This window comes from Tachypleus tridentatus, chromosome 4 (genome assembly GCF_004210375.1).
Source record: "Tachypleus tridentatus isolate NWPU-2018 chromosome 4, ASM421037v1, whole genome shotgun sequence".
NCBI lineage: Eukaryota > Metazoa > Arthropoda > Merostomata > Xiphosura > Limulidae > Tachypleus > Tachypleus tridentatus.
In genome coordinates, this window is record NC_134828.1 from 80,064,302 (window position 1) to 80,352,659 (window position 288,358).

At 32.8% G+C, this 288,358-nt stretch overlaps 4 protein-coding genes across 23 annotated transcripts; 2 read left to right on the forward strand and 2 right to left on the reverse strand.

Moving 5' to 3' along the window:
* Nucleotides 1-5,714: 5,714 nt before the first annotated feature.
* LOC143248368 (uncharacterized) lies at nucleotides 5,715-13,132 on the forward strand. Its single transcript, XM_076496731.1, has 3 exons — nucleotides 5,715-5,802; nucleotides 9,258-9,590; nucleotides 12,099-13,132. The coding sequence occupies exons 1-3, from the start codon at nucleotides 5,764-5,766 to the stop codon at nucleotides 12,159-12,161; spliced, it is 435 nt and encodes a 144-aa protein (XP_076352846.1). The 5' UTR covers nucleotides 5,715-5,763; the 3' UTR covers nucleotides 12,162-13,132.
* Nucleotides 13,133-24,318: 11,186 nt separating this feature from the next.
* On the reverse strand, nucleotides 24,319-57,212 carry LOC143249523 (DET1- and DDB1-associated protein 1-like). 7 transcript variants are annotated; one of them, XR_013027815.1, is made up of 10 exons: nucleotides 57,087-57,212; nucleotides 56,375-56,421; nucleotides 49,335-49,401; nucleotides 46,983-47,225; nucleotides 45,443-45,529; nucleotides 41,230-41,281; nucleotides 39,543-39,604; nucleotides 28,847-28,956; nucleotides 26,538-27,666; nucleotides 24,319-25,487 (listed from the first exon to the last, which is right to left on the reverse strand). XR_013027815.1 is itself a non-coding variant. In XM_076499511.1 (9 exons), exons 4-8 carry the CDS (start codon nucleotides 46,983-46,985, stop codon nucleotides 28,861-28,863), a joined length of 300 nt encoding a protein of 99 aa, XP_076355626.1. In that variant the 5' UTR covers nucleotides 46,986-47,225; nucleotides 48,876-48,991; nucleotides 56,375-56,421; nucleotides 57,087-57,212; the 3' UTR covers nucleotides 24,319-27,666; nucleotides 28,847-28,860. The 7 variants fall into 7 exon arrangements, 5 of the variants coding, with proteins under 5 accessions (XP_076355626.1, XP_076355623.1, XP_076355625.1 ...); XR_013027814.1 differs by lacking the exon at nucleotides 49,335-49,401; XM_076499511.1 differs by lacking the exon at nucleotides 49,335-49,401 and adding an exon at nucleotides 48,876-48,991 and having other exon boundaries at nucleotides 24,319-27,666.
* A 16,606-nt stretch (nucleotides 57,213-73,818) lies between these two features.
* LOC143249525 (semaphorin-1A-like) lies at nucleotides 73,819-209,057 on the reverse strand. Of its 14 annotated transcripts, none has more exons than XM_076499515.1 (21): nucleotides 208,922-209,057; nucleotides 160,460-160,665; nucleotides 123,311-123,407; nucleotides 120,046-120,091; nucleotides 116,413-116,475; nucleotides 116,008-116,115; nucleotides 113,823-113,910; nucleotides 111,353-111,373; nucleotides 110,588-110,692; nucleotides 110,070-110,158; nucleotides 107,712-107,853; nucleotides 105,798-105,876; nucleotides 105,116-105,263; nucleotides 100,720-100,841; nucleotides 98,639-98,721; nucleotides 97,870-98,092; nucleotides 97,131-97,205; nucleotides 95,851-95,915; nucleotides 91,894-92,013; nucleotides 86,857-86,979; nucleotides 73,819-79,172 (listed from the first exon to the last, which is right to left on the reverse strand). In XM_076499515.1, exons 2-21 carry the CDS (start codon nucleotides 160,587-160,589, stop codon nucleotides 78,796-78,798), a joined length of 2,304 nt encoding a protein of 767 aa, XP_076355630.1. In that variant the 5' UTR covers nucleotides 160,590-160,665; nucleotides 208,922-209,057; the 3' UTR covers nucleotides 73,819-78,795. The 14 variants fall into 14 exon arrangements, with proteins under 14 accessions (XP_076355630.1, XP_076355632.1, XP_076355633.1 ...); XM_076499517.1 differs by lacking the exon at nucleotides 208,922-209,057 and adding an exon at nucleotides 207,423-207,871; XM_076499518.1 differs by lacking the exon at nucleotides 208,922-209,057 and adding an exon at nucleotides 207,394-207,871 and having other exon boundaries at nucleotides 91,894-92,010.
* Nucleotides 133,118-135,210, forward strand: LOC143249985 (uncharacterized). The gene is made up of 4 exons (XM_076500620.1): nucleotides 133,118-133,207; nucleotides 133,300-133,366; nucleotides 134,421-134,501; nucleotides 134,613-135,210. The coding sequence occupies exons 1-4, from the start codon at nucleotides 133,118-133,120 to the stop codon at nucleotides 134,735-134,737; spliced, it is 363 nt and encodes a 120-aa protein (XP_076356735.1). The 3' UTR covers nucleotides 134,738-135,210.
* Nucleotides 209,058-288,358: the final 79,301 nt, after the last annotated feature.

Consider the following 288,358-nt stretch of genomic DNA (forward strand, 5'->3'; position numbering starts at 1 on the left):
AGGAGTTTCTGACTTTACTTGTTGATTGTCCTTGTTCCTCTATAGCCTCTAACCATGTTGATTACTTTTTTTTCACTTTGGTGATGTAGTAGCTGTTTGTTTTCCAGTAGTGATTATAAACTTTTATGTATCATTTCCGGCTCTGTACTAGATCTCGAGGGAACATGTATTCCACCTTTGCACCTTTGAATAGTTCAAATCTGAATAAGACAACATTTTATCAACAGAAATCACCCACTCTCTCTTATTGGTCGGTATTTAGGTCTTGTAAACCTGGGAAAGTCAAGTACATTTCACCTTTTCTTTTCCTTGGTAGATTTTAGTTACTGCATGAGGATCAGAGTATTCCCGCAGTAACAATGATCCCTTTCAGGGCAATATCCATTTCGGTAATTACAGAAATATTCACTTGATAAAAACACATTCTTTAAATCGTTATTGCGAAAGTTATGTGCGTCACGAACAACTTCACAAGTATTTATGACATTTTCATTAATTCTGAATCTCCTCTACAGTTTGTTTGTTTATTTGTTTAAAGTTAAACACAAAACTACACAATGGGCCATTTGTGCTCTGCCCACCACAGATATCGAAACCCAAAATTCTAGCATTGTAAGTCGCAGACATATAGTGGTGCTTCTGGGTTGTTCTTCTCCACTGCATTACACATATAAATACCCTTTTAATACTGTCTTGGCAAATTAAAACTAATACTGGTTACAAGTCTAGCCTTCGGTGGTTTTAATAAATGTTAATTTTTAATAGTTTAGTTTGTTTTGAATTTCCCGCAAAGCTACACAAGGGCTAGCCATCTCTAATTTAGCAGTGTAAGATTAGAGGGATGGCAGCTAATCATCACCACCTACTGCCAACTCTTGGGTTACTCTTTTACCAACAAATAGTGGGATTGACCGTCACATTATAATGCTCCCACGGCTGAAAGGGCGAGCATGTTTGGTATGGCGGGGATTTGAACTCGCAACCCTCAGATTACGAGTCGAGTTTCTTAACCACCTGGCCATGCCGGGCCTCGTTTTTAATGTACGTATTAATTGGGAATAGGTACTTATAACTATCTTCATCATGTATGTCTTAACGATCTAGTTCACAAAATAAATCATTTTGTGCCAATTTTTCTCAAAATAATATAACGAATTATGTAGAAGTCTATCGGTTATTATTTATATATATTTGCGTATTTGTGAATGAAATTAGATTACGAAGATTTCGGTACTTTTTATATGTTCTGTATTGTTTGTAATTTATTTATATGCTTTGTGCTACGTTTATTCATGCCAGATATGGGTATTCAATTACAGCACGTATGTATGTTTTGTATATTCTAATTAAGTTGTCGGATGATGTTACATTGTTTCTGCCCGTCAGACAACTGGCATAATATATTATGAGTTGCCAAGTTTTTGTTTTAACATTATCTTTCTGTTTAATCCATGTTGATTTAGAATCGTTAGTTAATCCTAGAAACTTAGTTAATGTGATGATTTGGAGAAGTTTTCCGTTCATATATAATTCGGGCGGGTCTATTTTATGTTTTGTGAACACTGTCAATTGATTTTTGGAAATATTTACTATAATACTGTATTTATGGAAAGTGGGATATCACATGAACACGTTATGCTAACTCACAGTCATACTAAAATAAAACCAGAACTCTTTGTGTGTGTGTGACTCTACTACTGCCTATGTAGGGATGGCTCCAACTGTTTCTGGAAATTGTATTTAAAGTATCTCTCAAAAGGTCATAAGAACTTTACAACACTATACGATATTTCTTTTTATAACAATATATTTGTAATGATTATACCACATGTTCTGGAAATTTCTGTAAATATCATAGCAAAACGTTTGAATTTCTTGTTTTTTCCTGGTGTTCCTTTTCATCATGATGATATGATAATCCAAAAACCAAAACATTAATAACATAATTTTAAGCGACGTATCCGCTTTTGTAGTAGTAATTTAAAACAAAATATAGTATTAGTGTAAACGATGTTATCATTTCCCAATACCCCCAGTGGTTCAGCGGTATGTCTGCAGACTTACAACGCTAAAATTCGGGTTTCGATACCCGTGGTGGACAGAGCACAGATAGCCCATTGTGTAGCTTTGTGCTTAATTCAAAACAATAACAACAACATTCCTCATTAAATTTAGCTATCTTACACAAATATGGGGTTCCTTTGAAAAGGTTAAGAACAGGATGAAACAGGAATTATCGGTTAGTAATAAATAATCAATATTACAATTGGAACCTCATTGTATTTAGAACTTATTTATAAATACAACATTCATATGTGTATTGAAACACTGAATTTAAAACCAACAACAAGAAAACTTTAATAAGAGGGAAATAAATGTAGAAATTCCAGTATAAATCCTTGAAAAACAATACAACCATGATATTAGTGATGACACATGCATCATCGTTTCACAATAGCACAAGCAGAAAATAACACACAGAGACATATATATAAATATTCAGTCACAATTGAGTTTCATTTATCTTATTATTGTCTGTTAACATTCTACTACAATGTGTACCCTTGTTATTGATGCAAATGCCATCCTTACTATCTTGCTTATATTGTAGTTAACTATGGAACATAGAATGTTGTCTTTTTTATGTGAATTGTAGGTAGGCAGTAAATATGTGAGACTGTAGTGTGATGAAATGTTTAACTGTTTCTATTACTATTTTGTACATTTCTCGAAAAATTTGCCTATTTTTCTCCTTTACTAACTGATGGGTTAAACTATCTTTTGTAATGACCCTCTTCAATCAGTGTTAGAATGTTAAGTACCTCTTTGACTGCGATTACAGTTACATTTATTTTCTGATAGAATTGTTAAGGTGTTGTCTCTTTCATTAAGGTCCTGAGTGCAGATTTCTCTGTAAAGGGAGTTTATAAATGGAGATTGCATATCATGGCTTTTTGCTCTGCTGAATTTATTTTGATGCTGAGTTCTTTTTCTTCTTTTTATAGGCTCGAAGTTGTGTTTTTTATTGTAGCTCTAACTAAGATGTGTATTTCATTATATGCTAGAGTAACATTTAATCTTTTATTTGTCAATAGTCGTTTACTAAAGTTTAAGCTTGTTTGTAGTTCCATCACGTTTCTTGTTTTTTAGAGCCAGTGAATAAATTTAATTTCTTTATGTGAACCTTCTTAGTGTGTATTAGTATGAAGTGCGTATCTTGACACGTATATATTGTCTAATGTATTATCTCTATCCAGATATATTTGGACGTTACCATCACACTGTGCCTTATGTTTATTTATAATGATATTTAATGCTCTTTTGAAATGTGGCTTTATTATTTTTTTGCGTTATTCTTTGACAACGTGGAATGTTAATAGGTAGTTTTAGGTTAGACTGCTTGGAATTTCCAAAAACCGAATCATCAACGTGCATTTAAAAAATGTAATAAGATTTTTAAAATAAATGTCATGAAAAATCAAAGGATTTTAAAATGAGCCTTTTTATTATTGATTTCATTTCTAGTTAAAGTAATGATTAGATATAAACCAGTTTTAGATATTGAAAAATGCACTTGTAGTAAATGAGGCCGTTTTACCTTTCAGATTAGATTAAATGGACCATTCTAACTCATAATCACTACAATTTAAAATAAATGCTGCATTTAATACCTGCATTTTAAATTACTTAACTCATTGTTTAAACGTTCCCCGCTACGGTCGGGAAGGTAGAGTGCCAGACATTATATAGGATGATGGTGTCTCTAATTCCTCATTCTTTGAAATCCACAAAGTGCTTAACTTGGATCAAGATTGTTAAGAAAAATTGAAGTCTTGTTTGGCTATTTACAATCTCAGCCGTCTTCCAGTGTGTTATTAATCTTTTCGTAATTATAATTTATAAAACTGTTGAAAACTAAACTTCACCAACTTAATGTAGCTAGCGCCGCCACACGTGTTTTTTATATAGTTTTATAATGTAGGCAACTTCTCAACTATTACTGTGGCTGTCGTATCTCAGTGGTCCTGATGAGACCTGGTATTGTGGAAGGGTTCATCGGTACTGAATATAACAAATATAGCATGTTTCAAATATGATGTGTTCTGCTTTCTTTTCATCCTTAAGTTCATATAAATCACTACATATAACTAGTTCTGGGCTACAGTAAGGCATCATTTAATGTACAGTGGATATCGTCTTTCCCTCTCACTTTTCCATATCAAGCTGAATTTTGAGTTTTTGAACATTTAATTTGAAAAATATTACGGCCGCCAAATAAGCTACATTGTTTATTTGCAGTTAAGCACAAAGCTACACAATGGGCTATCTGTGCTCTGCTCACCACGGGTATCGAAACCTAGTTTATCGCATTATAAGTCCGTAAACATTCCCCTGTGCCACTTGGGGTGGAATAAACTACATATCACGACAATAATATACAAATGCTGGCCTCATTTTAAAACAGAGTACTTCTTGTTTATGTTGTACAGTTGCGCAGGGCAAATAAATGGCTATTGCAACAGGTGAGAATCCAAGATCACAAATGTCAGGTAAGTGGCATATCCCAGCCATGGTAAGTCTTTGTGCAGGCCTCTTTATGGATAGTCCTGTTTTTCCATGTTAATCCATATTCATTTGAGTTCCAGTTCCATTAAGTACGAAAAATAACCCACTATTATCCCTGTTCTGAACACATCTTTATATTTTGTGATTAAAAATGCTTTGCGTTGAATTGGTTTGTTTTGCATTTTGCGCAAAGCTACACGAGGGCTATCTGCGCTACCCGTCCTAATTTAGCAGTGTAAGACTAAAGGGAAAGCAGCTAGTCATCACTACATACCGCCAACCCAAACAATAAACAAACCTTTCTTATACTTCCACGTACTACCTTAAGTATTTTACCACTTAATTCTCATTGTAAAATATTAATACAAATAGTGAAAATATTAAATAACTGAATAATTTGTTTGATGGTTATTTTCTCTATATACATTCGCAAAATAAGAAGCTAATATTGCCTTAAAAGATATCACATTCAGAAAGTGACTGGCTAGGTCTCAATCAGAATTACTTACCTCTTGTGGACGCATCTGAGCTAAATATTTTTATTAGAATGTATTTGTCTGCAAATATTCGACAGGAAGACGTGCTCAAAAACAGTTTTTCTGAGTTTTATTTTTCATAACATGTATTTATTACCTTGGTTTGATGAGTTGAGCTTAATTCTAAATGCATCAAAAGAAGAACTAGATCATTACAACTCTAAATAAATAATAAAATGAACAGTTTTAGAAGTACGTTTCTAATACTGTTGTAATCACTGTTTCGTAAATGCTTTGTCATACATTGAAAAACTACATAAACAATACTTTTAGGCTTTTAACAAACTGTTGGTGATTGTTAGATGAAGGCGGGCCATTGTTGGTAAAGTCACACTCACATTTAGTTTTACAGAGCTAATGTTGAATGGCGGCGGGATATAGGTGCTATTACCTTATTTCTAAATCCACATGCAGCTTTTTCCAAGGCAATTTAGTCAGCGGTCATTAATATCCTAAATATAGAAAAACGCGTGGCTGCTTATGTATATACACGACAAATATGTGTGCAGTGTGTTTAAAAGGTTTTTCCCACAATGCAGTACTCTATAGAAATTCAGTTCACCAATCGCAAAACAGCAATGTAATAAGCGAACAGTAAAAAAAAAAATCTCACAGTAAATATAAGAGAATTTGCAGCAAGGTAATCGACTAGAAACATTAAATGACTAGATTTACAACAGAAGAAAGGGCAGTCAACATGGTGAGTATTATAATAACAAGAATTTCAAACAAGAGGAATTGTTACAAAAATTGGATCACATACAAATGATTGGGGTTTAAGTTTCTAAAAACATATGTTGGGTAGAATACCCCTTCTTTTTTTTTACGGGTTTATTTGTTTTGTTTTTCAGCACAAAGGTACATAGTGGGTTATCTGTGCTATGCCCACCACTGATATCGAAGCTTTTTTGTTTCTATTAAGCACAAAGCTGTACAATACCACAGGTATCGAAACTTGATTTTTAACGTTATAAGTTCGCAGACATATTGCTGTTACACTGAGGGTCAGTTTTTGTTTATAAGTCTTCAGAGTTATTGCTGAGTTAAAGGCAGGGGTTTCTTTCATAACTTTTCTCAGAAATTTAAGCAACTACTAAGAAAATTTTAATGTTAATGCACATTAAACATTAACAGGAATTCTCAAAACTAAATATATGCAATTAAAAGTATTGATAGGGAAATTATTGGGTGCAATAAAATAAATAGCTACAATTAGTCAATTTTGTTTGTTTGTTTTGGAATTTCGCACAAAGCTACTCGAGGGCTATCTGTGCTAGCCATCCCTAATTTAGTAGTGTAAGACTAGAGGGAAGGCAGCTAGTCATCACTACCCACCGCCAACTCTTGGGCTACTCTTTTAACCAACGAATAGTGTGATTGACCGTCACATTATACTCCCCCACGGCTGGGAGGGCGAGCATGTTTAGCGCGACGCGGGCGCAAACCCGCGACCCTCGGATTAGGAGTCGCACGCCTTACGCGCTTGGCCATGCCAGGCCCACAATTAATCAAAGAATAGCGAATATTTTTGCTTCAGGCGTAAACTTTGCATTCGACTCTTTGAAGCTGATAAAATGATTTTTTAAGCCGCTATAGAGAATAAACTTGGTTAAAGCAGAGTGAAATCTGGGAAGAAGGAAGGTACATGGCCAACCCCAGCTCTCGCTCTTAGTACGAACCTACTCGTCGATTCTTTTTTAGACTGGTATTTCTTTGATAAGTTAGTCGAGTTATAAACCAAAATCAGGAAATTTCTACAATTGTTTGTCCAGAAATTATAAAGAAAATTCTGATTTTCTGATTTCCTACATTACGTGCATAGTGGGCTATCAGCGTTTTAGTCACTACACGTAATAAGCCTTCAAATCTGCCAATAAATAATTGTGGAGAAAAGAGTACAAACGTTAAAATAATATCTTTCCTTCTCCATAGATACAGTAGCAAAAAATCCTAAAAGTAAAGCATTTCAAGTATTTTCATAGTTGTCAAAATCCAATCTTGAAACAAAATATTTAGAACAATAAAAGTGTGTTATTTTCTTCCTAACTTAACTGAGTTATGATTTACAACATTAATACTGGGATTTCGATATCTATGGGGGGCATTGCACAGAGAGCTCATTGTGTAGCTTTCTACTTAACAAAAAACAAACCACATTTCAAAACCTAGTTCACAATTATTATTAAGTAAAACTATACCATCATATTTATAGATTCAACCTTAAAAATACGGCACCACTAAGTCTAATTTCATTTCCTTGAAGAGACGACAAAAGTAAGAAAAGCACCTCTGACAACCCAAAGTCAACTTTTTCTTATAACTATCAGGTTTGACCCAGTATGGCCAGGTAGTTAAAGCACTCAACTCGTAATCCGAGGGTCGCGGGTTTGCGCCCGCGTCGCGCTAAACGTGCTCGCTTTTTCAGCCATGGGGATTATAATGTGACGGTCAATGCAACTATTCGTTGGTAAAATAGTAGCCTAAGAGTTGACAGTAGTTAATGATGACTAGTTGCCTTCCCTCTAGTCTTACACTGCGAAATTAAGGACAGCTGGCGCAGATAGTCCTCGTGTAGCTATGCGCGAAATTCAAAACAAACCAAAACTATCAAGTTTTCTACATACTGTTCTTATTATCATACTATATTTGTATCTATAAAGATTCGTAATAGTTTCTACTATCTTAGATTTGTCCTTTTTAACTATATTACAAGTTAAAGCACTGTCTACTATCAACACTGGCGAAAACATTCTTATTTCTATGAATATTTTAGATAAGCGAGATGGTATTAGGGCTATTATTTTATCCTTCATACTACAACTTTGAATATCCTTGTAATCCCACTGTTTAAAAATGCGAAATGGGAAATGAAATGATACGCAATTGTTTGAATTTTTTAACATCTTTCAAGAATATCACTTACGTTATTATTTCTTAGATATAACTGGTGTTATGAAACATGGAGAAAATTAATGTATTTTGTAATCTGTATAAAATTATCTCAGAAACTCTAGTACTATATGTCAAAACATGTTATGAAGCTATTCAGCTCACTAATAGGATTAAAAACATTTAAATTTTTAATCCACTCGAGCTCTGTCTTAACATGGGTTGGGGAAACTTAGTGGTTAACGTACCCAGACGGTGAATCAGAAGGTTTATAAACTGATACTCGTTTTTGGGACATGAGTGTGTTACGAAAGCAATAATCAAATCCCACTACTTGATTAAATCGTCTCAAAACCAACTACGGATGATGTTAATTAGATCTCTTCCTTCTAATCTATCAGTTCATAATTAGGGACAGTCGTGAGCAAATAACTCTGTGTAGCTTTGCTCGAAATTATAAATCAAATAATGAAAGGCTTTTTTAAACTGACATTTAAGAATATTTTATTTGTTAAATCGCTAAATGACACCCGTTACTCTTAGGTACGTCTGCAGAAGATAATATATAAATAATTTGTTATCTATTGAAAGCGTTATTATGTTGGTCTTATTTTTGATATATTTCAGCACCTGTTATCTGAAAAATTTATTACTGCGTTGCAAAACATAACTACTAAAATATGTTAATTACTAATAAAAGTCAGTATTGCGAAAATAGATATACAAGTTAAACAAAATATGGACTTATTTTTTAATAGCTTCTTTCGAAATTCACAAAGTACATATTTACATTAGCCGTCCCTAATATTGAATTGATGGACTAGAGGAAAACAGTTAGTTAACAGCACTTGGGCTATCTAATCCGTTAGTGAGATTTGACTTAGGGATCTTACCACACATCCAAGACTCCAAAGTTTCGGAAATGTTTGAAGGCAACATTGTACGAACCTTGTGCCCTCCAATTCACAGTTCTGTATGCTAACTGCCAGGTAACGTAATGTAATCATTGAAAGCTTACTACAAAGTTCGACGGAGTTTCAACATCATTTTCAGATTAATTAAACTTTAATGTTGCTATATTGAGCTTAAATATAAAAATATGCTGAGGGCAGATATTTCTTTTACATTCATTTTGTAATACGATGCAACAACTGTAACATTGATTTTTTTTCACAGTTGTTTGCTATTTAGGTTAAGGATATTTCACCCTCGTTTGTGAAGATGTCACTGCACTCTAATTAATAATGTTGTATTGAATCTTTCCAGAAGGTTTGGACAGGTCAGAAGATGTTGGTGGCTTCCTTAATACTGGCCTGTGTGTTTATCTTAAACTTGACTACAGATGCTAAACCAAACATTCGTTCTGCCTACAGCAAAAAGAGGAGCGGTATAAGTGCCGGGATTAAGAAGACGCCATTAAGAAGTGTTTCTGGTGTTACAAAGATCCAGTGTTCTGCCATTTGCATCATGAATGGTTGTTGTCAACTTTTCAGTTACAATGAAAACGTGTGCCTCCTCTTCGGAGAAACCATGGAACAAGATAAAGGGACATTTGTGAAAAACTTTCCGACGTTTTACTTCGTAGACAGTGATGAAAAGGTTAGATGAAAATATAGCTACGAAGAACAAACACAGAGATATGATAAACACTACAAGCTATTAAACTTGTTAAAGTTCAAGAAAATATATAAACATAGTTTTATATTGTTCTGTCCATTGACAACATTTTCACTTTAAGTATGAACGAAATGAATCTAAAGACAAAACGTTACTTATATTTAAATATTTGTACGGTTAACTTGGAATTGTAAACCTTTAACTTGTCTCCGTTTTTATAAACTATAAGAAACAATAAATGATAAATTTCGGTTTTTAAAACTGGGGTAACATATATATATATATATATATATCTTATATTCAATAAGTAATTTATTGAGAATGACCATTTCATTCAACCACCAAGTATGTGGCTTATGTTGGTACTATTATTATCATACACACAACACTACATCCAAACACATCAATCTAATCGATATTATACAAGAAAAAAAAACTATTTGGGGCCTAACTCTGCTCTTGTGCAGTTAAGTTACAGTTAACACATTTTAAAAATTATAAACAAGGAAGGGTAGGCTAGAAGTGCCCATCAACAAGGGAATGACATATTCTAGGAACAGATGCCTTCATATGAGTGAATGAGAACTAATATTGGATATTGCTTTACACTGTTCGTACTGGTTAACACTAGATAAAGTTTCAATAAATTGTGGAATTTTTTTTTAATTTCGCGCAAAGCTACATGAGAGCTATCTGCGCTAGCCGTCCCTAATTTAGTAGTGTAAAACTAGAGGGAAGGCAACTAGTTATCACCACCACCGCCAACTCTTGGGGCTACTCTTTTACTAACGAATAGTGGGATTGACCGTCACATTATTACGCCCCCACGGCTGAAAGGGCGAGCATGTTTGGTGTGACGGAGATTCGAACCCGCGACCCTGGGATTAAGAGTAGAATGATTTAACCACCTGGCCATGCCGGGCCAAATCGTGGAATAAAAGATCAGTGTGTGTTTTTAATCGATCTTGGAGAAATATTGAAGATACCTTAAACCGGAATATTTAGCCTAAATTTTCGTTTTTGTTTTATTTAATAGGAAATCTTTTAATCGTTACCTAAGAAGACTACACAAGGCAAAGTATAAAACAGAAAAAATAACATAGTTGACAATCCTAACCTCTGAGTTGAGTGCCTTGTTGTTCTCAGTCGTTTGTCTAAATAACTTTTCTGTTTCTGAGATAAATACAGTGTTTAAAGTGTTTAAATAAACTAATAAATTAACTATATAGGAAGGTGAAAAACAAAAACAGACAAATCGCAAAGTTTCAACACTTTTTACTCCTTGTTCCCTCCATGTAGCCAAGCATATCTAATTATAGACAATATTACAATTTTGGTTGTATTCGAATTTGTTGGATAGAACACTGTCTAATTTGTTGTTAAGAATAAAATGAAACTTAACCTTTACATTAATATTTTGTGTTTTGCAGAAATAAAACCAAAATTTTTTTAGAGAAATAAAAAACGAACGAGAATCATGACAAAGAGCAGGTTTACGTGTTTCTAAACTACTAAACTGACCTGGATCAAACCTAGAAAGTCGATAGAAAATATTCCAAAATGTTCAGTATTTATAGGTCTGTAATAGCTATAAATTTTGAAAGTATTGTTTAATACAATTAAATAGCATTGGGTAAATTAAATTAAATTAATATATAGATAAGTGGCATTTAATAATAGTCAAGATAAATAGTTTAAATCAAATGCAAGGAATCAAGTTTTGTGATTTGCTAAGGCCCGGCATGGCCTAGCGCGTAAGGCGTGCGACTCGTAATCCGAGGGTCGCGGGTTCGCGCCCCCGTCGCGCTAAACATGCTCGCCCTCCCAGCCGTGGGGGTGTATAATGTGACGGTCAATCCCACTATTCGTTGGTAAAAGAGTAGTCCAAGAGTTGGCGGTGGGTGGTGATGACTAGCTGCCTTCCCTCTAGTCTTACACTGCTAAATTAGGGACGGCTAGCACAGATAGCCCTCGAGTAGCTTTGTGCGAAATTCCCAAACAAACAAACAAACAAGTGATTTGCTGCTACTTCATTATTAGAGCTCGTCATTGCTTAAGAAAAGTGTTGTTTTAAGTTTCTTTTATCAATATCTCTGTGTAATATATTAGTGTAAATGAAGAATTTTGACAAATAACTTTTCCAGATGCATTAGTCTTGGAAGTGTATGTGTTTGTTTCAGAACAAAGCCACAATGGGCTATTTGCTATGTTCGCTGCGAAGTATCATGACACGCATTTTTGCGTTGTGTGTCTATAGTTTTACCGCTGTCCCATCAGGAGACCAGAAATGTGTGAAAATAACACAGAGCTAAATACCCTAGTACCATACACTAGTGCTTCTCACTGTATGCTTAAAACTATTTCTGAAATTTTATTATATCCAAAACTACATGAATGTTTTTATTATTATTTACTCTGTAAAATTGGCTACCGGATAAGATATTAAGTTACATAATAACTGAGTTTACTAACTGATTATTCTTATTTCAGCTCAACACAGAATTTACCAGAAATGAAGTGAATTGTTCACAAACTCCTCCAGATATCGACTGATTATACTATCTAGAAAAGAACCTAAGGACTTTTGCACCTTTCATCCAACACTTATATAACTGACACATTTAATATGAGCAGTAGAACACTATCAAAGACGGAACCCTTCACACTTGCATACTTCACTTTTTTACAGCAGTGTGCCAATCCGCAGTTCAGCATACAGTGTAGTAAGAATTATCCTGCTAATCCTACAATCCATGATCATACTGACTGGCTAGACAAAGGTACTTCAAAACATACCTTGACAACAGATGATGTCAGCATACCAACTTACTTTTGCATATTTTATAAGTTCTTTAAATATGAAAATAATAATTGGAATTTTTTTTCGCATTACGAAGTTTATGTTCAATTGCTCTGAATTTATATAAACATTCCCAATACTTTGTTCAGCACTATAATATAAGAGAAACGGCAATAAAATATTTTAACATAATGTGTGTTTCTTATAGCAAAACCACAGTAGGTTATCTGCTGTATCCACCGAGTGGAATCGGTCCTCTGATTTTAGTGTTGAAAGTCCGTAGACTCACCGCTGTCCCAGGGGAACAGTAGTAAAACTGAACGTAGTGTTTCACGTTCTTACAATAAATGAATGAAATGCAAAAATATGAGATTTCACTCGGTTGATAGTTTAGATATTTTAATTGTTTAAAACACCTTATAACAAACATACAGGGTATTCGGAAAGTCACTGTGCACTTATATATTTATTAACAGATATGTTTCAATACAGAATACAGGAGGTAAATATGAATGACAATTATAAACAATGTTGAAAGTGACCCCTGTTGTTATCAATACAGGCTTGGATTCTTTTTATTTTGTTTCTAAACACTGCTATCAGTTGCTGGCTTGAAATAGACTGAATGAATGCTGTTAACATATGATTACAAAACTGCACAGTGACTTTCCGAACACTCTGTATATACTGGAAGGAAAAAAATGAAATATCGATATTTTATAAAAATCAATACAAAAACTAATCAGTTATGATATATCACTTACAGATTCTGGTGTAAATAACAAATATATAAATGTTATATCATGTTATAAATATACAGTGAAAGGTCATTGAAAAATATATATCATTTTTTTATATTTATTGAAATTAAAAATTGTACTTATCGTTTTTATTTCGTCATCATACTATTGAATTTTTCGAGTAACTCCAAATTTATTTTTAACATATGTTTTCAACCAACTTCAATCAGAGACACTTTTTTTCTAATTCCCATGCTATAATGGCGGAACATGCCGTCCAGAAAGTCGTTAAGGTTGTCTTGTTCTAGTTTCTTTGTTTTTTGTTTTAAATAATATCTATTCTGCCCAAGATGGATATGACACGGTCGACCGAACAAAGAAAACGAGTTTACCTATTGAATTTAGGTCTGTTTTCTTAAGTAGGTTTTATTAGGCAATCATTGAGTGAAGGTCGTGCTTGAATACCGTCGTGTTTATGTTCCACAGAGATAAAATCCCGAAAGAGTGGAATCTGAGGGATTAAGCATATCCTAGTCTGAGTGAATGTCTTTTAGCATGTGCAAGTACGTATGCTGTGTTTTCTTTACGTTTATCAGATAATAAAAACCTTTTTTCATTTTCATTAACTTTGTCCAGTTTTATTTTAAACATATTATAAATATTTCATTAAACTCTCCAATTTACAATCACTCTTATTGTTTAATTGAATCCACTGTTATTGTAACTGTGAAAGTCTGTATTTTTTTGATGAGCAGCGGTGAACCTGAATATCAAAGACAACTGGTGTGTTTGTTCACAATCAAAAGAAAGTTCAGAGCACGTAATTGCATTTGCCAGTCATATACTAAGTTACTTCTGAATGCCTATACTGTACGATAAAAATAAAGTGCTTCCAGTTGTAGTATTTTTCAAGCATTGCCATCAAAAACGCAGACTAAACATTGCAAGAGTGCATCTTTCTTTCTCAACAAGCTGATGAGTATCATCGAACACTGATGGGTTACTTTGACAATGACTGAATCTTCAGATCCTGATAATGTACAGCAGTTAAAATCATGGCAATAACATTGACACTAAACCTTACAAGGAGTAACAATTATGCATTTTAAAATATACCATACATGACACGTATTGAACTTCAGGAAAATCTGAATGATCCCCACATAGCCTGAGTGCTACTTGTTGTAATCTTAACTCAATGAATACCATCTGCAGATTTCATCTTAGGAAGTTTAGCAGAAAAGGGTTGTGAAGCAAACAATTTACACTACTTGATTGTTATAGAAACCTTAGAGTTATTGGATGGCAAAGCCACGTACTACAAATTATGCATTGGCTGAAAAATATGAAGAAATTTGAGCATGCGTCATGTGAATAATGTAAGTTATACGATAATGCAATTTTTAAGGCAAGAATTTTAACTAGGACCTGATATGGTCAGGTGGTTAGGGCGCTCGACTCGCAATTTGAGGGTCGCGGATTCGAATCCCCGTCATATCAAACATGTTCGCCCTTTCACCCGTGACTGCGTTATAATCTTATGGTCAATACTGCTATTCGTTGGTAATAGAGTATCCCAAGAATTGGCGGTGAGTGATGATGACTAGCTACCTTCCCTCTAATCTTACACTGCTAAATTGGGAAAGGATAGCACAGATAGCCCTCTTGTAACTTTGTAAATTCAAAAATCAAACAAATTAGTCAACTGTATTGAGATAAAAGCGTCAAAATATTTATGTATACATAACGGAAAGGTATAATGCAACAGCTGCTACGACTTCTGTATTGGAGAAATAAGCAGAATAATAGAAACCAGATTCAATGAACACAAAAAGCAAAACAAAAACACCTTCACACGTTTTTAAACATTGCAAATCAAATAAACACAATATAACCATAGAAATCACCCAGATACTAAGTAGGGAAACAACTATGAACAATCGCAAAATCAAAAAAGCCCTACTTATACAGCAACTAAAACCAAAATTAAACCAATATAAAGGAACATCTTTATATCTATATTAATTAATAACCTGACATCTAACTACAACGCCCCTACAATTCCGTACCCATTTACACTCTATTCCCTCAGACGTGCCCACCAACTGTCAGTTGCAAACTCTCTCCTTGTTAACCTGTAGATGGCCTACGAAGGTCGAAACGTTGTTCTGTACTTTATTTTAATTAAAATGCTAATACCCATACCCATGCTGTCTTGAGTGTTGCAATATATTTGCAATATCAGCAGTGTTGCAATATATTTTATCAAAGTATCCTTTGGAATTTTACTCCAAGAGTCTCTAATACACTTCCATAAAGTTTCTTTAGAGGTAACTTTTGATTTTTCAAGTTGATGATCTTTTAAATCTCGAATCTGCTCAATAGGGCTAAGATCGGGGTTCTGTTGGACCACTGCATCATTTGAATGACCCAAACAATTTTTTTGTTTTTTTCAGATAAGTAATTTTTGCATAAGTTGGATGAGTGTTTGGGGTTACTATTGTTATGGTAGTAAAATCTTCAACCAATAATACATAAACAACTGGGTATATATACCATGACAGATCAGAAACTGATGATACTTGCGTTGGTCCATTATTATATTTATTTTGCAAATATTTTCTGTTTCCCCAATAGAAAAACATCCCCAAACCATCACTCTGCCTCCCCCATGCTTCAAGGTAGGTGTTAGATATTGAAGTAAGTATCTTTAACCTTTCTTCCGCCGGAAGTATAACCTGTGCTTTGAACCAAACATTTAAAACTCGGACTCATCTGTCTAATAACACCATTTTCCAATCATAAACAATCCAGTTTTTATACTCTTTAGCAAATTTCAGTCTCTTGAAAATATTTGAAGATCGAAGACAAGATTGATTAACTGCTACATGACCAAATATTCCATTCATCCCGAGTCTTCTTGATGTTATGGATCTGGACGCTCTTCTGTCATTTATTACATGGTCATTTATCTCATGTTTGAGATCAGTGATAGTCTTCCTTCTGTCCAGAAAGATAAACGAAGATACTTAACATAAGTATCATTTAGTATAGGTGTTCTGCCTCTTGCGTTCCAGTTTTCAAATTTAACTGTCTCAGTCTCACGTTCTAAGGTGTACTTGTTAGGGTTTAGGGAAGCATTTCAAGTCTACAGCAATTTGTCAGTGTCCAATCAGCATCAAGTAAAGCTTTTTTTACGAACTCTCTTCTCTGCTAACAATTCTCTACGCTTGTTGGGCCGTGGCATGAAAACAAAACTCAATATACAGTGTTAAAGACTGTTTTTATCAAGGTTTATCCTTGGAATGCTGTTACTTTGACCGTTTTTGTAGCGTATATCGATGCCACATGTTAGCTCCTTACTAACTTCTTTTTTTATAATTAAAACACGCTATGGGGTTCCATGACAGTTATTTCAGACCCTATGTTTAATCAATATGTTCATTCAAGCAGAACCCTTATGACGTGCCGTTGACACAAGTATGTGGGATTTCTAAAGCCTTGGCTCACTTAATTGTCAACAGGAATCAGCGAACCATTGCCATAGTATTGACATCTACATTCTCTAATGGCGTGGAATAATTAGCCACATAAAATGGAAAGAATGGTAAATTCTTTTCCTGTTCTAACACTTTTGCACAACGCTGTATTTTATGTCTGCCAATTAGTTTAAAAAAATCCCAGAAATATATACTATAATAAATTTTAATATTATATTATTATAATTATGCATTATTTGTTATTAATAATAAAATACTAAATAATATATATTTGTATTTTGTGCTATATATTATATATAATTATATTTACGCTGCTGTCGTAAACGTGTTGCGTCAGGATTATATTGTTTTTTCTGGTAACTAAATGTCATTTCTCCTTACTTCCATTCGCCATCCCGTAAATACACTGCTTAATGCAATTTGCTTCGTCATGTACATTAAATAATGTAATAAAATGGAATCTGTTTAAAGAAGACGATGTTTCTGTTACACAAGCTTTTAATAGTGAGTCTAATTGTGGAAGCAGCCATTCTTGGACTTACGTAACAGACTATTTTAGATTTATTGAAAGTGACAGTAGATCCCAATTCTAAAGTGTTTTCTTGCGGTTGTGTATGCCCAAAAACATTATTTACATTGCCAATAATGTGAAATCACTTTTAGATATTAAAAAACCAAAAAAAAACAATAGTTACAAACATTCCCATAAACTCAAGGACTTTGAATCGTGCATCAAGAGAAGCCTCGAGGTTAATAACTCAAATAAATGATTAGCTGAAACACCAGAAACAAGGGCTAATACTTCTACTAAGAGAAAAGTTAGAAAAAATGAAGCAAAACAACCAATTTTGGAGCTTTCCTTGTTACTGGTGTCAGGAGAACTAACCAATGTAAAATAGATACACTCGTAACTGATTTGGTTTCCTTTCAAATTTGTTGAATTACAAGCTTTGAAAAATCTTATTCAGACATTACAGTCAAATAAAACAGTTTTCAGTAGGAAAGCTCTAACATGTGCAATGATGCTAAATTCGTCCAGAGAAAAATGAACTGAAAGAGAAACTTAGCACAATAGAGTAGCTCACAAAGACAACTGACGTTCGAGTTGTTTCTATTGTGACTCATGAAGACAACTGACGTTAAGTTGTTTCAATTGTGGCTCACGAAGACATCTGACGTTCAAGTTGTTTCTATTGTGGCTCACGAAGACAACTGACGTTCAAGTTGTTTCTATTGTGGCTCACGAAGACATCTGACGTTCAAGTTGTTTCTATTGTGACTCACGAAAACAACTGACGTTCGAGTTGTTTCTATTGTGGCTCACGAAGACAACTGACGTTCGAGTTGTTACAACAGGTAAGATGTAAAAAATTATTAACATTTTTTATTTTATGGATAAAAAAAATGTTTTCTAAAATTTTAAACATTTAACATTATAATGATACGTATAGTATCTGCAGTGAACATGTGCAGTGCACCGTTTTGCATTCATTAGTTTAACTCTATGTTGTTTACTTATACAGATCCTATCTGGGCGTGATTGTGCATGAGATTGAACCAGAAAGCCTGAAGAGTGGAATATACAGCACTTGCTTGCCGTCATGTCACTAGTCATTACACCTGTCACGTGATCTCAGGGAACTGTTTGTTTTTTTAATTTCGCGTAAATCTACACGAGGGCTATCTACGCTAACCGTCCCTAATTTAGCAGTGTAAGACAAGAGGGAAGGCAGCTAGTCATAACCACTCACCGCCAAATCTTGGGCTACACTTTTACCGACGAATAGTTGGATTGACCGTCACATTATAATGCCTGACGGGTGAAAGGGCGAACATGTTTGATGTGACGGGGATTCGAACCCACGACCCTCATATTATGACTCGAGTGCCTCAACCACCTGGCCATAACAGGTCTGCCACTGAACTGAAAGCAGTTCACATCAAATATTGCATTCAAGACATAATTACCAAGACTATCATTGATAACTAGTCTAATTTTGTGAAAACATTGAGGTTAGTTACAGTATTTTTATAATATATTTTGTTATTAGTACATTTTATTTCAATGAAGAATATATACAATATATGTTATTCTTAATCTCTAAGGCCTGGCATGGCCAAGCGCGTAAGGCGTGCGACTCGTAATCTGAGGGTCGCAGGTTCGCGCCCGCGTCGTGCTAAACATGCTCGCCCTCCCAGCCGTGAGGGTGTATAATGTGACGGTCAATCCCACTATTCGTTGGTAAAAGAGTAGCCCAAAGTTGGCGGTGGGTGGTGATGACTAGCTGCCTTCCCTCTAGTCTTACACTGCTAAATTAGGGACGGCTAGCACAGATAGCCCTCGAGTAGCTTTGTGCGAAATTCCAAAACAAACAAACAAACTTAATCTCTACAAATAATATGCTTGCACTTGTATCTCTGTCCAGACTTTTTCTGGTAAAGTTCTCAAACAAGCTCTACGAAACTTATATCTTTAGAAAGGCCTTTGTCAGATGGGTTCAGGTTGCATATTGGCTTGGCATAATTACAATGAGTAACTTACGCTGAATTTCGTACTTCTTGGAGAGACGATGTATAAATTAGAAAAGAGAGGATGCCCAGAGAGAAATTCTCACAATTCTCACTCTAGGTAAACTTCAGGATTTATTTTAAATATTGTCTTATAACCTACAAATACAAGAACTTAAAAGCTATATACTATTAAAATATATATATATTATATATTAACAACGCTATTATGTTATATTTATTCATATACTATGTTATTAAAGCAGTTTAATTAAATTTTGAATGCAGTGACAAGTGCAGGAAAACATACCTGTAGTGAGAAAAGTAAATAAAGTTATGTTCACTTGAATTTGTTTGTCTTACTGTATAAAGTTTTATTAAACACAACAAGACTAGTTGATATAATATATAATGCCTGCAAGAAAGCATAACTTAAATGTTGTGCGTGAAAATGATATAATAAGAAAAGTTCAAGCGAGTTCATGAAAATTGCAGCAAATGTTTTGAAGTCGAAGATAGTACTTATTGATTCCAGTACTGTTCCTCCCTCTTTCTCACGTTTTCGTAATCACGCATTTTCTCTCAATGACCTTAGCTTTGGAACATTTTTCCAATCGAGTTACAATGCTCGAAGTCAATCAGATCTTTTGAAGTCGAATCTCTTTCAACTGGCTTTCTGCTAATGCTTTGAATGGCTGTCACTAATTAAAGATATGCTGTATAAGAAGTTCTATTATTATTATACCATATTTAGATGGTACTACAAAGTCATGCCACATGTCATATCCACATCTCTTTTTATATTTTAATATTTGTTTTTGCAAGTTCTTTCTTTGTGTGTGTGTGCTTCTTATTGCAAAGCCACATCGGGCTATCTGCTGAGTCTACTGTGAGGAATAGAATCCCTGATTTTAGCGTTATAAATCCGTATACTTGCTGCTGTACCAGCAGGGTACTGCAATATCTTCTCTACTGAACCTGTAAATAAAGATGCAGGTGATTGTAAAACAGATCAAAATACACTCGAGTCATAAGTGAAGAACAAAAGAATGAGTTAAACTTCAACATTTCTGATATCATTAGTAGTGAGACACAGTTCAGTGAAGTTTGCTTTCTCCTCAAATATCTTCAATGTGCAGTACATACACTCAGTTCTGTAGCAACCAGTAGCTCTGAGCGATGGTATGTTGAAAAGTGTCTCAATTGGCCGAAAATCTTTAGAACGGACCACAGCACCTGACCTTATACAGGAACTGTGGAAACACTTTGTTCCATGCAGTACGCTATGTGATATATTTAGCTCGTATGGAGAGTATAATAACGAAGAGAGAATGTACAGTCAATAAAGTGTGTGATGAGCTGAGCATTGATCGTTTCAATTTTTCGGGTATAAATTTCACCAAAGAATACATATAGTACGCGCAATTGATTTACTTCAACGTAGAACTGAAACCTAAATTTGACTACTTCTACCAAAACTTTCCACGTTTGACAAAACTGAAGGATGTCTACAGTAAACCACTCTAGATTTGCAAGTCACTTGTAAATGCTTTGATTTCAGGAACTGAGAAGTGTTTTGAAGATACCTTTGTCAATAAGGATCACCTTCTCGCAACTTTCTTTCACCCACCATTAAAACTTTAAAACAAATGATTATAAAAAATTTCAGAGAAGATGGAAGGCGGTGGTGATGAAAGTTCAACAAATGCTGATGTAAGTGATTTTTCGTTCTTTTCCAGCACTGAGAGGGATAACAAAGAACTTCTTCGTGTACTTTAAAGAAAAAAACAAAATATACAAGTAATTCTTTCGAAACTAGCACGATCAAATAACATTGTTCTAAGCAGAGGACCACATCAATCTGTTCCCTTCACCAGCCTTAACATCTCTCTACATCTACTTCAATACGCCCATTCCATCAAGTGCAGCTGTAAATAACATTTTCTCACCAAGGGAAGACATTTTATAGCCAAAAAGAGCTGGATTGATGGATAGCAATTTCGATAAGCTGGTACTACTGAGATTAAATAACAAATTAAAATAATAATAAAACCGTGCAAGTAATAAGGGATGTAATATCTTGTAATATGATATTTGTTATTTTATATTAGCTCTAGAATTATTATTAGTTATCATATTCGTTTAATTTTTGACGTTGCATACTTTAAGTACTATCATTGAAAATTGTATGGTTATTAGCTGATTTCCTCTTATCATTTACAGATACGGATAGGCTGTTTTTGGAAGTCTGTTATGTTGCTATAGCAATAAAGTATTACCAGTACCAGTAAACTTGAGTTTTCCATCCTTACATTATGCATTAACACGTTTTCCATCCTTACATTATGCATTAACACGTTTTCCATCCTTACATTATGCATTAACAAAAAAAAGTATTGGGAGAAACATCAGTTTCAAATGTAGCATTAACGATAGCGGTGCTTTATTAAAGAGATAGGGTGTACAACTATACTCTGTTATGAAGTAAGACGTCGTTTAATTTACTTATTCAGATTATGTTTACCTGTATCAAAACGAAGTTTGGAGTTGTGTTACAGAAACTACGTTGAGAAACAGTGGTCAATGCATGTAAAATATGTTTAATCCAATTTCAATTACCAGTGTAAGGTGTTCTCTTCCAGTTTTACTATCATTTCCTATTGAACGCAAGTTCTGTCTTCATGACAATCACATAATATTAGAAGAACTCATTTGAAGTGGAAAACATGCTGAGTGGAAACTGTTAATTGGTAATGATAAATACACATATATCGTTCCATAAGAAGCCATATGGTTTCCATATTTGTTTGCTTGGAACAGATCTATCATAATGTCATAGAGGCGACTGCATTCACCATAAATAGCGTAAAGTATGGCACATATACTACACGTTTTACAAAACATCAATCGGTTCATATCTTGAGTGGTCATAACGTTTAACCCTAAATTGCTAACTAAACTCCACCTACCACAGGTTGTGTTTACTCGGAATTTTCTTCTATAACTTGTTAATGATTTCTATGATGAAATTACATACTTTTTTGTTCTAACCATTTGTAATTTGAACTGATATACTTGAGGCAACGCAGCTTGTCAATGTTCACTCCTTGACTGCTCTTGTCATACCAAATAGTAGAATTTAACTGCTACTTTTATAATTCATATATCGCCCCAGTATGGACTGAGAGGTAAACCACGAAACTTCAGATCCACAACCTGAGGCTCTAACCACTGGGTATTTCTCCATACCTGTTGTTTTGAATTTTGCGCTAAGCTGCACACAGCTGTCTTAGCTAGCCGACCCAAATTTAGCAGTGTAAGACGAGAGGGAAGGCGGTTAGTCATCACCACCCACCGCCAACTCTTGGGTTAATCTTTTACCAACGAATAGCAGGATTGACCGTCACATTACAACAACGCACCCACACCTGAAAGGGCAGGTTTGGTGTGTTGGGAATTCGAACCCTCGGCTTTCAGATGATGAGTCGAACACCCTAACCAACTGGCCGCCTCAATTGTTAATGGAATAACAAATCTTTTTGAATATCTGGCATTTTGTTACGCTTATGATAAACTTAACAAACTTTTGTTTGTCACAACAAAAACATGCAAAGTAACTTCATGAATGGCAGGCAATACATAACTTATCATTCAAATGTCTGCCTTCAGCTGTTGTGGTGTATTTTGTTATAGCAAAGTCGTAACGGTGCTGTATAAACCGAGGGGAATCGAAAACCTGACTGTAGCGTTGCAAATCCGAAGACTTACCGTTGTTCCACCAGGGAACAATTTGTTGGTATGCTAAGTTTCAATTATATAGTCAAGAAGAGTGTCAGAGATCCAGTAATTGTTCTAAAGAGATTCTACCAAATGACAACCAGATCATCCACTCGACATTGAATGTAAACAGTTTTCAACTTGTTGTGAACTGTTTTATTGATTAATTTATAATTTGAACTGAAACTTAAATTAATGATTTCATAACCTGTCTTATCATTATGGTTTTATCTAATTTGGTTAAATTGTGAAATGGTAATTTTGATTGAGATTTGATTTAAATTGAGATTTCATTTAGTTATTACTTTGGCTTGCTTGTTACCCATTTGTTGTTTTTGTTTTCTTTTGTACAGGTGTTTGATGAATAAGCTAAATGAAGTTATTGACATATTTTACCCTATACTTAACTTTCTAATTTGACCGTTAATGTTTTATTTTAATGTTAGCGTATAGGAAGACCCTGAGATACAAAAACAGCGGGCTGTCGTAACTATAACAGCTGCAAATTTTACCTTTTCACAAGTATTGTAGACTACATATCTTTCCTTCGGGTATATTCATGCATTTTTGACCAGATGTTTGAAGGTTACCAATTGACATGGGATTGTTTAGAATTTATATGTGTTGCAATACGTGATATACACAAACACAGTTATGAGACACCTTACTAAGATTTCAGCCTGAGTATACAAACGTGAGGTTTCCACAGTTCTCTCGCTTCTTTCTATAGGCTTTCTCTAACTCTTGTTTTAGTTCTCAGCAGCAGAACCGTAAATACAAAAAAAAAAAAAACCAGCGAGGAATTTATTAATATTTATTAATATTGCAGATATTTAGGTGAAAAACAATTTTATTTCCTTCACCGCCTCATTTGATCTTCAAACTCTCTTTTCACAGAAACCTTTGGTTTTTCTACCAGTTATTTGTATTTGAAATCTATACTTCAATAAAATTCAACCCATATTTTAACGTAGCTATATACAACTTCATTAACAAAAAAATTATTCATCAGAATTGAATAAAACCTGATACCTGGTTATGTTTTTCAGTACACTGTACAAGTTAGATTACATGGATTGTCATATTGCAGTGATATATATCTTACTTATTATGTAGCTTATCAAGTAAATAATTTATCATTACTCGTAAAAATGTTTGGTAACAAATGTGAATTCAATACACATATTGTTCATGTACCATGTTGAATTTTCAGACAAATTTTCCAGTTCTTCAGTTTAAAATATTAAAATACAATACTGCTACATCAATTAGTGGTATACAACAAAAAGTAGATGGCACTGTTATCAAATATAACGCCTAAAGAATGTACTTTAACTACACAGTACATTATCTGACAGAAGAATTCATAAAACTGCAACCAGCAGTTAGATAACAATAGTTTATTTGACAACGAAATTTTTAAGTTGTAAACGAAAACAATAATTGACTTCATACAAATTTAGCATACATATAACAATTCCTTTAGTCTGTTAAATCAAAATGTTTTGTAACATCAATAACTTCAATACTTGCTCATGAAATAGTTTCACACAGAAACTAAATTATCATTAAAACTTTCAGCAGCTACTATATAAAGACAAATAGCAATACATGAATACATAACAAGTACTACTACATGTGATATGGTGTCAGTGTGCATTGTTTACAGGCATGTTAAATCAGTTGTACAAAAAATGCAAAGGTAAAAAATAATCCAAACTCAGCAACTGACACAAAATTAAACAATATTTATAAATGAAACATGACACTAGTTAATTTCCACTAAGAATACACATACTTTGAAGCACATTTCTTATTATGTTGACCAAAACATGGACTCTCTTTACTGAATGTTTCAAAAGTGTATTATTACGAAGCAGAAAACTTACATAATTCATATGTTTGGGAATGAAGCTAGACAAATATACAGCTATGGCTTTGCAAATGCTTTACTACATTACACACTAAATCATTAATAGATAAAATCTAAGTATTTTTACAATAAAAACTGAAAACTGTCTGGGGAGAGGGAATGTATATTAGTGACACACTTCTCGATTGTTCTTTTCACAAAGTCACCCAGTTTTTAATATCATTGTCCTCTCTCAGAGCAAAACCTCAAAATTCATTCATTATCATTCTGAAACCAGGTAGTCATTTACATAAACACTCAAAGTAAACTCTAATTATATACAAGCCCCTAGTGACATACTCAAAAAATTACATGGAGGATTTTATGGAAAGTTTTGAAAAAAGTATGGCAATATATTCCAACTTCATTTTACACAACTAATAACTTGTTTGTAAATCCCTCATGACATAATTTAAAATTTTGGTATACTTGGTGTGCAAGTTACCTTGAGTGTGTTTTTTATTGTTTCTTTTCTTATTACATACACAAAGAAAAATGAGGACATATTTCACTTTGTTTTCCTGACAGGAAAAAAATCAGTCCAATAAATGTACTCCATTACGCTTTTTCAGTGTTTTCTATTTCTTTAAATTGACATCACAAATCACAGTATTTCAAAACAATCTTTCTTCACTTTGAAACCTACAAAGATCAAAGAGATCAACATAATACACTAACAGCCTGTAAAGAGGCTTAGACATATACAGTAATATGATTTTCTCACAAAATACAAAAGAAAAAAAGGGTAATAGAATAGACTTTAAAAGATTAATGGCACAACAAAAGTACAAAAAAGTAGAGTTATTTTAAACCTTGCTGTTACAAGTGTTAATATAAAATAAAATACTTGCAGTACATCATTGAATTAATGGACAAAAAAGTGTTAATTCATAAAGTTAATATGCATTTAGATCAAATAATTTTACCATTTCACAATTAATTTTATCCACCATTATCATGAATAATGTGCTTCCAACCATTGGTCACTCTCTAGATGCATATACTTTTAACATTATATTACAAAAATCTACCAAAAATTCCACTTACTAAACTCGGTCATTAATATCACTGTTCAATGGGCATTGAACAATTTATCACAAAAAATATCAACTGTAATTTTTAGTTGCTACTAATAATTAACTCAGTTTTCATACATGCATTTCATGTGTGTGTCTATATATGTACAGGGGTTAAAAGGAAAAGGTGTTTAGAAATTTCTTCCACTGGCCATAACTTAGTAGACAGTGGTGATAAAGGAAAACAGCAATAGCCATTACATATACAAAGAATGTTAGCTAAATCTTTTTCACTCCAGCCTCAATAACAAAGACAGATGAAATCTTATCAATCTAAACATTCCATAATTAATTTCTCTTTATATACACACATACTATGTTTGTATGTGCATGGGAGTGTAGTGATTTAAAGCCATCAACCAGTAATTACATTAAATTTTAATCACAAAACCTTTTAGTAAAATTCTTGAGTATTTATTTTAAAGTGTTCCAAGACATATCTATATGATACCAATCTACAATATTTCTCATTCATCAATAACCTGAATCACTTGCATACAACACTTTGAAACACCTCACACACAGGTGTTAAGCACATCCAAAACTTACAACAAAGCATTCATATTTATTAAATAATAATTAATTTGAATTAAAAAATATATTAATTTTTTCATACCTCTCAGCCTTCTTTCAGCTGTAATTTCTGCACATTTTCATTTCAAAAGAACTACATCACAGAAATCCCTTTCAATAGGCACATTTGACAACCATGTTCATTATATGGATACAATTTATTTTCATACACATCAAGAGAATGCATTGTATAAATAAAGGGAAAAAAAAGGAAGGCAGTATGATAATATATTATACACTACATCATATGTCCATTATCAGCTTGCTTCAACTCCTGCTGACTAATGACTTTCCTGATCAGTTTGTTTGAGCACTAAATTGAAGAACAGCTTATGTTCATATTTCTTTTCAATTATGCAATACCTAAATGTTTTCACTTAGCCTTAAGAAATAAAAATTATTTCACAAATCTAAAACATTCCACATCATTCAGATACTGTGAAAATTCTATATACTACTTATATGCTGTGGAGTGTAATTTAGGATTAAGAAATAGTTTAACTAACAAGAATTACTGATTTATGTTAAATGTTTTGCAGAACACTTAATAATGCAAACCAATGTAATGATGAAAAATACTTCTGCTGTTCATTCAAATGTTAAACAGATTCACAGTTAAATAAAATAAACTTAACAAGTTAAATAGTTAAGGAGTATTAAATGGAACTTTGGTGTTAAACCCACTGTTGTGAACTAGTTGAACAAGTTAATACAATTAAATGTATATCAGTCCTTCTCTTTGTTGTTGAACTCACAAAAAAAATAGCAAATGATGAACTATGCTAGATTGAGCACTACAGTTATGTACCTCCAGCCATTTGTAAACCCAAAACTATAAAATAAAATCAGAATTGGAAGTAAGTGATTTTCTGAATTGAGTCGGGTTCTAGTGGATTGTACTTTTGGTGACCCCACTGTTGTACAAAGTCCTTGGGTGGAAGAATTTTTTTTTTTGTCAGAATGGAGTTCTTTTATTCTGTACATTTGTTCTCAATGAATCCACTGTTATCCAAAAATGAGGCCTGTAAAGGACAGATGTTCCTTTTTAACTAAATGAAGTTGTAATGTATTGTACATTTAACTGTTGGTAAGCCCATCATATAATGAACTGGATGCAGATATACCGTGATGTTTTCTAGGTTGGAATGTCTCCTAGAGCATTTTTAAAATACCTGAAATAAAAAAAAAAACTGCAACGTAAATAAGAGGTTTTTACACACACACTGGCCCCAAAAAATTTTTTTACAGGTTTTCTGCCTAATACCATTGGCAAAAAACATATCTACCAATCTGAATGACTCATGAAATTACAATATTGAGACCAAAATACATTTCTTGCATTTTTTCAGAGAATACTTATAAACTGATCAGGATTTTATCTTATAGGAGTTTCTTATGGTTATAGTGAAGAAGTTATCCTTTTTTTTTCCCAAATTTCTGTCTTAAAAATATTTTTATTAAAAGATATACACATGTGGTTTAGGTTAGTTAAAAAAATACAGGTTTCTATACTTTCTATAGGTCACTTTCACAAGGAAAAGGACTTCTTCCAAAATATAGACTGTAATAAATTTCATAGATTCATTGGAAAGCCTTGATTTAACAACTCTGTTACAGTTTATTCTTTGTAAGAAAGGGGAAAATAGAACAAATTAATATTCCTGAAGAAGGAAAAAAAATATTCAAGATTTATCAATAAACAGTCCACACTTTCTTTAAAGTAGGAATTTTTTTTCAACATGTAACAATAGGAACATAAATTTAGAATGGCAAGTTCTCTAAAAAATTCCTGTAAGTTCTATGAAAAAGAAATAGTAAAATATTTTAGAACAAAACACTTCTAAACCAAACCTTCAGTAATTGTATTGACAATATGAAGTATAAACCAAGATTACTTTTCAGAATATTTCTTCTTCTATTCTTCTTGAAAATGGAATTCAAATATTAGTACCATAACATACACACTAAACGTATCACAACAACCTATAGAACATCTATCATGATAATATGTTAGCAACCTAACCTACATGTATCTCACATAAAGAAGCCACAGCTTCCCACTAAATATACAAGAAATGCATAAAATTTCTACAATATTTTAATTAGACAAGATTTTAGAGACTTATTTCTTTAGTACTCAGAATCGTAATAAAACAAAGTCAAAAGAGTTGTCAAAAACTGAACACTCAGCTTCCAAATACATATCTAATCAAGAGTCATATACATTCACAATATATCCAATAATTCAATTAATATGTTTAACTTTTTCCTTTTTATCAAATTATCAATATCTACAATGTATTTAATTATTATACATTTATCATCCTTTATAGCTAAATAATCAACTCCTACATTACTAAAGGTCTTTAGGGTGAGCTGTCAGTGCGAAGCCTTTTACGAGACACACTTTCATCCACAGTGCCATTTGCAATATGACCAGAGTCTCGCTTTTTTGAAGAGTTCTATTGAATAAAAAAATGTTATATGCATTTATAAACCAGCTGAAATCAAAACAAAACTTAAAACCTATTGTATCATGCACACGTACAACACGTACTAAAAACAGTTAATAGAAGATAATTTCCCTAAAATGTGGATATTACCTTGACAAAAATAAATGAATAAATCCAAATTTAGGTAAATGGCAGGCCTTGCCAAATAATGTTAACTCTTACAAATAAGAGTGATCATTTTCAATTTTACACAAAACACAATGATTCTTAATATACCGTAGTTCCTTGGTGAAAAGAACAATTCTTAAGCTTTATCATGTAATATCCTCACATTATTTTGAAATCAGGTATATTTTACACTTTTAACCTTTATCATATTTGTTGTTGATACTGGTGTTCTCTAATAGAGAAAATGTTTCAATTATGATAGACTCAATTTCCAAAGTTCCAGTATGCATGTGTGCTGTGGTAATCAATTTTTTATACAAGTCATTGTTTTGTTTATTAATAAGAGTGTATATTATATAAAGATACATTTCAAACATCAAGTTTTTATTTGACAAGAAGCAAGGTGTACATCTCCCACCCCAGAAAACAGCAACAAATGTACAAAGATTAAAATGTTTGGGTCCTGAAGATTTTGGTGATTCTATAAACCTACATGAAAACACATACTATTATATGCCAAAAGTCTTGTTTATTTAACAAGTATGTTTATTTACTTACTGCAAATCACTGAACAACCACAGATACTTCAAGTTTCTGAAATTTTTGTAATTACCACATCTAAAGTGTGATTTGAGAAACTTTAAGTAACTCAGTAATCAATATATGAAAAATATGATATATGTAGAATTTCCATTTTATTTTATGACCTTAAGAATCAAACACTTGAGCTGCTTCCATTTTAAAACATATTACCAACATCTGATTGACTAAAGAGTGCTTTACAGTTACTTATTAGTGATAAATATTTTGTTACTTTCATTAATTATTACTTTCTTCATTTGAATTCCTGGTATTTTAATTTGAGTACTTCTGCAGTATTTTGAATTTTTCCTCTAACATAAAAAATTGTTGCTGTTGGTCAATGTTACCCAATCTTTTAGAATTTTGTTTTTCCTTCAAAGTTATATGACCAAAAGTTAATATTTTCCTAATCTGAAAATGTGTTTCTGATAGATACTTCCATAAACAGAAATGCTATTTTCCTCACATTTCTACCATGAGACCTATATACGCCACTAGCCTTGAGTTAACTCCCACCTAAATTCATGTGTTTAACTCAAACTGCACTGGTGCATGATGGTGTCATAATGCTACAGTACCTCTCCACCAGTAAGAGGGTAACACAATCTCCATGAACAGTAACTTTTCCTTAGCATCTGCCTTTGTTATATCTTCACTCTTACAAGAGGGAAGAAAAAAACAGGCTCCAGAAGTGGAGAAGTCAGGTAGGGAATGTATGATAAGAATATTGTCTATTATAAATATATTTTAAGACTATAAAATGTTAATTTCCAAGCCAATAATGTACTCCTTTAAAGAGAAAAGCTAGAATTCCATGTTGAAGCAATGAAGTGGACCAAGATATCTCCCTTATGAAAATACCAGAATGTAAGCTCATGTAGTTTGACACAGGTTTCATAGGGGCATACCAGTGGATGACTGCATGTTATTTTAACCATGGCATATATACTCTTCAACTCAAATGAAAAGATGGAAAAGGCAAAAGAAATGTTGTAGGGATCAGTGAAAGATGATGATAACCAACTGTAGGTAGTCAGCCAGCTAGCATGTCAGTACCCAGCAGCTATGAACTGGTAAATGTCAAAGGTATCTCATGCTCCATTTAAAGAAAACAGGGGGATTCACATTGAAGAGACCTGGAGAAGCCTCAGATCTCCATCAGATCACCAGCAAAAAAGATCTTCAAGAAAACATGGCATAATGGGTGACTGCAAAACCCTATTTTTAAAACCCAGTAGACACAGGCCAAAGAAGTGAAGTTATTTCCTGATGACAGTCCATGAAGTTGGTACGATTTACACTAGATAATTGAGTTAACTTGAATACCACGAAGATACCTCAAACAGTCTTGCAGAAAATTCAATTTCATAGTGAGTAACAGTAGTACTAGGGTGGACTGGCTTATCATTTTTCATTATCTTGGCTTGATGCAAGTTTTGGAAAATAAAATTACTCTAAGAGACAAAGCAGTCACTTGATGGAATCCTGTTCAACAGAAAAGGAGAGATGAAAATGGAAAGCTACTCACATATTTCAGAGGTGGTGAAATGAGTGGAGTATGGCAATTAGTTAAAATCCTGTAAAAGACAAAACAGCCAGACGGTGAAAATAATGAGCAACATGTGTTGGAAATTGTTCGCATACTTGCCTAAGAAGCTCGTCTGAGGCCCAGCAAAAATGGGAAGCAAGAAAAGTTCCTAAATCAGATGTGAATAAATGAGAAATAGCCTGCAAGAATCTACACCAAAAGAAAAATATACCAACTAGAGAAGTTAATAGGCTTATTCAGTTCAAGGTTGAAGGAGAGAGGTCCCTGAAAAAAGAGGAGTCTCAGGGTAGAACCAGATAATTGTGAGGAAAAAGGAAAGGTTCATGATAAAAAAAAAAAGTATTAACCCAAAGAACGCACAAGAACAAATACATGTCTGAACAACCAGAGAGGAGCAACAGAAAGAAGTGAAATAGGAAAGTACAGTTACCCTCCCAAGTGACTGAAATCTGAAGAAGAAAAGAATAATCCATGTATAAATCTGTGATGATGAGAAAACCCACTTGTAGAGAAAAATATATATGTAAAAATGGCTGGTATTGGTAGAGAAAGTTCTATGTAGAGGAGCAAACAACAATTTGACCTTCTTCAGTCATAATCAAATTCGCAAAAAAAGAAAGTGGTAACTGACTGATAGCTGACCACATGTTTGAAGGCAGTTGTATAATTGAGTGTAGGAATGTAGAGGGCATGCTTAGAAGTTGGATTATATTTATTATTATCAGCCAATCTTCCCAGAAAAAAAAATATATTTTTTGTTTCCAGAAACACCTTAAAACAACATCTTAAACGATTTTTTCAAAGAATTTTCTCACAAAACCGTCAACATAATATTTTACAAAACAGAAATCTGTAAAACAACCTTACAAAAAGAGACATCAACTTCATTAAAAACCTGAAACAAGACAAAAACATTAAAATTCTAAAAGCAGATAAAGGAAATGCTATAGTCATAATGAACATGAAAGAACATCCTATCAGACACAAACAAATTTAAACCAATACACACAAATCCAACAAAGACACACAAAATGCAACTAAACAAAATACTACTAAAAATGAAAAAAGCCAACACAATTTCAAAAGCACTTTATTCCTACCTACGCAAAACCGACTCATGCACACCACAAATACACGGCATCCCCAAACCTCATAAACCAGATTGTCCATTATGACCAATAATGTCCACATATGAATCATTTAATCACAATCTTAGTAAATACACAGCATGGGCATTCTCCAAATATGTAGCATCAGCCAGCTCATTCATCAAAGACTCTTAATTTTAAATCTAACCTTAATCAACTTAACCATAAAGCCTTAATGGCCAGTTTTGATATCATATCCCTCTTTACAGAAGTTCCAACCACTGAAGCCTGCAAGATAACCTTAGAACTCTATATCCGAGACCCTAACCCATCAATAGACATTCCCAGCAACCAATTAGCAACCCTCATAGAATTCACCACGATAAAGACAAACTTCATGTTAAAAACCACAACTATATACAAACAAACGGTCCAAGCATGGGCAATCCAGTATCACCAGTTCTAGCCAATATTTTTGACACAAGCTGAAATACAAGCAATTAACACAGCATTACATCCACCACTATACTGGTACAGATATGTATACGACACGATTGTGGGATTCACGTCTACAGAACACACACTTAATTTTTTCAATCACATTACCTCTATACATCCCAACATTAACTTCACATGTGAACAGGAAGAAAGCAATCAAATATCATTTCTTAACCTTAAAATTACAAGAACCGATACACAATTCAAAACAGAAATCCACCAAAATATCACCCATACTGGACTATACATTCCTTGGGACTCAGCACATGAAACAAAACAAAAACTCGACATACTAAGAAACCAAATAAACACAGTCATAAAACTATGCTCACTAGATGAAATAAATGATGAATTAAACAGAATAAAACAATACTTCATCAACATCAATGTTTCCTCCAAAAACCATAGAAAACATTATATGCACACACCTAGACAAAAAGCAAAATAAATTAACAAAAGTAAATATACCCCGCAATTTCAAATATCACGAAACCATATACTGCTGCATACCACATATTCCCGACATCAGCAGAAAAATAGCCAACATTTGGCAAAAACTTGTCACAAAATATGACATTCCAGTTAATACCAAATTTATTTAAAAACCAGGCACAAAACTACGGTCTATATTATGTAAAAACTACACTGACAAACACAACACCAACATTACTTATAAAATACAATGTGGTAACTTCCATGACTTTTATATTGGAGAAACAAGTAGAAAAATGGAAACCAGATTCAAAGAACACAAAAAGTCACCTTCACATGCTTTCAAACACTGCAAATCAAATAAACACAACATAACCATAGAGAACACCCAAATACTAAATAAAGAAACAAACATAAACAAATACAAAATTAAAGAAGCCTTACTTGTACAACAACTCAAGCCCAAAATAAAGCAATACAAAGGATGACCTTTATACCTATAAAAATATATCCAACATCTAAGCATGCCCTCTACATTCCTACACTCAATTACACAACCACCTTCAAACATGTGGTCAGTTATTGGTCAGTTACCTCTTTCTTTCTTTATGAACCTGACGATGACTGACGGAGGTCAAAATGTTGTTCATTCCTCTACATAGAGCTTTCTCTACCCATACCAGCCATTTTTACATATATAATCTATGTATAGAATTATAAAAGTGCAGTGGGAGAGTATGAAAAGCATCAACAGCACAGTCACTCAAACAATGGCAACAACAAGCAAGGAAACTTAAGAAAAGTTTCTAGAAAAAGCAAGGAGCCAAAGATCAATAGGGCATGTATTACAGCAGGCAAAACCAGATTAACCCTATGGTGATGACCTACTTACACTGAAGGTAATTCTTGTTAGAGTTCTTTGCAAAAATAAAGTTAGAGGAAGAAACTGCTTTAAATCTGATGTAAACAGTCCTAAAAGTACATAGTTTTCAAGAAATATTTAATTTTTACTTTTTTGACTATTTTTACTAATATATAATATAAAGTTAACACTTCCCAAAATTGAAAAAGTATTTGCAATAAATACTTAACCTCCAATAAAAAAATAGCTTTTATAAAATTAGTACTGCTCTCTACTGGCAAAAATTTTCAATGTTCACTACTAGTCTTTTACCTTCCACCTCTGCATATCCACACATAAATAACCATACAGCAGCTCTCCACTGATAGTAGCACAATTCAACACCTATACTAACCACTGCACTCAGTAATCATTTTGAGATTGGTCAGAAGACTGAGATCACATCACTGGAAGTAAGGAGACTGGGTGGGAAATATGAGGAGAGGCGAGCATCTATCATAAATGTTTTCAGTTTAGAAAAATGTTAGCTTCCAATACAATATCTTACCTACATTCACAAAATAGCTAGTTTTCCACATTTAACTGGTGGAAAGTCAGTGAAAAAATTATTCCCCTTCAGGAAATTCCCAAAGAGAGACCATAAAAACAAATTTTGTGTGAAACAAAATATAAAACATCACAACTCAGCATATACAACACATCTGATCTGATCCAGGTATATTCTCTCTCTTCTGTGACTGTGCTACAAACATCAAATGTGGAAAAACAAGAAGAAATTTCATAATACATGTTACAGATTTAAAATGTGACTCTTGAGTGTTAGTTAAGTGGTTAGGCAGGAGGAACATCTCAGACTGAGAGACAAACTGCAATATATGTATATATACTTTAATATGGTGGAATGCTTTAACCAAAACTTTGCAGCATCTGGAACTGTACATCAAGTTTGCAGCATGAAGGGCTATATGCCATCTTCACTCACAAAATGCCACCAGCTTGCTCTCAAGTGAGTGGTATGATGAATCTCAGGAGGACAGGCTTCCATGGTCCACCACCCTAATGGCTAGGAGCTGGTATGTGGCAAGGACTCTCATACTCCACTAGAAGAAAGGAGGGAAACAATGCAGTGGAGAGTCTGGAGGACTACATCACCAGAGACAGTGCAACAAGTGACTACAATACCCTATTTCGAAAACCAGTTATCAAGTTGATAGATTTGTTTAACCAACACCTGAAACATCTGGAATTGTACATCAGTTCTGTATTAAGAAGAGTCTCAAAGTCACTAAACATCAGATATGGACAGAAATTCCTGTACACTTTTACATGTGTATCCATGAGTGTATGAACTAGGACAAACATATTTATGAAGCAAAAAACCATTAGAGAAAACTACTAGCTGTTGTACAGAACACCCCACTTGCTGCACATAGGGGGATCCACAGTAGCAAAAAAAGAACATGTAAACAAGGAAATAACAAACATAGTTCTCACCATTCACAAGGACACAAAAACATGCAAAATTGGAACAAATGAACATAAATGAAAACCTATTGAGCAAGAAAAAATCAAGTGATGAAAATAATGTGAACTAATGGTATAAGTAATGACCTTCAAAGGAAAATGGAAATGGGCAGCCAGAGAACTGGAGAGGTGATGGATTGATGAGAAGATACCCTAAAAAGGTGACACACCTCAGATAGAAGAAAATAATACACCTGCCTAATTAATTGCTGAATCTGACATGGAAAAGTAATGGAGGTCCCAGGACAGAAGAATTCACAGAATAAACAAATGGTTACAAGAAGCATGGAAGGAAGCAGTACAAGTGAGATACCCTCAGAGAGCCCAAGACCAGGTGCTGGAGAAAGTCAGGATAAGAACAGTAATAAATGTGGGAAATAGAGGATAATAAAATGGGAAAAGTAGAATTACCTTCTTTAGCAGCAGAAGTCTTGAGCAGAAACAAACAGTGATGGAAGAGGAGAACATAGGAACAACAGACAACAAATATAAATAGCAAAGATCTTATACTGCCACCAGCATAAAAAAACATTTTTCAGCAAAAACTGAGACCAATAGCTAGAAAAATGGAAGAGATATGTATTTGCAGGACCAGATATGACAGAATAGTCACTAACAAGAAGAGTGTTGAATAAGACATCATGTAGTGTATTAACAAGAAAAGAAAACGTGGAACCTATAGTGTGTAGAGGAGGGGGTTGACAGATTCATATGATAAAAGCAGTCAATGGGTAAAGTCAAGAAAGAAAAAAAAACTTGGAAAAATAATGACCAAAGCCATGCAACTCCAGTTAAAGTTCTTAGTGAGAAAGGAATGCCACCAAAAACTTTTGAATTAAGAGAATGAGCCCAACAAAAAGCAAATACACCTGGGGGGGGGGATGTACAGTAAAGAGGAATAAGACTCAACCCAACAAGTCTCAAAATTGGGGAAACAAGGTAAAGAACAGAGGAGATGATGAAGAGGCTGAGCTGGCAAAGGTTTGTGAGATTTGTTTTTGAAATTTGTACAAAGTTAGAAGAGGGCTATCTGCACTAGCCATCCCCAATTTAGCAGTGAAGACTAAAGGAAAGCAGTTAGTCATCATCACCCACCAACAACCCTTGGGCTACTCTTTTACTAACAAATAGTGGAATGGACCATAACATTACAATGCCACCATGACTAAAAAGACAAGCATGTTTGGTGGAACAGGGATTCAAACCACCCACATTTGAGAGTTATGCACCCTAGCTACCTGGAAATGTTGGGCCTAAAGCTGGCAAAGAGAAGGAAATGAGCCTCTTCACAAAATCCCTCTGGAGCACAATAGTGTCTTGGACAAAAGACTCAGGGAGGAGAAGTGATATAAGAGGATGGCAAGAAAAAAAATACAAAGATGCATAAATGAGGAAACTGAATGAACTAGAAGGTAATGAGCCAAACCCTCCCCCAGCAGGTCAAATCGATATCTAGAACAAGGAATCAAGAAAGTAAAGAAGAATGTATGCAAGCCAAGACAAATGAGTCAGAGATGTGAAGCAGATGAGTCATGTGGATGTGAATCAGGAGTTGTTAGAAAAGAAATAGCATAAACCCTTAAGAACAAGCAATGAGGGAGAGCCAAAGCAATCATCAAAAATTGCATTAATGGAGTAAGAAACAGGTAATATTAAAGGACACATGCACAAAATAAGGAAAAGGGATACACTTCAGAATGATATCCAGAAAGAGACTGGAAGGTTAAGGGTATCTTTTGAATTGTATGACACTACTCAACGTAAGTCAAATTAAATGTGTAGCCTAACAGGAAAAGAAAAAGACACCAGCTGAAAGAATGAGGGTGTACGGCCAAGTGAGTAAGAAGTAAGCTACAACACCTGAACAAAGGCTACAGCATTCCCAACAGAAACAATAGTATAAATAAAGTGTATATATTTAACATTTCATTTTTATCAAACCTTTTTTTCCATGGACAACCTTATCTATCTAAGCCGTGGAGTACCAACACTAATGTCCAGTGCTCCATCACAAAAAGTCCCATTAACCTGTTTCCTGTCTTCCTCAGAGACAGACATTCATCCATTCCTCAAGCTGATATTCAACACTCGCTGAAAATAGCCACAACATTCAAACTGCACGGTGTTCACCAAATCCATTCCAGAATCAAGGCCTGCCTACCCACTCACTTCATGAAGGTGGTGACCCATTCCAAATAAGTAGCCAGTTACATACTTACTCTCAGTTGTTTTCTACATTTCTTTCATTACAGAGCCAAATGTCTTCACCAAAGATCACTACTGCAGTTGAACTCCTCAATCAACTACAGCCTAACCTGTCAATAATACCTCTTTATCTACTCCACAGCTGAAAGACAACTCTACTCAGACTGATGCTGACAACAGTCTCCAGTCCAAATCAACTAAGAAGTGCTACAAATTCAGCCAGACCCTAACAATTCTCAAGCTAACTACAACCACAAACCAGACCCAAAACATACAAATCTCGACAACTAACACGTCAGCTTTCGTGGACAACCAACCACCTGCCAGCACAGCCAAACCCAAATAGTCAGATAGGACAAAAATCTCCAGACCTAAGATGTGCAAGACGATGAGTATCACCAATTCCTATGATCATCACATGATCAATCTGAGACCCAGTCAACATTCACCTAGATGAGTATCACCAATTCCTATGATCATCACACGATCAATCTGAGACCCAGTCAACATTCACCTAGATGAGTATCACCAATTCCTATGATCATCACACGATCAATCTGAGACCCAGTCAACATTCACCTAGATGAGTATCACCAATTCCTATGATCATCACACGATCAATCTGAGACCCAGTCAACATTCACCTAGATGAGTATCACCAATTCCTATGATCATCACACGATCAATCTGAGACCCAGTCAACATTCACCTAGATACTCAACTGTTCCAGTATGCCTTGGAAAATGTCCATATACAGATATATCAAATCCAAAGCTGACCACAACACCTGCTTCCTTGCCACATAAACCATCTAAATCAATGTTTATGTTCAATGTTTTATGTTAATTTCACTAGTTTTGTACATGATGAGACCTCATACAATATTTATACATTCCTTTTGTGTTACACTAACCTTGTTTTTATTTCCAGCTACTTCCAGGCACAATGAGTATTTCAATTGGTGCCTGTACTGTAAAAGTTGGTTTTCTCAGGGCACTCCCCCTCCCAAGCTAAATTTTTGCCTTATATTGTTGGATCCTACAATTCCTGCTCTGAAAAGGTGCCTTCACACGGAAAATACCTAAAAGTAAATTTAAGTGATTTAAAATCTGAAAATTAAAGTTATTCTTAGTTACAATCAAGTGTTAATCTGTTGCCAGCCATGTTTCACAATTGATTTTTTAAACCAGGAAATTGTTACTTCATTGCAGCCTTGGTCTCTTCAGCACCCTTTTCATTTATTAGCCATAAACCATTCATTCAAACCCTATCAAGCCACTAGTTCTCCTTTTTTCCCCATTTGCTTCCCCTTGGTTCCCACCCCTGCTTATGATGTTAAATCTAATACAATTTTAAATTCCCATCAAGTAAGTACATTATTTATCTTCAATATGAAAAACCACACATGGAGTTGAAGAGAAAAAAAATGTTTCCGAGCACCCCTGGTTGTCTCCAAAGTCCCTTAAGAGTAACTGTGCATGGAAGGTTGTTCCACCCTCCCACTGGTTGAGGTTTATTGTTGTATGACATCATTATACATCATTGCAGTTCACATTAAAGATGTGAATTTAGGTGGGAGTTAACTCAGGCTGGTGGCATGCAAAGTTAATGTGCAGATGTGCAAGAGAAACAGATATCTGTATGGAAGGTGAATTATCGTCTCAGAAATTATATTATTTGTGCTTACCTTCTTGTCCCATTGTTGGTGTAAATATCTTAGAAGAATGTTCGTCTTCTCTGTTATTATTACTGTAACACAAATTTACTTTATTTTAAATAGAAATGTACTTATGGTTTAAAATATAAACTCACAAAATTATGTCCATTAAAAACTACATAAAGACAAAAGGTTAGGCTTCCATTGTTCAAAAAAAATTGATATATATATATATATATATATATATATATATAAACCAAATCAAAAAACATAGCATGTTTTCCTTATTGAAAAAAAAATTGTATTATATGCTTGCCTTGTTATGTGGTATAAATGTAAATTTATGTACTTTTGATGTACTTTCAAACAGCGAAATGCTGGTACCAGTTAATCACAAAAAAGCTCTGTTTTACTCTACTTAAATGCATCTGATCACATTCAATCAAAACTATCTATTCTAATCCTACAACAGTCACTGACTGAAATAATTTATGACAATGTAGAACATATTTTAAAATTTTCATAGTTTAAAACACCTTGCAGTAGAAGTAGTGCAATATAGATAGATATGTGTGATTGTACACTCTATGTTATCATTTTATCCATTTTTGCCACTGAGAATATACAAGGTTCAATTGCTAAGGAACAGTCCAGAGTTCTTCCTAAGGATATTTTCAACTACATAATTGTATTTTAATTTTATCATTTTTTAATACATAACACCTTATTACACCTCATATATATAGGCCTAGTAACAGATGATCCAAAAATCTTAGATTATTCTCAAAAACATATTTATTTATCAAATCTGAAATGAAATTTTAAAACCTTAAATATGTTTTTTTTTTAATATTTAACCACTGCAGCTTATTATATAGATGAATTTTCAACTGCACAAATATATTTATGGTGCACAGTTTGTGGTTGATTACAAACTAGGAAGACCCCTGGAACAGTCATGATTTAAGTGTTAATATATAGCAAATAACTTGCAAAAATAAAATAGAAATAAATTGAAATTTTTCAGATGTTGAAATTCTATATTACTTGTTTACCAAGCTACTGTGTTAGAATTAGCGATGGACCAACAGGTCCTTTGTTGTCTAAATTACATGTATGTATATGTTGGTCAAAGCACCACTGTAATTCCATTTTTAAGGCCTGTGCATTTTGAAATATTTTATATGAATTGAAATAAATATTTTAAAGTGTTACATGCACAAGAATGTATTAATGAAGTGGAAACAGTCTCAGCATATGACATGCTAAGATATGTTTAAGCATACAAATTAACAAAAAAACCTGTTTAATCAGGTGTTCAAAACAGCATTTAATTTAGCTTTTCTATCAAGTCTCACCTACAGACATTGATCCAACCACAGAAAGATATAAGCATAAAAGTTGAGAAAAACTCTCACTTTTGAACTGTACTTCACAAGTCTAAACTTAAAACAAACTATGCTACTGTTCTTGTCTTTAGTATATATTTATTTATTTAAAAGCACAGTTTTGCCCAATTCAATACCTTTTATTTTATTTAATAATATCAAAAAAGGAAAAAAAAGCATTTAAAAACTTAAGCATCTTAATGAAGTTGTGTGACTGCTTAAATCAACACACTGTTTTATGTAATGCAAGATAAATATATGCAGATCTGTGTGTTACCCCATAAACAAAATAAGTAAATTACTAATGTTTCAAACACAAAAAAAATTACTTTGCTCTGCTGGATGATCCTTTGTTGGTAAATACACTGCTGGTCTCTTTACCTGTTAACAATATCAGAAACTATAAACTATGCTACAGACAGAAACAATTTCAGGTATATAAAAATCTCAATGTCTGATAATATAGAATACTACGACTTTGCAACATTATTTCAAATCAAAACATTTTATACCTTTTAATCATCTACAAATGAATAAGTTGAGTTCCTAACACTGGAAAATATTTAAAACAGGAAATGTTCAAATTGGTTCACCAATTGCCTCAGACTGTTAAAAAACAAAACATTTTTAGTAAGTATTCATATTAAACTTTGGTCTCAATTTCCAAATGCTTATACATATACTGAAAGAGTAAACAAAGGTTTATGATTATATAGGATATTGTGCTTGATATTTTCTCAGATATTATCAGACCATAAATAAAACTGCAGCCATTTTAGAAGTATTACAGAAATATTTTTTCTAAAACAATCTATGTGGACAGCTTTCTCATCAAATGATAAGCTGCAATGATGACTGGAGTATTGGTTGTTAACAGATGAACCTTTAAGTTTCTTAAAGGATTTTACCCAGGTTCTTTGAAAAAATTGATCTCCAATCTTCTGACAACACTATGTAACACAAATTTGTTCCTAATAGTGTGTTACTTCTTAATTGCTTATGTTGTAAAAGTACAGAAAATAGCCATTATTCCCTTCAAACTTTGCTTTTGAGACCTGGATGATGAAATTTAGAAATTAACCTATTTTCTATGGAAAAATGGGCAAATTTGCACATCATTTTACATAAAATCTGAATAAAACAACATATCAATCAAAATTTACATGTAGTTATACTAAAGTTATACAAAAATGAACAAAAGTGTTTAGAAGTGACTAGTTTTTTTGAGATTTGCAACTGTAATGTAAATCACTTTCACATATCAGCCCCCAAATATAGTCGCCCATCATGTTTTCATTATATGCTCCTTGGAAGTGGCGTTCAAAGTTCAGTATATCTTGGTGGAAGTGCTCGCCTTGCTCCTCTAAGTATGCTCCCATGTTCTCTTTGAATTTATCAAGATGATCGTCAAGGATATAGACTTTCAGGGACATCCTGCAGCCCATTTTGCCATAGTTCTTCACCAGAGCCTCAACTAGTTCCACATAATTTGCAGCCATGTGATTGCCCAAGAAGCCCTGAACTACTGCAACAAAGCTGCCCCAAGCTCTTTTTTTTCCTTCCTAATGAGCATCTTGAGAAATTCTGTGCAGTGCAGGATCTTTATTTGTAGTCCAAAGAAGACACCAGCTTTGACCTTTGCCTCAGACAGCTTAGGGAAGAAGTCTCAAAGGTACTTGAAGGCTGGAGATTTCTTATCAAGAACTGTGACAAATTGTTTCATAAGACACAATTTTATGTGCAATGCATTCTGGAGGTCCACTAGTGGCTCACACTTGACATTGCACCTCCCCACAGAGAACTAAATCTGTTGTGGCCAGTGCTTCTTGTTGTAGTGCACTGTGGTATCCCTGCTGTCCCAAAGGCAAAGATAACAGGGAAACTTGTTAAAGCCTCCTTGGAGACCCATCAGTAATGCCACCATTTTGAAGTCTCCAATAACCTCCCAGCCATAGTCATCATACTTCAAGGCTTCTATCAAGGTCTTGACGCTGTTGTATTCCTCTTTGAGGTGCACCGAAAGATATTTAAATTTTAAAAGATCTAAAATTTGTATAATACAAAATCTTACTATTGAAGCAAGCAAAAATTGTCCATCTTCTAGAGTTTTTTTTGTGGTGCTCGTAAGTAAAATGAAGTGCCAGGGTTTGTCTTGATCCCCGACAGGCATGCCAAAATATTCCTTGTAGGGTTCACACATTGTAGCAGATGCTGTCACAGAATACTTTTCTGCTCTTGTCTTGATAAATTGGTCACATACATAGAAGAATGCATCTGGAGAATGCTTGCAGCTTCTTGATGCCATCTCTGATAAAATCAAATAGGTCTACATGTTCATTTAGGCAGCTAGAACTAAACTGAAGTGATAAGTGGTGAGATCTTGTATATATAAAGTTCTAGAAAATTCTAAAAGGTTCTTGAAAATTCTATATCAGCTACTCAGCACTGAATCTACCTGGAATGTTCTGGAAAATGGATAAATTTGAAAATTTCATTATCCAGGTCACAAAAGGAAAGTTTGAAGAGAAAAATATGTCTTTTGCATTTACTTTAGGCATACGCATAAGTAATTGTGAAATAACACTTTCTGCCCAGGAACAAGAAAAAGTGAAAATTTTGTTGCACAGTGTAATGTTCAAGGAGTTTGTACCTATCATGATCTTTACTGTCTCCAATCACTGAAACAAGTGTAAACTGGAATGCCACACATTCTGCTCTGAATGAACTATATTGTAGTCCCCCAACTAGTACAGCGGTATGTCTCGGATTTACAATGCTAAAATCAGGGGTTCGATTCCCCTCGGTAGGCTCGGCAGATAGCGAGATATGGCTTTGCTATAAGAAAACACACACACACACACACACTATATTGTAATTTCCAAATTATAGGGGATATGGAATTCAGTCATAAGCATAGCAACAGGAACAACCAAACCAATACCCATTAACACACTTTACCTCTCCTTCCACATTACGATGCCAGTGTTCATTGTGCTTAACTTAATTACATTTTTCAGAATTCATGCAATATTCATGATGTCTTCTAGTGGATATCTTTTGCACTTCTTTCTTGACCTCACTCACCCATTATTTGAATTTTTTCTGTCTTTGTGTAACTGCATTTTTCCAAAGAGCCAAAATCATAGAATGGATATATGAGTAAATACCAACAGTAATCACAATAACAGTTTCATCAGGAATATAACAATGTATGGGCAAAAGCCACATGTAGAGATGGACATCTAATGTTTCACTAGATAACAAAGTTTTAAAATATTACTTTACTGACAAAAATCTGTCATGGTCTAGCTTAACATATATCCTATAACAAAAAGAAACTAAACCTGATGTGAGATACTGAAGCAATTTGGTATTTAAAATGCTTCAAATGTTGAATATTTGTGGAATATATGATTGTTAGAAGAACATGTTGCGACACTATCTGCTGGAATGTTTATGCTATCATGAGCTGATGCTAATCAAAGTTAGAAGAGGTGCAAGAAACTGTGAAAGCCTGATTAGCATGACAGGACTGTAAAATTCCTCAACAGCTTGGAGATGCCATAGAATGGGCAAAAGCTGCACTTGGTTAATGGCTATCAGACATAAAACTGTCAGAGAGTAATGGGAGTTGGTTCTTTGATGAAGGAATGCTGACAAGAATGTGTGCATAGATACACAAGAAGAGGTTGCCAATTCATCGACTCCTTCTACAGCCAACAAATGAGTGGTTTTGTTTTTGCTTCTGGCTATTGCATTATGATTGCAGAAGAAATAGCCGATTAAGTGTTAAAACTACTTGAGGGTAGTTTTATATACTATTTGTAGATTGCATGAACATGGAAAACAAGTGAAATAAAAACCTCTATAACCAGTGTAAAACACAGTTCTCCAGCTTTGAAAGAAGAGGCTGAAGAATACACACCAGTCAAGACAAGCAAGATGAATACTGCAAGTTCCTTGGTCTCCTCCCACCTCAACTCTCTGTAAGTATCTTATGTCCACTTTTTCTAACATTGGGTAGCATATTAGAGGGAGTTTAAGTTACAATTGTAAGGAATATTTGATTTTAGAAGTATTCATTAAGTGAACTAAGAGAATACTTGTAAACTTTTGGAATTGGATAAAGTCATTAAAAATGTCCATTTTTGAGATCTTGGTCTCGAAGTCCAGTCCTTTACTTTAACTGCAAAGCCTTGAGTTAATGCCTGTCAGCTCCAATTTGACCACTTTATCTTCAATAAAGTAAATAACAGTGTTCCAGGTAGTATTATTTGAAGCTCCAATGACTAAGCTGCCCCCCCCCACAACATACACATGGCCTGTCTACATTATAGTATATAGGCAAAATATTTTGTGAAAATAGTTTTATGGCCTGTAATGATATTCAGTAGAGACTCGCATACAACTTTTCTGTTCAATATATATTGTAGAATTAGAGGCTTTTTCAAGTCACTCTGTAATACATACTACTAAAATTTGATTTTATATGACAACTCAATTATTCTAATTTCCAAAAACTCAACAATAAGTGCTACTTACAGTTGTTTTTGATGATGTATCAGCTTGAAATCTTGAAAAGTTGCTCTCATTATGTGATGGCAGCTCTTTTAAGAACTCTGCTATAGACTAAGTCATAAAAATATACATAAATTACAGTTAAATTGCACTAAAATATACCATTAGATGCCATACTACATATAAGAAACAAAAATACAAAATTTTGTTAGTGATTAAAAAGACTGATATTTAAAAACATGCAAAAAATCATTATTATGAAAACATTAATTATATCCAGTAACAAAATGTACATTTCTCAACACTCAGAAATATCTAACAAAGTAAAAATTAAAATGGTTTAAATGTGTAGATGACAGGAAAAACATTACAAGTTTCTTTACAAAATTCTTTACAGGTCACATAATACCAACTGTTTAATAATAAACCCTAAGAAAACTAATAATACAAAGCTCAAATGAATGTTTGTTGCTAGACAGAAGCTCTGAAGTAAGTGATACTTAGTACCTAACTACACTGTAGGCATATTCTGATAGTCATTTTATTTGCTGTGATTAATTAACATGCTGGACATTTATTCTAAAAGCTCTGTGAAATAAGTTTATAAAATGTTTAACACTCAGATTTATATTACTCATTTAATTTTTGATTTTGTTTGTCTAACCTTATTGACTTTTTTTTTTTACAAGTTAATAATTAAATATCAATGAAAATGTAAGAAGCATCAGCAAACTTTATGTTTACTATTGCATTCAACTTATGTTTGATATAGGTTTAGACTTTCACCAAGAGCATTAATTTTAACCTTCAATCTCAGTTCATGTCCAAGCAAGTAACTTTATAAGATCTTTATACAAGTAAATTAAAATCACTGATAACACCATTCAGTATTTTAAATTTATGATTAAGCAGTTCCTTAAAATTTTAAACCACAAAGACATTCATAATAAAATAAGAGTTAAAAGAGTTCAGTAATACACAGTTCTATACAACAAACCATGAATGCATGTATTTAGATTAAATGTAAACACTAATTTATCAAATTTTCTGCATCAGAACCAATCTGGATCTATGCTCTAACTGATCTTCTTCTCTACTATTAAAACACCTGAATTTTAAATCACTTGTTATCCTTACATGTTCAAATTAAAACTAATGCCCTTCAAATATTCTAAATTGAATGGGAAAATGTGTTGTGGCAAACAGTTGTACTTATTTAAAACAATAAAACTTAGAAGCAAATGTTACAGTTCATTTGAAGGTGGTTGTTTTAGTTTACTTATTAGGCAGCATTAATAATAAGAATAACAATAACTATTTATATGAACATCTGCATGTAGATGTAAATGTTATGCATTTAATCATTCTGAAACAAACATTTTAAAAGTGATCTTTTAAAGACAGTTCACTCATTCTAGATAACTAAAAGGCAAGCTTTAACAAAGTTTTCTCTCATACACAAGAGAGCATAAATGTATGTTCAGTTATGTAATTATTGCTTTGACAATCTACAAATGAAGATAACTGATAATGTTTAAATAGATACAAAGTAATTAAAACTTACCATTTTTTATTTTGGAATAAATGAATAGAGCTATATAGATTAATCAGTCTCTGTTGTTTGTGTTTCTTTCTTCAGGAACTACTGAAACTTCTTTGTAGGACACTTGCAAAGCACCACATTAATATTATTCTCTAAGTTTTACTATTCACAAAAGTTCTGAATGAACTTTGATATGATTCTACCACAGTCAATTAGTTCTTGATATTAGCAGATTTTTCAGTTCTTTCTCAAATAAGTGTGATTCTATAAAAAGATAAATTTAATTTTAGAAAAAGATAACTGATTTAGTTATACAGACTATATATTACATAAATTTTTAGATTATACTTATGAAAATTCAAAGAAAAAGATCTATAGACAAAAACAGAGCATAAAATATATTGAATGAGCATGATGTTCTTCTTGGTTTCCAGTAGGTCCATGCAACCTCAGAAAACCTTCAATCCTATATGACATATGAATATAAAAATTTTAAAAATGAAAGTAAATACGTAATTTCAATTATCCATTAAACTTCTAGCTAAGTTTCATGTAAATCAGCACACAAAAAAAACCTAAGAACCCTTAAAAGCTCCTTGGCTTCCCATTTGAAGACCCTAGTACTAAAATTTTAAAAAAATCTAAATATGCCTTTTTCGTCCTTTAATTCAAAGTTCACAGAATCAAAAACAACTTGATGTTTTCACTTTGGATAAACATTTGTTTTATCAACAACCACAATTAGATCATCACTAAAACTAACAAGTCTCTTTTGGTTAAGGAAATATTTTTACAAGAATCAGTTCTTCTCAGAATTTTAGTATCACCACTGATGCTAGAAATACAACTACCCAAAAAGTTGCAATAATTCTCCACAATGCATGGTGTGCTTATTTTATAATGCTGCTAACTGTAAAAATAAACCCATTTCTTTAAAGTTAACAATACACTAAAAGTCAAACAAAAACAGATGTGGCTCTGATTGCATGTAATTCAAAATTATTGTAGATAAATAGGTAAGAAGATTTATTTTTAACCAATCCCAATACACTTCACTTTAGCATTTCACACACTGAAACATGGTAACAATAGTTTTCTTTACTGTTTATTTCTTTTGAAAGATACAACTTAAATATTGAATATGATCTAAATACAAGGGGATAGTGTTGGACTAATGTGCCAGTTTTCAAAGAAAACTATAAATTTTTAAAATGAAATTTTAAATATTTTTAGATATCTGCATTCTGAAATATCTTTGTTTGACAAATTGAACTTACTTTTCAGTTTTACATTTGAAAGAGCTCTGCTCTTTGACATTAGTACGCCAAAAGTATTAACTGGTATTGGTTGTAAAATAAGCAATAGATTTGGCTTCAGCAAGACAATTATCCTCATATTTGTTAGTTTTTTACATTTAAAAATAACACTTTGATGTTGAAAGAGGTTTTAACTTCTCCAGCTGACACAGCCCCTCCACCACTAATAATGGAACATGTTTATCTTATGAGCCACAAGTTCAGTGCTACCATAAATAGTTTACAGCTTGTTTAAAATTGAGCCATGATATTAAACTTAATGATCAGTGAAGAAATATTTATAAAGCACAGATGTCAGTACTCATCTGTCACCAGAATGTTACCTTTTTTTCAATTTATACAACAAGTATGCTCATAGACCCACAACTTATGTTTAACTAATCTTTTAACACTCTTTTTAGAGGTTATTGCTTATATTAATGGATGTAATTGTATGGAATTGCTACATCTGTATTTTCAGACAGCATTTGAAAAAAGTGCCACATTACTTTAAAAAAAAAATCTACTTGTTGGCACTGGATGGAGAAACTGATGGAAAGCAATGAATTGTCATGAATAAAGTTCTGTCAAACAAGATTACTGTCATAATTATGGTTACCTCAGGGCTGATTTCTGGCATCTCTTTCCTTCTGATTTAAGTAAGTGACATGAAAAATGGATAATCAATGAATTGCTTAAATCTTCTGAAGACAGTTAGTCCTTGAATACTGTTGGCTGTAAGGGTTTAGATCAACAGATGAGTTGAGAAAATAACTGGTAGGTGAATTTTAATTGTAATAAGTGCAAGATAATGAACATAAGTTATCATAATTTAAGTTATAAATATAATTTTCTTGAATATAACCTCAACAGTGTTACAGAAAAAAAAAATGACTACTGTTTTGGTTCATCAATCTCTTAAAACCACCAAAGCAGAGTGCTGTTGCCAATGGCAGGTAAAACAGTATTTGGGGTTGTAGTTACAAAAATATTGAGTACAAGTCTAAAGAGGTTAATATTATATATGACATTGGGTAGGTCTCATTTGTAGTATTGTGTTCAGTCTTGGCCTACTTACCTTTAGAAAAAACACCAAAATAGAAAGGTTGTCAAATGATGGTTGGTTAGGACCTCAGAAATTTTGTCTTGAAAAAAAAATTAGAGTGGATATGACTGAAGTATTCAAGAAAGGATGACAGAAATAGTACAGTACATATTTTATGTACTTATTGTTAAGAACAGTAATAAAATAAATATAAATGTTAGCAGGATAGGAGTCACCTTTAGCTTCAAAAGTTTTATTCTTCTAATGAGTAGTTGCTTAGTCTTCAGAAATTGTACACTGCATAAATTTATGGGGGTTTAAGGGAAATCTCAATAAACATTTTTAAATTATCATGGTTTTGTTTTTTAATTAGATGGCACAACCTTGATGGACCAAGAGGACCTTAATTATGTTATTTTACTAAAACAAAGTATCTTTGATGATATTTTAATCAATAAATAATTATAAACTTATTTGAAATTTAACATTTAACCACTCTGTTGTGTACAATAATTTGTTAATCTTGTAAGAAGTTACACAATACACAACATGAGGGTAATATTAACATTAAATAGGCATTAACATCCAAATTATTCTGTTCTCCTACAACAATTATCACAAGTTGCTTATTATATTACATTCAAAATTACATGTAATTAATTTATCATACAATAACATGCTGATACCATTAGAAAGTAGGACAAACATTTTCAAAGCAAATAAAATTGTTAAATAGTTATTTAACTTGTTTAGAAGTTAATATTCTCCTAAACTGAAAATATACTTCCAATAAATACTTAACCCCTCTCACAAAATGGAATTTCTCAATTAGTACCACCTCCTCTCTGCAAAAATTTTCAACACTCACTAATAACCATCCACCTCCCATTTCTACACATCCACATATAAGTGATTATGCAGCAACTCTATACCAATTGGCATGCAACACAACCCATATCATAACCAACACATTCTTCAAATTTGCACTTGTTAATCTCTTGGATATTAGTTAGGAGCTTCATGAGAAAGTAATAAAAAGAAATACATTTTTAATTTAATAAAATGTTATTTCCAATATGATGCCTTACCTCCAATGATCTATGTTTAGGAAATACCCAAAGAGACATCATAAAGTGTGGAACCATAGAAGATATGGCACTTAAGCAGAAGACCACACCACATTTGATCCAGGTATACTTTTATCTCCCTTCATGGCTGTGTCGCAAACACAAAAGGTACAAAAACATGATGGAATCTCAAACTACATGTGATCAATTAATAAGACCCTTGGATATCAAGTAACTATGGCAAGACAGAAAAGAGAGGTAAGTATGAACTCATCCAATACTTGGCAGAGTCAGAAACTGTACAACAGTTCCATGATAAGCAGAGAATTACTGACCTCTTCATCTTGAAATGGAAATTGATAGTGAAGATGAACATGATCTTCTGTACCAAAATCCTATCAAAGATGCATGCATTTCTAACCAAACCAACACTTGATCAACCATGAACTGACATCCAGCAAATGGTGGGAAAGAAAAAAAGTCTTCCTAGGATATCTCCAGTCCAAAAGCTTGTGGTAATGGGTATAGTTCTTCCAGGCTGTGGGAGTAAGAGGTACAAACTGTACACAAGTGGTAAGAGATGTGCTGTATCCAGCTACAGCCAACACTAGATCCATCTAGAACCAACATCCAGCAGATGGTAGGAAGAGAAACTGCAAACCTGGAATGTATGTGTAGTCCAAAACTTGGCAGTTTGGGGCATTTTTCATTCAGACCACTGAAAGAGGTGAGAAACTGTCCAGAAAACATGTAAGGTCTTACTTAGCTGGCTTATCTCCCCAATATTTGATTTCCAAAAATCACATTCAAAAGATGGAAGGTAGAAGAATTGTGTCAGCCTGAGCAGCAAACTGCAATATATCTATATAGTTACTTTAACCAAAAACCCAGTGGAACCTAGAATTGTAAATCAAGTCCATGGTAGGAAAGATATCACACCATTGAAACATGATTCTAATTTTGAAAAGGCCACTTCTAGCTAACACCAGACCCACTGAGAATGTACATCCAGAAAATGGGAGAAAGAAGAAATAAGTACCACAGTGTGAAAAAGCTATTTTTCAAATATTTATACACATTAATGGCAGTAACTGGAATTGTACATCAGGTTTATGGTAAGAAATGCTATATGTCATCATCACCCACAGAATACCACCAACCTGCTCTCAACTGAGTGGTATGATGCATCACTCAGAAGGACAGGACTCCATAGTCCATTACCTCAATGTGAAGGAAATGGTAAGAGACAAGGACTCCCATACTTCCCAATAACAAAAGAAAGAAAACACTGGAGAGTCTGGAGAACTACACCACCAGAGGCAGTGCAATAGGTGACTGTGACTACTTTAGAAAGCAGAATTACCATGTCAACAGAGTCAATCAACCAACACACAGCAGCATCTGGAATTATACATTAGGCCTAGGATAAGTAGTCACAGAGCATCAGAAATAGGCAGCAATTCCAGTCTGCTTTACTCATGCATGTACGTAAGCGTATCACCTGAGAGGAACAAATTCATTACACAAAAGACCACTAGAAAGAACTACTAGCAGCCCTACAGAACAACCCATCTCTATGCTATGCATAACTTAATTCTACAATATAATGATTTAAGTATAAATGATAATTGAACAGAGATACTCAATCAACACCTGGCAGCATCTAGAATTGTTCATGAGGTCCATAGTAGGAAAAGCTGCAATATGACTGATATCAAACATGGTCACAGGATGGACAGTGCAAATTTTAAAAAAAGAAAGCATACCTGGTCAGGCACCATTTGCTTCAGAGTAAAATCTACAATAAAATAGCAAAAAGGCTCCTGTAAATAAAGAAATAACTAAAACATAGTATAAAACTAATTCTGCAGTATACAGGTAAATAAAGAAATAGCATAAGCAGAGTAAATAACAAATTTGCCAGTTGAAAAGTGAGTAACAAGTGTAAATGTAGACACAACTTGTGTGTGTGTGTGTGTGTGTGTGTGTGTGTGTGTGAGAGAGAGAGAGAACTCTAAATTTTATTTATGTTGAAAAACATTATATACTTTTTATTTTAGGCCAAGTCTACCCTTCTGGTCACCAGGGCTTTATTCTATAGTAAAGAACTCCAGATTATGTCTTTAAATGAACAGAAGGATCTATTCCTAAGCATGAGATACAATATACCTCACTTGTTTGACAGGACCTCTGTTTATTAGCAACAGCCTTGGAATGTTCACTTATCAATGTCAATAAAATTTAAATGTTATTTTACATATACAAGTTCCTAATATATTATTAACACTGACTGAACTAATATTAATATTATCATCACATTGGTAACTATATTAAAACTCAAAGTTAAAATAATCACATAATGCAATAAACCTAACGTGGAGTGTTCTGTACATTATCATAAATAAAGTTTCAATACCCATACCACCTATCTTGAAAATACAACATAAAGTTCTAATTAATCAAATTTTTCAAACTGTCTATAACTTTCAATGAAAAGAAAAATGATGGTATTTGGACCAATAGTGGAATATTATAAAGTTTTAATCATATGGGATCATCCAAAAATTTAACCTTTTTTATCATTCCCACGTGCATGTATTTATATGAATATATTGTTAACAATTAAAAAGTAAGTAACCACAGTTATAAATTTTTTACTGAAATTATGTACTCTATTTCTAGAATTAAATATTGTACTTATCCCTCAATTAGTTGGGTGGTAAAATGGAAGATATTAGGTTGTTCAGAAATAAATGTTGAAATTGTCACGATAACATTTAAAAGCTGAATATTAACTTATCACTGGTTGATTTAATCCAACATTTGTCACTTACAAAATGTCTTAATTGTCTGCTGTTTCAACTCTACTCAGAGTAAGTTTTGTAACCCCCAAAGCAGCATGGACTAGAAGGACTTTCATTTGATTTTCCTCTATGACTTCAAACTTGGACAAACAGCTACAAAAATAACATGGAACATCAACCAGGCATTTAGTCATGGATCTGTTACTGAACATATAGCTCAGCATTGGTTCCAAAGGTTTTAACATGGAGATGAAAGTCCTAAAGACCACAAAGGTCATGGAAGGAAGTCATCCTTAGATGAAAACACATTAAAGGAAGCAGTTGAGACAGACCCTCACACAACATTACGTGACCTTGCAGAAAAGCTAGGCACAAGTGAATCAAGCATTACTAACCACCTGAATGCACCTGGAAATATAATAAAGTTGAATAAGTATACTCTGCATGAACTGACTGAAGATCAACAAAATCAAATTGGATCTCGAGGTTCTGCCTCATCAACCTTATTCTCCAAACCTTTCCATTACAGATTTTCATTTTTTTGAAATACTTTAACAACTTTTTGAACAATAAACACTTTCAAAACCAGGCAGCTACAGAAGATGCTTTCAGGGAGTTAACTGACCATAGAAACTGATTTCTACAGAAAGGATATAAACAGCATCATTACAAATTGGTAAAAGTGTGTTGAAGTAAATGGTGCTTACTTTGATTAAACCAAGTTTTACAACACTGGTTTACACTTTTCCAAAATTCACAGTTCGAAAAGGACATTTATTTCTGGACAACCTAATACATACTGTTGCCTAGAGTTGTTTCCAATGTGGTATTTATCATGAAACTCAATTTAATATGTTGTTTGGTTTTTTTTTTTCCAAACTCTTTATTTCTAAGAAAATAGAATAATGATAGCCTTAGATTATAGCTTATGATATTAAAATATATTATAGTGGTAGTAAATCCTTTTCTAGTCATCTGTATAAAATAAATGCCAAAGTGGCAACAAGAATATGTACAAGAAGTAATATCTTCTAAAACAATTTGAGGAAATACCAGAAAAAAAACTTGAACTAAAAGACAACTTTTAGCCATAAGCTAATAAAAAAAGACAAAATCAAAGTAAATTAGAATAACAGATAAACAAACTGATTTTGCAAAAAATTATAACCAAATATTCACATGGGGTAAAAATGATCTCAAACTAAAACTCTGCAAAAACTTCTTACAACTGCAGAACATTGATGAAGACTGCACAATAAGCACACACACACAATAGAGCTAAATAAAGTGCCATCCATTACATAATAATTTTAAAAATTGCACAAGGTCATAATGATCCCACACACCTGATGGTTAAGTGTAATATATTGATTATAAATGGTACTATATAGAATACAGGCTTTAAGACCTTGCTACAGATAGAGCTCAGACAGAACATCATATAGCTTTATGTTAAAAGTACTACAAGCAGTTTTGACATGTGTTTCTCCACTTGTTTTGGAATATGATTTCATTACACCTTATACATGATATGAAAATGAAGTTTAAAATGAAGTTCTAGAAAATGTGGCAGTTGAAGGAATGTTTAGTCACTGTCTTGTAGTTGAATCTGGCAGCATTGCCACAGATGCAATCAATCAACTGATGAGGGTTAAGGTCAACACAATCTGCCATAGTTGTACAACCAGCATCAACTTACTTTATTCATCTTATTGTAAGCATTCGTGTAAACAATCCTTGGGCTAGGTGTATTAATTAATCACTCTTATAATTATCAAACACATCCTTTAATGGGACTACTTTTTCGTACTAATGAGAACATGTGGACCCATTGGAAAATGAATTCAGGTACAAGTTTAGACATTAGACAACCCAAACATATATTTTTACTTTTTCAAGCAGTAATGAAATAGTCTTATATTAGAATACAAAGCTATATTATATAATTTAATGAAATTTAATTGCAACATCTGCAAATGCCAAATTTCAAATGCCTAAAGAAATGCTGTAATTTGTGGCATGTAATAATGTAACGATGCCATTTTCAGTTGTAAACAGCATCACAGCTGCTATATTACTGAAATTTTAAAAATTAAAAAACGGAACTTAATTGCATATTATGAAAGGCAGTCTTTCAAGGTTCAAAAAATTCAATGAAATGATGAAAATATCAAAAACCTGTCAAGTGCTCTTCAAGTTTCATTGTTTGCAGATTTAAATATTATTTAACATGGACGAAAACTGAATTAACTGTTCAAAATATAACATCATTTTTAAATGACATAAAACTACAATTCAAAGTGATATGGAAAGAATTTTGTATTCTTTATGCAAACTGACTATTGTCTTTAAGATTTTATAAATTTAATTTTTTTTTAATTACTAGGTCTTAGTTTTGGAAACTCTAAAGCTGCTAATCACCTTTCTTATTAGTTTTATTAATGTACAGTAAATGGGTATTAAGGTATATGAAATAATTAACTTTGCTTGAACTACCTTATGTTGTGAGTTACACTTTCAGATAACAAAAACAAAATTAGGATATTGCCATCCTTAGTTTGAACTATTGACAACAAGGAAGAAAGCTGATCAGCAGCATCATACCACAGACAATGAAGCTCTGAAATGACCACCACTCTTATGACACACCCACAGCTGAAAATGCAAGGCACATTTTTGGAAATGGTTTTAATTTGACATTTCAAAAATTTCCAATCAGCAGATCAATGTATTTTTTAACTTGCCCATGCATCACTGAACCCAAAACATTAGTTAACAATTAGAAATAATGAATAGAAAATGAAAATATTGATATTATAAAATTGTTTAAAACATACAACTCATATAATGACTACAACACTATTTCTTTTACTTTCTAAATGTTAAATACAAATGTTAGTTTTGGTATACAAGTGTTAAAATATGAAAGACAAATTGAATTTCAAATATCACAAACACACATGATGACACAAATACAAGTCATTCGTGAATCAACATGTTATTCTTAGATCAGATTTGTATATGTATGTAAAACCTCATTTTAATGATTCTATTAACATTGACAAGAAAACTCATAAATAAATGCTTTACAAATGAAACAATGTGTCTACTATTTGTTACAGTCAGTTATGTCCATTCAAAACCAAGATGATGAGTTTTCTTCCCTGGAATAAAGTTACAATACAAAGAAAATAGACATCACCTTTATTTCAGATACATTGTGGGGAATTTCTCTTCAATATGTCTAACCTAAAATAAAAGAGTTTGTGATTACAAATGCTCCCAACCATGAAGTATCCAACTTAAAAACTATTCGGCTACCAAATGCATGTTACTCAGCATTGAAACTAAGCAATTCAGTTCTGATGACGTCAATATTCAGCTAATGCCAAATTCTACTAACTGTGATATAGCCATATAATTTTATTATTAAATCACAGTAGAGAAGCAGTACTTGTTATAAGGTTCAACAATAATCAGTCTGCATTTAATAACTTAAGTTTAAGCTAATGAAAATTTAGATCCACAGCCTCTTATACTTTACAAGTATTTAATTGTACCAGTTCTCCCAATATCAACGATAAACTTATTCCACCACGATTTATTATAATGAAAATAAAAACAAATGATGGATATACTTCCCTCATCAATAAGTATGGACGTTCCAGTAAACACTTATAATAATTATAATTTTTATGCCTCTGTCTTAACAATAACAGCCAATGTCAATATACAATCAATATTAAGTAGTAACAAGTAAGAAACACTAGTTACATGGCAAGATTGTTACACTTAAATATTTTGCATTCACAAAAAACAGTTTTTAATTTTGTAAATTTCCATTACATATTAATGGATATTTTGAACTTAATACGGATGAATAGCAAAACAAAAATAGCCACTTGGTTACATACAGGTATTATTATTATGCATCATGACTCATTACATCTTTAACGCATCACCGTACCCCATACACAGTCCTACTTCGCCCAAAAACTCAAATAAAACAACACCAGCTATAATCGTATCACAATGCTAAAAGTAAAACCTGGTGTAAAATAACATAAACGGACATCGCGTGTTGAAATAAAAATAAGTAACAACTCTTGATATTATATCAGCAACATTAATATTGTGCATTTAAGAAATTGCCTGTAAAATTAAAAATAAAACACAATATATCACTTTGTTGTGAGAGAATGTAATAATAAAATAATGTATTTTATTATACTATTTCGGTTCACTGTATTAATGCAAAAAACACTAAAGCTCGGCAGTATTAATTAAGGGGAGGCATAGCTCTTTGAATACGTACATGTATGAAATGTACAATCTTCAACGACTGGCCAAACCTTTCACGCAAAAACGTCTGGGTTTGAATCGTAGGCTAGAAATAATGTGCTCACTTTCCTCAATTAACAAGTAACAATGTACAGTTACGATAAAAAGTATTCGTACCCCTGCGTCGTGAGTAGTTTTTCCCTCATAACTAAAAAAGTATCATGATTAGGATAATTAAAGTAGAGTACAATATACATATCGTTCTAACACACATCTATATAAATTTTAAATTTTTATGTAATTTGAACAACAAATAAACTGTTTACAAACAAATAACTAAACATAGGAGGGGCAGAAAGTGTTCGTGCGTCTACTATAATGATCAGTTCAGATGGATTACTTGGCGCAATCTCTCCTCATAGCCCTTCATGAACGTTTGACAGTACTCGACTGGTATTTTCTTCCATTCTTCTTTACAGAAGGCCTCCAACTCTTGCAAGTTTTTGGATGACACTGATGAACCCTGGTCTTCAACGCATGCCAAACGTTTTCAATTGGGATCGGGATCGGGTGACTGCGAGGGCCACTCCAGAACGTTTATATGGTTCCTCTGCAGCCAGGATTGCACATATTTCGATGTGTGCTTAGTGTCATTGTCGTGCTGGAAGATCCAACGATGCCCAAGCCGCAAGTTCCGAGCATCATTCTTGATATAAGTGCCTAATATATCAACGTACTCTTTTTTTCATGATTCCGTTATCGCGGTGAAGGCTGCCTACACCAGAAGAGCAGAAGGAACCCCATAGCATGATCGAGCCACCTCCGTGTTTAACTGTAGGGACGGTGTTCTTTGGAAGATTTCGTTACCTCTTCTTACAGAAAATACAGCAAATATCATTGTGGCCGAAAAGCTCAATTTTAGTCTCGTCTGACCAAAGAATACTCTTCCAATAGGTAAAAGATTTATCTACATGCTTTCTTGTATACCTCAATCATGCTTCTAAATGAACAGGCTTTAAATATGGAGTTCTACGAGGGCGGCGTGCTTTGAACCCAGAAGAGCGTAACATGTTCGTAACTGTAGAGGTGCTTACTTCAATCACACTTTCCCTTACCATTTTCTGTATGTCATTACGTGTTAAACGAGGGTTTCTACTAACTTCTCTGATAACCTTCCTCTTGGTTCTCTCTGGAATTTTGGTGGAGCGTCCGGAACGAGGGAAGTTAGCAGTTGATCCTGTTAGCTTAAACTTGGCAATTATGCTTTGAACAGTAGATTTCGGCACATTAAGTCGTGTAGCAATACCGGAAAGAGACACACGAGACTTGTATTTTACAATAATTCGGTTTTTTTTAAACCACTGGACAGTTGTTTCCTGTTCGCCATGATGACCAAGCAGATAATGACGGAGACGGCTCTAAATTGCCGGAAGTACATTTTTTGCTGGCTAAATTACAATAATTATGAACCAAGTGTCTAGTTCTGGAATGGTATAATGTAGTTTATTTGCCAAACTAAACAAAACTTTTACGGGAATATCAGTTTTTTCACACGTTCTGATCTGTATGAACACTTTCTGCTTCTCCTATTTTTGGTTATTTGTTTATAAACAGTTTATTTGTATTTTAATTTATATAAAAATTTATTTTGATGTGTGTTAGTATGATATTAATAATATACTATACTTCTATTAGCCTACTCGTGATACTTTTTAAGTTATGAGCAAAAAACCACTCTGGACGCAGGGGTACGAACACTTTCTGTCGTAACTGTAACATTAGACACGAGAATAATCGTTATGATAAAATAAAACATGAAATGAATTATGTTATGGTAAGAGTCTCTTTTCCAAGCTGACGAAATACGGTTATAAATAATTAGCGTTTAGCTCGTCAAAAATGATAGGCTAGTACTACCACTCCTACCCCATAGTATACCCTAACCTCATATTTCAAAGGTAACTGAAATAAATAACTTTTAATAAATCAAGTTTAACCAACAAAGAGGCAGAAAAATTCAGTCGAAGTAATCAAATGTCGGCAAAATAAGATTATTCATAAATTGAATTCGTAGCGTATTCATAGGATAAGTATTAGCAAAAATCTGTGAGATTAACAACTTCCAATATATAGAAAAGCCAGTGCGTTTTAGAAATACTCTGTTCGAACAGAGACTTTTATATCATTTAGCTTAGTCTATATACTTAAAGTATAAAATGAAATGTATAAACAACAAAACTCTTAATTTACAGTCTCTTATGATAAAAGAGATTTTGTCAATTTAAATCTTTGGCGATGTAACAGAAAATAACTTAATTCAGAAAGGATTTAAGTTTAAAACTGAATCAATATTTTTAATTTCATGATAAATTTTATGCACTTGGCTTTAGACTAAGTGATCCCACACAACGTCTTTACCTTTAGACTTATTATATTTGTGTGTGTATGTGTTTTCTTACAGCAAAGCCACATCAGGCTATCTGTTGATGTTATACTTCCACTACCAAGGCTAAAATACTAATGGTTAGACGGTAATTGAACTATTATATTTGGATAAATGCATTTTAACACTGCATTGTTTATCTAGTCCTTTAGATATTTTCAAGAATCAGAATGATGTATAATAATATTAGCATCTGAACCACCGTCATTGTATTCGCCTATATCCGTTTCTGATGACACGTTTCGCTTAATCCAGAGCTCATCAGGCCGAATTGATCACACAAAATAAATAAATAAAACACAGTAGCCGTTTTAACACTATTCATTTAAGCCATTTGCTACAATGATAACAACTGTTACTGTGTGAATGTCTTTTCCAAAACAGTATTAAAAAGCGAATTCAGTTCAAGTGCTCTACCTTTCAAACATGTGGATATATTTTCGAAGTATATGTATAAATCAAGATGAAGTAATTAGTGCTTGTAGAAATGAAAGAAAGCGAAATAGTATCAAATAAGATTCCACTACGCGCGTTCTAACACGACAAATGGCATAAATTCAGACAATGAACTAACATGTGTAATCCGCATTTTTATGTCATTGCATGTTCTAGTTATGTTGCTGGTTTTTGATGAGTTTTATTCCTGATGATGGCAGCGTAAAGCTACCGAAATATGTAAATTGTTTGATGTTGATCGTCAGTCAAATAAACCATATACATGTCTATGAATATTATACTTGTGTAACATGCGTGTATGTGTATTTGTAGCATCCGTCAGTCTGCAACCAGTTACAAATACCAGTAGCCTAACTACTGTAATATTGTACTGCTATCTGTAAGCCAATTTACTCATTATAGTTAGCATTACAGAAAAATATAGACAAGTGAAAACAAATGAAACAAGGACTTTCTACTTTAATTAATAGCAGCCTGATTCGTATTCTGTACTGAATAAGATCATACCTCCTTCATTGTAAGGTAGTTATGAACTTCTGTGTAAATGCTATTTAAAATTAATCCTACTAGACATCAGTGTACATACTAGGTAGTCTACTTACTAGACATCAGTGTATAAGCATTTTGCCAAAGTTCACATAAAGTACAACTAAGTGTACAATGAGTGAGCATATATTGCAAATTCTTTTCAGCTTACAGATACATTCAAACCCCTAGAAATCTTTTCCGACGACGGTAGCTATAAATATTTTAAGCATTATATTTATTAACATCAACTGTTCCAGTTTTATGATAATCAAGTTGCTATCACATAATATTCTGTAAACATTATACTAAGAAACACAACTTGCTAGTTTGGAAAATAAGGAACACAAAAACATATCAATTTAGAAATGATTTTCAATTTACATTATCTCTAAACAAGCTGTTAATGTTCTAAGAGTTATATCTTCTAACAACAACTTTCGAAACTGTATACTAATTGAGCTGTTATTAACCAATATTCTTACCTCGCTGTGTCACATTTCATAATCTGCGTTAACTGTTCTTACTTTGTTGCACGGCATCGGGATCCTTAAATTGATCTGTCTGGAGCTCTTGTGTCATTTGTAGAGTTCATTCACCATTGAAATTATCGTATAGTGTGTGACTGACCATCATTGCTACTGCTATAGTTTTCACAGCAACACTGTGTTAAAGGTGTGGAACAACAAATGAAGGAAAAGCTTTCACTATTTGGCAATACAATTCATTGATACTTCTGTGTTGCAGACCCAGGAAACGATGTACAACAACAAAGTGATATTCCTTCACACCAATAATTAAAATGTGATAATATCCTTGGGATTATTAAAATTTATTAGCAATTCTGTGATACGTGGTTCTCCCAAATTGTGAATTTTCTGTGATACAAGTAGTTGTGATAATGGTTAAAGAGTACTAAATGTAGTTTATTCGTTGTGCAGTATCTCCACTTAGAAGCTGTTATCGTGTGACTAGTTTATGCAATTACATATTTACTAAAAGTGTAGCGATAGAACAATACAAGTATCGAATCGTGAAGTCGCAATATGAACATCTAAAATTTACCTTTTCCCGCTACTGTAACAATGCTGCTTTAATACCACTACCACTTGTATCAATATCCAGAATAAATGAACTATTATTGACTCAAATTGTCAGATGCAATTTTTAGTTTTGTATCTAAGCATCAAATTACTTTCTAGTTGGATCAGGCGTCTCTCTCATCACAACCTTCTTAGCGTAAGCTCTATCAGCTATTCAAAAATGACGAGTACATAAACAGACCAAATGAAATAACATGAAATTCACACAAGCCATTTTGAATGCCAAAAGCAACTCCATGTTTGGCTTATGTAAATCATCCAGATTAACTTTCCACTCTTCTAGAAGACAGGTCGAAACTTCTGAAAGAGTGGGCACCTTCCAATACATCTAGAAATTCATCTGTCTATGGTGACACATAGACAATTGGTAACAATGAATGTTATTGAGCTCATTCTTCTAAAAATAAAAAGAGGATGTTGTTGTACTCTTCGTCTTCTGACAATCACTACTGGAAACAATCAAACATTTTTCAGAAGTTCTATTACTTCATTCTTCAACATCCTTTGTTGATTATTTTTGTAATGCTCCAGAAAGTCTGCACAGCAATTGTTTTTCAGAAATAAATCATCTATATTGTATAGTAACGAGTTATTGTTGACTGAGAGCATGACCATTTGGTCTTACAAACAAAGCAGTACGTTAAACCAGTAACTTTCTGAGTTTTTCCCATTCTATTGAATCCGAGCTGTTTACGCAATCAGCTTCTTGTATATTCTGTCAACCATACACTTTTTCAAGTATATGATAAAACCAAAACAAACCAGAGATACACATAGTTCCAGCGTATTTTACTACATTCACCACCTCAACAGGAAGTTAATTGAACAAATTTCAATACTCGCAAGTTAATGCAGGAATATGTCATGATTTGGTCGTATAACTATTTGGGCAAATACAGCTTACTTTCTGGAAAAGAAACAATGTGTTTTGTATGTCAGTTTTATCACAATATCAAAATATTATAATGTATTAGTGATCATCTGAAGAATGAAACACCCTTGTACATCTAGAGATACTTTGATTAACCCCTAAACATGCAGTTTGAAATTTTTTGTTAACCTGAAGATGACCTAAGAACGTCGAAATGTTGTTCTGTACTTTATTTTAATTAAAGTTTTATTACCCATACCAGTCGTCTTGAGAATAGATTTTTACTTCAAGTGGGCTTTTGTCATCACGATTCACTCATTCTGTTCACTATTCTTAGGCATGGTTAGGTCAGCTATGAGTGGTTTTAATATAGAATTACAATTCATCTGTTGCAAAAGCATTTTCTATAGCAGGACCATTCTTAATCTATTAAAGTTTGCACTAAGATCAGAAACAATCATAAAAACCTAGACAAAGCTACAGAGATGCTTCTACAACTACGTCTAACCTTTCACTATTAATCAGAATAAAGTTTATATCAACTAGAAAAGAGTGGTGATTTCACTTAAAGAATCTGATATGCCACCGGGTCAACTGAGATTCTGATTATTCCAGTATTATCAACTAGCAACTCAATTTTACTTATATGGTCCTTACTGTGCAAGATGAACTTACCAAAACATCTCTGTATGCAAGCTCACAACTGTGCTTTCTTTATACGGGTAGCCAAATATAATTTGGGGTCCATTAGTTTCACATAGTAAAAAATACAGCAGACATGACTTCATTTTGCTCTCTTGTATTTACTGTGATATTAATTAAAAAGGTGCATTTTCCTACCTAGCCTAAAACCAGGATATAAGCAGTTTTCTTGGAAATGTCCTAGTGCACCACACGCATAACACACACTCCATCCATTCTACAAGATAACTGGTTAAGGGTTAGCAATTGGATATTTGAACTGTATTTTTAAATATTTCAAGAAAAAAGTTTCATTAATAGGCTCGAGGACAAGTGATGCACTGTATGATACTGGGTGTAAATTAGCTATTCCTCACTCAGTACATTCAATATTTAGCTGAAAATGACTCAATGACAAAGATGTGGTTGTAAATGAGTTGCACTATAGATTCAATTCTATGGAGAACCAAGAAATTTATAGGGATCAATGAAAATGTGATTACTTAAGCAGATTGTCTCTAGACGTTACGTAGAAAGGCATTCCATTAAACGTATTCCAGTGATTGTGATAAAGTATATATTTACAAGATCATTTACAGGCGAACTAATGAATCTACGTGTCATCAGATAAGTTTCAGGGACATCGTGACACTGATTGGGACAGTATTTTTATTGATAAAGTTAGAAGTAGTCATGTCAATCTCTTTGTCGAATCAGATGTAGAATATAATAACAGTGGTCACTGCAGTAACATCTATGCTCTTAAACAACCTTCAGGGCTCGTAATGAGTTCAAGGCTAAAATAAAGTGTTAGTATTGAAATAACCACTGTATGCGTTTCCTCAGATCATCAAAGATATAGCCAGCGCTAAAATTATCTTTATTACATTTAGACGGTACATTTCACCTTGATAGCGAAATTACACCATTTAATTAAAGCAATTAAAGAAAATAAACTTGTACTAATTCTTCCTCACATTAAAAACAAAATATTTCAGAGTTATGTAGATGTTCAATGATGAAACAATACAATTATGAAATCATGCTTGGTTATCTCCTTTAGTGATTGTCAGAACGAAGAAAGGAGCACCACAACTGTCTGTATACTTTTGATGAATAACTGCTACCATGTAACGACGAATGTCTGGATATGTCGGAAGTCACCAGGAGTTCAGCTCAAAAGGCAGCACATGGCCAATTAGTATTTTTGAAATGAACAATTTAAGGATGTACAAATAAATTGGACAGCCCTTTTATGTGTAATAAGGTAAAGTGTAATTGTCACAAATTGACAAATGTAATACTGATGTATATCATATATAGCATTTGTATGGTTACTTATGGACACAGGGTGACATGCAAGGTTCTAGACGAGCCAGAGTACGTTGGAGTAGCGCTCCTTTTTATTCTAGTGGTGGTAAGTTTATAATAATTATAATTTCATTAGTTAAAAACGAGCATGGCAAAAATGTTGAAGTAAGTAAATCTATTCTGTAATAACGAAGGTCTTATGTCTTGTATCAACTACTTTGAAATTGCTTATTAAATAGTGTATCTCAGAAATTGATGATAAATTGTAGCTAGTAGAGAATTATTCCAAATGTAAAATTATGAGTTATGAAAAATGTCAATTACCAGCGCAGTGTTTGTGACATTTGTATTATTATCATAATGATAGAGAAGTTTAGTATTTTCCAGGAGTGATAACAAAATTACGACGCATGAACGTTACTTTCTGCCTGTGGCAGTACATTCACAGTCTAAATTTCATGTATTTTATCCGCACCTTGTACTAAAACAATGCTAAAAAAATAGTTAGAAAAAAGTTTACTAAATATTCCACAGATTAAAATATCCCATCGTAACCAAGTAAAACATCGAGTACATCAAGTTTAAATTTGTTACGACTAAGCTACTGTCAGTGAATTAAATTCATTATCGATAATTTCAACCATTCATGAATATTTTGACTTTAATCAATGAAAAATATTTTACATCACTACTCTAAAATAAAACTACCATCAGATCGAACTGCATTTTTCTCTCAAAACTTGAAAGTTCCTTTGTTAAGGTTTTCCTTCCATGAACATGCACTACCTCCCAAACTATTCAATGTTGAAACTGAAACATTTTCATACTATGATTATTAGATTATATAACATGTGTAATTCATATCACAAAGTTTTAACATTCAATTCAAATCCTTTATTTTCATTCGTATGTTGCTTAACAGTTGTGTTCCTTGTGTAATTAATCCATTTGTGCTATTCAACACTCATGAATTTTTGTAATGTTCACGCACGTATGTACGACCACAAATATATTTATCAAATATGTATATTGATATATACAGATATATGTCAATATTACACATCGTCACTTGTATTAGTGGCATAAAAGATACTGCCTCAGAGTATCATATCTAAATTAATTTCAAAAATCCTTTTCAGTCACTTTTGCAAAATTATGCCTCCATAGTTATGTCATGATAAAGTGCTGCCACCTATACGCCTCTAAACTCGATACATTTCTTTTGATATTACAAGATGAATAATCAACAGCAGATTTCAGGCCAACTAAAGCATTAATCTAAAAATTGTTGACAGCTGGGATAAATATTGATGCTGTTAATATAGTTAACCTAAAACGTTGAAGCTACCAATTTAAATTTTATTCTTTTAAGTTGCACACTCAATACTAGTTTGGCCTCACCTTTTTCTTCTTTTATCAAATATCACGACTTTTGTCAATACACACCAACAGACCACAGCAACTACGAAAGTGATATTCGATGGTAACCACATTAGGGTTAGGAGCCCAACACTATTTTTCGGAACAGATCTTTACTTTAACAAAACCAACTAAATTCTTTGAAATATGTAGTAGTAATGTTTCCTCTCTCAAACAGTGTTAATTAATAATGACCTTTACAGTAACTCTGTGGAAATTAACAGTTCTTGTTATCACCTACCTACACTCGGCACTGTCTTGAGATGTCTCAAGCATCATTATTTACACTAATTGCTTAAACTAATATCACATGACACTAAACGCCCTTTGATAATTTCATAAAATTTGACAAATTTTTGGTTAAAAGATGGCAATGAATAATAACCCTCCACCTACCCACATGATTCTTTTGAAAATTTGGGCTAGAAATTACTTTTGTAGATTGCGTGGCTTAAGAAATACTTGTATCGCTGCACGTGCGTTCACCCTATAGTTTTGTTGCTCTAAATCAGCTGTCTTTAAGACAAATACAAAATCAAAATATGATCCACTTTTAGGTGAAGCTGCAGAAAATTTTTAAATTGATAGCTCACGTGACTCTTTTTGTAGGTGTGTGCAAAAATGTTCGTCAATTTGTGCTGTTTTTTTCTATAACACTGATTACATTTGGATCAAATTTGACATCTCTAACTGTAAGTTGCAAAGATCTATCATGTAAGAAACGTGAGAAAAAACCTGTAAGAGTTAATTATGTTTTTTATGAAATAAAATTTCCATATTTTCATTGCAAAGGGGAGGAAATTTAAACTTGAATAATTTATACCTTGTGTGTTTCGTAATGTATTGCCTTGAAATTTGGTTTGTGAAATAAGGGTCTAGTAAAGCACATTCACAGAAAATATGTGATAGTATGGATTACCTCAGCCCGAGCTACAAAAAGTAGAAAATCGCTAACCTATCACTTTTGTTAATAATAAATGGAGTGTTCTGCAAATTATTTTGGCTGCACAACACAAACTGTCTGTTTTCATTTACTACAAGTCATTGTGCTTCATTTCAAGAACATAGTTCATGGTTTGTTTTTTTATATACAGTATCACACATGGATTCAAACCTGGATTCCGAGCTTCAAAACAAAAAGATCTACAACACAGTCAACCTACGCTCCATACTTCTCTTACCAAACTCACATATTGTTTCTAACTAGCATCAGGATTGTCGTGTTTATATCACCTGGTAATTGCATGTTGCTGAATGTTAGAAACTTTATTCTAAACAATAAAATAAGTTCTCTCTTAACTGCCATCTTATATGGCCCTAAAGCTGAAACAGGTTGTTTAATATATTTGTGTATTAAGGAATTTTTAAGGCAATAAAGTATAATTTCATGTATTTTGTGACAAACGTCTGTCGGTACCTTGAGATGAGAATTTTGAGTTTTATTTAAATAAGTAGCGTAATAACAATAGAAATGTACACTATGCAAACGATTACGTAATACAAAGACATATAAAATGGTTTTGTAGCATAATAAAACTATGTTAGGCAAGTTTTCAGTCCTAGTAGTTAGGGTATTCGTACAGCATTTTCTACAATCAAATCAAGCGTGCTCATTTTTTACGATCGTAGGAGTGTTATATTTGATGGTCAATACTATTATTTCTTGGTAAAAGAGTGGCTCAACAGTTTGTGGTTGATGGTGTTGAAGTTCCTTCCCTCTAATCCATCACTGCTAAACTAGGAATGGCTAACGCAGATAGGAGCTTTGCACAAAAAGTTTCTGTTCAGCTAATTAAAATTTGTACAAAAAAAAAAGAAAACTGAATAAAAAATTTCTATGCCACAAGTCTAACCTAACTGAAAGATCTAGTATTGAGAGAAATGCTTCATTAACAGTAGATGTAGAAGAGAAAACATGGATCTGAACTGACTTTTTTATCCCATCTTGCCTGCATCAGATGTACTTTCGTATTCTGGTACTATTCAAGCTTCACATTTTGCAAAGTTTGTCTTGCACTTTACGTATTCGCATTTCTGAGTCACCTCACTACAATTTTTTCTTCCTCTGATAAACGTCCCCTAATATCTTTGTGAACTTACAACACTAGAAACCGAGTTTTGATACCCGTGGTGGTCAGAGCCGAAATACCCCATTTTGTAGTTATATGCTTAAAATACAAACAAACCATCATCTTATAAAACTTGTAAGGCATCTACTGGTTTTGAAAATGATTATTCCCTTTTTTCCTATACTACCATGTCTATTCATTTCTCTACCAGTCAGTTATTAATTAACTTCCGAAAGAGGTATGACCTTACACTAACAACATGAATAACTTTAGTTTTGTTAATTTAGTACTTTTGCATATGTTTTTAGGTAGTTCTCACAGATAACAGGACACATATTATGGAATGAATATGAATTCCTACTTTGGCTAAATTTAAATAAGAAAAAATTAAACACAGAGTGACAAAGAAAATAAATTCTTATGTAATAAAAACAAAATATCAAAAATGCAATGAACAGCGGACACCATTTTTGCTGTATAGTCGAAGATAATCATGATTTGTATAGCGGTTAAGAGCTGTACGAATTTGTAGTATTGTATTATATAGAAGATTCTTTAATACCTTTCTTGTTGATGTGCATGGACCACTTACGTTACTACTTGTCGCTCTAGTAGAACAATTAGGGAGGTTATACCTTTAGATGCCAATCCCTGTCTTCTTTTTGTCATAGCAGTGCTTCTGGCTGCCTTGAGCAACATACAAACTCTCTCAGATGAGTTGAAAAGTTCAATCTAGTCAGTTTCTGAAGTCTAATGTGTGTGTGTTCCTCACTTCTGACTCTTCTCCTATCTGTACTTCTTTCAATATCTGAAAGACCTCGTAATGTGTTTCATTGTACTCACTTGTTGGACGTTTTGATAAGCAAATAATACTGCCTGCAAGTACCTGTCCCAGTCAAATAGTCTCTCCTGGCATAACTTATTCAGCATGATCTTTCAGACTCAATTGACTCTCTCACAAAGCCTATTATATCTGGGGTTTTACGGGGAGATTAAATAGCAGACTAGTGCTGATGAGTCTGTACAGATCTTGCAACAATTCTGAGGTACACTCGGTCCTTCTGTCACCAATACTTTTTTATAGAAAATCTAGTCTGTAGAACACTTCCAGCAAGGTTTCTACTACTTTCTCCATATCTATCTTCGAGTGCTATGGCTTCTGAGTAGTATGTTATATAGTCAACTGCTGTCAGCATGTACTTGTTGTTCTTGTCAGAAACAGGTGCTAATGGTCTGATCACGTTCACAACTACTCTGCCGAGATTCTTCTACGAAAGGCATTTCACTCAGTAGCACTTTTGCTACCTTCCCTTTAAACACTGTCCTTTGGCAGATGTCACATGACCTGCAGGATTTGGCCACATTTCCAGTAATCTCGGTCATTGGAAGTTGCTGATGATTCTGTCTTCATCTTATTTGCTCATAGCTGTCTTCCCACAATCAACTGATGAACCAACTTCATCTCTTGAATATGGTATTCAGTTGATACTATGAGCTGTTTAATTTTCCCAGTAGAACTGCCTTGATAGATCCGGTAAGTACGTCATCATAGTCCTTTGTTCTACAAGCCCACTCCCCTTTTGTATTGTAGTTTTGGTTACTCATTCACATTGTGTCCCATTTTGTAACAAGCACAATATCTCTTCTTGTTTCTCCTACTCTCCTGTCACCTTTGGTGGTGGCTCTCATGACCAGGTGGTTAGGGCACTCAACTCACAATTTGAGAGTATCGAGTTCGAATCCTCGTTACACCAAACATGCTCGCTTTTTCAGCTGTTGGGGCGTTATAATGTATAGTAAATCCCACTATTCGTTGGTTAGAGTAACCAAAGAGTTGGCAGTGTGTAGAGATGACTGGTTGCCTTTCCTCTAGTTTTACACTGCTAAATTAAGGACGATTAGCACAGATAGCCCTCGTGTAGCTTTGTGCAAAATTCAACACAAGCTAACAAACCTTTGGTAGTATCCTGTTTCTGTTCATCTGCTCCTAGTTTCGATTTAAGTAGTTATCTTTGGACTTGCCAGTTATATTCCTTCCATGAGCTTCAGTACATTGTTCTGTCAGATTGATGGTCTCATCTACGTTTTGTGGTATTCTCTGCTTGAGGAACAGTGACATGCCAGTGAAGAACATGATCATGAACATCATGATTGATGTATTAGATCTAGAAAAATATAGGAGTTCTACACAAATCTGCAATAAACTACTGTTTCCAATCATAAAATTTTAACACTCACACAGAAGAGTCATGTATATCTAACAGAATCAGATATTGAACGGGAATCAATAATGAATTATGAGCCTGACTAGCCAACCTAAATTATCAGCTTCCAGAAGGAGATGGTAGATCATAGCAGATGACGTTTTCTAGGCAGAGCTATGAGATGTGAGGGAAACACAGAGTTAAGGAGTACATTCGCCATGTGAAAGTTCCTCAGAACTTAATTGAAAACAGAGATGTGTGAGCCCTGATAGGCAAAGACTGATCCTAAGAAAACACTTAAGTGGCCCAAGGGTTTCCTGCAAAGTAAGTCAACAGCAGCAGAGCGTAAGAGTCAAACTCCTACAGTATCAAAGATAGCAGGTAGTTCCAGATATAATTGATAACTAAGCCCCACGATGGCTGGTATTTCAGCATGAGACACACCATGATAGGGTCACAGGGCAAAGAACTCCCTACAAAAAGGTTGTTTGATGACAGGATGCTAATTGGGAATTTCTTGAGATAAAACTGAGGGAGTCCAGCTCCAAAAAATATTATTATTGGTGAAGAAAATCACAAAACAAAGAAAGAAAGTGAACCAGGCAACAGTGAAAAAGAAAATGAAGTAGAATAAAGAAAGGATTAATACAAGCTTCTCCAATAAATCTGTCAGCGTAGTAATATGAAGACTCAAAAGAAAAGAGTAAAGGTAATAAGGGGTAAAAAAAAAAAGAAGACCAAATATAGTGAAATTAGAAAAAGAAATTTAAAGATGGGAGAAGAGGTTCACAGGTTAGGGGTACTAGAGAAGAGAAATAATTTCAACCACAGGCCCCAGGAAAGAACTCTTAAGTTATGCAACTTAGCAAGTAAAAATCAAGACAAAGCAAAGACAGAAAGAATATGCATTAACAGTCAGACAAGGAATGAAAAGAGAAAGATTAATCATACAAGTTAATGCGTATGCAATAAGCTCGCCTGAGAACCAGAAGAAATATTTGAAATAAAAGAACAAATGTCATGTAAAAGTTATCTGAGCATCAAAGGAAAAAGACGATTGTTACCTTATCCTCAACAAGGATATAAAAAAACAGAAACAAAGATAAATTATTGGAATAGCTGGTCAAACACACTGAAACAGAAGACAAGCTCAGCAGAAGTTACGTAAGCAGAAAGCTGTGAGCGCTAGGTTGCAGACGAATAATACAGAACAAATCATACAATGAGCAATGGCAATAACATTGTTCACCAACAGAATAATTCCAATCACCATGTCATCCTGTAAAGAAAATAATACAACATCTGTGAAGTAGTCTTTTGACCTTGGAAGGTTTCTGGTTACGTTTGAATTTCGCGCAAAGCTACACGAGAACTATCTCCACTAGCCATCCCTAAATTAGCAGTGTAAGACTAAAGGTAAGGCAGCTAGTCAACAATCATATCACCAATTCTTGAGCTTCCCTTTTACCATTGAATAGTGGGATTGATTGTCACATAATAGTGCCCCCACAGCTGAAAGGGTGAACATGTTCGGCGTGACAAAGATTCGAGTCTGTGACCTACAGATTGCGAGTCGATAAATCTAAACACCAGGTTAGAATGGTTTCTGAAACATGATCATAGGAAATTGTATACAATAACATCCTAAGTCTACGGATTTACAACGCTAAAATCAGGAGTTCGATTCCAATCAATGAACTCAGCAGATAGCCCGATGTGGCTTTGCTATAAGAAAACAAACACACACGCACAGATACAATAACATCCACAAAACTAAATTCATGAAGTGTATTTTTATTTTAGAAGGGAATGTCTATGATACTTAGATTTCGATCATTTTTCTCTTTAAAGAAACTGATATTAATTACCGAAACTAAAAAACAGGGTTAACAACCGGGAATAACTCTTTAAAAGAAACCATATCACCAAACTTTGAACATGTTCTCCCAACCATCTCATAATTTGATTAATGTTAAGAAAATATAACATTCCATATCAGATTCAACTAAAATATTTTTATGAAGGATAACATTTCGATAACCAATTAAAAATTGAAAACAATAAGCGCAAAAATTCCATAATTCTTAATTAAAAAAAAGAACATGACTGAACATTTTCGTGCAGAAGAAAAATATTTTTCAGTATCTCCAAAGTACTCAAGAAGAGTACTAGAGTACCGTGCATAGAGATTTGTCGCCCCTTTTATCGGTGGAGGAGTATAGTATCCAGCTAGTTACATCATAGATTGGCACTGTTAGCGTCATTATCTATAGATAAGAAAGTTTCGTTTAAATCCTTGGCGCAAAACTTTTCCAGCAGTAGCGTAAGGTGTTACCTATTTATTCTGTGGAGATGTTGGCAGCATTCCTTAATAGATCCTTTTTGATCTTTAATGTGATTTGAGGTAACTGATAATCTACTAATACGTAAATGACAGTAAATTCACACATATTATGATATTGAAATTACGGCCAGTGAAATTTTATTTTATACCGAAAAACGTGCACACATCTCATAGTTACGTGATTAGCATACAAACAATCAGCTCGTACACTGTTGTTTGGATTGGCATGTGTCCAAAACAGTTCCGATTTGAAGTTTATCAACCACTCCTAACCTTTTCATACTGATTTTACTACATCTAATTATTTATGTGTCTCATTGCTTATTCTGGTAGGATATACCATCTACCCATTTCTCAAATTATTCTAAGACCGTTTGGATTCAAGGCCAGCTCATTTGTAGTTAAGTTTTAAGTTCAACTTGCTTTGTAAGAAAGTAACCAATATTAAACTGAAATCCAAACTTACTCTTCATGCTTCAGGTTTAAAGTGATCGATAAACCTTTGTTTTGAAACTCTCTATTATGTCATCAAAAAATGTGAAAGGATATTGAAAATTAAATGGGATGGGGTACCATTCTGCCAGTTTTTGAACCGTTGTTTCAAATGTTGCATGAGGAATGAACACTAAAATTTGCCGTATGATTAATAACAAACTATTGACTTAGAATTCACTTTATAAATCCCATTAACTTAACCAATGAAATTTTTGGCAGTAAACAGTGGCCATCCTTAAATTTCTTCCATGAAACTTAAGTGTTACAGCATACCAAATACTTCATAAAAGTTAGTTTTCTTATAGAAGACACCAAAAGTAAGCACTTTGCACCAGTTTTTAACAATTTAACTAGAATCTATCATTGACATATGATATTTTTCTTATTCTAGTCAGCTTCAAATGTAAGACATATGGGTGAAACATAATAACAAGAGCAAAAATGTACCTTATTTAACTTTTTATTTCACCCAAAAGCAGGTATACAGCAAATAATGTTTTATATTATAAACAAGGCTTCATGTTATAAACAATGCTGTTTTCAGTAATTCGAGGTAGTGCAAAAGAACAAAAACAAAATAAAGAAATGTATTTCGTATCATACAGTCACTGCCAGTACTAGTAGCACATATGAAATTTAATATCGAAACACACATTGACATTAAAATTAAAGCAATCAGTTTATCACTTTGGGAAGTTTTCTAGAAAGACAAGCTTATTCGAAAAATGCTTTTGGTATCTACCAATGCAATGTAGGATCCTTAATGTTAAGTAAATACACTCAGTTTATCTTTACAAAACACAGAACCATTCAACATGAATACAATCTGCTTTACACAAGTTTCAACTGATCTAAATATTCCTCTACACAATCTATTTACTATACCACATGTACAAGTTTAACAATACCGGAACAACCAACTCTGAATATACATACATATTTTAAGAAATTACAGCATAACAATATATTTTAATGTTACAGCAAATGTTGTTCATCAACTTTTGAAATACAAAGACTTGTAGTTTTACATTCTGCTTCACACGTTTTTCACTACAAGACTGAAGCTAAGCCACTTACAAAACATCTTCCCTAATTATTTACAAAAAATCTAACATGTAATTCCTACAAGTTATTTCTTAACACCTGTGGAAATTTTCACAAGCATGTCTGATTAGAGCATCTGCTTGTTTCAAAAGGAATTAAATTTCATCATATATTTTATGTGTCTGTTTCTTTTATTTGTCATAACACATCTGATTGTAGAACAACTTGCACCTAGGTGTTTGACTTTCTTATTTTCTTTAATATTGGTTTATAGTATTGTATTTTATTGTGGCCATGATGAACAATTTTAAATTTTAAGTTAGTTTTATCTATTTCACACTAAAAAACTAAAGTTGAAGTATTTTGTTTTGTTTCAAAAAACAGACTTCATGAACATTTTCATTAAAAATAAATGCTTGAAACTATTCTGTAAAATTATTCAAAATCACGTTTAAATGTACAAGTCCATAGATAACAAGTCAAGTCCAGGACGGTTTGATGTTGTCGCCTCATATTTTATGACTACAGATAATCAGAAATTGGTAAAATTATGGACAAGTAAACAGTTGTGTTAGTGGATAGCTAATCCAATTACAAAATGTAATAGAATATTACATTTCAAAACAATTGTAATTTTCCTTTTTATGTACCAATCTGGACTTTATACACAGAGTTTGAAAATTTTGTTTAAACAAGAAGCCCAAACACTTAACATGTAAAGTGGCTTGTACAGATTTAAACCAAATGTCAAGTTCATTTACTTCTGATACATGATCCAGAAAAAACATACATTATTTGATGCATATAAATAAACCAAATTTGTGCTAAGAATTTAAGGTGAATTTAATACACTGATGTAATTAAAAAAATCTAAATTTAACCTAATTGTGAGAGAAGTTTTGGAAAGTGTTATATATGGTGTTGCTTTAGATTTATGACTGGACTTGTTTCTTCTTTTGCCTGTGATTTGTTTGTAAGCTTTACTACTTTCTTCAGAGTGCCAGTCCTTAAAGTTATAAAGAGAATGAGTAGTTTCATGTGAAGCTTAAAAGATGAAGTAAAAATGTAAAAATCTTTGAAAGGATATGAAGCTAAAAGGAAATGCTTATGGATATACTTGAATCTTTGGAAACTGGATTGGTAATTACAATCTCAACACCACCTTACACATGTGATAAATAGTCAGGTTAAAGGTTCCTAGTATTAAAGTTCAGTTTTCCTATAATTTGGAGCTACTGACCAGAGTGAAGGTGGCCAGCAAGCAGCATCTACCACCAAAAGAGCATTGTTCAGCCCTTCAAATCAAATAATGGGATTAACCTTTACTTTCATAATGCAATCATAACAGTGTATATTTAGCACTATCATATCACTTGATCTTCTAATTCACAGTCAGAGATACTAACCATGCCCAGCCATTATATCTCTAAAGCTGAAGCTTTATATTTGGACTTAATCTTAGATGTTTAACTTGAACTTGTAATATAGTTTAAATGGATTCATTAAAGTCAGGTATTTAATAGGAGTAAGTAAAAATCACTTACCTGATTCTATTAGACCAACCAAAACTATAAAAAATGAAACATTTAAAAGGTTAATCAAACAACTCAGGTTTTAACATTAAAAAAGTTTCTAGGTCTCAAGTAATAAACTTAAATTCAAAAACAGCCTGATATATTCCTCCAAAACTCTTTGCTTATCGCCAACTAACCATTTTCTACTGTAGTTTCATATTTTAGCATAATATAAATGCATTCCTTGTTTACTGACTACTAAAATTAGTATATAAAGAAAACTGATATAAATTTTGTGGGATACCATTTGCTCAAAGCAGTCAGGCTATCAAAAGTAAACTAATGTGCTAAGTGGACTACAATTCTTATTTACGATGGGTACTATCAAACATACCACTATGGCTGAATATAAAATGACTCGTAAATTCCATGAAAGAAACATGCAGATCAATTAATGTTTCAACTAATTTTCCATGATATGATACACAACAGAAAACTATCTGTTCACTGATTACTGTACATTCTTGTATTTAATAATGTATCTGTTGCAACTACTAATCCAACATCTTTGGTACATTGGTGAATGCACATGTTATTCTTTAATAAACATAAAACATTGTGTATTTTTTAAACTGTACAGTATTTGAATAGTAACAAAAATAAAAGCTTTAGATACAGCACCATGGGAAAAGTTGTTGTTATACAAAAGCTGACTTATGGAAGTAATATCAAAACAGAATGTGTTTGAACTTGTAATATTTTATATAGAAAGATTCAATCATTAAAGCTTAAATATACTAAAAGTCATAAACACTAATAACTTGCAGATTTCATATACAGTATTTGAACACATACTCCAAGCTTTCTTTCAAAACATAAAAACACACTGGACTGTAATGTAATCCAGTCAAAGATGTCTAGAGTCAAAGTCTAAATTATTAAAAATATACACAGACATACATTGGACGGGAACACATATAAAACTTAGAAATTACTTCAATCCTTTCTATATGATGACCACAAAATAAAGAGAAAACTATTGTTAGAAAGAGTAAATAGGCTAAACTACATCTAAATTTGGCTATTTTGCTCAAATACAGCATGGTACAGACCTTAAGTTAGAAGTATAAGTAATTTTAAGAAGTCACAGACATTAACAAAGTTAACTAGGCTCTATAAATAGTGGTTCTGTCTTTAGGATTAAGCAAACAGTCAATGAATGAACAAAACTAATTAGTGTTTACAAATGTATTAATTTCACCTTGATCAACTCTAACAAGGCAATTCTTATAGAATAGAATAAATATTGTATAAGATCACTTCTTAGATTAGGTAAAAATTATAATTAAAATACTTGTCCAAAATACAGAATTTTGAAAATGTTTGCTAGGATAGCACATTAAGCAGTGAGTGAAAGTGGTATGGATGACCCCATAGTTCTTTACTGATAAATGTTTACATGTCTTCTAGTCAGCAATATTATAGAAGCTTTGCAATTATACATAAATGTAAGTGATACTTTTGGTTTCAATTACATTCTTCACACAAAGAAAAAACAAATTCTTACCAAGGTAGAAGATAATTCTGAAGCATCACCATACAAACTACAAGAAATATATATATTTATTCAAGCACAATACTGAAATAACTACTCCTGGCCAAAAGCTCATTTACCAAAGAAACACTCATTAGTCCAAACTCTCTTGTACTTAGAAGGAGTCATTTTTTTTCTTCAGAAGATGGCATCCATTTTACTACTGATGTGTACGCACATAAGCAAATTCCCTAATGTAATCTGCTAGTATCACAACATGTACAAAATCTTCGTTGCTCAACAGGTGTCACCAGCTGCTCATACATTTCTTAAGAAGAATACTAAACAATGAAGCTACCTATTTTAATTATTTGGTATAGATTAACATGACTGCAGCACTAAACATTTTCTTCAGACTCTTCCACACTGAGAAACTATTTACTTGCATTTTTAATAGAACTATAAGCTACAAACTTTCTTTTAGGAAGTTTCAACGTATGGAATCATTTGAATAACATTTTACTTTGGTTTGCATAATCGTTCTGTGCATAGACAGCACTGGATTTCTCAGTTTTTTTTGTTTTTCTTCCAGTGTATATACATATACTGATAAATCACTTAAGCTGTTGAGTTTGTCTCATCATTTGTATGTTTTAAATTGCTGATGTCAATCTGTGATTAAATTATGAATACAAAATCACCTAAAAAAATGGAAAGACTTCAACTGTCGTGCATTGTATGCACAAGTATACCACGAAGACTTTAAAGAACATTTTTTTCATATAATTACAAAGAATAATCAAAACGACTGAAGGAAAGCATGACACATATACATAGAAGCCAACAACATGGATGAAATATCATATACCATCAACATCAGTCTGTATGATTGATGCAACACATTTATGCAACACATTCATCACTAGGACCTCATATCAAAATCTAGTGACCAGAAACTACAGGTCCTATTGTGCTGAATAGTATAATCCATATTGGTATTGTTGATGTTTGTGTTTCAAAAACAAAAATGCTTTCAGCATAGTAAGAAGCATTATTATCCTAATGTGGTATGCTTGTACCATAGGTTCTATTCTTTTGAAAAAAACCTTAAAAGATTTTGTTGTATTCCAGTAAATTCTACTGAAAACACCTCAACAGACACTTTTTCTGATCAAGTATCACAAACTCATCAGATAATATCACTATATGTTCCTGGTCAAAGCAGCAGACACCAATAAGGAATGTTACACTGTACATCACTGAATCCCACTCCTGGTCAAAGCAGCAGACACCAATAAGGAATGTTACACTGTACATCACTGAATCCCACTACAAGTAAATTTTCTTCACTTTCTGAGCTGGCTTATTGTCTGCTGAGCTATTGGCATTTTTACCACTCCCATTTCTTGGTGGAACATTGAGGACCAAATTGATGGGTTTGTTATTGGTCCCAGGAGAGAGAAAACCTTCTCCATGGTTCAAATGTGTGGTTTCTTGACACAAAGGCCCACTTCTGTGAGGCTGTTCCAAGTAGTGCCCATCATCATACGGGGAATCCACATCATCATTCCTGCATCGTCGACTGAATATGTACCCACTGATGAATCCTACAACCAGTGACGTAACAATACTAGTTGTCACAGCAATGGCTAAAGTTTCTGCAGTGTACATACCCACATATCCAGTGGCAGCTCCAGTCATAGCCCCTAGAAAAAATACCATAGAGTATTTTAGAAATGAAATATTTACCCAACAAAATAAAACTTAGTATATTATTACCATAAACTTTCATATTTAAGTATATTTAGGATTTAATTACCACAAACAACGAAAACAAACTTCCAAGATGCTCTGACACTCTCTTCCAAATTTCAGCACTTAAAAGTTTGTGGCTAGTTTTACTTGTTTATCTAAATGAATTATAGAAGTGTTGTTGTTACATTTCAGTAATTATTAGTTTACTGGCCATTTGTAGGCATTTGGCAACCCCAAAACAAACTTATTTTTGGCAGCTTTGTATAACAGTATTTAAATACTTTGCATTATAAGGAATACATTATAACTCAGTCAAAATTGATACATATAAGAGAAAGCATTAATTAATTTATTTTAATACAAAAAACATTTCATTTTAATTTAGAACAATGTTTTAAGATTCACCACATGCTATGAAACCACAACTATCCAGCACAGCTAAAAAGTACATTTGAGAGGTACCAATAGGTGGTAATAATTCAAAATTGCACTACTGATCAATTGACTGGTTTGCAATATATTAGATATTGAGTTTTACACATCTGTTAGTCTTCACAATTAAAAAAAAAAAAGCTTTAAAATGTTATTTATTCCTCTTCATTTTAAAATTTATTTTAGCAATTTGGCAACCCTTACAGTTGGTGGTCTCAAGTGATCATTTGGTTTGCCTGTTTTCAGGACTAGCTCTGCACATAAGGTGTGAAGTACAAAAACATAACATTATGTTAAGAATGTAATAATTCGAAACATTAAATAATTTAGCTCTTTTTAGATAGCTACTTATTTATACACATTGTATATTTTTTTGCAAATAAAAATACTAATATTCTTATTAAATTATGTTTTAATCATGTTACAACTATGATTTTGTTTCTAAACATACAACTGCTAAGTATCAGTTAGTTAGTGAGTGATATAGCACAGTAAAAGTGGGTAATAAATATTTTGCTACCATAGGGAAGGAATGAAACTAGATGCAACACCCATTTTGGTACAACTTATTTATTTTTGACAAATACTTGAAAGCAAAAATTTACCTAATGGAGGTTAAACATGTTAGCTCTCACTACCTGGAATTTAAAATATATATATATAAAATAAAGCTTCTTTACCAGTTTTCACTTGTTGTTATTCTCCTAAAGTTTAATTTTTATCAATCCTTGATCATAAATATTCCTTGTAAAAATTACTGAAGAATTATTATTCTAAAATGAAACATAAAAGTGTAGTCTTCATTCATGTTAAACTCACACAACTGTACATTTACATACACATGCATCACGAAATGTTAAGGAGTAGCATGGTTTCAAAACACTTAGGTGTGTTACAGATGAGAATATATAATAAAATAGTTACCAAAATATACTAAAAGTGTGTTTCTACCTTATTTTGTTAAGCATGCTCTACACAATGACTATTTATCTTCTCAGTCAGACAACTGACCAAGACCTGGTGAATTAAGGACCATACTTCTATCAGAACTACTGTTAGCTAGAAAAGGGAGAGAGGTGGGTGATTCCAATCTGCTTCATGTCTCCCCAGTGTGTTCAATCATATTATATTAATGTTTGGAAAAAATGATGGCCACTTTAATCCTTTGATCCTATTGGAGAGAAGATTTCATCCATAATCTTGGATCTATATGGTTTGGCAATATCACACATTAGGATGAAGCATCAGTATATAGGTTTACCTATAATATTCAAGGATGCTGTCATTATATCCAAGGTCATTCATAAAGCAACTCAGTTAGACAGAGATTGTGGAACCATTCATGGAGATGTATATCTTGAACAATATTCCACCACTTGCAAAAGTTCTCCTTTCCAAAGTGCAGTACTCTAGAAACTGTTAGATGTTGGAAACTACTTTCCAAAATCTCTGTCAATTCATCTGTGAATGGAGAATTGGAGTGTTCCTGACATTGTCTTCTCCTCTCTGTATTATGAAAATGGCTTAATACAAGACAAAATATAGGTCTTTGAGAACAGAATCAGACCCTATGAAGTTCATTCCAAACAGTCTGAGTAGATGCTTAAACACCAAGAGCTAAATACAGTTATTTAGAATTAGTCAGTGCTGTTATTTTCTTATCTATACTGGCAAAGAAATATTTGCAGCAGACTATTTTGATTGAAGTGTGACATATTCTAGTCTTGCAGAAACTGTACCAATGTTTAGAAACTGTACCCACATTTAATTTACAACATCAGGTACCACTCCAAGCAAAGGTGCTAGTTGTCTCTGACTCTGCCCTGGTTTGAGTCTTCCAACTGAGCACTAGATAAGCTTGTCCTCTAACTGTGATACACAGCCCACATACATTGCAAAAAGCACTTCAACTGGTTTAACTGCATGAAGGATCAGCTTAAAATGCCAGAAAGTCAAAATGCATGATTTGAATGTTTCCTACTTATATATCTGTGCAAGATATTTGCAAACTTCTACAAGGATTACTTCTTTATGTAATAAGAAAAGATAATTTCAATACAACTAAACTACAATCTATTTTTTCTTGTTTCCTTTTTTAGGAAATCAGGGGTTATTTAATTTTTCTGTAATAGTGATATCAAATAAAGAAAGTTTTATTTTGCACTTCACTCACATCAATTACTGCTTGCTGGACGCTACTGTTTTATGCTTTTTCCAGAGTGATTCGTTTTATGAACTCTCTTCCTCAAAACACATACAATCAAATTTTGTAAAATATAATAAATTTGTAATCAAAGAATTCAACTTCCTTAAGCTTCCTCTAAGTTGAATATTGATTACATGGCAATCTAAGAAAGTAATAACAATAGCAATGAAATTAAAATAATATAAAAATGGTTATTTATTTGTTAATATACTTATTCTATACTACTTTCACACAAACAGTTACAGTGTACAAGATGAAATAAGAAGTTAATACAGAACACATAGATATTAATTACAAATGAAATAAACAAAGTAGTATTTTGAATTGCTTTGATAATATTGAGAATAGAATAAAAACTAATTTAGAAGATGTGTAATTATTATACATTATTTGATCTGTATTTAATTTAGATTTCAAAAAATGATAAACAGAAAGAATACTATAGAAAGCTAAGCCAAGTCATTGCTCTCTCTTAGTCTCATATTTTTTACTAGTATATTCACTTTCACTCTTTCTCACTCTTAATAAGTTGCATATTTTTTCCTTCTCTTTGTTGCCCAAGGGAAATGCCTACTTTCCTACTCATTAAAGCTGGTTCTTTTCATAGTATGTAAACAGAGGTTATCAATAGATACATGAAACTATTATAGTGATTTCTCCAAAATAAAAACTCAAACTTCACATATATTTATAGATGAAATTTCCATTCTGTCTTGAATGTAGTTACTAAAGTTGTTTGCTGATATTTCTCAAGTAATACTGAAGGGTGAGTGGACAAAATGTTCATGGAAGTTTCTCACAATGTTATTTACTCTGCCTAAAAGTAGTTAATAACTAACAGTGTGATGATTTTGCACTTTATTTCATTTTTCCATACTTTCTCACATATCCTATTATAGATGGTGAAGATTAGATAAAACATCACATATAAAAGTAGTCCCAAAAATAGAGTGCAATGTTAACTCTTAGAAAGTCCAATACTTGAAGTAAATGCAATATTTCACAAAATTCCCAATGCTCTTGGCTTTACGATATATTAGTATGTATTTATCAAGTATCTAAAAATCATATAGCCTTATTACACTTCCAAAAATATGTATTAAAAGTACTAAATAAATATTGCACACATAATTGGTCACAATATGAAATTAACTTTTAATGAAATACATATACCTCAATCATATTTTATAATTTCTAAACTGAATAGTTTCAGATATCTCTTCTTTTACAGTTACTGTATTTATTCTTAAAGACAGTCAAACTTGTTGGTATATATGCTAAACAGATTATGTTTGTGTTATTTTCTGATTCAGAACATAAATACAATGCACAAAGACCAATTTTGACAGCATTTTCTATTACCAGCCCTGATAAATTGTCTTGTTGTAGATAATTTCTTGTATTCAAAATATTCTTTTTACCAATCATTATCATGCATCATAAGTCACAAAGAAGAATTTCAGAAAAAATAGACAGTTATGTAGCTCAATGCTATCCTCTAAACAAAACTGAATAATTACAGTGATAATGCCACCATATTAAAAGCATGACAATAACACTATAAAAACGACTTTGACAAAAAACAGCAGTTAAATACATGTTACATGTATCTAACATTATTTCTTCACCTCATAGTTCACTTGCTTATAATTTTGTTATGAATTTTAATTTTATCCTATCTTAACACAGGTATAACTCCAAATTAACAATAATTTCTGTGATCAGCCTATATAATTAACTGAACAGCAATTACAAAAAGTATGGACAATAACTTCCGTAGTTTTTAACAAGTAGCACTGTCAACCTTTAACATGCCATCAGACTATACTGTTAATAATAATAAGCTCCACTCCTCAAATGGTGGCCCCAGCAGCATAAAGTACACCATCAATTTAAACAAGAACCTTGAAAGTGAAATATTAAGAAATTAAAACAAACAGAATTGAACAGTTGGCTAACATTAACATTCTCTTCTAGAGTTGAACAACAAATAATTAGCTGCTTGAGCAAAATAAAAGTTCAAGAACAGAATAAAAAGAAGGAATGGAAGACAAAGGATGGAAGCAGAAGAAAGTATTCTGAAGAAGACTTTGAAAAGTTATCTTAAGAAAGTCCAACTAAGGTAATTTAAAGCTTAAAACATTATGGTTGAGAGACAAGAAAAGCAATCAGATTATTAATACAACTATATAAAAAACAAAACAAGTAGGCAGTTCCATTATGGTCTCAATATATAACAAATACAGGTTTTTCTTTTTCAGTTGGTAGTTATTGGTTTCAATAATGCTCAATAGACAATGATGCAATTTCGTCTTCAGGTAAAAACTAACTGATCACTTATTGACTAATTTTAGTCTTTTACAACTACAGTTTGTACAAGAAAGACAATCAAGTGAATTGAATGTACAAACATATGCATTAAAGTTTGTGGTAAAAACAAAATACTGTGAATGCTGTGTGCACACAGAGAAACTTAAAAACAATGAAGCAATATTTTTATATGTACAAAGTATATAAACAAGTGTGACAAGGTTACAAATATTTGTTCTTTTTCTTATTTTTTTGACAAATAATATATTACAGCATATCCATTCCTACTACTTATGACTGTTACAATTCTATAAACACAATCTAATAAAACTATTCAGAAAAGAAGTAACTATAATAATTTCTTGACAAAATATTTTTTAAATAATGGTAAATTATCATTTTAGCTATAACCATAACAGATAGAACAAAACATTTGAACCAAAAAGGAACAATGTATAAAACTCTTGTAAATGCATCTTTATAAATAAATAATTACAATTTATAACTCAAACCTTACACAATAGCTAATAATTGCTATAATAAAATTATAAATGTATGTAAGATTATTAATAATTAAAAATAGCTTAAATTATAAATTTTTATATCTATTATACAAGAACATAATAGAAAGCTACAAAATGTCCAAAAATTTTTTTTTTAAAACTACATAGCATGAGAAGAAATATATTGCATATGAAAATAACAAAACTACTGTTTCTATCAAAAGATATGTACACTAACAGCATAAATTAAACAATTAATATTAACTTGTTATTAGTTTCAAATAACAATGTTTACAACTACAGTGGTTCTTTTACATTAATAAGTTATCAGATACAAATCTAATCCTATAATTAATGTTTCAATTCTTGTGCCACACACCAAAACATTTCTTCTTGGGTATAACTGATAAATCAATTTGTTTTTAACAGTTTCTCTTAACTGGAAACATTATATAGAAATTTTCTGCATACTGCACAAGTAATTTTATTTATTATTTACAAGTATTCTGTACATGCATATCACTGAAGTAAGAATGTATATAAATTAATAATGTAAGAACAATCGTTGTAAATGGTTGATTGAATTCCAAACACATTGAAATTCACACTGAAAAATTATGGAATTTTCTGTGTGTTTAATTAAAAAAAAATTTACATGTTGATGTCAATATAATTACAAGAGGCATTTTTGTTCTACCCCATATATGTGTTACCTGCACTATAACTATTAACCTTTATATTTCTTTGATAACACATAACTAAAGTATAACTTATTTTTATATCAGTATATCACAGAACAAGTAACTTCATAATTCTCTGCACAACAGCATACAAAATGCTCGGGTTTCACAAAAAAATGTATTAAATCTACAACACTAATGAAACTTCTCTAAAATATCTAAAGTACATAGAATTTAGGGAAAAGATGCACATTAGAAAAATAATAGACCTTAATGGGAATATTTATCTCAAATTCTGGAACTTTTATTATTTCATTTAACTTCTCAGTAGTAAATGTATAAAGAATTATTTATCTTGCAGTTATTACGTAACAAGACAATTGTTCTCATTTTTACTTGTTTAATACTGCTACATCTGTACATTTGTATATCCTTCCAAGATTTTTTCAACCTGTATTTTCATCACATTTATAATGTCACTAAAGCTGAAACTAACTACAGTTTAAGTTTAATAATGAGGAACTCACTTCATAGAAAATAAAAGTTTAGAGATTACTTAAGTGGAAAATGAAGAAAACTTTATTATAGATGTATGACATTTCAACAAGATTATGCCATCCTCAAGTACCTGAGACCATAATTAGTTGCAGAATCCTTTACAAACATTTCAAAACAGTGAAATTAGTATATACACAAAAAATGTACAGAATAAACAGAAATATACTAAAAATAATAACAGTATACAAACTGGAAATACATAATTAATATACTGTCTGAGTTCAAATAGAAAATAGAACAAAAATGTAAGAAATCTGAATATACATACAGCAGACGTAGCATTAGGTGTATATAAAATTATTACAACACAGAGGATGCATTCTACTTTAGATATAGAAAATCTATTCAAATGAATAGCACAGGCTTACTTTTTTCTTCTAATATTTGCAGAAAGAAACCAGATTAATGTGTTAATAGTGCTCAGATACATAAAAATATGGATTATAATATGGAAAAAATACCTTATAATGAAAATGATTGAGAATTTATGTACAGATGCTCACACAAATAGAACTAGTACACTGCATTACAGAATTACTTCAAAACAAACAAAGGAAACTCTATTTTTACAGAGCTTATTTTCAGCAATTTACATCCTTAAATATATTTGCCAAAATTTATGAAACTAATGTCAAAAGCTGAAAAGTATAAATTGTTGCCAAAAGACATTCTGTCAACAATAACATCTTTAACAATATTAATATAAAATAGAGGTTGTTTTTTTTCCAAAGCTTTTGGGCATAGTTGGAAAATAGGTATTATGTGGTCTTTCCTTTTTATCACTTGAATATTCTAACTAGTTTACTTATAATATTTATAAATAACAGCTGCAGTGACATGCCTGACACAGAAATCATGTATGCTATTTGAAGAGAGCAAACAAAAACAAAAAAACACACACACATTCTAATTTAGTGGGCCACTGATATTGAGGAACGGGGCTTACCATTATCACGAGGTTTGCTGTCTACAGTAGACACAGTATCTCCCTCCTTGTCTCCACCATGCCTACTAGCTTGGTGATGTGAATATAAACCTCCAGAAGAACCTTCAGAATTAGGAGGTTGGCCTGATAAAGATTTTAACAAAAAGTAAATAAAAATCTTGATGAAATTCTATGAAGAAGAAAGTACTATTTAAGTGGTTTTTACTTACAGAACTAATTTTTAAAAATTATGACACATAGCCAATTTAATAAAACAGGAAAGTATTTTTCAGAACTTTATGGAACATACTAAAAATTATAGAAAAGAAATTATTGTTATCTACTAATCCTTACTAACTGAGCTTCTCCAGTATAATGAATTACCACGTGAACCTGTACTTAATAATTCATATTTCACGTTTCATACGAAATACGTACTAGTGTAATTAATATGCATTAAGAGAATGGCTAAAAACACAAATGTAAATATATTGTTAAGCTTATAGCATGATTAAATTCAGTTTTATTTGTGAGAACAAGGAAGATATCTTTTGATGATTATTACAAGCTCTGTAAAAAGTCAAATTACTTCTGCTAAATGTCATTTATTGCCACAAGTTATAGAATAGTTTTTATCATTCTGAAATGGTGAAAAGCCTTAAACACACAAATACATACTAATTTATGTGATAATAACATATATTTGTCTCACAAACAGTGCAGATTTTTCCTTGACACTCAAAAACATCCAGGTCATGCACAACACTAAATTTAAACCTCACAATAAGAATCCTAAAACTTTGCTCTAATTCCAATGTTCATATACTTAGACAAATACAAAGATAAACACAGTTCAAGGAGAATTTAACTAATTTACAGAACAAAATCTGTGTTTTTATAACCAAGTATTGTCTTACCAGGAGTATCCAAACACTCTATTTATATGTGTAAATCAGTTCCCAAAGCAAGCTTTTCAAGAGCACTCAACGAATACAAATATACACACATAATCAGCTTAGTAAAGAAGAAGATAATGTGAAGTGCCAGAACATTGTGAATTAGATTCATTTGAGAGAAAAAAGATTATAGCCTGCTAGAAATATAGGAAAATCATAATTGAAAAGCTCATTTGACCAAATGTAATCTACTATGTATATGACCACTCAGTAATACCAAAAAGTTGATAGTTTCTCATTTAATAATTGTTCAGGGCAACCAAAACACCAAATGTTAGGATTGTGTATAAATGCTTAACACAATTTTTCTAAAAGAAAAGCACTGTGTTTGTATTCAAAAGGACCAAACTGTGAGCTTAAAAGAAGTCAAATAGGCAAACATTAAACAGCAATTATGTTTCAGCCAAATGTGAAAGGTTGCAGATGGGTTATGTTGACTGTAGTGTTTATATCACACATAGGGCTCATTTGTCTGTCCAAATGCTTATAGGTATCAGAATTCTTAATATGCTTTGGAAACCATAAAGAAACCTTTTGGCAAGTAGATCAATGTGTTGTTCCACAAAGATAATGCCATCTATAACAAGACACACAAAATTTGTGTTGGTTCCAAAGTGACAACATAAATACACATTAAAGGCCTTTCTTATACCTTCAACAGTTAAAAAGGCTAATATCCAGTTATCATCAACAGTTAAGATACACAAATAACAATAGGGACAAATTACAACAAATACCTGACAAAAGCTATGTGACAAAGAATGTCTTACAGGATAGAAGCATTTATTAATATCAAGGGTGTTATTTCACCATATTAAGACAGTATTATCACAAAGCATTCTCCTGTTGGACATTATAACTAGACACTTCATATAGGAGAGGAGAATGTAAATAAATAATTAAAATGCATAAATTCAATTACATTAAATATCAATTTCTTACTAACTTCAATTTAAACAACTACAAAAACTATTTGGAATTATGAAATGTTACAAGAGTACTGAAAGCTACTTGATTTCATTAGTGTTTTCAACAAAATTTTCAAATCAATCAAAGTGGTATCCTATTAGTTTTCTCAGTTTACATAAACTTTTATTAATTTTCTAATTATATGAGAGCAATTACAAAAAAATTATTACATTGTAAATGCTTGAATAATTTACGGATTAGTGGTAACACAAAACTTTAAAAAAAATCTTACAGTATAACAAACAATACTACACAGAAATAAAACTTCTAGAATTATCATCATAATGATATGCATAATGTAACAATTATAAAGAAATTGTAAATAATTACAAAAAGTAATAATGGTAATAAAGTACATTATTACTGATATATCACATAGTGAAAGCTACGAGTCAAATACAGGTTTTTAACACCTTAGTTTCAGAAATATTAATTAACATTAAGAAGAAACTGATAAGACCAACACAGATGTATTAATAACAGCTCAGAATGCAAATAATTCCAATACAGCGATAAATACAAAACATGCTTTGATTAATTTTGATAAAAAAGAAAAGTAAGGTTAATAGAAGAAAACGAATGGTTACTTTTATGACTGCTGACACCACCACCACTACCACCACCAATGCTTGCTTTGTTTCAACCCACATGATAACTAAAACAAAATGCACTTATAATTAGTTAAGAAATTATTTACAAAGTATGTATGTGTGTGTATAAGAGAGATATAAACATACTGAAGGGACTGATTTTTTTTTTCTTTTCCAGAGTTATGCATTGCATGATTTCCAATATGAATAAATAAAGTTTTATATTGTAAAAGTTTAAATAATCGTTGGTTTAATCAAAGTTAATGTCAAAACAAAACAATTGAGAAACAAATTATTGTTACTAAGTCATACAAATTAAGTATACAGAATATGTTAGTGTTTGACTTCCTGAAAGAAACTAACTGAACATATCACTGCCTGGTGAATGTATGAAAATATAAAAGTTATTAACAGTTATAACCTTAGTTTCACAGTTCAGTCATACACTTAAAAGTTTCAATTCCCACTGTCTTCATAAAATATCCATATCATTCTACTCCTCATTTTAAATCTTTATTACAGTATTTTCAATATCTAACTAGACATACTAACAAATATTTGTCATGAAAAAAAATTCTGTGGTTTAGAATCTGTCTCAATCTCATACTGTGCTTCATCCTATTACTACTTTTATTATATACTGTTTTTTTAAAACTACACAATTCAAACTGCAGAATTAAAAATAGGGTAATTATTAACAAAATCTAAATATCAGGCAGACTGACAAACAAATTGGAAGAAATGTGTAGTAGAATCTAATATTAAAGTGGTGATACAAATAATTATAAACGTACATCACAAGCTTTGCTAAAACGTTCTATTTTTTGTAGCATTATCAGCAACATTAAATTACAATATTTTTAATTTAATTACTATAAGAAACCTGCCTTAACATAATGAGTTAGCGTCTTTGACAAATTATCCTTCTTTCTAAATAATGTTTTTGTCTAAAGTAATGGTTGCTAAAAAACAAAGTATAATAATTATGGGAGGTTTTAGTTAATATCAAAAATTCAGCTTCAAATTTTGGTTTTAAACTTTGTTTAGTGTTTTAATAAAATGTTTAATGTTAAGATGTTTTAATTTGAGTGGACATGTTCATGTCTGTAGTAGCTTCTGGTGATGATTTTAACAATATCTGGAAAAGCATTACCAGGTGTAGTTAGACCTATCTCAATTATAACATTCTTTATTTCAGTATTTCCTTCAATGTTTATATGTTTTAGCTTTCTCCAACAAGTCCTTAACTTTAGATTCAAATCTGTGTGAATCACTACTATATTTGAGATCTTAATAGGCTTAAACAGCCATAACCATCAGACTGTGAATGTGTCTCTACGCTTGCTACCAAAAATATACATTAGTTCACAAGCGTATAAGTTTGTGTTTGGTCAATATAAAACTATTTATTACCCTACCTATAAACTGATAATAATTATCTATTATTTTTGTTTATATCTGTCATAATAGAGGAAAGGACAATAAACTTGGGTCTTGATTAAGGGCACATGAGTGCTAACACTTATGTGTGTTTTCTTAAGTGTCCTACCTGAGTAGGTACTGATCTTAATAAACTAGTATTTTTCTTGTAATAGAGATAAAATGTAGTAAATCCACTAATGTTCTAAATAAAACTATTTTCCAAGGTTAGCAGTGTGTTATAAAATATATGTGATTTAGATTAGCTTCAGGATGCAAAACTTGTAGTTAAAAGCAACATACTGTTTGTTTTCTAAAAGACATTAAATATTTGGTGTCACTTATCTTCAATTGTAAACACCAAAGCTGTTGAATGTTTTATGACATTTAAAACAATCGGGACAGTCTTGTTGGGTTTTGTTTAAATACATTCAAAATGTTACCAAACAAAGATCAATGTTATATTCAAAAAACTAGATGGTAAACAAATTTTTATACAAACTACAATGGCTTCAAAAATGACAACCAGTAAATGAGTAGTGAATTCTAAATGTGGATTGTACACACAAGATCTATATAGTTTTGCATGTGTGTCTGTGTGTATACACACACATATACAAGCAGCAATTTTTCAGTAGCTTATGAGCATTAATATTACAATATATATAAGAACAGTTTTTTTCCTTTTAAATTAAATTTTGACAGCATAAGAAAAAATGTTTTAATGATAAATATTTATACAATTTACTTGTATCATGTGAAAAATATGTACTTTGTATCCTAACTTTCAGAGTAATAATAATCATGGTGTCAGAGATTAATAGTCAAAAGAAATAAGGCAATGTTAAAATGTTTTTGTACTCACAATGTTAGAGAGAAAAAGGAAAAAAAAATGTTCATGACAATAAATAGGAGATTATGAATCAGTGAAACACTATTCATGAGGTTTTGGTTAGGGAAGACTGTCAGATAACAGGTGAATAACAGTTCATTCCAATAGAAGAAATGTAAGTTGAGAAGAAATGAAATAATAGAAACTTCTCTCATTTATACAATAACTAATGTTGATACAATTTTGTAATTGTTTTCTATTTTCCATCTTGTATCAAAGAACATAAACTGACCAAGTTCATGCTCAGTAACATTTCTTGTCCCCTCTGTTGAAGGACAGGCACATTCTAAGGGACAAGGAGGGCATGTAGGGGCATTGGTGGTAGTAGAGGTTGTCTCAGTCCCTAACTCTGCTGTTGGAAAAGAAATGAATTAAATATTAACTCATTTAGAAATGTTAAAGATCAGAAGGGTATAATCATAACAAAAACTCAGATTACAAGACTCCATACTTTCATCCTTAGAGCAAAAGAATGATAGCAAAAAATATTCATATATGACAAAGGTAATTTGCTTATTTTTTAGCTCTGTCTAGGCTTTAACTTTCATATTACACTACAGCTGTAATACTTTAAAGCAGCTAGAAACTGTAGTGTTTTCTAGTGTGTAATATATCCATCAACACAAGTTTGTATCACATGAACTTCAGACAATGAAAGAGCTTCATAATATCAATAATCTCTAATATCATTAGGAAGGTTGACAGCACCAATGATGCACTTAGGTCAGTTGCAATGACATGTTTAATAAGTAGGTTAACTTTCACCAAGATTAAATATCATTTAATATATATATTTTAGAGAAAATTAATATTGATAAAGTTAAGTAAACACAGTCAAAAGAAAGGACTATTAAAAACATCAAATCCAAATGTCTGACTAATTATATTAGCTTGTTAGAACCTAAAAACAAAAATTAATTAAAAAATAAACAAAAAATGCTGCACTAATTAAAAAGATCTCAAGGTACAAGCTATAATGTGGAATAAAAAATATAGATTTAATTAGTATAAGTAATCCTGAAATAAATAATGTTATCAACACTATTTATCCAGCAAAATTAGAAACCAAAAATACTTCAATATCTAATAGACACACATTATTTAGATTTTGTAATTAAAATAATCAATAAGAATATCAATGTAAATATTTTGCCTTTCCAATTAATGGTTTACCCTCTTTTAATAGCAATGTACCCTTCTGTTATAAGCATTATAATTTAGCAATTATTCTAATACTGTTAAATTTGCACAAGTTCATCTGTGTGAGAAAATAAATAGCATTCTGTTAAGTTGTAGAAAATGAGCAAATTTAACAAAATGAAGGTAATTTTAAACCAATCAGGATTTAATTTTGAAGTGTAATACTTTATAGATTAATTTAAAATAAGCAACTGAGTAAAACGTAATATCTAATTGTTCAAGGTTTGAAATATATATATCACGTAGGCCAATCTCGACAAGAGTATATGTAAACAAGTTTTATTATAATTAAAACAGAGTTATTTACCAAACTAATTTTATTAAAATCTGCTATATTAGAATACTCAGACACTGTTAGGATATAATATTTTCTAAGGATTGTTTCAAAACCATGTTACAGTTTAACAAATGAATTAAGTAAATGTGAAGAAATAAGTAGCACCACAATAAAACTAGACTGTTGTCTTTATTCTGAAAAACAAACTTCTACTTCATGTATTATTGCAGCAAGCAGTCAGTTAGAAAACAATTTATATTCTATAATATCAGCTCTTGATAATCAAAAGCAATACAGGCTACTTAAAACCAACAAATATTTTTAAGAATGTAGTGTGTTTAGAGCCCAACGAGACATCTCAAATAGAAACTGATGATTTGAAGAATAATATATTAGACTTAGCATTTGTGGCATTTATTAGTTAATTTACTAATTAGTTTTCATAAAAAAATAAAAGGTAATTGTTAAAAATGCCACTTTTTCATTTTTCTTTGCATACTTAAAATAATTTAGGGTATAGTGTATTATCACTATCAACTGGTAACATGTGAACAAGGTTTTATTCCTAAGGAATCTGTCGGTTTGTTTGTTGTTGCTTTTTTTTAATTTTGCGCAAAGGTACTCAAAGGCTATCTGCACTAGCCTTCCCTAATTTAGCAGTGTAAGACTAGAGGGAAGGCAGCTAGTCATCATCACCCACCACTGACTCTTGGGCTACTCTTTTGCCAACAAATAGTGGAATTGACCGTCACATTATAATGCCCCTACAGCTGAAAGGGCAAGCATGTTTGGTGTAACCGGGATTTGAACCCGAGACCCTCAAATTATGAGTCGAATGCCTTAACACGCTAGGCCATGCCTGGCCCAAAACTGTTGGTAAATCTGAATATAACAGAATATTCTCAAACAAAAATTAATAAATTTCCTTAGAATGTCAACTAATGGAAGATCATATGAGTGAATAGTAGTTATAGCCTGTGATGATGCATTCAAGACTTTATGCATTATGTATAAATAAACAACTTATCTTCCTCTTTATGAATGACAATTTAAAGGGAACAACAAGAATCTGTTTAGAATGTGCCTCAAATACAAAAGAGTTATAACTTCATAAATACAGAAACCTCTGAATGGTTACCTTATTACCCTTAGAAACAGAAAATCTACATATATTCTAGCTAGCAATAAGAAAGTTTTCCTTTTATTTCTCAGCAATTTGGAAGGTTTTAGGTTTTCAAATCTAAGCATTAATTATGTACAGTATATTTAACCAATCTCAGTTGTTGTTTTTTTATATAAACAATTTTTGTAATACATACAAATCCAATCACACCCTCCACAAAAGTTTAAGTGTTCTATCAGTAGTCAGTTTTTGTATTTAAATAAGATAAATGCAAAGAGCAAAAAGAAATATAACCAACCTACTATAACTGATTCATCAGATACTAGTAAAAAGAAGCCAATCAAATTAACAGTTCACAGTTCAATTAATTTATTTGACAAAACAAAATATACCAAGTTGAGCATTGTCTTTACACTAGTATTTGAATTGTAGTCTAAAGTCAGAAGGCAAAACCAACAGTTTTAAACAGTTGAGATTTTCAACAGCTCTAACAATTCATACCACTGACAATTCACTTTACTTCACAAACACGCAGGTAATAAAAGTACAAAATAATAAAATCACAGCAGTCACATATATTAGGTTGAGGAATAATTTGTGAGCGTTTTTAAATAATTTCATTCAAGCATTACATGCAAGACTATACAATACTTCAATGCATGAACACATTACACCCAAAACATTTATTATGATACTTTATTTCATGTAATACCTAGGTATATAGCATGCATTGTTGTAAACGAAATTGCAAGAAATTAAATGCGAAAAGCAGATGGTGTCGAAAATGCTCGATTTTGTCCACTTGACATTCCATTTAATGAGCTGAAAATGAAAGCAAAAATTAAAGACATATGAAAATCAAACACACCATCTATTAGAGCAAAAAATTATCTACCAAATGACATGAAATATTTTGTGAAAGCATTTCATTTATGAATATATATTTTTAACTTGAAAAAACGCTCACGAATTATTCCTCAACCCAATACATGTAACCACTAAACACTTCAACTGAATATTTCCAAGTGGGAATTTTATTAGATATTATAGCTACTTTTCTCACTTATAATAATAAAGAATGCTTGAAGGGCTTGAACCTGGGACTCTTGTTTTACACTAGTCTTCTGAAACCAGAGGATTCAAGTCCCAACCAGATAAACTCCACCCTGACTGTTATAACTGAATTAAAACAACACAATTTGTTGTTACAAGTAGTGTATAATAATATTTACTTATGCCATCACAACTATGCTTGTGGTCTAACAAAGAGGAAACCCACTGTGTTCTCTGGCTAATGACAGACTTGTGTTGTCTGTATAGAAAATAGATGAGGAATATCACTTGTCACTAACAACATTTTTGCTTTTTGTTTTCAATAGCAAGATATTGTGAAATGCAAAATCTAAATTTATTTTAAAAAATCTTTTGATTAAGGGTTACATATATGTACCTTGAAATACATTTTTTCTTTTCAATATAAAAAACTTTCAATAAACTAAAAAATTATAATATGTTTAAAAACCTACAAGAGTTAAGTTATAAATGGTTTTAATATAAAGTATTTACAAAATAACATATGGATGACTTACCCTCAGGACATCTGTCATCCCAGCCATGGAAAATGTTTTGAACAAATTTGCCATGAAACCATCCCCTATGGGGTATTAAAAACATATTTCAACTTTCTTTACCAACTTCAACTTTATTTAGTTTTCAAAACAAGAGTGTTAAAAGTATTTATTTTAAAGGTGATAGTAATGTAATGTAATCCCAAACCTTTGCAATAACTTTGCACACTGTGTTCAAGGGTAGCTATACTCAACCAAGACCATAGATAGGAGCAATCCACTTTTAAACTCAAAATGCACATTTCTGTACTGTTACAAACAAAAACAAATTCTTGTTACTGACAAGTATATTAATCATTAGCGATTTAATATTAAGGCGTTTTTCATTACATACACTGTAAACCTATCATGGAATCCTCTTCAGTAATGAGAGTTCATGATCATGGTTCTCTGTTGTCCTCTATTCCTTCCTTATTTCCTGTACCAAATGTTCTAATTCAAGTTTCTCATCACCAATCTATTTTTTGATGTCAAAGAATTAAATATGTCTGTTTCTGACTCTTTTAGCTTTGGTTTTATCCATCAGAATTTCTGCTAACCTTTCCTCAGATCTAAATGTATGGTAAAATTTGCACAACCATAATTTTTTTTACAAATGACCAATTGTCATCTTTTTAATTTTACATTTTAAAATATATTTTCTTTAGTTTTTCTTTCTACATAGTTGGACTTCATTATTTATCTATAACAACACAATTCAAATGTTCTTAATTTCACTTTGGCCAATTTGTTTCAGCAGACAAATCTACATTTTCACCCCACTGAAAATGGTCTGTCAAGACTAGGTATTTCAGTGGTCTCTTATTCAATTTTATCCAAACAATGATTTTAAATTGCAGAATATCATTTTGCCATTCCTGTCCTTCACTCTATCTCTATCCTACACTTGCTATCACTACTGATATTCATCTCAAACTAAGTTAACTTTCTTACTCATTCAAACTCTACTTTCTATTACGATGTTCAATCAACCCAGCAGTGTTATGATTTTTCACTTGTTACAAAAGGGAAGTTTAAAGTAAGAAAAAAAATCTGAAAAATAAACAACATAAAAGTATATCCTCTTTCCCCTACTTCCAAAATAGCTTTTCATTTTTATTCCCTAAAATAATTTATTTTAAAGTTATCAAGACAAATAATCATATAAAATTAATACCCATTAAAACTTTCATAGTTGTCAATACATTAGTTACTTATGTAAATGAAACTAAAATTAAATATCAAATTAAACTGTTGTTTACCTTGGTTCTGAACTGGTACAACGTTGACGATTCTCGTCCCAGGCACAATATGGATCTTGTAAGGCTACACATTCACTGAAACAATTACAGCTTATCAACTATACTATAATTGATTCAAAATTAGTAAATGTCATAACTACTTTATTTGTGACATTATTTAAGTTTCATCCAATAAAAGAAATATGCAAGTTATAATCATGTTATTACAAGTTCACAAGTACATATCACTGTCATTAACTACTAAAACTTCAGTTTCACAGAATGTACTCCAAGGTTGTAATTGTACAATTTCAACTAATGAAGCTTTACTAACATAAATAATGAGCTTGTTTTTTATTGTACAAGTGTTGTATAAACTTCTAAACTTTTACATTCACAAAATGTTTAATAAATATGGTACAAAAAAGAAATACAAAATATGTCCAAATGTAAGTTAAATATATCATTCCTAGCAAGTTTCACTTTTCTTGCTCTTTTAAAGATGTACACTGTACAATAACAATTACTAAAAACTCAGAAAAATGTAAAATATATTACTGATAAAAAAAATATTTCTTCGCTTATTAACAATATTACAATCACTATACTACTCTACAATATTCAAATGAATAATTGAAAGACAGCATCAATATTGAACAATAATCAACAAGATCATACAATTATCTTAGACATATTTGTTTATGGTGTATTTGTTCAAAAGTAAGCTGAAAATTAGACAACAAATCACATATAGGCTAACCTGCATGTCAGTGCGTAGCGTTCACAGTCATGCAGTGGAATAGAATAGATTTCATCTTGAGAAACCACTATTAATTTTAATTGGAAGGCAAAATTGTTCACCAAGAGACTAGTGATAGGGGCCTGGTTCTGGAATACAATAATCTCCTCAATAATAACTGGAACGACCTTGTTATCACTTGAAGCAGTACCAGCATTTATAGCCTTAATCACTTTCCCAGCATCTGAAATATATTTTCAAAACTAAATTAAAGACTTTTTTGTGTAAAAATAAATACAAATTTCAAATGATAGATGCTAAACAAAGAAGAATAAAAAGGAATCCAAAGAACCAAATGATTTAAATTTCTCTTTGTTTGCAACTATTGTTCAAACACTGAGTTAAATAACAGTAAGAAGTTTCCCTTAACTTTTACAACACATTTTGAAATCAAATGATAACATTTCATTTTTTGTAGATCATTGTGTAACCATACTAATTACAATACTTTTTTTTTAAATTACACCAAATAGTATGCAATATTATACTCTATTTCTTAACACCTGTCTTAAAATCTTTTTATGCCTTATTACTTAAATACCTTAAACTCACATGCAATCCACGCAAGTAAGGAGTTAGTCATTTTATATTCTGCAGTTGCATATTAGAGCATAACTTTATACAGCATTGGTTATTTAAGTTTTCCATATTACCTTACATAGTGAGTAGGTAGTTTATAACATACTAAAGCAAAATCTTTACAAATTCTCGACATTTTGTTATTTCTTACCTGTTCCTATAAAAAGAACATCATATTTCCTGCCATCAACAGTTTCTATCTGAGGATCCACAGTAATATAAGTGTATCGATACCTATATTCAGAAACAAGGACATTTTTGTCTCTCATGTACTTCAGTTTCAGGATAAATATCACCAATATTATTCTACAAGTCACAATAGCTGAATGAAATGATACTCCATAAATATCCAAGTCTTTGTTTAAATAGCTGAATTAATCTAAACTGAAACTATTTCTTTATAGATCATATTCCATAACAACAATAAATAGAGCCACATTTACCTGATATGCCATAAGAAAACTGAAGTTTAAACAACAAAACAAAAGCACCAAATATGCATTTAATCAAACATTTTAGAATTTATAAATTTCATTATCAGTGATCTACACAAATGTATAAATTGATAGATACATAAAATATGAAAGAGAACAATTTTTTCAATCACATTTGAAGCTTTTTAGGTAAGTTAATTAAGAAAAGTGTAAGAGCCTTATTGAAAAATATGATTTTCATCAATACTCATGTTAATGTCAGAATCAATTATGATCTACATACTTAAGTCATCATACAAATTAATAAAATCTGTTAAAAATATTCCTCAATATCAACAAAGATGACAATAAGAAACTTTTATTTGTATGTAAAGTTGTTTTTATTTTTTCAATTTTCAATTATACCAAATACGTTTCATTTGTCAAATCTGCTTTCACTATAGAGCAAAAATCGTTAAACCTCTTTCAGGAGTTGACTTTTTTTCTTGCAAATTGAAAGTGCTTTATGTAAATATTTAATACTTTATCTTCAACATACAGGATGAACAAAAGTTACTGTACAGCTGGTTCTAACAAAAATAAAGAAAATTGATAACAATTTAATTATTATTTGTTTCAAAGTAAAACATTACAAATTAATTTAAGTTCTAAATGAAACAACTGTAAAGTGACTTTTGCTTCAGTCTTATATAAATGTCTACATTTTTTTAGAACAGAAGCTGTAGATTCTGAAACATTTCTTTAAATATTTTACTATTGTTGCAACTGTCTTTCATTTTTAACTGACTTGAGAGCAGTGAAGTGTAAACAGTAACTAAGGTAAGAGTTAATATAGAATACTTAAATAAGGAAATAAACTTGTACCCAACTTTAGGGTTACAGCTCATTGCAAGTTAAAAAACCTTTTAAATTAACCAAAAAAAACAATTTGTACTCTAACTACAATTTTTCAATATATTTAGAGAAAATATAGTGGGATAAAACCAACTATGTGATTATTATAAAATAAACAATGAAAACATTATTCATAAAAAGCTTTAAAAGGATTAAATAGCAGAGCATGCTATTCGACACAATATATTTCTTCCCTTTTCAAGAAGAAGGGATTTGTACAAAGCTATACAATGTTTACATATAACTACTGCTGCATGTGTTTATCTTCTCTGTCAGAGTATTCAAGAATGTCTAACATCAATAGCACTGAAACAAAGAAACTTTAACACAAACAGCTGAGAATGTGTATGTTTATCTAGAAGGTTGGTATATGGACTCTTGAAAGAGAAATAAAACAATGCTTATACTGCTTCTTGATGTATTTACAAAGAAAGATTCCACTTTAGATAAAAATAGAATAAAATGTTCATTAAATACCACTTGTTATAAAGTTTGCTTATTACTCTATTATTTGGTGTACAAATAACTCAAGCTGTTTTAAGATAAGTTTTATTTCATGTAAATCAAAAACAATGATAAAGGTTATCAGTGTCTTTACTACTTTAATTTACTATTTACATGATCAAACATTTGATGTTATAAATCATATATATCTTACTTTGTTGGCCAAAAATCATTTTGCTCTACTTTTAAACTGAGCATATTTCATAAGCTGCAAACATGTATATTTTATTTAAATTTATAGAAATTATGAATGGCTGATTATACAAGTTTTAACCCATTACATTCCTGACCTTGGAGCTTCTAATCCTGACCATTAGTCTGTGTATTTTCATTAAAGGATAACCTCTACCTACTTAAACAAACTGTTATGTCAGAAGCTTTAATGACTACATTATCTCACCCAAAGCCTGTGTGAAGTATCAATGGCTGACTCCAATAAGCAGGAACAGCCTTGTCCATCAAGGTGTGATCTTTGATGAAATTCAGTGTCATTTCTGGCAAAGTTCTGGAGTCATTCACACACTAAAATTAAATAAAAGAGCATACCCGTAGTACACATTCTTGAACAACCACCAAATGCAAATATATATAAAAAGACATGCATAAAACTGAATGGAGAAAAAATTATTTTTAAATACACGCTTCTATCAAGGTCAGAATATATTAAGACATTCACTTACATACATTTAATGGTTATATAACTGAGTCAATTATATTATAAAATTAATCAATACTCTAATACTTGAAATAGTAAAGTTTAATTCTTTATTGCCATTAACAATTAGTATGAACAAATATGATGATAATCAGAGGTTGTAACCTTTACTACAATACCACCAGTAACTTTCCATTGTTTATATCTGTTTTCATTGCAGAGTAAAAAGAACTCAAACTCTTTTAGGATCTGATAGAAGTAAAAACAATTCATACATCTGAAACATTTAACAGCTGATAAGATAGAGAGATATCAGCATCAGCCAAAATTAGTTTAATTTAGTTTTTAACATGATTCATTTGTTTCCTTGTGTTTATCATAAATTTACACAATAGACTGTTTATATTCTGCCCATCATGAATATCAACCCCAAACTTTTAGTATTATAAGTTCTCAAGCTTACTATTGAGTCAACAGAGAAAATTGTGAATGTTGTTAATCAATGTCTTAAAACCATCATCCCAAATATCTATAAGACTTATCTTTATTCTATCCTCTAAATCACACAAATAATTTTAGCAGTAGTTGAAACTTTTTAAACAGATTATATAAAAAAATGTTAGCAAAAAAGAAGAATATAATATAAAGAAAAATCCAGCTAAAACAGTCTCATATCACTGAAGGTAGAATTCAATTAAAATTATCATTACTTTTTTATTTTCTAACAAATGATTATTAGAAGAAACAAAAACAATATGAATTTTATTACACCAAGAAATTTAGGAAAAGAGAATGAAATAGCTTAAGTACATCATATCAACAGAATTGTTAAAAACAAACAAAATTAAACTATATCAAACAGACTTTAAAAACCAGAAATTTGAGAAAAATTACAACTGGAACAATGAAAAGACTTGTTAAAACCATTACATCAGAGAAATATTAAAATAGTCATAAAACAAATTTAACATGCTGAAACAATGAAGAATGAGATAGAAAGACAAGTCTGGCTACTTTAAATGAAGCTTTAGAAGTAGAACAGTGTGGATCCTAATGATTTGGTTTGTTTGGAATTTCATGCAAAAGGCTATCTGCACTAGCCATCCCTAATTTAGCAGTGTAGGATTAGAGGAAAGGCAGCTAATCATCACCACCCACTGTCAGCTCCTGGGCTACTATTTTACCAACAAATAATGGGATTAAACATCACATCATAACACCCTCATGGCTGAAAAGGCAAGCACATTTGGTATGACAGGGATTCGAAACCAGCAAACCTTAAATTTTGAGTCAAGAACCCTAACCACCTGGTTATGCCAGGCCTGGTTCATAATGAATATTTGAAATACTGTGAATGGTGCTTATAAAACACATAGGCAGGGCCTATAAATTTATCCAGTTTTTCATAAGGAAGAGAAATACATACAATTTATAAATGTACAGGGCAAAGAAAAGTTAGTTGCCCCAAGTTCACATTATGTAGGTTATAAATTTGGCATTAGATTTGTTACTTCTGTTGTACTTTTTTAAGCTAAAAATAAATTTCATACTTATTCTCAGTACATATATTTAAAACAATTTAACAAAATAATAAATAAAATGATCCTCTAATTTTATAGTTATATAACTTAAAAGGCTTAACTTAACCATGTGTTTGTACATTTGTGCATGTTCATTACAAGTGTAACTTTGCAAATTTTTACAAAAGGTCAAAAGTGTGAAACTTGATATTTGAAGGATATTTGAAAGGTAGACCTTTCTCTTTTACTCCTAAAGAGTAAAAGTCTAATTTAAGATCACTTATGTTATCACCATAATTTTTTGTTTTATTTAACATACTTTTTAAATCTAGTTTTCTTACTGTCATGAATAATGTGTAAAACAAATAGAGTTTTAAAGTAAAGCTAGCATTTACATAACAAATGGTCTAATTGCATGAAATGTAGTTCAAAGTTTCTGCATATTTTAAATTACTGCAAGAAAAAAAAACCTTTTGAGATTGTGTTTGAATTTTAGACTGTTTTAATAAATTATGTATAGATTGTTTCTTTACACATTTTTGTAACATCTGAGAAAATCAATCTCTTTCATTCAGGTTATCAGTTTTTTGAGATATTCTTTGTCTAAAACTTTCCAAATAATAAAAGAAAAGTGTGATTATAATAAGCTAAGCTTATTTAAGTAATAGAATACACCACTATAATATCAAAACAAACTGTTCAAGTGCTAAAACTATATAAAGTATTTATATATATATCTTAACCTTTTAAATGATGATGTAAAAGATAGTTTTATTGTTTTTGTTAGTACTTGAAACACTTGAACAACTTGTTCTGATATTATAGTTGTGTTCTGTCACTTCAATATGTTTAGCTTATAATCACATTTTTATAATGTCCATAGCAGCAATTTAGATAATTAACAACAAATATGAAATCTTAAAAATAATTGAAATAACTAAGTGAAAATGTAAAACAAAGGAAACACTCTACCAAGAGATGTTCAAATGGTTCTAATGAAGGTAGTAAACTTGGAATGTTGATCTTATGATGACTTTTAACTGTTTTTCTCTAGTTTTATCACTTGTTATACTATATATGGCCTTATTTGTTTCCTGAAAACCAGATTACTCCAAACTGAATTATTGTACAGATCCTAGATATATGTAATCACCATTTACCTATACCAATTCACATGTACGTACAGAACATAAGGTTATTAATTACATAGAAACCAAAGTAAGTTTCACGAAGATAAACACACAAACTACATATTACAAACTTTAGTATATACTGAATTCAGTTTTTGAAACAAACAGGCAGCAAATATGACAAACATCAGACACTGGTGATCTTGAAGACATGTTACAAACTTGGGATAAAAACTACTAATATCAATATATTTATTTCAGTGTTTTTTCAAGTTATTTTATGTTTCCTGTGCTTACAAATATAATTATATAAAATGTAAGGTCATTAGCACCTATGCTAATATGTTAGTGCTTATGTTAGTATGTTGCACTTCACCATTTTAATAATTAATTTTACTTTGAAACTGTGTTCTATATATCTACTGCACTAACTCTAAACATTTTGCTACAACTTTATAAAAGATATGCACAAAATAAAGAAACATATTGAAACAACCCACAATCATAAAAGGGTTATTCATATAACAAATAAATTTATAAAGCAGTATTACAGTTAACATGCTTAAAATTTATTGTAGAAACCAAACCACAATATATACACAAGTATTCATGTAACTTGTTTTATATAATTCAAAGCTTTAAAAAACTAGCTCATAACAACAGTAAATTTAGAAACTTGAGTACGAAGCATAGCTATGAGTATTTCTGAGAAAGATGTACAATTGCTCTGAGGCAAAGCAAAAATATTTGAATATAACTTTGAAGTATGTGCTTTGAAATAATACATTCTTCCACAGTAGGAAACATCCTTTTAATTTTAATAAATTCCCAATTCGTACAAAACTACAGACTTTGCATTTTGACATCACTGATTTGAACCAGTACTGCATTCAACATACCATGTTTAGGTGTAGGTTTTAATATTTACTTTTAAATTAAGAAATCAAATAATGTACAATACTAAAACCTAAATTATTATCTACAGTTTGATACCAAATTTATTGACATAAATTCACAACACAGTAGTTCTATAAAATTTTGAATGTAAAACAACAAACATAATGATGTGGCCTTTGACACATGTAGAAAGGACTAATTGAACACTAATCACCATATTTACTTCCTAATACATGATAAAAAAAAGAAAAAAAGACCTACCAAATATTTCAGCAAAAAATACAAAGAAATAATTAAAATGACTGTAAAAAAGGTATGTGATTTATGTTACAGCCAAAAAACATTCATCAAAACATATTAAATTTATTTGCATAATGCTGACAATTACTTCTTTTTACAGCTACAACTCTTTTCTTTGTATTTCCAGATTTTATCATACTGTAGCTGCAGTTGTTTTTCAGTTATTTTAAAACAAGATAAAAGGTGCACAGCTGTGACAATAAACAAATAACTGCCACAGTATTTAATCTTAAAAAACTTTGTCCTTATATTCAACCATGAACTAAACTAAAGAAACACCTTTAAGTTTCTTACCTGCCCTGGGCGAGGCTCTGGAACTTTTGAATTTTGATATGGTAACCAGTTGGAGTTTATATCCTCCTGCCATTTAAATGGTCCATCAAATGTATCCAAAATATCATCTAAGCGGAAGGCACAAACTGCTGATCCACTGATGCTATTTCTTTAAAGGTAACAACAGACATAATAAAATAATACTTACAAAGAAATAACACAAACATTAGCTATAAAACAATGTTTAAACTCTTTCCCACAAAGTCAATGACTTTGAACCATCATTATTAGTGTGTTTCAACCATCATTATTAGTGTGTTAATACCGTTTCTTCTTTGGAAGTACAAATAATTCGTACACTAAAAGGGACAATATATGTTTTCTGATTTAAATATCAATTAAAAACTTATAAACTTACAAATTCAAACATAATTTTAGTATTACCACTAATGATTTTTGTAGCTTACATTTCTGAAGCACTTAAAAGTAACATACTACTAATTATTTAAATATAATCTATCTACCTTTCATCAACAATGTTATTGTCACTTAGGTTTATGACAGTTTGTAATAAATACTTACAAAAAGATTCACAAGTTCAGTATGTATGACTGCACTTTATATTAGAAATTACATTACAAAGATATGACATTAAAAAATCAAGCAATTAAACAAATATCTTAAATAAAATAATTCCACTTACACTGGGGTAGTGAAAACACCATATATTATTTTAGATTTTCTTCCATGATAAAAGCCTTCAATAATGTCACTTGTTGATTCTAAAAGATGTTTATACAATACAAAACAATTAATAATTATTTATTTATTTATCAATTACAATAAAATGATATAAAATTCTACTTAAAATTTTCAGTTAAAGTATGTTTGTTGACAATATTATTATAATATACAACAAATGTAACAACACTCAAGTAATATACACACACTTTTTGTTTCACTGGTTGTAAATATCTAAACAGTTTTAGTTTATGTTTTTCAAGTAACAATTAAAACTCTCAAGAAATCTCTGCTTTAAAAAAAACAACAAAAAAAACAGTTAGACAGAACAATGCTACCTAAATATATTTTAGGTGCTTTAGAACAAAAAAAAAAAAGAAAGTCAGTTGATTACCTGAATTCATTCTAATGGTTTGGTCTAATTTTTTATTTTATAGTTTTTTTTTTATTATAATAACAACAACATACATATTATTACGTTTATTGTACTAATTTACACTGCTCTTATTTGTCAATAAAAATCATTTGACATTTGAACAAGTCTCTTTTCTTACATTCCGTTACAAATTAAAAATGTATGATTTGGTGGCCTGGTAAAGTTCATCAATACAGGCTTTATAAATGAATGCTATTCAGTAACAATGATGATGAAGGGAATATTCACTCAATCTTATAATTAGTTTCAAATTTTTCTATCAGCTTCTTTCAGCAAGTTAAGGTTTTGTGTACCAAATCTCAATGTATGCAATATAGCTTGTGAGTTTCAGATATACTCTCTCTGTGTCACTCATTTCAATCACATAGTTCTTTATGTCACACATAACCTTGATTTCACCTGCATGTTAACTATGAAGTAGAGCAGCAAACCTTTATAGACCAATTTTACTATATCTAAAGAAATTAATCAACATCAAGTAGCATCTTATGTCCTTAGTATGAGATTAAATGCACGAAAATGGATACTATCAACTACGAGTAGGTTTTCATAATACAGAGCGTTCGGAAAGTCACTGTGCACTTATATATTTATTAACAGAAGTGTTTCAATATAGAATACAGGAGGTAAATATGACAATTATAAACAATGTTGAAAGTGACCATCGTTGGCATCAATACAGGCTTCGATCCTTCTTATTTTGTTTCTAAGCACCACTATCAGTTGCTGGCTTGAAATAGACTGAATGAATGCTGTTATTGCTGCTTTCAAAAGTGCACAGTGACTTTCCAAACACCCTGTATAATTCACAAATATACTTGTATTAAGAAACCATATGCAATGTTGCTGAAATCATAAAATTAAATGAAATGTTAAACTGGTTCTTCACAACAGGTAAAAGCATTTATTTTTTTTAAATGCCATTTACATTTATTTCAGTTTTACTAAGGTTAAAAACTACCTTTATCCAATTGAATATTATATTTTTACCTAACCATTTATTATATCTATAATGTCTATTCTTTATTAAATTAGATCAAGATATTTTAATTTTAACAAAAAAAAGGAACTTCAATTTTGCCAAGTTATGAAAATAAAATATTTTGGAAAAAAATGCATGAAACAATTCACTTTTCAATGGTGCAACAGTAATCTGGCAGTGAAAGAAACTAAACCTGAATTTTAATTTTAAAAATAAAAGAAAGAAAATGTGTAAATAAAAATGGGAAAGAAAAAACCTAAAGCTCTTGTGATCTTTAACAAAATGATTAACAGAACACACTATAGTGAAAGAAGCTATTTGTCAAATAAATGATGAAAACCTTTTCCACAATTTTAACTATGCCAAAACTGTTCCTAAAAATCAAGCAACAAAACATTACGTAACTGTAGAGAACTGAATTTTGAGGGCCTTTTTGCTTTATTATAAAAAATACTAACGAATTTCATCGAAGTAGAAAGGAAACTCCCCAGCGACCGAACAATTAAGCCTGGCTTTCAGAAAGGATGTCCAACGATCACGGTATTTGTGAGGTCCTCCTTTGTCTTTAGTGCAGACACGAGCAACACGGGAATAAACAGTCTGGAAATAAAATAATCAATGATTTTATGAAAAATGTTGGTTTTATAAATCATTATAATTTCTTGAACAAAACAAACATTTTATCTTTTATGCACAGTTACACACAAACTAAAAACATACGTCTTAAAGATTCAAGAAATATGTCACCCTTTACCTTGTACATTTTCTGTATTTTTGTAATGATCTTCAATCCATTTCACTACTTCCTATTCTAATCTCTTTTCTAAATTGTTTCTAGTTCACCAGTGGTAGTTAGAATAGCACAGACTTTATAAATAACTAATGCAAATAACCAGTGACTTGAGATTCTAAGAAATTTTGTATAAATCAATCAGCGTGCAGCTGTTTACCATCATAAGGTTCAAGCATCTGTTATAAAGCACTTTAAATTCATTTCAAACATATACAACTCCATTTATAAAAACAGAGTTAAGTAAAACATTCTTTATGCCAAACACAACAAGAACAGAGTTAGCTTTACCTAAAACACACAAATATCCTCATACTTATAGTAACATCACAGAATAAGTATTCTTGGTGGTGATTGCCTAAATGTTACAAAGTAATTGAAGACAAAATGTCCACTACTTTTACAAAATTTTCATACAATGCCTAGGTATAAATACTTTTTACCAACTTGTTTTTATATCTTGCACTTCCAATGAGATTCACATATTGCATAAGATTGAGTAAAATGTAAGTTTCTGCTTATTATAACAACCAGTGTAAAGAACACCCACAAATAAATTATGTGAAATTACTATTTTTAGCATGTAACATATGAGCAAGTAGTAAGATTGTTTGGAATACTGATAATATTTTTGTTTACAATTTTTTGTGCTATTCATTTTAATAGGAACTTCATAACAAAATCACAGATTCAAAAGCAACTTGGTGCATAAACAAGAATAAAAAACTAATGGGATCCAATCAACTCCATCAATGATTCTAGTGTTAAATATTTTAAATTTTAAAATTTGTTGATTATAAGTTAACTAAACCTAAATTATAAATTAATCTACAACTTACTAGATAATATAGCTTATGGTATTTTAATTTTTGTGCAAATATTTGCAATGGACTGTATTGTGATAATTGGTTCCTGAATTCAAACATTAGGAGTCTTAAAGTTTACTGCTAAACCAACAAGGAACATAATTTGTGGCTGGAATAAACTTAAACACATTGTTTTGAACATACCCATACCTGCAAATTTGGCAAGCTCTTGTTGGTTAGAAACAAATAACTGCTGAAACCTTTTTTGTTATTTTTTGGGCAATATCATTAGCCAGAAAACAACAGATTACCATCTAATATACTTTTATCTTTAATAGACTACTGACTATACAAGATCAATGGATCAAACACTGTTGACAACTGCTTCAATAACTGTCAAAAACATTGCAATTCTATTTCATAATGGAACATTTATCCTGTAAATGTAAAATGCTTAGATGTTCAAAATTCTTAGCATGCTCCTTTTGCAGTTCTAAATCTCATGGATTATCATCTTCTGCATAATTGAATTAAAAATGTCAGGAAAAGCAGCCTAAAAGCATACTGGCAGAACCCCTGGTACAAAATGTTATCCAATTTGCTCATACAACAGAGATTAAATATGACCAAATACAATATATTCAAATATAAATTATAAATATTCAAACTCAAACTACAAAATGTAGAATTTGAATGAAAAAATACAGATTTTTTTAAAAAGTCAATTTTTATTATACACTTAAATCCAAATCTATGTTGTTCTGATACAACTAAACATTAATCTGTATTACAAAATAAGATGCATTTTTATAATAATTAAAAATATCAAGAAATTACAATCAAGCAAATGTGAAAGAAGATATGCCTACGTTCTTTAAATACTCCAAATGATATTTTTTTTTGCACGTGTTAACATAAAAGATCTTTTCTGACAAACCAACCATTATGCACATCAAGAAATTATAAAATGGGAAGGTTGGTTTAATACTACTTCTTACTGCTTACTGTTAAACATTTAAAAGAAATTATGTATAATAAATGAAAAATTAGAAAGAAAAAGGACAAGAAATAAAATTAAAATTGGGATAACTATCCAAAAGGACCCGTATACAGATTTACTGGTGTGGGTTGTAACAGTTTATTTTGTCTATAGATTGCCTGCTTATTTCAGACACCAACTACAAGGATGAAATACCAAGCCCTTTAAATATTTAACTAACCTTGCCACAGTTGATATATTCAACAGCTGTTTCTCTGAAGAAAAAGTATACATAGTCTTCATGATGAAGAGAACTTACAAAATTTGGTGCTATAAAAAAATAAATTCAAATATGGAAGTATTATATACTAGAAAAACACTTGAAATACTTCTAAAGCTAACAACCATATTTTGGTTAAAATCTTATATTTCATGCCTTTGAACTGGTGAACTGTTCAATTAAATGTAGAATATTTTGGGATTTTACAAATGGTTTGTGAATAGAAACATAAAATGTTTTCATATTAAAAATATATTATTGCTTAAAATCATTCTAGTGGTAGTTATTCTTTGAAAAATATTAATAATATATTTGTTTGTGGTAGAGTGATAATTAGTTTTGTATTTTAAATTATAATTATTTTAAAACTACCATTTTTAGTACTTTACAGATAAAAACTTCTGTACACAGTATTTTAATACACAAGTTTAATAGTTATTATTCAACTTGAACTATATACATTGAAAAAGAGTTCTTACAGTTGAGATGTTTTAAGTTGAACTGTTCTGTCCGTAGTGGTTTGCGGTAAATTAAAGGATCAGCCCCAGAAAACTGGGCAACTGTAGCCACATACAAGTCACCATCTGTCAAAATATACACAATTCATCATTTTTTGGGCTTTCATCAATGTATATCCAAAGTAAACATTCTTTAGTGTACTGTTTTTCTTTGACCCTATTTAAAAATTTACCTTACAACTAATTACACATATTATCACACACAAATTTAAACACTTACACTTACAATATTCTCAATTACCATTACAATTATCAAAGGCTTTAAATACAAGTCAAAATTCTGCCTTAAACAACTTTTTGTCAACTGCAAATACTATTGAATATCAGTGAATGTTTTATTGCATAAAATGTCTTCACAAATACAATAAATAGTTTATCACTAAAATCAAAAGAAACACAGCTCACAAGCAAAAGTGACCATTACAAATAGGTAAGAAAGAGTGCAAGGTTGAATAGAAAAGAGTGCAGTGGTACAGCATGAGTGCCAGAGAGACACAACAATACAAACAGTCTACAGTGAGAAGAAAAATCCTGCATATAGCATGCTACCACACAGATCAACAAAGCACCCCTGTTGAACTATACAATCGTGCTTGAGTAGTTTGTCTTGTATTCAAAACTTCAACAAGAAACATGCAGTGAAGCTGATCTCATTTACGAGCTTCAACCACAACACAAAACAGAGGTGCTTTTACTGTAGAACAAGCTGACAACATCTGACACTACCTGTCCTGTGGTTAACAGGTCCTTGTTCCCAGAAGCAATAACAAAATAAAGCAACCAGTCACTATAAATCTACTCTTAGAATGTTTGCATTGAGTCCCAACTAATTTAACCTGTTTAATTTAGTTTTTAATTTTAAATATTTTAGATTTAATATCACTTATATATATTATTTACTGATGCCCCGACATTCAACTGTTATTTTGTCTTTATTACCATTGTACATACTGTTTGAATGATGGTGAATGTAGAAATGGTAACAGTAAACTTCTTCAGTCTTCTTAATATTATTCATTTAGATTTCACTGATCATAAGACCTTAGTAGAGAACCTATCATTTTTAACACTACATTCTTTATTCAGTTCTTCAAGAAGAGTGTACAATAGTATTTAAACAATAAGGTGCCCACCACATTGATATTTCTTATGTTTCAGAATGGATATACAAGTTCTTGCTTAAAATTTAATTTACAGATTCAAGTCCCAGAAATTTATTCAACTTATTCACAGATCCCTTATTTTCTATGAGCAACAAACATTTTAGACAATATAATAAATTTATTTTCAGTTAGATAAACCAAATTCTAATTTTTTAATAAATAGCATAATAATGGATTTGTATAACATCATCATTAGTTTAATACTACAATACAGTATTTACTTGTCAAGTAGACTACACCTCTAACTCAATGTGTAAAGATAACATTAGTTTACAAGACTGGTCATTAATATTACAAAAAATGATTTTATTGTACTTTTACCAAATTTATGATGCAAAACAACATTTTATCTTGAATACTGATAATACTCTACAGCTCTAATAAATGTGGGAATCATTAGATTTAGTTACACATTTCTTACATCAGTTCTTTAACTCCACCATCAATTTCAAGACTAACTTATAAGCACAGGCATTTAGGCCTTTTTTTTTTTCACAACAAATCACCACTCAGGAAGCCTTTCATTCAGTACTATACACCAACCCAGAAACATGTCTTCAATCTTCTAGTAACATATATTACCAGTTTTGTTATATTTTACAAACTTTTCAATAGATATACAAATATTAAATACTTAGCAATAAATACTTGGAATACTTTAAACTACTGTAAATTGTTTGCAAAGTGAGAATATTCAAAATGAGATAATCTGAGCACATCCTGAGGAAAATATTAAATATTATAATTTTTATTTCAATTAAGTTAACCTTCTATCCTTTAATCACAGAAACACAAATCATAAGAGACAAAGTACAAGTTTGTTTGAGATATCACAAAAGTGTAATGAAACATTTTTAACATACATCACAATTACTATTATGTGAAGGTTATCTATAGGATGTTACTTTCTTATTTTTTCCTAAAATCTTTTGCATACAACTGTCAAAGCTTTTACTTACACCTAATAAACCAGGAAATATAAAAACTAAAGTTTCTTATACAGTGCCTTTAGGCTATAATAGTGTGATATTCTGCTATTATTTAAATATTTTAATTAAATGATTTTTTATAATACACTAAATATGCTTGAATTAAAAATTTTTTTACTGCAAAGTTATTTATGGAAACATGACTGTTTATTATAATTGAGAATTCTGCCACACATTCTCCCATTCTGTGCTGAATCAAAGCAAAAATAGTAGGACTTACAAATATATTTAGCTTCCTGCAGTTCTAATTTTTTCATCACAAATCATAATATTGCCAAGATTAATTCATAAATGATATAAATTAGAACACACTTCAATTCCAGATATATTCTTCTTGGAATATACGCATCTCTTACCACCTTTGGGAAAAAATTAAAAAATTCATCCAGCCAGAAACAATACTTTAATTTCTTTCTAGGTTTTTCCATAGCAACAAGAAAATTTCAATAAAAGCAAGTATTTAAAGTAAATGGACAGAATGGTTGAAAGTTCTCAGAAGAATCCTTTTTTGTTTTTGTGATTTCCTGCTTTCTAAAGGAAGATCCCTTATTACCTAATAATTGTTAAAAACATCTGAGCAATTGACATAAAATGGCAACAAAAATTCACTCTTAACATTTATTAATTTCACATTATTTATACCAGTGTGATTCACTTGAGACATCATGAATTCATTATTAGCTACTTTAAATCATGGTTTATGTCATTAAAAATATCACACACACTCAGTTATAATATAAGAGAAAAATCCCATTCCAGTATATCTCCCAAGTAATACCTTCTGGGCCTTTTTAGGTTTTATATAATAATAATAATAATAATAATAATAATAATAAAAGGATTTGTATATTACTAATGCTCTAGCATGGCAATCATAATTGTCACAGACTTTTTCAACATTAGCTTATGATTAGAACTAATAATTTACTCAATGCTTTATAAATGCATCAAAATATATTTCTAACCTTTTTGACTTCTAAATCATACTGAAAAATGTAAGATCTCGCAAAGTGACACCCATTTGCTAAAATGTATAATAATTACCTGCAAAGACTGCTGTACTATTGTGGTTGGGATCATATGGGCAAAGACCTTCTCCAGAGTGTTCCTCTATATATTTGTACTCATTCTCCTGAAGAATAATGTAAAAAGAAGATTAGCTTTCCATGAGATACAATCTGAATTATGAATAAGTATTTAAAAAAGTTTACCTTTCCATAATGTACATTATGAGTTATGAATGATTACTGGAAGAAAAAAAAAAGCTTTCCACAAAGTACATTAGGAGTTAAGAATGATTACCAAGTTACGAATAATTTCTGGAAAAAAAAGCTTGGTCTTTCATGATATATGTTACAAGTTATGAATAATCATTAGAGAAAGAAGTTTAACACTGCATAAAGTACATTCTAAGCTCTGAACAATTATTAAATAAATACTTGTCACCAAAAAACGAAATAGCTGATAAATACAAAAATGAAAGAACTTGCATATTACTGGAAGTTTATCTGATATACAAAGCTTTCATGAAAAGCCAAGCATTCCAATAACTCTGCAACAAGAAAGTGTGTGAGCTTATTCAGCCATCAACATATGCTTGCTTCTTCCATTTTCTTCCTACAATCCTATTGATCACAACTCCTTTTGAGTTTCCATAGTTACCCATACCAAGCTACATTTCCTGAGTGTATTCAGCAAGTCACACAGAGCTGAGTCACTTGTCTCTCCTGTCATGCTCCATTAATCTTGTCTAAACTGTTCAATACTGAGTTGGTGTATGTGGAATAGCATTCTTTTGTTTTCTTGTTCACTTAAGTTTTACGTTAGGTAATGTGTAAACACTTAAACTGGTAGTTACTGATCACATTTAAACATTCTGTCACTTGAATTCTTGTTTTAAAAAAAATCTTTAAAACATGAATATATATCTAAATACAAAAAAGCAGTTCAGTGTAATAAAAAGCTAAACAATTATTGCTTATAATAAATCCTATATCACCCACAAGGAAAAGTTTAAAAGTAGTTTCTCAACTCTACTTACTTCTTGAACTGTAAATATATATGCAAAGTTCATTGGTTTACTGTGATATCCAACACTGGATGGTACTATATTATCTAAAAACTTTGTAAGCTTTACATTTCTTTTAACAATTTCCTTACATTTTTCAAGTTTATCTTGCATTACTTTTGTGTTTTTGTTTTTTCCCAACTGACACCATTCAGTATTCTCAACAAATTATTTCAAATAATTATTTTGTTTTTCATCTTTACTGCTTAGGTCTTTCTTTTAGAAAACTGATGAAAGCTAGAAGAATTAGGCCAACTGACAGAAGTGTGATGTTGATCATTTAAAAAAAAAAAGATACAAAATGTTGTGCAACATATATTTAAATTTGAAGATACAACCATCTAAAACAGATAAGATATATTATTTAACAAAATGTTTTTATTATGAAAGGTTAATTGTACTTTATAAGAATGATGTTTCAGGTTATGCGATACCCTTGGAAATAGTACTTCCATTAAAGTCAAACCATTATTACACACCATTGTCCAATGCAGCAATTCCTACTGCAAAAAACATCTGTGATGAAGAACAAAATGTAGTTAGAAACTTGCAAAATTTGCATTCATTGACCTACATCTATTTCAAATATCTGTTTCCCATCTTATTAACAGTAACAACTTCATTGCAAAGACCCATTGGATAGAAGGAACCTATTTTCTAACTGTAAGTTAGATTTTGTTAATGAAGGTAATTTTATGAACTGGCCTTGAATATGATCTCAGAATATTTGTTGTCTCAAATACTTTATGAATATTTCCCATTTCCATGAACAACAATGAAGGCTTCTTAGTTTGTGTCTTTCAGATTTAAATAATAGTACAGATGTTTGAATGTTTATATCTGGAAATACTTTTACATCCTTCCAGCCAAAAGTCTTTCCACAGAAGCATTGTATTACAAAATGTTTGGTTATTTATTGTAAACCAATTATCTATCCTAAACTGTCACTTGTGGTGCCATAACTCACATTTGCACCACACATCACTATGGTAGCATATGCAAAACATTCCTAAAAATACAATTAACATTCCACATAATCTTAAATATTCATAACAACTTTAATTTAAGATGATTATATAACTTTACTGAAAAAACAGCATATGAAATGTCCATCTTTATAGTATTAAAAATATACTGATTTAGAATGACATAAACACTTACTGTTTGATTATAATCTCGACATACTGGCTTGTATGCATTTGTCCCACATACAAAAAGCACACTGTCAGATTTCAGAGCAAGAACCCTAATATAATTCTGGCATTCATCCTAAAAGATTTAATTGCAAGTCAATATCCACATTTAATAAAATGCAACTTGATGAATGGCAAAACATTAAATAAGGATGAATGATAGTCAGACAATATAACACAGTAAACACAAAAGTAAACCTTATACATATAAAACATTATGTGACAAAAAAATTTAATCTGAAAATAATATTTAATAGAGAGTGTAAAAAACCAGGGAGGGGGATATACCGATGTTACAACTTCCAGCAGATCACATGGCAAAATCACAACTTCTGAAATCCAAATAAAGTTATTGCTTGGTGTATTCACCTACCTCAGACTTCCCCTTGACTCTACACACTTTGGTATCATCTTCTGAGGAGAACCATTCAAGCCTCTATAACAGAAAATGTATTTTTCTTGTTAACAAACAAGTGTGCACTTGTGCATTCTTGAACACCCTGCAATCAAGATTCAAATAAAACTAGTGATAATCAACTTTTAATTTTTTTTCTGTAGTCCAAAGGTGGTTCTTAATGTTGAAAATGCTTATCTATATATTTATTATCTACACACACACACACACACGTATGTGTAATATATATATGAGAAAAATGTGTGTGTGTGTGTGTCTGTCTGTCTGTCTCTCCATTTTCTAAGTACTCTTTGGTCACTGGACAAATCTTAACCAAATTTGTGGGATGATAGTGTGAAACAAGAAGCATGTTAATTGTAGTTAACAATTCTCCACCAGCCTTATTATTGCTGTTATTGAGCATTTATTAACTTTGGCATAAGTTAATGCTACTATATTCATAGATAACACCACATCCTTACACCAAATTAAAAATAAAATAATTTTTTTTATACCACAATATGCACACAGTGTAAACGAAGGATACATATACGTCTTGTATATCTCACAAAGGGCATTAGCACTCCCTATAAAGAAATAAGTGTATTTGACCAGGAACATTTGTGGATTTCAAATATTAAACACAATTTAATTTCTGTGAATTAAATTAGACATTAGATATTTTTATTAGTGAAAAGCTTGTGTGCTCCAAGATAGCTAGCCATCAAGAGAAGTGTACCGGTGTGGTGTCAACTTAGAATTAATTTGCCTCTTCATGAATGTTGAGAAAGAATTCAGTTCCAGACCAGACAGAAAACTCAATACTATTTGCAAGTTTGTAAAATTTTTGCATATAAACCATTATATGAAACAACAGTTATTATAAATTGTATTGTTGTTTGTACATTAAATATGAGCACATACAGTTCAATTCCAACTTTTCACTGCCACAGGCATGTATAAGTCCCCCTCTAGAGCACTGTTACGAAAGTTTAAATTTTGAGCCACTATAGATAAAAGGTATCACTCCTTTTAAATTAATATATATACATATGTAAACATGGAAGTTAACATAACAAAAATATTTCTAGGAAATGCTGAATAAAATACTATTGGGGTAGAAATTTTATGTGTGACATCACATCACAGTTCTACTTGAACATTAAATGTCTCTTCAGTACTCAACTTTTTATTTCTTATTGTATATCCAAAGACAAACCTGATAAGATAAAGAGTTGTTCATTTATAAAAATGGCAGAGAAAAGATTATTTTTTTAATTATTGCTTTGATTTTCATAGGTTCACACAATCAACAAATCTAAATTATTTACAAGTAGCTGTAAATTACTGTGCTTTATGGATTGCTAAGAGGCATGCATCTCAAATTGGTTCAAGAATGGTTGTTGTTGGCAGTAAGCCAAAAAACAATTTGGTATTACACTATGCCCTGTTCGTTTTATGTTAGAAGCAAAGAGCAACAAAAAACAAACAAAAAGGCAATAAACTGATATATTTATGAAAATTCTTCATTTTACCAAATTGAACATTACCTGAAACAAGAGAAAATTAACATGGTACTGAACACAGTTCTTTAATTTCATCAAAGATCACAGGCTCATGACCCTTTTTAGTTTAGTTTGATTATATTAAACTATTTTAAAAGAAAAAGGGCTGTTACATTAAATGATTGGAATCTGATAAAAGATGGCTTATTTTTCTGTCTCTTTTACACACACACACACACACACACAGGTTCATAAGGAGGAAGGAAAACTAGTAAATCTAATAAATTTACCTAATAGTTTCATGTAAGTGACAAATTTGATTGCCCTCCCAAAAGCAGTTTTATAGATTTTCAAGACCAATGTTGTACTTTCCACATTCGAGTAACTTTCTAGATAAAATTAACTGAAATGTAATGAACAGTTCACTGAGTAACCAGAAAACTCAAAATATTTTATCCATAAAACACAGATTATTCAAATCTACTATCATGTAACACTATTTGGTCCAAGTATTATCCATCAAATGACAAAGGATGGATCACAGGATGCCATGTAATACTTCAGTATACAAGTTACTGATTATTGTGAAGATTAAAGTGTAAAAAGACAATTGATTTATGCTCAACTCAAAACAGATCATGCAGTAGAAAACAGACTATCGTACCAAGAGATTTTCAGCTTAAAATCTCTTCCTAAAACTTGCTTCCTGATACAAACTATAATTCTGCATGTTTAGTGTCAGGAAAGGAATAATTAAATATTAAACCTAATGGTTTATAGGAAATCTTGCCCACTAAGAGGAGGTTAGTGCAACAGTTATGATAAAGGATGGTTGAACTTTGAGTCTTATGCAAATGAAATGGTTTAGCTCCAAATTTTCTTTTTAAATATGGATTCTAGATTAAAGGTCTGATCAACAAGCACTTGTTTTTCTATTCCATGGATTCACTTCATTTTTTTTCATATGCAATATTTGTCTAATAATTTGATAACTTAAACTGTCTGTATTTACCATATACTGTAGAATGAGATATAATACTAAAATAACAATGTTAGTCATCATTACTAAAACATGTCACAGTTGAAGAATTTTTGTCATGAAGTCAAAACAACTAAAGAGGAAACATATGCAAGACGTTAAAACTAGTTACTTCTGAAACAATGTACAATTTTATAAGATTTTTTTCAACTGTACAGATACAAGAAATGAACTAACTTTCAATTCATTTTGCTTTTTTCTGTTATAAGAATAAAATAGTGTTAAATCTATGACAGGATTGATATTAATTCAAGTTTTTTTACAGCAATAGTCAGAAATACTTATTATTAAAAATGCATAACTAGAATTACAAGGTTTAATCATAATTGTTAATAAAATATTTGGTTAAAAGGGTATTAACTTTACATACAGCATTATTTAATTTGTAATTCTTGTAAAACTTCCCTCCTTATGATAGAATATTATGTTCATTGTCATAATATTTACACAATTACAAAGCAATGACTAAGATTTGACGATATTATTTTGTTACAGATTGATTGGCAAAATATAATATACTAATACTCTTTAGTAATCCAGCTAAAATACATGGAAAAAGATGCATTCCATAGAGCCACAACTAGGAAAACTTGGCTTATAAACCTAACAAGTTTTCTTTGGATGCATTTGTGAATAAAAAAAAAAAAAAACGAAGCGTGCCAATGTACAACATGTGAAAAAAGAAAATGAGTGATTTTTACTTCAAAGGCTTTAAATGGTTCCAGCAAAGCTTATAAAAGAAGAGTGGTACTGCTTTTCAACAACATTCATAAATTTGTGTTCAGCACAAAGATAAATGTATCTAATACCCAAGTATATTCTATAAAGAAATCTGTTCAGACTTTTTTAAAAATTAATATAAAATGTGCAATAAAACCTAAAAACTTTTTTTTCACAATGATGAATTCTTTTCAAGAATAACCAAATATCTTGCACTAACTTTTCACAAATGTAAGTTTAACAAACATCTTAGTAATATAACTCTTTTCTGCTGTTGTATTTTTTTTCTAAAAGTATCTGAAAAAAATGAAAGTAATGTAATTCCAACTGGATATATGCAAGACTTACCTTTTTCTCCTGTAGTGTTGCCAAACTGATATTGTACACAATATTTCTGGAAAACAAAAAAATAAATTTCTTCCTCTCTCTTTTCTTTCAATCTGTTTATGTTAGTATTCTGGAGAAAATTAAACAAACTTGGTAATGGTTAAAATCTAGAAAACTATACATTGTAGACGTCTGTTATGTTAAATACCTTAATCTTTACGTAGAAGACTTGAACTTAATGTTACAAGTTGCATTAATCAGATACCTTGACACCTTGGTCCTATTACAGCCACAAAAATGATTCTGTTTCAAATGTCATAACTTCATACATATCAAAATCCTAACCACATACATATTTTGTATTTGAATAAAAGTAATATGGGTGACAATAGTAAAAACATTGAACAAAAACAAGTTTTACTACAAACAAAATCACTAGTTATTTCTCTCGTTTCCTAGCATCTATCTTCCTGCATCAAGGTTACCACGGCGTCAACTAGTTATGCTAATTTCCCTTTTTCATAATTCTTAGGGCTATAGTAGATTATGACAAAATCATCACAATGTCAGTCCCTTCCCACTGAATGCTTTTTAATTTATCTTCAAGGTTCATAAACGTCATTCTCAGGTGTTACACTTGGTCTGGTCTACGTCACGAGAAGGAGATCGAGATCGGGGACGCTAATGGCGTTAATATTAATAAACTGTTAGGAACACGTCTTGAAGAATCTTGTTCAGTGTTTCAAACCATTACTTCTTCAAATATGAATGACCGAACAAGTTAATGGTTTAACACGAGCAGTTTAGTAAATTATGGTCGTGACACAAGCATTACCAAAAGTCAATTTAGCTTTATATAAACACACACAGACATTCGGTTCACACCCTGCAGGTGGCAGCATCTGCATTTATGGGAGGGGGTAATCAAATACTAAATTTTGATATCACAGACAATCCATTTTCACACTGGGTAAAAACAAAAGTACTATTTATTTTATGTAGTACTTTTTATATACTTTTGTTTTCACTTTGCCATTATTTAATAGAAGCTAAAAGGAAGACTGGAAAAACTGAAAAATACACAATAATCGTTGTTCATGTGGTGTGAAAATATATACAGCGTCTTAACCACTGCTGTATCTGTCTTACGCAGTAGGCAAGATTAGCCTTGGTGTAAGAAGAAAGGCCTTATCGGCAAAGAATAATAGCAGGTCATCTGGTTGACATATTGTTAAGAATGAAAGTACGGATACTTTTTTTTTTAATTATTTGTTGAATTTTCGATCTCTTTGTGTATTAGAATAGATTCTTCAAGTAATTAATTAAACAATGTCCAGTAATACGGTAGACACGATACAAACGCATCAAGCTTTTCCACGGTATGCAATGCTGTATTAATCCACAGTGCTAAGACTTTCCGAAAGCGCTCCCTATATAACAAATTGATAATTCAACTTACACATTATAATACATACTTGAAATTGCTTTTATTCAATATTATCAGAAATTATCTGGTGACAAATTATATTCAAAGAAAGGAAGAGAAAGTTCACACAATAACTGCTCCTAAGGCTAGATATATCGCACGGGTTAAATATATTAATTAGAAAACCCAAGTACTTATTTTATGTATATCATCTTTAACTGTTCAAAAAAGTAATTTTGTTTTAATAATGTACAACAAATTTTGGGTACTAGGAAACATTACCCTTGTTGCAAAGCGGTCTAGGTTATGCCGCGAACTAAAAATTTCCCATCACGTCACTATGAGGAAACAAATTAAATTTTTCACGCAATTTATACATCATGAATTGTCGTAGCAAAAGCTTTATGGCTATCTCCCACACTACTGGCATTACATACAAACATATTTTCTGTAAAATAAGAAGTTTCACTATGTAAAGTCAAATTGGTTTTGGATTTTTGTTTTGCACAATATTGGGATGTTGTTTTTTTGTCAATTTTGGAAATTCGTAGAAAGTTACACAAAATTTATCTGCAATATCCGTCTCTAGTTTATGAACTACAAACTAAAGAAGACAGCTAGTCAACAGAACCCATAATAAGCGTTTAGGTCAAACTTGTCTAACCAAGAAACAGGATTTGACATTCATTCTTCTCACGCACTTTCGTTCATGACCCATGAATCCTGAAGTTCAAAGTCCGAAACGCTAACCATAAAGCCATGTCCAACACTTATTCTTAGCTAACTTCCAACAGCTTCTGTCATATAGCGGAAACAAAAGCTCAATCGTCCACTAATTAATTATTTCAGTCCGAAGAATATCATAGTTCAATGCTTTATCCAACGTATGTATGTGCCAATAAAAACAGCTAATGTATGGGCATTCCACTATGTTTACTATCAAGTTCTGCGCACTTTATACCTTTACGAGTATGGTGCTAGTAAGGAAACACTTAAAGATCAGATGGCCTTGTAACATTATGATGAATAACGAAACTTAAAAGTGTATAATACAGTGTGGATATGATTTCATTTAATTAAGAGTAATCTGTGTGACGTAATGTAATTAAATTATCTTGTTTAAAAGTTTCAGTTTCTTTGTGCATGTAAATACAAGTTCAGAACATGAAGATAGAAAAAAAAGTGTGAAGTATATATGTATTTATTTCATTATTGTCATTATTGTAGAAAACTACAAATATTTATATAATAGTTTGGTAAAGATAACGTTAATATTAGGGGTATCCAACTGATGAAACAATACATTCTAATTATCATATACAAGATAGATAGAATACTACGTTTAATTTGCTTTGTTTTCATTAGGTAAATCTTATATTCCAATATAAGTAGCTTGGTTTGATCAAACTGTAAAATTAAATAAAAAGTATGAATAAATATGAAAAATATGAAACATGAGTATTAAGATATTAAAAACAACAGTTTCATTCTTGGCTGCTGAAACGAATTTATATGTAAATGATTTAAATACAACTAATAATCAGAATTTACTTGTTTAAACTTAGTTCACACCATAACAGTCGTTGTTTATGAAAATTGATATTCCCTAAACAGACAGCGCCTAGAATACTATCGTGTCTGTAGTATAACCCAGACAGTCTAACGACCCTGGTATTGGGCGAATGGCCTCGTATGCAAGATAGGGTACGGTTGGTATATTATAAAATATTATCCTTTGCTTTCAAACTCATGCTTTATCCTTGATACGTTTCCATTGAAGTTTTAAAGTAATGTACAGCACAGAACAATGTAAACTCTCAGCTACTCAAAGTTTAGTTCAGAAAAGAAAAGAATACTTACTTTGTTCCAACAAGAAGATAGTTTCCATCCCTCTCCAAAAGTTTGAAATGATCACTGTGAGTTTGGTTTCCTAGAAACTTGTCCACTTTGTGCTCCTCTGAAATAATGCAAATATAGTTTGAAAATAAGAACATTGGTGCAGTCGATTTCTAAGAATGTAACATGAACAACAGAAGTGAAAAGGAACGTCAGTATCTCTTCCTAGAACTTAAAATTAGTTCTCGTTAAATGTTACATATTCTAAAGTTGGATTTACTTTTAGAATGAAAGAAAAATCCATGTCGGTAAAGTTTTTACACCAGTGAAGTCTCACAACTAGCTATTTTTGTATATATACACACACACACATTAATAAGTTTCAAAGTCTTAGATGCTTTGTTGTTATTATTTAAGGAATATTATGACACAGTTAAAGTAGATAATATAAGTTATGCAAAGAGATGAACCAATTTCACCTACATACTCAAAACACTGCTGTATTAACAGGACATCAAAATTTGTTTTCCACAAAATCGAGCTTTATTTAAATAAATCCACCATAAATACAAATACTGAAATTGTTCAAAATAATAATGCTGGTTAAACACAGAAAAACAAAAATCATGCAAAATGCACATAATGACTAAAATGATTCAGTCAAACAAGGAAAATGTATGGTGTTATTATTCATATCTTATGACAACTTGAAGAACAGTAATAAATGGAAACATTTGAGAAAATCATTCTTGTTATTTAAGAAAAATAAAATAATATATATATATATATATTCATTTGTTTAATTGACATAATCTATTTTATGAGAAACATCATATACACTGCACTTTGAAAGCTTTCTTAAAATGAAAATTTTGTTTTATATTAACTTTCTATTTGATCAAGTACTGTTCATTGGGCCGATGGGCGGAAGGTAAATATTTTTCATATTTATCGTGTTTTGGGCGGGTTGTTTTTTTTTAAACACCTAAATCACATCTAACATTCAGTTTCGATTTCTGGAAGATCTCTTACGCCAGGATATTTGAATAGTTTAAAAAAATATATTTCCTTGTTCCTTATGATTCTGAAATATAAACCAATTTTCACAGTTGAGTACAATTTGCATAAACAAGTTCCCGTTTAAACGGCTAAAATTCAAGTTAGGAGGTGGAAAGTAAAAATATGGAGAACTTTAATAACATATATATGTAAAAACGGATCGTTTGGTTTTTGTTGTGTTTTTTTTTTACGTAGAGGAGCGAACAACGTTTCGACCTTCTTCGGTCATCGTCAGGTTCACAAAGAAAGGATGAGGTAACTGACCGGAAGCTGACCACATGTTTGAAAGGGGTTATGTAACTGAGTGTCGGAATGTAGAGGGCGTGCTTAGATGTTTTAATATATATAGATGTTTTAATATATAATTTTATATTATTTATTTCATTATTATTATTTATTATATTATTTTTAATATTAGGTATAAAGGTGCTCCTTTGTATCTTTGTGAACCTGACGATGACCGAAGAAGGTCGAAACGTTGTTTGCTCCTCTACGTAAAATTTGTTTGTTTGTTTGTTTGTTAAATTTCGCACAAAGCTACTCGAGGGCTATCTGTGCTAGCCGTCCCGAATTTAGCAGTGTAAGACTAGAGGGAAGGCAACTAGTCATCACCACCCACCGCCATCTCTTGGGCTACTCTTTTACCAATGAATAGTGGGATTGACCGTAACTTTACAACGCCCCCACGGCTGAAAGGGCGAGCATGTTTAGCGCGACGGGGATGCGAACCCGTGACCTTTAGATTACGAGTCGCACGCCTTAACGCGCTTGGCCATGCCAGGCCTCTACGTAAAAACCTTTCTCAGCCCAAACGAGCCGTTTTTACATATATATTTTTCTCTGCAAGTGGGTTTTCTCGACATTACTGATTTTAATAACATCTATTTAAGGAGGTAAATAAAAATAAATAAATATATATCAATAACTTGATTCTAATAAATTAGATAAATAATAAACACACGTCATCGTTAAACAGTCCAAATATTTTGCAATAAACTTAATTTAAAATAAAAGATAAATATACTGTTTTACATTACTGTATATGTCAAGGTTTTAGAAAAGGAAAGCAAACTTTACCTCTTTGACTTTATAAGCCATCTCATATACAGAATGTCAAGTTGTTAAATTTAACACGTTAGTCTGGTGAACTGTGCAGTAAAATTCAAAACAGCATATTAAATCAGTAAATCTTCCACTTAGAAGTTTAAAAATAACATATCAAATGCACATTTCTCTGAAAGCTTTAAAGTTGTAGTGAAATATGAAATACGCAAACTATCTTGATATTTAAATCTAAAAAGTATCAACGACAATGGTTTACCTCTCTTTCGCATGCTGCCAAAATATCCTATTGTAACATGGAGTTGACTTATTTTAATGTTTGCCACTTTACTTATCAATCCACGAAGTTCAAGACAAACTATGAATGTCAAAATTTCACTTTTATTTTGACACTTAAAATATGCATCAGAAAACATAGTATTGCAATTAATATCTTATTATATGCAAAGAAAATTTAGATCAAATCTATAAAAATTAATTATGGAGCGAAATTTCATAATTTACTTAATAATTTTTGTTAAAACTTTTCACTGGTGAGATTGCGCTTTAAATAACAGAAATAAAAAAATTAACAATGACACAAACACAGAAAAAATGTTTGTGTGTAGGAAGAAAGCTTTTGCTAATCACATTGTTTAATGGTTACAATCATATTAAGTTCACCAAAAAATATTAAAGCCATCAACATATATGAATTCTTGAGTAACATTGACTTGGGTGAAAAGCAATAATATTCATATTTCTTTGTCTATGTTTGAGCTATTTGCTGGGTGTTATGTCTTTTCTTTCTCTTGTCGTAGCAGTTCAATTAAACTCTTCATAAACACTAACACATAATTGATTATCGGATATATAAATTAATATTCATAATGATTATTATACACTGAGGTTGTTTGTACTACGATAAGAACTAAACAGATTTTAATATGTAGTATTAATGATAAAATCACTCTAGGTTGTAGAGTTTTCATCACATTCTTTCTGTGAATACAAACTGAAATCCCTTCTTTGTACATCTTGAGGAAAATGGTAAAATTGGTGTTCTAGGATATCTTTTACAACAACGTTTCAACGTTATAAATGTTCTTCAATGCTGTAATCGTACATAATGTATATCTCATTACTGTTGTAATGAAAAATTCTGTATTTATGTTAATATTTTTTAAACATATTTTTATTGCGTATTAGTAAGGGTATTGGTAAGCGGGAGTCATTATGAGTTATTATTGAAATATTTTATTTTCTTATTTCATTAACTACTTTTTTTCCTTTTCTAATGTGTAAAACTTGCATTATTTTTGGGGGGATTTTCTACAAGCGCACAAACTCCTACTCAAAAAAGTAAAAAAAAAAAAAAAAAAGGTTCGGATCTTTGGGTAATTAAATTGCTTTGCTTGCCCCATTTGTGCCCATGCTAATGATTAACTTATCAGCTGGTCTAGATATATTTATAAGAGCTAAAATTATTTAAAATTACATTCATATGCAGAACGAAATATCTTGACTTCAGTGCTTTAGAAAGCTTAGGCTGGCAAAGCATTGATGCTTTTCAGGCTTAATAAAAGCTACAAGTGATGTATACGTAGTATAAAACTGTTGTGTTATAACTCTACAAACATTGAAATATTTAGTGTTGGTACAATAAAAAATTTGATAAGTATTTTAAGTTAATATTTTGTCTAACCCTAACATTGAGCTGCTGACCAAAAGGAGAGTAGCCAATAACAGCCACTGTCACAAGAGATTTGTCCAGCTCTTCGAACAGAATAACAGAACTACTGTCACTTTTACTACGCACCCATACTTGAAAATAAGAATCGCGTTCGCCATTATTACGGTTCAAAATTTGGACCCTTAGGTACACTACGCGGCGCATGAACCACTATGCCACTCTTGGTTCATTTTGGAATTAAACTAAAAACTAGAACGGTACACTAAGTTGGGTCTAATGTTTTACCAAAACCTGCAAAACGGTTGAAAAAACATAACTATCTAGGGTGACGGTTAATCTTCAATAAAATATGAGAAATCTTAGACGTTACTTACTCTGAATCTGTATTTTTCGTATTGTTGTACCTTTAGGAGTCTTAGCGCATCTTTCTGATAACACAGCGTTTACAAACAACAGGTATATAATTTCAGGGATTTAAATTATTATATTTCCATATGCCCGAAGAATTTAACTTTGCTTGAGAAATTTCATCCTTTTAGATGGCTTTTCTGATAAGGAATACGGACGGGACCATGCATTCCCTTAGTTATAACCAATAGGAATGAACATATTACATGGATTAAATGGAAAAAAAAATTCATGAGGAAATGTAATATTCTTGATAGCTTTCCCTTGACTGAATTTGGTTTTATTTCATTATTTCCATCCCTGATATAAATAATCTCTATTCAAGTAATAAAAAACAAACACGAGTTTTGCTAATAAAAATGTGCAATTTATTTACAAGGTAATAAACTTGATTAACAGCGACATATTCAAAACTTTATACTAATAATTACTGTTAGAATATGCTCGAAATTGGATAAAATATTCCTTGAGAATATTGGTTTTTTTTCCCCCTACCTCACAGATCAACAATAAGAGTATACAGGGAAACTATTTTCGAATCACAAAACCTTTACACCTGATAATATTATTTACCTAACTGCTTGTCAATACTCAGGTTTCTGTATCTACAATACACAGAAGGATTAGAATAGTGTGCGCTCGCGGGCGCACTATGCAAAAAGAAAAAAATACATTAACACAATCTAACCGCATTACTACTGTAAAAATCTTTGCAAAAAACAATATATTGGTAAACAAATATCTAGTTAGATACACACAAAAAACATGTTTCCAAATACTTTCTTTCGATGCTTATTTGGTATGTAAATTTCCATTTTTTTAAGTACTAAATAAAAAACTTCCAGATATTATGTTATTTCGCTTCATTTCTTAAATGGTTATTAGCAACAAAATTGAAATCTGGATAATTTATAATACGCAGCTTAATATTCTTACATTACAATATTTCTGCTATTATTGTTTAAGCATCTCCTTGATATTCCCGTACCTCGACTATATTTGAAAATCACTATTTCGTAGAAATAGCTTTATAAGAATTATTAATTTTTTGACATTCCAATAACAAACTATGATAAGGATTGAAACTTGTTAATACCGCTGACATCAAAATAATTTAATTAACTTTCCTTTTTAGCAGTTCCTAACCAAGACAGCTGCTGCAGTGACGCACGTCACATACTTTGTGACGTTAAGAAGCACTTATCCTGAATAATATAAAATCTTATTGTAAGCTGAGAGAGCTTCAAAATGTTCTCCAATACAATTCTTTGGCTGCAATCATAACGTAAGAGAAATTACAGACACGACTAGAGTGCGCACTTGTCTGACATCACAAAAGGTTTTGAAAGATCGTGTTTAAATTATATATAATAATTCTCCTAATCAACATTTTTTCTATTCTTAATGTTAGTTATTCTGTTGCAATTAAGCAAAAAGTACACAATGGACTATCCGTGCTGTACCCACCAGCGATATCGAAACCCCAACTTTTGCGTTATAAGTTCGCGGACTTACCGATAAACCCACTGAAGAGTTAATGTTAAGTTAAAAATATTGATAAATTCTCAAATGTAATGCGACTGTTTCATTTACTTGTTTAAATGACTCATTTAAAATATCTGTTGTCTACTCACGTCAACAATCTTTACCAGCACGATCATGCTTTAGACTAGCAAAAGAAATGGGTTACAGTTTAAGTTACGGTTATTTTATCATCACATTCCACTACTGAAATAGTTAGATCTCACATTTTATCTGATCCAATCGTTTACTCTTTTTTTTTTCTGTGGCAAGAAAACCACAATATATCACGGTCACGCGTTTCTTTATAGCTCAGTGTTTAAATCTGGGAACCTAACTTTTTTTTTCGTCGTTTAAATGCGCTCTTTCGCAACTTACTATACATATTCAAACAGTAGCACTCTACCACTCATCATCCTTGCTGGATGATTGATTATTACTCTTATAACGCATCCACAGCTTAAAATACAGGAAATATATTTGTGGTATTACTGAGTTGGAACCCAATTTGCCAGCTATGACACCAAAGAGCTATACTGAAGGGCCAACACGTGCCCCCAGATGTTGGATACATTGGAGTTGCACCAAAGGATATGGAACTTAATCAAACTTCAAGTTGTAGTTCAATAAATATAAATAAAATATGTTTAGTAAATGTTAACTGTTTAAGTTACTTTGCTGTTTTGCATTTATTGTATTAATATATATCTTAGATCACTATCTACAATATTTTTCTTGTTTCTAAGTTACTCAAAAATTACCAAATGTCTGGGTATTACTAAAAGCATATTTGCTCGAATATTTGCAAACAAAAAACAAAAAAAAATCAAATTCACCATAAATAGCAGAAAAAGTCAGCAACATTCTTGAAATATGACAAGATACTTTATAACCATCTTAGATACCTAAAATTAAAATTATGAAAATAGATCAATCAAATTGTCTAATATTTAGGTATAACGGCCTGCATGAGAAATGTCAAATCTAGTATTGGAATTTCTTCGAGTCAATCTCGCATAAACCAATAATGCTTTGTCTGAATTTGAGTTTAATCTTGATTGTACAGGTTATATGACTAGAACTGCATTCATAGAATTTCATAAATCAGGCAACAATTCATCAATATATTCGAGATTAAACACTACATTGTACTGAGAAAAGAACTAATTTTGAAATAACATGAACGTTGGTACTCTCTTTCCTTTAGATGTTTCGTTTTTTTCTTTTGTACAATGCAGGGAGTCTGCACGTGCATTAATTTTATAGAACTATTTTACCTCGGCCAACCTATTCAAATATGTTTTCATTTTTAAATCGATTTAGTTTCTAAGCTTGCATATTCCTGCACCATTGTAATATTTTGGTATGCTTTGTTAGTGTTACGTATCATGATTTATCTTGAACAAGCCTCCAACTTACTACGTTACGCATTACAAATTGAAACAGCCTAAAATTGAGTTAAATTGTAATTTAGATTTTAGAAGTTAAATAAATGCCGATGTGTATCCAATTTATGACGCTTGCCAACAAGACTAATTCTCACAGATTTCTTTACTTTAACACAAATGTATATTAATATATAAATAATACAGCTTACAATAACTAATTACAAATAATGATCTATATATAAAAGTTTTACAAAGTTATAAACAATATTGTCTTCTAGTTGGTATCGAACTGGCTATCTTATAGAGAGTGCACAATGAGCGAATTAATTCTAAATTGATATAGGTACAATTCACTTAACAGGAAGAAAGTTAGTTCTGCGTTCTTTGTCGAATTTTTCCACCGATTAAGTTGTATGTTTTTGTAAAATACTTATGTTCGATATGGATTCAATAAAGTTAGATGGTTTGTAATGTTCAAAATCTATAAACATCCCTGGTCAATATGGTTAAAGTTCCCAATTTATAAGGGTTAATAACAGTTATAGTTTACAGTATACCAACTGTAGCTAACCAATGATATATACATACACACTCTCTCTTACTTAGTTGGTCATGTTGATTACATTTATAGGCATGAGGAGAACTAGAAATTTCAGCCTGCAAAATAATATCGACGATACATTAGTGTTTACGATACACACATTTGTTTGTTTGGAATTAACCAGAAAGCTACACAATGGGCTATCTGTGCTCTGCCCACCACACGTATCGATATTCGGTTTTTAAAAGTGAGAGTCCGCAGACATGCCGCTGTTCCACTGGGGGACGTACACACACATATATTGTTGGTTCTAACTCTCGAGAATCTTCAACAACTTTGGTGAATAGTCGGGAATTTTGAAATAAAGATTAAACAGAATAAATTATGTACGTTTCTAAACATAAATTTAACTTAAACAAGCATCGATATTAAAATAGATATAGTATAGCAAATCTGTCATGGCTGGAAAACAATTCTAACATATGGGTTTAGAAACAGGTTAGTTGTGTGCTGTTTCATGCCAACCAGTAAAAACAACATACAGAACAGCAGGCAAGTGGTTGAACTTCGAGTCAAGTCAGGCCTATGACAATTTGATTGTTGGGGTACCTTTGATTCAACCGTTACAACACTTTAGGTTTCCTAGTTCTCAGATATTTTACCACATTCTACCACTAAAGCTCTTTTGTCACTTCTTTCATGTTGGTTATCGAGTTTGTTTTTGGTCTTCCTCCATTGCGCTTTCCTTACACGACCCATATAGGATCGTATACGCAATGGCGGTTGCTTTGTTTGCGACGCATACCAAAACACTGTAGTACCCTTTTCGTGGTTTTATTAACAGTTAATAAATGTCGATTTTCTGTAAAAAAAAAATTTCCACGTATAGAAGATGCGCTAACTTGTAAAACATCTCATTTAAAAGGGTCTAGTATCTTTTCAAACCTGTTTGTAAGAGTAAATGTCTTATCCATACAGGGTTGTTAATGTAACTATAGCAGCACGAACAAGATAAACTTCTACTTTTTATATGATGTCTTTACTTGTCCAGATTTTCTTGAGTTTGACAACTTTATCCTGTGGATAAAGCCAATCTAGTTATTATATATTTTTCGGATGTTCCGTCTTCCGTATGTTTGTTCAAAGATGTTTAAGATTGCTTATCGTTTCTAGTTTATCTTTTTCAGTTTTGATATTATGCAATATAGCACGATTAAAAGTGATCATTTTGCTCTAATCTCCACACCATATTTTTTGCTGTCTTGTGCAGCCTTGTCATAAAGTCTAATTCCTTTGACCATCCTGCAGTTAAATCTATATGATTTTGTTTGACCCAGTTCCCCTTATTTAGAGTACAATTATGTTCAAGTACTTTGATATCTGAATTTTCACTCAGAGGCAGCTTGACAGAGGAGAAAAAAACCATATCTCCTCAAGGATTTTGACAATAAAATATTTCTTATTCTTTATATTGCTCCCCCTACGTTGTTTATTTTCGGGTTAAAATTCTTGAAAACTTCATACTTTTTGTAGTAAAATGTTTAAGGTTTTCTCTTACCGCTTCATGTTATTCATTGAGGTGACATCTGATATGAATCGCAGAACGGTTATGCCTCTTGGCTAATTTTTATATCTATGCAAATTTGTTTTTATGTTACCGATGAAATCATCCGATAGGAGCCGACAAATCTTATCGAGTTTAACAAGTATCTTGAGTCAGCTGTGCAGCTAATGAAGTCAGTCTGAGTCTAGGTTGAAAAAGAACCAATTGAAAATCATGTTAAGAAAAGTTTGCAACAAGAGGAACAAGAAAACCTCACGAGGTCGCGGTGATCAAAAATTGGTACGAACTTAAAGCTTCGGTGATTATTCAGTACTTTCAAGGATACAAACAATTAAAAATGAGTTTCATTAAATAATTTGTAGCGGCTTGGTTTTAAAATATGCAACAATTTACCGTGATTTGAAGGTTACTTCGAAGTTTTATAGTTCGAAGAAAAGTTAGGTCTTGTCTTGTAAGAGAGCAAGCAGTTGGTTGTCACCAATGTGTATAGCTATGAAAGATAAATGACTCGAACCTCATACAAATAAATTGAAATGCAGTGATTTATAAAGAACTTCGAGAACATAAGAAGACAGATGACCAATGTGAACAAAAAACAAGGTATTTATTCCCCACAATGTTTATCGTAGCTTTCTTGCCGGCTTCTAGTCGTTTACTGGTTGCAGGAGTTTCCCAAATACATCTGCACAAGAGAACAAAGGGAAAAGTATTGCAATTTCGCACTTTCAAATCCACCCAAGGCTATTCCAAGTGGCTTAAACGAGAGAGAGAGGTCCAATTCATAATCACTTGTACAAGTATCTGAGTAACATTGGTACGGATTTACCTCGCAGCAGAAAGTATACACAGCCACAGGGTCAAACTGGTAAGAGTTTCAATGGGAAACGGAATTACCGTTATACGTTTATTTTAATACCTACACTTGTTTCAGGGTAGGGTTTTTTGGTTGTTGTTTTTTTTTGCATGTAACGTATATCCTTGACTGTGTATCGCGCAAGTCTCGTATTTTCTAGAAATCTGTAGAAGATTCTTGAGTGTAAAAATAAATAATATTTGTTTTACGAAAATGCACTTGAACATTGTTGGAACTTCTAGTCTCTCACGTGATTGGTATGTCGAGAGACAAATAGTATTATTATTGGTCAGCTACAGTCGGTGCTACAGGCCTCGGACGCTATAATTGTGATTAACGTCTGTTAATTATATAATTGAAAAACTGTAGTTTGATCGGTAACGTTTATACATTTTGAAAATTACAACCCGTTCAACTTCAGTGAATTACTTCGGATATTATTATTTCTACGAAAACATTAAATATCTTCCTCGGTGAAAAGTGAACCTGAAAGCGGTGTTACATGAATCAAGAAACGACAGCTAGCTAGCTTACGTGAGGTGTGACAGTATTAACTCAGAATTAATTTGCTCATCGTGGACCTAGATTGTCGATAAAACATTCAGTTGTGGACCCGATATAAAACTCAGTATTGTTTATAAGTTTGTAAAACTCTTGTATATAAACAGTCATTTGTAATAAGTATTAGTATTAATCGTTATTATAATTTTATATTGAAATATATTTGTGTTAAAAAAGAAAATTATGTATCAGTTTTTGGCAAATAACATATTAACATTTAATTAATTTCTAAATTCAAGCTTCCGACTATTTGAAAGTGATACATAACATAATAAATCGGAGACTCATCCGAAATTAAATATAATACGTAACATGAAATAGCAGTTAATTTTACATAGTATTTAAGCAAGATAACAAGTACATTTTCAACATTAAGGTTGATATTAACTGCATTAAAAAACATGCATGGAAATTAAAAAACTTATCTGAATGTACTCAATCAGAGGCATGTTGTACACTAAATAAGGGAAAGTAAAATAAACAATTATTTCAAATGTGGCACTAGGAGAACATGATCCCACACAGTTCCTGAAGGACCTTTCTGGAAACGAGAAATGTGCCCCAAGAAGGCTCAAACTACACCAAGGTAAGAAACTTAATCGTCAACTGGTATGGTAAAATTTTCGTGTCATAAGTGGAAAGATGGTCAAAATGGCCCATGTGTAATTAACTTAAAATTATTTTTATAACACATTAGGTTCAGAACGAAAAACAAACAAATACAGCAGTACGAAAGAAAACTACAATAGCTCTACTATGTTCAACACTCGAGAGCTGACTGATGATAGAACAAATCAAATACTAGATAGAGAGCAGCACTAGTCGAGTTGAAATATCAACTTGAAAATACGACGTCGGTCATTATGACCCCACTCTGTAAGTGAAGGATGAATAAAACTCGTGCTCATTATCATTCTCAACATGTTTCCAACACTTGACGAATTTCTCAATGATATTACATAAAACAAATTATCTTAAACAGTCTTATGCAGATGCGTGTACTTCGTTAAGTTTGAAACATAAAAGAACTAAGCGGAATAATTTCAAGTTTCGAATGAATGATGTACGATGACGAACTGCCCTTTAAGCATGCCAGTATCTTTGAAAATAAACTGATGTCAAAAGAAAATGGGGGAAAAACTAGAACTGATATTTTACTCTGAACATATTAACATTTTCCACTTCTTGTTTAAAAGAAGACATAGTTGGAGAACTATAATTCATGTGGGCTTGCTAAACACCTTAACTAGCAAATTCCTTTACTGTATCCTTCTACATCTCATTCTACTAACACTAAAAATATCCATTGGAATTGTAAGATACATCAACCAAAGAAGTGAATAAAAGGCAAATGAAACATCAAATGTAAACTGACCACACCACATAGTAAATAAACAATATAAGTATCCGGGTTTATTTGTTTTGTTTTTGAATTTCGCGCAAAGCTACACAAGGGCTATCTGCGCTAGCTGTTCCTAATTTAGCAGTGTAAGGTTAAAGGTAAGGCAGCTAGTCATCATCACCCATCGCCAACTCTTGGGCTACTCTTTTACCAACGAATAGTGGGATTGACCGTCACATTATAACGCCCCACGGCTGAAAGGGCGAGCATGTTTGGCGCGACGGGAATGCGAACCCGCAACTCTCGGATTGCGAGTCGAACGCCCTAACCCACCTGGCCATGCCGGGCCCGTCCGAGTTTAAATAAATTAATGTAGTACGCTCTTGTAGTAAACCAACCATATGCTGAAGCAGAACAACGTTTCATAGTAAACGATCAGCTCGTTGTGTAAGGGAATGCAGCCGTGAGAAACTGGAAAACAGTTGTAAAAAATTAAGTAAAAAACATCCCCATCATCAATGTAATAATAGAAAAAATATATATCTTAGCCATAAACTGACCATTTCCCAAGGAAAGGAAATAAATGACGTAAGCATTCGACTTTAGAAAAATAAGTAACATACGTCCTGTTAAGGTACAGGAATTATATTAATAAGTAATCTAAAACCTACATTAAATATCATTAACTACCAGCGTTTTAGAAGATTACACTATGTAACACAAATTTTGATCCTGGATAGTATGTGTTATTTCTTAACTGCTTATCTTGTAAAAGTACAGAAAATAGCCATTATTCCACTGTGCTTATGTGACCTGAATAATGAAATTTAGAAATTAACCTATTTTCTATGTAAAAACGGGCAAATTTGCACATTTTTATTTACATAAGGTCTGAATTAAACAATATATGAATTAAGATTTACACGTATTTATACTAAAGTTATACAAAAATGTTTAGAAGTGAGTAGTTTTTTGAGATTTGCGACTGAATGTAAATCACTTTCACGTATCAGCCCCCAAATAGTCTCCCACCATGTTTTCGTTATACGTTCCCAGGTCACAAAAGAAAAGTTTGAAGAGAAAAAAAGGTCTTTTCCATTTACTTTAGGCATAAGCAATTGGGGAATAACACTTTCTGCTCAGGAACAAGATAAAGTAAAAAATTTGTCACATAGTGTTATTAGTTTTTGGTCTTAAGTTCCATCCTCTGCTTATAAATGAATCTTGGAATTACATCCCTAACACAACCAAGTGTGCAATCAAAACAACAACAAAAATATTTTCGTGTCACAGCTTAATACTCCTTAACTTTTACATATTTGGTTAACATTGTACATATACACGAATACAATGGGTTCCTGCTCTTCACACACTGAAACCTTTAGAATTGTTATCATACTATGCTGTATAAGAACCTTCAATACATGTAGCAAACATTTTTTTTTAAATTGGCAATACCAACTCATAATAACGGCATTTCCTTTTTAATTTACTTGATTTAATAACTTAATGTTATTTATTTACGATAGACAGCGTCAAAATGGCGTCGTTGGATACAACACCGACTTTGTTATTGTCAAGGCTCAAGACGAATCATAAATCGATTTCTTTTTTGATAGTCAAGTAAAATGATATATACTTGCCAACATTGCTCAGAAATGTAACTTGCGGGTAAATATTCCTCAAAATAAAACTAATATCTTAGGAATTAACTGGCGGGTGTTTTATTAAATAGAAATGCGAGAAAACAGCCTAGACAACTACAGCATTTGTATGGATTTCCGAATAATTTTAATTGTTAACACTAGATTTTAGCCAGGAAAAAAAAATTAGTTCAAACCTAATTTCCTCCATAACTTTCCACGTGACATTCGAGAAGAGAACGTTGATTTTTAGATTTGGAGTTAAAATACTTCTACATATTTTTATTCTTACCATCATTGTCGTTTATGTTGTATTTTTTGGCCAATTGTGTGTTTGGAAAAATTGCATCTAGGAATATGAAAGAACGTGTATATCGCTTTGCAATTAAAATACCAGTTGTTGATTTGGTTGTCATTATTAATATCACAGGCTGCCTGTGCTTTGTCCAAAACTGGTGTGGAAACCCGATTTTATCCATCATAATTCCCACAAACTTACTGCTGGAGAGGTGGATGCCTGGTTGATGAGCATTTGTACCCATGAACCGGTAGTGTATACGTTTGTTTGTTTATTGAATTTCGCGTAAAGCGACCCGAGGGCTATCTGCGCTACCCGTCCCTAATTTAGCAATGTAAGACTAGAGGGAAGGTATTTAGTCATCTCCACTCACCTCCAACTCTTGGGAAACTCTTTTACCAATGAATAATGGGATTAACCGTTACATTATAACGCCCCCACGGCTGAAAAGGCAAGCATGTTTGGTGCGACGGGGATGCGAATCCGCGACCCTCAAATTACGAGTCGCACGTCTTAATTCACCTGGTCATGGTGTATACATAGATTATAAATAAATTCAACCTACTGTAACTAAACAAGCGCTATATTATAATTAAAGTCAGCCTCATAACGATCGTTATTTTTATAAAATATGTCAGCTGTAAAATCAAATATATGTTTACTGTCTTGATCAGAATGTTTCATTACGCTTCTTTAGATATTCAAAACAAAAGAATATGTACTTGGAATTATTTCATTTTTGCATCATTGTCAGTAAAGAAAACAAAAGCATCTTTGTATAAGAACGCATATACTAATTTTTATCTCAAATTCAGAATATGTATACATAGAAAAACCTGTCTAAGGCGAAATCGCACGGGACCGAGTAAAATTTCCGGCTTAGGCAGGTCTTCCGACTTAGAGTGAACGAACATGCATTGTCTTAATTGTATATAACTTTTGAGCAGAACGTTATACTTGCTTGACTCAAGGGAAGTAAGACGTTTATTTTTCTATTCTAATAAATATAACATAAACAGTATAATAAAAAAATAAACATTCAAAATATACACAAGTACACAAAATCTTAATCAAATTTATTTGAAGAAAGTGTCCGATTTCAACTGTTTCATTTTTTTCTAATAGGCTTTCTCACGCGGTTAAAAGAGAACACCATTACTACGGCCTTTTCATGAAGTTCATCCCCCCTTCATTTCTGCATACAATTTGATTTTCTTAATATAACTTATCACTTGTGATGAAGTAGGAATTTCTATTTCCTCACTATCTTTTCCATTTTGTTCATCTTCTGAATCTCTCACACTGTTACCATCTTGCGATTCTATTATAGATTTTAAATCAATTTCACCAGTTTCTGTTAAAACATTCTTGTCAACGTTCACAAAACTTTCCGCGTTCACAGAGTCATTTGCATCAGTCTTCTCAAAGTCTGGATTTCGCTATAATCATCATAACAAACAACTTTTTTTAAAAAATGAGGGTATTAAGTAAATATTCCCTAAATTTTAAAATTAGGGAAGATAGGAATTTATTTTTTCGTGAGAAGTATTTAAAGGGTTGAATTTTGCACTTAAAAAACAAATATATTTCTGCAAATCATGAATCTAATTTAACTGCCAAAATAATGACGGCAGAAAAAAGAAAAAAACATATTTGGCCAATACTTACTGTAACAAAATGTCCGAGAATTTATTAATATTTAAAGAAATTATTAATTAAACAAAAATTAATTAAACAAGAATTTATTAAAGAAATTAATTAAACAAGAATTTATTTAATAAATTATTAATTAAACAAGAATTTATTAAATAATTATTAATTAAATAAGAAATTAATATTTAATCAAAAACATTTTCCGCCTTACGCAGGTTCTAATCCTACTTGTTGATAGATGAGGTAGGTGACAGGTAGTTTTTCGTCCGCGTTACGCAGGTGCACGCCATATAGAGGGCCTTTTATAACAGAAATCTTAAGATAATGCTGCAAAACTTTAATATTTCCGGTTTGTGCAGGTTTTACTGTACATATATATATATTGTCACTACACTACGTCTTTATACTAAAGTTTTAAATTGTAGTTAAAAGCGTCATGTAGATTGGGAAACATTATACTTAGACTTATTAAAAAAAAAACACATATGTCTAATCGTAATAGAAACTGGCTGGTGAATTCGTATGCACACCAACTAGTGGTGTACATTTAATGTGTAGAGATTGAAAGCGCGAGACTGTTCAACGTTTAGTAATCACTCGGTCCTTCTCACGTTACTATAGAATAATGTCTCCTTACAAGTTCTTTGAGCTGCGTCGAAATTTAGTTACGACACACGAGATGAAACTTACGAGAGACTTGAGATATTTCATTTCAAGCTAAATCAACAGAATTTTGTCTGGTAGCAATCCAGCAGGTATATAATTATCTACACAGTTTGGAAGCTCCGTTTCTTCCGTGCACCTGAAAATGTTCTTCTAATATTTGAGATAATGCTTAAGGCGTGAGGAGCAAGACGCGAAAATTAATATCAAGTCTGAACAACATGCACACACAGCTGCTGTGAACGTCGAGTTTGGACTGTTAATTCCTTTATACGTTAAATTTAGTTATAAATTGACGTATTTAGTAAACTATTGTTATCGTGTTTAAATACCTTAACTTGATTTAATCTTGGATGAGTAAACGTTTACATATTTACCTCGCTAGAAACATTTGTGCGAACCATTGTCATCTCCCACAATAACCGTATTGGAACGAAACAATTTATTCAATGTTAATATATTTTTATGACAGAAAGCTCAGATCCAAAGCAGTATCTATGATCGCTAACTTCAGTTCTGTTTTCCTTTGGTAAGTTTGTTTCTTGTTAAGGAACGGTCTAGTGAAAGTGTGAAAGCAGTTTAAAATTTACAATTTGAAGTCTGAATCAAATGACTTTGTATGACTAGTATGTATACTTTTGTATAAATATACGAAGCTTCACAATTTCATATAATTGTACTTTTTAAGAGCAGCAATGTTAGTAAAAAAGTCCCCTCTGTGTAGACTACTTACCTGCCTATCCTCTTAAAACTGGTGGTTAAATCTAAACAACCTGACCATACGAATACATACATACACACACCAAAGATTAAAAATATAATTTCCTCACTTTCAAAAAAAACTCCATATGGCAAACAAGTCTGTCATTGTGAATTCTACTGCCGTTAAACAAGCCATTCCTAAAACTTAGCCAAAGTAAACCCGGATGTTTTGTAACACTATCTTGTGTAATGAACAATATTTCCTCCACAACTTGCAAGTATTCTAATTCAGTCTGATTGTACTGCTTTCCTTAACGCACGGCAACGCGGAAACCCCATACAAGATTTGTCATATCTATATTTTTTCTATCAACATAATTGCCCTTCAAGTTTAAAGTAAAGCAGACACATACTATCACAGCTCACGGTTTTTTGCGTTTTATTTTAAGTTATTATTATTTCAGTTAACACACATTAAAGTTGTCTCTCTTTGGATTTTCTGAATGTTTATTTGTATGGCTATATTGCTAACAGCAATTTACATATTTTTTTTCCTAATACGACCAGTAACACTGTTTAGCATGCATGAATAAAGTATAAAAAGAAGAAAAACAGAGACTGGCTTTCAGTTTTCGCGAACCAATAAACTCTAATTATTCTGCGACTTTGTTATCATCGGTCTGTATTTTCAGGTGTAAAGAAAAATTTTGTTTATTTGTTTTATTCTATAAGCATGACACAAACAACCGAATAGACAAGTGTATCGTTCGTTCTCTCCGTCCTCGACTACAAAACTACGAACAATAACCTACAGTAATAACGTGTTACAGGTGTTGTATCATATATTTTGACTATTCATGCAATTAAGGAACATAGGTATCTTTATTCCTAAACAAAGTGGCTTTGTAAGTTATAGCGATTACAAAACATTTAAATAACGCGAGCACAAGACCACACCGGTTATAAAGAACAAGTTATTTAATTGTATTTTCATAAGGTAGTTCGATTATTGTAAAAACATTTTCAGAAAACATCTACGTCGTATGGTTGCACCGGTACTCTGTCACTTAGATAATGTTTATAGAAATAACGGTGAAGTTAAAACTGTTACAAAAACTTGAACCTCGTGAGATGTTACTGGGATTACAACTGAAGATACAGTTGATAGCGAAAGACCCAACAGCTGAATCAATACATTCTAATTGTTATATGTTTTAAAATATCATATACTCTTCATTTAGACCTGTATATTAAATTAGTTGCATTATCTACTACGATAATTTTTAATTCTGAAACTACTTATTTTGATTGGAATGTAACCATTAGAATACGATACCTAAAATTACGAGCTCAATACATGCACCCCTTTTAGTTTTACAGTACCAAACACAACTGCTTGCAAGTGGACGTAGGTATTTATTTGTTGAACGAAAAACATGAACGTCTTCATTGCATGTTTAATAGCGTAGAACATTTATAAAGTATGTTTTTAAGTATTGTTTCATAGTTCTATACTTAAATAAAGAGACTGTCGATAAAGAATTAAGGAAGAGAATACTGATTAACTAAAAGATGTTAAGCATTAGGTAACTTTTTTTCTATTATTTTATCAAATTACGTTGGTATTCTTGTCTCCAGCTTTACGTCCGAAATGTGGCTAGTTGTAGACATGAACAATTAAAATAGCATTAAATTCCCATTTTAATTAATTTTAGCGGATACGTTCTTCTCATCTCAGATGACTTCACGTTATTTGTCACGAACTCATCTGCACTCTGTGGCGTGTACACCCACCCATAAAATGAATCTGGCACTGCTTACAGAGAAGCAACATTGTACAACTGAGATGCAAAAATATTTTCTTTTAACGTTAAAACTTAAGATAATTAAAGATGTTAAATTCACCCCGAATCCAACACGCGGACACGCAAAACCGGATGGTTAGGACTCTCGACTCGCAAGCTGAGGGTCAAGGGTTCGAATCCTGTCATCCCAAACATGCTTGCCCTTTTGGCCGTGGGGACGTTATAACGTAACGACCAATCCCACTATTCGTTGATAAAAGGGTATCTTTAGAGTTAGCGGTGGGTGGTGATGATAATCGATTAGTTGCCTTCTCTATAGTTTTATACTTCTAAATTTGGAATGGCGAGGACAGATAGCGTTCGTGTAGCCTTACGCAAATTTCAAAACAAACAAATCCACCAACGCGGTTACGAGATGCTACACTAAACCTTCAGTATATTACAACTAAACCACATTTTAAATACCGCTATGTTTTGTTTTCGTGATGACGAGAAAACCCGCTTGTTGAGAAAATATATATGTAAAAACGGCTGGTATGGATAGAGAAAGCTCTATGTAGAGGAGCGAACAACGTTTCGACCTTCTTCGGTCATCGTCAGGTTCACAAAGAAAAAGAAGCCTTACTTATACAACAACTCAAGCCCAAAATAAACCAATACAAAGGAACACATTTATACCTATATTAATAAATATATCCAACATCTAAACACGCCCTCTATATTTCTACACTCCATTACTCAACCGCCTTCAAACATGTGGTCAGCTACCTCTTTCTTTATTTGTTTTCAATAAGTATGTACAAGCATTTACCAATAAACCCAACAAGTCATTTAGTCCACGAGATAACTATCAAACACTTCCCAGGTTAATTGAAGAAAATTAATTATTTCAAAAGAACTGAATAAACGAAACATTATGGCTAATAGTAGGGTACCACGTTCTCATGAAATCGATTATACTTCTGTAATAAAAAACTTCTTCAGTTGACTCGTTCTGTCAACAGTCAACAAGACAATTCGAGCTGTAAGGATTCCCGCTAAATTCGTGCACAGAATATAGTACACGTCCCCCTTGAGTAATCTTAACGAACTGTGAGCTGCCTAGGGGGTCACGTAGACGAAGCGAGTCACAGAAACCTTGTTCTGTGGCACTAATCAGCCAGTAAATCATGGCTGTTAAGAAAACGAAAAATATCTTCTCTTTATTAACGATAAATACACGCAACTCAGAAAAAATGGCCATTTTACAGCAACTTAAAACATAGCAAAATGACGATGTATCTTTTGAACTACCAAAAAAAAAATTCGATTATCAGTTTTATTGTTTTTCGTTCTACTTCAATGAAACATAATCGCAAAATATGAATCGTGATGTTCTCCGTAGTCAATACGCTAATGAAGGCATTGCATTGATTGTTTAAAAAAATAACGATGAGAATGTGTAGAAAACTTTCATGACGTCAAGTAATTTATTTGTTCATAATGATTCAAAGTTGAAACTAATTTTGCCATCTGAGTGAGGACTGAATTCTACAACTTGATTTCGAGGGTGGGATATTCATTATTCTTAAGTCACATACTAATCTTTATAAATAAATACGTGAGAAAAGTGTATTTAATTAACCATAATGGTTGTTAGGTTGATTTTTGGTTTCACCCATAACTATACGTCAGTATACATAAAGTAATATCCATGCAACAGTTTGTGATAAAATTACTTCTTTGCACAACAATGGTGAGCGTAAGTTCTTACTCCCAAGATTTAAACACGAGGTTCTTACCTAAAAAAGGTGGAACGCGTATTCACAAGCAAGTATGGAAGTGTGATATTACACTAAATAAGAGGCTAGATTTAGTTTTAAATGTCTGGTCACACACATGCAAAAGATTAAGCACAGTCGGAAAAAAAAAAAGACAGATTTGAACAATCGATTTGTATCGTTTTTCCACACACCATACAGAGTCATGATTAAATTCTGCCACAAGACATTCAGTTATAGACATTGTGGTGTTCCAGGACACGTACGCTCATTCAAATTGACATTAGTTTTCGTTCTCATGGCAAGTGCATGTGTATACGCAAATTATTTAATACGTTCCAAGCAATCTAGCTACTATTTACGTGGGAGTTGTGCCATATGCACAAGGACGAATGAAGCGCATTAGTAGAATTTGTGTGGTCCGAGTCAGAATGATGATGATAAAATCCATAATTTTTTTATTTGTTTGTTGTTAAGTGCAAAACTGCATAATGGGATATCCGTTTGGTGTCTACCGAGGCTATCGAAACCCAATTTATAGCTTTATAAGCCCTGTCATCGGGGGAGGTGTGTTTTTCTCTGTTCTGAGTTTTCTTTGCTTTGATGACTTCTGGTCGTCTAAACTTTTATGAGTATTATGACATAACTTTACATAATCTGCAAATGTGAACTTGATTGTTTTCCTTTAGAGCATTTTGTTCACCATTTATTTAAATCTGTATATTAAGCTACTTGGAAAAAAAGTATTTTTTGATTTGTTTAGATTTTTTCTTTTATTTTCTGTTTGTGAAATAATTAATTTCATTTGTTTGGCTTATTTTTTATTAAATATAGTCATTTTTCAATATTTTATTTGTTCATGCTTCAAGTTTATATATTTTTTCACACTTTTACTTAATACTTATCAATTTTCCTAATTGTTTTTAGAATTATTTTTTGGAGTGACAGAATGTCATAGTCAAATAATTGATGTCGTTCACCAAGATGTTTTTCTCTCTCTCCTGCCAGGCATATGTATTACTTTATTATTTATTTTTTCAACTCTCCTTAAAGTTGTATTTCCATTCGTAACACTAAATATCAATCTATATTACAACAGATTGTAGTAATTGAATACTACGTAGTTGAACTTTTTGCTTGTCGGTCGGTTTTCCCCCCGAAATTAGGGAATTTCTAAGCGAGACTAATACTGGAACTTCTACCAGTTTCTTTGAGCAAGAAGTAAAGCCAGGTACAGAACAAGCACTGCCGAAAGTTTACTTGGGGAGCAGCAACAATAAAGGAGGTAACAACAACAAAAGTTTCGAGTTGGTTCTCCACTCATTTTGGATCACTTTTAAACTGTATCCTGCATGTAGCGTAGGAAGAACTGAGTCCATAGTGGAAGCAGAAGGTCTGGCTTCCTGCTGAGATTCAAACTTCCAAAGCTAGCAGTAGCACAGAACGTCCGGCCAGCAACCTATCATACAACAAGAGCTAATGAAGGCCGCCTAGACAAACTACTATCTGAAAGATAGTTCAGCTTATCATAATAATGGAGCAAATCTTCTGAACTCAGGCAAACCACAATGGAAACAATATATATATTTCCCAGTGGTAAAAGACAGTAACATCTCAGTACCAGTCAGTTATCACAGTCAAAAAATCATGTTAATCATAGGCCACTTGGCTTTCCAGTGGAAATAATCTCAACATTGCAGGACAGAACATTTCACCAGATAGGTCACTTCTTTCGTAACCGATGTAACAAAAGTAGTCTAAAGCATTGATTGAAAACACCAGATTCTCATTATTAGTCCCAATGTTGGGTAGAAATACTTCCTACAATAAATGAATGTGCTACGGATAATCAGAAAAACAACACTTTCTGCCTATCCTCAAAGCCAACTTGTAAATTGAAGTTACAACAATAACTTTCAATTTCTGCTTAAAAATCAAAGCATGTAGCTGGAACAATCTCACCGTCGGATACACCACAGACATAGCAACTTTAACACAAAGTTGAAATTATAGTCAAGTCTATCAATCCAGTAAAGGAACTAAAAACTAAACACAAAAAAAATACTTGACATGCCAAAAGAGCAATACCAAAAAACTCTGTAGCAAAGTCCAATTATATTACATAATTTATTAACCAGGTTAAAAGTGAAAAAAGATCGTAAATGAAATCATATAAAAGTTGCACGACCAGAAAATTAAATGAAGCAATCTAGATTCACAGAAAAGGAAACTAAAACGGTCCAACACAAAAGACATGACAAAAAACATAAAATCAAATATGGTCTAGGTGTTAAAAAGCAGAATAACCTAACAGCCATTACAAATTTCCTAGTCAGAACGATGAGACCACCTACTCTCGGAATTACTAATTTAAGCAACCAAACATGAAAAAATTACTTTATAGTAAATTTTATATTCTAATACTAGGAGGGAAAACTAACTAGGGCACCGAACAAATTAAAAAAAAAGTTAGTGTGAAAGAGGGGTGCTCTAACTGCAAATCATGATGAAAATACAAATACACACAAAATAGAAAATAAATATTTCAACATCTTCTGAAACATACTGTCATGTTTTATGAAACTTTGAAGAGAAGAGAGATTTGTCAAAGGGCAATCTTCCAAATCATCACAGGTGTTATAAAAAAAGACTAAAAGTTTTGTTAATAATAATCAAAGCAAGATACTTGGACTTAGTCCGCTGAGTGGACTAGACCAGCATAAAGGGATAGTATTAACAAATCTAACTCAGGATTCTATAGACCATTTCATATCAACACATAAAAGAAAGATTATCATAATGCAGCGGTGATATAGAGCTGTTCAACTTGACAACATACATCAAGGAATCTCATAACAAAGTCTATACAGACACAAGTCTAGCAACTCAAGGGGAAACCCACAACTAGAAGTTGCTTCAAGTGAAATTTCTCTAAAAGTCTGACACAATGTGGATAAGAGATCCTGAAAACTTTCATTAGGTTCATCTTTTCCCATCTAATACGAGGTAGTGGTAAACATAAAATGAACCAAAAAATAGAGCAAGAGGAAAGGTTACGTCTAGCCACCTTTACTGCAAGAGGAAAACAAATTAATAAATATCCACTAAAAATAGTTCAGTACTTAAACCAAATATAAATGATAAAAAAAGCAGTCACCCAATGTTTCGAGTTAAATTAGATGAAGTACCTTGCTTGTGGAGAACCTAAATGTTCAATAAAGAAGTGTCCAAACTAATATCTAATAATGGTATATCATAAAACGTCACTATGTATTATCATGTCCACCCATCTCAGTGTAAACGTTCAATGAACATGTGTATTAGTGGTTATAGAAATAATCTATGTATTTCAATATATTGCACTGAGTAAACATGAGTAAATTTTGATACAAGTCAATGCAATTGGTATGATCATAAGCCTCTGCTACATATTTAAGGAAATGTCAGAAGATGGTTAAACAACTGGTTTCCGATCAAGTAGCAGAAACCAATGGTTTTTATTAAGTTTAATAATTGTTTACAGGTTGTGTGAAAAATGGTACATAGTTAAACATGAAACAGGACATACTCGTAGAAAAAAGTTATGGAGTATGTTTGTTGTATTTATGTTCACCTCATAACCAAGTATAGGAGTCGCATACGTTGAATCCTACTAAAGTACACTCTAATAAAACTTTATAGCACTTCCTAATACATACTTATGTGCGATGAAGTAAGAGCTAACCAAGATTGCAGCAGTATATTGTGACCCATAACAAATGCATAGAAGAAAGTTTTACGCATTGTTGGTTCAAATTATCAGTTAAATATTATGGATATTACCCAAATAGCACTACTGATCAATTCATAAATATAAATTCATAATATGAGGGGTGCCATGCCAGCTTGTAAAATTACACACCAAGACTTTATAAACACTAGACAGGATAAAGACAAGTTGAGCCAATACAACACTGGGTATACTGTGGGATTGGATTATTAATAAACAAGAGAATCAGAGCTTCGAAGATATGGCCTAGGATTCATATCATTAGATGAATTTTACAAAATACAAGTGACTGAATAGTACACAAGAGAGACGTACATAAAAGGTTTTTTAAAACATCTTTATAAAAGAACTGAGACACAAGAACTTTGCGCCATCTGCAGGTGGATTACTGAAACTTGCTTCCTTATAATAACATTGCTTAGATTGTACAGTTGCTCTGAAATTTTACGTGCATGAGAATTTTCCCAACTGATTTACTGGATTATCAATGTATTATACTACACAAGTAAAAAGGTAAACATTTACGATAGTTTTCGAGAATTATTATCGTTTCTTTTACAATTCCATTGCTTCATTATAACTCAAAAAATCGTCTATATAACAAGAATGACAGAGCAAGTACGTTAATGTCAATACACAACTTGTTTGTTAAACAGTAAAAAGTGCTTTACTATGCAATTGGGGAATACATAGGCACACCTTATAAACAGCTGATAGTCCTAGATTACTGGGAAAATAGTCTATAAACCCTATACACAAATAATATGGGTAATGCCGTTTTGCTGGAAAGTGTTTTTCTTTAAAAATACTACTCTACGCAAGTGCACCGTTTACACAACAAGGTCTCAGGTACAACGGAAATTAGAACGAAAATACCTTTGAATATTTTAATATCACTACCTGTGACAGTTCGAGACTGCCACTAAATACATGAGCTGGAGGGATATTAAGAAGTTGATTCGTACAATATCCCTACCTGATTATAACGAAATGAATTGCAGAACAATATATTGTGAGGTTCAGTGTGGAACTTAGAATAACGCAACAACTGCGGTACAACATTCAAGATTCATCTGATGGGAGTTTTGTTTGTTTAACATCCACAAAATCCTTACATCACCTCAACATCTAGGGTCGTTTTCGGAAAACAAAAACAAAAAACTTTTTACTTTAGTTGTAAAAAGTGCCATCTATAATAAATTACATTTTTATTTAGAAAGTACTCTTTTTAATTTTCAGAATCTGTATCTACCTTCGCTAAAACTGAATTTTTATCTATTACAATAACTACTCTTTCATTATGTTCGCTTTATTTGTTTTATGGTGCATTTCGCACAGAACTGTTCAATGGCTATTTTTCTAACCGTCCCTAAGTGATGGACAAGAGAGAAGGAACACAACTAGCCAACACCACCCAGTGCCAGGTCTTGGGCTACGCTTTACCAACTAATAGCGGAATTGACCGTCGCGTTATAATGCCCGTATACATGAAAGAGCGAACATTTTTATGATGAATTTCGATATCGATACCTTCAGATTGCGAGTCGAGCGTCCTAATCACCAATTCACGCCAAATCTCGTTCAATACAGAGTGGCAAAAGATTATTAATTTAAATTCTTCATATCGTTCAGTAAACAGATGCAAGTTAAGGAGAAACTTTTTATAGAAGTATAGAATTAAATAAGCCTATTTTATTACAATAATTTGGATAATTATAGCGTACGCGTGCGCGCACACAAAATAAACATAATTAATTAAGTATTAATTGTAAGTACTGTCAAAATTACCCGTCCATAAACATTATATTTCTCAAGTCGTAAAGCCTCCTATCATGGCTTAAATTATATAGAACTTTAAAGCTTGTTTACTGAAATACCCATTTGAAAATCTTTGTCTAAGCTTAAAATACTTAACTCTAATTAAACTAGTGACTCTCCTGCGTTGAAATTGGTTGACGATTCAAGTAATCAATTTATTATTTCTAGATAATTACTGCAGATGTTTCCCCTGGTGTTCTTAGAATTAAAAGCTTGCTTGCTGCATGAGCTAACGTGACTCTTACTTTCGATATTATTTTTGAAACGCTAGAATAATAGTAGTTTCGAGCAACGTTGTCAAACTTTGAAAGTTTCCATGATAAATTACCATAAATATTTATTCTATTTTATTTCTATAAAACAGACTTCAATCAAAAATATTAACTACTTTGAGTTGCGTGCAATTATACCACATATGTTCCGCTCGCTTAACGTCTTACTGTGGTAACAGATCGTTTAGGTTGCTAATGACAACGCTTTAAACTTCAGACAAACTTCCTGAAGACGTAGATAATAACTAAAAATATGTTTTAACGCAGAACTATGAAGCGAAATATTAAAAATCTAAGTGAACCTTTTCTTGTAACCTATAGCTCTTTAAATTTGTCTTAAATTATTTTTATATGTAATCAATAATCGAACAAAAGCTATTAGACGTCACCGTTCGCTCAACCCATTTCCGTATGCTATCTTACCAATGATTAAAAATATGTATACAATCATTCAATGAAACAGCTAATAGGAAATTGTGTGTGTGTGTGTGTGTGTTAATATTCACGTGTATTTTTGCTGTCCCCCCTCCCGCTAGTACAGCGGTAAGTCTACGGATTTGCAACGCTAAAATTAGGGGGTTCGATTCCCCTTCCGTAGGCTCAGCAGATAGCCCGATGTGGCTTTGCTATAAGAAAAAACACACACACACAGTAATTTTGCTCTACGGCTTGTGTTTTTCAGCACAAAACATCAAACTTCACATAAAATACTATAACATCCTACTGAAACCTCAGAGTGAAGTTTCATCAAGTGTGAACTCCTTAGCTGCTTCCCAAAACGAAATGTTCATTCGATGATGACGAATACAGGTTTCTTTGCTTATCATATCGTATTATCTTAGCCTCGTGTTCAGGTATCACTTTCTACAAGAAATGTATTGCTGAAACTACATCATGAAGAGTAGGGTGTTGAATTTGAATACTGGGGTCATATTTTAATAACGAGTAGGCCCATCTTTGGTGGTAATCACAATCTGTCACGAACACTTGACACCACCTAATGCTATGTATGTGTGAGTGTGGAATAAACTGTAATCCCTAATATAAAGCAGTTTAAGAGATAAAATACTGGTGTGTTTTGCATTTTTTTCTAATCCTCAAGAAGTGTTCCGAAACATTCCAAAGTAACCACTTAATTCAGACTGGGGTACTGGGTCTGAAGAGGCAAATCATAGGCGTTTATTAAACAAATTCGACGTTGTGAAAGAGGTGTGGTTCTTCCTTGTAGAACCTCCATCTATGCAAGTAGTTCACAATCATTCAGAATGAGAAAGTGAAATCAAAGTTTTCTGACGGTTTCTTAAAGTATTACTATAGAATAAATCCAAACCTGCCAAATCAGACTCATGTCGTGATACTAAACCACCACTCTACACGGCCAGAATAACAGAATGATAATGAAGATACATTTCATGTTGCCATCAAATCCAGACTGGTCATCTCATCTGTGGCAAATACTAAATAGTGGGATTCAATGCTCCCCATTATAATTTTTCGTTATACTTCATTGTGAACTTTTAAGGCACCAAGAAACTAGCATCTTACATTTACAGCACTAATGATTGGATTAAGTGCTACTGTACATCAATGAAATACAATAGAATGGACGTCCAAAAGTCCCGATTTTTATAAAAATTTGAGAATTTTTACTTCCAAAAGTGCACTTTTCACATTTTTTTTAAAACTGAGGCATGTTTAATTCCACATTATTATGTTCAATAATCTGTTGTGTGTTTTTTTTCATCACATTATTCATATTAGTGTGGCATGAGTAGAGAGACTTAAACATTAAATCATGCATAGCTTCCTACGTATAGGCCTAGTTTTTAACTATTGTTATTAAGGGTTACAATGATAAGAAGCAGTGGACACCTTTAACAAGTCGAAATATTTCAACTTTACCAAAATTATATTTTGTTACGTAGTTCCACCCCAACCCAATATTTTCCGTCCATGTCTGACTCTTCGTATGACGTTACACTCAAGTTACAACTCCTTTATTAATAATACACAGACTTGTTCTTGTACGTATTTTATATGCTTGTGACACTCATCAGTTAATTAGTGACGTCACTGTTCCCAACCATCACGGCAAGACACTAAAATAATGGAACAAGATGTCATTCAAGAAGTATCATTTAAAAAAATCTCAAATGAACAGAGGTACTACTGTAAAAAGTGATTGTTTTGGTGAATTCGCATTGTTCAACACTACTTTTGTTTTATATTTCAAAGGCAGTTAATGAGCTGTTTCCTGGGTGTTTACATGTTCACCCATAGACAATCGGTCCACTACTAACCCATCAAATTCAGTAATGTAATAACGCCCACGACACTTTTTGTTTTTAATAATGTGCAAGCACCACGAACGTTAAATGTAACATATTCGTTATGTGATTGATGTCAGTAAAAACTGCTAATTATTCGAATTCTATGAAAATTCCTGTTTGTTTAGTTTTACAGGAGTAGGATTTCTTTTAGAAAATGTATACATAAATTGAATCAAGATGCACAAAAACAAAACTAACTCTGGATGTTAGAACTTAACGAGAAGTTAAAATATGCTGAAATATATGCCATGCAAGCTACAGAAATATCTTACCAAAGTATACTAATAGATCCCACATTATAAATTAATGCTTTGTACAAAATCCATTGTTCTACAACACTTAACACGTAACTGTGGAATATAAATGAAAAACAAATACACTTGCCTATATACCCTGTTCTATATGCCAAATGTAACCGCAAATAAACCCGAAAAAAAAAAGTAATTCATCTTATCTCCGGAAATATGAAAAACCACAAAACACACTTTTAACACATGTGGAACAATAAACCTAAAAGGTGGTTACGGCAGATGACTTGCAACAAATATATTAAGAACAATACCAATAAATCTGGTATTCTTCCACGTTTTCAACAGCCTGACACAAAATAAGCGGCCCGGCATGGCCAGGTGGGTTAAAGCGTTCGACTCGTAATCCGAGGGTCGCGGGTTCGAATCCTTGTCACACCAAACTTGCTCGCCCTTTCAGCCGTGGGGACGTTATAATGTGACAGTTAATCCCACTATTCGTTGATAAAAGAGTAGCCCAAGAGTCGGCGGTGAGTGGTGATCGCTAGCTTCATTCCCTCTAGTCTTACACTGCTAAATTAGGGACGGCTAGCACAAATAACTTTTGTGCAGCTTTTGCGAAATTCAAGAAAAGAAACAAAACCTTTTAAAAATCCTCGCAGATAGCCCTCGAGTAGCTTTGCGGGAATTTCAAAACAAACAAACAATCAAAATAAGCAACATGTAAGGTCTTTTGCACCTGACCCTCCCCTGGGTATCTAAAATCCAACGTACCCAAATACCCACAAAGAAGCGAAGCGAAGCAACATGTATACCTTTTTAACAGTTTAATGCTAATGAGATTTGTTGAAGTTGCCAATCAAAACATCACTGCTCAGTAGTTTTGTTTGTTTTAATACAAAGCTACAGGAAAAAAAACTGTATAAGCTTAGAACCCCGGATTTTAAAGTTGCGAAATTTTGTTCCTTTGTTCATAAGTTAGCACAAGGTTACACAATGAGATAACTTTGCTGTGTTAAACCCGGTTTTAATGTCATAAGGATTTGAAGACTTACGCTGAGTCACTGGCAACTACTGATTTAAGTCCGTAAACTTACCACTGACCCACCAGGGGGATTCGTTCAATAAATACAAACAATCAAAACACAAGAGGTACGTGATAACCAACGAATTGAAAAGGCAATGAAAAACAACTTAGTTGGAGTGTGGACTAAATACACTTACATTCTAAACAAGAACTTTAATATCAAATTATCTGTGAAAGTTTACAGTAAAGCCCTCTCATTTCGAAGAAGAAGAAATAATTACACATATATTGTACAAACGTATGTGAAAATGGCATTTAAAATTAACCACATATTATACTTTCCCATAACAATGAAATTTTGCTGTGGGTATTCTTACAGCTTGATACATTTGCGAGAGCATTTCCGAGAAAGTATATTCATGAGACCACAACATTTTGAACAAGGAAGTCTTTACTAATCAACAATGAAAGCTGAAAACATTGTGTGAAAAAGCGTCAAAGAAGTAGCGAGATTTGGCACCTGAGCTAGCCTGGAATAGCACCTTCATTCACTATTAAAGCTGACATTTACAAAAGAAAATCCTTCAACACCCAACTACTAAATAAAAAGAAGGAAACACTTTCATTCGCATCTCGCCATTAAGTGATGTTTAGATCTGATTTCTGGAACTACAGTAGCAACAATGCAATTTCTTAGCACCCTAAAGCCAACTTGTCAGTTGTCTTTGATTTTTTTACTAAATGTATTTGTCGTACAATGTAAAAATTTTACTTTTGGTTTGTTTGTTTTGAATTTCGCGCAAAGCTACATAAGAGCTATCTGCGCTAGTCGTCCCTAATTTAGCAGTATAGGACTAGAGGGAATGCAGCTAGTCATCGCCACCCACCACCAACTCTTGGGCTACTCTTTTACCAACGAATAGTGGGATTGACCGTAATATTATAACGCCCCCACGGATGAGAGGACGAGCATGTTTGGTGTGACGGGGATTCGAACACGCGACCCTCGGATTACGAGTGCCTTAACCATCTGGCCATGTCGGGCCTTTTTTCCTTTTGGAATTTCATATTGCTCATTTGACAGAATATACCAAATCACATCACTCACAATCATCAACTTATATCAACTTATAAATATTTATCTTACAACCATACTTCAAATACAAGAAAAACAACAACATACATGTTAGTACAAGCTTTATACCACCAGCAATATTCTGATCAAAAAGCTGTTACTGCTTTTCTACTTTCAACATAAAATGGTTTATTTATAAGTAGACAACATTCATTTCATGCCCCTAATCAAACTACAAATTCAGGATCAATAGCAAAGCTGCTCATCAGCGAAAAACATAACATTCAATCAGTGCTTTAAAATCAGCATTTATTTGATTGAATACATAATTGGGCTGTATAAATTAATGTTTTGGAAATGTTATTAAACATATTTATCAATTACTTAACTTTGGGCAGTACTGCTATGGTAACTGTTTTCTGTATAGATAATACATTTGAGATAAACAGCTTAGGAGTTAACATCACTATCACCTCCAAAAAAAATACTAAAAATCTAATCTTGGAAAAAGAGGAAGTTTTGTTGTAAACCGTAATATGTACTCCAATAAGGACAAAGGATGCATAACGAATTGGGAATATACGCAACGTTTTTGGAAACAATATCATTCGGCTACATAAACAGCAAAATCTGACATTTATCTGACATACCAATGTAAATTTCTACTTCGTTTGGAAATCTGTACTATTATATTTTATAAAATAAATCACAATCATGTCGTTTACAGTCGTGAAGTCATTACACTTTATCATTCAATCATATTTCAAATAGAAAAAAGCATTTAATTAGCAGAAGCTTCATTCTGTTGTCATTGTTGCTCTATTTTTTAACACAAGCAACATTACATATATATTATTTTCTTATTCCCTAATGTGCATTATCTTCGTGACTCATATCAAACTTCCAATTCATTTTCCCCCTAATTTTGTCGCCAGAAACTAACTTATGGTACTGATCCATGCACCACACAATTTTAGCACTTTTAATTTCAGCCCCAGATTCCTGTCCCAGAGCTCTGTTTTTCTATCTTTTATTGCTTGATATTCCCTTACAGATATTTACCGAGACTACTGATCCTAAACTATTCACTGCTGGCAGCATTCAACTTTCCCTCTATCCAATATTCATCTTAAGCTTACAGTTTTTATTGTTTTTATTTTGCTTCCCTCTTCCCAATATGTCCAAATACACAAAACGACACGTGGAAGACTACAAGCGTCTTCTCTGAAGCTTATCTTACGTATAATTAACGAAAACAGTTATTCCATTTTAAGGAGTAGAATTATGACCGAAATGTGACATTTAACAGCATTATAAAACTACTTCAACCCACACATTATAATGTACAATAAATAACTTAAGAAATAGTGGGCTGACAATAAACGGGATAATTATTATAAGTGTAAGGTGCTTCTCTTTATTTCCATGATCCAACCAATCTTAGTCTTATTTTTAAATAGAAAAAAAATAAGTGTTTTATAACAATACTTAGTGAGGTTTATCATAAGTTTAATGTATAATTATTTCACGAGCATCTAGTATTTAATTAAACGTATGATTATATGAATATATTATTTTGGGAAAGATAGTTTCGCAAGTCAACAAAATACATGCACTTTACTGAATTTTTTAAAATATACATTAAACGTAGACTGTTTGTTTTAAAGACTATATTAAACTTGTGAAATTTCGACTTTTTTAATTAAGGATTTCTTAAGAGAAACAATTTCAAATTAATCATACCTAGACACATTTTAAACCAATAAAAATCTATGTTTAGCGTTATTCGTAAATTTTATCTTCTCTTAAACTCTATACTTTATATTTTTTTACCTAGAAGATCACACATCCACACCTTTTATATACATAAACCTAAGATCACGTTTATTAAAGTCAATTTTTGTATATACAATGTTACATATACTTGCGAGTAGCTTCACAATCATTATTCGGGATGACACGTCATTGATGAATATTCAATATTACCAAGTGATTTATTATACAAATGTTTGCTTGTTAACCACAATGGCATTTTCTTTGGTATGTGTAATGTGTGCAAGTCATTTTCTCTAACAATCATTTAAAGATCTGCGTGACGTGTCTAGGTCTAAAGTTTACTCCACTTGGGAGGCGACATTCAGTCTGCTCTTGCTGGCCCCAGACTCACTCACTCCTGTGCTCTTGCTTTGTACGGTAACAGAATAGTAATCGACTACACCCGCCTGGCAGCCAGCCAGAACCCTATGACATATGGCCCAAAGGGCCTACTACTGCCTTAGCCATCAGCAATCGTTCCTATCCAAGAGCCCCACTATATAATGTAAAGACCATGTCACCAACCTTTTCAACCTATAGCACTAACAACATTATTCACTGTATACAATCTATTGAAACTTAATTCACCACGTATATTATATTAACAGAGAATTTTGGTTGTTATTTATGTGAAACAATGGAAACATTGAAATAACGCGTATTTATAACTAAAGTTCCAGTTTTCTTGGAGGTCGTTCGCGCATGTATTTTAATACGTTTTTAAAATTCCGTACTATCAGGCTTCAATTGTGCGTGTCTTTTTTCTGTAGCTCCTTCCAGGCACTCATAATCGCGTGCGCGCGCGCAACTGTACATAAATAAAAAAGTTTTGTTTTACTGAATTTCGCGAAATGTAGCTCAAGATATATATATATATCCGCGCGAACTGTCCTTAGTTTTGGAGTTATAAGAATACAGACAGCTAATCAACACCACCGACCGCCAATAAAAATGAAAGAAATTTATATAAATGAAAATGTAAATTATAAAATATTAATATAATGTTACTCGTAATAACGTGCTTAAAATCGCTTAGATGTCTGATGATTATTCCGATTCAGTCAATTATTTTATGAAATAACCTCAGATAAAACTCAATACGCATGTTTAACTTGAAAGAAGGAACTGCACACATGAGGAAGAGAAACAAGTTGTTTTTTTAACATCACAGTTGTCTAGTGGCCCGAAATAGTAACTGAAGGACAAATGTTCATCACTGTCCTTAATTATACCACTTTATTAAAGCTCTCCGTTTTGTTTTTCCATGAAGTTCGTTAAAAAAAAAATAAAACGCGATTTAAAAAAAAATTGCAAGCTTGCCATTTATAATTATAAACACGAAATGTTAACGTCTTTTTGTGCGTGTATGTATACCTAAAAACAAACCTAGAACCGGTACAACTGTTTATCAACAAATACAGTGGTGAAAGGTTATATAATAAAAAAAAACGATACAGAAAATATAAAGATTCTATCAGAATAAAGGTTTTATGTGTGACCTCACATCACAGCGCAAATTTAACATGGCATTTCTATTCAGCACTTCAGTGTTACAAATCCGAAACGTCTGTGCTTCACTAGTAATAATAGTTTCAATGTTTCAAAGTAATTTATTATATTTCATATCCTCTATATCTATTGTTACTTAAGTTGGCATTTCCGATTGCTTTGCGTAATCCGAGGATCGCGGGTTCGAATCCCCGTCGCACCAAATATGCTCGACTTTTCAGCTGTGAGGGTGTTACAATGTGAGGATCAATCCTACTATTCGTTAGTGAAAGAGTACCCCAAAAGTTGGCGGTGGGTGGCGATGACTAGCTGCCTTTCCTCTAGTCTTACACTACTAAATTAGGGACAGCTAGAGGAGACAACTCTCGAGTAGCTTTGCGCGAAATTCAAACAAATCAAACCGATTGTTTTGTAAAGATTAACTCTTAGAAAGGACGAAAGATATATAATGAAACAACTGAGCAGCAAGGAGTAAATTACATGTCGCTGGTGGATGAACGAACTGATTCTGAAAGTGGTTGGAATTTATACCTTTGACAATATATCATTATAAGACCATATATATAACAATGCTTTATTCAAATTATTTTACGGTGTACTTTGTTTTACTTGAAAGACTTATGCAGAAATGCTTAAGAAAAAAATGCAATTAATCTAATTGTTATAGGCCAATCAAACTGTATTCACGATAAGTTCAGTTTTCTATGGCACGTGAAAGTCTACACTGACGGTCAGCCAAGAAATAACACTTATTTTCAATCATTTTATAGCCTTTGTAACTTAAGCTTTGAATTGGTGCAGTTGTGTAAGACACTGATTCACTGTATGTTTGTAGAACCTGTTTAAATGTTATACCCATCATCTACGTTTAGAATTGAAATATACGTTCTGAAACCTAGAAAAAAATGAACTATTAAGCTATTATTATTAATAATTGCAAGGAAACTACTAGAACCTGAGCACAACTGTTAACGTAATTACACGTCCAATACTTCTCAATATTCTAAATTCAAAGTTCGTACAAGAAAGTTATAATGTGCGTGTTTTTTCAATTTTAAACTTAGTGAAAGTTCATGGCCTGAAAAACAAGTTATAATAAAGTTGGTAAGTAACCTGTTCTGCGATACAAGAAACATCACAAGACAACATGCAAGCACAAGAAATAGAGAAACCACTAAGAGAGTTAGTTGCCAGGTAACAGCTGGTCTAATCAGCTTGCATGGTGGCTCTAACGTATCAACGAAGAAGTTACAACAGCCCCAGGATAAGAAGATCAGCCACCGGGAGGGTCAAGGTGACCAACCTTCCTCCAATCTAATCTTTCTTGCCAATGACTAGATTGGAAAGTTCATGCAGAAGCAACGTTACACATTCATTTGACAACAAACCCAGACAAACTTTATAAATCCAGACGAAAGCAAATAATTGTTCATTATTTTCGTATTCTTACAAAGAGAAATGAATTTTAAAAAATACTATTATACACGCATCTTTTTCTCAGTAATCTACACAGAAAAAAAATAAGTTTAATCAGGACAGACAGTTGATACAAATATAAATAAATAGGCTAATTTTTTTCTGGGTATTAATTTGACATACTTTACTGTAGATTACAATTACAATCGTCGTCAACTGTTTATTCAAGTCAAAAGAACTTCTCTCCCTCCATCCGTTGCTAATTATAATTTTTACTTGTTTTAATGGGAACAAATGTGTTATGCAACACAACCTTTAAAATGCTTGAAGCTGAACTTACACTGCACATTTCAATAACAAATACACATTTTTGTAGAAAAATCCCATTAACAGTTTATTACAATATTGTCAAGAATGATTAGCTACTACAGCATTTATATTCAGAAATACAATGCGACTTAGAACGAGAATTGACAGTTCCAAATATGGTTTTATCTCAACAAAAATGTCTAATTGGGTTTATAGTGAGAAGTATGAACAAATGTAATAATAAAATATTGTAAAAGTTTTGTGGCAAAATGTGACTATTTTCAAAATACCCAGTTATCTCAAATAACAACGTAACTAATTCATGAGGATTATTTACACATTTCAAACTAATAGAAAACAGAACTATATGCAATTTTATACCAACAGAACAGGCTGATTCTTGGAAGCAAAATATTAAATTCCTTTTACAAAGGAATTTTACAACCATAAAATTATACGTAGCAGTTCCAAATACTCCCCTACTTTCACAAGAACACAGTTTTTACAATTTTACCAAATAATACTCAGTATTTCAAGATGATAAATAAAAAGAATTATTATACTTACTGAATCTCACAAAACTACTGTAATAACTGTTAAAAAATATTTTATACGCAACTTAATATAGTGTTTTCAGGCTTCAAAAATCCAAAGGTAAGAAAAAATCCAGTAAAACAATTACAATATAAAAGCTTTTTCATGATTATTGTATATTTTACACAAAACTTTTGTTTTAAAGGTAAACAATTGTCTGTGGAAACACAAAGTACTTTCAAACTATGATATTTAAAAATTCCTAACCAAAACTACAAGATACGAGCAAACAAGTTATTTTAAAACGAGTTTTCTACAATTATTATGACATTGAACATTGTTTTCGTATGCTGTTTTGTTCTTTCTTTTAGTTTGCATACATTCAAATAAATGATTTATTACATCATGTATGGATATAAAAAAAGTGTTCACTTGCTAACGAATGAACAGATACCATAGTTAAGAAAAACGTACATAAATAAAAAAAGTACTTTTATAAAATTATAATAAATATATATAAATTCTCATAAATAAAATTTACTTGAACAAAACTTACGAAGTTTTGAAACAACTTTGGCTTTGACACTATCCTGCCACGCTCCTCTTGCTTCAGAAATGAAATAAATTATCAATATCACAACAAACAAAATCAAGTGTCTAGTCCACAGCTGATCAAAGTTTACCATGATTCAGTTGAATACACTGCCTTCAAACAAAGCCTGCATTACCCTATTTACCACGGCATGGTGTTCTTGGGATAATCTGAAAGAAAACCAAGCAAATAAAATCAATAAAACTATTTCAACAATTCAGCATCTAATATACCCTCATTGTTGAATTATAGGATACTGCGTTATAACTTTTATGTTTGGTAAAACAAGTTGAGTGGTCCAATTGTATGACAAACTTGAGACATCGAAAACATGATTTCATTTGATATTTCACTTTGTGATGAAAATTCTTTTTAAGTTTTGAATTTACTTTTGGACGGGAAAGCATTGTTACGATCTCCTCCAATTGATAAAAATAGTGAGCGACAAGGCGTAAGCAGTCATGTATTTATCAGCACCGTTGCTTGCAACCTGCATATAGAAGCTGATAGAATGTGTAGTACTAATAAGGGATCTTTCCTTCCACGTTTTTCTCTATGGCATAATGTTTCAAGCAATATTGTACATTTTTTATACTTATGTGTTTCATATTTTCGTTATATATTCACTAAAAACAATGACACGCTAGAATACACACACAACCTTATTACAACTGTTTTTACAATAACATATTTAATTATAACACATGTATGTTAAAACAATGAGTCGTTGCAAAAATATACTCCACTTTTTTCTGTACAGATTTTTTTCGCGTATGACATATATTCTTTACTATCTATTGCACTAGTCCTACCTATTCTGTAGAAGGTTCTTGAGCATAAGAATCAACAATGTACTAGGTGTGTATGTAATTATAGTGATTGGCAGTATTGTTGCTAAGCGAACTTTAGTGAATGTTCTAAAGTCTCGCGTGACTGGTACACTGCTGGCCAAAATCTTAAGGCCAATGAGCAAAAAGAAAAAATATGCATTTTGCGTTGTTTGATTCAACCACTTATTTGAGTAGAGCTTCGAAACATGAAAATAAGAAAGGGAAATTAAAAGTAAAAAAACGTTTTTAGCCTTTAATAGGGAAAATGTGAACACTATCAAATTAGTCTAAATACTAGCTGGTCAAAAGTTTAAGACAATACCAAAAAGAAGTCCTAAACAGAATATGAAATACCCAACGACAGGTCTCAGTAGTGAGTTGCACAACCGTCATTGAGAATAATTGCACACATTTGCTTTGGCATGGTCGATATAAGCGTTTACAGCAGGCTGGCTGGAATGTTATTCCAAGTGGTGAAGATGGCTTCACGAAGATCATGTACAGTTTAGAATTGACGTCTATTTCTATACACTTCCCTTGCCATTCACCCCCAAACATTTTCAATGATGGTCCAAAAGAATCACATTATTCGCCATGAAAAAGTCCTTTGTCCTGCGGGTATTGTGGATTGCAGCGTTGTCCTGCTGAAAGATCCAGTCATTTCCACACAAGCGAAAGCCTTCAGTCAATAAGGATGCTCTCTCCAACATGCTAATGTAGTTAGCTGCTGTTTGACGCCCCTGTATAACCTGAAGATCCATTGTTCCATGAAAGTAAAAAGCACCCCAGATCAAGATGGAACCTCCTCCACTGTGTCGCGAAGAAAATGTCTCCGGTGGGATATCCTTATCGTGCCAATAACGTTGGAAGCCATCTGGACCATCCAGGTTAATTTTTTTCTCATCAGAGAACAAAACCTTTCTACGTCCCATGCTTGGTGCTTCTCCACAAAGTTTAACCGAGCTTTCTCATGGTGTTGAAAGAGGCGTGGCCTTTGAAGACGTTTACGGTTTTTAAAGCCTTTCTCTCGTAGGTGCCGTTTTATAGTTCTTGAGCTGCATTCTGCGTCCGTAAGGGCCTTAATCTGGTTCGACGATCGAGTATGTGTCTTACCGGACAACCCGTCGTATCCTCTTGCTCAACACCGGCGAAATTTTCTTGGGCCGACCACTTGAAATTCTAGTTCCGTATTCCTCAGGGTCTTTTAAGAGTTTGCAACAGCAGTTTTACTACTCCCAATCTCACCAGCGATGGCACGTTGAGAGAGATCTTGCTTTTGCAGCTCGACAATTCTGCCACGTTCAAACTCTGTAAACTTTTTAGCCTTTGCCATGTTTTTACCCAATGTAACACAAGAGATATCAGTGGGAGATCTTGACAATGCTAATGGTTGAACACAAATGACTAAATTTTGTTACGTGTTTACCGATTAACGCTTCGTTTCAGTATGGTCTTAAACTCTTAACCGGCTAGTATTTAGGCTAATTTCATAGTGTTCACATTTTCCCTATAAAATGCTAAAAATGTTTTTTATTTTCCCTTTTCTTATTTTCGTCTTTCGAAGTTCTACTCAAATAAGTGGTTGAGTCTAACAACGCAAAATGCATATTTTTTCTTTACGTTCATTGGCCTTAAGATTTTGGTCAGTAGTGTATATAAAAACCGACGCGCCAAGATAAACTATTATTATTATCGAATAACTATAGTCAGTGTACTGTAGTTCTCTGAAGCTATAATTGTGATTTATGCATATTGATCGAAAAATTACAGAATTGGACCAGGAATGTTTATAGATTTCGAACATTACAACCCATTCAACTTCAGAAAATTAATTTCGGTCGTTAGTAGCTCTACGAGGGCATTTTATATATTTTGTCGCTAGTGAAAACTTACAGGTGCTTCAAGTTTAGCCAGCTGTCATAAAAAGCGTATAAGTGTATCAATAACGAATTAATTTGCTATTCGTGAACGTCGATAAAATATTCGATTCCAGACCAGATATAAGAGTCAGTATTATTTGCAAGTCTGTAAAACTCTTGCAAATAAACCATCATTTGTAGTAATAAGTATTAGTATTCATTGTTATAATTTTTTTTTATATTGAAATATATTTATGTTAAAAAAGAAAATTATGTGCATCAATACTGTCGGCAAATACCATAAATTTAATACGTGTTAATATTTGATTAACTTCTAAATTCATATTCAACCTTCTGTTTATTTGAAATAGTAATATGTTAACATACGTAATATAATAAATCGGAAACTCGTCCGAAATAAATACGTAACATCTGATTCTTCATATTAATTAATCTATGTAGGACTAAGCGCTTCTTGTAACGCATGTGTTTACATGTTTGTGGTTTTAATGTAAACAAAGAAAATTCACAACGTGTTTAAAAATGTGCATACTTCATCATATGGATAAACCACAAACAATAAGTTTCTGGCTCTTCTTTCAATTGACGTACTAGCATAAACAACAACAAAATGTCCAAATATGATTGGTATACCAAACGATGTTTCTTTCTAAGAAAATTTCTAAATACAACTATTTACTCCTACGTTTTAGATTCACTCCAGAGAATATTAATTAAATCTTCTACTTGCACAAGGTTTATTTCAAAAATAAGTTCAGTAATACGTAATTATTGTTTCAAAAGTAAAGGGCAAAAAGTAAATAAAAATGCTACAAAACTTTAAAATTTATTTTCAATTAACTATTTATGAACTTTTTCAATCATTAACATGAATATTTTATGATTTGTTGCTGCCAACATTTACAAATGTTGCAACCTATCAACTAAGTAAAATTAATCAGTGCATTTTATCAAAAATAACTAATTTTTGTTTTCTTGGCTTGTGTTCATTTTTGAATAAAGCAACAAATATGTGCCACTGGTAGACTAACATTAATGACAAAACTACCTATGCGTAAAAGTCTAACTTGAAATGTAAAAGCCTCCTCTCTCCCTCACTTTCTATTACACACACACACACACACACACACACACACACACACTGCTTCAACGTTGGTTTTATATTATTTTAAACGTTATACTTCTAAAGCCAAATATTAGTAAATCACTATCCTGTTTTTCACTGAAAGCATGCGAGTATAATTCATTTCTTATGAAAAACTCTACAGCTGCAGCATATTGGGTAAAAGATGATAAAATGGATTCCAGTTTGTTCGTTAGAGTTTGGTTGTTAACGTTATCTGTGGGAAAGGTTAGAGCATTCATGATTTTGCTCTTTATCGATTCAAGTGATTATCTTCTAACAAAATGTGAGAGTTGATCTGAGTTAACGACTCCCCCCCCCATGAGTAAAAATATACAAGCGACCTGAATGGTGTACAATCCCAAATATTTCTATAAAAAATATCGAAAATTTACCTTCAGGCTTTTGCATTAATTTGTTAAACAATAATACTGTTGAGCATTGCTTTAGGCGACTATTTAAAAACAGAATAAAAATGTCTTTCAAATTTATAGTGAATAAAATAATTTTTCATAGATAAACGCCCTTTTTTAAAACTATTAACCAATTTTTTATACGCTTCAGGAATTCCTCTTGAAAATTAATGATGGTTCCTTTCATGAATAAAAGTGTTATTATTAACTTACATGTAGCTTATAATCTGAATATCCAACATCATTTTTGACACTGTTAACTGTTCTGCAAACTATACATGTAAAAGCGGATCGTTTGGGTTGTGATTTTTTTTTTTTTTTCCATAGAGGAGCGAATAACGTTTCGACCTTCTTCGGTCATCGTCAGGTTCACAAAAAAAGTTACCTCTTCCTTTCTTTGTGAACCAGACGATGACCAAAGAAGGTTGAAACGTTGTTCGCTCCTCTATGGAAAAAAATTCTCAACCCAAACGAACCGTTTTTACATATATATTTCTCGAAAAGTGGGTTTTCTCGACATCACTGTTCTGCAAACTACAGAAATGTGAAATATCTTGAATGTCAACAAATGCATTATTGAGTATATGTTAGTTTTGAAAAGCCATATCGTCAAACTTCGAGATTTAGTGAACAAAATATTTATGTATCAGATTCAATAAAGAAATATTTCGGTTGTTTTAACACTTAGTTAATGATTACAAAAGCTTGCCATTTTCACAGACGTCTATCTATACATACGGAGGAACGCCAGTAATGCGACCTGGCTTGAGTTGTTCGTCAAATTGTATTTTATAAATTTAATCATGGATTTAGCAACAATAATTAGAGACCGATGCACCAAATATAATCACTGTCCCTGGGCATGATTTTAAAGCGTACATAAATTTTGCTTAGAGCATTGTTGGGACATTTAGGTTAATTCATGTAATTACTGTATGGTAAATAAAAGTGATAACAATCAACAAGGTGCATATTATTACCTGCTAATAAAGTAACAAGAGAATCATACTTAAATAAACAATTCCCCTAGTTTTATATTGATGTATCATATTTTATTACTGGCCTTACAGATACCAGTAAACAAAAGTGCTTTATCGGTGTGTATTCAGCGATATTAGAGCTATAACTTACTTTTTGTTACATAAAAATATATTTTGTATATCATTCATTTATGCTAAAATCAAAAGTTAAAGTTGGTTATTTTTTTAACATAATTTCTACCACATAAATATTATATACGTATTAAGATGAAATACGACAACGATAAATAAACTTTGTGAATGTATTTAGTTTCAGTTGGCTGAATTGCTCCATTTTTTTCTCTATCTGGAGATATGGCAGGGAGCCAACATTAACAAAGACGATGAGCCATTAGCAATCCCTGCTTTTGGAAGCTCTCAACTTCACCGTAAAAGATGACGACGTGATTTTTTTATATATATAGCTATATTGAATTGTTATCAATCTATGGGGTGTTTTGAATCCTTCTTGAATAAGGTCATTAGAAACCGCTGTTTGACAAATGCAAATATTGTTGACCAATTTATTTTTGTAGCTCTACAGACTACAGTATCATCTTTAAAACTAATCTGGACTATCACGCCTGTTGTTTATATTGAATTACCACCAGGAGTACCTGTCCCATGGACGGATATTATGTAAATTCATGATTAATTAAAGGTTATCTTAGGACATGAAAAGTTAACTGTATAAAACGCCCATAAAAACCGCAAAACACAAAATGTGAAGCTGTGAATCTGTATGGATCCAACAAATTATGTTAAATTTTATGAAGATCCATCAACAGGGGGCAAAGTAGTGGCAAAAAAAAGAAGAGAAAACGCCCATAAACACCAAAAAACCGAAAATATGTATGTAATACTGCTATGAACCTAATTAACCCTCGTACCAAATTTGGTGAAAATCCATCCACACCCTGCTGAAAGGTTACATGGACAGACAACTACATGGATTTATCTGTTGACAATTTAATAAACAAAAAAAAGGAACGAATTGTAATATTAAGTGAAAGTTTTGTTTTTTAAATATGCATTACGCTCTTACGTAAAACGTTTTGTTTATGCATCATAAGTTTCTTAATAAAGGGCTACATAAAAGGCAGCTGAATTTTAGAGTTATAAATTCTAAAGCCTAATGTCGATCCATCGAAGTAAGCTCAACAAAATATAGTTGGTTTGACGAGTTGTTGCCAAAAATAAAACTCGCTTGAACCTATTCAGGTTAAACAGTAATTTGTAATGCGCAAGTTACATTTAAGTCCATGTATTTGACAGAGCTCACAGATTAGTTGTTTGGCCTCAGAAACAAATACACCTACTTTTTGTGATTCACCAGTAAAGCCCCTAAGAAACTAATTATTTAAAGTTTTTAATTATATTTATTCCCCAATAGCCTAGCCAAGAAGACATTAGAGCGATTACACTAAGTATTCTACGTCTGTGTAGAAATATGATCATCCTACAGCCTGTTAGGCGTGGTGGCAAGCTCGCTCTACTGCCCACTGGGCGAGGTCGCTGAAGGTTCTTTTATTGTTTATGCCAACGTATTAGCACTTAACATTAGCCCAAACTGAAAGCAGAACCTGAACAAAGTGTGAGGGTGAAATTTAAACTACACTATATATGCTGTTTGAAAACCAAGTTAAATTACTTACAGTATATAGCCCGGCATGGCCAGGTGAGTTAAGGCGTTCGACTCGTAATCTTAGGGTCGCGGGTTCGAATCCCCGTCGCACCAAACATGCTCGCCCTTTCAGCCGTGGGGAAGTTTCTTTGTTTTGAATTTCGCGCAAAGATACACAAGGGCTATCTGCGCTAGCCGTCCGTAATTTAGCAGTGCAAGACTAGAGGGAAAGCAGCTAGTCATCACCACCCACCACCAGCTCTTGGGCTACTCTCTTATCAACGAATAGTGGGACTGACCAGGGCTGAAAGTATGACTGGGACTTTAGACTAACATGTGAAACTAACCAACAGAGGTTAAGATTAGTAGACGGTGTATCCCTGGCACATCAAATATCCTATATTCTATATAGATTGATAGACGGTGTATTTCTGGTACATCTAATATCTTACATTCTATATAGCCTGTGCCATGGTCACTTCTCTAATGTATGTAGCGTTTCTGCTCTAAAAGTTTGTTGAAATATATGTACACACGCTTCTCTTTTATTTGTCTTTAACGGAACGCAAATGCTGGGCACGAAAATCGTTACCACATTTATACATTGGACTGGCACATGGATTAGGCAACTATTTTACAAAACTTATACAAATCTTTAAAGAACTGGTGTCGTATATGACAAAATGTTTGTAAATTATGTTTTTCGTTTGATCAATATGTTTAATAATGTAGGTAGAACACAGTGGTCAAAATAAAACAGTAAGTCGAATTTCTACACAACACTTTTACGTTTTCCATTCAGTAAATTAAATCATTCCAATTATTTATCACTAACTTAACCATTTTTCAATTTGGAATATTATTTATCAAATAACCAAATCTAGACACAATGTTACATTCGTCTTCTTGGTCAAAAAAATTCCTCTACAGGCCAAAATTAAAAACATGTGGATAACCCAGATGACAAAAGGGTGTCAGACCCAAAGGTATCTCCTTGAAAATGTAAACATTCAACCATGTATCTCAGGACGGCTGGTATGGATATTAACATTTTTACTAAAATAAAGCAGAGAACAACGTTTCGACCTCTTTAGGTCCTCTTCAGGTTAACAAAGTTAGCTCAGGTTAGTAAAAGTGTTAATGCCCATACCAGCCGTCCTGAGATACATTTTTACTTCAAGTGGATTTCACGTCATCACGAAACATTTAACCAAGTCAATTTGTACTAAATATAGTCATTCATTCACACACACACACACACACACACACACACCAAGAAGGAGGGAAGGTTTTTTTCGGGGCCTAATGACTCGAAAGTTTGGAGAAAAGAGGGAAGAATTAGTTGATAGAGGAAGGGTGGAGGCTATAAATCAATCCTTTTCTGGAGCCAATGAAAACTCTCTGTAGCCTTGATTGTCTCCCTATGGCCTTGTGTCCACATTTTAAAGGAAAGCAGAGCCCATACTGATACAAATTTGTAGTTGTTGGATTACTCCATTCTATATTTTAATTGAAGTAGAGGGTAACACATGTAACTGGATTATGGTATACTGCACCTGGGTACTTTATATTACTTGTAACCGTGATAGTTATATCGTTATCTTTGTCCTGTACAAATGTTTATGGAAGTCCTTTCTTCGCCCGCAGCAACCATTTGTTGTCCGCTTGTCGGGTTTCACGAAAAACCACACGAAGGCTATCTGCATTAGACGTCGCTAATTTTAAAGTGATAAACTAGAAAGGAGGCACCTACCAACAAATTTTGGGCAATTCTTGTATGGCCAAACAAGGGGATTTGATCTTCACTGTTACAACGCATCCGTGGCCTGAAAGTGCGGAGCGGAAGGCTCAGTTCACCAGTATTGTCATTACAAAAGGCGAGTACCAACTGATTACTCAGACATATATGAATAAAATTTTTGATCACCTTGTTCGCTCGCGTTTCCTTTGTTCCATGTTCGAAATAATACTCTACAATAAATTTTCGGAACTTCTTTTCTTGCAGATATTTTCAACCATCTCACAGATATCAGCGTATCTGAATACCGCAAGTCCAATGTAGCGGACTTATTTTATTTCTACACGCCCAACTAATTCTATTTTTAAAAAAAACATTTATAACCTGGTGAAACAAGTAAGAATAATTAGTCGTGACGTCTGATGTTTTATCACTGCAATTAATTAGCCACTTTACACTTACTGAGAAACTGCTTAAGAGAAGTGTTAGATATACAAGGATTAAATATTGTACTCGATTCGTTTGGTTTGTATTTAGTGCAAAGCTACAGGAAGGCAATCTACACTAGCAGTCCCTGATTCAGCAGGGAAAGACTACAAGGAAAAGTAACTACCTACCAGTAACTCTTGGTCTACTCTTTCTCTACCAAGGAAAAGTGGGATTCACTATCACCCTGGATGAAAAGGCGAGAATGTTAGGTAACGGGGATTCGAACCCACCATTCTCAGATCGATAGCTGAACGCTTTAACCACCAGATTATCTATCGATCGAAAATCCATTCAGTTGTTATTTGGTAATGCCTAATTAACCTAGAAAATTATTAGTCTCTGTTATACACCCACCCAATAGTTTGCAAGACGAAGAATGTTCAAAACGAAAAGTGGTTTTATTTCCGCTCTATATGAGATAGCAACAAATGTGAAATAGTGGATTTCAATATATGCACAAAATACTTCCAATCTATGTACCCAGTCCAGCAAGATTCTCCGCCGTAAGCTTTATCATACATATTAATTAAATGTAGATGTAGTGTTACAAATCCAGGAGCATACAGTTGCTTGAGGTAATTAGTTCTTTCAAGTATTATTCAAACAAGCTATCCACTACCAAAACAGTCGCAAGTCCGTAAGTGCTAGGTCATACCATTATAAGCGTTAAAAAAAATTAAAAAATCACTGCGTTGTTCCAAATCAGTTAACGTATTATTCACAACCAATATTGACATTTTATCACCCAAACATATGATACTGGAGGCGAATAGTAACGTATTAACACAATCGTCGTTTAATCGTAAAAATCCAGACGCTAAGTATGCGAGAGAAAATCTCTTCTTACAATTTCAACATACCTCAATTTCGAATTCATGCCTAAAGTAGTTTTATGTTATGTACGAACACCATAACACAAGTTCCTTAACGAACTTTATAAAAAGTATTTATTACTAACCAAAATACAGGAACACTATTTTAAGAATTTTTTCTCTTCTTACAAATAAGTCAGATATTCATGATTCAATGTGGAGTAAATATAGTTTTGTTCATTGAAACGTTCTATTGAATGGAGCAGCATTTCTAATGTTATGTGTCTAAATGGTTTTATAGTATGAAATTTATATGATAAAATACAGTTTGTGATTACAATAAACAGAAAAGTGTTAATACAGGATAAAAGTTTAGATAAATAGACGATATTAACAAAGAAGTCATGTTTTGCCAGTAAGACCTCGTTTCTCGGCTAATAGTTCCTGGCGCTATCTGCTGCAATAATAATAACAGGACAAACCAATGCTTCTCATATAAACTAAAAGTGTAGTAGGGTTTAAACATCTGTTCAATCCGTCTATTAGGTTACATTATCATAACTTCTAGATCACTTCAAATGAATGTGATGCGATTTGTCCCAAATGATTTCCGGAAATTAAATTCGGTATGGTATATTATCATTCTGGAAAAGTTAATTGTCTTTCATCTCAGCTTTAGTCTGTAGTATAAATCATTTAGGGGATAGAAGCCTTTAATTATCACATTGAACCAAACAACTATTCAAGCTCACACCACGATACGGTCATATCAAAAGTGTTCATCAGGCCACTGTCAAACACAGATCTATCCATCCTAGCAAACAACGAATAGCAGATTCACAGCTTCACAGAAACTTGACGATTGAGTGCCACGGCTTTAGTCCATCCATGAAATCCTACAAGCAGAACAGCTCATTTACTGGTCTAGTCCTGAATTCTCACAAAAGCCTTAAATTCTGGATAATGGGTTTTGACAGCATGTGTGTACTTTCATTTCATAATACATTTTAAATTCACATGCCCTAGGGAATGACTGTCAGGAAGCCCTTCCAATTTCTTCAGCCCATAACCCAGTGGATTTGGGTAGGAATAGGCAATATGAAATGCCTCTACACTAATTCTACCTATGATGTATTTCATGTAATAGCCATTCCTCCTTGATAATCTTGAGCGATTCTTTCTTAATAACATTTTAATTCTAACTGTCGGTCTTTATAAGTACTAAGGAGTACTACGCCATAAAATTAGTATGTAAATTAAGTTCGAACGGGTTCATTACTAACTTGGAATACGCTGTAGCAACATATTTGTTCACAATATGTGTGCGTGAGTGTACACGATTTAATTTTTATTATCTACTTGTTTTTGCAATTATAACAATACAAAAAAGTCATAGATGAAAGTAATTTATTTTATCTGATCCCAAAGTAGTAAAATACAATGGTTTTTTTAACAGTTCTAAAAGAATTAAACCAAAAGTACCGATTTGATAGCGGTCATTTGAGATCAGACATGGAAAAAAGAAAAAGGATATTTTCGAATTTTTAAGTTACCTTTTAATTTTGTACTTCTAATCGTAAAGCATCGTAAAGCAAATCTTGTATTAATCAATTCATGGATGTTCAGCACTCATACCATAGTAGTCTTAGTAGCTGGAATACAAATTTATATGTCGAATGCACACATGTAACTTAATTCTAGTGTATTACACGCCCAGTTTTACATTTTCACTGCGTAAAAGGATGTTTAATGCTGGCTAGTCAGTTGGATATGAAATATAAGTGTTGTTCACCTTTAACTTTTGAGAATGTAATATGAAACTCTTCTGTTCACATTGCATAACAGATTTTCTTAGGTAACGCAACCTTATATACCTCTACCTCTAAAATAAAACTTTAGAAACCCGGATCTATCGTTCAACGATCTGTAAGTTTAACACTTCGAATGTATTAGCAACTGTCTTGGAAGGTGCGTAGATGTTTCATACATCCTTGCATTAGTTTACAGCCAGTAAAATTTTTCGCCGTTTTGGAGATAATCGGTGTATGTCGTGTGGAAATTTTGACATATAATAATAAATACTACTTTGTTTTATTATTTCATTTCCTCCACAGACACGTCAAGTACAATAAATAAATAATTTGGCAAAGTAACAATTTTGAACTTAAGATATTCACTGGAGACAGTTTGGATAAAATAACCAACGTATGTGCTCAAACATAGGAAACAAAGTGACTTATTGTACAACTGGTTTTTACTGGATATTTAGCAGTATCCTAACTTACAGGTATGTAAAGCAAGATTTATTACATAATCATTACCACACTTCAACATGTATAAAGTAAATACACTGACATACGAATGTGCTATCTTTCTAACATGACTACCTAATTGTACCATGCACTTTATAAAACTTCGTAATTTCAGAACGTTTTTGTGTAACATTTTTAACACTAATTGGGCAATTACATGCTCAAGTTACGGAAACTGATGACGAACATAAAAGTGCCAATAACTCTTTGTAAGCACGGTAAAAAACCCAACAAGTTTCTGCAACTATAAGAAAAACACGAAATATTACAAAAATAAGATCTCGTACGCAACATCTGACTGACGAAGGGTGGGGAGTATGCGAAGTTGAATGAATACACATGCCTCTTTACACACACCTGCTGTGAATGTTACACAATAATGTACATGAATATGTTACCCAGAAAAATCAGTCTCTATACCTTAGCTGTTGGGTTACTTTTGGCATCATTCCATATGTTGGAATTTCACTTGAATTATTTACTATTTTTTATGTACGTATATCACACAAATGCACATCAATTTAAAATACTTATACAAATGCTGTGGAAATGTTCAATCATACAAATCCCATTTGATGTCGGCTTTATTTCTTTTTTTATTCTTTTACGTGTTATTCTTATTATTAAAATACGTGGGTTATGCCAAAAAGCTGAGTTGCAGGGTATCACTGCACACACTATGCCCATCTGTTCAACCCTCTTTTACGCTTCGTACGTGTATAAATGTCGTAAAAATACAGACTGAGTTTTAACAACTTTCTGGCTGCACTCTGGAAATTTAAGAGTTATTGAAGCAAAATTCTCAATAACCATTAAGAAATTTTATGACATTTAGAACAATAAATCAACGTAAAACTAAGCGTTCGAATTTAACAAAAAAACAACTTGTGTTTGCTTTATGGAATGTAACAAAACATTACAAAAACGTGTCGTAACAGGTGGATATTTATTGATTAACCTAGAGGGTACCAAAATGGTCTATATGCTTGAAAAAGCTACTTATAATTGTGTTGATAAGGTTATATAATTAATTTCGACATTTCAATCGTTGTTTAACAATAGTTTCACTTCGTGAGCTAAGTGCATGGCTTAAAATACGGAATGTAAAGGAGAATTAGGCTAAAGTTAGCATGCGAGACTTTTCCAGTAGATTGTGTTTTTGATTAAGAGTCTGTTAAATTGTAATATGTATGTAATTTAATCATTATGTTTGCTATTACCACCTAATCAGTTCAGTGTTGTAAATCTTGAGTTTTTGTCTGCCACCAAGCACAGAAGATAGAGAAATAGCGACACCCCTTTCGGTGGCTTAGTATTGACTCTAAAAGCCTATAACGCTCAAAATCAGGTTTTGATGTCGGATTTGGGCAGAATACATTTATCCATTTGAAGCTTTTCGCTCAAAAATCAAATAAAATTAGCAAGTGTGTGGAATTTCTCTTTAAAAATTATTTGAAGTTATCACGTGTTACGTAAAATGGTGTTAATTGTTAGTCCAAAAAATAAAACGCTTCTGTTTAATTAAACAGACTGGATTTCTGTACATCCTCCTTTTTAAACAGAATAATCAGAAGAAGAAAAAAACTGCCCCACAATATGATGACCCATGTTGTATTAACTATTATTAAAAATAACTTCATTTTATACAGTTAATAATAGTAATGACGATGAAATTTTATTAACTCAAACACACGTGTAATAAAACCTGATGATGCAGTGTGCTGCTACAGCAATGAAAACGAATTACTTTTATCATATATTAAGTATATTAAGTCGGTCAAAAAAATTAATGTTTCTCGCGCTCACAAACATATACATACGTACACACAATTCACAGAGAAAATATAAATACAACTTAGAATGTGCGAAGCTATCCAATTATGGTATAGATTTAGGCAGAGATATCTACACAAGTTACTTTTTCGTTTTGTTCACTGATCTGAATGAAGTCTTCGTAAACAATCATGTATTGCTCGTATGATACGAAAACCCTTATAACCCTGATAACTTTATTGAAAAACATGGATTAAAAATATTGTATAATGGTAAAGAAAAAAGAACCAATTCAAAACAGGGCTCATGTCGACATTTTAAATTACAGATTCTTCCGACCCGTAAAGCACATGTTTATCAAATATTAGTATGTTTTTATCAAGTGTTTAAGTGAAAATCGCTGACTGGCTGCTAATAAGGCGACTGCGATAAGTACTTGTATGCGTTAAACTGGGCTTAAGTAACGTCGATCCGGGACATCTGACCTCGATTTAAATCTTTCAAAAAGTTCTGTGTATGTGTGTGAATGTTCTAATACAGGAAACATGATTTAGAAGTTAAATGCTGTCCATGAACCAATTAAATCTGTCAGAAATCATACATCAAATGTGCAAGCTAAAGATTCGACGTACCAACTGAAAAGTAATGGGTTGGGAAACGATCAACTTATCCTGGACACATTACCTTACCGATAATTAGCCTCGAAGTTACAACTGGTAGATTACCGCTTTAAACTTAACGGTACAACGTGTACATTCAAGTATCTTGTTAAGATAATTTTCTATAAATATATTTGAAGCGGGTTTAATTACAACCATGAAGAAACACTGTGCTAACAAATACTTCAAAAGTAAATTTAAATACAACATCAGTATACCATAAATAGCTTGAATTCACACGTACACGCATGTATTCATTGAAATGGGCTGAAATCATAATACAATGTGCACATTTCTTAATACCTTCATACCGGTACACTAAAACTTGAGACAAGAGATTATCTTATCATTGGAGTGTGTAGTGATATAAGTATTAGTCACGTCAGACTATTAAACTAAAAACCAGATCAACAACCTCGTGTTACAACACGTTGCTACTTCACCTTACTCTCACCTTCATTCGAAAAAGCAGCAGCCTGTAACGCTCTAAACGGACGACTACACACAAAAAAACCGCCCTGAACACACACACACACACACCAACAGACGCTGTCCATGACATGAATAGTTGTCCAGATAAATTACATCATCCACGTTATACCCGTCCATGTCTTCTATCAATGGCTGCACGACAAACGATAAATATAGGCATAAAAGATATAAGGAAAAAGTGGTAGAAATTTGAAGGTTGCTCTTAATTAACATTAAAACATAGGAAAAAGAGATTTGCAAAATATCATACATTACCTTTGCGAACGTTTGATAAACATTTACAGACATTTGACAAAACCTAAACCACCTGCTTAAAATAGAACCGAAATCTGGTCTGAGAACTGAAATAAAAATTTCACAGGCACATCATCTCTTTTTGTTTATTTTTTTAATTTCACGCAAAGCTACACGAGGCTTATCTGAGGAAGCCGTCCCTAATTTAGCAGTGTAAGACCAGAGGAAAGGCAGCTAGTCATCACCACCCACCGCCAACTCCTGGACTACTCTTTTACCAACGAACAGTGGGATTGAGCGTCACATTATAAAGCTCCCACAGTTGAAAAAGCGAACATGTTTGGTATGATGGGGTTCGAACCCACGACCCTCAGATTACAAGTCGAGTGCCTTAACCACCTGGTCATGCCGGGTCACATCATCCCTTTTAATGAGAATAACCATTCTATTAATAATCACGAACATTTTATACAATCTCAAATACTTTATTTATGGTTGTCGCAACTTACAACTTCGAGAAAAGAAATACAGACACATTTAAAAAGTGTGCATAACTTGAACGGAACAAAAGCCTTTTTCTCACTGTAACACTTTTATAATGCAGTAATAACTTGCAAGTTTTTAAAAAAAAAAACCTGCCCAGGGGCGCTAGATCTCTAAGCATAAGTGAAATATTCACTCCAACGCAAACAGCGCGTACTTAGAAAGAATTCTTTGTTCCATATGTTTTAAAATGCAAAATTAGAACCTGGCTCAGCTGATTCTCGTTCCTATACAATTTAAATGACAAGAACCTGCACAAGAAACCGAGAAATGTAATTTTTTCTTCTCGTTTTTCCAAGCAGGTCAGGCTAGATGCATTCAAACGGAAAAGCTTAACTGCCCCTCTTACAAAAACTTCGATTTCAATATCGTTGGCATGCACGAATCTATTGGAACAGAAACAGTTCATTTCTGTGAAAGATTCTGTCGTTTTGTATGTGTTTAAAAACTTCAAATCAAATTAACGTCTTATTATGACTACTTCTGTAGTCTCAAGTTTGTGTCGATATTCCATCCTGCAGAAAACTGCTTTGAACAATCATTGACGCGTTATGTACACAAAACGCAATTTCTTCTTCAGTTGTATCATATTTCTAGTGCATGTTTTTAATATCTTATAACCAGCGAGAGATTTTACTCCAAACGGCTGCTTTGCCAAAATTTTGTTTTACTCTTCAAAGTCCACAATTGGCAAAGCGGTATATCTGCTGGCTCACAAAACTAACTGGATTTCAATATCTGTAGTGGGCAGAGCACCAAGAGCAATCTGTGCTTAACCACAAATAACTACTCTTCAAAACGAATTGTTGTATGTATTACACTGTTATTATACTTCGTGTGTTACAGCTTCTATAATATGTAATATTTGTTGTAAAATTCTTAATAATAAGAACCACTTCCAGTGATCTACCCTTCTATAGAATACATTCTTCTACCTAGAAATTTGTCTGTCGGGCACCGTTTTCAGTCCTTTATTAATCCTATGTAAACAACAAATAATCCTAAGTTTATTAGATTTTACCTTTTTCAATATCAGCAAAAACTTAAGCAGAACCTCTTAACCTTTCACATAAGTACATTTTGAACATTTTGCGACCAGATTTATATTCCTAGAAACCACAAAAAAGAAGCGCCGACCTATGGGCAGCATATCCAGCTGTGCGGTCAAGACTTCTAACTGCATCTTAGCGAGATGTTTCACGTCTTTCTCTATTTAGAGTTTGTTTCTGACCTATTCTCACTGGATCTTGTCCCATAACTTGGTAAGTAAGCCTACCATCATTTACCTGCTTTTTTTTTTTTCACAAACTTGCATCCTGACTTTTCGTTTTCTTTCTCAAAGTTCAAACTTTTTCCGTGATAAGTTACTTTTTGTTTGACATTTTCTGACATCGTGATTTGCGATATTTTTATAAGTTTATACTCATATTAGAGTAAAATACGGTTGTGTAACATATGAAAATCGAGTTATTGCAAAATTATTGACAAAGTCCGTACGAAGGACTTGCGATTCCTTCAGTCAACTCAATTCATGTCGCATGTTGGATTTTCCAACAGAAAATATCACTTTCCTTCCGAAATATCACAGTGATTCTCCAATAGGAAGACTCGCATTGGAATTCTGCATTAAACTCACTTTACAGTCTTATAAGTTTATTTTTTAAAATAATTTATTTGATAATAATATTGGCACAAAACTAATGTACATTACTAAACAGCATAATTACTCCATTAATAAAGTGATTTAGATTGGTTAGTTGTTTGACGTTTAATGGCGCAAAGCAGATAGGCTATCTGCGCCAAAAAACCGGTAAAAAAGCAAAAATAAAAGTAAAATTATTAAAATACGTAAAAAAGAATCATGTTAAAACAAAACAAAGTCCAATTTTCGAATTACAAACTTAAGAGTTAGAAAGGCTAATGGCCCTCAAAAATTTAAAAATACAACTGATACTGGCAGTGTCACCAACGTCAGGAGTAAACTCATTATAAAAATATGTCTAAAATGGTGCCGTCGCTCACCGTCGTAACGACAGTAAAGTGTGGGCTATTGTCACTTGAGTGTGACACAGACAACACACTGGTGTATCAATCCCAGATAAAACGATGAGATAAAAACTGTGACCAATGCGTAGCCTAGCCAAGACAACTTCCTTCTTCCTATCCTTACGGAAGCAAGAGGACCAAGGAGCAATAGAAGGTTTGATCTGGAAAAGCTTGTTATCACGTTACTTACTCCATGTCGACTAGCGCGGAGCTGAACCTTGAATACAGGACCGGCACGGTCATGATAGCACCAGAGCAGACAGACAGCTGCAATGATAGAGCTTGTTCCCACGAATACCAACGTGTCCTGGTATCCAGAAAAACTGGATAGAAATAGATGATAGAGAGAAATGGGCCAGTCGGTTTTGAATATCGACGAGAACAGGGTGAGAAATAACGTAAAGTGATTCCAGGGCCAGTAGAGAGCTAAGCGAGTTGGTATAAAGAGTACAGTTAGAATACTGCTTAGCTTCTATGTGATTCAGGACAAGAGAAATGGCAAACAATTCGGCAATTAACACAGAAACTGTAGAGAGGATTCTGTGTGCAACCACCAAACCACAACATACGGTGGCAGATCCCACAGAGCCACTTGATTTCAAACCATCAGTATAAATGGGAATGGAAGGATAGTTCGAAAGATGTTCTGCAAATAGAAGATGGTACTACCAATGGGGTGTATTCACCTTACTCAGTCAGATGACTCAAAAAAGTCACACTTGGGGATGGTAATAAGCTATGGTGTGATGGGTTTACTAATAGAGAGAGCAACGTCATTCAAGGACAGGCCCAATTCATCCAAATGTGCCGAGATTTGAAGGCCAAAAGGAACAAGGGCAGACCATCTATTTCGAAAAGGCATGGCCCACTGATGACCCACAGCCCCAGATAGGGTGCTGTTGTAAAGATCGAAGTTTCAAAGTATAGAGAAAAGAGAGTTGCAACTGGTGGAAGTGTAGAGGAGGTTCATGAGACTCAGTGTACAAACGCTGGACTAGGGAAGTGCAAATGGTTTCTGTGTAAAGTCGAAGCCTCAAATGGTGAACGGCGTCCAACATCTTTAAGACCGAGATCCTGGCAAAGCCATAGACCAGAGACCCATAGTTCAGTTTTGATTGAATGTGAGCATAAAAGATCTTTAGTATAGAACATATATCCACTCCCCATGAGGTAGAGAGGACACAGAAGATGTTTAGTGTTCCTGTAAACTTGACTCGTAGCTCCTTGGCATATGGAATAAAAGTCAGCTTATGGTCAAATATAAGCCCCCAAGAACGTTTGCCTCAGGGACCACAGGAAGCACAACTTTTCCGAGACGAGACGGAGCTCGGGATCGGTATGCAAATGGTTTTAGAGTGAAAAAGGTAAAACCATTTGCTGTGGTCCACTCCAATAAATGACTGAGGGAGTCTGTAGCTGCCACTTAATAAACCTCATTTCGACAATTCACACGAGAAGTGGAAGTTGTCGACATAGAGACTTTTTGCAACTATAGGGAGATGTCCACTAATGGCATTAATCTTTGCATGAAAAGTGTGACACTCAAGACACAGCCATGAGGGACTCCAAATTCCTGTGGGAAAGAACGGGAAAGTGTCGAACCCACACAAACTTTGAATTGCCACTCCATTAAAAATGTTTAATAAAAATGGGCAAATGACCACCCAACCCATATAAGTGGAAGTCTCGCAAAATGCCGTTCCTACACGTAGTATCATAAGCCTTCTCAAGGTCAAGAAATACTGACACAAGATGTTGTCCCCCGAGAAAGACTTCTCTGATTGACATTTCAAGTCAAATCAGGTGGTCCACAGTGAAGTGCTGTCATCAGAACCTACACCGGGTGGGTGGAAGGAGCTTGTTTGTTTAAGGAACCAAACTAGACGAGCATTAAGCATCCTCTCTAAGGTCTTACAGAGACAGTTCGTCAAAGCAATTGGACGGTAGTTTGAAGGAATCTTGAGACCATTCCCAAGCTTAAGAAAAGGGAGGACAATAGCATGGCACCAAGCATCAGGAAAAACATTCTTCTGTCAAATCCAGTTAGAAACAACCAGAAGAACAGCAAGAGAGAGATTGGTCAGCATGTTTTAGTGAATATCATGAGGTACGACTAATGTACTGCAAAACCAATGAAGAGCAAGCTTGAGTTCTACCAGTATGAAGGGACGATTATAGTCATGGAGATGATTGGCCCGATAGGAAAGACGCGACTGCTCTGCCCGAGTCTTGATGGCTAAGATGTTGTTTTGAATTAAGCACAAAGCTACACAATGGGCTATCTGTGCTCTGCCCACCACTGGTATCGAAACCCAGTTTTTAGCGTTGTAAGCCCACAGACATACTGCTGAGCCACTGGGGGCTGATGGCTAAGAAGATGGAGGTTGAAGCAGAAGTGCTAGACGCCCAACGAAAGTTTTCGTCGAGAGTATTTGTGATGCTCTGGGTATCAGCAACTTCCTGGCCATCGAAGAGCAAGATTGAAGAGAGGAAAGAATTATACTGTCCATTTACCTTTCGAATCTTGTCCCATATGACTTTGGAACTGGTGGTAGAAACGATGTTAGTTGTGAATTTAATCCAAAATTTAATCCAATCCTTCTGACGTCTGACCTGACGAGCATGTGCATGGACCCATTGGAAAGCAATGCATTTTAAAAAGTGCGTGATACCTACGAAAGGTATCACAACCCCGTTTTTTAGCCTTCCCTGCCATGAAACAGGCAGGATTCCACAACTTACGAGGATAACGTGTCGAAATTTCAGGAATATACTGAGCATCTACCTAGACAATACAGTTAGTCACTGCTTCCACTCAGTCGTCTATCGGTGGCTTATGGATGATGGCAGGACCAAGTTCAGAGAACAGTGAAAGAGAACCAGTTGGCTTGGTCCAACTTCTACCAGGTAATGCGGGTCAGGTGGCATCAGCCATGGCCAGTATCTCTCACACTGATAGAAAAATGATCACTGCTTCCATATGTTACTGTCAATCCTCCAATAAAATGAAGAGAAGCAAACATAGAGATCAATAATAGTAAAAAACTGACTAGGTGCATGAAAATAAGTATAAACACCAGTATTGAAAAGAAAATGGTTGTTATCTGAGAGCATATGTTCTATGGACCATCAATATCTGCAACACCCCAGAGGTAATTATGCACATTAAAATCTCCCAGGATTAAAAAGGGAGACGTTGACTTCTCATTGAAGGCATTAAGGTTTGATTGAACATAGGTCTCTTCAGGAGTCAGGTAGAGAGAACAACCAGTGATGGTACAACTCAAGAAAACACAGATAGCTACAGCTTCTAAGGGTGTATGAAGTGGCTGATCGACCAGCAGTCCCACCCCACCATTCACTCGTCCATCACACAATCTGTCATTTCTATACAAAGAAAATTGCCGAAGGGAGATTGCATCAGCAGGTTTTAGAAACGTTTCCTATAAGGAGAGATGCATAGGATGATAAGAGTCAATCAAATTCTTAATGAAATCTATATTTGAACGAAGACCTCGATAGTTCCACTGTATCAAAGTGGCCATTTTTATTTATGTGAAGGAGAATGGGGAGGGAGCCCTTCCATTTTCAACCACGTTCTTTTTTCTCTACTGGACAGAAGTCTAGTGTCCTTCATGATTCCTTTCCTGGGTCGAGTATGGAGGTCTCCATTTATAGACAAAGATTACAGCGACTTAAGGCGTGAACAAATAATCGTTTTACATCTCGAAGCTGCAGAAAAGGATGGACCCGAGAAAACGTCCAAAGCCAAAGGAAACAAACGATGGCAGTCACTAGAAGGAATGGCAGGACAGAGATAGAAGAAGACGTAGCTTCGTCAACTCTTAACTACAGTGGGCAAAAGACCCTTCAGAAGTTTTTGCAAATGACTCTGCTGCAGGCATGGAGAGATCTGTCTGCACTCTCACTGTGTCTGAGACGGAGAGGGAAACAATAACTTCCAAGCCTCTGAGTAGAAGAAAATGTTTATAGTCTTTAACTGTTGCACCTCTTTCTCCTCCACCTACTTAGAGCAAGAAATAGTAAGAGGGGCGTGAACCCCTAAGGTTAACACAGCGTGGTTCCAGTTCGCACTCGTAAGCGTCGTGGTATTTGCCGCCACCACCACATATTAAAGAACAACGACATGATGTCTTCAAGTGACCAAACCGTGACCACTAGAAACATACGAGAGAATATGGAATGTATGGCCGTACCTTACAGTTCAGAATACCTGCTTTCACTGTGACAGAAGGACGTGGTGTGGTAACGTTAGTAGGGTCCATAATTTCGTCTTTGCGAGTGGTGATTCAACACACCACAGAAATGCCTTGACTGGACAAACCAGCAAAGATCTCCAACTTGGGAATGTTCTTTAAATTCCTTTCAACTGTAACTCCTCTTGAAGAATTCAAAGTTGCATGGGATGTGGGGTGTAACCTCGATGGGTATATCCCTAATGGCCTTATATTTCAAGGAGTTTGGTAAGTTGTGGTCAAGATGTTTCCATCAAAATATCTCCAGAGTGTAACTTCCTTACTGATTCGGGGTAGCTAGCAAGCCCTTCTAATACCTTTTGAATAATAAAAGGGAGAGATCTGCTCTAAGGATTTCTCGGACAAGGAATGTATAATCAGAAATAGAGGTACAGAAGCTGACTGTCACGGTGAATGTACAACAGAGTCGTCCATGCGTGGTCATTTTCCGATAATTTTTTTTTTTTTTCATTGAATTGGAGTATCTATAATAAAGGCAATACATTTTACTACCCACTGACTCCACCCACCATTGAATCCTACGAGAGTACGCACTACAATGCCAAACAAAGACAACGTAGCAACGTCAGGGTTTCGCGAGCACTATATTCAAACATCAGCAATGTTCACAACAACACCCGCTGAGAATGTCCAACACTGGTACTCAGATTGGCCCTTCTCCAAGTTGGTCAGCCGAATGATCCTGGGGAGGGCACCCCAAGGCTGCCCGTCTACAGAAATTCAAGGGCGCAGTAGTGTGCTAGGATTGTACCCTTCAACCACATAGATAGCTGTTTAGATCCCAGAGGAGGTCAACTAAAAGTACAGAACCTTCTCTGGGAGGTCCCCCTCACCACATACAGGAATTCACCTCGAGGGGAGCGATTTAGAAAGAAACGTTAAAAAGTCCTTTTATTATTATTATTTTAGCCATGGCCTATTTCTTTCTCTTTCATTTTGGCGCGATACACAACTGCTGACTTTAAAAAAAAAAAAAGTGAACACATTTATGAGAGACCCAGTTGTAAAGAAACCTTGCCAGGAACTTCCCATTAAGACGTTGAAAAATCGTGCGAAGTTTCATCCAAATCATACAGTTCTGTGGAAAGACAGGCATTAGCCTCTTTTTTTTTAAATAAAGATAAACCCTACACATTACGTATCGTCAGATACAGTGTGACAAGCCCTTATCATAATGTCTTTATAGCCTGTGGAAATAAAAATAGCAGGCATGTTCAGTTGAGAGGGGCTCTTTACGAGTTTGAGTTTTATTGCCCCAGTACTTTTGTTAATATTATAGTTTGCAGTGAGAAACAAATAAATAAGAGAAAAAATAATGATTAATGAAGTTTGCTATAGGGGCATACTTGACATGTTGAATTTAAATTCCACTCAGGAGGAATGGTTATTGAATGCAACATTCGTGGTCTGACTGTCCAAGCCAATTTAACTCACTCACTCATGCCTAAATCTATATTATGTCTTTGAGGGGCCGAAAAATGGAAAACACTGGATGTATGTTAATGTCGAATACAAGCCCTCCTCTCCATCTTTAACCATTTCCTTGGTTCAAGTTAAGGATAGGAAGCTAAACATTCACAGAAGGGTTACTTACGTAAATCCCAGACGTCATACATCATAACCATAAATACAAAAGATTCAATGTTCACAATACCATAACTGTTGAAACCGGTTGAAGAAAGAATAGAAACCATCTTGTTACTCGCCGATCACCTCAGATGGACAATTCTATATCTGACGGTAACTTCCAGAATAGGTTTGGTACTATGCGTCATCTCAACCGTGAATATAATTGTGGTATTAATTGTGTGATTCTACTTCAACGAGCTTGGACTTTGTCCTTTCATAATATCTACGAAAGCCATAAATGTATCATCACATCCTGGACATTAAAGAACTATCTGTACTGATGAAATTAATGGCTTAGCTGTAAGTTTTTGGTTTTAGCAACATCTACATCACACCATGCCGCACGTCTTATTTAGCAGTGGTTTAAATCAACTAGATGTATCTAAGCAAGCCCACTTTTCTGATTTGTAACTAATTTAACTGTTTTCGAGCGTTTGGGTAGATGTCCCAGCCACAACAAGAACAGAAACCAAAGATCTCTCTGCACTTCATAATTGAACAAGGTAAAAGTGATTTACCTTGCTTTTAAATGCCTGCAACAGTTTCATTTGTGGTTTATACCGACGGTTGGCAATTCCTTAACTTGTTGCAAAACATGGTTTCTTTATTAGGGAGTTCTTTTCAAGTAGAGGAACGTGGTGTAGATATAGAAGAAGAAAATTCACGCATGGTCTGCAATCGTTTATTGAGTTTCGTGGAAAACTATTCGAGGGCTACCTGTATTAGCCGTTCTTAATTTAGAAGTGATAAATTAGAGAGAAAGCAGTTACTCAATACTACTCACCGTTAACTCTTGGTTTAGCGTAATAGAATAGTGGGATTAATCTTAGATTTGTAACGCTCGCATGGCTCTACAGGAGGGCATATTCAGTTATGGAATTAGAGTCTATGACCCGTAGGTCGCGAATCTAACACCATACAAAGAAACCCAACCAATCCCCTACAAGTGATTGTTTGGTTTCTTTCTATTTCTCGTATTACTGCATCAATAACATTATTCCTATTGGTTGATACTAGTTGGTCTTTAAAACACTAATACTTGTAGTTTTGGTTAAACTACATTTTATGGTGTACTTACTACTACATTGCTTATAAAGATGGAGTCAATATGTACGAAAATTGGAAATTCGATGAATAACTGAAAAAAATCTTAATTCTTTATAATTTGGGTGACAGTGTGCAAACTGCAGTATTTGGTAGTACTAAAAACTGTTATTAAAGTGAAAATAATTATGTTTGTTTAGTGTTAACTGATTTCATAAATGTTCTTCTAAAATAAAATTTCAAAGTATATATCACTAAATTCCATTTTATTACTACAAAATATTATGGTAAATTACAGCAATAACCGGTAAAATGTGAGTAAACTGCCGTTTGACGTTTCCTTCTTAAAATATTCACTGTAAACAAAATTAATATTAAAATTACAGCGATCCACTGACAGTCAAGATGCCAATCATTCACCGTTATTTTTTACAGTATTTTTTAAGAATTTCTAATATTGTATTTTCTGTAATTATCCACTTCACAAGTATGTACTGCACATAGACTAATGACGTATTTATTTAATAAAACAACATACACACAATTGCATATAATAAAACTCTCTTCAGAGAACAAGGCCAAAGGTAAAATATTTCGTGCGTAAAAAGACAGACAAAACTGCATTAAAAACTACATTGCAAAAAATAAAAACACACTCAGAAAGGTTAATAGGGAAACTTTAGTATAATACTCTTTTTCGAGAGGGGGATTAGTTAAAATAATTGAATTTTTTCATTAATTTAACAACAGAAATTCGTAACATATATATCTAGGTATTAGGCTGTTCACTTAATATAATATGCGACTGTTGTAAAGAGTCTGAATGGAAACATTACGGTTTATTTAAGTTTTTACTCTCAACTTAGAGCAACGACTTTCCCACAAATAAGTGCAGACAGTGAAGCGTAGTTGTAAATATGGGGTGTTGTGAGGTTAAGTAACGCGGTACTTTTTCTCTCCCACATGTGATGCCTGCGAGTAGATGTTAAACGTGATAGAAGGAATACCCACTGCTGTGTACAATACTTATATAAAACTCCACTTATGAGTATGGTTATAAGACGACCCAGTAAAACTGGGATCGTATCAGTTTTTACCCTTAGTGTTTATATTTTTTGTCTTGATCAGAAATAATAAAAGCATTAAATTGTCCTGATAAAAAAAAATATTTGTACCAAACTGCGAGTTTTATACGTACGACTTATATACATTGTTCCTTTAAACCTGGAGAATCGCCTTACAAAAACATACCACACAGTACAGTGCTCCTTCCATCCCTGCTGCGTTTTAACTTAATCTGTCATTGGGCAGTTACAGGAATTGTGATTTGAAAGCCTGTCCAACCGCAAAAAAGACGACGAAGAAGTGACATTTTTTTATTTTGAGTGTGTGCAAGACAACCTGAGCGCGTTTATTTATTAATTTTTAACTAAATAAGCTTTTAATAAATTTTCTTTGTATAAGGTTGTAAAATGCTATAAGCATCAAATTATTGGTTAATGGTAAACAGTATGTTATTATGATATAAACCATTTCAGAGATGTTACAATGTTATTCCATATATAGGAAAACAAAAAACCCCAGTTTTTCACTCCGCAATTCTGGTAACCCTACTTACAGAAGTTCATCTTACTTTTCCTACAATAGAGTTTATATTATAGTTTTATTGAGGTTTATTCACGATCTACGATAGTATTGTTTGTTTTTGAATTTCGCGCAAAACTACACGAGGACTATCTGCGCTAGCCGTCCCTAATTTAGCAAGGAAGACTAAAGGGATGGCAACTAGTCCTCACCACCCACCGCCAACACTTGGGCAACTCTTACCAACAAATAGTGGGATTGACAGTCACATTATAACATTCCCACGGCTGAAATGGCGAGCATGTTTGATGTGACGGGGATTCGTACCCGTGACCCTGAGATTACTAGTCGAACGCCTTAACCCACCTGACCACGCCGGGCTTAACTAAGTATAAAGAACAGGATCAACCCCAATGTAAGACAAAGTAAAAGTGAATCTTTAATTAGATAAAAAGACAATAAAAGTCATGAGGCCAAAGAACAACAAGACAGCTTTTCTACATTGAGAAATTTCTCACCAGAAGAAATGACTGATAAGATGGGAAGATTGTCCTGCCTCTCTACGAGAGTAATTCACATATCTAAATCTTGCTATTAGCACTCCCCATGACCCTGTGACGACACAAGTTAAAAGCCTGACCCTCTTGGTGATATCTAGTTGAAGTATTCCGATTTCTAAATGCACATGACATCTTAAATTAGTTTCTTCTGGGCAGGTTATGTTACAGAACTTTCTGACGCGAAGTTCGCCCCTTTATGTGATTATAAAAGCATGCGAGGCACTGAATTCTAGCGTTTCAAAAAAGGTTATCTTTAATGTTGAAGTTCATTAGAAAAGCAAGAATAAATGTGATTCAAGCAGGAGAAAAACAAGCTAGTCAACAATCGACACCATATGCACACCAGAGATGGTGAAGAAAATTAGCTTCTCACCATTGGTCATTGACATTATGCACAAGATACTTAACAAATGCACAAGTCCAAAAGGCATACAATAAATTGTCGTATTTTATCGCACTCGACGAAGAAAATATCTACTTATGCGATTAGATAAAAGTCTTTCCGGTTACCATCATCCTATTGATATCATAGCATTTTAAGTGTAGCACATGCCAGAAAGTTTCCCAAATGATTTATGGTAGTTCCAAGTTACGATTAAAAATGGTATGGAGAGGCTAAAATGTCAATCAATTACTATGCTGTAAGAAAATATCGTATTTCTACCAATTGGATAACACCACGGTATGACTCCATCAAGACAAACAACCACACCTCACGTTCAAATCAATATACCAATTCCTCCGGAAAAATTCAAGTACTAACAGGATTCATACTACACCACTCATAGGTGTACTAGTTAATCAAAAGATGCATCTCACATGGATTTATGCATGGTTGGATTGTTCAAACGGGTCCTCAAAAGTCATCGCCGAAGCACGATTGATGAAGTTTAGAAAGCATATGAAAAACAGAAGTGAGACGTTACTGATCTCGGTACACTGGCCAAAAACATCTTGTGATAGAAATTAAGATGCAAAGCATTAGTCCAGAAACAGGTCTATTATAAAGAGTACCATCTACTGTGAAAGAAGTTGTTACAAGGCAAGGTACTATACCTTTCATCATTAGCATAGTATTCCATTATTTGTTAATGGAATTACGCGAAAAGCTACTTAAGGGCTATGTTTTAACCGTCCCTAATTTTGGAAAGAAAGATTAACGAAAACACAGTTAGTGATCGCCACCACCTCCAAATCAAAAACTACTTTAATCGCATATTTTTTGTAAATAGTTAAAACTCAAAGCTGCCTTCTAAAATACGCAAAATATCAACTGCTTTCATACATAAAAACTGGAAAGGTGGCATCCAGAACACAAATCTGTAGAGAATCTGGTGCTTTGAAATTTTTCCGATGTGTGTCTGTGAGAAAGAGGCAAACAATAAGTACATACGACAGTAACCAGCTTCGAACAACTTATTTTGACATACGTTTATGTCCGTTGTTCAAGGTATTATGTTAACAGGAGAAAAATTAACAGTGTGTATATATTTTTCATGCGTATAATGCTTCATGCTGTATAACACTGTGGCTTTGATGAAATTAAAAACTGTAGGCGGTGTTGTGATAGATCATTCCACAGTACACATACAGTTGCCAATTCATTCAGGCTACCTTGAAGTATTGCAGTATAGCTGAAAACATGCGCCTACAAATAATCAGACAGACACGCATGGTCAATCTGATTCAGATCTTGTGAATTAGCATACTGGTAGAAAATCCAGACGATTAATTGTTTGTTGTTCAAAGCATCGTTCGATTATTCATTCACGATAAAGATGGACATCGAGACACAAGTACAAAGCCTACTGCAACAGTAAAATGTCTAAAATACGGAATCTCCATAATTTTGTATTTATAACATTATCCAGTATCACACGTATGTTACCCCAGCCCATTATTGATCCTCCCCAAATACTCTGGTTGTATGCCACACTCGTGCATGATCATTCAAGAAGTATTTGGGTACGTCAGCAAACGACACAAAATATCAGTTATCAGCATAACAACTGGTATTATCTGCTGCCCATTGACGCCGACAACGAAGGAGAAACTGGTGACACACCACGATTCTGTGGACACTAGAGTTTGCTTCACATATTCCTCTTATTGTAATGCTTGAAATTACTGCTTCTGTTGCATCACTTTGCTATTGATGAAGGGATTGGGGTATTATCTTTCCTTCCTAGCATGTCAAAGTACAAGTCTTCACGAAGAGAGGTTTTGGTTGGTCTCACTGTGGCCATTCAGTAAAATCTTCCACCAAATGACTGATTTATTATGCACTGACAAGAAAGTACTGAGCAGAGGTACTTTCGTTTTTAGCCAAACCATCCATTCGTGCTGCATCTGTTGGTGATAACTAATTACCGATGAGTCATCTATCTGGTGTGTGTGTGTGTACATCTATATATTACCAATAGTATGATTTCCCTGTTTTCCTTGTTTTCCCTGTCTGACACTACGGTCCATCTCAGCTTACATAAGGAATAACGTCCTCTATACAGAACAGGCAATTTGCATAACTTTGAATAGTGATGACGTCTAAATTTACAAAAGAGTCCCACAATGGTTTGACATTATAAACACCCCTACTTGTTTTTATTGTATGTGTATCGTCGGGAAGTCTAGGATTATCTTGTTTCCCAACTTTCATTCGCAATATTTTTTTTTTTCCAATTATCAACACTTCAAAAATTAAAATTTTCAGAGCTAACACTCTAAAAACATCTGCTACAGAGAAAAATCACACCAACAATATGGTTAAATCAGTGTATCACTACGAGCACGTACATATTCTGCTTGCCATTTCCAAGAAATTGTGAATGTAAAATGCTGCCTTCTGTAATGTAATTAGTTAACATGCATAATTAATTGAATTTGTTAAAAATAAACATGTTGAACCGCATCAACTTGTTTTATACCCTCTTCATTAATCAGATTTTTTCAAATATTGTTTATCATATGAATTTTTTTAACGGTTTGCAACTAAAATTTCAGTTTAAACTAATTTTTAAAAACAAAAATGAACTAGCATAAGCATTGAAATCTCCAACATTGGTGGCATTCTTATGAAGAAACATTATACACTTCAAGCAGTGACTCACGCATAATTTAGACTTCTTTACCAGGTCAATGCCTTTGACTTGTTACATTGTTTTTGCTTCCAGTCAGCATGATTTCTTATCTTGTTTGTATATTTATGTACTGTCTGTGAAGCAAGTACAAGTATCCCCTTTTTGGTTTTAGTTATTCTCTATGGTTACAACTATTCAAGAAGAAAAAGTAATTTTCTTATAGTTTTATAAACTAGACGATTTTTAAGAAAGTTAAATTTCTTGGCCTAACTACGTCTATACAGCATTGCACAGATATTCAGACAGCAGACATCGAGGTCAATCAAAAATAAAAAATGAAACAATATGATGTGAGGGTGTACCAAGTGCTTGCCACCACCTTCGTTAATATGGGAACTTTAATATTTTTTGTAAATTTAAATTGTTTCTATGCAGTTTGGCCTTCGTGGTTAGAGTGTTCAACTCTATCTCCGGGTCATGATCGAAACCCATCGTCGAACCTGCTCGCCCACAAAATTACGGGAGTGTTATGATACAAGGATCAATTCGGTTTTTCGTTGGTATAAAGTACCAAGAGTTATTGGTACGTGGTGTTAACTAATTGCTCTGGACGACCACCGTAGATAGCCCTCGAACAGTTTTGCACGAAATTTAAAAAAAAAAAAAAAACGATTGTGACATAAACACGTGGCCTAGAAACCTTTTGAAACTGTTTCGTTTAAGACGCCTTTGTGTGTTTGTTCTCCATAGCAAATAAAATTATTACGCCTACGTTTCGCAGTTTAGTGTAGAAAAGGGTCAATAACTGCAATGTCCTTTGCTGGCCAAGTAAATCATGTCTTGTGTGCTCCATCCAACAAACGCTGTATGAAAATGACCAGTCACATGGTAATTCTATTGCAAAGAAAGTATACGAGGATTTTTGTGTTATTATTCTCGAGCATCCTGATCATCCACTCTGTTAATAATTAACGAAATAAGCCTGTCATGCATTAATTAATTAATTAGTTGCAGAACTTTGGTATATTCGAAATCCTCCTTAGTTTCAACATAAATAATTCTCCAGGTATTCGTCGCGAGGAAAGAAAAATGACATCTATTCACCAATCCAGTAAAGGCAACAGAAGTAACTTCGCAGGTATGCATGCTGCTTTTTTTGTTGAGTCACTTTCCATTATACGTGTCCAGTCTCCTTATTTCTCACACAACTCCAGAGTAGGTCTGTTTTCAAATCCAGATTACCTTAAGTTGCCTTCTCGATTCTTCCATTATTAAGCGAAACCGACACAAGCGTGAAGTCAGATTATTTGAGAATACCACAACTACATATAGTATATTGCACATTGTTTAACCATAGGAGTACTTAGGCCTTATGGTTCAATTTCATACCTGTTATTAACAAAATCAAAGGTATGGTGTAATGTACCGAGTGCGAGATTTCACTGACTGACATAACCTCAATAAAGGCACTCGTACTGTTCTTCTCTCTGTAAACGTTGAAGAAGACAAGCAAAGTTAGTTTATTAGTTTGCCCTTAATGTTCGTTTTATGCAGCAGTTATTTTGAATTATCTTTATGCAATTATTAATATACGATATAATTAAATTCACGCCACTTCTTCACATTTACGGAATCCCCCCTTGTTAAGTTGTTACACTTCAAGCACTGCATGCAATTATGACTACGTTGCTATTTTATGTTGACACGGATATTTTTCACAACACGAGGAGAATTTTATCATCATATAAGCAATAAAATCTGCTCATCTTAGAAATAACATCCATAAAATCTTAAACTTGGGTTCTTAAAAAAACACTATCTTAGAACTCCCAAACTTTGGTTGATAACAACAGAACATTTTTTTTATCTTTTATCCGGTTGCTCTCACGTGAATTCAAGCTTGAATGCATCATTTGATCCAGAAACTTAGAGGCGAAGAGAGAAAAAAAAAGATTTTCCAAATTGAAAGAAATAAACTAGCTTAAATATTGTTTTTCTGTTTGTTAACGCACTAGGTTCGTTATCTATGCTCTTCTCACATTGGCTATTGAAACCCGATTTTTAAGTTGCAAGTCCTCGTATTACTGCTTAGCCACCAGGGTTATTACTGAAAATACATTTAAAATTATTCCATAAGATTGCAGTTGAATACAGCGTTTACACCTTAAAGTAAACCATGTAGTTTAACTTTGATATTTGCAATTTATTTTTTCATACATTTACTGAGATGAAGAAATGAGGTTTTATGGGGTTTTTTTCTGTTTGTAATTAAGCACAAAGTTACACAATGGGCCATCTGTGCTATCCATGCCCACTACGGGTATCGAAACGCAGATACTAATACAGTAAGTACACAGAAATACTGCTGTACCATTAAAGGCAGATGTTTTATGTTCATTTACACACATTACTAAAACAGCAAAATACATTAATTAAACACAAATAAATACAGTCAAAGATGCAGTTTGTTTTGGCTCAGGAAATCAAACATTCTGAACATACACACATAAACAAAACAGTGATATGGATACACTTATTAAAAAGCTGTTTCAAAGTCAAGCAACAATTCAATGAAAATTACTTTGGTTTTATTTTAAAATTACAATAAGTTAGAAACCTACACACTTGCCTCATGGAAACAGCCAAACTGAAAAACACTATGTTCACTCAGTAAAATCTGAATTAATTAAAACTGAACAACCTGCAACGTATCATACATAATACAACACATATTTCTGTATAACGAAATTTAGTTTTACTTATTGCAACAAATATAACACCTCTGCAATCTCTTGCAGTAAAAGAAAATGAACCAAGCTGCGTACGTGCTCAGATTTATCTGGCTTTTTTCTTTAATATCTAGCTTTCAAGCATCATGAAAGTCGTATGTATAATCTACAGTAATTTGTATAAAAGTTAATTCTATTTTTATACACACTGACATTATAAACAGAGATTGTCATCTATCTACTTACATATGCTAATAACTGATCAAAATTAACATGAGTCATCACTTAGTGAAAAGAAAAATTCAAAGACACCTACCTATACAATAGCTTGATAAAGTTAGAAAAAAAAGTGCAATAATATAGGTTTGTGAATATTTATAAAGTAATTACTTTTATGGTATCACAATATAAAAACAGTTTATTCTATCCTTTCTTTCTGTTGTCGTTGACAAAAGCTTTTAAAAAAAGGAGGGGGGTTGTAGTTGTGTTGTGGGGGTTGTATTCATTTCTGAATACACAAATAAAAGGAACTTACCTACCTGCACACATATGTAGGCTGATCTCGCTTAATTAGAATAAAATTTTATTCACAAACATTAAATAAGTAAATGCAGTCAAGATTAATCACTTATATCGCACTCTGACCATACCCAAAATCCAAAAGGCATGTTTCCTGTAATTATAAATTCCTTCTCACGCTATATATACGTTGATGAGAGTTGATACTTTACGTTATAGTCTTCTTTGCAACATTTCGTAGAGTTTACTTAAATAATCAGCAAATTATACTTCTACATAGAGTAAGTGTACATAAAACGTACGTTTTCAATCCTCAATGTATGTATGAAAAACAAAATGTGTACATATAAGCTAAACTAGTTTATAGGCCTCAAGGATGCTACTCCAGAAAGTTTTAAAACTTCCTTTTACTAGAAATATAGAGCAGTTAACTAATAACAAATGTGAATTTCCATACCCACCTGTAACATTTCCACAAAGTAAATTCATTACCTTGTGTGCGATGCTAGAAATTTAAATCACTAAGATCCGAAAATGAAGTCTAAATTATTTCTCCACATTAAAAATTAAGAAAAATATTTGAATTTCCAATAATCTCTTATTAAAAAAACTATGTTAACGTCACGTTTGCACTGACGAAAATTTATTGAAATTTCCGTTTAAAAATAAAGATTTACTTTCAAACTTAAGTTGTAAAAGGTCTTTGGCCTACTGTGAGAACAAAAAATGTTTTTATAGGTTTCAATGGGAGGCTTAGATTTATTCTTAAAAATACTTTGCAAAAGAGAAAACCAAATGCTGCCGTGCATGTATCTGTCACAAACAACTGTCAGCTGTTTGCCCATGTTTTAATGTAGTTAATTGTTATGTACAATTATATACAAGTTCCAAAGCCTACTTAAGCAATAATAACTGAACAAGAAAACGCAACCGTGAATTTTCTCATTTTATGAAGATTTGAAAATGAAAAAAGAATAGCGCTTTCCTAGTGTCATTCGACTACTACGCAGTTTATAAAATTTGCATACTAATTAATAGTAAGACTCGATAACAATGTCATTATCACTTAAATTTACTATTCATTGCTTTACAAGTCCAAGAAACTGAAGAACACTCGAATGATATTACTGGAAAAGTGCTTTTCAGTTTTTCAACATGAATAGAATATGAAAATTCAAAGTATTTTTTATTCATATGTATATATGTTCACATTTACATTACAGAATGATACCTGGCTTTCCTATTATTTATGTACTTAACTGAAAAGTTTACATACACGTGACCAAGGTTCATCTTTCACGTAAAACTCATTCTGAGTAACGTCGACTAGACAGACGCCTCTTACAATACCTTGTCCAGGTGCTTCCTGTTGGTAAACCACAGGAAGTTGTTGTAAGACTGACGCATCGTGAGCGTGTTTCCTGTCTCTTTTGGACTAAATTCAGCACGATGGTTGGCGTATCTTTTTTTTTTTTTTCCTAGATCGCAAAGAGTTCCAGAAATTTACGCGAAATATTTGAAATTCTGGAACAAATAGCAACAGCTATCTACCTTACAAAAGTTTAAGTTACATGATCACAATAATTCTATCTATGGAATATTTAGTTAAATTGAAAAAAAAAATATGTGGCTCAAATATCAGCAACTAGAATACAGACTCTTTATACTGCATTATGTTAGACCAAACGATTACTATAACGTAAGTGGTATAACTATGTATTAAACAAGCAAGTTTCGAAACATTTGAAATAAAAAACATGAAGGAACGTTAATGTCATAAAATTACACCAGAACGAATGACTTGTGTAACTAATTCACGTAAAGAAACCAATACACGCCGTTAATATAAAATACGATGATAAATAATTAACGTATATATTCCAAATACTAAGAAAAACCCCAAACTCAAACCTTGTCCAATGTTATGGTCCAAAACATGTTGGCCCAGCATGACCAGGTGGTTAAGGCACTTGATTCATAATCTGAGAGTCGGGGGTTCGAATCCCTGTCACACCAAACATGCTCACCCTTTCAGCCGTGTGGGAAATTATAATGTGACGGTCAATCTTACTATTTGTTGGTAAAAGAGTAGCCCAAGAGTTGGCGGTGGATGGTGATGACTAGCTGCATTCCCTTTAGTCTTACACTGTCAAATTAGGGACGACTAGCACAGACAGTCCTCGTGTAGCTTTACGCGAAATTCATACGAACAAATAAACAAAGTATGTTAATGCGAAAATACGCAGGAGTAGATGACCACACACCATGGTCACTGACTAGTCAAATTATCAAATTCCCATCACAATTGAATTATACGAACTTAACAAGAAATAACTACTGGGGTAACGTAACAAATGAAACAACCCCATTCACAAAATGAGACAAGCAGTCTGCTACAAAGTTTAATCCTGTTTCTGCTGCCTGAACGCATTGTTTCGTAATACTTCTAATGATGGCAAGTAAACTTGTTAAAACGACGAACTTTTAAATCTTTCATCACGTTCAGTTTTTAGCACATTTAAACATACTGTAAAATGTGAGACAGTTACAATACAATCAAGGCATTATGGTGATCAAATAGCACGAGAAGTTTATTACAACTGTTTACGCGTGATTAATGTCACATGCGTATCAAATTCAACTGTTAAAAATATTTCTGTTAGACTAGCTTACGTACAAACATGACACGATTTCAACAGCATCACACAACTGTTTCATGCATTTGTCGGTACTTTAATTCCTAAAACCTAATTTGATATTTTTATTTCATTCTCTGAATATGAATTCGATATATCCCACGGAAACAAAATATTCGGACGAGCCTCTTGAGTTGTCCTTCGTTTTAGAAAGATAATATCGTAATGATCTCGGGGTTCCATTTGGCTGATCGTATATTACATTAATATTATTGCGGTTTCTATTCGAATGGAGTTGTGTACACGAAGCTGAAGTATTCATAAGTAATCACACACCCAACCCCAAATTCTCTTATTGATGACTTATTTCAAATTTATTGAAAACCTGCAAGTGTTTGCTTGAATAAGATATGTTGGGTTTTGGCTACAGTTTCATTATTATCTGTCATACACGTCCATCTAAGACGAAAGGAAGCTTGTATTACGTCCTCCATGATGGAATTGAGTCTAAGGAATTTAATTTACCCCCATGATATTGAAATTAAAACATAAAATTAAGAAACTTGGAACTCGGGGTTCACCCGAGTTCCCTTTAGAGAATACAAATATTTTAGTTTCGTAATATGAATATATTAATTTTTTCTCCTACACACACATACACAAAATAGATGTGAATAAAACGGCACATAGGCATGTGTAAAATCGACAATAGATAAAATAACAAAATAATGCCAGATAATAACACTAACTTTTACATATTTCGTACTTATGAACCCACGTGTTAAATAATTGTGTGCTTTTGTTTTTAACAGCATTCAGTTTATTAAACTGACCACAAAAATTGGGTGGAAGTCGCTCATTTTCTTACTAAAATACGTAAAGGATTCTCACCAGCAATTAGTTCGGTTAATTGCAATACTGACGAGATTTTTCTTTCATTTTTCGTATACTATCAAAGGCCCTCTAACCAATAGTCATGGATGGATCCACAAGCAAATTGGTGTACGAATAGTTGAGAAAAATTTATTTAATGGAATTCGGGATCCCACTGGTAATTTCGGAGTTAGGATAGTAAATGGTTTGAATATATATACACACACACACACACATTTATGCGCTATCTTGTGATAACTTCACATTAGCGCATTGGAAAAAAAATTTCTTTGCATTTCTTATCCAAATAACTGTACACTGTTACATATTTCAGGCATTTGCTTATAATGTATGCTTCTTTTTAACTTTGAAAACTTAAAAATGGTTTCGTTATTTGAAACAGTCCTTTCAAAATTTAATGTTTGTTCACATATCGATTCTGTTTTAATAAGGGAAAAGTGGCACTACTTCACGTTAAGGCCGAAAGTCAAAGTTGCCTTTACACACACTTCTGGCACGCACTCTACAAAGCCACTTTATCGTATAATACACTGTAACAGACAACAAGAAAAACATCTACTTGACCTCCTTTTCTACAGTACACAAAATATACAGCACATCGAACATGTAGTCCAATGTAACTTGATTCCGCTGCTGACAATACTTTCCAAGGCCTATTTTTAATTTCTTGATACACGTGAGTGTGTGTGTGTGTGTGTGCATACACACACGTGCACGTAGTTTATACATGAAAGAAGGTCTTGCAAGATCGATCTGAAACTTTGTTTTCATAAACACACGTTTGTACATACACAAATAACTAAGTAACGAAAGTTAATGCTGAACACATGGACTTCGCTAATAAAACAATACTAGTGCAAACAATGCTAAGTTCTAACCAGCAATACTGGCGTTATAGCCAGTGGCAGATTTAAGGTTGTGTGGGCCCAGGAGCTAATCATTTTTGTAGGTCACACATCCCATGTAATTTTACGTAGAATAAAATTTTCAATGGGCTCTGGGGCTTATTCCCTCTAGCCTCTACCTAAATACGCCATCGGTTATAGCTGCAAATAAAATGTCTATCCATCATGTATATTTCGTTCTATTGTAGCACTATAATTTTGTAAAGATAAACCAGAATTTCAAAGTGTTATTTTGTATATTTATGATAAAACTACTAATCATATCTGTCGATGTCCCTCTTTTTGAACTACCGACCGGGGTGAGGGGGAGCAGACACAACCTACGTTAAGTGGTTGACTATCACTCTTATAACACATTCACAACCTAAAGTGTAGGAAGCATAGTGATATCGAACCCGGCTCACGCGTTTCGAAGTCCAAAGCCCTAACATAACCCAACTGGCCTCACATGACCAGGTGGTTAAAGCACTCGACTGAGGGTTGCGGATTCGAAACCCCGTCACACCAAACATGCTCGCCCTTTCAGCCATGGGGGCATTATAATGTGACGGCCAATCCCATTCAGTTGATAAACGAGTAGCCCAAGAGTTGGCGGTGGGTGATGATAACTGGCTGCCTTACCTTTAGCTTTACGCTGCTAAATTAAGAACGGTTAGCGCAGATAGCCCTCGTGTAGCTCGGCGCGAAATTCAAAACAAGCCAAACCATACCATACACCATCAGTGATGTCGAGAAAACCCACTTGTAGAGAAATATGTACCATACACCTATTTAGAGCCTTAAATGTTTTAAACAGACGTCATCTTTCCAGCATTTACTTGGATCCCCCCATTTTCAGGATTTTAATCAATTTAAAATGGTTTAGGATTAGAAAAGATAAACATACCGGTGTATATTACACACACACACACACACACACTTTAAATTTCTCATTTTTTATTTTAACTAATCACTACAAATTTTTACACTACAGTTTTGAAATACCCATCAGTTATCTGATTATTTTAGGCATAATTTGAGATGTAACCCCGCCACCAGGGAACCAGCCATAAACGTTTAGTTATTGCACGATTTTATTTAGAATCAAAACCAGAGTCGTAACTTTTCTAACATTCATAATTCAAAACACCAGATTCATCAAATCTAAAATAACTTACTTGCAAGCGCGCGAGTTTCCGGTATACAAAAAAAATCCGCCCACTTTGAAATTGTAAAATAATATTTAAATACAAATGTATTAAATGGACTGTGGAAATATTTCGTAACAGAAAAACAATAATTTGCGTGATGAGTCGATAAAAGACACTGGGATGTGCAACGGTAGAAGCAGTCCAATAGAATGAATATGCTACAGAAGTATAAAACATGAATCTTTAGTTCCAGGTATTACGCATGCACATACTGGCTGACGTATGGGTTTTCAAAGAAACTCTTTACAAATTCTATGTTGCGAAAGATATTCTCGTAAAACCGAGTTACTTTTTGTACCACACAATGTTTGATTTACTACACAAACTTACATATTTGAAGAATAAAATCGACACTATACCTTTGATTCTGTTAACTAGTAAACAATCAAATTATTTTATTTTGTACATTGGCCACTTTTTCGTTTATAAATCTCTCATGGTTTACTTTAAATTTATCTAAACTTTATTATAACAACTTTAAAATTTACATCATTCACTAGGGCGATTAACGACCTTGGATTATTTCCCAATATACGAGTCAATGTGGTATAACACTAATATTCAAATAACAAGCTCAACGCAAAGGGTATTTTTCATGTCAGGAAATCAGTTAAAACACTAACATATTGTTTTGAAGTGTCATCGCTCGCGCGTGTGGTAACTACGCAGTTTCCTCCCGTAATCACTGAATAACCTTATTCAAGTAAGTGTGCGTATTTCATGACACGCTAGAAAAGTTGGTTTACATAAATTGTGACACGTTGATTGTTTCGAAATATGAATGTTGAAACAAGTTAGCGATATAAAGTTTTCCACACGCAGAGATGTTGCACTGGTTTCAAATACATCCACTAAAACTGGATACAGTGATTTTGGTACGCATTAGTGAGTTAGAGTTACGCATGGCCATCAGCTGATAAGTTCAGCAAAAACAGTACTCAAAGAATTAAAAAGGTAGCTTCCGTCATCTGTCTTATGCAAAAACAGGAAGAAGAGATATCCCTAATTTCGTATTTCGTAGTTAGATTTAATAAGAAATAACTAGGTTAATGTATTATTTTACACATATATATCCTGGTCGAAATGCTAGTTTCTTTCTTTGTCTAACAATTATTTTAGAATCAAACACTGTTTCAAAGTTAAACTTCCGTTTTACGACGTGCTTAAGTTTTTTTGCGTGTTTGCAAAAAGAAAGTCATATGGACAAAAACACTTCAACACCTACAAAATAAGTATTAAAACTGTCATACGCATATAAACTTTGAATCAGTATAGTTCACAAACACTCATTACTTAAGAAAACAATTACATAAATGTTCAAACCATTTTATGTTAGCATTGCTTTGCTTACTTGATTTAAGATATAAAGAAATTTAATTATAAATATTGCATTACATTAAAAAATAATAATGCCACAAAATCACACATATTTAAACCTTTACAAGTTTACGTATTCTGCACGTGTTTTTAATCATTATCCACCTTATCTGCTGCTTCCCCAAATCAGTTCCACATATCATGCTTCACATGAGATTTTTTTTTTTTTTTTTTTTTTTTTTTTTATAAGCTACATTTTTGTGCACCAACAATAAATACCAAGCGTGGGACACGCTATACCCGACATAACTTTTAGTCATCACGATGTATATCAGCCTATCCTCAGCCTAAACTTCTCTCAGGCAAGATTACAATAAATTAATCTATATGATTTTGGGTATTGTCAAATATATCAACGAAAAGGGTTTGACATTCTGAATCCTAAACTGTAATTAGATATCATTTGGTCAAAAGATGATGGAGCTACAAGCTTGAGAAACTCAGCCATTCTGTAAGCCACACTTATGTACACGAAAATTACTATACATTTCACAAAAGAAAACAATTTAGACATAACAGATGACAAATCAAGTTCTATTAACTCAAGTAATAAAAACAAAATGTTTTACTATTGTGGCTAAATCCACATAAGGTCTGAGAACTTTAACTGGTCTTTTTTTTTCTAAAATAAGCTGGTAAATTTTACCAGAACTATTTAATTTTCACTAATATATTGTATATATACAATTAATTAATTTGAATGTGAAAATCAAAATTTGCATAGAAAGAAAGATTTAAGAGTCCTGGTTTTGGGTTAAAGGTGTCTTATCATAACCAGATATAGTGGACATGGTGTGGTTAAAATACTCACATTCTTCTTTACTTTCAACCCTAAGTTGTCATGACTATATAATAATAATAACAATAGTGCTATACTACAATTGGTTCTTACTAGTAAAATGTAAAAAAGTTTTATGGGTGAATACCATTAGTATTAAAAAATATTTATGCAAGCCTTACAAAATATTTCATATATTTATCTGGCATGGTCTTATTCTAGGTTTAAAAATCTAGACTTGAGTATGTTCATAAAAATGAAAAAAGCAAGGAAGCTACCAAAATATAATCATATGAAAAATTATATTCTGCAAAAAAATGTATGGTGATAAAATGAAAAAAACGTCTACAGGTTTATTACATTGAAGAAAAATTGGACAGGGGATAAACAAGCTGTAGAAAGCTGAATAAAAAGTAGTCTTCATGGGATGTGAATCTCAAATACTGTGGATATATTAGTTGAACAGTGGAGAGTACATGTTTTTTTTATTGTTATCAGGTCAGGTTTGTGTAAAACAAATTAGTGATTTAGAACATTTCTTAATAACTTAGGATCAACCATATGTTAGGGATTAGGCAATTTCTCAGTTAGATGTACTTCTCAACTCTGATTATAGGATTAGACTAAATATTCAGAAGACAATAGTTTCACATGAAAACATTTTAAAGTATTACATGCTAACTTGTTTTGTCAATCAGAATTTTTTCTTGTTCTTACAAAAAATTAAGTTTGTAAAACAGTTATCAAATTAAAGTACTAAAAATCATATTTAATAAGATTTTGTTAACTACACATGAAAAAAAAAGCTCAGTATTTTTCCCATATTTTTTGTAAAACAAAATTACTTATATTCCTGAATAGCAGATATATATTTATAGTAAAGAGGTTTTACGCATTAAAGTTGGCCTTGCCTGCTTATACTGAAGTTTAAAGGCTCCAAGTAATAAGTATAAAAAAGGAAGGAAATAATAAACTAAATGTACAGGTTGTGAAACTGTTTCATCATAAATACATGTTATGTTGTATACTGAACTTCCTGGGTAACATAAAGTGAAATAACCAGGAAACTTTGTTATATTAACATTACGTATTTCTCTTCACCCACCTAATATTCAGTTTAAACAGTTTTCCACCTCAATATGATACAAAATGCTTGGGTTCAAACTGCCTACAACATATGATATTATAACATAGTTTTACAGCAAGAAATTATTCTGTATACTTTGTCAAAAACAGCAGATATTTGTTTCTTGTAACAAACTGTCATTTATTTCACTAACTTACTATACACTTATGTAGTCAGTACTGAGTATCTAAGGTGTGATTCAAGTTTCCTAGTCTGCAACATACTTTTTCAGAATACCAAATATATACTGAAACTTGAAAATAGCCTGTATATACACACACGATTAGCTAGTACTGAAAAACAAATACCTTCTGTCCTTTTGATTTTTACAATGTAGATGAAAGAAGCACATGTTTCTTATACTATTTAACTACAATATTGACATCAAAAGTAATGTGGCTGTTTGTAGTTGTCAAAATTTTATAATTAACTATTATGCCAGCCTAGTTAAACATACAGTAGAGGAGCTAACAAGAAGTAAATCAATTAAGGTGTGTGTGTGTGTGTGTGTGTGTGTGTGTACATATACAAAACACTGCTTATAATACAGTCTCTTATGAAGCAGAGATGATGAAAATTTTAATATTTTTAAAGCTCTCACATTAACTCACTACAACATAACCTCTTCAGTTTACAAAAATTATGGATATCTGTGACTATCGCTCTCCATAAAAAGTTTTGATTGTCCTTCCAGTATTCAATCAGACAGGCTGATATTTTTACTTTTCAAAACCATAGGAAGTTGTTAGATAAACTATTCCACTTATTGATAACTAGTTTAAGTCCGTGTAGTTTTTGAAACCTCTCCATGTGATAATGAACTGAACCAAGCATTAGTGACTTGAAAATAAGATATTGCTGCATTTCAAGCAATGCTATGAAAATAAATCACCTACCATATTCTTCTAATATGGATATTAATTAAAATTTCTTTTACTAATATTCCACGTATTTGATGACAAGCATGTTTTGTTTAATGTAGTTTGACAGCTTGTATTAATAACACAAGCAACACTGAAATACTCAATTGTATGACAGAAACTTCCTATAGTTTGTAAAATGAAGGAATCACCTGAAGAATAATCACCCCCACCTCACAATTAATACAATCTGTATAAGAGTGACAGAGATGCAAAATAACAAATTTTTGTGTTTTATACATCTTTATTAATAGGTTTACAGGGAATAAAATATTATAAAAGTTTCAAATTTATATAGAAAATATTGAAAATTACACTATTTATCATAATGGCTGCTGAGAGCAACATGAAAACAAAATATCAAAAGCATTTGAAAAGAAATAGTTAATCATAGTCTCCCTCATAGATTTTGTTTTCTTCTTTGTGTCAAACATTCAAAGGTGATCTAAGAATTACTACAGTTGTGATCAATCTTGATTTAAGCCAACATTATTTCAATCTGGTTCACAGGTTCGAATCCTTGTTGCACCAAACATGCTCGCCCTTTCACCCATAGGGGCATTATAATGTGATGGTCAATCCCACTATTCATTGGTGAAAGAGTAGCCCAAGAGTTGGCAGTGGGTGGTGATGACTAGCTTTCTTCTCTCTAGTCTTAAACTGCTAAATTAGGGACAGCTAGCGCAGATAGCCCTTGAGTAGCTTGTACAAAATTCAAAACAAACAATTCAATCTGGTAATTCAACTGTTTGCATTATATCAAAATGATATTCAACTAAAAAATTACTGAAACTTCCCAAATTTATCAAATATTTCTAAATTTTTGGGTTTCAAAATGCAAAATATTTCAAGACTTAAAAATTTCCTACTTGAGATCACCTGAAGAATAAGTACCCCACACTGTCCCAACTGAAGAATCATTACCCTGTCAAAGCTTGGGGTGATGATTCTTTAGGTAATTCAAATTATGTCTTATGAACAAGCTTTCAGAAAAATTCATTATCTGTTAAAATACGTTAATTGTGTAAAAAGTTGTCACAAGATCAGAGGGAGACAATTTGTCAAAATTCAGAGTATAAACTAGAAAATAATTGTATTATTATGTAGTTTTGCAAGTTTTTTAAAGTTAATGTTAAGATACTGTATTTATGTTTAGCAAAAACACTTAACACCAACTACACTTTAAACAGCTCTGATAAAACTGGCAACAAGAAAAATTAATGCCTCAAATTTGTTGTCCAGGACAGAAAAAGTAAAATTCTGATTTTTTAACTTTATAAAATTGTAAGCAAATCACTTTGATCCAATGTAATAACCTGTAGTTCTTCAAATACATTACCAAGGTTTCATTTTCTAGAAAGTAAATTATTTGCCAATCAAAAATTCTACTTAGAAGCTCAATACAAAACATACTGTACTATGTGTATTTAATTTCTAATAACTCTGACACTTCTCCATCTACAAGCCTCTCTCTCTCTCTCTCTTTAATCAAACAACTGTTCAAATTAAATTTGAATCTTGTTTACATAAATCCCAGCTACTAACTTTGTGGCTTACTTAGGACATTCAAGTTTATCAGCTATTACATGTAGAAAAATTGATAAAATTTAATCTTCAAAGTGGTAACTGATATGTAATGCACTGGGTTTTTAAGCCATACTATGAAAGAAATTTAAGGATACATACATACTGCATTCATATACAAGCAACTTAAGTACAGTATTTGTACACACACATACTATATACACACTTCTTGAACATCTATCTCCAAAATGTATTCATTTTCTGTATTGATCATATATATCATTTTACCAAGACAAACTTCTGATAGCATATTTGTCTCTTGTTCCTTATTACATGCAGCTTCTATGAGCCAATCTTTTACACAAAGTACAGACATTTTCTAACCTTTGAAATACTTGGCTATAAAAAATTTAGCTAAGTTCCTTTGTAACTTCCCTGATTCTTGAAATGATATAATTTGGCATAGTACATTATTTCAAAATGAGATAGTTACAATTATGACATGTGAACTTTAACTTTCTAGCTTATCTAATGCATGTATTGTGACTTCTAGGCTATTCTTACAGAGATTTATTTTGGGACTTTGTGTTATCTTTCACTTTTTGGTCCTGTAGATTTTTAACTTCAGATTGGTTATAGTCTTCAAAGAGCTTCTAAATGTGTCCATGTTTTACTTTATTTATAGGAAGTTAAAGTATCTATTGCAGGCTTTTAAGATTTCAATAACATGGTTGTGGTGGCTGAAATTGTCTTTACTGAAAATAAGATGACTATCAAACATGCATACTTATCCTATAAATGACCAAGTCTATCTGTAATGGGTACCTGGCTTTCCACAGTAGATTCATTAAATACATAGCTAATTTTTTTCACAGCACACTTTTAATTTTCCTTGCTTCCTTACCTTTTCTAGAATTTCTAATCATCTAGCACTTTCTTTTCCTGAACATGCATATAAGTATTCAAAATGATTTAACTTTCTCTGAAAATGTTAATATCATAATACTTTTGCCATGATTCCATTCCTGAGAGAAATAACTATTAAATGAACAAATAAAATTACAAATCCTTAAAAAATATATAATAATGAAAATTAACTTATTCATATGTATATTTAAAAATATTTTAAATCCACCAAAACACCTGTTATGTTTCCTCCCATACATTTATATCATAAATGCATGATTCAAGGGAGGCCTGCTTTTACCTTCAGTCTCATTCCAAGTGCTATACAACTGTTTATTTTTACAAAGTAATGATAGAGATAACATCCAAAAAGTGCCTATTTCACTGAACTAATAAGGGCCGTTTCAACTTTTATACTAATTTACAGTAAATATTGAGTGTATTTGACAAACTATAACCTCAAGAATTTTGACTTTCAAATTATAAAACTAACACAGTGAATTTTTGTTATACTCTAAAACTTTAAATTATTTTAAGTTTGTATCTCTATTAAGGTAGACAAAATACTTATTGTATTATTAAATACTATTTTTTTATGCTTATGCTTTACATAATAACCATTACTTTAAGCATTAATATTTATCAGTCAAACTTGAAAAATTATTTGCATAAATACAAATAAGAATCAATAAAACCTTATTATAGAATTTTTTTTAAAATCAACTATATAGTCTAGCTTTTGGTTTATTGTTAAAAAAGATTTCAGATCTTGAAAATATATAAAAACAAAATACACTACACCATTATATTTGGTATATTATTACCATACCAGGAATGCGCTTCAAACACTCAGAAGTTAATATTAAAATAACCCAAAATTTGTTAGTATAACCCAGATGCTTTGTTTTTGCTACGATATGAAACTTAAATTTAAGATGTTATTTTATTTTTACTAACTTTAGTAAAACTGTTAAACCCGTAACAGTTTAAACCCATAGACAAGAAACTGATAAATAAAGATATATAAAACATTTTCCTTCCAGTATTTTAAACTATAGCGTACAATTCACACTGTAATTACGATAAAGGGTATCGTAAATAAAACGCCTCAATATCAAATTTAGATATTTTTTTTCTATTTCATTTTCACACAATATATCAAAAGTGTTTGTGGAGGGGGGAAGCACGATTGTTTTAGTTTGTTGTTCGAGAGCAAAAAACTTCCGGTTAACTTACCTAGGAATTGTTGATAAAAATAACAGTACCGTTATGTGATGTTTTCGGGAAATATCACATGAAACACCACAACTTATTCTTGACTTTCAGTTCTACTACTAGTATTTGTAGAAGTAGTACAGTCTATGCAGGAGAAAAGTTCTACAACCCTCACAAAAGTAGGCTACACTGATACAGGGTGTACAGTACAGCCAAATCACGAATTTCAGAGGGTCGCACTCAGCACAGCATACTCGTTAATGTTTGTATGCACCGTCGTTGACGTTTTTAAGCGATAAGTTATGATTTAACTACGGTCTTTTTTGTTTTGTATTTGATTAATTTCGTTAATAGTTATCGACTGTAGAGCAAAACTCTAGAATTCATATCTCACAATAAAGAGACTAACACTAGATACACGACAATTCACGAACCTACTGAAAATATTCACTGCTTCTAGTTAACAAGGTTCTCAACGCTTGTATTTGAGGCTGCGAAGCGTTCGCCAGTGGATTGGCTACGGCACACACAGATATCGGCACGTGACTTGTCGCAACGTCATTTCAGCCATATTCTGTGATAGGTTTGGAATTGAAAGAACTGCATTGTTCAGTCTTAATTTCTTCGTTTCTTTTTCTTTTTAACCATTAACGATGTTCTTCCATAAATCACTCTTTCACATTATAGGATATACTTACTAAAATGTCATCGTTACAAAACATAAAGCGTTCTTTTTAGGTTCTTTTAAGTTTTCTCGAAAAAAACATTTTTAATAGGTTTTGTTATAAATACTAGAAATCATCTTGTTGAATATAGTAAGCGAAATGCCCTTTAACTTGTTCATTTGCTTAGAATTTTCGTTTAATGCTACACTAAAGCCACATCCAAATAGCCATACTTATTTTTGACTAGAAAGACGTTTAACAGAATTGTTGTAGTTGACCATAATTCTTACTGTTTTTGTGACAACGGAACGTGAATTTCACATCCCCCGATTCACATTTCGAGTAGGGTAACATAGACCTACATCGTTCTCCTTTAGGTTACATTATGATTTTTGAACAAAAAATTAGTGTTTCTTTCATTATTCTCATTCAATATTGAGTTTATCTTATTTAGTACACAGTAGAAGTAATGGCTGATATTGTACATTACCATCTAATGATCGTATTAACTACAGGCAATCACTACTAGTGCTGTTGTTGGTTGTAATTAAGTACGAAACTACACAAAGGGCTATCTGTTCTCTACCCACCACCGGTATCGAAACCTGGCTTTTAGCATTGTAAGTCTGTAAACATACTAATGTGCCACTGGGGGATCACTGGTAGTTTATACGTTACCCGCATAAATAAGAAAGCGTTTCTAATGATTGGGTTGAATGTTTTATGTATATAGATACTAGTATTTGCTTAATAACTAATCACCAAGAAAATCGTACAATGCATACAAGGTAGCGATTTAGCTGCAGTTTTCACACATAGTAACAACATGTCCTAATTACGAAAATGCTTAAAAAGTAAACTTTCATTTTTTATATTGCACGTACCTATGGGACAGCGCAGTAGTGACAACAAGCTGATACATTATGATATCGTACAGAACAATCTTATAATACGTCTGCGCATTATAGAATACCGTCAAGGACAACACCACTCGTGTGCTGTCCACGCACTTACTGACAGGCCTCTTTATAACGAGCATACTCAGCTGGAGTAAGACATCTCAAGGTTGTGTAATGTCACGTTTGACGTAATGCAAAGTTTATCAGTGTTGTTAAATACAGTTCACCTTACATGTTATTATAAAAGCAAAATAGTGGATAAGCAAAAGCTACAGTTTTTAGAGTGTTGTTATTTTATCATCAGTGCTATTACTTTATTAATAAAAACAAAGTCAACACGTCCAAACAGCGCTAACATATATGTACATATACTTTTTTATGTGTATTGAATGTTAAATGAAAGTGAAACGCAGTAATATTTAACATATTGTTCCTATTCCTTTAATTTTTATTTTTAGGAGTTATATGAAACAAATATGGTCGTTACAACCATTCTATTATGCTTATATCACTCTAGTTTCTGAGAACTAATACTCTTCCTAGTGAAAGATTTATCTCCTGTGTATATGGTATTTTTCACCTTAAGCAACCAACACATAGGCTAAACGGCTGCGTGAAGGACACCCAAGATTCAGGCATAACAGTTCCTGATTTTTGAACTGTTGGTCGAAGAGAAAATAACTATTGAGTAGCACCCGCCTTCTACACAGTTACTCTTACCAAAATAGCAGCATTGATTGTATATAACGCCTTCACAACTGAAAATGCAGGATAGTTCAACGTTCTTTCGGGGGCTCGAATCTTGGACCTTCCACGACGCACCTTTGAGCGCAACCATCAACCATATCTCACCCATCATCTGAGATAAATTACATGAGCCTGGCATAGTTAGGTGGTTAGGGCTCTCGACTCACAATTTGCAGGTCGTGGGTTCGAATCTACGACTCACCAAACATGCTCACCCTTTCACCCGTGGAGCGTAATGTTACGTTCAATCCCATTATTCGTTAGTAAAAACGTATCCCAAGAGTTGGCGGAGGGTGGTGACGAGTATCTGCTATTCCTCTTGTCTTTCATTGTTAAATAAGGGACGGCTATCGCAGATAGTCCACGTGTAGCTTTGTGCGAAATTCATAGCAAACAAATGTTCCCTACTGATACAGCGGTAAGTCTATGGATTTACAACGCTAAAATCAGAGGTTCGATTCCCCTGGGTGGACTCAGCAGATAGCCCGATGTGGTTTTGCTATAAGAAAGCACACACACATAACAAATAAACAATATATTACATAATACCGATAGTAATGTCACATAATTTCTTTGTTCTCTTAAAACTGAAAAGAGTTTAAAATTGAGTAACTGAAATGCCAACTTAAAACCTTACATTTTTTAAAATACTGGATATACTATTTTGACTAATTTCAGAACGATTTAAACTAAAAAAAATAACAACTGAGATAATTAAAGAAATATATAAATAAGTATATGTGAGCTGTAGTATTTCTATGAGTATATGTAATTTTAATTTAGAATTTGAAAAACAGCAAAAAATATATGATCTAAGAAGTAGTGCAGTTTCTTGACCCTTAACATAATATGACGGCGTTATATCATACATTTATAGTATGCGTTTCACGTGCACACGTGTTCAATGACAAGGGTTCAGAAAATTGATGGATTTCACATTAACAAGGTTTACTGAATTTTTGGACAACCTTCTAAACTGAACGTGAAATAAGAAAGTTCGACGTCTCTTGCGATCAGAGAAAGACGGTAGTCCTGCCAGCATGCTCGAAAATGGAGATATCGTTGTTGCTATCTTTGGACTATTCCAAAGTTTAGTGTCCAGGTTTTCTACACCAAAGAAATGGCAGACCAAGCACCACAACACAAAACATGCAATGTCAATTATCTTGATAGCCTGGCTTGACAGAATTTCTTTGTTGATTCTGTGGCATTAACAAAAATAATTCCATCGCACAAAACTACTGCATTCAGTTCAAATCACACTGCAAAAGATTAAAGTCAAGTTACATCTCGCAAGCCTGACAAATTATTAGTTTGATGCACTGCAAAGATCACGACTGCCTACCTTGGACAGAAATTATTGTAGAAAGTACTATCTTACACTTTTTCTGTAAATCAACTTCTGTTTTAGTACATCTGAGACCAGCTTCATGGAATGAGAAACATTCCCGTAACCAGGCCAGAGGTAATAAAGAATATGTAAAAAACTGGAGGAGCAGTTCTGGCTTTTCTGGAGGACGTAAATAAATGCTATGAAGTAGTTAGTATTTATATTTCTCATCCTGGCCTAACGCGTTAAGGCGTGCGCTTCGTAATCTGAGGGTCGCGGGTTCGCGCCCGAGTCTCGACAAACATGCTCGCCCTCCCAGCCGTGGGGGCGTTATAATGTGACGGTCAATCCCACTATTCGTTGGTAAAAGAGTAGCCCAAGAGTTGGCGGTGGGTGGTGATGACTAGCTGCCTTCCTTCTAGTCTTACACTGCTAAATTAATGACGACTAGCACAGATAGCCCTCGAGTAGCTTTATGCGAAATTCCAAAACAAACAAACAAACAAAAAATGTCTCATCCATGAAATTGTTCTTGATACTATTAATTAAAAGCATTAATATATCGGGGAGAAAAGACTTTTAAAACAAGTCTGTTGTTACAGCTTAGTATTTGATATGATTTGATTCTTACATCCATTCGTACTTTATGAGTTGTGATTTAGTTAGTTGTAAATTATTTTCCTTCATCATTCATTTATTTGTCCATGTTAGGAGTGACATCGGTGTTAGAGCCCTTTACTGTTAAATCGGAGGTCCATGATTTGAGTCCCGTTACCGTAAAATTGCTCACCGTTCTTTGAGGTCGTGGAAGCGTTGTGAAATTCCCAATAAATACTATATTTGATTAGAAGAGTCCAAGAGATGGCGACCGGTTTTGTTGACCAGCTATTTCCCTTTAGTCTGTCAATTTAAAATTATCGACGGCTGACATATATAATCCTTAAGTAGCTTTGCGCGAATACCCAAAACAAACAAACAAAATTTTGTTCAAATTATATAGAATTCAAACACTTTCTGTGAATGTTTTTATACTCCTATTACAGAGGTGTTAGAAATAAGATGTACTGATGTAGGGTAAGACAGGAAGCGTATCAAAGCTTGTTAGAGGTGAGCTTACCTGAGGCAAACGGAAACTAGGAAGTTCTGTGACAAGCTATCTTGGATTTTTTCTTCAGTTAGAGTAACATTTTAGGCTTATCATGATGTAACAAGGATCAATACGTGGTGGAAATTTTGAATATAAAAACACAAATAAGGTTAATGTAAAAATAAACACTAATGGTCATCATACACAAAGAGCATTTTCTTTTTGTTTTAACTTCTTTACCTTATCTTTTCGGCTTTTAATCTTCATTTACCACATTCATTTTAGAATCTGCATATTTTTATACTTAATCGTCACTTTGGACCACAAACTCAATCTTAGTTAGTAAAATAGGTTATAAAAGCTTAACACTATTGAAACTTATATGTAACCAAAGTTGATGGTAGGTCTCTGTATTAAAGATGGAGTTTGACCTTCTTCCCCTCCTATTTTGACTTTTATGTAGTGACCAGAAAACATATACTTCTATAAAAAAGAATATTATAATATCTACTAGATTATGATGTTGGATGTAGATTGTTTAAGCTGGTTGACCGTGGTGAATGGTGCTATTACGATTACGGTCGAAAATGTTGAAACAGCAAGGATCTTAACTGGTGTTTCAATGCAATTCCATAATTATAATTATTATTTATTGGTCGAAGGTTTAAGGAGTATTGATTTAAAGCAGTGAATATTTTGGTACAGTCTTAAACAGAATTCTGCTCATTAATGTAGGGGACGCGGTGTGACCAGATGGTTAAGGCGCTCGACTCGTAATCTGACGGTCGCGATTTCGAATCCCCGTCGCACCAAACATGTTCGCCATTTCAACCCTGGGGGCGTTATAATGTTACGGTCAATCCCACTATTCGGTGGTAAAATAGTAGCTCAAGAGTTAGTTGGCTGTGGCTGGTGATGACTAGCTGACTTCCCGCTGGTCTTACACTACGAAATTAGGGACGACTAGCGCTGATAGCCCTCATGTAGCTTTGCACGAAATAAAAAACAACAACAAATCATTAAATGTATTTCATTTTAGGTCATCTATTTCTGATCTACTAATTTAGCCTTCTTTTAATTCATTGTATTCTACATAAAGGTTCATGGAGCCTAGTTTCTAAAATACATAATTACAGTATTTTTGAAAGCCATCTGATTAAGCCTTTTTATCACAAGCAACCATGCATTTCGGGGGCAAAGATTCCACGACAGAATTATTATCAAAATTCGCTTACACTGGAACTCTTTTGTTATGTAATAATTTTTTGATATACGTAATTTACAAGAGCATCTAATTAAAATATAATTATTTACAATTTGTGAATATTAGCCCGTTGGTTATTTCCAAAAACTAAACGGTAAGCTTAATCGCTTATAACAATAAATTCTGGTTTGAATCCTTGCGGTTGTCACAGCGGAGAAAGTCTATTATGCAGTTTTGTGTTTAACAAATTAGCCTATCAGACAAATATGAAGTTTCCAACATATAAGCTGAGTAAATTTGACAAAATCTTCGTGAGTCATATTGTATTACTGATGTATTCAGTAGAAGTCTACAAGTAAAAGTGAAACCTTAGCCGATAATGAGCTCTCTTTTTTAAGCTTCTGTGCTTTAATGTTTTACCTTAAAAAGTTTTTCAGGTTATTTTAAGGAAACTCTACTCCTCTATCATTTTTTCTCTTGAAAATGCGGACAACAGATACAAGGTGACTAAAAATGAGCAAAATATCTACAAGGGTTTTCAGTAGCATTACTTTTTCCAAAACATTTTAGTACGACAAAAGAAGTGAATCGGAAGTGAGGTGTAGCGGTCGAGGAACTTGACAGAAATGGCAATACAGCTACGTCACTTCTTGTTTAAAATAGTCAATTCCACAATAAAGATGCTGTCAAGATTTCCGATGTTCGAATTTGATACATTTAATGCATTGTGTTACGTGTTATAATTTATCTAGGACAAGTTGCCAATTTATTATATTACGTATTACGATTCCAAACAGCCGGACATTTGAATTTGAATTTAGAGGTTAATTAAATTTCGATATGTATCAAATTTATGATATTTGCCAACATGATTGATACACACAATTTTCTTTCTTAACATAAATATATTTTAATAGTCAAACGAAAAGATAAAATGTATAATAATGGTTATTACAAATAGATAATACAAATAATTATTTATATACAAAAATGTTACAAATTCACAAACAGTATTCAGTCTTCTATCTGGTCAGGAACGTATGATAATATTTTATCGACGGTCCAGGTCCACGAGGCGCAAATTATGTTAATATTGATAAACAGATATATTTCATTTGACGGCTCAGCATGGCAAAGTGGTTAAGGAACACTCGACCCGTAATCCGAGGGTCGCGGGTTCGTAATTCCTGTTACACCAAACGTATTGGAATAAAGAACATGAAGGGACGTTAATGTCATAAAATTATACCAGACCGAATGACTTATCCGCCTAATTTATGTAAAAAAACTAACACACGTAATTAATATAAAATACGATGATAAATAATTAAAGTATGTATTCCAACTACTATGAAAATCCCCAAACTCATACCTTGTCCAATGTTATGGTGAAAAACATATTGGTCCAGCATGACCAGGTGATTAAGGCAATTGATTCGTAAACTGAGAGTCGCGGGTTCGAACCTCTGTCACACCAAACATGTTAATCCTTTCAGCCTTGAGGACGTTATAATGTTCTGTCAATCCCACTATTAGTTGGTAAAAGAGTAGTTGTAATGTTCGAAATCAATAAACGTTCCTGATCAAATTCTGTAGTTTTTCGATTAATAATTGTAAACTGCAGTTATAGCTTCCGAGGTTTATAGTCCACCAACTGTAGTTGACCAGTAATAATTTGTCTCTTTGGGTGTTGGTTTATATAGTTTAAGACGAGATTCTAGAAAGTTCAGTTTACAGCATTACTGGAAATCACACTGTTGGTTTTTACGCTCGAGAATGTTCTACAAATTTGTAGAACAGATAGGACGTATATTGTTAAACGTGTATTGCGCAAGTTCCGCCTGTTTTATAAATTCAGTTATAACGGATTTATTGTTATACATTAATTTATGGATACTTTTGAATTTTGCCTCTACGGAGATCTAAATTCTACACCACGAAGTGAAAATATATCGAAATATCCTTAAATATTTTAACCATGAAATACTTCTTTATTTCAAGCTTAAATGCTTATTGTAATGCAAGTATAAACCGGAAGTTAAATTATGTGAGTCAGGAAAAAAAAACATAAATAGCAGCAATATTGTTGTTCTTCGCATGGCAGCTGGATAATGTGTTGCTATATATTTGGGTTACTTAAAATTTTATTTGCAATTTCGGACTTGTAGAATTTTGTTGTGGTGTAAGTTTTCTTCAATCCCAACTATTTACAGTGGTTATTTTATGAACTATTTGTATTTTTCAATATATGAGAAAACTTAATATGAATTTGGTTTGAGCTACTCAGTTAATGTGGGCCCGGCATGGCCAGGTGGTTAAGACGCTCGACTCGTAATCCGAGGGTCGCGGGATCGAATCGTCGTTGCACCAAATATGCTCGCCCTTTCAGCCGTGGGGGAGTTATAATGGTTCGATCAATCCCACTATTCCTTGGTAAAAGAGTAGCCCAATAGTTGGCGGTGGGTGGAGATGACTACCTGCCTTCCCTCTAATCTTACACTGCTAAATTAGGAACGGCTAGCGCAGGTAGACCCCATGTAGCTTTGCGCGAAATTAAAAAACAAACAAACAAACAAACAAACAAACAATTTGCTCAGTGCTAACGCTTAATTAACGCTTAGTAGATTACAGTAAAATCGTCGTAATAGCGAGAAAAACATAATAATACAGAGTTTAATACTTAAAGCTCCTTCGGTGGCACAGTGGAAAGCCTTCGAACTTATAACGCTAAAAACCGGGTTTTGATACTTGTGACGAGCACGACACAAGTATTCATTCCATTGTGACAATTTGTGTTTAACTTCACCGAAAAATGATTTAAAAGCTATAGGTACACGTAATGTTCTCATCACACGGTTTTGTATATCGTATAAATACAATGAATAAGCAGCTTACGACTTAATGTGTACTATATATTATATCTCTGAATTAACATTCATTTCATTATGACTGACTTTATATAAGATCAGTTGTCACACGCTGGGACAGCGGTAAGTCTTCGGGTTTACAATGCTAAAATCATGGGTTTGTTTTCCCTCACAGAGACAGCAAACACATATAATCAGTTAAATAGAATTGTCACAAACGGCCAACATAACTACTTGAAGCTCCAGTTTTTTCTCATGTTTAGCCTATTTTTGTGTTGATAATAATATCTGAAGTACCGCTCTTGTTTGCACTATGTGCCGTTGTTAATTTAGTCCTGCAAAACGAACCTAAAAACTAAAATTTTATTTTTGAATGCTTAAAATTCCTGAAATATAAATATTGAATTTTTCTTAGAATTGGTTGAGATTATTTTGTTAATTAATCATAAAATATCAAAGTCCTGAATTTGAAAGCACTAAAGCAATATTAAATTCTGAAATACGTGAAATGAAATGGATAAAGCAAGAAAAATAAATTGAATAGGTTAATATATGCCTTCAATGCTCGTTGTATGGTTCGAGGTTCGATTCACCATGATGGACACAGCAGTTTGTTGTTGTTGTTGTTTAGATTGAAGCACAAAGATACACAACGGACTATCTGTGCTCTGCCCACCACGGATATCGAAACCCGGTTTTTAGCTTTGAAAGTCCATAAACATGCTGCTGAGATACAGAGTGTGTTTGATCTAAAACAAACAAACTAGTTTCTTTAATTAACTAAAATATATCTCTATGTAATTTTTATGTGTATAATGTTTTAAAATAGTAATTACCAACACACATAAAAAATATTTAAATTCTTTAGCTTCTCTATTCTGTAATTCAACTTTGTTCTCGACGTAAAACTAAATTAAGGTTTTCCAAATAGTTTTTTCAGTAATAAATATTGCTACACTAAACAGTACAAATAAAAGTTATAACATTTTAACTATAAAAAAACAAAGCGTAGATATAAAATAATGTCAATCACTTTTTAGTTAATGTTTTTATGGAACTTATGAAACCCAATGTGGTCTTGTGATCTGCAATGTAAATGATTCGTTATTCAACCTATGCTTGTAAACGATCTTGGTGGAGGTGACATTACATCTTTACAGCTTATTGCATTTCACTTCATAATGAAGTATCATCACCATGAACAGAAAGGATAGCTTGACACCTAAGTTACGTTTTTAAAATGAAATTCTAAAGTTGTGAAGTACCCTTGACAACTCCTTCAAAATGGGTAGCACCTTTAGTTTGTAGATTTAATTGGCAAGATACTACACGCCTCCAAAAGCATCTTATGCATGTAGGGTATTAAAGTACATAGCGCACTGATGTCCAACTAGTAAGTTATAAGTAATCCGCAATAAGCATCAGATTCTTGGAATGCAGTTTGTTTGTATTAGAGCAAAGTCACATTGAGGCAACTGATGAGGCCATCTCAGAAAATCAATCTTCAGATTTTAGCGTTGTATGTCTTACCATTGTCTCACCGAGAGCCACTTTTCAACAAAGAACATTTCAAACGCAGGTAACAGCGGAAATCAATTAATATAAACGTATAAATAAAATGTTTATTAATATAGTTGTTTGTTTGTTTGTTGTTAAGCACTAAATAAACTACATTGTGGATATCTATACTATTGCTCAACACAAATACCGAAATCCGGTTTTTAGCGATGCAAGCCCTCATCCTTACTGCTCAGCCATTTAGGGGAGGGACTCATCAATAGAGCAAATCATGTTTTGTTCGGAACTACCATTCTGGCAGTCCTGTATATTCGTCACAAAAAAATTACATTTAGCTGTGGAACACGTAGCAAGACTTATTTACGCACAAGACAGACACAAGGAAGAGTAAGTATCATGATCATATCACACTGTTAATTAGAACATAACTTTTTTTTTTTTTGCACTGTCCCTCAATCCTAGATCACTCTTATTATTCGTATTCAAGGGAGACAACTAGATGTATGTGCTAATTTAAATCTATGGACCATCCCTGAACGTGTGTTTGACCCGTACATAAACTTTGTTTGAAACAGTGGTTAGTGCAATGTGATGGTCTTTTCTTTCCTGTCTGTGAGGAGATTTAGAAGTTAAATATTGAACATTTGCATAAACGTTTGGAACGTCTTCCTCAACAAAGTTGAGTAAAAAGACGTCGTTTTCTATTTATGGATATGTAAAATATGACATTTATTTCAAATGAGACAGCTTCTCTCTTCATTATATCAGGACCTTCCAAGGCCTGAACAATAAACTTTAAGATGGTTGGTTTATAAGTTTATAACAAGGCCATAGCTTTCGAAAATGATCGTTTTGAATTATACGTACAATGCCATGACATTTATATACGAGATAAAATCTCCAACAGCCTGTTTAATTAATTTAAAGTTATAATATTAAGTAAAAGAAATTAGACGAAATATACTACACTAACTCAGAATGGATCTAAGTAAAATTAAACAATGCCTTAAAATCCAAAAACTGGTCCAGAATTACATGAAATAACAGAGTTAACCCAAACTGAATGCACTATTAAATATAACTTAAAATGAAAATTAAATATAAAATTTATACATGCGTAGTTAGAACTAGTTCAAATTAAACGAGATTAATTAGTATATAGTGTGAAATGTGAAGTAACGAACTTAAAATCAAAACAGAGAAATCATAAAAAACCTATAACGTAATCATACGCTTAAATAGAACTGGATATCAAGTTAAATAGAATAAACAAATGCAATGGCACAAAATGGGTAAAGTTACGTAAAACAAGAGGCGAAACTCGGCACAATCAAACTGGGCTAGTGCTCTGATTCTAATTCAGAGGTTTTTAGTTTTTTTTAATTTCGCGCAGAACTACTCGAGGGCTATCTGCGCTAGCCGTCCCTAATTTAGCAGTGTTAGACTAGAGGGAAGGCAACTAGTCATCACTATCCATCGCCAACTCTTGGGCTACTTTTGTACCAACGAATCGTGGGATTGGTCGTAACTTTATAACGCCCCCACGGCTGAAAGGGCGAGCATGCTTGGTGTGACGGGGATTCGAACCCGCGACCCTCGGATTACGAGTCGAACGCCTTAACCCACCTGGCCGTGCCAGGCGTCCTAATCCAGAGTACTTTTAATTTCTTATTGGTATCTTGCAGAATTAGAATAGAAAACTATGATCGTTATCATACTGAAACGCTGAAAATTCCAGTGCCATGGATCCGATGGTAAATCGTTTAAGTATCTAACGACACTTCTGCATAAAACGTAATTAATCAAACTGATTACGAAGCTAAATAGAATCAGAAATGAAACAAAACTGAACATACCGTTAACTGAAAGTTACGTTGCTTTGAATAAAAATAAAGCAAACTGAATGCAAAATTATTATCCTTAAATAACTAAAAGCTGGAAACGCAGGACAGAAACATCTGAACATAATGTTTGAATAAAATTGCAATAAACAGAACAATGCTAAATAAGGTAACAAAATAACAGAGCATATTATGAAATGAGGTACAAGTTTGCAAAACAAAAATAGAAAATAAAGTTGAGATAAAATAGAGCGAACAATCACAAAATACATAAACCTGAACATAGAAATATGATGGAAATTTAGATGAACTAACATGAATAAATGAAAGAAGCAGTATTACATATATACACAAAATATTACTTACAGCGAGTTTCTAGTCTGCCTAGGTCCTCCTTGGATCGCTGCTTGTCAGTGCTGATTTTCTGGAGCTCTTCTTTACCATTCTAAATGCGTCATTAACGTTCACTATTATTTGTTAGGAGAACGAGTTCTCTTCTGTTAATAACTGGTGACTGACACCCATGGTTCTTCTTCAGTAAGCCAGTCAACCTTGATAGTGGGCGCTAATGTCTCTGGTTGTATCTTCAAGTGTACAGCGTCATGGGAGTATGGACACCACTGATACAGAGGCCAACCTGATTGTGGGTTAAAGCTAGCTTTTGATCTCCGACAATATAGTGTGGTGACAAGACGTGGCTGATTTACTCTATCAGATTTTTTATGATTCCTAGATTCGGAGGTGAAATTTAAATGGTTGAGGGTCCAGAATTTTATGGATACCCCAAATACGCTTGTTTACCTTATCATGATGTACCTGATTGTTGCAGTTGGTGTCTGTGTTGATACATCATACAAACAGATATCTATGTTCAAACAAGCGCAACCTTATTTTCAGACAAAAACAGTGTGTTTACATCGCTACGGTATATGGTGGTAATGTATTATATATAATAGAATGTCATTTGATATTTAGTGGTAAAACTACCTCATTCTCAATATGCACACGCACAGTTTACAGTGAACAGTGTGATCCTAATCACCACTGAATGAATTCTTCATAACTGAAAATTTTCTGTTCACAAGAAAAACTGATGAACAATTCCTGTAGCAGATGCAACATCAAAATGCTAATTCAAAAGCCAAGATGGACGAAGACATTTGCTGGACAGAGAAGTGCCCCTTCTCCTTACATCTATCTTGATAAAATCAAACAAAACGAAGTCTATTCTAAGTGGCTAAAGGTTAAGTAAAGCTTTGGCTGACTCAGTATTCATTAAAACTTAACCTTCCGTCCATGTATTATTACATTCACATACTATGTGATGTCAGGTTCACGACTCTGTAAACCATAACAATGAGTGCATGTTTACCGGTGCGGCTCTCTGAACTGTTTGGCCAGATGAATCACAGGATCTAATAGGTTGAATTATCAGACTTTGAGCAGCTATAGCCATACGTCCTACCCATTCTCAGATGTAATATCTTACACATTTTAAGGAAGATAAACCACCACGCTTTACTAAGTTATACATTTCTCTATAACACCTCTAAATGGAGTAGAAATCATATTATAGAAGAGCAGTGATACGAAAAAGGATCGATCGAGTTTAAACCTGATCACTGTTCTACGAAACTCTTATTTTAAAATAAAGCAATGGTCTAAATTTTACGGTTTTCTAAGTCTTACTAATAAATATGATAACTCATTAAATCCGGAACATCAACCCGAAATTTTTGAAAAATTACCATAATATAGTTGAATAAACATATATTATTTTCTAGTTCGTGGACGCCCGAACTACAGTAGTCGTTTGAACTGTGACACATAATTAACACAGTGATTACGCAGATCACTCTATTTGGCTAATCTCCTTATCTTGAAGTAAGAGATAAGAAGTTTAATATATAGAGTGGGCATTATCTTTTATTAGGCTGAAACCAAACCAATTTAATTTGCAAATGGAAGCACAAACAGTTAGTGGATGTTATCCTTGTAATATATAGTATGAATGGCGTAATATTCCACAGGATGTAGAGGTCAATAGATCCACAATAACTTATTCCTAGCCATACATGCTTTTACCACTTCTCTGTGTATCACGTTCCTCTGGTATTTGGGTCTATTTCCAGGTTACGTTACCTGATTACAGAATGAACAACGACTCATCTGTAAATACAACATTATTCCATATATTGTTGGTCCACTGAATGTGTTATTGGTATTAATGCAGGTAAAGTATTTCGTATCTTATTGTGCAGAATATATCTCAATAGGCATTAGCACAAAAGAAAGAATAAGTAAATCCCTTTTTAACCATCTACACATTGATTGTGACCAGTTATGATTTTGTCTTAAAGCAGGTAACTTCCTATTGCTATAAGCCAAAGTCAGCAGATAGAGGGCGCCTGATTTGTATTGTCCAAATAGTCTGATAACAGTTTCACATATCTACTAATGACACTTGTTAGTAATTCGAAATAGGCTGGTTGGTGTCAATGACCATCTTCTATTCACAATCACTTTCCACATGAGAAAAATATTAAACATTCAGATGTTTTCTTTTGTGTTTAGTCATGATTCATGAACACTTAGGAGCAGTAAAAATCTATGACACTATTCAAAGTAACAACCGAGACAAAACTGAGTGAGACCACTATATATATATAGCACAAAATGATTGACTAATCGTTTCCATTTATAATTATGCGACCAATCATCGGTGATTTATTTATATTAAAAGAATAGTGGGAAGGAGTATGTTATATTACTAGATTTTGAATTTTGACAAGCAAAGCTAATATAAAGTTATAATGGAACAGAATCAGAGAGAGGGGCGTATTTGTTTCTTTGTTTTGAATTTTGTGCAACATTACAAAAAGCTACCTGCGTTAACCGTCCCTAATTTAGCAATGAAAAACTAAATGGAAGGCATTTAGTTAACATCACCCATTATTAATTAACTCTTGGGCTACTCTTTTACCAACGTATGGTGGAACTGACCATACGTTATAACTTCTCCACGACTGAAAGTGCAGAGATTTGATCCCATCACCCGCAGATTGTGACCGGAACGCCCCAATCACAAGACCACGCCAGACGTATTTGACATCTTACGTATTACAAGTTCGAATAGCCTGAAACTGAGTTAAACGATGATTTAAGTTTAAAAATGTTAAACAAATGTCGATATGTATCAGAATTATGATACTTGCCAACAAGATTTATGCAGACTGCTTTTCAATACAAACATATTTTAATATACAAACAATAACACAATTTACAATAGTGGTTATTACAAATAATGATCTGCATACAAAAGTTTTACAAACTTACAAGCAATATTTAATCTTCTATTTGGTCTGGAACGTCAATGATATTTTGTCGAAGGTTCACGATGAGTGAATTAATTTTGAGTTGATGTAAATACAATTCACTTAACACGGAGCTAGCTACTTCTATGTTCTTTCTTCGCCGGTCACACACACGCCTAGTTTTTCTGCCGCTGAAGTTATGTGGTTTGTAATGTTCGAAATCAATAAACGTTCTTGGTCAAAGATCTAAAGTTTCCGATTAATAAGTATTAATCATAGTTATACCTTCCAAGATTTATAACACCTGTAGTAAACAAATATTAAATACTGTCTCTTAGCCCATGGTGTTGGTTATATTTATAGACGTGAGGATAATTTTTAGAAACTCCACCTTATTCAATAATATATACGTACACACGTATATTGTTGATTCTTACATTGTTCAATTTTGTACAAGTTTGGTAAAGAGTCGGGAATTCCGCAATACAAATTTATCAGTATAAGTTATGTATATTTCTACAGTTAAATTCAACTTAAACAAACAACGGTATTAAAATAGATATATAATAATAAACCTGTCACAAACAGTATATCGCAGTATGAATATCGGATCTGACGATACACTGCCCAGCAGTATAATCACTAAACTATTCCCGGTCCTTCAGTCACGATTCCCAGCGGCACTTTGATATATGTGTGGACTCACAGCACTAGAAACCGGGTTTCAATACCCATGATATATAGATACAATTTTGGTAATGCGATAAATGATGATTTTATCCTGTAAAGGTAAACTACCAATCTTTGTTTCTCAGTTAGGGCGTTTTCTACATCCTTTTACTTTAAACTGATCATTTTTAATATTATGTAATTTAATAATAACTTGAAATGTATTATAATTAAATTACTCATATTTCCTGTATGACAAATTAACTTATTGGTGCTAATACATATTTTTACAGACATTTTGTTGATAGTTTAGGAAACACGCAATAATTTTACACTTTTATAGAATAGGTATGAAATATATATTGGAGCAGTAAATAAGTGTGAAATATACGTGTACGTGTCAATGATTGCTTCCCTCCACACTCTGCGTAACACGATAAATTTTATCACACTGAAACTATTTTTGTGCTACAAACAATCTCTAAACATCTAAGATACTCTACATTCAGAGCAAACCAAGATATAAACGTTTGCTGAGATAACTGTAACCAGTTCTAGACAAAACACTAAGTAAGGTGTTTTTATGATGATCTAAAACTATTCTAGATTAATTAAGCCATGAACAAAGTTTGGTTTTGAATTTTGCGCAAAGTCGCCTGAGGGCTATCTGTGCTAGCCATCCCTAATTTAGAAGTGTAGAACTAGAGGGAAGGCAACTAGTCATCATCACCCACCGTCAACGTTCGGTCTACTCTTTTACCAACGAATAGTGGCATTCATTGTAACATTATAACGTCACCGCTGTTGAAAGGTCGAGCATATTTAGTGGAATCGGGAGTTGAGCCCTTGACCCTCAAATTGCGAGTCAAACGCCCTAACCACTAAACAAATTAGAAGAATAGAAGCTGTTGTAACAATCCAGTTTAGACTGTGAAACTACGAAATAAATTACTGCTGCAACAGCGTAAACACTGTAAAAAGTAAGTCACAATAAATGTGTTAAACAGACGTGCATACAGTAATCAGGGCTCACGATAAAAAAAGCAACTTTCACTTAAAGGGTAAAAACGTTTGTCCCTTCAGAATCATCCAAGTAAGATGAAAATTTTGGGCTTTCTTAGATGACGTAGGAAAATCACCATTGCTTGAGGTGTAATATAAAACAATTAACACTGAATTTTGGCGATCTTTCATAAATTAAACTGTATTAATTTAGGTCTTTTGAGTTTTCTCTCATCTATGAATATTGTCTTTTTTCTTAAGGAATTTTTAAAGTGCTTGTTTAAAATGACGAATATTATAGAAATAATATACTTCTACATGTTGTCTCTCTGTATAAAAAAAATCTGAATGTATTTCGTATTTCTGGGATGGTAAGTCAATTTTTGTTTTCATTCTTGTTTTTGGTAAGTTTAATTAAATATAATTGATGATATTATATAGTTATATATATATAAAAATACACCTTAATAGATGTGCTACTGTTTTTAAATGTTGTAATTCTACATTAAGATAAAAGGAGAAGACCGCACGTATTAACGTATTTTACGAAATTAAAGTAGTTCGAAAGTGAAGAGGGCCGTATTTTTTCGGCTAATTTTTATGATTGCACTAAACTCAAAGCTGCACAATGGATTATCTGCGCTGTGCCACTCACTTGTATGAAGCAGCGCTTTTTTACCGTATAAGTCCTTAAACTTACGGTTGAGCCACCAGGGCACTTTTATGTTAAATTAGTATAAAAACTTAAAAATAAATCTATCAGAAGATATCGCAATACTAAAGAGATAATCTAAGTTCATTCAGAGTAGAGGTTCTACAATATGTTGTCACAAGAAGAACAAATGTTCTTTTTGTATTTCAGACCGGCTGGTATGGGTATTAACACTTTTACTAAAAAAGCAGAGTACAATGTTTCGACTTTCTTAGGTCATCTTCAGGTTATCAAAAAGAGAGTTTGCAGCTACCTCTGCGGGGCACATGTCTCAGGGGCGAGAGTGTAATGTGTTTTAGGGAGCATTTATAAAAACCCTTAACGTATGCAGTTAGCTCTACGTCTTTATTGACAAGCTTTTATTTAGATGGAATTATTAAAAAAACAAATCGTGTAATATAATGATGTAATATTTCAAACCAAAAACGTAAAAACGTAATATAGATGCCCAACGCTAATATAAATACGCAGAATAATTATAAAGAAACCACCACATTTAAATTGATAATATATTAAATCCCTCTTGCGTTAGAAGGATTAAATTACATCAGATACACAAATGGAAAGTTTGTAACAGTACATCGTATTTCGAAACTACCATGGAAGATGTTTAATATTGTTTCCAACATCTTCAATAAGTTTACGGAGCCTATACTGCTCAATGAAGCACTACCAGTAACATCTGTCTTGGACAGTATTAATTGATCCTGACCACAACTTGCATAGCAATACGTATCTTATTCCGATTTTTAATGTTGTACTGTTGAAAGACAGGGGAAGGAATATGTCTTACTTCGTAAAAAAAAAAGTAATTTACAGATATTCACTGTAACATGTTTGTTTGTTTTTTTAATTTCTAGCAAAGCTACACGAGGGCTATCTGCGCTAGCCGTCTCTAATTTAGCAGTGTAAGACTAGAGGGAAGGCAGCTAGTCATTACTACCAACTGCCTACTCATGGGCTTCTCTTTTAGCAACGAATAGTGGGATTGATCGTAAAATTATAACGCCCCCACGGCTGAAAGGGCGAGCATATTTGGTGTGATGGAAATTCGAACCCGCGACCATCAGATTACGAGTCGAACGCCATAACCCACCTGGTCATGCCATGCTCAGTATAATACGTATAAAGTTTGTTTCTAGTTAAGCACAAAGTTACACAAAAGTCTATCTGTACTCTTTCCATCATGGGTACCTAACCCCAAGTTCTAGCGTTGTAAGTTCACAGACATACCGCGTGCCTCTGCGGATAAATATGCATAAACTGATCTTAAATGCTTTGAATCATATTTCTACTGAAACTCGGCATTAATTTTAATGTATTCTAAAGTAATGATACGATAAGTATGTCAAATATGACTGAATGTAAAATGTAGTTACTGAACTTGCTAGCTGGACTGCATTGAGTGTTGAAGAAAATACCTTGTTGGTAACCACTGGTAGCAAATAGAAAGTCAATGCTAATTTTTTATTAAAAGTGATAATATTGGTAACTTATATTTGGTCAGTTAATAGTGTCTATTTAATCATATTCGCTGCCTGAAATATAAAAAATCATCTTTCACCATCTTCAGCGTTATAAACAGATACATGGTTGCTAACTCCCGCTGAATCAGCTAAATATGTTTCTTATGTGCTCCTGAATTAGGTTTTTAATAACAACGTTTCACACACACAAAACAGAGGAGGTTAAGCGAATCCGTAGTTCACTTTTGAACTTTCACAAATTAAATATTTTTAAAGTAGTAATAACTCCATTATTAAAGTAGTAATAACTCCATTTCTTTAACTGCGTTGTTGTGATAAATGGAACATGTTTTCAATATAATGTGTTATTTGAACATTTTACTATATTTCATTGCTTAATATTTCCTAGAAAGCAAAGAGGCTTTAATATCAGTGGACAAAAAACATATCTTTGAACTACAAAAAAACATTCTTGATGACAATACTATAATAGAACAATACAATTCATGTTTTTCATATATATATATTATGAAATACTTTATTTTTATTTGTTTGATGTTAAGCTACACAAAGGGCTACCTGTTCTATATTTAATGTAATGATCGAGTCCCGATTTTAAGCGTTATAAATTCTCAAGCCTACCACTGATCCACTGTTGTGCAATACAAGTAAATAACACTTACTTCTAAAATGGAATAAAAAGTGAAATGAAAACTTGCTAAAAATCTATGGAAGTATACTATTTTCATTTTGGTCGTTATTAGTTATGTGTTTCATTCTAAAGTGTACCTAAAAGCGTTTCACCTCTTAGTAAAGCTTCTTTGGTCAAACAAATAAAAAAAATTATCTTGAACTTCTAGTTTAAAATAACAGTCTTAGAGTTTAGGTCATATCACAGTCACTAGAGAGAGAGAAAACAGCTTAACTAGTCTCGCGTAGCTTTTACACAAAAATTCCCTGAACATACTTATGAGCCACAAAGGATTTTGCCTTGCGTTGAAAATTGTTCTTTATACCGATCCACCACCCAGGATCATTATCATTTCAATCCCTTCACAATCATTCAAACAGTTCTTTGAGTTCTCAAAGTACAAAAGTTCTGGCTTTTGAATGTAAAAGTCATATGGGGCTTCATCCCAAAATAAATTGGTATCAAAAGTTTAGAGAAAGAAAAAAAACACGATAAATACAATAAGCCCTTTCAGTTAGCTCAGGAAACTATAAATAACTCATTTTTTCAACAACTAAAGAACGAGAAAAAAATAGTTCTTCAGATCTACGTTATATTAAATACATGAAATAACTGAATTGTGATTTAGATTCACACCATTGGAGAGATGTATGTTTACAGATGTAGTGATCTACACTACTTGAAATATCTAATGTGTTTTACTCTCTGGCAGGTGTAAACCATACTCATATATTCTAAGAAATGATAAGTGAAAGTAAAGAAGAATAAATAATAATATATAATTTGTTTGCTTTGAATCCCGCGCAAAGCTACACGGTGGCTATCTGCGCTAGCCATCCCTAACTTAATAGTGTAAGACTAGATGGAAAGCAGCTAGTCATCATCACCGACCGTCAACTTTCGGTCTACCTTTACCAACGAATAGTGGCATTGATCGTAACATCATAACACCACCACGGTTGAAAGGTCGAGCATATTTAGCGGGATCGGGAGTTGAGCCCTCGACCCTCAAATTGTGAGTCAAACGCCCTAACCACTGGACAAAATAGAAGAATAGAAACTGTTGTAACAAACTAGTCTGGACTGTGAAACTACGAAATAAATTACTGCAGCAGCAGCCTAAACACTGTACAAGGTAAGTAACAATAAATGTGTTAAACAGATGTGCATACAGTAATCAGGTCTCACGATAAAAACAAAAAAACATGCACTTAAAGGGTAGAAGCATTTGTCCCTTCAGAAGCGACTAAGTATGATGAAAACTTTTGGTCTTTTTTAGATGATGTACAAAAATCACCATTGCTTGAAGTGTAATATAAAACAAGTAACGAGCTTTCATAAATTTGAAAACGCCTTTAATTGAACTGTATGATTCAGGATTTTGTAGTTTTCTCTCTGTATATGGATATGTGCCAAATAATACATGAACAACATTATCTGTTGTAATAAAGAAAGCGTACTATTTTTTTCTTCGAATTTAGTTTGAATCTATTAATATTGATTAAACTTTCTTGTATTGACAGTTATTATTATTCACTGTTGACTCTGATGAGAATTTTAAACTGTCCTCTAACGTTAGTTTCATTGCATTCATTCATCCTAAGTTTATTAATACGTCTTGTATGTGAACTATTAACCACCTAGTGATGAAACAAATATAGCCTAAAAACAAAACTTGTGGGATATTTATATTGATACATGGCATTAGAAGTTTTGAAAGCACGTATACATAATTTATATCCAAAAAAACTGTAAACTGCTGCCAGGCTTAAAACTACATCAACTTCACTTGAAGGCACTTTCGATGATGATATAGTTTGTGTAACTGATTTCTAATAAGAATAATCTGTTTTTCAGTGTATGAGGGGACTAAATGATTTTAATATTTGCTTCAGTTCAGTTAGACTCGTTGAAATAGTTTTGAATTACTTTATTTACAATGCCTGTTTGAAAAGAATTTTTTTGGCAAAAGTTGCATCTTACTGTCTACTTCTTTGTGAAAAGAATCATATTTACTGATTGATTTGTACGCCCTGTGAACCAGTACTTTAACCAGATTTTTCCTGTACAATGATATGTAACTATCAAAACAAAAATATAAACTTGTGAAAGTCTTTTATGGAAAATTTAAACTTATCTTTATTATGAACGAAGAGGTCTGAGATTGTTTGTTTGTTTGTTTGAATTTCGCGCAATGCTACTCGAGGGCTATCTGCGCTAGCCGTCCCTAATTTAACAGTGTAAGACTAGAGGGAAAGTAGCTAGTCATCAACACCCACCGCCAACTCTTGAGCTACTCTTTTACCAAAGAATAGTGGAATTGACCGACAAATCATAACGCCTCCACAGCTGAAAGAACGAGCATGTTTGGTACGACGGAGATTCAAACTCGCCACCGTCAGATTACGAGTCGAACGCCTTAACCACCTGGCCATGCCGGGCCTAGAGGTCTGAGAATGGAAATTAGTTGTTATGTTATATGGAATACAACACTAACTTATTATCAGAACATCTACTATTAAGAAAGTTTAAAAAAGCTCTAAACATATTCATCCTCTCTGAATATAATAAAGATATCATATACACATCTTCTATCATATATTTAAACTGGAAAGGACATTTTTCAAGTCAAGTGTTGTCATGGTCAGAGAAGAACAAATTAGCCAGTGATGAAGCTAATTTAAATTTAATAGTAACACTATTAAATTTGTCATAAATATCGTTGGCAAAAAAAAAAAAAATGTTAGCAAAGCTAATGCGTTTCTGAAACACGTCTTGATTTGGTTTGTTTTGCATTTCGCGCTAAGCCATACGAGGGCTATCTTCGCTAGCCGTCCCTAATTTAGCAGTGTAATACTAGAGGGAAGGCAGCTAGTCATCATCACCCACCGCTAACTCTTGGGCTACTCCTTAGCCAACGAACAGTGCGATTGATCGTAACATTATAACACCCCCATGGTTGAAAGGGCGAGCATGTTTATTGTGACGGGGATTCAAATCCACGACCTTCAGATTACGATTCGAGAATCGTAATCACCTTAACCACCTGGCCATGCCGGGCCCACATGTCTTGGAAATCTAATTTCATTATTGTCATACTGATAAAAATATTCCGTAAATAAATTTATAGTCTTTGTTTTTTTTTTCTATTGGGATGTTAGTGTAAATTAAACTTCAGCGAGGCCTTCCGTCCAGTACCAGGAATCATCAGGTTGCCTGGAATACGACAGATACAGTAGTAGTTGGGACGCTAAATGATCAAACTGTATGAGCATCAACTATTATAATGTGAACCAGGTCAGCTGATGAAGTGAAGTTTTATGAGTTAAGTATAAATCAGAAGTAGGGTAAGAATTAATAAGACAGTATTGTTTATTTTAAAACCAAACACTTATTGCTGGGAGGGACGAGTGAAAACAATCTATAAAACTTTATTACTAGTATTTGTAAAAATACAGACTTATAAGCTAGGGAATTATTATGCTCATACATATTTCCTAACGATACTACTACAATCAATAATAAATATTAAATAATCATATCTTTATATTACTAGAAGAAGATAATGCAATAACACACATTGAAATGTTCTGAATGATTTAAGTTTTATAGAATCTATGAATTAAAGCTGAAAAATATGATTTTTTTTTTTTTTTTGCTATTAGCGTATTCTGTATATAATGAGCTAGAAATTACATGAATGAAAGTGATAATAAATTAATTTTTCCTTGTTTATTTAATGTTAAAAAAAAGATAAGATTATAAAGGTTCTTCATAGCTGTCTCTTAATGTGAATCTGATGGCTTTGTTTTTCCTACTGCTATGTCGGTATATGTAAGGTTTACGTTGTCGTATAGATAGCTATACTGACTTATGAAGTATGTTTTAGCTTGAGATTTGGCAAAATATGTATTGTGAGGTTTGGCAAAATGTGTGTTGCGAAGTGCAATAAAAGTTTTTTATTTAACTGCATTTTATTTGTCCATACGCAAAAGATAAATAAAAACATTTAAATCAACGTGTACACAAGGTAGAATACAACACTTCTCTCTAACTCTTGAGAAATTTGTAAGAGTTAAACTAGACTGAGAGAATTAATCACTATATATATATATATATATATATAGACTATAATATGTTCACATTACTCAGAGTGTATTTGTTATCCATGTTACTCAGTCTCCCACGGCTAAAAACAGCAAAGTATTCCCAAGCCTCTACAACACTAATAAACTCGAAAACACGTTATTCTAAGTCCAATGATTTCTTTGTCGACACAGAAGAGCTAAAAGTATAAATTTAATGAATAATTTTTTCTCTTCTCTTGTGACCCCATAAAAAGTTATGTTAAGTTCTATAAATTTCAAAATGTTCTATGTTTTTAATTTACTAGTTTTTTTGTTTGTTGCTGTATAAATTTGTACAACTGTATCTCAGACCTGATTCTTGTTGAAACGGTAAATAGTAAATAATCTTTTGGCAAATTACTTTTTACCATATCTGGAATATAAGGCTAAAAAAGAGAATTTATAGAAAATAAGACAAAAACAATAATAATTTGTTTGTTTTAGAATATCGCACAAAGCTACTCAAGGGCTATCTGTGCTAGCCGTCCCTAATTTAGCAGTGTAAGACTAGAGGGAGGGCAGCTAGTCATCACCATCCACCGCCAACTCTTGGGCTACTCTTTTACCAACGAATAGTGGGATTGACCGTCACATTATAACGCCCCCACGGCTGGGAGGGCGAGCATGTTTGGCGCGACTCGGGCGCGAACCCGCGACCCTCAGATTACGAAGTGCACGCCTGAACGCGCTAGGCCATGCCAGGCCCAACACTAATAAACTGAAGAGATAAATCGGTATTGCGTTACCTATTCAAGAAAAATGATAAAAATAAATGGTATAAAAGAATATACAAAATATCTTCTCTCCACTTTGATATCTTAATTATATAAGGGGAGGATTTTATCAGTGTATACAATTATGTTTCAGTCTCTTTCCCAAAAACACTAAAACAGATAAGTTTATGTATTTATATAACTCGATTTTGAAGAAAAAGATAAGCAAAAATGTTGTTTCTATAGCGTGTTGTTAATAGAACATTTTCCTGATCACGAAAAACCTTCTTGAAATAAAAAATGTATCTCAGAACGGCTGATATGGTATTAACACTTTTACTGATAAGCAGAGAACAAAATTTCGATCTTCCTAAGTCATCTTCAGGTTTAAAAAAATATAACTGAAGATGATCTAGGAAAGTGAAAATGTTATTTTCTGTTTGTTTATCAACAAAAGTGTTAATACCCATACCAGCTGTTCTGAGATACAATAGAAGATTTTATTCATTTCGTGTTTCATTGATACTGTTGAATGTGAATTTTTACAATATCTAACAGTGTGTTTTCTTATAGCAAAGCCACGTCAGGCTATCTGCTGAGCCCACCGAGGGGAATCGAACCCCTAATTTTGCGTTGTAAATCCGAAAACATACCGCTGTACTAGTGGGGGGGCATATCTAACAGCTTTCGTATTTTAAGCTGTGGTAATATCTGGTTAAGAAAATATGATGCACTTCTGAATGATGGATAATGGTCATAAGAACAAACAGCGTGTTATTAGTTTTTGTTGATTTAAAAATTTTTAGTCAAGAACTGAATTAAAAAGAGTATATGTGCGTGTGTGTGTAGCGCACCTATTTTTAACGTTAAGAACAAAAATCTGGTGGCTTTAAACACTTTGTATTTTTGTAGTTATAGTAATAACTGTTTTGACTATCTGCTTCCGTTCCCAGCTTTGAGCTGCTCACCAGATGAAGGCAGTCAATAAATAGCATTCTCTCACCCACCATTCACAAGAAGGGATTAACTGTTACTCTTATAATCTAGCTACAGATTAAAATGCGGTATCTGATTTAAACCCCGTTCTCTAACTTAAAGCTCTGCCTCAGGAAAAAATCGCACCCTGTTTAAAATGAAGCGTTTGTTATTTTTTAAAGCCTAGAAGTACTAGAAATGTTAATTTCAACTACAAGGTTTTAAAATAAGTACATGATATTGATGTCGTAGCTATTCTTACTTTTGTTTATTTTAATATTTATGAAGTTTTTAATTTTCGTTTCTTCATTACTTTTACGCCATCTTTTAAGCACACGTAATTTGTTTTTGCACGTACTAAAAACAATTTTTAAACATATATTTTTCCATTTTTGATTGAACATAATGATCTGTATTAAAATTTTTTAAATAATTGCTTTAGTTTTTTATATTTTGTACAAAGTTAACGCAGTTTGCATGTTTATTTATTCAGACTTCTTTTCATTTTGGCTGTGTGTTATTTGAACTTATTTGTTTCCAGAACATTCTCATTGCTTGCTTCTGCTTGTTACTTCTCGAATTTGATTTACTCTTGTATCATTCTTGTACTTTATTATTGTTTCAATATCTGCTCTCAGTTTGCGAATTAAACGGAAACTTACCAGATGTCTTGACATATTCTAAATAAACTGTTCCTAAATCGCGGTTATTGCATTAGCACGTTTTGGCATCAACTTTATTAGATGACTTAGTTTGGTTGTAAGGGGTTTTAAACATTGCAAACATTTTACTTTGAACAGGAAAATAGCTCATAAAACGAAATTGGTAGATCTGGTGTTTTGTCTTTCTGTTTGGCTCAAGAAGCTGAAACAATATATTAAAAAATATATATTTACAGAGTGAGAGAAAAACAGCAGTACTACTTAAATCTAGAGACAAATGTTTTGTTAAATAATAACAGAATGTTACATGGCGACATCTGCTATTTATGTACATTTAAATGATAAATAAATAGTTATTGTATTCACGTTACATACTGCTGTACATATAAATATACATGTGTGTGTTCACAATAAATGCTCGCATTGGGATCCAGAAGTACCCATTAAAGGACTGCTGGCTGAGAAAGAAAACAAAAGATTGTTGACTGGATATTAGAAACAAATCATAACTATAAGTATGTACGTTTAACTACGTGTGTGTATCGAGAGTTTGTTTGTTTGTTTTGGAATTTCGCACAAAGCTACTCGAGGGCTATCTGTGCTAGCCGTCCCTAATTTAGCAGTGTAAAACTAGAGGGAAGGCAGCTAGTCATCACCACCCACCGCCAACTCTTGGGCTACTCTTTTACCAACGAATAGTGGGATTGAACTACATAATTACGACGCGTCGGCTGAAAGGGCGAGCATGTTTGGCGCGATCGGGTGTATCGAGAGAGAGAAAGAGAAAACTGCTGAACATCTTTATATTTTGCACATTCTGTGGCTTATTATGATATTTAACTGGTTTCTATTGAGGGATAATTCGTCTTCACTGTAACCAGGAATAGTGATGGTGATTTCATACAGCAGATTCGTAAAGTTTTTTAGGTTCTTAAGCAACACACAAATGATTTTTTTTTTTGAAATTGTTATTATTTAAATGTTTCGCAGCCTTAAAGCTAATGATATGATGAATACCCCTGATATTTGCAACAAACCATTCGGTCTTTACATAAATATACGTGTTTACAAATATTCAAATATAAAGTTCTAACAAATAATTGTAGTAGTGTCTGTTTAATCTAATTTCTACCTCTTACAAAGCCCTGCCAAATTTTGATTATGAATTATAAATTAAAACTGAGAGAGTCAAAGATAACAAATTCATAATTTTCACTTGACTAATTAGAGAAGCCGAAAAACCTCGTTACTTGATTACGAACACTTCTAATTAGCAGTTTAAATTCCAAAGAGAGCTGTGTGTCATAGAGTTATTGTAAACGACAAGTCCTAGTTCGCTTTGACTATAATTATCAAACCATCATTAGAGATTCAATCTTGCTTGCTATAAATGCTAATTAATGCTGTTAATTTAAGGAAATATATACATTTCCTCAAAAGCTTCAGCTTTGAGCCAAAGTTCGCGAAATTCAACGATTCTATTCACGTGTTATCAAATAATTTTGAACAAACAATAACATCAGTCGCATGTTAGGCTTGATGGCTCAGTTAGCAACAATAATTGTGTTCAGGAAATCCATAACCTATTCTGTAACCGAATATAGTATGATGAAACTACCATCTCGTAGCACTTGTCACTCAGATTACTGACGAAATGGTTAATGATCTCCCACAATATAAATCTTTCTATTCCTGATCAGATGTTTTTAATGCTGAAAAGAAATCCAATCATTTGCAAATTGTCGATTTATTGTTTTCCCACTGACGGAAGTAAGTATGAGTGGACATCAAAAAAACATTTTAAGTTAGAAAACGAACTATCAGTTCTTACTTGATTTCTACACAAGTTTCTCTCAGTTAAAACCAGTAATTTATATAATGTAGATATTATAATAAAATGGCCGTTTTTAATCAAAGTAATAAGGTATCTCATCTTTGTAGTTGGTAATTGGTACTTATTTGAAAACGCTTGAGATATTGAGAAGTAAAATAAGAAGAAAAAATAGGTATTTAAACAATAATCAATAAAATAGTAAATCCTTAGAAAAGTACAAAACAGAAACATATTGGAGAAAATCAAGATTGCTATGAACTGTCTGTCAAACAAATAACACCAGACATGCTAAGCAATGTGTTCAGTAGTGAAATTCGAGCAAATTGAAGCCCACATAACATTTTGTAACATATCGCCTACCAATCTGCTAGTGAAACGATTTCTCGGAAAGGGTTTGAAGTAAAAACCACGGGCGGCCAGAGATAAAGAAAATTCCATTCACCTGTTCTGTCACGCTACTGTTTGCTAGCACTTACTTAGTAAAATATATGGTACAAACACTGCAAAGTACACTATGGACGTGTCTGTTAGAAATAAATAAGTGTTATAATCTATTCTCCTGTAAATACACACACTAATTTATAGAAAATAATGGAACATTATACTATTTGGTAATGAAATGACTCCCTGATCTTGTATGTGAATCATATGGTACACTACTATGTCGAGAATACGAAAGTCAGTAGTTGTTGCAGTTAAGCGGTTAAAGTACGGAAGCTACGAGTAAAAGAACACAAATTATGTTAAAAGAGGAATTACTATTGAATGCATATACCAACTGCTCAATGAGTAATATCCTCGATTAAAGAAAAACCTATGGATCACTCATCACAACTGTGATTGAAAAGATCAGTTCTTACGGTGATCTAAACTTAAAATCAGGCTAGAAACAATATAAAACCTTGATATAAGACGATAAACTCTACTAATCGTTATTTGCTACACTACTTGTTTTGGTATAAGTATACATGACAAAACTATATACCTCCTGTAACATGATAATGCATCACGCTGTCAGTAGCAGTTTGAAACAACAACTTCCAGAATGTGCCTTGGTCAATTCAAAGTCCAGACGTTAATCTGTTCGAGCCTTCTTGAGACGTTTAAAACAGAGAAGATATATACAAAAACGGTACTGTACTTAAAGCTGCTTAGAGGAAGAAAATCCCAATCTGTTCCATTAATTGTGTATCGTTCGTTGGAATTAAGCAAATGTAGCAAAATTCAGAGTATGATTAATTCCTGTTCTAAAATAATAAATAGTTAACATACAACGTTAAAACTGATACTCAGTTAAAACGATTCTAACATTTCTCGACGGTTACTACGTCATCATCAAAATTGAAAATATTATCCAATTCCTATTCTCCATACATACTAATCAACTAATGTTCATTCTGCATTTGTTCACGGTCAGAATACTATTTCTTTTTTTTTTATAAAATATTCTCAGATATATCCAAAGCATAGGAACTCTTACGCTCAACTTTTGAAACCAAAGTCACCCCACTGACCGTATTTATCTGCCACGAGATACAATGACATCTTTATAACTCTGTACATCCAAGTAATGAGACACCGTATAGGTGTTGGGGAGGCCGATCCCGTTCTTGAATAAGGAGTCTTTGAAGATGCTCATAATGTGGATTGCACTGGATGGGCTGATCTTTGTGTAGCACATCCAAAGCATACAAGAAGTTTAGATCAGAAGCTAACCAATGCATCGTCTCTATTGCTTTCTGTTCAGTATGTTGTTCCACCGAGCTTGTTTCAAACGTTTCTATACATGTCAGAGTGTCAGAGTGTTAAAAGCACGCCGATTAACGCTCTTTTGTACATTATAATAGCTCGTGAAGCCGTTTAAAAATTACCAGTGTAGAAACATCTAGCCAATGCTATATTTTGAATATAATTTCTGAATTCAGTTACCTTTATTGATGTGACTCAATTTGAACATAACGATCATTCCGAGGAGGTTGTGGCTTTTCCACATCTCTAGACGTGATATTTTCTGACCTTGCTTTTGATTTAGTATCGATTCCACATATGAGAAACTAGCCTCTGAAACATTTAATAAATTGGCGCCATGACATCCAAAAGTGAACCCATCTTCAACAATAACGTATAAAAAGGTGTCGAAACGTTATCGCGGTTTGTGAAAGACATACACAAACCACAATGGAGTGACTCTTAAAAATGTGTGCATGATTTTCAATTTTCACAAAATTTTCTTGGAGGGATAAGTTTCCATTGTCCCAGAGTCGCATTAATGACTTTAGGAACCTTATTTTTGTTATGTATCATTTTCCACAACTTATACTTTAAATTAACACAATTAGTTGTTAAGTAAAAAAGCATAATATGGAACATCAGCTTTTATAGAAATATTTAGCCTTAGCATTTTTGTGTGATTTATTTTTAGTGACTCGCAGATATGATTCATGAAAATTTACATGTATTTTTAAGTTAATTGTCAATAATTACGCTGGGTTTTCATAAACTGATTATTTGGGTGTCTGTTTCATTTTACAACTGTTCGATATTTTTTAAAAACGTAATATTACTAGATTTCGACCATTTGTTTTATTGAAGAGAGTAAAAGCTAGGCTTAACATATAAATAAATACTTCTGAAAGGTCATACAATTTAAGTTAAAAACAATGTGCATATTACTGCTAACAAGATACTAAAATAAAGAACTTTACATTGTATAAGATCATATAACTCAGGATCATATTACCATAATTAATAGTTTTGTAGTTGTTGAAAATATCTTTTGATGACTTAACTAAAAATTAGTTTTCTTTGCGTTTTGTCAAACCTACGAACAATTAAAAAGAGAAAATAAATGAAAGCATTGTTTATATGGTGTTATCATTTTAGTATCTTTACATTTAGCTTGAAACATTGTAATGCTATTAGACTTCGACGGATGACACTGAACGTTATAAGACTGTTTGAGTTAGTGAAATATTTATAAAGTGGCATATACCTATGTCATGTAGTTTTTTTTTTCATTCAACTGATTTTATTAAACTGTCCTTTTTTACGTGATAATGAATATATGTATGTCATAGTGCAGAATTTCCGCTGGCGTGCCCTATTTCCTGTTAAACGTTGTATTATTGTCTGGATTTCTCGTATTCATTTCGTTGTCGCTTATTCTGAGCTGGAAAAAAGTTGTTTTTTTTTACCTTCTATGTATATAGTTTTATTTGAACTTAATTGCTATTTGCAGAATTCTACTGCGAGCCAGTATTTTTTAACTCCTGGTAAAATCACGACAAACATCACATTCTGTCTGAGTCATAAATGTCATCTGGATTTAGGTTTTCTTTCCCAGATGTGTAATTGCCTTATAACATCAAGCAAACTCAGACTTCTACAAGCAACATAGAACCCCATTACATTTCATTTTGAAAGAAACAGCTTATTTAGTATGACACATGTAATACCATTAAGATGTCTCATAATCTCCACACGCACAAAAGTAGTCAAGGGGCTAAGATTAAACTCTACGTGTCTATATAACTATTTTCTAAAAAAGTAAAAAAATAATAATGTAATCGGACCGAATATGGTAAAAGATATAATTTCATTTAAAGACTTAAAGATTAGGTTCCAAAGAATTTATATTTCCAGGAAGGGTAGAAAACAGTTTTATGTTTGGATAGGAACTTTTTTCCAATGCGTAAAAACAACAATGAAATAATCGCTGTTATCTATGAATGTGACACATTGTCTGCAACAAGCGTTTTTATATTTCTATACTTGTCGTTAAAAAAAGCTTCTGGGATGACATTTATATTTCAACACAAAATCTGAAATTGCTAATATTTAGTTTGAATAAATAAATATATTTAGAAACAAGGAATTTCTGTTTATCAAATCTATTTCTGGGGTAAATAGGCAGGTCATAATAGATAGATCCATACACATAACACTTTAGTCTGTGTTTGTTTGTTAAATTTCCTAAACAAAAATTGCATGAAGACTGTCTGAGTTATCCGTCTCTAATTTTGAAGTGATAAAGTAAATGGGAGGTAGCTAGTTAATAATACCCACCGCCAACTCTTGGGCTTCTCTTGTCAGACCGTAACAGAGGGATTTCAATGTTATTCTTATCACTTACTTATGGTCCTAAAGAGTGGAATGCGATATGTTTCATGGGCAGTAAAAAGGACTCAAACTACGGAATCTCAGAAGCACAGTCCAGCACACTACCCGCTAGGTCGTGCTTGGCCTTTTATTCTGTGGTATTAAGTTTTACACATATAAACAGACAAATACGAGGAGAAAAAATCTAATTATCTTCTAAAATAAAATAAATAAATAAATGATGTAACTACATTGTTGTTTCTCTCCTAGTACACCAAGACATTCAGCTCATATATTCAGAGTATGTGTAAAATAAGGCGTCGAGAAAAAACAGTACCGACTTGGTTGTGTATAAGGCGACAAAACAGCTCAGAAATGCCCTTTCCGCCTCTTCTTTCCAGCAGCATAATTTCCACTAATAATGAGAGTACATCTAAACTATGAAGATCACATGAAATTTGAAAAGACTTTGAGTACAGCTGACTTAAAACTGTAAATGAAAAACTTTTCTCCTTACTAAAAGTTATAGAAATGGACTCGCTGAACGCTCCTTCAAAATATTTTATTTTTCCCTAGTCTACTGTTGAATTACTGAGAAAAAAGGTTCCTTGATAAATTGGTTTCTTTTAGTGACACCAATACTCACCACAATCCAAAAGAAACTAATATAGACAGAGAATATAAGTATTTCGCTTTGAAATAAGAAAAGTATTGGACAGTAATCCATAATCAAAACGTACTTATAAAATAATTCCTTCTCTATACACCATAACGTCAAAACTAAATTATGAATTAAATATTTCGTTCATAGAAATCAGATACTATACACAAGTTATTTGTACAAGAATCTCTAAAATGGCGTAGAATTCCTCTGCTAAATGTTATTGCTTTATATATGCTCTCACTTTACAAAAATGCCTTACATAACCTTTTTTCACATATCGCTGTTAACAATTTCACTGCTGCATATATTTGTTGTCAACAGTAAACAATTCATACTTATATTTGATAATTTACTGACACAATAAGTAATTTTAATAATTATTAGTATAAACTTGCTTACACTTTATCATACTAGGGTTAATCGCATTTTACAAGAATAATCTTCTAGATTCTATATTGTCCTTGAAACGATTTTCTTCATCGTTGGTCTTGTATGATTTGATGCCTGCGATTGTGTGTTACTGTCTGTCCTGCAATTTACTTTATGACAAACTTCTATAAAGGACAATGAAAACAGCTTTAAATCACACATCATCTCCAACATTCTACAGCCTTAAACAGATTTTTGCTTTCAAGACCACTTTTAAATATACCAAAGACACAAAAGTGTATTGAAGTTGTCATGTGGTATATAACAACTATTACGCTGATTAAGATAGCTATGATTCCACGTTCTTTGGATTTCTTTCTGAAAAACATAGTCATTTATTTTAAGGTATAGGTAAAAACTTATACATTTTTGGTATGAGCTTTCTTCAACGTTTAATCCTTGTTTGTTATGTTGTTAAAGGCACAAGGATGTATCCAATGGTTCTTTTTGGAATATAGAGGTCTCTCTCGCAACTGTTGCTTTCACTTTGTGAATAAAGAAATTTCTTCGAATTTATTTGATGTACGGTTTCAGAGACCACTACTGTCTTAAATATTCTGTTTTGTAAACTTTTTTTTTTCATGGAGAGCATTGAAGGCTTCCGTCTTTGAAACATTGTGTTAGTTAATTCTATATCGTTTAACAGTATCGCTTTACGAATATACTTCCTCGAAAACGACTGTGATATACTAATTCAGCCATCGAATTTTTGAGTAATTGGAATTTGTGTAAATTAAAAATATAAATACTCGAAATGTCGTTCCTATAAAGGTTTTTGTACACAATCATGTGATTAGCCAAGGGTTTAAAAAAAAAACATCAGAGAAATTTTACCTTTATTAGACTTAGTGTATACACCAGATAATGTTCAAAGATCTCTATAGGTTTATATTAACATGTATGAACACCCGTTTTCACATTTAATATAATTTCCTTTGAAATGTGCACAGTTTAACATTCTTGTAAGATTTCCATAAGCTGCTTTAAATATCACATAGTATGCTTCTAAATTTTGGTTTAAGTGTAAATTAGTTTTAGTATGTAATTGGCTTAGAAATAACATCAATAGGATTGTAGATCTGACAGTGTTAGGCACTCGTGCCAATGTGCTAAATTGGTCAAGGTGAACCTGAAATAATGCAGACCAGTATCCCTTAGGCTGAACGCGACCGTGAGATGAATAAATACGTGTGATTGAAGTCATTTTTAAAACTTGAATCGATGAAGTAGATTATATACATACGCTGACCTTGTTATTATATTCACAAAGTAAAAGGAAACTCTAAAAGAAATTCAAAAATAACGCCATTGGAGCTTATATCTTAAGGATGGCTTAAAAATAACTGAAATAGAAATCAGAAAAATAAAATATTCATAAACTATCAGAAAACAAAACTAATTTAAGCACATACACTTTAAATGAAAGAGAAAAAATTTTAAAATTACTATTTAAAATTTGACTTAAGAAAACCTCTTAGTTTATTGACAGGGATACTAAATTACACAAAATTACGTGTAAATGTTACGTATAGGTTTCAAGGATCAAGTTTATTTCAACCGATTGTCAAGTTCTATGAAGAAAAAACTATTTAGTTCCACGATTGATTTGTTTACATCGACGTAATTAAAGCTTAGTCAGAATAGTTATTTTCAAGATCCTAAATTAGTTTTATGTTTATGGCATTTTAACTCAGCTGTGTAAAATAATTAGCTGGTTCTATTTATTTGCCTAAGCTCTAACACAATGTGTCATGCTTCATTATATACCTCACGATTAATTACCGCTAGTCTTAACAAAATTTTTTGTTAGATTATCTCCTGTGATTTAATTCATTCTTTTAATTTCCCAAATGCCTTAATTCTGGGTACTAAATAACTCAAATTCTCTAAAATCTGCCTTGATAAGTAAGTATCATAACTCTCATTTGGTTTCTCAGCACTGATACATTCTCTAGGTCTACAGTAATTCCCAATAGCCTAAATTTTAATAGCCAATCACAATATTATGAAACATCACATTAATTATCTAATGCAATTACAACCAATCAATCTTTACAGAATGCTCATATATAACATAACAGCAGAAAGGAATTTTTTTTTTTTTTTTTTGCTACGGTTTACTTGTAATCATATAAGTATTAAGCAAACTTTCTTCATATTAATATTTCTAATAAGTGTCTTTAGAGAACAAACCAATGTTCTCCTTTTTAGAAACTAAAGAGGTTGTATCACGACTACATGAACTCCAAGAGAAAAAGCGAACTATATTTAAGACAGTGTTATAAGTTATTTAGAGCTCCTCAACTGCAATATCTTATACTTTAGTTTTTCAATTTAAAACTTTATCGAATTTTACAATTTGTGACCACTTGAAAAGAAAGTTGTACTTTAAATAAATCTTTAAAGTCAACTGATTCACTTGATTTTAAGTGTTATTTATCAACATTTTTAACTTTTTAATGATAAACTCTTTTTATCTTGAAAAGGATTGTTCAAATTAACACTTTTCACGCTCGTCTTGTCAATATTCGTACAACATTAATTTCCTTTACATATGACATTCACCTTTTAGCTTTTTATGTCCGGCTAATTTCTCCCACAGCTGTGGAGCTAGCAGGACCGAGCTTGGTAAATGTGCTGGGAGTGGTCCTGGAGGTTTTCTTGTCAATATAGCGTAGCTGCTCTCTACCAATGTTACATAAACATTAAGGGGTTTTAAAAGAAGGTTTATAGGGTCGTTTAACTAGAAAATAGAATTGGATTTTGTGTTTCTTGTCCTCTCTGTATTCTGTTACACATTATACCTCCCACAGTTTTGTAACCAGCAGAGTAAAACTTGACAGAAAGTGTCAGAGTAGCTTCTGGGAAGCCTTTATCTATTTGGTGTAATCCTTCTACTAAGTGACAAAAATATGCCCTAAATATCACCCAAATATAATGAGGATATAAGAGAAGGGTCGTTAAACCCGAATCTTGTCCAAGCCTTCTTGGGAACCGGGGCAGGTGGAGTCGGAAAGCAGTCAACTTTCAGCAGACAGACATATTACACCAGAGAATTCAGTAAAAAAAAAAAAAGTGTTGTTGTTTGAATTAAGTAAAAAGCTGCACAATGGATTATCAGTGCTCTTACTATCACGGGTATCTAAACCTGGTTTTTAGCGTTGTAAGTCCACAGACATACCGCTGGGGGAGGACTAAAAAGTGAATGATGATAATTGCAAAAGATTGAAGAGCATATATTTATTATTCTTTATTAGTACGGAATACTTCTGAGTCTGCCACACCAGAACGTGGATACATTTGCATATATATATATATACATTAATACACAAAATCACACCAAATGTTTTATTTAAACATTGTACTTCAGTTGAATCTTGTGACCCCCCCAACAGTAGTCTATTAAATCACCCACATATATTGCCCCCCGCTAGTATAGCGGTATGCATACGGATTTATAACGCTAAAATCAGGGGTTCGATTCCCCTCGGTGGGCTCAGCAGATAGCCCTATGTGGATTTGCTATAAGAAAACACACACACATCCCACATATATTATGACATTTGTAAAACTCAGATACCTGTAAATGCTGATTTGAATCCTGTTTTGAGATCAACATTCTCTGAAAATGAAAACAGAAACGTTAAGGTCGTGAAAACTTAACGAAACTTTCAATGAACGTATCTAATATATAAGAGTAGAAATTATCGTCACTCTACTGTAATTTTTAATTTACATAAAGAAGTGATACGAATCAGTGAGTCTTAACATAACCCCTAGCGAGTTTATTAAAGTTTATACGAACGTCCACTTTAATACATATTAATATTATGTCACATGATAATGCACTCATAGTTTTTCTGATATCTAGAGGCAAATAGTAAATGCACAAAACTTTTTGAGAAAGAAAACACAATGTAATATTGTGATATATGGACATGCCATATGTTTTCTATTTTGCTTTAGTGATAAAAATACTTTTTAAATTCTGTATTTATTTAGTTTCCCTTCGTAATGGCGGCAACTGTGGTCCAGAAAGTTCTCAAGATTACTTTGTTCACTGTTGTTTCGCTTCTTTGTTATTTGCAGTGGATGATGTTTTTTGTTGTCCTTTTCTTTGGCCGAGAGGATATTGCATTAATATACAAAATTCGAGTTAAAAGGATTAGTTCTCTAATATTCTTTATAAGCTGAATATGACGTCAACTGAATGTAGATTTGTCATGACGTGGTGATTAGGGCTCGCGTTCTGACGGTTACGAGTTCGAATCTTTTTACCGAACATGCTCAACTTTAAGCCGTGAGGGTAAAAAATTTTACGCTTCATCCACACATTTCGTTGATAAAAGAGCAGTGGATTGTATTGACTATTTGCATTCCTTCTAGTCTGTAACTTCTAAATTAGGGACGGCTGGCGAAGAAAAAAATTACGAGTAAATTTGGGCGAAATTAAAAAAAAAAAGAGTGTACCAGTTGACCAATGTTGTGAGAGAACAAAGATCTCGAGGTGACGTTGTCAACTTGATAAAAGAAACGAGTTTACCTCTTGAGTTCGGGCACATTTGCTTCAGTCAGTTCTAGTATGAAGTTATAAAGTAAAGACTTTAAGATTAGCGTGTTCTTTTAGCCGAAGATCTGAGAATCAGAGAAAACTATATTTAGTGGAAGAGTCTGTAAAATTACGTACGCTGCGTTTCTCTTTGTTTGTTTAACATAGTTTATATACAGTTTATATTGCATATTTTTGGTTTCTCAATACAAAATTCAATATTTTTTGTAAAATCACAAAATATATGTTGTTTTTTCTTAATCCTAACGTCTGTTACAGGAACATAATATACGAATATTTTAACACTTTATTTTTACTGAATACTCAGATCGTTGTAATATAAAATAAATGAGCATTTTAATGGAATTTCTTCTTCCTAATTTTTGGCTCCGACATTACCAGGTGATTAGGGCGCTCGACTCGCAATTTGAGCGTCACAGGTTCGAATCACTATGACATCATATATGCTCACACTTTTAGCCGTGTGACCGTTATCTGTTCCGGTCAATCTTACTATTAGCTTGCAAAATTATTAGCTCAAGAGTTGGCTGTGGGTGGTGATTGCTAACTGCCTTCTTCCTAGTCTTACACTGCTAAATTAGGGACAGCTAGCGCAAATAGCCCTCGTGTAGCTTTCCGCCAAATTAAAAACAAAGCTTCCCAGTTTTTATTTTAAAAAGTTATGATCAAATTCTTGTAATACAAAAGTACTCTTTTTGGAAACAGTTTCAATAGACTTCTAGGCAGAATCTTCATCACAATTCTCTTTTTTTTTCTTTGTTTTGAATTTCGCACAAAGCTACTCGAGGGCTATCTGTGCTAGCCGTCTCTAATTTAGTAGTGTAAGACTAGAGGGAAGGCAGCTAGTCATCACCACCCACCGCCAACTCTTGGGCTACTCTTTTATCAACGAATAGTGGGATTAACCGTCACATTATAACGCCCCCACGGCTGAAAGGGTGAGCATATTTGGCGCAACGGGAATGCGAACCCGCGACCCTCAGATTACGAGTCGCAAGCCTTAACACGCTTGGCCATGACGGGCCTCACAATTCTCTTGGTAAACAAGTTTGGAAAACAGAATTTTATATCACTATTATTAAAAGCGTAACAGTCAGCTTACACATCAATACCTTAAGCACTCGAACTCATATCAAGTGTTTCAGGTTGACACTAGAACATGAGTGACGTTAGAAGGTTGAAATATGTAAATGAAAGTTTAAAATAACATCAGATGTCAAACTGATAGAGCGGACAGACTTATTTATGCAAATCGTGTTAAGAAAAATTCATTTTAATGTAATTGGAAACTAAAAATTTCTCTCAATTTACCTAGCCAGGAGCGGGTGTTACCTACCTATTCGTTAGTATGCCCGGTTCAAATCGTGACTTGCAAGATTCGCGCCGCGCGTGCTGCTGAACACGCTTCGCACTTTCAATGTGTGTGCATTATAAAAGTGACAATCAGACCCATTATTCTGCTTAAAATCACACAAAGCCCTGCTGATGACGGCGAATTCTGCTAATTGGCTGCCTCTGTTCTTGTTAAAAGCCCAGTATGGTCAGATAGTTAAAGCGCTCGACTCGCAATCAACGGGTTCGAATCACCGTTCCACCAAATATGCTCGCCTTTCAATCCCGCTATTCGTTGGTAAAAGAGTAGCACAAGACTAGACAAGCTAGTGATGACTAGCTGCCCTTCCTGCAATTTTACACTGCAAAATTAGGAACGATTAGCGCAAATAGCCCTTGTGTAGCTTTGCGCGAAATTGAATAATAAACAAACAAATTCTTTTGGTCAGTGTTCAGATTATGAGATTGAGATGGCTGTATGTGAATTCTAAAGATTTCTGACCTGACCGTTTAGCCCACGTTTGCATAAAGAGGCGTTCATTTGAAAAACAAGTTCACTGTATATTTCTGGATTACAGTAGTCCAGTAACTGTATGTGCTTGATGTTAACTAGTTCTTTCTCTTCAGTATATAAGTTCGAAATTATGAAAGTGTAAGTCAGACAGCTCTTACGTAGATAACTGTGCGCGAAGATCTGAAATAAACAAAAAACATTGCTTTTTTACATCAATATTCTATATAACTTAGTTATTATTTGTTCCACATCGAGTTCTTGTTCAAGCAAGAATAGTAAAGAAGCAGCTAAACATTTTTTTGTTTTGATTTTTTACCTTCAAGTTTGGTACTTGCAACTTGAAAGGCACCTTATGCGGTAGATGGTCAGGTCAAAGACTTTAGTGTTCTGACATAAACATTTATAAGTTAGAAATTCTGACCAAAACGAAGGACGACCAGTCAACAACACCCGCTGTTTAAACAATTTTTCCTAACCACATCTGACCGTGTAAGTAGCATTCAGTGACATATTGCAGTTCGGACCTTGGACCATCTGAGATGGAATCTGGTATACTAATTACTAGATTACGCACAGTCTCTTTTATTTAACACTCAGTATAATCATAATATGATTTATGTATTTAGGGATAAAATCAAATTAGGCCTCTTACCACGCCATATCACACAGTAATAGTTCAGTGATGAAACCAAAACTAAAGAGACATTAGTGTCATTTTTCTCTCAAATCAGTATAAAATATTTAATGTCAATACAATTTGAGATTTTAAAGTGTTAAGAGTAATTTCTGCGAAATACAGAAAAAAGTTTTGTTCTTATTTTTATAAAAATGTCTGTTTCTTTATAGATGATAAAAGTTAATCTGTATTTAAACATATGATATATTGAAATTTTCCAATATCTTCTTCGCTATTACAAACATTTTAATACGATACTTTTGACAACTGTAAAAACAGTTAATATAAGTAACTCTGAAACTTAAGTCAACTTAGTGACCAGAACCATCGCTTTTATGTTATCGGATTTCGATAAATGTCTTATTATATTTTAAACGCACTCACTTTGAATTATAATTTTTTTTGGTTGTTTCAGTTTCCTTTACACTGATAACCAATACTGTAAATTAATTATAAGGAAGTGTGAGTTTGAGGAAAGAATGAAAAATTCACTCACAATTCTGTATATTATAAAAGAAAAGAAAAGGAAAAATATCTTCCGACCATTGTTAAGTTGAACACAAATTGCTGGTAATCAATCTTATGCATGATTTATTGCACCTGAAGGAATAATACATGCAGTTTTATATACCATATATTTATAACATATAAACAGTTTGTTCGTTTTTTTCTGTTATCATTTATTCATGTTGAACCTGGCAAAATAACTTAACTACATTGCAACTGGTTAGTTTCTTGAAGGAGTAGCTATACAAAGGCACCGTCAACATATTAAAAACTTCTACATAAACATAATGTAAAAAACGACTGCTTTGTTTGCGTATTTGTTCCACCATAAGTTAAATAACTAATTTATGTGTCGTTATTTATATGTACGCATACATTAAAGTTTCCCTGGTTGATTAACTTAAAAATTCAATTCAGTTTATGACTGAGAACTAATTTCTATCCTTCTCTTACTCGTTAAAAAAGAGGAGAGAAAAAACAGTGAAATTTTCTCAACATGTAATATTATGGTTCTATATCATTGGTAGAACAAAATACTTTTGTGGCGTCTAGTTTGTGGCAATTTATCCTCTTAGTATTCAAGCATGCACAACAAAGTTGGAGTGCTTAATAACTGTTTATTTTGAGGTATCATAAATTATATATATATATATATATATATATATATAATTTATATAACTTGAAGGACTTTTAAGCTGCAACAGAAGTACTTCAGGATATTACACACTAAATTCGCAGTCATGTTACATATACTGCTGTTAAAAAAAATAAAAAGCCACCGAGAATATAGCATACATGAAACACTAAGCAGATATTCGCAAATCACTGACAACATTACAGATAACTTATTTTACAGAATGAAAGATTATCTTAGCTAAATAAATTCAGCTCTACATTTAAACATAATAAGTAATTTTTACCCATTTTCTTCATTTAATGGCGCAATTTTTCTTGTTACGTTTCTTTTTTTGTATTTTTTGCATTAGTATTACTTTAAAAAAAGCATATGTTGGATCGCTTCTAGATTTCTGAAAACAATTATGGCGATCACAGTCACAGCCCAGTAGATTTTATTCATACAGTAGCCGCCAGACGGCGCCATGCAAGCTCAACGATAAAAAAAATCCATTTATATTACTGAATGACTTAACAACGTTTTGGGCTCAGACGGAGTGCGCGACAAAAGTCTGAAAACAGAGATTTATACAAGTCGTTACCGTCTCAATAAAAATATTCGAAACGTTTTATGCAAGTATAAATAAGAACATTAATTACAAATGTTTTGATTAGAGCACTGCCAAAGGATGCTAAAAATATAACTTATGCAGAAATATAACTTATAAGTAATTAATTATATACTTTACGTAAATAAAAATATTTGAAGAAATTAAAACTTATATATACTTTTAATTACTGTAAACGTACTTATGTTAAGGATTATTCAATTGCAATAATAGCCACTTTAAGAATTTTTTAATTAAAGAAAGTAAATAAATGTGTGTATGTTATGATTGGTTCAATATTGTCTCCGTTTTGCTTACAGATACATTTCGTAAAAATCAAATCGCAAACTTACACTTGATTACTAATTAAACACTTCAGACTACTACATACAGACTTACTATGTCGAGTTAAGAATGTGTTTGTATTTTTTTTATTGTGAAATTCATAAATAAAAGAATTTAGGGATCTTTTCGTAAAAATGCCCAGCATAAATTTGTCTATTAAAAAATAATACAAGATATTTTTGTAGAACAATTATTTTACGGTTAAGACAGATGATGTACAACTGGCGAATAGCTGGACCAACTGCCACCAAACCTGATACTTAACCTAAGGGTCTCCGGGAGAGTGACATAATGGGCCTGACCGTCTTATGTCACTGTGGGGTCCCTATGACTTCATCGTGCGTGGGTTGAATTAAGTCAGCTAATTTTCGCATATTTGATTATATTTCAAGTATGATGCTTTATTTTAAATAGCAATAACACGTTAAATTTATTGAATGTCAAGAACGAATCGTATTTGGTTAAAATATGAATACAAAATACTTAAGACTTTTATTCATACTTGTCATGACCGTTTGTTGTTTCTTTTATTATAGTAAATCGAAAATGACTTCTATTTCGAGAAAACGACAAACTGTGCACCACACGTGGATTGCTCAAACGTATAGACAGTTGAGCATATCATCATTTCGATACATAAAAATGACTTGGAGCCTCACCAGTTCGTTATACTTTATATCGCCAAGTAAGATTCTGCTCTATCCGATAACCGTGTATCTTGCGTTTCCGTACATTATAGTTTTCACTGAAAAAGGTTCCGTCATTAGGTTTTCGTGTCGAAAGCACGCTAATACTCCTTACGGTCCTTCCAAAATCCTCACAATATACGAGGACAACGGTTTTCACCGTTTGAATTTTGACTAACATGTCTTTTTTTGGAATACCATGAATACCCATTTCATTCTAATGCAGCTTAAGGAATGCAAAGATTGAACAAGAGGAGTTACTCTAAGCCTCGTCTTGTTGAATTTATTTTCTGTTGAACTCGTTTTCGTATGGATATCGTTCTAGTTAGATTGCATAATTTTACTGCTTGTGTCACATAGACGGCTTTTGCCATTGATTTTTGCATTTATGGAATTTCACTTGTTATAAAAATATCGCAATTTGCTTACTATGGTTTGGGTACAGTTTTTCTGCAGGTCTCTATCTCTACGGTCCTCGTGTCCCAAATTCATCAATATTCCTTTGTTTTACAGTTAATGATACTGAGATTTGTTTTGCCTCATTTTTGCGCTGTGAATCTGTAAACGTAGTGCTGCACAACCGTCACTTCGGGGGACAAATATAAAACAATATCTTGGTTATCCTAAATCTAAACACATGTTTATGATTTCAGCTCAAACATATTTTGCGTCAAAAAGGGCTGTTATGTACTCTTCTCAAAAGCGATCGCATTTTGGTGGAATTCTACACTCTAAAGAATGTCAAAATGTGGTTCTAATACATACTGTTTCACCAACTTTTTACGGGCAGTGATTGTCACCTGATTTTCTGATTTGCATATTCACAATTTTAAAATACAAAATATACCCTACCATGTAGTAATTTTATTATTTTAAAGGTATAACTTATTTTCAAATCATGTAAACAACAAAACAGAGGCTACTGAAGCAGCATGGTGTATAAATCGCTAAGAATGACATGTTTAAAAAACTGTTGGGTTCTTAGTCCTTATGGTTAATTCTAGAATTAAGACACAGCCAGATTTTACACTAATAACACTTGTATGATAATAATTAAAGTGAAACTAAGCCTTGTCAAAATTAAACTGGAAGAACGGCGTTTAAAACGCTTCTCTGATAGCCTAAATGTACATATATATGTATGTGTGAATATTCTGAATTTTGACACGTATTTATTTTAACAGAAGCTCGTTTAAAAATCTTAACAATAAATTTTACTTCAGTACTTACAAAATTCGTTCATTAACTATATTTTTCTTTCATAGTTGTTAAGTCAAAGTGTAGTATAGTTTGAATGACATAAGTATAACTCCAGGTAATGTTTATTAACTCGATGTTTAACTCTTTCCACTAGAGAGCTCTGTTTTTAAGGAAGAATTACATTACACTTTTTGTTATACCTATATAGCGATCAATACTATAGTTTGCCATGCATCTTACGATAATTTTACAAAATCATAATTAAAATAACATATGTAAATAAGTTGATTTGCTCCTTTTTTGTAGTGCTTAGTTAGACCATAGGCTATGCGCATTTTGCTCAACACGGCGAATGGAGCCCTAGAGTTTTAGCATTATAAGTCCGTAAACTTACGACTGACACACCGGGTGCTTTTATAATTTGGTGGAAGGGACACAAGAGAGATATTTCTAATATAAATCTGTATAGATAAGCAAACAGTGCCATTTATAGCAAAGGGGATCTCATAAGAATTGAAATCCCTTTCTATAACGAGTGTTTTTATTCGTCTGCGCGACTAAAAATTCAATAATATCATCAAAGAAGCCCATACGTATATGACATCAAATAAAAACAGGTTAAAATAAACTAATGTGCGATAAAGTGACTTTTAAAGGATTTGTAAGAGATATAAAATTCTGGTAATACTTTAAACTCAATGTCACGATTTTTTGGTAGAATAAAAATATATGTAAGCATGAATTTCACCTTTAATTAAGATGTTTAGATATGACTTAGTACTTTTTCGTGTAAAGCTAACAAAGTTGGCTAAAAATTCCAAATAATTTAATCCACTGATTCATATAGAGTCGTTGTAGATCAGTTTACAAAAAGAACGAAATAATTCCTGGTAAGCTGAATATTCTCTCTAATAGAGAGCTGTTTGTTAATAGAATATTTGCGTAAAGTTACTCAAGGGCTATTTGCGTTAGCCATTCTTAATTTTAAGTAGTAGACAAGAGGGGAAGTCAATACCACTAACTGCCAACTCTTGGTCTATGCTAAGTTTGACCGTTTCTTTTATAACGCACTTACGGCTCAGAATTACGGAGCAATTACGAAATTACAAAATTCTTTTTATTATTTTCCCGGCGATAAAGGAAGCGAACCCACTAGGTCACTCTCGACTCTCTTACTAAAGGGTTACAGATTGGTTTTGGTTTGGTTTTGAATTTCCCGCAAAGCTACTCAAAGCTAGCCGTCCCTAATTTCGTGTAAGACGAGAGGGAAGACAGCTAGTCATAACCACCCACCGCCAATTCTTGGGCTACTCTTATACTAAAGAATAGTGGGTTTGACCGTCACATTATAACACCCTCACGGCTAAATGGACGAGCATGTTTGGTGCGACGGGGATTCTAATCCGCGATTCTCAAATTACGAGTTTAATGCCTTAACCCACCTGGCCATGCCAGAAACTTTAACAGTAACAGTAATGTAAGTGATTTGGTGATATCTTTTTTATTTGGTCGATGATGTACTATCAGAAAGAGCAAAACCTAAGTATCAAAATGCATATGTTCTGTGTGTTCAACACCAAATCAAAGGGAAACAGCAGCATTCGGACAAGATAGAACAAATTAGATTTTTACCATATGTTTGTAAAGGCACATTTTTTTCAGTAAGTGACTATTTCGAATATCTCTACACAGTTAGGAAGCCATGCGTTGTTACAGGGTTGTGTCTTTTTGAAGTAATACAGCCTGCAGAATTACTTCAAAATGTTAAGTTAATAAAGAATACGTATCATAAAAAAAATGATAAAAAGTGGCGGAAATGGTTCATAAAATAAACAGCTATAAAACAGGATATCTAATGACTTGATAACACTTTCTACAAGAAGAAATCTTGAGCATGGTATTTAAACACATATAAAAAAAAGTCAAATAAGTTGGGACCATCTTAATCTTAAATGCTAAATGTATCGAATTGATTTAAGTGGACTCTTGAGAATTAATATTATCTAAAGATGGATGACAGGATTAATAGAAATGCAGTTTAGTTTAAACTTACAATGACGAGAGAACGAGTTATTTATCGCCAGTTTAATTTAAGCATAAGATTAACATTTTGTAGTCTAATTCCTCTTGAATTGCAACTGTTGTTTTTATTGTGAAATAATTTCTAACCAGCTTAAATTTGGGGTTTAAATAAAGTGTATTTTAAAGTGTTTCACACAGATTAAAGGCGAAAAATCACAAATATTTTGAAGATGTTAAGTAATGAGACAGTTTCACTCTTATGGAATTAACGCTCTAATATCTAACTTTGTTTCTGTTGTTATCGTAAAGACGTAGAATGCTTTTTGAATACTGATTCCGTCTTTGTACTAAACTTGAAAGGTAAACAAAACGTGCACCTCTAATTAATAGCGCTAATATTTAATACTAAGTGAAATACATCGAAGGTTTCGGTTTGCATTAAACAATACATACCTGATAATGTTGGATCAATAAAACGACAATAATTTTTGTTTGAATATTGAGTAAGTACGAACAAAGCTGAACGCTTCTGTATGTTAAATATTCACTTAAATTGGTGTAATTGTTTGTTCCAGTAAAATTATTACGCGTAATTTGCCTTCGAGATATCGGTAATAAAAGCTTTTGTAACGTTGGATAACTGGCAGAAGTTGTTCTTCACAAAAACAAACTAGATAGGTCTAGAAAATGAGTAAACCGTTAGTGATACAGTGTTTGTGAGAAATGAACCATGATTTTTATCTCAGTATGAATAAAATCTAATTTATTATAATTCTGGAATTTTTTTTGTTACATTTCTCGCAAAGTTACTCGATGGGTATATGCGCCAGTTGTTCCTACTTTTGAAGTGATATGTAGAGAGGGTTTGTTTGTTTGTTTGTTTAGAATTAAGCACAATGGGCTATCTGTGCTCTTCTCACCACGGGTATCGAAGCCCGGTTTTTAGTGTGTAAGTCCGCAGACATACCACTGTGGGCTCTATAGAGGGGAGGTTGCATGTCAACACTACACGCCACCAACTCATAAGGCTATTCTTGTCAAAGATTGGTTTGGTTTGTTTTGAAGTTTGCGAAAAGCTACACGAGAGATATCTGTGCTAGCCGTTCCTAACTTAGAAATGTAAGACTAGAGGGAAGGTAGCTAGTCATCACCACCCACCGCCAACTCTTGGACTACTTTTTACCAACGAATAGTGGGATTGGCCATCACATTATAACTCCCCCATGGCTGAAAGGGAAATGATATTTGGTGCGATGGGGATTCAAACCCGCTACCCTCAGATTACTGCCTTAACCACTTGATCATGGTGGGCCATTCTTGTTAAACCAATTTAATTAGTATTTGAAGGACTTTACCCTACGGTTTGCGAAAATTCATTTTGACCCATAGTATTGTGAAACATCACCTAATTTATGCGACAAGTAATAAGTTTAAAAATTATAGACACTAAATACTTCAATTATCAGTCTTTGGTGTTCATCAATAAGTGTGGAAAATTTTGAATATTTATTTCCAATATATTGTTTGTTGTTGTTACGCACAACTCCACACAATAGACTATCTGTGCTATGTCCACCACGGGTATCTAAACTCGATATCTGACGTTGTAAGCATGCAGACTTACCCTCTGAATCATTAGGGGGAATTTCTAATGGATAATATTTCAAAATAAGCCTTTATATATAAATAAATAATACAAACGTTCGTTTTTCCCACTGATTTTTTTTAAAAATCTAGATTATAACCTTGCAGACATAGTTTAAATTCAACATTTGACTAAGCGAACAAAAACAATGTAGAAAAATAATTTGTTCATTTGGTAGCTTTTACATAGTTTTACACGAGGGTTATCTGCGTCAGTCATCCTTATTTTGAAGTAACAGATTAGAGGTAAGGCATAAGGTTAACATCATCAGCCATCTTCGGCTACTCTTTTCAGATCGAATAACGGGATCTTACCGTTGTTTAATAGCTCACTCATAACCCTAAAGTACAGAATACATTTTCTTTTGGTTGTAAGACGCGAACAGTAGAACCTCAGTTCTACAGTCTGGCACGTTAACTATGCGCTGCCTCCTTAGGTACTGATATGCATATTTATCTACAAGCTTGCATGAATGAACGAAATATTATTTTCGTTACAATAGATACACGTAGAAGAAATATTCATATTTTTTTTAACTGTTACTACGAAAAATCAATCCGATTCTGGTGAGAATACATTATTGTTAGAAGGTTTTTTTGTTTGTTTGAAGTACTTCATAGATCAATTTGACTTCGCCGCATAGCAGACACGTACAGTTGTTTTGTTGTTGTTGTTTTTTTAAATTATGGATAGTCAAAAATGTAAATTTGAGTTTTTATGGAAATGCACTTAAATGTACTTAAGGTAAACTAATTTTTGGTGATAAAGAAAACATTTCAGCCATAACCTAAATACTTAGCTGCTATTATAAATTCACTAAGTAATGGCCTTTCAAAACTTTGTCTTTGATAAAACGTTGATTAAACTGAACGTTACAGACACGTTGTTTGTTTCGAAAGTTCTCAAACGTTTCTTTTTGTTTACTTTCTAATGTCTCAGTATTGATCACACGAGCTGTCAGGCTTTAGTGACGCAGCTATTTGATTGCAAAAAGTCAGGACCAATAGAACCAATACAGATTAGATATGTGATGAGAATGAAAAAGAAAAGAAATGATTGATGCCTCTAATTGTTATTTGATGTTTTTCGATTAAGATTTTTTTTCTGATCTGCACCAAGACACCACAACAATCTAACATAGATAATATTAAGAATAATAGTATTTAATTTATCCTCAATAACATGTATCTTAGTGTCCCTTTCCGAGTGAGGGTATCCTAGCAACCGAAGGCAAATAACTATGTGCTTGTGAGGTTGCAATACTTACGTTGGAGCAAAATCAATAAGTGCATCCTTCTTGGAACCAACCTTCCAGATTGTATTCTGTTAATTCTTTTTATTCTTTCACTTTTAAGATTGTTTTTGCTCTTCGACTAAAAGTTGCCAACGCTTAAGTTTTCTTTAGTACTACAAAACTTTGTTTTAAACTTTATTTTTTAAGAGAAAATGTATTTTGTAAATGGAAAACTGAAGTTCAAGTCGTTAGTAGTTGAAGATTCTCTCACATACGAGAAAAGCTAATGGCTACATAAAGTAAAAAACTGTTAATAATTTAATATCAAGTAAAATTGGTGATCTGAAACAGTATCGAAAACGTTTGATAATTTAAGAGAATAATGAGAATGTTGGTAATTCGAGAATATAACATAAAAGTAGTGATCTAAGAAGACAATAACGTTAATGATCTGGAAGATAAATGAAAATATTTTTAATCTGAGAGAATAACGTGATAGTGACCTGAGAGGGTAATAAAGACGTGTGTCATATAGAACAATCGTATAAGATGTAGTGTTGTAAGACGATGAAGATAATGTTACGTAACAGCTTTTTTTACACAGAAACAAAAACATAAAAACATAATCTCACTTAATATATCATGATGAAAAGAAATTACAGATATATATATTAATGATCAGCATGTATTTTGCAATTGCTCAGAAAATAATGTCAAATCTCCTTTCATTTAATTGTTATACAAATCAATCGCCTGATAGCCAATCATAGCTAAACCTAAAACAAACAGATAATGTTTTATTAATGTCTCCAAAGAGCCATCAGACGAATGAAAACCTGACAAGAGCAAGCCATTTTGAGTTAGCTACAAATATATCAAAGTATCGCTAGCAGGCCTCAGTTGTACAGATGGTGAACCTCGGATCTGTGGTTTAGTAGTCGCGCGACATTACCGAGTTGTTTTGTTTTAACGCGCTTCTTGTTTTGAGAAAGTGGGTGCGTTTAAAAGAAAATGTCAAATTTCACTCACAAAGCATATAAATTTGCCGATAGATGGTGTTGACTAACTGCCTTCTCTTTATTTGTCAGTTCAAAATGTTACGAATTTTTGTTATCATTTAATTATTTTGCACAGTTTTGTTATACAGGAGGTTGATTACATTACATGAAAATGACCTTAAACACGCAAATCAGCAAGTCACATAACAACCACATCCAGTATATACCAGCAGTGTGATTATATCGAAAAGTTATTGCTTTTGGGAAGGGCGTGTAAGAATCTCTTCCGACAAAAAATATTCTGACATTCAGATCAGAAATTTAAGTTTTTTTAAGATGAGGATGCGCTTTATCTTTAATGACATTAGAAAATAAAGAAATTTTGATCAACTTATGGTATCAAGACTATCTAGAAAGAAACCTAGAAAAGACTGTGTCCAACAGTAGTAAACAAAGTATGGCATTTTATAAAAGATAAGAAATCCAGAACAACATCCAATGTAGCAAAGAAGAAGCTCCTTCTGTAAACTAGGTCAACAGGGAGCGGACTGAGCGAAACAAGGTTTCAGCCATTCTTCCTTTTAAGCAGTTATAGAATGCAGAGGTAAACATGGTATTCCATCAGAAGACATACTCCAAGTGCTATGAATTTCTGTTTGATCGGGTACGGGAAAACCGTGTACTCGTAAATTTTCTGAATTATAGAAAGATTCAGGAAGGGGCTGAGTGATTTGAAATTGACAGTTTTAAGACAGAACCTTTTGCAATAAAAACTACACTGCAGAGTTATTTTAGTTTAGTTTGTTTGTTCCAAATTTCACACAAAGCTACACGAAGGATATTTACGGTAGCCATGCTTCATTTAGCAACGAAATGCTAGAGGGTGTGCAGCTAGTCGTTACCATCCGCCACCAACTCTTGGCATACTCTCTTACTAATATATAATGATATTAACTTGTCATATTATAACTACACCGCGCCTGGAAAGGCAAGCATGTTTGGTGGGATGAAGATTCGGACAAGTGACACTCAACTTGCGAGTAGAGCGCCCTAAACACCTAACTACGTCGGACTGTGGCTCTTTTAGTAACGAACGGTCATCTTAAAGTATATGAATGGGATGTAACGACTTGTTGAGGTTCCAAAATATTTTTAGTATAATTCATCCAACTTCACTATGAAAATGTTTTTTTAGGTACTGTAAAACGTGGATGACAGCTCACTCACTACTTCTGTTTTCGTACTAATTTTACATGTTCAGCTAATCAATAAATAGAGCAAAGTAAGAGCATTTTGGAACATTTAAGTATTTTCTACTAATCCAGTAAAAAATAATGAAACTTTTGAACATTTAAACAATATCACCAGTTTCATTTCTCTAATTATTTAGATAATCAAATAATATTCTCATAATTTCAGAAAAGTTAGAGAAAACAATGTCTGTAATTAAACTAAGAGACTGGTATAAACGTTTTTAACGGCAATTCTTCTAAAGTAATTCACGTTAAAAGCAATGAAATGAACGCATGAAGTTCCACGTAATATTAATGTATCCATAAACCATGAACGCTTATAGAAAAATCAATTTTTCAAATATCTTCTTTTTCACGTACATAATTTTAAGTCGTCTTGTAAGCGTTATTGTCTTTTGATTTTATTTCTCTTTTCCAATATAGAAATTATGCTAATATTCTTTCTCTTCGTAAATACAAATGAAGATTTGTCAAAGTAGAAATAATAGATTATTCTTAAAATAAAAGACAAGAGCATTGATTATCTCTTTCTTAAATAGTCTTTTATAAATAACTTCTTCTTTTTTTGAATATAAATGAGTTCATTGATTTAAAAGTTTGAGTTTAAAGCTATGCGTTAATATGTTTTACTGCTTAACTTCAAAATGTCTACTAAAATAAAGTTTAGTAATCCCGAAATCGATTTAAAAGCTACACCGTAGTAGTCGTTCCATTTGATAAATTTCTTTTTAACGGCTTTTTCGATTTCTTGGCATTTGCAAGATCGTATTGAGTATATGTCAAGAACAATGGTTGCCCAATTATTCTCCTCTATGAAATGTTTTAAATTTAATTTTCTATTTCAGGTTTCTGAAGATTTTGGAAAAGTAAATACGCTATTAGAATAGTAGTTTTTGTCGTAATTAACGAAACCTTGCGTTATTTATCTACATGAAAACTGTTGAGAATATTTCTTCATTCTTCAATTATATTAGTAGTATGTTTGTTTAGAATTAAGCACAAAACTACACAATGGGCTATTTGTGCTTTGTTCACCACGGGTATCGAAATCTAAATTTTAGCGATGTGAGTCCGCACACATACCACTGTGCGGGGGGGGGGACAAATAATATGAGCAAGAATGTTTATCCTTAATACTTCTATTTATTTAATTAATTAATGTTTCTACCTAATTTTTACAGTATGTATAATAGAAAACTAATAAAAAAGATAAAGACAGTTTTATTTTGTCAATGATATTTGGCGAGCTTTGTTTAAAGGCATAATAATTTGGTGAACTTATTAATTACAAGGTCAGAAACTGTTGCTCCACAGTGGCACAGCGGTATGTCTGCGGACTTATAACGCTAAAAACCGGGTTTTGATACCTCTGGTGGGTAAAGCACAGACAGCCCATTGTGCTTAATTCAACAATAACAACAGAAAGTAAAAATCTTTATGAGAAAGACTAATTTTTGTTACTGTCACAGAACTATTACTGTGTTGCAGGAATTTCAATAGATAAGTTTAATCATAAAGTGTTTGAAAGAAACATGAAGCCCAAGCTCTCATGCAATACACCAGTTGTTACTGAATGAGACTGGTTTCACCCTTCATCAGATATCCTCGGCAATACTAAGCTTCCTGTTGTGGTGATTCGTACATAATATGTGTATAGTGTTGATTATTCTAATTCATTCTACTGAATTATTTAGTAGAAATGGAAGGTTTCATCAGCGCTTCTTATTTTTAAAAGCCCGTATAAACATAGGTCTACTATGGTGATTAAATGACAGCCAATAAACTATACTTAAATATTTGTCTCTAGCTACTCTTTCTGTGACATTATTTACTGTTCTCGAAAGATAAATATTTATAAAAAGCTACTAAAGCTGACAACACTAAATTTGAAATACCAACTGAGGGAAAGCAGCCAGCTATCAACATCGTACTATCCACCACCTACTCTGAAAGACTGACTGTCACACTTGTGTTACATCTACAGCTTAAAATACAGGAAATATTTCGTGATACCGCATGAAATAGAAGTCGGATCACCAGCTGGGAAACCTGGAACTCAACTATAGGGCCAAATGTGATTAACAATAACAATTATGAGTGTTAATTTAGCATTTTTTTCTCCTCTGAACTAAAACAATGCTTTGAGTTCCTTATTTTATTTTAATTTTTTTTAATTTTTTTCTCACTGGTGACTTATCTAATCGACTCTATTTTAAGATCTAAACGACACGTTATTACCAGTGGTTGATAGCGTGCTTTAACTTATTTTTTTTCAAACAATACGTTGTTGTCAATGTTTTAAAAGAAATCACCAAATATCAAAGTGTTTTTTTTTCCTTTATTTCAATCATAACATGCTTTTTATAGCTTTTATTTATAATCACTGGTAAAATTCTTTTCAAAGAAGTATAGACATTTCAATAAGAACCATCCTCACTGTCTGTGGAGTGTCAGGTTTTCTGTGAGTTACTAGCATTCTCTCTATGCAATATCCATATTGAACTATCAAGAAACGAAGAATGAATTGGTATTGAATGTCAACAGAGTGTTACTGCTGTTTAAAACACGTAACTTGATTCGACACGTGACCTAAAAAATCTTCAAAAATACATCTTAAGCTCATACCACCAACCTTTTCGGAGGCTTTTCCTTCTCTCTTTACCCACACATACATATATATGTATATATGTGGGTGTTTATAATATAAAACGAAAGGTACAAATAAACAACACAAATAGAAATGTGAACTTCTTATGAAACTTCACCGTGATATCGACGACTTCCGAATTAAGTCAAAAAAAAGCTATACTTTAATTTTTATCAATCCTATAACTGTACACTTCAGTTAGCATATATTAAATATATAATCGTATCATGCCAACACATCCCATAGGAACCGATGCTGAGCTCCGGTTTTAGTGGTACAAGTGGATGAATATTATATAATCCAAGATCAACGAACTATATAATATGAATTAACTGACTGAGTGTTAGAATTTCGTTAAGTAACCTTATTTATTCATCAACTTATGCTTATTACAGCAAAAATGAAGTGAATTGTGTTACATCTTCACACTAACACAGCAACATCTTCCTCTTTTGTTACAAATTATCTTTGTTATAGATTTCGTTTATCTTCATGAGTCGTGAAACATCTATCTTGTTTACAGTAGTTTGTTTGTTTGTTTGTTTTGAATTTCGCGCAAAACTACACGAGGGCTATCTGTGCTAGCCGTCCCTAATTTAGCAGTGTAAGACTAGAGGGAAAGCAACTAGTCATCACCACCCACCGCAACATTTGGGCTGCTCTTTTAGCAACGAATAGTGGGATTGATCGTTACATTAAAACGCCCCCACGGCTGAAAGGGTGAGCATGTTTGGTGTGACATCACAGTCGTTCTTGGCTACAAATGCTGTAAAACGTGAATCATTACAGTCTGGAGGTTCTTCGTGACCTTCAGATACAACTACTACTACTCTTCTCATCAACACACATTAAGACAATTGTTTTATTTATATGATTCACACAGTATAAGTGGTGGTTTGATTACCATTGCTCGTCACTAGCTATAGAGATGTACGCTATCTACCAAACTCTGATTATCTAAAATGTCAGATCTTTAAAATAAAATACATTTTACAATATCTGCTTTGAAATTATAGTTCATTTATTTTTTTCAAGGGGAAATGAAAGTTGCGGTTTAAGACTGTAATGGCAATACATCAGTTTTCTTCAGACGCAGTCGAGAAACATTATGACCCCTACAGTTAGAAACAATGAGTAAAAAACAAAATAGAATAAACAACAACAAAAAAAAAACACGTTGTGTCACGTTTTCTTGGAATACAAATCAAAACCTTGTCCATTCTGTGCTTCACATAACAGCATAGTGAAAGTAAATATAATTATTTTCTCTTATTATGTGTCTTAGAGATTGTTAAGTACTCAAATAAATTATAATTTCCTCACATACACTTATAAGTATTATTACAACATGTACTGTTGGTTAGGCTTCGTCTGATCAGTGAAGGGAAGACGAATAATTATTCTAGCTTTATCTTGCACTCAGTAGTGTAATTTATGTCATTAAGGAATTCAAAGAACTTCGTTGCTTCGAGCTTTGCTATTTACTGCGTGACAATCGGACAACTCGAGAAAGTAACTTGCTAAGTGTTTACAACAGAATATTTTTGATGACAATAGAAGATTTCTGAACTTATCAAGAATTTAATAATAGTACAAAAACGGTTATAAAATTAAAAGTATATATTTTTGTAAAAAAAGATATATCAACCCCACCACCCTAAAACTGTTTGTTTTTGAATTTCGCTCAAATCTACACTAGGGCTATCTGCGCTACCCGTCCATAATTTAGCAGTGTAAGACTAGTGGGAAGGCAGCTAATCATCACCACCCACCGCCAACTCTTGGGCAACTCGTTTATTAAAGAATAGTGAGATTGACCGTTACATTATAACGTCTCCCCCGGCTGAAAGGATGAGCACGTTTGGTGTGAGAACGATTCGAACCCGCAACCCACAGATTTCGAGTCGAATACCCTACCCTAACCGCCTGGCCATGCTGGGCCTGTATATTTTTAAACTGGTAACATGATTATATTTAAAATATTAGATTTTTTTTTTTCAATTTAAAGGATGTTGAGAGCAAGGATGGAAATATTTATTCTCTTCTTGAAGCGAATTTTAATGTTTTAGTAGCAATGACGCTGTAGTATAGGTACAAAATGTTTGATTTTGCTGTAAAACTTACGAAACAAAACATAACTTTTGATGTTTTGCGTACGTTCCGTCAGTTTGATTGTTTGAATTAATTCTTGACTCTATCCTAGTTGAGTTTCAACAGAAATACCATTTGTTACTTTTACTTAGAGATAACATTTGTCCCAGAACAACTAAAACTATTTATAAATTAAATTCAAAGCTCTAAGACTGGATAATTTAGGATCACAATGACCGGCTAGTATTTTCAAGAACTGTCCAACACACTGATTTATTTAGTATAAAGTGTATTAGTAAAGCTAATATTTGTTATGACAGTTCTCTGCTATATGTCTATCTATAGATCTTTACTATTTCCAGTTTTACTGCAGTCATTATGTTTATCTCTCTTTTTACGATTACGTATGTGACAGATTTATTATAGATCCTCAGGTCGTTTACTTTATCTTATCAGTGTGTGCGAATCCTACGAAATACTGACCTTCTACTAATGCTTTGTTTTATTTTATTTTCCATTTCATTTTCTTTATGTCTAAGTACAATTACACTATAACTTTATTTTTGGATTCATGACCGTACGACTTCTTATTTAGTTTTTATATTTACAAAAGAGAAAGGAAGATAAGGACGAACATAGATAAAAAGGCCATTTTAAATAGATGTTACAAAAAACCAGTAATCGATTATACAACTAATCAATACACACTACGTTGAACAGTGTTATGGAACATTGTATACACTGCCTTGAGGCCATTTTTACGAAATGAATGTATTATTTTTCAAAATATAAAGGATCGGATACACAGAAGCGTGTCTTAAAATAATAAAAACTGCAAACATAGCAAAACAGCCAATACAAACTATGATTAGAATGCTGGTTGCACTTTTAAAGTACAACTTTAAAATGTACAAAACGAATTAAACATGAAAAGACTCATTAAGGTTTATTAAAACTGATACATATTTTGAAGTTAAGTCGAAATCTTTCAATCATAACTAACTGTATATGCACGTATGTATCGAGGACATTTAACAATTTCTTAATTATTAATACTGTTCTTGTCAACTTATTATTCTGTTTCTGAAGAAAGGGTGTTTTAATCCTTCAAATGTCAAGCTGTAGAGGTTATTCAAGCATGGCTATTTTAATCTTTTAAATTCCATGTATTTTCTTTTAGTGATTACAGTCATCTGGCTATTAGCAATCAAATCATGGAGAAATACTCATCTTGTGCTAGCTTTCATACTTTACTTGCTAATTTTGCCCTTCAGTGAACAGATCGTCTGGAGTTCAGCTAGTGAAATCCTTTAAGGAAGCACCTGCTAGTGATAAGCTTCATTTTAACTTAGTTTTAAATCTTTTTCCTCTGAGTGTTTTCTTCAAAAATCAACAATGCCAGCTGTCAAATCAGTTTGTACTGATAAACTTTCTTTAGTTTGGTTTACTACATTTCGCACAAAATATTCCCTGTTTGGTGAGTAAAACTTTATATCGATTAACTCGTAAAATACTGTACATCTCCCTGCTTTTAAGTTCATAATTAAAAGTAATTAATATTGATATGATAAGTGGAAAGTAAGGTTTCTTTGTTCCCATATTTCTACCCGCTACAGACTGCCACTATATATATAAAACCAGTGAACTTCATTTCAAACGCTTCTCTGTGTACAGCAGAAAGGATGGTTCTAAAATAAGAGCACATTATTTTCTGTATAAATCTCACTTTAGGACAATTCTTTCAATATGGTTACACTAGGCTGGAGGAAATATTTTACTAAAGCCGTACGCTTTTGAATAGAAATGAGTCATCGTTACTTACACATATTAACTTTCCTTTGTCTCTCTCTCTCTCTTTTTATGTACCCTCTATGCATTACTCAGATGCGCTGGTAATGATCGACCTGAAAAGTCTTCATACTTGATGCAGAGAGCTCGTCTGATTAATACAAGAAAATATTAGTTAAGAAACAAAAAAATTCGCTTTTTAGTCTTTCAAAATTTGAGAACGTGAAGTGTCATAGACTTATACAGCAAATTGTTCCAGTTGCTAGAGTAACTGATATTTGTGTTTATAACCTTTATGTACGAACATTATGGTTTGTGTACATACGAAACAAAAGGGGGATCTTTTTAAAAGTAAAAATATTTATATATTTCACCAGTTTATAAACAGGGTAAACACTGAAAACAGTTTTACCGGTGTATTAGTTGCAGTCAAACATGAATGTACTGTATAGGTTTGTGTTTTTAAATGTCGTGCATAACTTCATCTAATTATGCCTTTTCTAGCTACAGCTCATCCATCACACAATACAACAGGATATAGTTAAATAATATTCTAATACTTCTCTTTTCCTTTAAACAAGGCCATTGTTCAAGCATGTAGCGTCAAATGATTGATTGCCACAAAGATGTGTGCTTCTCGCATGCGCAGAAGTTTACTTAGTGAAGATAAAAAGTAATAAAAAAAAGTAGATCTGATAAGCTTAGGAACAAAGTGCAGTACTTGAAAAGTATGGCTGCCACATTGAATAATTGTAGTTTTCCTCTGTCAAAAAATACTTAATATTTTTCTAGCTAATAAACGATGACTGTTTAAAAATAGTATAACAATGTACTCATAAACCGACAAGATATAAAATAGTGATACTGAGTACCCAAAAATTGTCCTCAGAAACTAAAAAAATGAAAAAAAAGAATCACTCAGTAAAGATTAAAGAATAACTGTTACTAGGATAGCATTGCACATTTTAAGCTTTTATGTTGTGTTTTTCCCCCCATAGAGGGCTTGGTTGACAATTGAGAAAATCAGAGGATGAATAAAACAAAGTCGCAATGGAGTCACATGACGTTTATAGTTGTCTACAGGGCATGAAATAATACTTTATTCAATACCGTTTGGATTATAAAACCTTCCGTTGTTCTTTCAGTCCATGAGTGAATTTGTGTACGTATATTCCTAAACTCTAATAAAAGAAGTATGGGATAATTAGTAAGCGTATTTTGTACGGTCAACAAAGAAATATTACACCATCTTGAAGCGTGAACCAATGAGAAAAACTTTTAATGCTACCAAAAATAAATATACTATGTCCAAAACGGAGCATTTTACTTAAACTTTAAGGAACAAATGATAGGTAGATGTAGTTTGTTCGTGGATATTTTGATATTTTGCAGAAATCCTAAGCAAGACCACGCATAAAGTGTAGGCTTAAAGACAGATAAAGAAAGTTTTGTTGACGAAAAAGTCACAAAACTGTATACTATAACCGAAGGCTCAATGAATTATAAGAGTCATATAAATCTTTCGTCAAGACAGCATACATTAACATAAGGAGAACTGAACTGAGGATTTTTACATAATCAAATCTCGAGTTAGTAAAAAAATGTCAGTATGTGATGAATTTGGCTAAATTATAGAGCACATTACGTTTATATTGTTTTACTGATTTGCTTTTAAAGTTTATTAACTTTAAGCGTTAATGAAAATTCTCTAAGTTATGTCAACGCGTTTCTCTATTCATCATTCCTTTTGTTTTTCAGTCTAGCTAACATCGGATGAAGTAACCATAGCAGAATAATTGCTTACTGATGTCTGCGTACAAAATATGTACTTTTTACATATCTTACTGAACATACAAAACACATAATAAAAGGGACAAGTTAAAGTACACCGTTGAATAAAAATGAGTAAAATACAATATTTTTTATTTCACATCAACATGCATTTGCAGAACTACCACTAGTGACGTAAGTTTGAGTCGATCTTTCGTTGCATGATGACGTGTGTGATTCAGAGCTGAATCAGGAAAAGGTAAGAAAGAGACAACAGCTGTAAATTCTCACACTTTAGTCTTTGCTACCATTTTGACGCATGCACTTACGTGAGAGGATTATTGTCGTGAACCAGAGACTGATTTTTTAGTTTAGAAAGTACAAAAAAAACATTACATAACCAACTGGTTCTAAGTCCTTAATTTGCTAATCCTTTTTCTAAGATCGAACCGTTTACTTAGAGTGTACCCAGCAGGTATGAACGTCGATACTGCATTCGATTCGAGTGTACACATTGCTATTAAGTAGTTGTCAAGATCAATACCGGCTTCAATCAATAGAAAGGCACTTGAAAGTTTATCGAATATGGAAACTTTAAGAGAGCTTCGAGACGAGAAGAGAGAAGCACTGTGAATGCTCAAAGAAAAACGTTTTCTAAATTTAGTTTTTTCAAGAATTCCGTAGTTACGTAAACAAGAATACCCAAGAAGATCACTAGGGCTCAGCAAAATAGATGAAGACTCAGACGTTGAACATGCTCTGTATATGATAATAAACTAAATCTCAAAACTTCCTCATACACTCGAGCACTTAAAATATGCGAAACTCTACAATTTCGCGTTTTAGTTTAATCCACGTGCTACTATCGATCATTTCACATATCGTTTTATATCACTTTTATTTTTTTCGTTACTGATGAAAACAGCATGTGGGAACAAATTATTTGCATAACATAATCTATATTTATGTGCATGATCAAAATAGGAGGAAACTAACAGTGTCTTACAATAATATGATTCTCAGACAGTAATATTATTAAATACAGTAGTCCCACAGTAAACGTAGACTTTAAGATGTAAGTAAGATAAATTCTGTTTAAGTATAAAAAATTTAAATATTTATTTATAATAATAAAATGAATTATTGTTATTATTCAGTTAAATGACTTTACGTGAAGACTGAATAATTAATATTATTAACTCGGATGAGCCAAATACTCCTAGATTAATTATGATTTAATTTTTATTGTATTGTAATAATAAATAGAAACAGTTTAACATCAATGTTTCGATGCGATGAATGTACATTCCATCTATCCGAGAACAGAAATGATAAGAAATTTTGAAAAACTAGTTTTAACGCCGTTTAATTCGGTAAAGACTTACGTATAGAACTGTCTGTTTTAGAATTTCATTAATGGGTGAGTGTGGGCTTTAAACTGAGAAGATTACATCCGGCTGAGAAGATTACGGCTAAGCTCACGTCTTTAAAGTCCTGGGTTAACAGTGAAAATCTGCTCACATCGGTTTCTGGTCTTATGTTTCAAGAGTTTTACTTTAATAAGTTGAGGTGCCATCAATTGAGCATTGATAACGAACAAAGGGTGATTTAGAAAGTATTTTGATTCAACTTCTAACAATACCAGTAATTCAATAGAAGACAGTAGGGACTTTTCAGTACTTAAGAAGAACTAAACAGATATGTTCAAACAGATTTAGAATTGTTTAATTAATTGCTTGAAATTAAGCAACAAAGCTATACAATGGGCTATCTGTGCTTTTCCCACCACGGATATCAAAACCAGGCTTCTAACAGTCTGAGTCTGCAGACATATTGCTGTGCCATTGGGAGAATATATTTAATAACAAGTTATTAAAATATTTATGTAAAAAACGGCTAGTTTGGGTTGAACCTGACGATGACCGAAGAAGGTCGAAACGTTGTTCACTCCTCTACGTAAAAACATTTTCTCAACCCAAACGAGCCGTTTTTACATATATATTTCTCTACAAGTGGGTTTTCTCGACATCACTGATTATTATTAAAATATTGTTTACATTACATAATGATCAATGTCATCTGACTCAGCAAATTGGTGGATTACATTAGAAATTGTTTCTCTGTGTCGTACTTATGTGCTACATCTGGTGAATAGAGAAGTTTAATATTATGTTATTACATTTGTTAGGCGAGATGGAAAAAGCAACAGTATCTTATTTTCAGATTTTAAGGTAAGCCCACATAATGTACATAGTGATTTTGGTTGGGTTTGTTTTGAATTTCGTGCAAAGCAACTCGAGGGCTATCTGCGCTAGCCGTCCCTAATTTAGCAGTGTAAGATTAGATGGAAGACAGCTAGTCATTGCCATCCACCGCTAACTCTTGGGCTACTCTTTTACCAACGAATAGTGGGATCGAACTCCGGATTTTAGTTTTGTATGTGTATAGTCTCACCACTGCCCCACCGGCAGCCACATTTTGGAAATCAAGTAGTTTAATGCTGTTCTCTAGTCTAAAAAGAAAAAAGATAGAGATATGAAAGGCTATTGTCAACGCTTTCAAGATAAGTAAATTGTCACTCATATCACTGTGTACGGGCCCGGAACGGCCAGGTGGGTTAAGGCGTTCGACTCGTAGTCTGAGGATAGCGGGTTCGAATCCAGGTTGCACCAAACATGCTCGCCCCTTCAGCTGTGGAGGCGTTATAATGTTACAGTCAATCTCATTATTCGTTAGTAAAAGGGTAGCCCAAGAATTGGCGGTGAGTGGTGATGACTAGCTGCCTTCCCTCTAGTCTTACACTGCTAAATTAGGGACGGCTAGCACAGATAGCCTATGCGTAACTTTGCGTTAAATTCAAAAAACAAACAAACATTACTTATAACAAACTTTATATATATCAGATTATTTAATATCTTCTGACGCTGAATGGGATTTTTTCTGTAATATATTCTTTGAAAGTGTTATAACACGAAAATGTGTCGTTATATGATAATTTGCATTTATCCCAATTTAAATGTAGATAAGACGGTTGAAAAAGTTTACTGTTAAGCAAAAACAAGAGAAATACAATCGCTTCCATATTATTATGTGCACTTGTAGTGTATATTATGTATTTAAATCTTTATGAATGAATTCTATTCAAATTAATTAGAACAACACGTTCTCTTATACGTACCAGAATGCGTATGTTAATAACAATTTAGTTAAGTTTCATTGCTTGTTTGTTTTGAATTTCGCGCAAAGCTACACGAGGGCTATCTGCGCGAGCCGTCCCTAATTTAGCAGTGTAAGACTAGAGGGAAGACAGCTAGTCATCACCACCCACCACCAACTCTTGGGCTACTCTTTTACCAACGAATAGTGGGATTTACTGTCACATTATAATGCCCCCACGGCTGAAATGGCGAGCATGTTTGGTGCAACCGGGATTCGAACCCAGGACCCTCGGATTACGAGTCGAACGTCTTAACACGCTTGCCCATGCCAGGCCCAAGTGTCATTGACACGTCTATGTTTTTAAAATGTACATTCCATCTAAGCAAGAAATCTTCGAACTCATTGTTCCTATCATACAGATAAATGTGTTATACCCGAAACACGGAGTTTAACTTGTATGACTTTGTTTCTTATGCTCGTTATTTATTTGTTCGTGTATGTGAATCTCCATTTGAAAACTCTTTGTTGCCAATGGTTAAGATTCGTTGAACACATATACATGTTACGAAATTACTGATTTTGTGGTTACTCTGTATTTTAAGATTGAATTATCTCCATTTACACGTTATCATTGACTGCTTTAAAATACACATGAACAATCTCTGCTTTTGTAACGTGTGTATAAAAAAAAAGTTCCAAAGAGAAGACAACTTTTCTTCTATCACGCCATTTCTTTTGTTATGTTGGATGTGAAACAATAGCCTTCAGTGGCACTTCAGTTCAGATTCTTGACTTCTTATGACAAAAGCACACGCGTAGGCAGCTGGGTGTGATCACAACATCCTAAATTGCACCCATATATGCGTAAAATAGATATTACAATTGATATATCTAAATAAAACGATTGCTGAGCTTCTTATTTCCTCAAAGGAACCTCGAACTCCAAACGTAGCCTTTTATAGATTTCTGCCCACGCCCATAAATACTCAACAATTTTCACATTAAATATGCAATACAAAACAAATAAGCTCTCTATTATATTTGATTAAGCATCCTTTCTCGGATGATTTCATACCACTGGTCGTTATCCCAATCTATGATGACTCGTGTTGTTGTCTGATGAAATCTATGCGTGGACGCCCCCAACAAAGACCATGATTGATAATACTTGTGTATCATTAGCGGAAAGATTTTACTTCCATCCATCACTGGGAAGAACGAGCGAATTATCTTATGCGCACTATAGTTGTTTATGTAAATTGATGAGGAACCTAAATTCTCATGAATAATGTATCATTTAAATTATAAATATACAGTTTCATGTAAGATTTGTGGAAGCACTGCCTTAAATAAAGACTTATTTTTAAGTCTAGGATTTCAGCTTTCGTCATCCGTTGCTGATTTTAACATTTGTTAGTCTTCAAAAACTGGCTTTCAGAACCTTACTTTTGGTCTTAAAGCATGGTATTAAAAGTTTCACTGTAAACTAAACACATTCTTACATTCTGAGAAAGTAGTAAAAGCATTAACAATAGTTCAACTGTACATTTTATCCTAAACAGTTTACACCATTAATGAAAACTCTCTCATGGTTCAACGGTAAATATACGTTTATTTGATTTACTACTGAACGTATATATTACTTTTACTTTCATCAAAATAAACTAATATTTAATAATACAAAAATGTATTTTGCTATCTGCAATAATATTAGCTAACGACTGTGAGGTAAAATATAGGAAACCGTTTTAAAATTATATATATATATTTCTTTTTCGAAACGGGAAGAGCACAAAGCAGCAGTCATATCAACAGACTGCATTCCTTCCCATTGGCACAAAGTAATGCCTGCCGAGTTATAAGGCTAGAAACCGGATTTCGATACATGTGGTGAGCAGAGCACAGAACGCTTATTGTACAGTTTTGTGCTTAACTACAAAGAAACACTGAGCTTACATGGTGATCTATTTAAGTCTATATACTGTTGTTGATTAAGAGCAAACAAAACAAAAGAATGACACTTTGTATTTAAAGACATATAACTACTAAGATATTGTGTGAGCAGATCGTTTAGTGATTCTGTTATCCTAATCACGTTGTATACAACCAACTTGTGTAATTCTTCGTGTGTTCATTTCCATGGAGTATACTTGGTAACTAATTTTTGAATTTTTTATTGACTTTGTTTTGCAAAATAGAATACAGTTTAGTTAAAACAATAGAATGGAATTATAAATTAATGAAAAATTCTTCAGATGATTTTAAAGAACTGTTTGAATTAATTGAAATTTATAGGAATATTTTCTGTTACCTTTTCAAGTTACCACGAATAAAATTAAAGCATTTTATAAAGTTCATAGGCTAATCATATGCTGGTGGGTGGTGATGACTAGCTGCCTTCCCTCTAGCCTTACACTGTTAAATTATGGACGGCTAACGCAGATAGCCCTCGTGTAGCTTTGCGCGAAATTCAAACTAAATTACTATTACTGAAAATAAATTTATTTGTTCTTTTACATCGGGGCCTGGCATGGCCTAGCGCGTTAAGGCGTGCCCTTCGTAATCTGAGGGTCGCGGGTTCGCGCCCGAGTCGCGCCAAACATGCTCGCCCTCCCAGCCGTGGGGGCGTTATAATGTGACGGTCAATCCCACTTTTCGTTGGTAAAAGAGTAGCCCAAGAGTTGGCGGTGGGTGGTGATGACTAGCTGCCTTCCCTCTAGTCTTACACTGCTAAATTAGGGACGGCTAGCGCAGATAGCCCTCGAGTAGCTTTGTGCGAAATTCCAAAACAAACAAACAATCTTTTACATCGACAATAGCCTCGAACATGGTCTGTTTAACAGTTTTAGAAGAACTACTGATAAATTTAGATAATAGTTCATTTAATGTTACTCTGAAAGTAAACGAAAGAGGAAGTTAACCGTCGAACAATTTGTGTTCAACACTAAAACAAGATCCGGGCGTGGAACTTGTGTGTTGTGTGGACAGTCCGATGGTTCTCGTTTTACGGCCCATTTCCACAAAATCGCTTTCTACACTTGGCTGCACTACAAAAGTGACGGTCGAATCATACTATTCGACTAGACAAGTGTAACCCAAAAGTTGCGGTGAATGTTGTTGAGTTTTTATGTTCTCTCTAGTCTATTAGTTCAAAATTAGGGAAAATGGCACACATAAAGCCCTTTCTGTTGTGCTACACGAACATTTTGAAACAAAGAAATAATAATGAAACACGATATTTGTTGCAAAAATTCTTGAACTAGAAAATAGACCGTGGTAATTAAAAATAAATGTAGAAAATGGTATTAACTGTTTTATGCATCTCATCAATTAAAAAAGTATTTGAACTTCACTTTATGTCCACTTGAGCTAAATATCTACTTACATCCTGGAAGGTACTCAGCCAGCAGCATCTACTTTGCCCAACCCTTTGAATCAAATAACAGAGCTGACTATCACTTTATGATGCAACCAGAGCTGAAATTGCCGACTGTATTTAGCAGTATCACGTCTTGAACCTCAGAACCTTCTATCCGTTTCTTTGTTGTTGTTTTTTTAATTTCTCGCAAAGATACACGAGTGTTATCTGCGCTAGTCGTTCCTAATTTGGCAGTGTAAAGATTACAGAGAAGGCAGCTAGTTATCACCACCCATCGTCAATTCTTGGGCTACTCTTTTATTAAAGAATAGTGGGATTGACCGCCACATCATAACGCCCTCACGGCTGAAAGAACGAGCATGTTTGGTGCGACGGGGATTCGAACTCGCAACCGTCAGATTACGAGTAGAGCGCTCTAACCATCTGGCCATGCCGGGTCTTCTTCTATTTGTAGGTGAACATTCTGACCACTTCACGCGTAGCCAGTTAAAAAAAATTGACATATAGTTATTTTGAATTCTTCAAAATTTCAAAGTTTAGAACTTTAAAGACTAATTTGGTAATATTGGTTTTTAAATTCTTAAAAAAACGTTTAGTTTTATAGATTAGTATAAGAATGTTTTTTAAGCATTTAAAGGTAGAAAATGTTCATATTATCTTACTTTAAAAGTGTTTGTTGCTTTACTGATGGTTCCATGATAAGTTATGTGGTTATTTGACATCGATAAAAAAGATGAATTGTGTGCAAAAGTACACGAGCTCTTTCTGACATATAATTTCCCATTATTTGAAAGAATCCGAGTGAATCCAGTAATTGGCAATTTCAAATTTCTCTTTCTGTTCTTTATTTTTCTTAGTAGTTTACAGCTTTCTATTAGAAACGACCAAAGTTATCTAATTTATAGTCCTCACATAGTGTGACTTTTTGTATTTTTTTTACAGCACAAGTCAGCATTATAAGATTTATTCATTAAACCACAAGCTCGCTCGGAAAACTCTGGTTTGAATGTTTTACTGTGCAATTGTATATAGCACAAAATCGATTAGAATCTTCAATCTGAGCCCAGAGACTGAACATTCCATTTTACACTGATTGGACCAAGTCCAACGCACGGTTTAATTAACATTGAAGCAACAACGAAAAGTGTCACCAGTATAAGAATGAAAGGGTTCCAGATGCGAAGTTCGTGCTGACATTCGACAGCAATTTAAGTACAATATATACATATAATTTGCAAGTTGATCTCGGCTATCTGTAAAATTGCTACATCTATTCTTGTATTAGACAAAAAAATCTGTGTCTATATATATATATGACTGTAACAATATGTAAGCTACGCAGTTACAATTCAGTTATACATATGCAAATATAATTTTATTTCAACGAGTTTCTAACATTTTTTATTCAAATTTTTATGAAAATTAGTTCAAAAGGAGACACGAAATTGTTTTCCTTTCTTTTTGTTACAATATAGCCGACGTACAGATTTTTATCAAACTAAATGTTTTAGGATGACTGTATGTGAAAAATAAATTAATAATACATAAAAATATATTTTATGCTAAAAATACTCGAGAAAAATGAAATATTTTTGTTGTTGCTCTTTTTGTGTTGATGATAAGGACAAAGCTACGCAATGTGCTCTTTGGTATCGAAAAGAGATTATTGGCATTGTAAGCCTGCATACTTTTCTTTGTGTCACTGTGCCTGGAATGTTACAATTAAGCCACGTTTTAATAATAATAATTAATGGTATATTGCAAACGAATTCATATATATTATATGTTTTAATACACGTTATTTTCAATTCACTATTTCAGTTTAAGTGAAATATAAAAATCGAATAAAGAAAGGTAATTACTTTGTGACACTTTAAAAGAATAAATGTAATCCCCTGGTGTTCATATTAAGAACTTTAAGATTCACAATGCTAACACTCAGTAATGCTGAGCTATTCATATTTGTATGAAGTACTACCAATTGTTGTAGTGACAATCCGATTATTGTCCATTGTGTAAGTTTTGGAGTGTGGAATCTACATAATTAGCTTTTAAACATTTGAAAAGTTATTTTGCCACTTCTTTATTTCTTTCATTTAAATGTATTATCTGTGCTTCCTTAACACATTCATATAGTTTTGTATCACATCTATTACTTACTTTACTCTTAATTGTCTCATTTTATGCTTTTTGAACAATTTTCTTTAATGTCAGTTTTAACGTTAAAAGATAAAGTTTGGTTTCATGGCCAAGATACAAGCAAACAACGATGTGTTCTTAACAAATGTTTATAATTTTTTTCATCTCTTATATCATAAAGGAAGAGGGAAAAAAGCCAGTAAGGTACTTATCCGTGAGAACGAGAAAACGAAGTGACAGTAATTTTGCACTCGAATCAATTACATTAATTGGCGACTGTTGGTTTTATTATTTGTCAAAATTTAACTACATGCAAGATATTATGATTTTATAAAATTAATTGTCAAACAGAGGAAGATTTTTCTGGATTTTTTGTGGCAAGGCGTTTCATCGTAACGAGGTTCGTTGCTGTTTAAATTACTACAGGAATAGAAACACAAAACATAAACATATAAACAAATGGTCAGTAGTTGTGAACAAGGTCATTTAACAACTTGGTATTACTTCATGCGGACGTAACCTTGTCGCAGTAGACTTAATAAATAGGTGGTGGTTAGGAGCCATATTAGTTTGTTTAGTTAACTGAATGGGACGCTTCATACTAGTATAATTCGTCTTCTATGCTATCATTTAATGCCTTTCTACTATATTGGGGGCTGGAAAGTTTTCAACTTACTTACTCTCAAATGGTAGAACATTATTTTCTTATTCTTATTTCAATTAATTTTTCTTCTTTACTTTGGAGAGCAGTCACCTTCCCACAACTGTCTGCAGGCAGTGAAGGGTGATACAGATATGGGACATTCTGGGCTTGAGCACCCACATCTCGCTCTCCTCATTTCTATTTCTACATATATTGCTACTCTTTTATTTTTTATGTGAGACTGGCGAGTTGGAGGTTAAGAGTGATAGATGGTGAATCCCCACTGCAATGTGGGTCTTACTTCTGCAGTCACCTCCAAAATCTAGGATACATTTTTATAATCTCACATTATAACTTGTACCCTGGGATCTTTTTAATTAAAGCAGCGTTTTTTGTTTAACGAATTTTTGTTTCAGCTTGTTTTTAAAGTTATATAGAGATATATATTCACAATCCAATAAAACATACGCACATATATAGTGTATACGTCTGCATGAAGCATATAAAAGGCCAAGCATGGCTTACTGATGAAACGCTTTCTAAACTTTGGGATCGTGGGTTCACTTTAATAAAAGTGATGATCAAGTTCTAACATTTGACCAGAGAAAAATAGTCCAAGGGGTGGTGGCGAATGCTGTTGATTAGCTGCCTTTCCTATAATCTTTCACTGTGTGTGTTTTCTTATAGCAAACCCATATTTGGCCATCTGCTGAGTCTAGCGATGGGAATCGAACCCGTGATTTTAGCGTTGGAAATCCGTACACCTATCACTATACCAGCGTGAGACTAACCTTTCAGGGAAGCTATGCACTGATGGTCCTTTGTGTAGCTTTGCACGAAAGTTATGAAACAAATAAACAGCGTATGGCTCGAAGAAAAACCGCATAAAACTTTAAAGAAATCAATCATTCATTCAATAACGATTGTAATTTTCTTTGACGTAAAATTATATTTTACCACAATGAAACATAAGAATCAAACTATGAAGTTCTGGTAAAATGAATAGTATTTATAACTATCCTGTTTTGCTGAGTCTTATTTCTAGTAAAGTGACATCTACACAATATTAATGAAAGTAAGAAAATCGACAATAAATTGCATTTATGTAGATTCTTTATTTTTCTTACAAAATTTCTACTAAATGACTAATAATTGATAAATTTTCAGAGATATTTGTTTTTAAAATTCATTTGTATTTGTGTAATGTTCAATGTTTAAAAATAAGACAATTTCCAGTCTCAAAAGCTCAATAAAATACCAATAATTTACTACACAAAAATAAAATCAGTGAAAACAGTCTCATACACATAGCATGTTTCGATATATATCAACGTGTCATCCTAAGCAGTGTAACGTTTTGTAAAATATAAAACTTATTTATACAATTATCAGATCACCAATTGTCATATTAAATAATTTCATGGCATCTATTGACAACATTTCCATCAGTCCCATCATTTTTATTTAATAATTTAAATTAACTTTATATATTTAATCATTTCATTAGTATATTCATACTAATTAAATTTCCAACTTGTGCTAAAACATCAGTTTCTTCTCATTGAATTGTGTGCTTAGTTTTACTAATGTGTTCTGGTAAAGGTAAACTAGTAATATTATTATTTTTTACATTTATTTTGTGTTCATTAATTCTGAATTTTAAATTTCTTCTAGTTTGTCTTATGTATGTTAATTTACATTCATATAATATTTTACATATATCAGATCTTCCCATTATATCGATTTCATCTTTAACTGTATTAAGAATTTGAATGACTTTACTTATTAGTTTGTATGCTGAAAAAAAAATATTATTTTTTCATTATTTGACAAGATGAGACTGATATAAATGATAGTACCAAGCATGCTATTTTACTTTTTCAGCAAATGGTTTTAACTTAATATTTTTATCCATGTTTCTTAATAGCTCTGTCAATAACAGTAGGATTAAAACCTCCTTCTACAGCTATGTACTTAATTAATAATAACTAATTGTTAATATCATCGTGTTTACAACACGTTTCCCAGTAGTACAGGAGTAAGTCTACGGATTTACAACCCTAAAATTAGGGGAGTGCGCTTCCCCTCGATGGGCTCACCATATAGCCCGATGTGGCTTTATTATAAGAAAAAACAAAAAAACAAGTTTATAATATAATATTGTTTGTTTGTTTTGAATTTCGCGCAAAGTTACTCGAGGACTATCTGCACTAGCCGTCCCTAATTTAGCAGTGTAAGACTAGAGGGAAGGCACATAGTTATCACCACCCACCGCCAACTCTTGGGCTATTCTTTTACCAACGAATAGTGGGATTGACTGTCACATTATAACACCCCCACGGCTGAAAGGGCGAGCATGTTTGGTGTGATGAGGATTCAAACCCGCAACCTTCGGTTTACGAGTTGAGTGTCTTAACCACCTGGCCTTGCTGGCCCTCGGTAATAATAGGACAGTACGTCAAGTAATGTCTGTTAGATATATATACATATGGCTTTGCCATGCCGGGCCCCAATATAATATTATTATATTTTCCATATAAGAGTAAAGAAAAGTAGTTTCTTGAGGCGGAATGATTATATAAAAAGTTTGCAATAAATGGTAGTTTCCAACTCATCCTTACTTTTTCTCACTAAAACATTCAAGAAGGGTAAACAACCATTTGCCCCAATCTCAGAATTAAATCTTATAGAATTATCAATGCCATTAAGGTAATTAGCAAAACTGAATAATTCATCTATACCCTGCCGACGAATCAAAAATATGTCATCAACGTACTTAACCAGATTTTTTATTCGCTTTTTCTTGCCCGTCACTTTCAAAACTGTTCATAAATAGATCACATAATAACGGAGAAAAGGAGAACTTATTGTTCTGTTTATAAACCCTGTTTCTGATTTGAAAAAAAAAATTCATCACATAATTCTGGTAAGTTAATCAAATCCTATATTTCTAAAATGGAGTTTTTAATTTATTTCAGTTTTTCGCAAAACATGCCATAGCTTTTTCATAAGTACATTAATGACCCTTGACACAACATCAAAGGACACTAAAATATGTTTTTCATCTAAAATTATATGCCCAGTTACTTCTATAAATCCAAATAAATTCTTAACGGTGTATTTGTTTTTATCTCTTGAAAATGAGAATTTTTTTAGATACAATTTTTTTATATTATAAGTTGAACTCTTAATATTGGATGTTAAGATATTAAGTTTAACATTTTCATACGGACCTTCTTTCAAAGTTTCTTCAACTTTTTATTGAGAATTAGAATTTGTCTCCTTTTATCGACCTTGCAAATGACAACATCTTTTTCTCTTCAAACTTTGGCAAATTTCAAAGTCCTTTTTCTTATTTTTAAATTTAATATTATTTAATAGAGTGCAACTCTCACTTTTGACAATATGCGCGTTTTCATCATTTAATTTTTCAAGTTCAATTTTAGTTATGATAACTTTTTAAAACTTTTTTATAGGACCAAATGAGAAATTTAGACCTTAGCTTAAAAAATCGTCTGTTTATCATTTAGCGTTAAATCTTATTTATTTATAACTTTAGGGTTATTTAAAAAAACTACTGTTCTTCTCTGGTAATGAATCTAGTTCATAACTTTCTTCATTCGTTTTTTTTTTTTGATAATAATTAATCTTTTTATCCAATGTAATTTTACATTAGCAATATCCTTTCTCACTCCGTTCAATCTTCATTGCTAAATGCAATAAATACACTCTTTTCTTTTTCAGCTATGAAACTTCTTTTTTGTCGAATCACAATATTCAGTATCTTTTGTGTTCTGAAATTTATATTCCATTTTCTTGTTTCTGATATTGCAATTTAATTTTATAGGGCACCCCGCTAGTACAGCGGTATGTCTCCAGATTTACAACGCTAAAATCAGGGGTTCGATTCCCCTCGGTGGGCTGAGCAGATAGCCCTTTGTGGCTTTGCTATACGAAAAACACACACACAATTTTATAGATTTTAGGGTTATCTTATTTCATTTACACCTCATGAAAAATGTTAGTCATTGAAGGCACTTTTTTATCTTTTGTCTTGCAAAACTTTTTGCAATGTATCCCCTTCCCAGATTCATTTTAAAATTATTTGGTACTTGTGTAATGTTCAATGTTTTAAAAAACTTACGATTATTTCTCAAAAAACAACGAGTATTTACACCCTTGTGCAAATTAATTGAAACAAATGGTCATTTTACAATATTTTCAGCATGTCTGCTCGCTGGACCCCCTGATTTCCTTTAATAGTCATTTTTTCACACAGACGGCTTCATTAGCTGTGTTTAGCAGTACGGTTGATCTATTTTTGGGATATAAGACGAAATTTTTAGGAATATTACGTCATTCGAAATTGCGTTAGAAGGGCAAGGAGACCAGTCAAAAAACGACTTCTTACCAACTTAATGAAGAAAAAATGGTATCAGTGGGGTCTGAAATACAAGAACTGGATGCAAGAACAATGGAGGAAGGTGTTATTCAGTGACGAGACTCATTTCTTCGTACAGGGTCAAAGAAGTCTGCATGTTCGCAGATCTCCAGATGAGAAACTTCGAGAATCTCACATCAATCAGTTCGCAAAACATCCTTTGAAGAAGATGTTTTGGAGCTTTATCAGCTACTATGGCGTCGGAGACTTACAAATCGTAGAAGGTATGATGCGAGAACTACAGTACCTCGAAGTTTTACAGAGAAGAGTCGTTCCAGAATTGAAAAAGAGATTTCCAGATGGATCTGGCATTTTTCAGCAAGATCTGGCTCCGTGCCACACATCGAAACTTGTGAAGAGTTTTATGACTACAACGCAAATAAAGGTGCTGGACTGGCCTGGAAACTCTCCAGACTTAAATCCTATTGAAAATCTTTGGGCAATTTATAAAGAAAGACTTCGGGGAAAAGACTGTACTACGAAAGATAAGCTAATTCAGGCCATAATTGAGGTGTGGTACCGCGATCCAAAAATTAGTAAAGACTGCAGTCAACTCATGGACTCGATGCCAAAGCGGATTAATGATCTTTTGAGAAATGGAGGCGGTCATATCATGTATTAATTAGTGAGTAATTTTTGGATTCTCAGAAATAAAACGCAAAAAATTGAAAAAATCGTAATTTTTCGTCTTGTTTCAATACATTTGCACAAGGGTGTAGTACACAATTCTAAAAATAAAATATTTTTCAATTTTAAAAGTAAATAAGATACCAATACTTTACTATACAATTTAAAAATCAGTAAAAAACCCGATGAAACTGGAAATCTGAAATCTCAAAAACACTACTGTTTTCATTTTTATGCGCAAGGAATAATAAAATTATGTTTTAAACAGGATGATAGCAAGAATTTTTTAATTACTAATTAAGCACATAGCTGCAGAAAGAGGTTTTAATCCTGCTGTTGTTGACAGAGCTGTTAAAAATATGGACAAATATATTAAGTTAAAACCATTTGCTGAAAAAAGTAAAAGAGCATGTTTGGTACTATTATATATACAAGACTTATCTTGTCAAATAATGAAAGAAATAAAAAAAAACAACAAATTAAAATTTTTTTCAATATACAAACCAATAAATAAAATCATTCAAATTCTTAATACAGTTAAAAATGAAATTGATATAATGAGAAGATGTAATATACGTAAAATATTATATGAATGTAAATTAGCTTACATAAGACAAACTAGAAGAAATTTAAAATCCAGAATTAATGAACACAAAGCAAATGTAAAAAATAATAATATTACTATTTCACGTTTAGCAGAACACATTAGTGGAACTAAACACACTATTCAATGAGAAGAAAGTGATGTTTTAGCACAACCTGGAAATTTAATTAGTATGAATATACGTGAAATTATTTTGATGATTAAATAAAAAAAGTTAATTTAAATTATTAAATAAAAATGATGGGACTGATGGAAATGTTGTCAATAGATGCCATGAAATTATTTAATATGACAATTGGTGATCTGATAATTGTATAAATAAGTTTTATATTTTACAAAATATTACACTTCTTAGGATGACACGTTGTTATATATCGAAGCATGCTGTGTGTATGAGACAGTTTTCCAGTCACATCGGGTTTTTTGCTGATTTTAATCTTGTTTTGTAAGTTATGGGTATTTTATTAAACTTTTGAGACTGGAAACTGGCTTATTTTTAGAAATGTTTATTAAATGATTGTGAGATTTTTAAACACAGTTGTTTGTTTCTAAGCGTAAAGCTGTACACTGAGAAATATGCGCTGTATTCACCACGAGCATCGAGCCCTGATACTTAGAGTCTAAACCTTCATGTTTACCACTGAACCAATGGAGAACCAAATATAGCAAATATAATCTTACGTAACGGAAACGTTCTTAATCACCCATAATAACAGTAAATAGAAACTGACTTAATTTATTCTGTTGACAATTTTTCTCTGATCATGTTTGTGCTATATTTGTTTGTTATGTGGATAAATAATATCTAAAGATGGAAGTAATATACTGAAAAACAATTTATTCTTATATCTACACTTATAATTCTTATCAAACTGAATCGTTCGAACTTTTTATTAAGTTTCGATGGTTGATTTAACTTGATTTAATCAAGCTTTGGTGATCAAATGATTTGTGGCTTAAAATATCATGGTTGAGTGCACAAGAGAATTTTGACGTAATGACAGATTAAAAATTTCCTATCTATTTATTTTATATATTTTTTACTTTTAAACTTTATCTAATGTATTCATTCTAAGTTAGAAGTAAATAAAAAGCACCCAAAAGTGCTATAATCTGAACGTCAAAATTATTGATTATTCTTTACCCCGGAGATAATACACAACCCTCTTTAATTAACACATCATGGAACAAGATATTATAATGCCGCTTGAGTTTGTTGGAGCTTTAGAGCTATACTTTTAATAGATAATGTAGTAGGAAAGCCATTTATAACAAGTACAGCAAATGGAATGAATATTTCAATGTATAGTCTATCTAAAATATAGAAGAAAATAAAATGTGTTTTAAGCCTTTCCATGAATGTTAATTTTTATACACGAGGCTTTATACAGGGCCAGGCATAGTCAGGTAGATGGTTAAGACTTTCGACTCGTAATTTGAGGGTCGCGATTTCGAATCCCCGTCATACCAAACATGCTTCCCCTTCCAGCTGTAGGGGCGTTATAATGTTACGGTCAATTCCACTATTTGTTGGTAAAAGCGTAGCTCAAGAGTTGGCAGTGGGTGGTAATGACTAGCTGCGTTCCCTCTAGTATTACACTGCTAAATTAGTGACGGCTAGCGCAGACAGCCCTCTTGTATCTTTGAGTGAAATTCAAAAACAAACAAACAAGCTTTATAAAGATTTACCCATATATAGATGGACCAGAACGTACAGCGTTTTTTTTTACATTTTTGGAAATATTCTGTTCATTCAGTTTTTCGTCAGTTACTCTACGAGTTCCTGTGCATATACCAACATCTTAAAATATACTGAACACTATTAAAGGAATACCATCTATTCTTCACACATGAATCAACGTGAATGTTTCAGTTTCTCTGTAATATGGTGGGTAGAGATGATATTGTCTCATTCTTCCAGAGAGAATGTATTTGTAACAATAGTTAAGCATCCATTTCAAATACCTAATTGCTCTCGTAATTAGAAGAAATACGCTAAACCACTTTGTTATACCACGAAACGTTAATTCATTTGTCTAAGGAAGCGTATAAGAATTGTGGATTTCAAAACGTAGGCTCTCTAGTGACTACTTATTATATTTTCCGTCTCTTTTTGCAGGCCATTTTATTTACACGAGTTAGCTTTTCCTAAGTTTTCCATGTAAGTTGACTACAAGATCCTGGACTTAGAAAGCTAAAATTTTAGGCTTAATTCCCTGCGGTGTGTCCAGATAAGGACAACAGATAGTCCATTTTGTAGCTGTACTCTAAAACACCACTAACAACAACAGCTTTGTCTAGAATAAAAAAAGACTGCAATTGTGTAGCAGAAAGTTTCAGCTAGTTTAGTAATACTGAGACGTATTTTACATCACCATTACAATAATTCACCGCGAACAGCATTAATTATCAGATCAAACAGAAAATAAAAGGTTATACGTTTTTTGACTCTATCACGATGAATTTAACACACAGTGAAGATTTCGAACGAAAACTCAAGAATAATCTTGAAGACGATTTCAGCTAAATGGAAGAAATTGTTTTGCATAATTTACAGTGTTATGCTGTTTAAATGGTTTGTATGTTACATGTGTTAAGAAACATCGTTTAAAAATATACTTTTTGGAAGAATATAATAAAGATCATAAAGATGTGTTTAGATTAGAGATTTCAAATTGAAAAAAACGAGTATATTCTTTGTATGAAATGGAACAAAGATACAAAGAAACATGAATCAACAGGTGGACCCAGGACTATCCAAAATATCAAGTCATACTCCCCTCGTGGTAAGCTAAAAGCTTCGACTAGTAACAGGCTAAAGTCATCAGGAAAAGCCATTTACGTGCCCCAAGCAACAATACGCAATACAATCTAAAAGTATTTAATTCTCCAAACGTGGCCAATAGGTGAGGGTTCATCAAGGTATAAATCTTTCAGTTACACCTTCATTTCTATTACTGTACACTTCAGTTAGATATAGAATAAAACGGGTATTTACGCTATCCCACGTAAATCACACTTTTTTACTCGTTTGTGGATTTATGTGTAGTCGTACTGCTGAAACGAGAGCAGGGACAGTTTCAGATACACGAGGTGTGCTTTGAACATGATATCCTTTCGATGGAGCCTTCTTTAATGAAAGCTACACGATAAAGGCATTATCAATACTTTACGGTCATCAAATAAAGCACAAGTGGGCGTGGCGACATGGACTCTAACGATGTGGTAAGGCTTCAAAATCGATTTAATAGAAAGTACTAAATTCGCATGTGTATATACTCACACGCGCGCACACACACATATTATGACACTAGTTTTTTTTAAACAAACTTATGTTTATATTTCATCAAATTTAGCCAAAATTACGTGTATGTAATACTCCACTATCTAATCATAGTACTTGTACTTGTGTTTTTAAAGTCTAAAGATATCTTTGTTTAGAATGGGGGTATTCAAGCTTCTAACCTCTTTGTAATTTTTCAGTCATAATTTATGACTTCTAGAAATATTGGACAAATAAGATATTAGATATAAAATCAAAATATCAGAATATCAGCCAAAGCATTTTAAAAAGAGTATATAAATATTTACTATAGGTTTATTCCAGAAAAAGACATTTTCCAAGAGAAATAGAAGTGGGGGAAAGTGGGTTTGTTTTGAATTTGCGCAAAGCTACATGAGCGCTATCTGTCCCTAATTTAGCAGTATAGTACTAGAGGGAAGAAAGCTAGTCATCACCACCCACTGCCAACTCTTGAGTTACTCTTTTATCAACGAACAGTGGGATTGACCGTCACATTATGTCGTTCCCGCGGTTGAAAGGGCGAACATATTTGGTGCAACGGGGATTCGAACCCTCGACGCTCGGATTATGAGTCGAGAGCCTTATCCACCCCCGGCCATGCCGGGCCGGGGGTGAAGTGGGATTAACGCACATTGGTTAATAAATCTGTAAAGACTCCTAACGGAAAGTGCATGAACCATACTTTTAAATGTTATAAATGTTACCCACTTTCTAAGCCTAAAACGTTGCAAGTTTATTGCAAAACATCATTTTAAAATTTAAAAATAAATATAAAAATTATCTTATTTTTTCATATTATTTTCTAATTTACTTTATTTTTAGCTCCACTACTTCCTTTACCTCTGAAAAGTTAATATTTATGTCTTTTATATTTATAATTTTGCCGTTTTCTTTCAATACTTTTATATCCATTAATAAATTACCTGAGTTTTAGCGCCTTCACTTCAAGCAGCTCTGAAAAGCTGTTATTTGTGCCGTTTATGTTTATAAAATTGCATTTTTTTATTTTACTATCTGGATAATTATGTGGCATGTAAACACACCTAATAATAGCAGAGACTCAAAATTATGTCTGTGTTTTCATAACAATAGTTTGTATATTTCAAAATTTAGTGTAAAGCTATACAAAGGCTATCTGTACACAGTGGTACCTAAAGTTGAACTGTTCCCGTGTTTTCGAACAGTGAGATTTAAGCGTAACTTTTGTAGTTCATTTACGATCCTAAAGTATCAAACACGGGTTTTCGGCAACGGGTAACGAATCATGAATTCTTGTATTCATAGTCCATAATACTTTATGTAGGTTTAAAGGTGATGATTGAACTAAACCGTTTGCTTTGCATAAAAAAATACTAAAATTAATGTAATTTACGTATATCAAAAGGAGAAATACTGCTTTATGCACAAAAGGTTTCTGAGCTGCTGCTTATGTCCGTTGACGTGTGAATGAATATTCTTCGAAGAAGCTTTATACATCGATGTGTGTATAAATTTCTGATGACACGCTTTCCATTCGATCACTTTCTTTGATAATAGATACGCTTTCCTGCATATAATCAACTATGTGCGTTCTTGAGAATTTGAGCTAGATTTTTAAAGCAATTTCTTTCTCTTTGCACGTTCAGTAAAAGACTTGCAGTTTTTAATGTAATTTATCATCAACTTCTGTGTTCATACCACTTTATGTTCCTAATATAATCTACATTGAAGTAAATTTTAAATTTCCCTCTTAAGATTAGTAACAGATTCACATTCTAATGAAAAGAACTTTGAAGAACTATTGCGAAATTCTCTGAAAAGCTCTATTATTGTAATGGTTTCCATAATATTATTTTTCTCACTTTATAATAGCAGAAACATTCAGATCATACATACAGGAGTGACAAGCAGCATGTAATTCTAACTAAATTACTAATTTTTGACTAATAAAATAAATAATAAAGAAAATAACCAAAGAAAAACAAATAAGTTCTATTATGCACCAGTATTTTACATTTTATGTAAACAGATTAGTATAGTTATTTTTATGGTAAGATGTATTTATTAACTCATGTGGTTTCAATGTTCTTCTAAATATTCTGCATTATTCACTATAATTTAGCCAAGAAGTTTGGTTGTCATTTGGTAATCTCATTTTCGATTTAAGTCCATACGGCTCCAACAATATTTGTACTGGGGTTCTTTGTAAGCCAAGCTGTGGTTACCAGGATTCCACTGACATTCTTTTCTTCACAGGTATCGTTTCATCACACTTCCTGCATGTTTGGAATCAATGACACACTGGAAGATTAATCCCTGCCCAACAATTTTTTTTTTTATGTCTTGAGGAATTGTGATGATGGATAATATTTTGTGTGTGCCTGTCAATTGTCAATGTGTCATAAATTTTTGTAATTCTTAAACATCATTGGCTGAAGTGCAGCTCTCCTCTGCCAATGAACATACTGTCGTTGATGTTGCCGAATGATTTGAATTTGGATTCATCTGTAAAGATTACTATCATTCAGCTCTGATAATCCAATTGTTTGAAGCCTGATGCCCATTTCAGCATTTTGATTATGTTATTTCTTCCAAACTGTGGCTTTCGATTTGATGTGCTTTCACTGAAGACACATTGTGTAAATCTCACTATTGTGAAAATAGCAATGTCATCGCTAATGTTCATACTAAAATGT

Bases quoted from the DNA above. Each gene is read 5' to 3' on its own strand.
- LOC143248368 (XM_076496731.1), top strand. From the start codon at position 5,764: ATGACTAGATTTACAACAGAAGAAAGGGCAGTCAACATG. The intron at 5,803-9,257 runs GTGAGTATTATA...GAATCTTTCCAG, and splicing joins AAGAAAGGGCAGTCAACATG to AAGGTTTGGACAGGTCAGAA. The intron at 9,591-12,098 runs GTTAGATGAAAA...TTCTTATTTCAG, and splicing joins TCGTAGACAGTGATGAAAAG to CTCAACACAGAATTTACCAG.
- LOC143249523 (XM_076499508.1), bottom strand. The intron at 41,282-45,442 runs GTAAGTAGCACT...TATTGTTAACAG, and splicing joins ATACATCATCAAAAACAACT to GTAAAGAGACCAGCAGTGTA. The intron at 39,605-41,229 runs GTAATTTTTTTT...TTTGTGTTACAG, and splicing joins GGATCATCCAGCAGAGCAAA to TAATAATAACAGAGAAGACG.
- LOC143249985 (XM_076500620.1), top strand. From the start codon at position 133,118: ATGTTTATCGTAGCTTTCTTGCCGGCTTCTAGTCGTTTACTGGTTGCA. The intron at 133,367-134,420 runs GTAAGAGTTTCA...ATGTGGCACTAG, and splicing joins ACAGCCACAGGGTCAAACTG to GAGAACATGATCCCACACAG. The intron at 134,502-134,612 runs GTAAGAAACTTA...ATAACACATTAG, and splicing joins AAGGCTCAAACTACACCAAG to GTTCAGAACGAAAAACAAAC.
- LOC143249525 (XM_076499515.1), bottom strand. From the start codon at position 160,589: ATGGTAAACTTTGATCAGCTGTGGACTAGACACTTGATTTTGTTTGTT. The intron at 110,159-110,587 runs GTAAGAACTCTT...ATTTTTTTATAG, and splicing joins CAACTTAAAACATCTCAACT to CACCAAATTTTGTAAGTTCT. The intron at 98,093-98,638 runs GTAAGAAATAAC...AATATATTTCAG, and splicing joins TGTTCTTTTTATAGGAACAG to ATGCTGGGAAAGTGATTAAG.